The 286,364-nt window shown below is 43.7% G+C and overlaps 2 protein-coding genes across 2 annotated transcripts; both read left to right on the top strand.

The window, feature by feature from the left end:
• Positions 1–43,546: 43,546 nt before the first annotated feature.
• TMTC1 (transmembrane O-mannosyltransferase targeting cadherins 1) lies at positions 43,547–190,895 on the top strand (the record flags this gene model as incomplete). The annotated part of the gene is made up of 20 exons (XM_079549549.1): positions 43,547–43,866; positions 57,393–57,570; positions 59,323–59,396; positions 61,007–61,183; positions 63,108–63,299; positions 103,507–103,588; positions 104,872–104,975; positions 116,670–116,859; positions 131,058–131,179; positions 145,130–145,294; positions 153,131–153,244; positions 170,532–170,675; positions 178,703–178,811; positions 184,176–184,278; positions 187,233–187,368; positions 188,011–188,155; positions 188,483–188,620; positions 188,971–189,093; positions 189,946–190,023; positions 190,755–190,895. The coding sequence occupies 20 exons, from the start codon at positions 43,547–43,549 to the stop codon at positions 190,893–190,895; spliced, it is 2,835 nt and encodes a 944-aa protein (XP_079405675.1).
• Positions 190,896–265,061: 74,166 nt separating this feature from the next.
• DDX11 (DEAD/H-box helicase 11) lies at positions 265,062–285,671 on the top strand (the record flags this gene model as incomplete). The annotated part of the gene is made up of 27 exons (XM_079549487.1): positions 265,062–265,088; positions 266,742–266,876; positions 267,244–267,480; positions 267,880–267,966; positions 270,816–270,973; positions 272,104–272,152; positions 272,672–272,779; positions 273,303–273,390; positions 273,879–274,081; positions 274,689–274,841; positions 274,928–274,974; positions 275,875–275,954; positions 277,230–277,274; positions 277,402–277,469; positions 278,003–278,041; positions 278,262–278,385; positions 278,838–278,972; positions 279,432–279,544; positions 280,336–280,408; positions 280,751–280,854; positions 281,609–281,758; positions 283,693–283,761; positions 283,938–284,038; positions 284,450–284,534; positions 285,129–285,204; positions 285,376–285,530; positions 285,648–285,671. The coding sequence occupies 27 exons, from the start codon at positions 265,062–265,064 to the stop codon at positions 285,669–285,671; spliced, it is 2,733 nt and encodes a 910-aa protein (XP_079405613.1).
• Positions 285,672–286,364: the final 693 nt, after the last annotated feature.

The following is a 286,364-nucleotide window of genomic DNA, read 5'->3' as shown; positions in this document are numbered from 1 at the left end:
ATTTACAATATTTTATTTATCTTGATAGAAGAAAAACAGTTGTGGACTTGCTTTTTACTGTTACACTTCTGTGATAGAATTTCTGGTCTGCATTCCATTTGGCTGTTCTTTTTCAATGCTGAAATTTTGTTATCAGCCAGATTATTTTTTTTCCTGAGTTTCAAAGGCCGGTTTCTCATAAATTGAAACATATGTAATAGGTTTTTTCTTTTTTGTGAATATGTTAATTTAGTGAGAAACTTAGCTTTGTGAGAAACCGACAGCAATACTAGGTTGAGTGGGTACCCCTTCTCTAGCTCTGTTGGGGTCTCAGTGATGTAGCCAAAATAAGTTGGGGTGCTTTAGAATGTGCCGTTTGAATTGAAGATAAAACGTTCAGTGCAGATTTTGTCTCTGTGTTAATTTCTATAAGACTTAACCATATTTACAGAGCAATTTTAAGCACACACTTACGATGTAATTCTTTAGAGCATTGACCCAACTGGAAAGTTGTAGCCCTTTCCCATACACTATCAGATTTTTAAAGCTTATAGATCATTACAGATTGCTGGCCCTGCAGTGTGCTGAATCTTTTTTATTTTTTTTTCAATGTCAAAGTAATTCTAGTTCAGTCTGATAGATCTGAAGCTCTCTGTGCCTTGGCATCAGGAAAAGGCCATAGTGATGCTGCTTTTTCCTTGCCCCTTACTCTGGAATCTTCTCAGTCTTGAATTCATGGCGTAGAAGGTTTCACTCTGTTTTCTTTGCTCCTCCACTTTGGTGTGAGACTTAATTCCGGCACTGTTCTCTGAGGCTGCTTTTTTTTTCCACAGCGGCTGCAGAGTAAAAGCGTTTCATGTAGGCTTTTCACTGCTATTATTCACTTAATAGCAACAACGAAAAATTCCTACTTTAAGGTCTGTTGTACGTATGGAAAACAGTGAGAACTCCAGGGACTGCATTTTCAGAAATGAAAAATGCATTGAGCTGCATTGGACAGGCTCTTGAACAGGAGAGGGCAGGAAGGCCAGGAAAATCATGGGTCACTTTTGCTGATACAGGCCTGGAGGTATATTTACTAAATGACAGGATGGTGTTGCATCCACTTTGTTGGTGAGTTTCTCAGAAACTGTGGAAGTTGTTAAATCTTCACAATTTTAAGAAATGTTTTTTGGAAGTTGAGGATATGAACAACGTCTCTCCTATCTGATAACTGAAGTTGAGTATTAGGTGGGTAAACTGTTTGAGGCCTTTTATTATTTTATCTAAAGAGATTGTTGAACAGAGTTTCTTTCAAAACTGATTCCCTCTTCTACGCTGGCATGCAGAGTAGAAGGGGGATTTATTTTTCTTCTGCTAATAAGGTTACTTGCACAATCACAAGTTAATAGATAGAAGTTAATGTATTCAAGGAAAAATCTGCTTTTGCATAGCATCATCTCTGTGTCGCTCAGCTGAACTGTGGCTGCTCCCTGGTTCTGCTTCTTGTATACTTTTCAAGTCAACTGCCAGGAAAATTTCAGCCAGATGTTTCTTATAAGGGGTTTAATCAGCTGCATGGAGTCGGGAATTTTTTTTGTCCATTTCGCAGTGGGGGTCAGAGATATCTGAGGGGAAGGCATGTAAAAAGGTTGAATGCCCTTCCCTTCCCAGGAGATTCACAAGCAAATGTTTCTACTGGCAAAAGCAAACGTCAGTTATTTCATTTCTTTTCTTGAAAAAGGATTTCACCCGAAAAGATTTACTGGGCTCTAGCCTCCACTTTAACATATGGTTCTCTTTTAACATGATAAATATCCGTTTATACATGATCATAAGTAGGTAGTGGATTTTAGGGATTTCTTTCTGAGTTGTGTCCAGCTTTGTACTGCATTAAAAAGAGAGTAACACAAACGTGCATTACTGTCTGACTTTCAAGCCAAGGTAATCATGGGACATCACATACCAGCGTTGGTCAGCCAAGCATGATGGACACTGGAAGCATAGAGAATCGTGAACGTATTGTAAAATAAATTAAAAAAGAAAAAAAAGACTGCTGAGAACTGACCAGTGCTGCTCCATACCCACGTTCCAAAAGTGTGAAGGTGACTTGTGGACATCGTGAGGGCTTTACATATGAAATTAGCGTTGTGTTGGTTATAATCACATCAAATGTTAAACTAAATAATAACTTTCTTTTCCAGATTAAATTAACCCATCCTGGGTATTGAATTGCTTATGCTGTTTTGTCACTCTTGAGAGGAAAATAAGAATCACCACGTGTTTGAGCTGCCTCTTTTTGCTCTCCTTCTTTCAAAGTCAAAGTATTTGATTTACCTTCATACAGCAGCAAAATCTTTCAGCAAAAGGGCCAGCTCCAGGTAGAGAGCAGAATATCAAGCTAAAAACAAGTCTTAAAAAACATAAAAACAACCTTCCTTATGCACACAGTCAGATTGAAGTAGATGTGCTTTGGAACACAAGTCAAAATTTATAAAGAATGTTACACAAAATGATATTTTGACATTCTTGGTTTTGGAGGGAAAGGATGTTGGCATGAGACATGAAATGAACTACTTTAGGACATGCCATTTGCCTATGAAGTCCAGGCAGTTTGTGGTTCTGGATTCCATCATACATTGTAGAAGACAGAAGGTAGGACTGTAAAGAATTTTATTGTATTATCTTTTTTTTGTTCCTTTTACTACAGAGCAAGTGTCTGTATTGAGACTTGTGAGCCAAAGGAATTGTAGACAACATGAATGATTAACTATCTTTTGTTTCCAGAATACTTTTCAGCCTTTTTTCTTTCCTTGTTTCCTTCCCTTTGCCAACCATTGTTAGCAGATATTTCAGGGGATATACAAAATATTTGAAAAAAATTAAACTTCTGCAGAATGTGTTAAATCCCATTGCTCCTGAAACAATGGAACCTATCTCTATTTCTATCTCTTGAACAACGTCTCTTATTTAACATATGCAGGTGATACAGAACTCCAAAAGCCCTCACTTTTCTCTGCAGTTTGAGAGGAGCCTTTCTGTGATTTACTACTTAAAATGGGATTACAAAATGGTATTTTGAAATCCCCACACCTTGCACTTACATTTGCTCAAATGATAGCCAAAAACATACCATGTAATTGGGATACTCAGCCCTAGTTCTGGTTTATGCAGTAGTCAATCTTTCAGTAATATTAGACAGTCTAATGTTGAGTTCCTCAAGGATCTCTGCCTATAAATGAGAACATAAAACAAGTCTGAGAGCTTCTTTATCTTTGCAGCTGCATATGGAATCACATTTCCCTCACTGCAGCAAAGCATAGAGCAGGTATTGGTACCAAGGTCTTGGTAGTGTGAGTGAAAACAGCACCCTCTTCTCTCACCTGTCAAGTCTAAACCCAAACAGATGGGAAACAGAGGATGTTTCTTTTTTTTTCTTTACAGTGGATGTTCTGATGTGTTAGAAGAAGCTGAACACTGTGCCAGGTACCAGAAAGTCTTTGCACAAAATCATATCATAAAAAAGGATGTATGAACAGGCCAAGCTGCTTGCTTTTGACATCTCTTCCATTGCTATTACTTATGTAAAGTGCAAACCACCCACCCCATAAAACAAAAATCCGCTGACAAATAAAATCACAATGTAAAAATGATGGAGAACTAAAGAAGCGCTTGTGCACTAGGTGGATAGAGACTTCCCTGGCATGCAGATCTAATCACAATGCTTAATTTAAATGCACTGAATTACTTTTAAAATAGAAAATGCAACGTCTGTCCAGATGTCAGCAACATGAATCTGACAGCCATTACTACAAGGTAAAGGCTTTGTGGGGTTTTCTGCAGCAGAGAACAAATGTATCCCTTTAAAAAGTCTGAGAACCTCTTGCTGTGGCTGATGTGCTGTCACCAGTAGGAGACACTCTGTGGGTTTACAGTATTTCTTAAAAAATGTCAGCATACATCCTATCAAATTGCTACCTGAGGTGCTCTCTGTCAAGGGAGCTAACTGACTGACTACTCCCTGAATATTGAGCTTCGTGGCTTCAGAGAGAATCTGCAGCCATATGCAATGATGATGAATTAGGAATCGGGAAGGCATCCATTTAAAGTAAGGCAACATGTTTGATCCTGCACTGTTCCAAATGTCACCTAGATCTTCTAGAGAAGAGTTCAAGAAATGCGTTCCATGCCTTTGTTTGGAAAAAGAATGCACTTGACTCCTTGGGCAGCCTCACATAGCTGCAGTGCTCAGTTCGGAAAGCAGGTTTGATTACAAATTGATAGATGCTCATTAGAAGAAAAAAAAATAACGGGAGAGGTGGGTGTTAATGCTGCAGTCTCTTCATAAGCTGTAGAGAGGTTCAAAATCTTCAGTGTTTGGCTACTGCATAGTGGAGTGGGACGTGCACGTGCAGATAGATTGATTTCTCCAATGTGAATGGAACCATGCTGGTTCTAGTGTTCAACTGAGGTGAAGGGAAAGGGTTGGTCGAATTCTGCCTACTGGCCCATCCTGGATTATGTTATAATGAAGTGAAATGCAAAATCTGAAAATTGATTTGCTAATTGAAGCTGCTGAGCAACAAAAATGAGTATTTTCTTGAAACTGGGTTTTGATATTTTTGTCTGGTTGTTTTAATTTTTAATCTTTTTTGTCCTCAAAATGCAGAATAACTACATGATGGGTAGGCCTATGAATTTTTCACAAGACTGTTTACCATTGAAGATGTTTACCCAGGAATTGTGCCTCATTTTCAGATGTTTTCAACACGATCGTGTTAGTAAAGTTGCATGTGTCCCTTTTTCACTGCTTTCTACACACAGAGATTGTGGAAATGGACCTAAGAGGAAGATGGATGGTGCTTCGAAAGGAGAAGACTGTGTACAAACAGATTATTTTTAGAAAACAGAACAATAGCCTCTGAAGAAATAGGAAGCAATAAATATTTACACAAAAGCGTATGAGGTAAATAAATGGATAAAGAACAGTGTAAGCTAGGTTCTGTTCTTTGATCGTGGCTTTCATTTTTTTGTTGTTGACAAACATCGTGTGGAAATTGCTTGGGGTTGTATGTGCTGTTGGTAATGCACTTAGCATAAACCACCTGGGATATTTTTGGTTCAAAAAGAGACCAACCAGATTTCTTTTGATTATTAAAAGCAAAGGTAACAACCCACGTTTGTAATGACGAGAGGGAGATCACTGTGTTACACTGTCAGGTTGGACTGCAGGATCATTGCCTTTGTAGAAGCCTAAGATAGTGAACTGTGCGTTGGCTTTGAGGGCAAGAATTGACAAATGCAAAACATGCATCGATGACAAGAAGAATCTCTTCCTAACTTAAAGAATTGTGTACAGCGTTCTCTTAAGCTGCACTGAATGTGCTTTAAAAATAGTAATAAATCTTACTGTTTAGGTCAAATGTTACATCTGTTGTGCATTTATATGAGAGGAATAGTATTTCTTAAAGAAATGTAACATGCCACCTACCAAGGAGCCCAATCTTATTTTATAGCCTCTCTTCATACAGCTATAAAACTTATTTACAAGTGGACCCCAGAATTAATTTTAAACAATAGCGTGTGTTACCCAGAGTTATTGAGTGCATTTGTGTAGCAGTGTTTGTTAACCTCATGTTTTCTCAGGCTACTATTCACTTGTATGGCTTGTCTGTAAAAGAATATAACTGATATTTGATGTAGATGAGATCATGACAGGTCATCTAAATACAATTCTGAAAATGTCAAATTAGTGAAGATAGTGATCTTATATTCCTTTGAGAGGAGATTGCACCAAAGCTTAGACCAGTCTTCTGGCATGGAATCTGTGAAGAGGATATGATGTCCACGCCCCCATAGAAGAAAAGATCAATCCTGCTGAAGCCATGAGCCTGGTATTTTTTTCTGTTATTATTGTAATTATTATTATATTTGTTTTTTTATAATATATATATTTATTATTTATTTATTAATAACATTAAAAATAATATTAATAATTATTTATTATTTATTATAATTAATATTATTAATATTATATATTAATTAATATAATTAATTAATATAAATATAAATTAAAATTATATAATAAATTATATAAATTAAATAATAAAATATATAAATAAATATATAAAATAATTAATATAATAAGTAATTATATTAATATAATATATAATTAATATTATTTATTAATATATATTATAATATATAATTATTATTATATCTGTATTATTGTAATTATTTTCCCCTCATGGTGAGTTGCTGAAGGAGCTATTTGCTAGATTGCTATGTTTGATAATGCCTTTTTCTATACAGGGCACTTTTGAGAATCCTTCACAGTATCTCTAAGAGCAGTGGCAAGTAGTACGTATTTATAACCATGAGGCTGAGATAGTGTCGTTTGCCCAAAGCCATAGCAGTGTGTTGCAGCTGGCATGTGAGATTAAAATTCTGGTTCCATAAAAGTACCTGGGAGCTTTGCCATTGGCTCTCATCGAATCAGGATTTCACCCAAGAAACTCACTAGGTTCTTGTGCTTGGTTCAGTGTTAATTCCTTCCAGAGAAGCTCTGCCAGAACATAGATAATTTATGAAATTGCTTATTAATAGCAAGCTCCTCTGTGGAGCTGCAATTTTAATCTATCTAGCAGTGGCGTTGCTCAGTTGTATCCTGTGTGGGTTGCTTGATGTGATGAGGAAAATGGTTCTCAGCTGTGGCATGAATGACATGCCAGCTGTCAGCTACTCCTGAGGCCTTGAAGTGAACCTAAACATATGGGAGCAGAACATCACCACGCATCAGGGTGCTGTGAAGCTCATGGCCTCTCTGCAGGTATTAATAAACATGTTGGATCCATTGCAAAGGTGTAAGTTGCTGCCACTTTTAACAGGCTCTGAAGAGTGTATTTTTTTACTGAAGTAAATATGTAGTTCTCATGCCTCTTTCTGCCCCCTGACAGAGCGTTGATCTTTAGCCGAAGTTGTATTCGTAAGCTGAATTCTAACTCAAAATCCCTTAAGATAGTAATTTCTTTTAGTCAGTCCCCAGGAAGGGTGAAAGGTGATCAGTGTTTGCTTTCTCTTGGTATCAGGTATGTTAAATGCTTAAATGAAATAATTTAATTACCTACTGGATGAAATCACTGGGACTTCAATCATTCCCATGCAGTTTCCTATGGAATTTGTTTTTTCTGTCAGAGTTCAGGCTAAATGGAAATGTGTGTGTGTGTACGTCAGAAAAACTCTCCATAGTCATACAAACGAAATTCAGAATTAAAATATATATATATATATATATATATGTTGTCTGAAAAGGCCATCTCAGAGTATGAATGTCTGTTTTCTCTGTTATTAAAGCTACTGGCCCTTTTATTTCTCAGCACCTTGTAGAACACAGTGTGCAACAGCAACAAATAGGGGTCTTGTGGCTCCATTCAATATAAATTACCCACACAGTCATTTCCAGCAGGACACGCCTTGCACCTGACTCTGCTTCAAGAAATTAGGCAAGGTGCAATAGTGAAGACAAATGGCTGTACTGTTATGTAGGCATTTGACCACAGCTGTAGAGCTGACATCTGCACCTCAGTAGTGGTTGTGGCTACCTTCTGGAAGAGCTCTGTGAGTATCAAGAAGGCAAACCCTGCCTCATGTTTTCCTCCTGCCATGAGAGTCTTTCTGGATTAAATAAAACCGCACTATAATGTCTGAATGTGTTCAGAGCAGAACCAGCTATCATTTCTATGAATAGACATCTCCAAAATCCATTAACTGGAAGCGAGATTATACAGCCACATTGAATCTGGTTCTTCAGATCACGATTGCTGAGTTTTGCCAAAGAAAAATCAATTCAATTTGAGCAAATCATGCTGTTTACCCTATTTTTTTAATTGTTATTTTTTCAAGAAAGACTGACGGTCTTCATTATGGGGGAAAAAAGCAAGCTAGCCTAGATAGAAACCATTCCCAAGAAGTCCCCAAGCATGGAAAGGCAAGCGTGAAAACATCCCAAGGAAGAGTTGCTACTTGGGACATTCAGTTGCAGAATATCCATCCCACAGATCACTGAGTGTCCAGGCAGCCCGAGGTAAGGAGGCTGCTGACTTTCTCCCACTGAGCTCTTCCTACCTGCAAGCACAGCTATGAAATATGCAAGCACAGAAACCCAGCCCTCTGAGCCAGCAGGAACAAAGGCCTCTCCTGGTTTCCAAAGGCCATTTTGCTGTCTCAGGCTGTCTCAGAGCTTGTGGTTGTTTCCTCCTCACTGTTACATGGGCATATTTGATTGTTTAATGGGATTTTCTATTACTGACTGATCGCATGCAGAAAAACCACTGCCACTGCACGACTGAAGTGGCAGCTGTTTGTGGTTGCAAATCTTGTCTTTCTGCCCCTTACAGAGAGGTAGAGGTGACTGCTTGTCTGTCTCCTGTCTGCCCTCACTGGATTTTGTGATCATCTCACTTTTCTCTCTGTTGCAATGATCTTCAGGGGCATGAAAATCTTGTTGTAGACTTCAGCTTCTGTTTTCTGTAAGCAGACTCATTTAGCTGTGGCTCTGGTTTCCTCCTCTCCCAGGCATTCACGTGCACAGCCTCCTCTCACACGTATGTCTTCCCCCTCTCCCATGCACTGCCCTTGGGGGTGGCTGCTGTTTGCAGCCACAGAGCATAGATTAGTAACCGTGGGATTCTCTTATTCTGTTACTTGCTGTAGATGAACTATTGTTAGAATGTTTTAAAGCAGATCTTGAGCAATTTTTTTCGGTATTTCAGTGCCTAATTACTGAATAAGGGCCTGACTGAATGAAATTCTGTAACTGTACAGCAGGATGGGGAAGATACAGGCAACATAAGGCAAACAAACCCTAGCTTAAAGACAACAGGAAAAAGAACTGCTTTTATTTATTATTGCTTGATATTCTTGCTCTGTTTCTGAGGAAGGCAGAAAAAAAGTGTTAAAATTTTCTTTCACTTTTCATTGGGAAGGGACTTGCAGTTGACTTTTAACTCCAGATTTTACTTTCTGCCAGTACTGCTGCAGAAAATAAAAGCTACTTAAACATAATGTCAAAGGACATATGCTAGTTTATTTTGCTGCCATCTCTGTGGCTTTCATCCAAGGTCACTCTTATTATGGGAAGCCTCAGCCCAAGATTTATTCTGCTGCAGGAGGTTGCCTAACAGGACACTAACAGAATTTCCGAAGCTGTATGAAAGCACTGGAAAGCATTTTGTCCTTTCCTGGATGGTTTCTATTTCACAAAATAATTTTTTTTATGTTACCATTTTCTTACTGTTTATTATAATATCTCCTTTTTGGTTAAAGATAAATAGGGGAAAAAATAACCAGCTATACGCATGATCTTTGAAGACGCAAATTGGCAACTGCTGGTGTGTGTAGCCCAAATGGGGAGATAAAAACAAAACAAAACAAAACAAAACAAAAAAAAAAAAAGAAAGGGAAAAATAAAAAAAAAAAGACACACCACCTGATTTCGGGCACTGAATTTAGGAAGCTTATCTTGTTAGGCCTCTGTAGTAGAGGAGGCAAGAGCCAGAGATGTGCTTCTAAGCCATCGGCTGCTCTAAATCACTCTCTGGGAAAATCTACTTTCTTTTGTTATAAAGAAAGCTCCCGGGAATGAGCCGTCCAGGTCAGGTGTGTAAGTGTGCTAACATGAATACAACTCAGGTGGTTTTGTTTGGAGGAGAAAGAGAAACAGGAGGATTATAACCATCTGATTAGAGAAAAGAAAGCCTCTGCTTTTTGTTTGCTGATTTGCAAGTGTGCAGTCAGTTTTGCTGACGTTCATACATGAGAGATTCTGAAACATGGGAGTAATTTGATGCATATGCTTTGCTTGCTAAAGTAAATTACAGCCTTTCCTTGCCCAGGAGCTGAGCTATAGTTTTTCTTCTGTTTCACAGTGTGATATGTTGCCTTAATTGCACCATCTATTGTGACGTTTTTGATGGTTTTCATTTTTGTCTTTCATTGTGGGTGCTCCAACACAAGTAAATGGCACTACAGCGTTCAAAAGCTTGTCAGGCTGCATTCAGGTCAGCACTTTGTCAGTGACTGCTGTGAAAAATAGTCAATGAACATCAAAGTTGTAGGACCTTGAAAAGGCAGTCAGGAGGAGCAGCCTGGAAATCTGCAGAACAGAAGCACCTAAAGGAAGGTATGGTTCTGATTAGGGATGATGTGGCAAGCTTCTCTGCATGTGTTGTCCAGATCCTGGACTCTACATTGGCCATTTGCCTATCCTTTAGAATTAGAAGAAAGAAAGAAAATGTAACTCGTGGGGCAGAGTATGCTATGCAGTGGGAGTTTTTGTCAATTTATGTTACTATCCCTGCGTGAAAATTTAGAACCACAGAACACTTAAGGCTGGGAGGGAGTTTGGGAGGACGCTAATCAACCTTCAGCAGAGTCACCTCTGAGATCAGGTAAGATTGCTCAGGATTTCATCTAGCCAGTCTTGCTGCTCTTTCTGTAGGCTGCGCAGTGGGAATTCGGGAATAGCAGAGACAGAATAGCTTGGGTGGGCTGTGTGTGCAGAGATGATTAGGAGGGCAGGTGTTCTTATCTTGTTCAAAATGTCATAATGGCAATAATCTTGAATGAAGTGGCCCTGCTTCAGATAGTCAGAGGATAATTAGAATTTGCATTTGAAAGGAAATGAGCAGAAAAAGTGATAGGCATTAGGCATGAGTCCCACTGCCATGTAATTTCTAACCCTGGAAACTACAGCTTGCTTTGAAGTACCATTAGCTTCAATTGCAAGGGTGTATCACTTCCTCTGAGCAGTCCAAGAGCTCGAGCATGAGCTAAAGAGGTCGTGTATGGAAGTGCTCTATTAGAAATGCTGATGTGTGGGAGGTAAGAGTCAGACTGTGAATGGGAGAATCAAATAGCATAATGTTGCAGCGGTGATCATTTTTAAGTCTCTCTACTCATGCACTCATCTGAGCAGGTGTACAGGGGTGGCTTCTCTGCAGACAAGTTTTTGACGTTATTGTATTATATCGACTTCTGACAAGTTACTGATGATGCTGAGGAAGTACAGAAGGAGAAGCTACTTGGGAAATCAGCAGTGGATCTTTGAATTGCAAAGTTTCAGCAGGTATCTGGTGGACTCTGCTTGCTGAAAGAAGTAGGTTGCTCATTCACAACAGAATGTGAGAAGGAGAAGTAGCACACTGATGAAGGGTCTAAGCATGAGGGACTCGGAAGAATGAAGTGATTTCTCGAGTTTTCAGGAAAATGGGTTGTGACCTCTGTCTTAAGCTTTTCCAGGACAGCCGAGCCAATTGGTGAAGGCCACCTGGGGAAATAGAGGCTTTCAAAGTTTGAGAAATGCACCTGCAATCATTTACTTTGCAGTACTGCAGTGAAAAGGAGAGTTGCACTCATGACCTGCAAAGCCCTAGTGTGGATGATAGATAGCTGCAATAACTGCACCTTCAAATCTGAAGCTCTGACATCGAGTTTTTATTTCTTTGTGATGGTACAGCAATTAAAAGGCACAGTTGCATTGTCTTCTTATAGCTGTAGTGGAAAACCAGGGAGAAGAGAGAAAGCTGCAGGAAGGTCTGAGATCAAAGTGTGGCAGTGAGGCCGAGGGGACACCCAGGTACACGCATGTTTAGGGAGAAAATACAGGGCTGTTAATACAGGATCCATGTTTTTGCTTCCTGGCAATTTAGAGTACTGGAGTTCTCTTCCAGATTCCTACTGTTACTTTTGAGTCACCAAAGCCAGGTGACTACCACAGAGCCAGAGCCTACCAAGTTGAGGTGCAGCTCTGCCAAAACACACCCAGGCCCAGCGCTTCCCCTGTGGCTCCTCTTCACCTGGGTGCGCGGCCGGCGGGGACACGCGTGGGCAGGGCGGGAGCGGGCGGGCGCTGTCCGCGGTGCTGAACGGCGGCAGGCCGCGTCCTCGTGCAAGGCGGGGGCAGCTCAGCAAGTGCTGGTGGAAGCGGCGGGGAGACCTGGCCTCCCCTCCTGCTGCTTCTGCCGGGCACTGATCACGGGCTTTCTGTAGGCTTCCTGCTTGGTGTTGAGAGGTTGGCTTTTCTGTAATTTTTTTTATCCACAGTCTCTGTCATTTCTCAAATAGCATGCCTTTGTATCCCACTGCAATCCACAGATTTTCACAGTCACAGGTAACTGAACATCTCCAGCCAGCCTCAGGACTACCTTTCCTATTTCCTATTTCCTTGCAGAAAGCTGCTGTTACTGAAATAACTATCCACTCAGCTGAGCACAGTGGGGAGTTCTGCAAAAGATCGTGCTTCTGAAAATGACCATGCTACACCAGAATGGGGAGCAACTACACCTATCCCATCCTAGCACATTAACTAAGAGAGGTGTAAAACCCGAATCTTTAAAATCCTGACTGAACAAATATAGCTGAGCCATGCTCTTGATTACAATACTTGATTGCCTAGAACTGCTTACAGTAGCTAAAAATATCTGACATATTCAAACCACCAACGACACATCCAGAATATAATACTGGATGCCACCCACTGGCTTGAAACATTTTTTCACCATGTGCCTGCCTTGCTACAGGAGCCAGAAAGCAGGGAGAAGGATGGTAAGTGGTAACACTGAAAAAAAGTCTTCCTTATTACTTTTGGCATTTCCCAGGGAAGCTGATAGCAAAAGACATTTCTGTAGGTTTTGCTGATATTTCTGATGCTATAGTTTGGTCTATAGCAACATTTGGGTTCATAAGGTTGTATTGGGCTCAACTGTAAACGACTATCATTTATATACCTAACATTTAGTGAATAATAATAGATTTATTTTTCACTTTGTTGAAGTGTTCATGAGTTACTTCTGGCAGAGTATGTATGCCAAGAAGATTTAAGGAAGAAGAAATCTCAGCATCCAGTGTCAGCTTGATTCTCCAGGCCAATTGAGCATCCAAGGAAGCAGTATCTGAGAGAAGAAAATCCTAAGTCTCAGAACACATTTTTTTGATGCTGTAGCCTCCATTAAACATCCTTTTTGGCAGTTTTCTGAAAAGCCCTTGTTAGCAATCTAGGTTACTTTTTTTTTTTTTTCCCTCCTGCTTCTACCTTTATCCTGCATTTGGCCTGATAATTATGTAACTCAGGGAATGATGGAACGCCTTTATTCAATACTCTTGATGCTCAAGAGCTTTTCTTCAATATGTGTCATCACCTTCACTTGCAGAATGGGTATTCAGTTTCATTTACAACAGAATTGCTTTTAGCATAAAGGCCCGTCCTCATGATTATGAGCTTGGGACATTTTCTCAGTATATATTAGAATTCATATAACTCATATAGTGGCTGTAAAAAGAGACAACCCATCTTGCCTGTGCCAGACAGAACTCATTTCTGCAATTGATGTACCATCATCCAGTCTTTGCCTGCAGGTCTATATTCTATGCTTGGGAAGTGCCAACCATAGAGAAAAAGCACGAGAAGCAGAGTACAACCATTTATATCCTTCTGCAGTAAAACACAAGAAGTATTTCCAGTTACATGCCAGAAATCATGCTACAGGATTTTTATCATGTATGATTTCTAATCCCATGATCCTCAGGAATGATGTAGATTTTTTTTTTTTCTTAAATAATGAGCACTTCTAGGAAGATCAGGTAGAGCTCAGCTAACTATCAAGTCCCCATCCCTGGAGGTACTTTAGCGATGTGTGGATGTGGCACTAAGAGACATGGTTTAGTGATGGGACTCAGCTCAGGCTGATGGTTGAACTTGAAGACCAAAAAGGGTCTTTTCCAATCTAGACCATTCTATTATTTTAATGTTGTATGTCACCAATTTTTCCATTTGTCATTCCCAAAAGGGCAGATTTTTTGCTATGTTGCATTGTACGAGCCAACGCATGCAAAGAGATTTAGGTTTCCTCTCCTTTGCAGTACTCAAAGCTTAACTGATGATGCTTGCAGAAAAGTACCAGATTTAAATCCAGGTGAAAAAATTTGTCATGCCAGCATATTTCTTCCAAGTGGAAGAGATTTTCATTGAAGTAATGTATGTTACCTATAATCAGGTCAGAAGACCAATCTTTTGTCTATATAGAGATCTTAGACATGGAGCACACCCAATTGCCCTGCAAACTATCTCAGTGTAACACTCCTTCTCCAGGAACATTCAACTCCTACTCTCACTGGTCTCTACTGCAACTAGACCCCAGGGAAACACAAAATGGGCTTTTTTTTTTCTTGTAGAGCAGGAAATTGCTAGATTCTGTATTAGCACAGAAATGACAGATTGATGGAGCCCTCTCTATGCCCCGCTGTGATAGAGTTGTAAGGATTACCAGTGAATTTATCAACGGCTTCTTCTGCCCAAGAGAATCCCAGCCTTAACACTAAGCCACAAATATTCTGGTTTTAGAAACACACATGTAGGTAATGTGTCTGTGTGACCAGAGAGGCAGTGGAGCAGCTGTGGCAGCCTGTGCCTCAGCCCAGTGAATGAGGACAAAGCCCCAAGCAGAAAGTTGGATTAGATGACCTGCAGAGATCTCTTTCAGTCTAAATTATTCCATGACTCCAATACAGCTGCTTGAGCACACAGCTGGACCTAAGGGTTGCTTGCACAGCCAGTGCTGAAGCCAAAGCTGCTGCACCTGCACTTGGGCAGAGATTCCAAGTGGTGATTCTGTTTCCCCTGATGAGGGTGGAAACACTCAGAGAGGCTGTTTTGGGGGCTGCTTTGTGGTGCGGCAGTCTGAACGTTACATTCAGTGCCTGCCGCCCTGACGCACCTCCGCCACCTCCTGTCACCATGGATATGACTGGATTACTACCTTACAGCAGCACTCGCACCAGAGAAGTCAGATCTCCTTTGGGCAGAGCTGGTGCTTTGAAAAAGGCTCAGGAAGCTCCAGATGTGAAAATTGCAGGTCCTGTGCCAGCCCACCTGGCAATCCCCGACCCTTCACTGCCAGAGATTCGCTGTGTTTCTGTGGGGTCTCTGTCTGCACAAGCCAGTGCCAATTTATTCTGCGGGCTGTCCTCTTTACTGGAATCCAGATTTCACATGCCCCTTCCTACAGCTTACAAACAAGATAAATCACGCCAGGCTTTCGCCCTTGTCTTTTATTTCTACAAATTGATTTTTTTCAGCGCTGTGTGCCATGAAACCTCCTTGTAAACAGGCAGTAACTGAAAGAACAGGAGTTCCTCTCAGTTGTACATAAACCAAGCCTGGACCCAGCCAGTGACAGTTATAGAGGCAGGTGGCTTGTTGAATAATATGCTCAACTGCAAACTGTGATACTAAATGTCAGTCTAGGAATGCCATAAATCCTATGTAAAAAAGTGCTCAGATTGTTTTGTATTTCAACATGCTAGCCCAAAACTCCACGCATAAGAAAAGAATAAACAGTGTGGGTGGCATAATTGTTACATTTTTATATCCCAAACATACGCTCTTAGCAATCAGGACCTCGTAAATTTTACGTCTATGCTTGTCAGAGTTGCTTTGGTTTCCAGCAAAGGGCTTTGAACTGTGCTGGCCCTTCTCCAGAGCTGTGATGTTGCCTGCAGACTGGGGGGCTGGTAAAATGCTCCTTACAGAATGTTCAGCTTCTATCAGTGAAAGGCAGAACCTGACAGGTAGGAATTGGCTTGCTGCCCTTTCAGCTGAGACCTCCTTCGCTAGCAGCCCGTGCTGCTCCCATATTCATTTCATCTATCAGTCCTTTGCCTGACTGGCATCTGGAAATCCCACTCCGTATATGAAGAGCCCTTTTGTAGTAGCACCTGTGTGAACAGTGTCACAGATTTCTAAACTTTGCTTCAGGTTCCCTTCCTGATGTGCAAATAGGACTCTACAAAGCTTCTGACTGTTGTGGGGTGGGGAGGGCTTCTTGCAAGGGAAAGGGTTTCAATTTGTTTTGGTTTTATACGACTTGCTTGTTTGCTTTGCCACGTGTCTTGCTTTGATTTTTTTAGCCTCCTTGGTACTGTCCAGCTGCCAAAGCCGAGATCCAATAGGTCCTCATCACTGCTCAAAAGATAACTCCATCACGGGCTGCACACTCACTGCTGGCTGGCTGCTCTCCTTCAGCTTAGCCTGGGGAAGTTCCTGTTTCCTTCACAGCAAGCCACTGCCTTGCCTTGGCTTTATGGGAGGTGATTTTCCCTTGCTGAAGCTTAACAAATACGGCACTTGTTTGGTGTATCTCTAATGAGTGCGAAATGTGGGGAAATTGGGGGTTGTCGGGCAACCCTACTGGACTTGTTCTGAAATCTTATTTTCCTTCTTTTGCAGAAAGCAGATTTCATATTGATAAATCTCTCCCTTAACTATGGTGGACCCACCACAGGCATGAATGTCATCTTTACAGAGGAAGAGAAATAACAGGAAGAATCACATCGTGCGGCAGTTTTTCATTGCGGTGAATTTAAGGTACTCAATTTACACCATTATAACTCTTCAAAAATGACCGAAAAAAAAATCACTTCCAAAGCCCAGACTTTTCTTATCTCTCAAGTACAAAGATCAACCTTTTGTGAAATGTTCAAGTTAAACCTTGCTGCAATTTGGCAGGAGTTTAGGGAGGAGAGAAGGAAATGGTCTGGAAAGACAATCATGATTTAAGAAGCTGTTCTCAAACAAAGTGGCCTCATTCTTTTATTTGTGTTTATCTAGCCTGTCTTTCAGAGAGCATTTTTTGGCTATCAAAATATATTTATTTAGATCTTTCTTTCATGTACTGAAACCTTGTCAGCCAGTTCCTGAGTTGTAAGTGCTTGATTCTGCAACCATAATATTCTCTTTCCATAGTTTTGTATATAGTTTCCTATGCTTAGTTTTAGGAGCAAATTGAAAAAACAGGTTTCCCACCATATGGAGCCATATGTACTCTCACAGGGTCAGCAAAATGGTTGAGCTATTTAGACTGAGATTTAGCAGAGACCTCCACTTGAGCAAAGCGTACAGCACAAGCAAAGAAGAGCTCTTCACGCTGGCAGGGTGGTCTGCAGCTCACAAATGTCAGTGGCCACCATGCGTGGTCAGCAGTGGGTCTGCAGATTTGCATTAAACATCAAAATAACTGTAAGTTAAAGGTGGGATGTTCTATAACAAGACCATTCACTGTGCTGTGGGCAACAAAACAGTGAAGGTTCTGGAGCACAGGTCTTATGAGGAGTGGCTGAGGGAGCTGGGAGTATTCAGTCTGGAGAAGAGGAGGCTCAGGGGAGACCTTATCACTCTCTACAGTGACCTGAGAGGAGGTTGTGACAAGGTTGAGATCAGCCTCTTCTCCTGCACAGCTAACAATAACACTAGAGGGAATGGCTTTAAGCTGTTCCAGGGGAAGTTCAGGTTGGATATGAAAAAACTTTATTCTCCAAAATAGTGAGGTGTTGGAACAGGCTGCCCAGGGACATGATGGAGTCACCGTCCCTGCTTGCGTTCAAGAAATGTGTGGATGTGACACTGAGGTTAGTGGGCACGGTGGGGATGGGTTAGTGGTTGGACTGGATGATCTTAGTGGTCTTTCCAACTTTAATGCTTTTATGATTTTACTGTGAACCACTGGAATATGGGGTTTGGGAACCTTTGGCCTGTTAGGCCAGCCTCTCGACAAAGGTGGGCCATATTCCCTGCTGGGGAGCTCTTCAAATGAGTGAAAAATTTGGGGTCTGCTTTGAGTCACGGTGGAAGAGTGCACACACGGAAAACCCTCCTGTCTCACCTCCTCTGTCAATCACCTTGTCTCTTGTGAAGGTCTTTTCCTTCTACTCCACCATCTAGGTGTCATCACTGAGAGTGAGGTGACAGGATAGATACTGTCTTGTGCATGGTGCTGTGCTGTCTTACACCACAGAGAGATCCTCCATACCTGAGATAAGCAATTACAAAAAAGCCTTTCTTGGTCCTTGTCTCTCCTTAGAGTAGAAGTGGGGTGATGGCCCTTTTAACTCCAAAGGTCAAGTCCACCCTAAATGATCTACAGACTCTTCACACACTAAGAGAAGCACATTGCTGACTCATAGAATCACCAAAACCATCTAGTCCAACTATCTGCCTACCACGAGTATTTCCCCACTAAACCATAGGACAGCATTTAAATGTTTCTTGAACACCTCCAGCGACAATGACTCCACCACCTCCCTGGGCAGCCCATTTCACTCAGAGAAAAAAATTTCCCAATATCCAACCTGAACCTCCTACGGAAGAGCTTGAGGCCATTCCCTCTAGTTATCTTGATAGTTGTGCGGGAGAAGAGGCCAACACCCACCTCAGCACAACCTCCTTTCAGGCAGTTGTAGAGAGTAATAAGGTCTCTCCTGAGTCACCTCCAGACTGAACAATCCCAGTTTCTTTAGCCAATCCCCATAAGATTTGTGCTCCAGTCCTTTCACATCTTTGTTGCCTTTCTCTGGACATGCTCCACGGCCTCAGTGACTTTCTTGCAGTGAGGGGCCCAAAACTGAACACAGCACTTGAGGTGCAGCCTCACCAGAACCAAGTACAGAGGAACAATCACCTCCCTGCTCCTGATGGCTGAGCTAGTTCTGACATAAGCCAGGATGCTATTGGCCTTCTTGGCTACATTGGCAAATGGTTTTGCAATATTTTCTGTACTTGGGTAAGCATCTGAAATGAGTGTAGCCCTGCCTAAGCAAAGGAAGTAGTGGGGATTCTTTTTTTCAGGGCGTTGTCAGTAGCTGCTTTTAAATACAATACAATACAATACAATACAATACAATACAATACAATAAAGTCAACCTAATTTAGGGCAGCTTTCTTGTTCCCCTTTTCTGCCCTTTTCTGAAGTTTGCCACTCACCCATATTGCTGCCTCTGAGGGCCTCTGAACCCAGCCAGCCTCAGCAGTTGTTGCAATCACAACATGTTGTGTGGCAGAACGCTTATAGCACCATCAAGCAGTTCCTTACAAATAGATCTGTAAGCATGCACAGGGCTTGCTGCATGCCTTGTCTGAGCGCAGAGATGGCCCACTGCAGCAGAACATGCCAGTGCTGGCACAGTTGGGTAACTCAGGGCCAGTGCAAAGCCAGCAGCTCAATGTGAGCTGCTGATTTAGGACTGTAGATGGATTTCCAGGGCAGTAGCACATCCATTTCTGTAACACAACATAACACTTCCTTTCAGTGATCTGAATTCTTGCATCAAAGCTCTGAATTCTTACTTCAAAGCTTTGAGATACTCTATATAAGGCAGTTGGAGTCTTTGGTTTAAGGGAAACTGGTTTTCCCTAAATTCATCCTAAAAACTCCTGGATTACTTTTGTGGGAACTGTCTGAAAATACACAGCCTGAGGCAAGCACATTAGAGGGAAAATTTCTGCTTGAACATTGAATGTTTGGCAGTTGTGAACAACTGAAATCATAGTCTTATAAAAGGAAAGATGAGGCAAATTTAACTGTTACCATCTGTGCCAGGTGCGTGCCTACACAATGGTTCTGGGTGGGTAGACAAGTAGTATGTGTAAGTTCGTGATACATCCCTTCTCCCCAGGAATCAGCTTTAGTCTGGTAAAAACTCATTGAAGTCCATGGAATTACAAGACCATAAATCTAATTTAACATTGGAAATTGGGCTCTATAGATGTGCTCTGTGTGTGGTATCAATCTATTTGCAGTGTATATATAAATAAGATTTGTGGTGAAATGAGAAAAACAAGCTGCTTGTACATCATCTAGGAATGAGCTTTGTGTTGTGCTTAATATTTTCCAGAGACAAATGCGGTGACAGACTTATCAGAAACACTGGCTGAAATGAAGCTGTTGATCCAAACATCCTCATCATACTTTATCTTAAAGCCAAAGCAAAAATGAGATGTCCCAGTGGGTGTAGGCCATAGAAACATTGCTTTTTATCATTATTATTATTATATTCAGATGTTGGTTGTGTTTACAATTATAGTGCTGGCAGACAGAACCTATTAGAACTGCCAAAGCTGATCATCTAGCCCCAGATCTGATCATATTACTGAGAGCATGGTCTGGGATTTTACAGTGGCTTGAGACAATTTGACTCTTTCTTCCTCGCCAGCTCATCTCGCTGTATCTACTCCAGAGTGGGGCACAACATGGGTTTTAATGAGCCTCCACCTCTTGCTTGGATCCTTCTAGGGGGCTGTCAGGCAGACAGCCTGGTGACTTTCTGCTTGTGGAGGGAACAGCTCGCAGGTAGCCTTACAGATTCAGCAGGTAAATGAGTTCAAGCTCAGCATGTGTGAAAGATAAACAAGGGTATTCTTTCCCATTATAGCATCCTTTTTGTAGCAAAAGGAGTCGTGGAGGAGGGGAAATGGCTGATGAGCCAATATATGTCATTTCTCTGTGGTTAGGCTGATTATTTTTCTATCCCATGGATAACAAGCCAACAGCAGTTGCATGGTGTATACTGCATCCAAGGGATAAAATAGGCCCACTACTGAACTAGGACAAAAGATATCCTTCAGGCAGATGTAGCAGCCAGTACCTCAGTGAGTTTCTACTACACACTCTGTTCCCTGGATTTACCACTCACTGAATGAAAACGTAGAAATGAGCAGATTAGCTTCCTCTCTGTAAAGAGAGGCACTTTGGAAAGCAAGGTTTCCAGATTATTTCAGATTATTTGCAAGTAGAGCCAAGGAATCAGGAATGCTAAGTAAGTGACCATGTGCAAAAGGATTATTCCAGTGCAATGTCCTAGGATAAAAGCAAAGCAAAGCTACTTGAGCTTAGATCAAGGCTCCCACAGAAAGGCTGTTTTCTACTGTACAAATTAGTCCCAGCAGCTGAACATCAAAGACCATTTAAAAGACAGCCGAAAGCGTCAAGTTCCTGCTTATCACATCTCAGAACAAGAGCTCACTGGGCTTTGTAAGAGCATTATTCTCCTATCTCACAAAACAGGCAGATCACAAAATCTCCCCCTTTACTTTACAGGACATAGTGTTGGAGCCTGTGGGTCCAGCCTCAGTGCAGGGAAAGATGTTTCCTAGATCCCAGCTGACTCTGCCAAGCACTTGGTCACTAAAGTGATCTGTGAGAGCCTCTTCTTTCCTTGTTGCTGGCAAGAGCTATTGCAAGTAGAGTTCCTCTAAGGGAGTTTATTTTGATGAAGTTGGAATGTAAGTTTATGCTTTTCTTCAGCAGAATCTACTTGAAGATGTCCTGGGGTTTCAAGATAACTGAAATTGCCTTTTTAATGGCTAAACTGTTCACTCAACGTTTGCATTGTTGTTGTGGTTTCATCTGGGATAGAGTTAAATTTCTTCCTAGTAGCTGGTGTGGTGCTGTGTTTTGGATTCAGGATGAGAATAGTGTTGATCACACATCAATATTTCAGTTGTTGCTGAGCAGTGTTTACACTAATTCAAGGACTTTTCTATTTTTCACACTGCTCTGTCAGCAAGAGGGCTGGGAGTGGGCACAAGAAGCTGGGAGGGGACAGAATGAGAACAGCTGTTCTAAACTGGCCAAAGGGATATTGCATACCAGATGGTGTCATGCTGAACAACAAAATGGGAAGGAGTTGGCTGGGGATTGGCCACTGCTCAGAGTTTGGGTTGGGCATCAGGCAGTGGGTGGTGGGCACTTACGATACACATCACTTGCTTTGTTTATAGTTTTATTGTCATTATTATTTCCTCTTCTTTTTCTGTCCTATTAAACTGTCTTTATCTCAGATCACGAGTTATACTGGTCTCTGCCATTTCTGGAAGCATTTCTGGAAGCAAGGTTACCCAATATAGTTGATAGTTCTGCCAGTTCTCTCATAGCTGCAAGTTCGTCTACCCGGCTTTGAACTCAGGAAATCTTGGTTTTGGAACATGCAACTCAGCACGAGAGAGAGAAAGCTGTGGAAGAGGAATAGAGGAGGGTGAGAAGAAACAGAGATCATTCTTAGAATTTTCTGAGAGGAAAGGACACTCAAGGACCATTGAGTCCAACTCCTGTCTCCATACAGGACCATTTAAAATACAATCCTATGTCTGAGAGCGGTGACCCAATGCCCCTTGAGCTCCAGCACTTGGGGCCGTGCCCGCTGCCCTGGGCAGCCTTTTCCATGCTTACCACCCCCTAGTGCAGACCCTGTCCCTGACCCCCAGCTGCCCTCCCCTGACCCAGCTCCATGCCGTTCCCTCGGCCCTGTCGCTGTCACACAGAGCAGAGCTCAGTGCTGCCCTCCGCTCCCTGTGAGGAGCTGTAGCCGCCATCAGGCCTCCCCTCAGCTCCTCTGCTCTGTGCTGAGCAAAACCGGGGCCCTCAGCTGCTCCTCACAAACTTTGCCTCCCATCTTCGTAGCCCTCCTTTGGACACTCTCACAGTTTTATGTCCTGCCTATATTGGGGCACCCCAAATGCACCCAGTGCTAAAGGTGAAGCCACACAGCACAGAGCAGAGTGGGACAAACCTCACCTAGTGGCAGCGCTGGCCCTGATGCAGCCCAAGGCTCTGTCAGCCTTTCTGGCTCCAGGGAGCTGCTGGCTCAGATTCAACTTGCAGCCAAGCAGAACCCTCCTGTCCCTTTCCTGGGGCTGCTCTCCAGCCTCTCATCCCTCCGTCTGTACATTGATCCAAGGTTGTCCCACCCCTGGTGCAGATTCCAGCACTTGCTCTTCTTCATGCAGATGGCAACCAACTTTGAATTTGTCAAGGTTTTGGGGCAATGCCTCTCCACACTGAAGGGAGTCAACACTTCTCCCAGTTCACATCATCCACAAGTTTACTTAGCATGGCTTCCAGATCTTTACTGGAGTAATAGATAAAATCATTAAAGAAAACCTGCTTCAAAATAAAGCCCTACAGAATCCCACTAGCGGCAAGGAGGGCAACTGTCAGGCCATCGCAACATGGTCCAGCACAGCCATGTTTGCAATGTCATGGGACATGCTGAGGGTCACACCCACCATGGTACTTATTATATTTATATAATATATAATATAATTATTTTACATTATTATGGTGTTATAATGTCACGAGCCAGCTCCCTGCCAACCCTCATCAATACAGGGACCCTGACAACAGAACCCCAGTCAGTAACTGACTTGTGGCCATCTTCTGGGACAAGAAACACCTTACATAGACATTCTTTTCCTGCTTCCTCCACCAAAGAAGTTCAGGCTTCAGGGGAGCAGCAATGAACCCGAGCCAAAGCATGCTGATCCTTCTGAAGGCAATGTTGAGCCCATGGAGGTGGATCTGCCTGCAGAGGAAGAACCAATGGAGGTGAATCCATCTCCATCCAGGCAAGGCAAGCACTGTAACATCATGCTTGCTAAGAGACATTGCCACATCCATTGGCGGCACAGCAGGGGCTCTCGATTTCCATCCCGGTGTGGAAATGTCATCACCTGCCAGAGTGCCCCAGCACCAGTTGCCGCACCTTCACCTTTCCTTCCCCGTCCCCAATCCTCATCCTTCCCCAAGCCCTCTCGCCTCTTCTTCCCTTAGCTCTGAGGAAAAGGGAAGGACTTGAACTGGTACTGGTGTCCTCTGAGCTGCTATGCTGGGGACAACAGGAAGAGTTCAGCAGATGGCCCTGAGCTCCATGCAGCTTCCGGACCCCTCGGTTTGTGTGAGCTGAAAGGGAGAGATCTGTGAGGTCCCATTCTCCAAGTTATTAATCCTTGATTATTTATGCTCCTCAGAATCAATTTTTGGCATCTCTTCTGGGGAGACTGTAGATGAGTGGGAAAGATGTTCATCCTAACTCAGCTGGTGTTGTTCCACCAGTTTTTTTGCCATGTGCATTTCAGGCACTCTTCTGTTGGCCCTTAATCCAGAAAATCACTGAAGTCATGGGAATGGGAATTGAGTCCCTTTGGCTTACAGAAACTCAAGTCATTCTGAAGGGAATGCCATTTGTTGACCATACAGTGACAGCAAGTGTCTCCATCCTCTGTCCAAGCTGCCCACCTACTCCTTCAGATGGGAAAGTCCTCACAGTTGCTTTTCCCGCCAACCATGTCTGAACATTGGGATGTGCCCCAAGTTCCTCTGTGAGTTGGTGAGCTCCTCCTAATTTTCTTTAAAAATAGCATACATTTGACTCTTTCTAGCAGATTTAGGAATTGATTTGCATCGATTTACTGCATGGTGTTTCAACATGCTGTGCTAGACGAGCAAAATGAGCCAACTGAAAGCTACTGCTGTGTGGGCAAGAGTGAAAACAGGAAGAGCAAGATATAGATATTGCTGTCAGCACAGTTCATGGAGAGGAACCATTTCCCCCTTCACTCTGAGCAATAGGCATTTAGGCTTTGCATGACTAAGAGCATGGCATTATCTTTTCTTTAATTCTTGCTTGTTGTTACCTAGCTGTCTTTTTATTTGAATGACAAAGCAGCACTGATGAGGAAATACAGCTTGGTTCTTTTTTTTTTTTTTTTTTTTTTGTCCTGTGGACAAATGCCTGTGTAGAGGAGCAGTGAAGCTCAGCTTAGTTGTTATTTTAAGCATCTAATTTTTGCTGCTTGACCTGTGTGACTGAGTTAAGGTCACAGGAAAGTTTATCTTTTTTTTTTTCAGCTGAAAAGATGTGCTTTTCGCTGATGCTAATAATTTTGGTTTCTGGGACTGGAAATAAAGATAAAAAGGCACCTTAATTCTATCCACTGTCTTCTCAGAGGAATTCTCTTAGCTCCTTCTGTTATAAGCATCATCCTTTGGTTTTCTCTTCAAAAATAAGGACATCAACTATCTCATGAAGGACAGCAGCACAGGGTGTTTTCTAGTAGAAGGATGAGTACAGCATAGCTGTCAGTCCTGCTGCATTCTTAGTTTATACAATGCCATTAGGCTGACTGTCATCTCTTTTGTGTTGTTACTTGCAGGAATGAAAAAGAATCTGGGTGACAGGAGCATCATGAAGTTCAAGAATTCAAACGTGAAGTCCTGCACCTTGTAAACGGTGACACCATGCAGCAGTACAAACTGGGAACAGGCTGGCTAGAAACTAGCTTTATATAAGAGGATCTAGAGGTCTTGATGGACATCGAGCTAAATGTGAGTCAAGAATGTGCCACTGCATGAGTGAGAGCCAAGCACAGAAGACACTGGGCTGCATTAGTAACAGCAGAGGCAGCAGGTTGAGGTAAGTGATTGTTTTCTTCTATTCTATGATTGTGAAGCCACATCTGGCATAATGTGACCAGTTCTGGCTCACCAGTAGGAAAACAAGTTGATAAACAGAGGCAAGTGTTAGTGGGTGGCCACTGATGTGGCCAGGGAGCAGAGGTACAAAATGTACAAGGAAAAGCTGAGGGAGCTGGATATATTCAGCCTTACAAAGAGAAGGCTGCGTAGTAGGGGCTAACAGAGAAAGAGCTTGGAGACTTAATCGCCACTTGATTCTCAGAACTCCCTCAGTAGGCTCCCTCTTCCCATGCCTGGAAAAGCACACATGACTGTGATACAGCTGAGAGGACCAGAAATAGCAGAAAAGGAATAGGCCTGTAGGATTGCTCTGGAAGGTTCCCAGTGAGCCAGTGTACTCCCGCTGCATGCCCCTGAGCTCCTGCAAAATGTTTCCATTTCTTCACCTATGCCAGTGTGGGATAAACTGCTTGTGTGGCCCTTGTCCAAGGGACAGGGCCAACCCCTGTTGAGGGCCAACCATAGGCGGCAGGAGAAGTGGGAACACCTCCGAACTGTCATAAGAGGGTAAACTGATGACTGCTGTCTGACACAGGAATCGGTGGGCAGGTTGCTGCTGCTTCACAGCACTGCCTGTATCAGACAATCTGTCACAGAGAGAATTAAAAAATGGTCTGCGTTGCTGACCAAGGGGAGGAGAGCAGGGCCTTTGCAGTGAGTGTGATCAGCAGGTGCTGGCATGTGTTCCCCCAGTGATGTCATCTGCAGCAGAGTTGCCTGGAGAATATCAGGCTGCTTATCTCAGCCTCAGCTCATCCTTGCTGTAATGCAGGAAAGATCACGCTTGTTGCTACTGCACAAGGCTCCCTCAAAGCCTGCCCAGCAGCTGCAAATGAATATGGAAGGAAAAAGAACTGGAACTCGAAGCCAGTAATGCAAAGAAAAGCAATGCAGCTGCAACGTGTTATCACACTGAGAACATGTACACTTGCCAAATACATTCTGCCCCTTTTCCCTGAGCAGATAATCCACAGGGAAACCAAGGTATTGCTGCTGCTGTCAGCTAATAAGGCTGTTCCTTTAGTTCTCACTGACAGGTCTGGGGCTGGAGTTCCTGGAGTCTGTCCCTGCCTGTGTTCCCATGCAAGGGGATGATGCTCTGTCCCTAAGCTTCCCTTGTTCGTATATTTTCCCTTAAAAATAAGTAAGCTTGTCACAAGGAGACAAAAGATACAGTGGAAAAGATGACAACTTTGTCACTTTTGCTTCCCTCATAATGGTGTGTGAGTTTTCTCAGAGGGAGTCAGGCAGCTCTGGGATCCTGAGGGCAAAGCTTCACGAGGTCCTTCACACTGATGTTGTACTACTCTGTTGCCCTTCTGCAGAGCAAGGACACTGATTTTCAGCTAATGGAGCACTAGAATGCTTTGTATTAGCTTACCCAATTGCTTGGTATATTCATAATATACCTGCTCTAATAAACAGATAAAAGGGCTTTATTTTCTCTGTTCCTAGAATTCAGATACTTTCACCAGTGCCTCCTTCAACAAAGCAATTTTTACATAACAGAAAATGCCGCTGGGATTTTATTTCTATTTCTTCTGATAGGAAACATTCTGACTTCATAATAGCATGGCATAGCCAGTTGCACTTTCAGTACCAGTGTAAGCGGTACCTAGATTGCATTACCAGTCATCATATGATACCTCTTTGATACGTTTCTGCAAAGCTCATCTGCAATCTCAAGTATTTTCCAGCTCCCTTGTAAGGCCTGAGCAAAAGGACAACCTGATGGAAACATGTTCTAGGGAAAAATTGTTCTGGATGTTTGCAGGATTCTTTGGTCTGCATTAGAGTACCAGCATACAGTTACACTGGCAGAAGGGTGGAGGCAGCCACCACATCCCAATGACTCTGAAAGGCTTGCAACCAAATTGCAGCACTGCTCCATGTGTTTTAACTGGGTCACGGAGTGAAAGCCATTTGAATTCTTCATGCTCTGCATCTTTCAAGTAACTGCATTTTAAAGACTCGTTTTCATGTTCATTTTCCCACTTACATGTTTAAAACTTAGTTTGGAGTGATGCAAAAAGAGGCATATCTCAATCAAATCTGAATATGAAACCAAGTGTCAGTATAAAATTGACCCTACATTACAACTTCAGACATCACAGTTTTTTGCATTATGCTTTTAAGGAGGTGAAAAACAAAGGACTCCACCTTATAAACACATCTCTGCCAAAAATGAAAGTTTTCTGATGAAGGGCAGAACAAGATGCTGCTTCATGCATCCATGTCTTTGAAACACTGTTTTTTAAACCAAGGCAAAGACTCAGTGCTTACACTGCTTTGTCTGACCCAGATCCCATCCAGCTTCTCTGTCATCCAGCTTTTTGCCATTTTGCCAAAACATGGCTCCTAAGATCAGTCCCATTCTCTCCAACCACTGGGACTGACATGATCTTCATTAAAATTAAGTGAGGCTTTGTACTGGAATGAGATTTAAAGCAGAGGGCAGGGGCTACCAAGTTCTTCTCCTGACTGTACCCACAGCCTTTGCTGCACGTATTTACAGTCAGTCAGTGTTTGACATGTCTGTGCTTCAGTTGGCCTGCATGCCTCAAAGTCTTCTTCCTTAAACCCAATGGAGTGTGAGCATCCACGTGGGTTGGACTGGATGATCTCCAGAGGTCCTTTCCAACCTCTATCATTCTGCGATTCTGTGATCCAGCTCAGGTCTTCCTCTCCATCTTCTGCAAGCAAAAATGGGAATTACAGCTAAGCAGAAATTGGGAAGGAGTTGTGTCAGATTCACTTGTTGGCATGGTGGTAGAAGGTGCTCTTGCAGCAATGGGACAGCCTTGCTAAGATGAACTATTGAGAGTGTTTTAATTGGCAGGGACAGTGGCTGTAAGAAAAATGGGGCTGTTGGGTTGGACAGAACAGAGAAGAGGCTCTGAAGATGAGGTCAAGGAAAAAGAAGCTGAACTAGACCAGTGATTCAAAGCAGATGGCACTCTTCAAATGACCAGACAGGAGAGGCAGCTTCAGAAGTGAGACAGAAAGATACCTGGGCAGCAAAAAAAAAAAAGAAAAAAAAAAAAAAAAAAAGGCTAATAAATGAATGATATGGATTTTATTGCACAAAAATGCAGCAAAAGAATTTAATTACAGTCATGATTTATTAAAATGAGCTGGGAAGCGTCCCAGTTCAGAGAGGCTTTTTATAGAGGAGGCAGCCAACATATTGCCTATCAAATTAACAAGAGAGATTTGTGGACATAAGATGTGGAAAATGGCAGCCACAGGGTGAATGGAAGTGTGTCTGCAAATCACATTTTGACAAATGAGGGAGAAGACTGTCTTGGCTTGTCACAGCCACTCCTCTGTCTGTGTCTGTTTCTTTTTTCCCAACCCAGAGCAGAAGCATTTGTCCCTTCAAACAGCTGTCCTGCATTTGGTTCTTTCCATGCTGTGAAGTTCATCAATATTCATCAGCACTGGAGAGGCAGGGAGACTAATTTTCAGCTGAGGCAGCTGGGTGACTCACTGTCAGCACTGACACCAGCAACAAGGCCAGATTCTTTGCCTCTCAGCATATCCCACCATCCTACTGTGGGAAATCTGCACAGCCACTGCAGTAATGCTAGCAGAAAGGACCCGCAACAGTGGCTGCTCTTTTGTTAGCATGCTTCATGTTGATGCCTGCAGCAAATCCCTTTAGGTTTGAGGGCTGTGACCCAACATGGACTCCAATAGTGTCTGTGTGGGTGGTGGCAGGTCCAGGAGGATGTCCACTTAGTCATGTCTGGAGGGTGACAAATGACATCACCTTTGACAGGTTCGGCTGACTCATGCTGGCTCCGATAGATTAGAAATGATTCCAGTCTAACCACGTATTCTTCTTCATCAGATAGCCAGCAGAAGTGAATATTGCACCCCTCTGAGGAGAAGAAAATCCCACAGGCAAGCAGAGAGCAAGATTGACATTTCTCATTATTTCTGTACTGCAGGTAATATATATATATATTTTTCTGTGGGAGCCCTTCAAACCAAGTGAATGAAGACATTTCTTCTGTACAGTCCGCAACACTCCAAAAGGTCCAATCTGTCCTGCAGAATTTCCACTGATTTTGCTGTAGCCCTCAGGCTGTAACTCGGGTGTGATCTCAGGCACACACTGTGGCTACCCCAAAATCTCAAATTTTGCTTTGACCAAGAATTTACCATACTGAATAGAAACTATTCCTGGAACAACAACATCTTTTCCCACTTGCAAATCTCCATCTAATCTGATCATCCTTATCCATAAACAGAGAGAAAGAAGAGCAAAGATATAAAACCCAAAGGTTAAGTATGTATTTTTTGCAACTGTTTAATGTTTAGCATTCTCATGTTGTGAAGAACATGCAAACTTTCTGCATTCTTTCTATTAGGTGCATTTGCCACCAAACCAGACTTGCTGTCAGTTTGGGATGAAAACTGACCTGGTGTCACTGCAATTTGCATGTTTTCATGTGTGAGTTTGGTTTGCTTTTGGCATACAAGCACTTACAGTTGATCCAAAGTAATTCAAAAGCTCAGCAGATGCTTCTGTGAATCTCTTCTATGTTTAGAAATGGAAATGAAGCACAAAACCATGCTTATGGTGCTTTATGTGAATTATGGATTTTATTCTTCATATGAAAGTGTTCACATGTCTTCTAGTTTATCATTTTTGAAGAAGATAAGAGGTAAAATACGAAGTTCTCCCCAACAAAGGGGACTCCAGGAACTGCTATTACAGGTCCTTTCCAATTCAACAGCACCTTTTGAGCTGACATCAGAAGGGGTGAGTGAGGGCTGTATGGAGTACAAGGAGCCAACACTTCTAATAAAACAGAAATTTCGCCACAGATTTTGAGAAATTCTCTGTATTGCATTATGCAGGAGATCAGAAAAGATTTTCAGGGTCATTTCCACAAACTCTTGCAACTTACTTTGGGGAACCAGTATTATCAGGTGAGTCTGGACAAGATGATCTCCAGAGGTCTCTTCCAACCCCTGCAATTCTGTGATTCTGATTCTAATCTCATGAAGAACGTGGGACTAACATTTCTGAGTTTAAGAATCAGAGGTTTTTTTTTCAAGCCATTTTATGAGGAGGCAAGAAACACTTTGATTTAGCTTTCTGGTCTGAAAATACCAATAGTTTGTTGCATTTTTTGAAAAGAGCCACAGGAATCATAGATCAAAGAACCATAGAATGTCTTGGGTTGGAAGGGACCACAAAGTTCCAACCCTCTGCGGTGAGCAGGGCTGCCCCCCACCAGTTCTGACTGCCCAGGGTCCCATCCAGCCTGGCCTTGAAGGCTTCCAGGGCTGGGGCACCACAGCTTCTCTGAGTGCCTCGCCACCTGAGTAAAAAATTTCTGCCTAGCATCTAACCCAAATCTCCCCACTCTTAGTTTAAAGCCATTTTCCCTCATCCTGTCACTCTTAGACTGTGTGAAATGTTGATTCCCCTCCTGTTTATAAACTCCTTTCAAGTACTGGAAAGCCACAGTGAGGTGTCCCTGGAGCCTCCTCTTCTCCAGGCTGAGCAAGCCCAGCTCCCTCAGCCTTTCTTCACGGGAGAGGTGCTCCAGCCCTCTGACCATCTTCGTGGCCCTTATCTGGACGCTCTCCAACAGCTCCACATCTTTCTTGTGCTGGAGGGCCCAGGTCTGGATGCAGTACTGGGCCTCATGAGGGGAATAATCACCTCCTTCTCCCTGTTGGCCACCCAACTGCTGATGTTGCCTAGGATACTGTTGGCCTTCTGGGCTGCAAGTGCACGCTGATGGCACATATCAAGCCTTTTATCTACCAGAGACCCTGGGTCCTCCTCCGCAGGGCTGCCCTCAATGAGTTCTTCTCCCAGCCTGTACACATATCAGGAATTACCCTGACCTGAGTGCAACACCTTGGTCAAGCCATTACTCTCATGGCTACGGGTTTGTTGTTTAGATAATGTAGATATGTACAGATAATGTACAGATGGGCTTTGCATTTATCAAGAGTAATTACCTGCTGAGATGCTGAGTGGAGGGAAACTGTTATTGTCACGACTGACCAGAGTCTGGCAGCATTCTTTGTTGTTTGTGGCTTATTCTTGAAACTAGTTTTCAGCAATTAGACTGACCTCTTTGTAAGCTGAGCTCAGAAGATGGATGCCAATAATGGGAGAAGGGACACAGCTCAAGGCAAAAGGTTTAACCCTCTGCCTCTTGGTAAACTGCAGGAAATCCACCATCATTTTATTTGCAGCAATTACAGGTGAACAATATAGCTCTGTGTAGGATTTCTTGCCTTTGAGGCACATTTAGTTAATTATTACCTCTTAATTTATTTTCTACTCTGGAATAGGTCTTGCTGTGGGAAGCGGGGTATAGGAGAAATGAGCTGGTACTTTTCAGTGACAAAGCTTCAAATATGGCATTGTTTTTCATACTTGCAATATTCAGCCACAGTATCCACAAGGGAGGTACCATAATTGCAAAATGCTATTTAAAATAATGGCGTGTTTTATAAGAGCTTCCAATGTCTCTCATAATATTTGCAGATAATCTCAGTTTGTCAATCTGTCAAGTAATTATTCTCCATCTGTGATATCCACTGATAACCAGTTAGACTTTTAAATTCATTTTTAGCAACACTGGTGAGCTCATCACTCGCCTGTTGAAAGAACAGAACACAAACATTAAAACAGTGCAAAGGCAATGTATTTATTATTGTAGCATGCAGCCAAACCTGCATAATAGCTACTAATTAAAGTGTTAAGGCCTTAATTTTAGAAAGACAGAGAGGCTTTCTGCTTTTGTACGGTACTATACACACATCATTTTTATGCTTTGCTTTCTGTGATTAGTGACCAAGGTCTGGCATGAGACAATTTTACTTAATCAGCTGCATGCATTAAATACCAGCAGCTGCAATTAGACATTCTTTTGTGTCAGATCCTGACCTCCTGACCTCAGATCCCTGAGCGGCAGGCACTTCTGCTGTCTTTGGAGATGAGCACAATGAAATCTAAAATTCTTTTTTTCCACAGCCTGGACATTGGCAGATGTGCATTCTCATTTTTGCCTCACAGCCCAAACAGAGCAACTTTAAAAGTGCAGCAGAAGTTCCTTTAAAAAACAGACTGGGAAGGAAAGGCGGGAATGAACAAAACCTCTGCTCCGTGCCTTAACACTTTCGAGCACAATGTTGGTTTGCGATGCTTAAGTATCACTTTGCATGTCACACATTAGCACTGAGTACCTAAAACAAGAGATCTGAGCTTTCCATTTGCTTTGCACGTCTGTTTTATCGGGTCCTGTGCCCGTAGCATCATTTTTTCCTAGCTGCAGTATCACAACCGGACGCTAGAGAGCTCCTTTTACCAAAGACATCTCTCCAACGTGAGGGCAGAACTCTGTGAGGTGCGTACAGAGCATTCCTCCTTTTTTTATATCGCACAGTTTTACTCATTTTTCATTTTTATGTTAAAAATTAATATTCTCAAGGGAAAGCTATCTTTGCCAGAAAGAGCAATGGCTGCAGCTGTAGCTCCACGTCTGCTACCCCCAACAACAGAGATTCCATAGGAGTAGTAACTTGGGAACTAATTATACAATTTCAGAGATAAGAAAAAGTAAATCAAATGCTGCCAGCATGGAAATTATAATTAAGTTTTCCTCTGAATAACAAATACACTCCATATGTAATTTATTATGACTATTACTATATTAATAATAGTAATAGCCTATGCCATGCACCTATGGAGAGTACATGTTTTTGTCTAAATTGCTGGGTTATAGTTGTAGATGCAGTATGAATGCCAAACAGCTCTCTGCAGTCATTCTGCTGATAACCTTAAGCCTTACAACACCCAAGCTATTCCTAAACATTACTCTATTAGCAAGTGATATAACAAGATGACGACTGGATCTACTTTTTTTTATTAGCTGTGTTTGACCCCGTTCCCCCAGTCGCCTTTACCCTATCAATCATTTATTCAAAACCAAAACAAAATCTCCTATGCTGTCACTGTAAGGGCATATGAATTCCTGCTTCTCTGATTTTGGCATAAGCACAGTCTGCTGCAAGATGCTGCAATGATGTGACATCTTATCATATTGCCCATTAGGGATTTTGCATTAGGGTTGATTTACAGATAGCTGCATCCTGAGGTCAGCAGTGCGAGAGCACAACATTCTGTCTCCAAAGCAAAGCTGTGTCCCTCTCCTACCTCAGAATCTTGGAGTGCAAAGATTGAAAAAGCCCATAGGAAAACTTCAGAAAGGCTGAGGAAAGCCTTGCTCCAGCTCTCCCTGTGCTCCATTGTGGTTCTTGGCAAGGGCAGAGAAGTACCTCCTTCTATGAAGAGCTGTAACAACAGCTTTCACTGCAGTGCTTCCCAGTAGCACCAGCATGCCATCACCTACGTCCTTTGCTCTTGCCTACTCATCCCAGTATGAACTGGGAACACAAGAACCAGTGAAGTCCAGAGTGTAGAGCCAACCCTCCTCAATCAGTTGTGTGCCTCAGAGGGAGGAGTGGGCCTTGCAGGTGTGCTGTCAGCTGCTGCCTGTGTTCCCTGTCCAAGATAGCTTTAGGCACACCTCCTAACTTTCCTGCACCTCCACTCCTTCAGATTTTTTGAATGGTGGAACTAAAAGTCTTATTTTCTTTCACCATTTCTTTGCCTTGTTCCCCTGCTCAATCTGGGATCTGATTGGTTTTACCTAGAAAGCCAGATAAATGATGTTCTGAATTTTGAGGGAGCCTTTCTTCCAGGACAGCCCAACTGTATTAATGCCAGTGAGCTGAAATGTTCCATTAACATCTCTTTATTTTCTTTCCAAAACCAGCTAGTGACAATAGTAGCTGAGCCAGACTTTAATGGTAGCTTTTCTTCGTTCTTTTCAACCCACAGTCCTTTGAAAATGTAATGGTAAAAAATAGATGAGATTTTCAGTTTAGAGCAGCTCCAAACAAGCTGGCCAAGGAGGTCAGTGTGGGAGGGGGAGGCTGCCTTTCCATTCATCTGAAAGTCTTTTCTTTTACAAACTGCTCGGTGTGAGCCTTGACCACGACATTATGCAACTCATACAGCAACTGCATCCATGCAGAGCAGGGCTCCGGCATGGCACTCATCAGCTCTCTTCCTAAATGACCTTGCTGCACCTAGAAAATCCTCTCTACCTTTGAGAACAGAGTGCCTCTAATGATAGAAACTGTAACGAAGTCCAACCATAACCTAAACCTGCTAAACTTCAGCTAACAAAATCAAAGGGCGTGGTGAAGACAGGGCTAGCATGTCTCTTACAAAACCCCAATTCTCAGAAAATTTGATTGTTTCCAGCCCTGGGAGCTCATGTTACACACTGGACAAACCTAGCAGGGCCTTGTCATTCGTCAGTCAGTTTTATGGCATGACAGCAGCCTGAAAAGTTGAAAACCAGTTTAACAATTAAAAAAATGTAATGGGATTCCCATTAAGTTCATCTGAGAAGTTTCATCTTCATCTGGGAGAAGAAAGAAGGAAATACCTTGGGATATATTTTCTTCATGGGGAGGATACATGGTCCCCACAGGCAAGAACAGCAAGGTGCTCACTGGACAGAGAGAAGCTTGCAATATTTCACAAAGGAAATTAAAATGTGATTCCTGTCAAGTCCCCCTTTATGAGTCCTCCTTTTCTCATTAACATTTTGTACAATCTGATACTCAACAAACAAAGATGCTAACTGTGGCTGTCAGTTACTTTTCTTCCTTAATTTTATTTTGCTTCAGCCGACCAGAGAGCAAAGTTTTTGTAAGGTATCCAAGTTCTCAGCATTGGAAGAACTCTTCCTAGAAACTGAATTTAACAGCTCTGCCAAGTCAGCTGACAGATGTGTTTATTTCAGTGACAAATGCCCTGGGACCTTCTAGTCCCCTTTCTCTAAAAAAAAATCCCACTTTTGCTTTATTCATCTCTCCCCAAAATATTTTGGAAGGTGGACTTAGGAAAAACGACTCAACAGAATTTGTATAAATCATTACTTAATGATCATGATCCACAGGCTATTCTTTTCATCAAGATGTAAGCCACTGTGAAGCCAGACTGATAGGAGTTTATAGACCAGCAGTGGGTGTAAGTGGTCTCGGTGACACGAATACAAACCCAGCAGCTCAGCTTACTGCAGCTTAGAGTGGATTAATGTCCCATGTCTGGCAGACGCCAGCCTCATGCCAAAAAGACTAACCCAGTCTTTATGAACTTCCTGTTCCTCACGATGGTTGAACTATGTCAATACTGAGATAACTAGAAATAGACCCAAATCACAAGCTGTGGATCTCTGCAGCACTTCTTCAAAGTCGGACTATGCCTGAATTTTCCTTGAGGCTCCTCTACAGCCCTTGCCTATTCAGAGCAAGCTCAGTATGTTCTTTGACTAATTTCACCAACAGATCCATTTAAGCAGTGGTAACCCTCAGGTAGTTAATTTGTCTTCTCTCCATCTTTACTCAAGAAAGAATTAAGAGTGGAGAGGAGTACTATGATTTGATAGAGTGGTTTGTTTGCTATTATTTTTGTTTCTACTGGGGAGTGTTGGCCTTTTGTACTGAGATGATGATGGGGATCATGGAAATCCTTTTTTTTTTTCTTTTTTTTTTTCCCCAGGTATTGCAGAGAAACATTCATTATTCTTGAAGCAGAATCTGGGGAAGCTCTGTCTCAGCATACATGACCTCTGTACAAAGAAAAAGGTTGCGTTGTGCCTGAGGAACAAAGCTCTGGAATTAAGTCTGTAACAGCTAAGATATGCTGGGCCACGGAGCATCTCTGCAAGCCTCCAAATAGCCCACAGGAAAATCTCAGAAGGACCCTGTGAGTGGCAGTTATGTAAGACAAAACTTGATCCAAGCCATTGAGTGCCATATCCTAGGGATGGGAGAAAATGGCAGGTGTGATGAACTGGGGCTGGTTGTGTTCATGGAGTTTTTGTGCTGTCTGGAGTTTCCTCACTTGGAAGGCTTCATATGTTGCTATTTTGCATTGCTCTGGACATGATGAAAAGTAGGAAAGCACAAACAAGTGAACCCAAAGCATCATAAAGCAGCCTAGAATGAAATTTTTGGTGTAGTGGAGGCAACAGAAAACACCACTGAGAGGCACCAGTGAGCAGCTTTAGTGACAGTGAGCACACTGGAAATGCTCGCAGACTGGCTGGGTTTGATGCCTGCTTCTTTGAGGCTGCAAAAGCTGTCCAGAAATTATCTAGAGTTTCACTGAAGGCACCCTAGGAGTGTTTCAGCTGATTTGCAGATGACTTCTAGCTTTGGTTTGAAGCTATGGGAAATGAGAATTTATGTTATATGTTCCTACCAGCTGAGAAAAAAGCTGGAGTGACATCAGGCTGGAGAATGGAGTGTAGGTGTGCATAAAGAGACATGGGAGAATTCACCTCCTTGGAGATATGTGATCCCACAGCCAGGAAGGAGTCCTGTGGCAACCACTAACAGGAGGAGCTGGAATCCTGAGCTTGTATATGCCTGGGGGAAAACAGGAAAAACACTTTCATGTCTCTATAGAGCATTTCAGGCAAGTTTGCACTCAGAAGTTTGCACTCAGGTGGATAAGTAGTCAAGTATCATTAATACATGTAGCTCTTATCCATAACCTTGCCAAACTCATTTTGTAACACAGCCGTAACCATGCAACAAAGCACTATGTGAACTAAAACAGGACAGAGATGATTTTACATGAAACAAAACAGGGTTTACACATTCACGTACCCTCATGCTTTCAAACACCAAAACAAATGGGTCCAGTGCTCCAGCCCAGGTGACTTGTGGTGGTGAAGATGGAAAGCGACATTTGTAGGCATCTCAACACATCTCCTAGGTTCTTCATGGACTGGAAGCCAAGTGCTGCTCTCGGATCTCCTAAGAGTTGACAGTGTGATCTTTTGTTTCCTCATCCTGTTGCACCCCTGGCTTAGTATTTGCTTTTCTGTCCTTATCTGGGTGTTTTATGGCTCCAAGCCTGTTCTTTTCTTCCTTTCATCACTTCTTGAGGGCTCTGGTTTATTAGCCCGTCCTTCATTTTGCTCACTGTGTAAACTGTCTTCAGGGTGAGAAGGTTCTGGTAAGCCTCACACGGATCTGTTGGCACCTTGGTGACCTGCTGGCTGAGGTGCCATCTGCACCTACCATTCCGCTCTTCTCTCCTGTGTTCTCACACTTAGGTAATCACTTTCATTCAGAAAGTTCTTAGTATTTTTATTAAAAATTCCTCACATCTTGCAACATATGTTAACCATCTACAGCAGATTCTCAAGAGTGCAAATGACTACTGAAGTAGCAAGGATCTCTAAGGAGGGTCCACTTTAGCCCACCTCCAGTCTGAGGGTCATTCAGACATATGGAACAACATGGAGAGAAAAGGGAGCACTACAAAGCTGCTCCTCACTGCCTCTTCCCTGCTCTACTTTCTCCTGATCCTGATCCTGCCCTTTTCAATTGGCCACTGAACTTGGATTTCAAATTATTTCACTTGAGAAGCTGTACGGAGTTTTACTGCTTTGCTTTTAACTGATCTATTGGCTGCCTGTGCATTTCTCAGCCACTTTCTGAAAACAGCAGCTGGTATAGGTGATGTTTGCAGGTGAAAAGTGGAGCTGCTTAATAGCTTTCCGGCTGATATAGCACCAGCATTGGATTAGGTCATTGTAATGGCAGCTGAAAACTTTGCTTTAACACAGCTTGAGCAGCTCAGTACACCTTGGTTTAGTGAGAAGAAGCAGTGTCCAGTGTGGCTCGTTGATGTACTGCTGTATCTCAAGTGTTTGTTCAACATGAGCACCAGAAAGTTGAGCACAGTGAAATAAAACCAGATCTGCTTGCAAAAACAAAATTGAAAAAATTCACCTGAAAGAAAAATCCATATTCCTTTCTCAGTAGCTTTTATGAAAACTTTTGCCTTCCTCAAATTACAGTGACTCCATGCGGCTTATTCTACAATACAGATTTTAATATTTTTACTAAAATTTATTCCAGCTGTTTCTAATCATAGAGATATGAGTAATATTATTATACAGAGAAAAATCTTGACTAGACTTGGTGCAGATTTATTCATTTGTAATTTTTCCATCTTAAATCCAAATATTAAAAGCCAGATGAAAGGAAGGAAAGGTAATTGTAACCACTGGCTTCTACTTCACCATGATGAAATTGAGCTTGCTCAGTAATCAAAGAATAAGTGTAGAGATTTCTATCAGAGTATCTGATTTTATCAAACCATTTTCAGGGACTGCAATTCAATAGAAACCAGGGACGCCAGATCTTTCATATAAATCACTTTTGGGAGAGGACTGCTGCTGAGCTCCAGCTCAGACATGCCCAGAAAAAAATCCACCAACTGAAACTGAATAGGGAACACACTTGGGGTCTTCAAACTCTGCCATTATTGCAGCATGTAAACTTCTAGGAGGCAATTACATTGAGAAATGTGCTGCCAGCTCTGAAGGCTGAGTCCAGTCATAGAATCATAGTATGGTTTATGTTGGAAGGGACCTTAGATCATCCAGTTCCATCCCCCTGCTATAGGCAAGGACACCTCCCTCTAGACCAGGTTGCTCAAAGCCCCATCCAGCCTGGCCTTCAATGCTTCCAGGGACATCCACACCACATCTGGGCAACCTCTGCCAGTGTCTCACCATTACAGGAAAGAACTGGTTCCTGATATCTAGTCTAAGTCTATTGATTCAATTCAGTCCTCGCCCAAAAATGCATCTTTCACCTCACCAAAGTTAGATTGTTCTTCACAATCCAGTGCCTCTGTGCAGTACTGTTATGAATTCCAGCCTCTAAGTATGGATCTGGGTTCTGTGTCCAAATCTATTTCTTATACTGCATTTATTTTCAGTGCCCAACTGTACAGAAATTTACCCACATCTTTGCACAGCAGGAAGCATGTGGTGCCTGAGTTACTAATGTCCATTTCTCAGGAAAGCAGTCCTTTAAAAACAACTTCTCTCCGTCAAGGTCCTCTCTTCAAACAGCCTCACACTGCTGATCTTCTTTTGGTGAGAATCAGTGTTCCAGCTACAGCAAAAATGCAGTTTGCACTGTAAGAGAAGGAAATAACTGTTGGGTCATCTAAGAGTCCTTCATTCATTCATTCAGCCAAAAATGAGACTACCCTGAATTTAATTTTTTTGGTTCTGAGTCATTAGTTGATTTCTCTGGAAAAAAAAAAAAAATCTAAAACTGTCTTGTTAATATTATATAGATGGATACGTGACAGCTCTTATGACTCAGGCCCTTTGGGCTGCATTTATCCCTTGCTCTTATGCTATGAAACACGCTCTTCCAAACAAAGGCAAGACTGAGAACTCTCTTTAGCTTTGGGAAAGTTCTGCAGTGCTTCCGGAGAAGGAAAACTGCAGATCCACACTGAATCAGAAAAGAAAAATGCTCTCTTCTCCACTCCCCATCCCACCACGTGGCTCCACACCCCAAAGCAAGCACACAAGAATGTTGAGAAGTATTACTATCCTTTGTCAACAACAAGCCCCAGTTGCTTTGCACACACTGTCTCACACCTCTCCCCTCTGTCAAACCATGGATGCTGCAGCCACCACAGGGGCTTAAAGAACTTCTGTAATCCTGCCATTAGGCTAAAGCTTAAACTGGGTCTCTCCAAAGGCAGAAAAGGCATTTGTTGTATGAGCTGAAAAAAAGATTCCCTCTAATCCAGTAACAACTACAGCAAGCTTTTTTTCAGCTTGAAATCTCTGGTTTTACACGAGCATATGAAGCAGGTGTCAAATGGATCTAAAAATGGGTCACGGAGGATTCTGTTGCTCCCCATCTGTGTCAGTGATGGGGAATGCACATCCACAGGGATCCACCGAGTACCGTGCGGTATCTCCTTGCTGATACAGCTTTGTAGAATGAAGGGCTTTGTGTTTTCAGTAGTGATACGTAGTGCACCCTGTGTCTGCCCAGGAGAGGTGGTTGATCACAGGGCTGTGGGCTGAACCTCAAGCAGCTACAAACCTACTGAAAATGAAAGGTCTCCCCTGGGGACATCAGATAGCTTTGTCTCCAGAGGATCACAGGTCCAGAAAAAAGCTGTAGGGTACAGAGGGCAAGAAGTTTCCTCTCCTGTTTGTGATTCTTCTGGCTCATAGCTGCAGTTGAAAGTGAAAGCAAAAACTTGAGAACTTCCACTGGGCTTTAGGAAGACTCTGCCAAGACAAACTTCCTGCAGCCTATACTGACCCAGAGGCAAATCGGTATGGCAGTGAGCAAAACAGACCATCAACAGGATTGCTCTAGATCAGCCCAGCAAAGCATTCTGTTTTGTGTTTGTTGCAGTGCTCCCGGTATCTCCAAAGCCCCAATCCTATTTGGCTGCACAGAGTGAGGGGCTCTGAGTTGTGCAGATAGCTGCCTCACCACAGCTCCTCCAGCACAATGCCTTAATGCCAAACTCAGCTCCGGGTTTTGCAGCACTCACAGAATCACTGAGGTCAGAAAAGACCGCTAAGATCACCCAGTCCAACCGTCAGCCCACCACCACCATGCCCACTGACCAGGTCCCTCAGTGCCACATCCACACAGTTCTTGAACGCAAGATGGCAATTTCCTTTCATAGCTGACAGAACACGGTGGCTGCCTCGGACTTTTTTCTTTCGGCTTTTTTTTTGCTTTTAACGGTATGAATGCAATCTGTACCAACCAAACATTGTATGCATGGCAGACAGAGTTTCATCCTGGGGCTATAGAAATCAATTGCGAAAGCGTTCAGTAACTGACTACAAGCAGAAATCAATTGTACCAGTTACCAAATGGCTTAGTTGAAATGTAAAATTATTTGTTCAGAGAGCAAGAAACTATTCACTTGTGCTACTTCTGAAATCTACCTCTAGCTGGGACCAGATGGTAATTTAACTTTTAAATTGTATTTACTGCATTCTTATACTCTAATCAGTCAGTGCAAAGCTGAACTCTTCAGAAGTCCGCGCTTAAGCTTTAAACTTAAAACTTTTGCAGTTTCTCTCTGCCTTTGAGCTGTTGCCATCCTCAGACAGTAACAGATCAATCGGCGCTCGGCCCTTTGATGTGTAACAGTTCAGATGTGACTGCTGCGTGCGTACCCTGCCGTATGTTCCACTGTGAGTGGAGGCTGAGCCTCCCTACTTCACAAGTAATGAGCTCCGCTCAATTAGCAGAGCGAGTTTTTTGAGCGTTGTGTGTAATTGGTTTCAAGGTCTTCAGTTTTAACGGCCATTTGTTAACAATCTTTTTATACCGCTGGCACAAAACTTGTGATTCAAATACAAGCAAACAGCCAAAAAGTGCTCAGTGAGTGGAGTGCTCAGCTACACACATGATCCTACAGCTCAGATATTCTCTTCTGAGAAGCAGTTTGGCTTTACATTTGAGGAGTGATGACACGGCTGCGTTAGGTAAAAGCCCCAAGGCCCGTGGGAGCAGGAGATCTATGATCATAGAGCTATAGAACCATAGAGTGGTTGGGGTTGGAAGGCATGGGCTGCCCATAGAAGCTGTGGTGCCCCATCTCTGAAGGAACTCAGGGCCAGGCTGGATGGGGCCCTGGGCAGCCTGAGCTGCTGGGTGGCAGCCCTGCCCATGGCAGGAGTTGGGGCTGGATGGGCTTGAGGTCCCTTCCAGCACAACCCGTTCCATGGTTCTGTGATTTCAGCAGACTGTATTCTCTTGGTGAAATGAGCTCTTCCTTCATGGTTGACTTGAGCATTATTTGTCTATCTTACAAATATTTTCTTGAGAGAAGAAAGTGAATATTGGAAGGATCTTTTCATGCAGCGTGGAGAAATGGTAGCAGTGTTACCTCCCCACAAAGGAAGCTCAACAAATCCATGTTAACCACACTGTCTGTATGACATTTTGATGAGTGCATAGAACAAGTAAGAAAGTACATAGGAGGCTTTCTCCTGTGTAATCTCCAGGTTCCCATACAAACTCAAGGTGCTGGAGCCTGGCTTTGTGTGCCCACACTCACAGGAGTGCTGGGAAGTCAGCAGCAGAATAGCAGCCCAGCACAGTAAGTGGTATCCCGACAGGGACAAGCCCTGGGAAGAGCTCCACTAAGGTCACATCAGCCTCTTGAGGGGAAAGTTTGACTCACAGCCCCACTCCTGCCAGGGTTTCCTTCTGTCCCGGCTGTCCTGGTTGGAGCCAAGTGCTATCTGTAGCTATTACAGAAGCCCAGCTGAAAAGCCTGTTTTCTTTTTGTTGTACTTGGAAAACCCCCAAAGTGCTAAAATATCCTGAGGGTAAAAGCATTCGTGGAGCGGGCTGGCCCTGGACAGCTTGCTAGAACCCTCCACTACTTCTGCTGCACCCTTTTCCCACGCATACACGAGGCAGTGGCAAACTCTATGCAGTGTGACTTAATTCAGGGAGAAATTCGGGATGTGCCCAGGATGTCAGAATCATAGAATCATCAAATGGCCTGGGTTGAAAAGGACCACAACGATCATCCAGTTTCAACCCCCTGCTATGTGCAGGGTTGCCAATCACCAGACCAGGCTGCCCAGAGCCACATCCAGCCTGGTCTTGAATGCCTCCAAGGATGGGGCATCCACAGCTTCCTTGGGCAACCTGTTCCAGTGTGTCACCACCCTCTGAGTGAAAACCTGCCTCCTAATATCTAACCTAAACCTCCCTTGTCTCAGTTTAAGACCATTCCCCCTTGTCCTATCACTATCCACCCATGTAAACAGCCATTCCCCCTCCTGTTTATATGCTTCCTTCACGTACTGGAAGGCCACAGTGAGGTGTCCCCGGAGCTTTTTCTTCTCCAAGCTAAACAAGCCCAGTTCCCTCAACCTTTCTTCATGTCCATTCACCCTACTTACTCCAAGCTCTTTGCCAAGCAGCGCTAGTTCTTTTTGTGAGTGAATGGGAGTTATCGATAGGCCACGAGTGGGTCGGGTTGGGCGGGCCGGGCTCCTACAGCAAAGCCACCACGGTGACGCTTTGATGGAAATTTTGGAAGAGGGGCAGCTTGATCAGAATAGGGAAAACAACCCCCGTGGCACCGCAACGCCTCCCGTCCCGCAGAGGCTGCTCGGCACAGCGTGGTTGCGGTGCCCGGGTGGGCTCTCCGGCTGAACGCGGCCCAGGGACCGATGCCACCGCCGCACCGCTCCGCCCGAAGCTCCGCGCCCCGCCCGGGCCGAGCCTCCCCCGCGGCGGGCGGAGGTGACAGCGCGGCAAGGAGCATGCGTGCAGGGGGGTAGGGAGGGGGAGGAGGAGGAGGAGGAGGAGAGGAGGAGGAGGAGGAGAGGAGGAGGGATGGCGCGGGGAGGCGGCCGCTGTTTATTTGCAGCCGGGCAGGCTGCGCCCCGGCAGAGCGCGAGTGGCCGCCGCCGGCGCCGCCGGTGCCGCTGCCCGCCCCGCAGCATGCGGGCGGCGGAGCCGGGGCTCGCAGCGCGGCTCCCCGCGCAAGGTCCCGCGCCATGGTGACGGGCTCGGCGCTGGGAAACCGCAGCCGGGACCGAGCCGCGCCGCCGCCGGCCCCGCGCCCCTCGGTGCCACCGCCGGGGCGGTGCGGCGGGGCGGCGGCGGCGGCGGTGCTGGCGGGGCTGTGCGCGCTGTGCTACGGCAACTCGCTGCGGGGAGAGTTCGTGCACGACGACGTCTGGGCCATCGTCAACAACCCCGACGTGCGGGCGGCCGCTCCCGTGGCCGCCGCTTTCGCCAACGACTTCTGGGGCAAGCGGATGGCGGAGAACACCAGCCACAAGTCCTACCGGCCCCTCTGCGTCCTCACCTTCAAGTAAGTGCCCGGGGCCGGGTGATGATGCCGCGGGTGCGCCCCGGCCCCGACGGTGCGCGAACAGGTGTCTGCGGGCGGCCGGGGGGGACGGGGAGCTCGGGGAAGCGCCTCCGAGTGAGAGGTGCGCAGAGCGACTTCCCCCGAAGTTCTTCCTGCCGCTCAGCCCTCTGCTTTATCCCCCGTACTTCGCTCCGCGGTTGGGTGAGCGTGCCGTGAAGTTGTGCCGTTCCGAAGCGGAGCCGTGGCAGTCCCCAGCTTAGCCGCTCCCCGCGGCCGCCGCGCTCTTCGCGGTCCCCGACCGGAGTCCGGGCTCTACGGGGAGGGAAAGAGAGATCGGGGAGCAGCACAGAACTGACGGTTCTTTCGCTAATCCCAGGAGGAAGAACGAGATCCTCTCCTCCTCTTCCTCTCAGAGGAGAACGTGTAGCAGCTCGGCGCGGTCACCACTCAGTCGTTTCGTCAGCTTTGGCGTTAGCTTGTTCTCTGTTTGCCGTGTTCTGACGTAACACAAATGATGGTGAATGTTTACTCCGTTTTAGTATTTAAAAATGTTTGAGTGCTAGCGGGGAGCTGCGCGGAAGGGCTGATGTAGCGGATGATGCCGAGCGCGGGGCTCCCGGTGATCAGCAGTCCGACTCTGTGCATTGCGAACCTCAGGCGGTCCTAAGGAGCAAACTCTATAGGCAGCACTAAGTGTGCCGAGAGGAGGTGGTGGTTAGGACCTGCTGAGTAACTGTCCATTCAAATGCCTGGTATTTATAAATAACATCTCACGAACTCTCAGAAAATAGAGCCTTTCTGTAAGGCAAGAACAGCTAGGGGAAATCCAGCATCCTTGTGCTGTAAGGACAAGCTTAGAGCTGAGAGCAGTCAGCACCAGCTATTTGGGAACCGTGGCTGGGTGGAACATCTCCCATGCACAAAACTGAGTAGTGCAGATGCCCATGAGCTGGGTTGTTCAGGACAGACTGTATGTGTTCTTGAGGCAGTTCTAAGCAGGTTTCCGCAGAGAACGAAGGGGTAGGAGGCTGCCCCGGGCAGAAAAGCGCAGTGCACATGGCCTGCCTCCTCCGTTAGGTGCTCAGTCAAACTGTTGCACGGCTGGGGAGCCCTGCGGTGGATCCATTACTCCCACAGCACATCAGTGGGTAATTCAAGAGGTGAGCGAACCTCCACACATCACCATGCAGCTACGCTGCTGGACTCGGCTGCTGGCCTTGGCTGTGTAGATCAGGTTGTGGAGTTGAGGTCAAATTATGCTAATTAACAGAGTCTTAAACTTTAATAATGGAATGGAAACTGAATGCTTTAGATCACATTTATATATCTTGGCGGAACTGGTTTACCCTTTGCTATTTGAAGAAAGAAAGAGGAAAAGGGGAAAATAAGAATGAAACACTGTCCTATCTACTCCTTTTTGGAAACCAGTGAGATAGACTTTCTGAGCAAGACTTCATTTTCAACTGCGTATAATAACCATACAGCCAAAGCCTAGGGTCAAAGGCACAGTCATTTGTTCACTGGTTGGCACTGCATTTAGAATAAGGAAGGGATCATTTATCTTCCCTGGCTGCAGAGGAAGGCTATTTCCAGTGTCCCAAATACCCTTCCAGCCCTCTGCCTTTCCTCATTCTTCTCACTCCCTACCTCTCAGTAGGGTGCCAGAGGCAGATGTTAAGATCTGCGTTGGAATGGATCCTCCGTACCCAGTGCTCCCAAGCAGAATGCAGTGAGAGTGTTCTGCCAGATGATGCTGAACTGTGGCTGAGCTGCATGCTGCTTGCTCTGATGTCCTGCCTGGCACCACTTTGCTGGTTTTACTCTGTTCTCCTGCAGGAGGAGAAAGACTCTACCCCACTGGTTGTTAAATGCTCGACAGGAATGGTCTTTTAACAAAATTGAAATGAATGGCAGCATGATTCTTTGCACCTTCCTGTGGTCATTTTCACCTGGAAGACTTGCCTACCTACAGATCCTCAGTACGCAGATACTTTGTCTCCATCTCTTTTCTGTCCTTTGCGGCTGTGAAAGTGAAAAGACTCATGATGCCCGTGGACTTGTCACTTAATGGAGCACATCTTTCATGTATGCTACATATTCTTGAAACGATCTCAATTAAAAGAATTTATCACTGCTCTGTCAAAAAAAAAAAATCTTGACTAAACACTGCTGAAATCTTGTAACGGTGGCTCAGCATCCCTCACTTATTGGAAATCCTAAATGACAGTCCTAATTCTAGCAGATTAACGCTCTAGAGCCAAACAGTGAAAAGAGCTCAACTATTTGGCGCTATTCGCACTGGGTCTGTCAGAATGAATGATGAGAGGAAAATATGAGTGGCCTGTGCTACTAGAATCACTCAGCAAAACTTAACTTTTCACAGATCTGCTGCGTTTTCTTTTTGTCTGCGTGTGGGTTAACATCAGAGGGAGAAAAAGCCTGCATGTGAACTGTTGAATTAAATATTGTTTACTTTGTGTCTTTGAACTTCTCTCACCTTTTCTTCTGACTTCAGTAAAGGAAAGAAGCATTGAAACTGGTTGGTTCAGAGACATCCCTGCTGTGCTTTGATACCTGTTGGGTGACAGGACTAGCATCTGCAAAGGAGATGACATGATAGGCAGTGATTTTGTGTAGTCCTCAGGAAAACTTGATGCTTTCTTCTCCAAGATGTAATTAAATATACTTATTTTTAAAGAAGGTCACTTTTTGGAGATATTCAATTTCTTGGTGCCTTCCACATAAAATGTTAAGGTGAAGGGGAGGAACAGAAGAACTGCCAGCTCTATAATTCACTCAGGTCTTTATATTGAAACTGAGTGTTTTCTGTCTTGTACCTTGTCTCCGCTAACAGAAGTTTGGTGAGACATTTTTCCCTCTCTAGCACTGACATTATGTCTTGGCTCTAGTGATTTTGCAGAGTATTTCTCAACTGTTGGAGCAGAAGGTGAAATCCTCAGTACCATCTCTCCTCTCTCTTCTTGCTTTTCTAATCTCTGTTTAGATGGGTGTTTCTGCAATGAAAATCTAGAGTGGTTTGTTGTAGTCAGCAACACAGTAGACTTTGCCTCAAGGTGTGTGATAGAAGGAGATGACAAGAACAAATATTTATTTTTTTCTTTTAAACCCAAATGCCAAAATTTAAAGACTCTCAATCACATCAGCCCCCTAGTTCTCCAGGTGTCTGAGCAAAGGCCCAGGAGAAGGAAGCCCACTTGGTCTCTTTGATGAGGAGCAGAAAACAGGTGTCAGTGAGGGAGGTGCCACAAGCCCATGAATAACAGCTCACTGGAAGCAAAAGACTGGCAGAGAAGATACTGGCTGGTTACAGTCATTTAGCTGTTGCAGAGACTCAGGAAGATGAAGCTGGCTGGAGGACTGTGGATGATATCTGGTCTTCCTTGAAGGAGATGGATGTCACAGTTCACTGGAAATGAACTTGGATCCGTGAGTGGGTAAGAGCGCTTCCTACAGCTGCTGCTTGGGCTGTTTGGGTCTGGAAGGAGGAGCTGGGAGAGATAAGTCATTGAGAGGAACTCAGTTGTCCCACTGTAAAAGACATAGGCACACAGTTGGAAGGTCGAGCTATCTCACTAGTCCTCTGACAGTAAAAATGGGGAAAAAAAGAACCATCCCATGCTCACTTGCTGACAGCAGAATGGATGGCTCTGCCTGAGAGGCTGCTGGTCGGTGGTAGCTTGGGTAACATGAATGCCTTGGGAAAAAATGGGATCTTTCAGCTACAGTTCACATGGTGCAGGCACTGTGAGCCTAGTATGAGACTACCAATGGCTCTAGATCAAACCCTGAAATGATTGTGAGCTTGAGTTAGACGTAAATACAGAGCCAAAAGGAGAATTAATTCAATAAGTCACTGCCAACCTTCTGATCTATCTAGATGCATACAGCTGATCCTTCTGTTTTTTCAGCTGTATCCGTGGCGTGAATTTCAAGGACAGGCAGCTTAGAAAAAACAACCAGGGAAGAAAAAAAGAAATTTTATTTGTTCTTCCTTAATGGTTTATTATGTTTTGACATCACAGGGTAAGACAGCGAGTTATAATGTCAGGTTAAATATGCACCGCACAAGTATTTTCTTCCCTCCGTGTATCTGTATTAAGGCAATATCACAATGCTTAAGATTATGTCAGTATTTCTCCTATGAACCTTGGTCTAGCATTTCTACCCTCACTATGGCAGTCATTCTCCATATACTGATGCTGTGATGCGTGCCATGAAATCAGTACAGCGCTGGTGTAGCCACAGTGGGCTAAAGCTGCAAGGGAGGTGAGGTTCCTGAGAAGTGGCAGTGCTTGTATTAGACCAGCTGTGTTGTAGTTGCAGTATATGGGTACATTTCTAGATGTGTGTGCCTTGATTCTGACCAAGGCGGGACCACGTGGCTGCCATTTTAGATTTGGGGGAGGGTGTGTGTGCTGCAAAGCTTGTCTTTTTTCCAGCTCTGGAGTTGCTCATATGAAGCTGATTTAGGGAAGACTTTTTCTTTCTGCCCACCACATTGAGTGTAATTACTGTTTAGAAATGGAAGGAGTGATCTGGAACCAAACAGGGAATGTAGCAGCGTGTCTGATTTTTTTTTTTTTTTTAGTTGTAGGAGCAGGCTGTGCCCCCCTGGGGGAGTGGAGCTGGCAGGGTTGCTTGGACTTCACAGGATGAGGCCAGGTGGTTGCTGATGAAGCCCAGTGCTTAGGGAGTGCCTTAAAGCCTGCAGGACGGTAGGAAGGCTGGGAGCTGTAGGGTGCTGCTGGAGCCTGTGGTCTGGCAGCCTTATGGGTGCCAAAGCTCATGGGTGCCTGCATTCTGCTGAGCCAGTGGTCAGGGTGAAAGTGAGAATCTGCCCTCACGTGCATGGGGAGCTGTGGGAACTGTGCATGAACTGTATTTGATTCCTGTCTGGTTGCAAAATCTTCTCTGTAGCTAAAACTTGTAACAAAGCTTGTTTCTCTCGAGTTGAAAAGGCTTTTATGTTAAGGGGAAGCATTCCCAAAAAGGCCTGGGCAGGTTCTGCGCAAAGATGTGGCTGAGGTGCATGCAGCCACATCTGTGTTCGCTGCTTTTGTTATTGCTGTTTTGCCTGTATGACACCTATCGATTCCTATTCCTTTTTGCACCAATGTCACTCTTAATTTTCTTTTATCTCCTTTTACCTAAAAGGCTCAGCTCTGAACCTGCCTTCACCCTCACAGGAGCATGCTGTCAGTGCTGTTTAGAGTCCACAAAAATGAAGAGCTCTGGCTGCTGCTGGTTAGCTGAGGGCATTTCTCAGCATTTGCTTGCTGTGTTTTTGACTTCTTTCCTGGGCTTTCTCATTTATTGTCTCTCGGAGTTAAAAGAAAAGAGTGCTGCTCTGTTTTTATATGTTAAACTTGGTTTTCTGTTCCGTTCAGCATAAATTTGAGTGGCATCTCCTATGGTCTGCAGTTTGAGCTGAAAGATTACCAAACTTGCTTCAAGTCTGATGGAAAAACTTTTGCATTGCATTTGAAATGTGCTCATAATTTCAGACTAGGTTTCCATTAGTGCCATTCTCTCTTCTTGATGTCCTAACTGTCTGTCCTAACTTTGTTCTGGCATACCTTGTCTTTTATCCTTGCGGTACTTGGAAGGGGACTGCTGGTGTTAAAACATCCGAGTTATTCATCCCCACCACTATCAATCCCTGGAATGCATGTTACTCTCTTGCTATACTTTTGCAAAACAGCATGGATGTGCCAGCATTGCAAACTGCTGTGCGTACTGCACTCTACCTGGTATGGGGTGGTGAAGAGTTTTGTGAGATGTTCATTTCTTCCTGTGTATTGCCATTGCAGATATGATGGTGAAGGACAGCTTTTAAGACAAGCACTCATTTGTTCGAAATCTTGATAAAACAACATCTTGTCAGTCTGTAAATTGCCAGACTGGTTTTTTCCTTGACTGTTTGTGGAAATAAATGTAAAGCTAGGTGAATGGTATATTCAGTATTCTTAGCATAGGAATGACTGCCAAACCACACTTTCTAGTGTAGCACTAGGAATTTTTGCTTAGCGTATTTGCTGCTGCCAAGGTGCTGTTGCTTCTCAGTCTGATTGTGATTCCTGTTTTCTTTTGCTAACCCTGCTAGAAAGCAATAACCTGCTTTGAATGCCAGCATTTAACCAATCCTCTTGTAAGTGGTGGCTTTGCTCTAAGGAAACTGATCTCACTTGGGAATTGATATGTCTCTGTCTTCTCACCCATCTTTTATAGAGGAAAAAAAAAAAAAGGAAAGACACGTAAGCCTTATTGCCTATTTAATTCCAAGGCATTGTACTGTGCTGTGAAAGTTTACCAGCACAAAGTACTGCTATGCCAGGGAATTCTGCTGCACTTGTGCTGACTGTCCTATGAATGCTGCTGCAAATGGAACTGATGTTCTTTTTTTCACTGCTGCAGGTATTTCTTAATCTTTGAGCTGTTTCCACACAGGACTTCAGCCACTGTTGCCACTGATGCAGCTGTGCTGTTTTTGGAGTGCAGATGCTCACTTTCCTGGCATGCTGTAGATGCATCCCTGGTGATTATGATACTTCACTCTAAAATTGTGAATTAGTTTACATGAAGTTTGTTATATACATCACACAAATCTAAAAGGAAAGGAAGATCATGAGAAACTTAATCCATTCTTGTCTGCTAGATTAACTCACAAATCTGCATGTGAGCCTTCTTCTGTAAAAACTGTGAGGTTTTTATGAGGTGTGGGATGCTCTGAGGATTTCCATTAAGCGTTATTTGCTATAACAAATTACCATTATTATTCTGTGCATTTCTATTTCATAACATGTTGTGGTTTTTGTTAGTCTGTTAAAAATAATAAAACAGTTTAAACTAAACAAGAGCTGCTCGGGGATAATAACGGAGTCTATAAAAAGAGAAACTCTCCAATTATGGTTTACAGTATTATTAAATCATAAGCAGTCTTAAAAAGGTTGAATGAGTCTTTGTTTGTGCAAGAGGATAAAAAGTGCTATATTACAGCCCAAGGCAATTATCTACATAGGTTGCTCTGAAAGTAATGCCTCTTACTTATTTCCACAGAAACTCCCAACAGCTACACAGAACACAATTACACTATTTGATAGAGCAAATTGTCAGCTACAAAGTGCTATTTTTCAACATAGGTACCACCATTAGCTATGCATTTTCACCAGTGATGATCAAGTGTGAATTGCTTTCCCAAGGAGAAGTGTCCCTTCTGACTTCTGTAGGGTACAAATATGTGCCTTGGCTGGAGTGCAGCATGGCAGGCAGTGAACCTTTAATGAGCAGTGCATGTGGAAGCCTCTTTCTGAGAGCACAGCTCTGTAGATCCTTTTCCTGAAGCAGACAGTGGAGGAAAGAAAAAGCTGCCATTGGTTGCAAGGCTGGCTGTGCTAGAACCAGCCCACATATGCTGGAACACTTGGACACACAAGACGTTGGGACTATGGTCTTTGCTCAAATACACGCCAGTGTGGTCTGGGTGAGGAGTAGCACTGGGAATTTTGTACTAAATTTTTCTCTTGGTGATGTCTTGGTTGATGCTATATTAGAAAATACCTGAGAATGTCATCTGGCTTCCTTGGCATGTGTGCTTCTTTTTCTTTCAGTCCCCCTGGGCCTTTTGAGGCCTTTGCGTTTGAACTGCCTTTCACCACTTCTCAGAAGGATTAGCACACTCTTTGCCCGCAGGAACTCTTCCAGCAGAGATGCTGAGGCAGTGCCAATTTCTTCTTCCATAAGTGTTTCATGGGGAGTTCCCTTTAGGAAAGACCTCCTTGGATGAGACGGTGGTGTTTCCCTTTTCAAGTGTGTTCAGTTGCTTTACTCAGCCCTGTATCTTTGTAGTCCTATTTGCAAATACCTTTGTGGTCAGATAAAAGCAGTCAGCTCACAAAGTTAGGCCAGCTCATCTGGTCTCCCAGCTATGTGCTCTATGAAGGCTGTAGCATATATCTTAACAATTGTACTTCAGCTGAGGCAGGTGTGGTCTTCATGCACATCTTTCAGCCTTTTCAATGCTGCAAGTTAGAAATGATAGTAATATTGGTGAGTTTGGGGCTGGCAAGTTTAAAAATTAAAATATATATATACAACTTTTTGTGTGTGCAGGCTTAAATATGGAAGTATAAGGGCCATCCCCTCCCATTCCCTTGCCCAGGAATTGTTCTGCAGTGGGAGAAACTTGGCTTTCTGTAGTAGGCTGCCTTTTTCCCTGCAACCTGGTGAGTGTGCAGGGCAACTTTACACAGTTTTTGTGGCTTGGATTAGAGCTGTGTGGAGCCCCAAATCTGCTCACTCATTTGATGTGCAATGAAGTCAGCTCCTGCTAACGTTTCAAAATCATTCTGCTGTGATTGTTTAGGGACAAAAGAATGTTTCCTTTATTGCCACGTGGCCTAATTTCTTATGACAAAGAGCTTTGTAACCAAAACACTGGTCTGAATATAGTACCTGCGCACAATTGCATTTGATGTTCATGGGCCACCTAAGATGGCATTCAAAACATACGAGGCATGCTTGCACCCAGATTTTGGTGCTTAATCACAGGCTTAACTGAATAGCATGGTGCCGTTATGTTTGTGCTTTGTTCTGCTTCTATGTTTTTGTTTTGTTTTGTTTTGTTTAATTCTTTAGTAAAGAATATACAAGGGAATAACCAAGATGTGAGGCTGATGCTTTCACATAACTGCTTTCAAGAACTTAGGTAATTTTCAGCTAACTTACTTTTCAGTTTTTATTCGTGCTGTGTGCCCTCAAAAGAGGTAGGTGTAAAGAGCATCCCTGCCGTTGGGGTAGGGGATGTGATAGGGAGGGAAGAATTGTCCATGGTGAGGTTTTACCTCTCTTGCCAATAGAATTGCTTTACAGGACTGGAGAAATGGTCAAGCAACTTCCATGCAGGCTAGTGAGAGATTTTCCAAGAGTGCTGTTGGATATTGTGTCTTTTCGTAACTGGTCCTTGCATGTTGGCCAAATAAATCATAGAAATTGTTTGAATAGGAAGGGACAATCAAAGGTCATCTAGTCCAACTCCCCTGCAACAGGGACAGTGACAGCTAGAGCTAAATAAGGAGGAATCTTTCATTTTTGGTATGGGGTTTGTCCATATTGCCAGATAACCAGATTCACTTGTCTTCACTGTCCTCACCTGTCCTCATCTGCTTTGACAATTGTATTTCTGGGGAAAGCACAATTTGACATTGTTTTTAAGGGGAGCTGTGGTCCACCATGCTGATTTACAGCCAGCAATAATTTGAGGGTCTGAAGAACTGGTCCTGGAGGTGGTCCCTGCCAGACACATCTGCAGGAGTATGGGTGAGAATGTTGCTTAGGTTGCTGCCTCCATTCTCTCTGGGCAGGCTGGTGGTGGGTTCACATGGCTGCAGTGTATTTGCAGCTGAAACTCTGCCTGGGTGTCTCTTCCTTCTGTTTGTTGCCATTTTTGTTCTGGCCAACCACTGCCCCCTGTACCAACTGCTGGGTGCCAGGAGCTGCTGAGGCCTTTCTCATTGCTCGGTGCTACGCTGCAGTGAGAGGAGGGGGCACCCTTGCCGCCCTCCATTTCTCCTCTGTCTTCTGTGCCCAGCACTGAGTGAAAGCAGTGCCTGCAGCCTGCTCCAGGTTGCTGTGTGCCTGGGCCCCTCCCCAGCTCCTCTGCATTAAGGAGAACAGGAGGAGACACAGGAGTCCAGAGGCAGACTCTGAAGTACCAGAAATGAAGAGACACTTAACTGGCTTTACTTTTTCTATTATTATTATTATTGTCATTTGAAACTGTATTATCCTTTTGAACTGATTATTGTCCTGTCTTGAAAGAAGTCCAATTGGACAACTGGAATGAACCTTCATGCTGAATTTCAGCAATTCTTGCTGACCAAACCAAAGTACTCTGCATCTCCAAAGAAACAGCTGTGTCTGTAGCTTCCATGACACTGCCTGGAGACTGCAAGGAGCTTGGGGCTGTCCACGGAGCAGCTCAGTGGACACCAGTCTCAGTCCTGCTCTCTTCCTTAGGGCTTGCCTGGAGGCTGCAGGGAGCTTGGGGCCATTGGCTGCACTCTTCCTGTTGTCCCAGCACAGCAGCTCAGTGGACGCCAGTTTCACTACGGCTCTCTTCCTCAGGGCTTGCTTGGAGGGTGCAGAAAGCTCAGGACTTCTGTAGTTCCCATGCAGCAGCTCAGAGGATACCATTTTCAATCCTGCCCTCTTCCTTAGGGCTTGCTTAGAGGCTACAGGGAGCTGTGATCCATCTGCTGGACTCCTTCTGTTGTCCCAGTGCAGCAGTTCAGTGGGCACCAGTACCAGTCTGGCTCTCTTCCTCCACCTGGAGGCCACAGGGGGCTTAGGGCCATCCTATGGGTTCCTCCTGTGGTGCTCAGCATAGCAGCTCAGAGGACACCAGTACCAGTTCAAGTCCTTCCCTTTTCCTCAGAGCTAAGGAAAGAAGAGGTGAGAGGGCTTGGGGAAGGATGAGGATTGGGGACAGGGAAGGAAAGGTGAAGGTGCGGCAACTGGTGCTGGGGCACTCTGGCAGGTGATGACATTTCCACACCGGGATGGAAATCGAGAGCCCCTGCTGTGCCGCCAATGGATGTGGCAATGTCTCTTAGCAAGCATGATGTTATAGTGCTTGCCTTGCCTGGATGGAGACGGATTCACCTCCATTGGTTCTTCCTCTGCAGGCAGATCCAACTCCATGGGCTCAACATTGCCTTCAGAAGGATCAGCATGCTTTGGCTCGGGTTCATTGCTGCTCCCCTGAAGCCTGAACTTCTTTGGTGGAGGAAGCAGGAAAAGAATCTCTATGTAAGGTGTTTCTTGTCCCAGAAGATGGCCACAAGTCAGTTACTGACTGGGGTTCTGTTGTCAGGGTCCCTGTATTGATGAGGGTTGGCAGGGAGCTGGCTCGTGACACTATAACACAGTACCATGGTGGGTGTGACCCTCAGCATGTCCCATGACATTGGAAACATGGCTGTGCTGGACCATGTTGCGATGGCCTGACAGTTGCCCTCCTTGCCGCTAGTGGGATTCTGTAGGGCTCTATTTTGAAGCAGGTTTTCTTTAATGATTGTATCTATTACTCCAGTAAAGATCTGGAAGCCATGCTAAGTAAACTTGTGGATGATGTGAACTGGGAGAAGTGTTGACTCCCTTCAGTGTGGAGAGGCATTGCCCCAAAACCTTGACAAATTCAAAGTTGGTTGCCATCTGCATGAAGAAGAGCAAGTGCTGGAATCTGCACCAGGGGTGGAACAACTCTGGATCAATGTACAGACGGAGGGATGAGAGGCTGGAGAGCAGCCCCAGGAAAGGGACCTGGCAGCAAGTTGAATCTGAGCCAGCAGCTCCCTGGAGCCAGAAAGGCTGACAGAGCCTTGGGTTGCATCAGGGCCAGCGCTGTCACTAGGTGGGGTTTGTCCCACTCTGCTCTGTGCTGTGTGGCTTCACCTTTAGCACTGGGTGCATTTGGGGTGCCCCAATATAGGCAGGGCATAAAACTGTGAGAGTGTCCAAAGGAAGGCAATGAAGATGGGGGGCAAAGTTTGTGAGGAGCAGCTGAGGGCCCTGGTTTTGCTCAGCACAGGGCAGAGGAGCTGAGGGGAGGCCTGATGGCGGCTGCAGCTCCTCACAGGGAGCGGAGGGGCAGCACTGAGCTCTGCTCTGTGTGACAGCGACAGGGCCCGAGGGAACGGCATGGAGCTGTGTCAGGGGAGGGCAGCTGGGGGTCAGGGACAGGGTCTGCAGCAAAGGGTGGTGGGCATGGAAAAGGCTGCCCAGGGCAGTGGGCACGGCCCTGAGTGCAAGAGTTCAAGGGTTATTTGGACTGTGTTCTTGGTGATAGGCTTTTGGTGGTGCTATGTGCAGCCAGGAGTTGGACTCGATGGTCTTTGTGGGTCCCATTCCTACTCTGGATATTCTGTGATTTTACAGTATGAGGGAAAGGGATGTGTACTGCAGCTCTGTGGTAGCAACAGGAGTGCTGGGGGGGGGGGGGGGGGGGGGGGGGGGGGGGAAGAAAAGAAAAAAAAAAAAAAAGAAAAGGAAAAAAAAAAAAAAAAAAAGACGACCCTGCTCTTTATGTGTATCTGTACCACAGAATGGCTGGGATTGTAACGGAACTCAAGGATCATCAAGTACTCGCTCCCCCTGCTGCAGGTGGGGTTGCCAACCGCTAGATCAAGTGCGAGATCATGTTGCTCAGGGCCCCGTGCAACCTGCCCTTGAACACCTCCTGGGATAGGGCATCATGCGGTCTCATGCCTTGTCATGGTGTAGTTGCATCAATCTGTACTTCAATGGGAAAGGTCTCGTCCTAGTAAAATCCCACTTTTCCCAAACTCTGTGGGTTTCAGCTATTGCCTCCACAAACGCTCCAAGGAGAACAGAAGGGAAATGCACAAGTTAGTCGCCTGGTGCATTAAAGTAGAGTTGACCCCAAGAATGCAGCCCAGGACAGATAGCAGCACACTGCTGCTTCTCAGGAAGGATGTAGAGAGTATTTATAAAAGCCATGTGTTGTCCGTCCCTCACAGGCATACCACACCTCCTCTAACTTACAAAGAAGGAATGTGTCTGCATGGTAGCAACAGCTTGATAGTGTTGTTATTGGATCATGGATGTCATGAGATGCCCGATAGATGCTAGTAACAACAGGAGTAGGGATCTGTAGCTAAACCTAAAATGCTTAGATTGATTCATGTTTTCACTGAGTGTTGTCTGTTTTTCTTTTTTTCTTTTCTATTTTAAATATTCTTAACATTAATACTTCCAAATTCCTTGTTTTTTATATAGAAACCTCACTGGATGCAGACATTTTGTGTGTGTGTATTTGTTCAAATGAGATACAGATGCAGTTACTTGTAAGGAAAATCAAGTTATCTTTAATTGCATGTGAAGCAGATCCTGTCAGCAGCTGTTAAGCAAGTTGACTGTAAAAAACAATGACCAGAAAAATGCATTAATACACTGTGTCAAACAAATGTCATAACAGCTAGTTATATGCTTCTTTCATGAGAGACACAAATAACAAACTCTCATTGTATCTAAGATGATCTGAGCTAACTTGTCCCAAACATTAGTGTCCTCATAAAAATGATGCTGACTACTATAGCAGCTTCTCAGTGTAGTCCAGTTGTCAGTAAAGCACAGAAACAAGGCAAGTGCTGTATTTCTGATGTGGGACTGTGCTAGTGGATGCTGGGAAGCACATCTATTGCTTCAGTGTAGCAAACCTATCTTAATGCAGGGGCATAGTCCTCTCCCATCTCCATATTATGAAGCTTGCCAAATTCAACTGCATATTTTAGGAGGAAAATTGGGGAAGTGGTTTTCTCTTTAATCAGATAAACCAGAAGTTCAGAGCAATTTTCACTAATTAGTTTAATAGCACTTACATTAGCAGACTGCAAATCAGGCAGAAAGCATAATTTAGCGCATTTGCAAGTCGTCCTGCTATCTCAAAGCTGCCCCAGACTGGTTATGGCTCTTGTTTTTAATTTCAGGTTAAACATCTTGCTGGCTGGAATGAACCCCTTGTATTTCCACGCAGTGAATGTAATTCTACACTGTCTGGTGACTCTCGTGCTGATGTATACTTGTGACAAAGCTGTGTTCAAGGACTGTCGACTTGCTTTTGTCACAGCGCTGTTCTTTGCTGTGCATCCCATTCACACCGAGGCTGTAAGTATGTGACACCAAAAAAAAAACCAAACCAAAACAAAAAAGCAAACAAAAAAGGTGGCAAAGAATCTAAAAATAGAAGTACACCCTATTTATTTATTTAGTAAGAAACTTCTGAGTCATATGCCATGGGGTGGTTGTGATCTTTGCTTTGGGAGATCAAAGATGAGAATATACCATAGTTAACAGAATTTGCAGTTCTTAAGGAAGACACTCATTCAGACTTGCTGTCTTTCTGCTCTGGTGTTCAATTCTCAGTGAGGCTCCTCAGCACCAGTTCAGCAGTAAATGGGCAGTCAGTCACTATGTGAAAATGTCAAGCCTTCCATAACCAAAGACCTCATTGAGGCCGCTGTTTCCTGCTGGGACATTGTTCCATGCCTTCACTTGCCTTCTGTAGTCATCAGTGTGAGGGAGAAGCACTGAAGGGAGCATGGGTATGTGTTTGGACCAAGATCACTTGGATAGAGGTCATATGGCCCGTGGATTAATTTGTATTGCTTTGAATTAAAAAATAAGAATGCCCTCCTCAGAAAAAGTGTTGGTGTAAATACTATGGTAAGTGCACAGAGCAGCAGCCTGTACTGCACTTTTTTCTGCTTGTTCTATGAGAACAGTTAAAGACTTACTCATTCCGCAGCCACAGTCTAATAGTGTGGGGAGGTACTTCTCCTGTGGATAAAGTAAGTCTTGCTGTCTTTGCAAGGAAGTGCAATGTGTAGCTGTCCAGGCTTCAAAAAAAAAAAAAAAAAAAAAAAAAAGCACTCGTTAGCAGAGATACCATTGACATCATAGACTTGTAAGGATCCTTTGTAAATCAGTGAGCGAAGCGCTGCTGCTGCTGAGAACTTTTGAGGAGAGATTACCTTAATAACAAAAAGCCGTGAGCCTTACAGTCACTGCCTGTGCTGCCTTGTGTGTACTAATCAGCCAGGCCCCTTTTGATAATGCAGCTCTGTACGACAGGGAAAGTTCTAAAGAAGCACTCTTTGAATTTATTTTTGTCTGGGTCAGAACTTAAAAAGGTTAAAATAAATGCCAGAGCACTGAATATAGATTAATTATGTAAGCTCAAAAGAGGCAAAATTTCAAAGGGCCTTTTATTTGCTTTATGTTCGACTTTAGATCTTTATGAAATGGAATATTGAAATATTTTGTAAAAAAAATAGTTGTACATCCTTCTCGAGTATTCCCTTTCTTACAAAAAGATTTTGTTATTTGATATGTGGGAAAACTCTCATAAACCCAGATTGTTCAAAGAGAATAAATTACATACGACTCCATTACTTTTTGGCGATAAAGTTTATTCAAATGTTAATTATTAACTCACTCCTATATAATAAGTCTTCTCCAGAGAGTTGTCCTTTCAATAGTCCTTTTCTTTAACAAATCTCAGTTCTGGGAGTTTGATGTGTTTCTCATTCAACTCTTATTGTACAGAATTAAAGCAGATTCCTGAAACTGGTATTTTTTTCTGTGCAACTTCATTAATATTTTAAAAAGAACTTAATGACTTCCATACTGAATTACTTGTTTGTTTTGCCATTTGAGAAATGCAGTAGTCAAAACTGAGCATATCCTACACCAGCCAAGTAACATTTTGGTGTGGTGAGGGAGGATAACACTTCAGCTTTTATTTTTGTAATATTTAAAGTAGTAGTGGTTAGAGATTGTTGAGACAGTCACTGAATGTACGTGTACATGCCTTTTTATATGCCTGCCTTTACATCTGTGCATTTCTTTTCCTTTTAGGTAACAGGTATAGTAGGCAGAGCGGATGTCCTCGCCTGTCTACTCTTTCTGTTGGCTTTTCTCTCCTATAATAGGTATGGACCTTGGTATCAGTTCTTATAATTGGATAAGATGCTCAGTTTCAGGAAGAAATCCATTGGTTTCTGATCACTGCTGGCAGAGGTCCTTCCTCCAGCATAGTTCTTTGAGGCTGTGCTCTGGGCCATGCTGCAGTTGGAGTGCCCAATAAGTGACACTTCTGAGAAAGCATAAGTGTAAAAAGGGAAGTCAGCATTTCATAGACTTGTAGATTGGTTTGGCTTGGAACTGACCTTAAAGATCATCTAACTCCAACCTTCCATGGGCACAGCTGCCATCCAGGGCCCTATCCAGCCTGGCCTAGAATGTCTCCAGAGACGGAGACAGCTTCTCTGGGCAGCCTGTGCCAGGGCCTCACCACCCTCTGAGGAAAGACTTTCCTCCTAACATCTAACCTAAATTTTCTGTCTTTTAGTTTAAAGCAATTCTTCCTTGTCCTATTGCGATCACCCTGTGTAAAAAGTCACTCCCCCTCCTGTTTATAAGCTCCCCTGAAGTACTGGAAGGCTGCAGTGAGGTGTCCCTGGAGCCTTCTCCAGTGTGAATAAGCCCAGCTCTCAGCCTTTCTTCATAGCAGAGGTGCTCCAGCCCTCTGAGCATATTCATGGTTGGAGCTCTGGACCCGCTCCAACAGCTCAGCTTCCTTCTTGTGCTCGGGGCTTCAGGCCTGGGCTCAGTACTGCAGCTGGGGCCTCACAAGGACAGAGTATTAAGATACCCTTTTCCATTGACGTTACCAACTGACCATACACCAGTAGAGTGTTTGTAAAACTGGACATGAAATTAGAAATAAATGCTTTCTACTAAAGGCATATTATTAGTATGGAGAGTGAAGAATCCAGCCTGTGGGAGTTCAGCATTATGGCCAGACCATTAGTTGTCTTTTTCAGATGAAAACTTGACACTATTTGCTGTGTGCTAAAACTGTAACTGAACAAGCACACACGAGAAATAGCTTTGCTTGAATGGAGTTTATGCCCCTTCACATTGATGTTTCATTTAGGAAAAGCTGCTCATGTTCTTCTAGGGATGTTTGCTACAAATCTAGATCTGTTTTCATCTAAGGTTTTGAAGGTGTAAATCTGGTAGTGACCCTGTAGGAATTTTTTGTTTGATTTTGATTTTTTTTGTTTGTTTTCTTCTTCTCTCTCATATAGACTTAGACTTAGGATTTTAAGGATTAGGGCATACACTGACCCAGAGGAGTGTGAGTGAGATGGGGGGATATTTTGCATGCATGGTGCATTTTGTCACACCAGGAAAACTTAAGCATGTATGTTCTAAGTGACAGAAAGCAGGTGTTTCTCTAACCTTTGTGTTTGTACTTACTCTACCTTCCTCTGACTAGTTGATGCCTACCTCATCTTTCTGCTCCTCTTTTACTCTTCTGCTCAAGTTCCTGGTGCACCTCTCAGAAGCTGTACTTTCCCTTCCTGCCCCAGTGTCTAAGACTTTCTTCATTTGTCAGCAAATGGTGTAGATTGTTCACTTCACTTTTTATCAGGATCTCAAGAAACTAAGGAAAATTGCCTCAATATTTGTGTGAATGTAGTAAATATATTTTAAATTTTCTGCTATTTTCATGCATGTCAAATTTGTTTTTCAGGAGTGTGGACCAGCTTTATGTTGGGGAACATTTCCCTCCCACTGCCTCCCCATTCTTTTTGCTGCTTAGTTTATTCCTTGGGACGTGTGCAATGCTCGTGAAAGAAACTGGAGTCACTGTGTTTGGTGTGTGCTTGGTATATGACTTCTTTTCCCTCTCCTGCAATAGCCTCAAACTGTAAGTAATCTCTATGCTAACTGTGCTTTCCAGTGTTACTGCCTGTATATACAGAATATGTATCATTAGACAGCACTGTCAGAGATGTCTTGCCCTTCTGAATTCAATGGCACTCATTTGACAGATTTGGAAGGCACCAAGTTTTCATTCTGGTGTTGTTTGTTATTCTAGTTGCCTGTTAAATTTTGCTTGACAAATTGACCAAATGTGAAGAACTCGTCTCTGAAGTGCTCAGTTCGCTCTGGCAAGACCAATATTTATTTCTTACAGAGGAGCTCAGGCTGAATTATTAACATTTTAACATTTCTCTGGTTTAACTCTTTCTGCTAGTGTTATTGCTGAAGTATGTTATGACACTCAGTAGTAAAATCAAAGTTAATCCTTCTTGTCCTTAAAAAAAATCAGAAAAGAGGGGAAAATATCCAGCCTGTTCTGGAATGATTGGCATAATTAGCAACTTCTATTAGAGTTATTAGGAAAAAAAAATCAAATCCTTGAGGACTGTATCTCTCACCCATATTGTTTTCCAGTAACTATGTAACTGCATCTCCATTGAAAGGCAGAATTCTTTCAGCTGATAAGAGCTGTCTTTCATGCATTTCTGTCCTATACTATGCTGGGACAGATCTGTCAACAAGTGAGCACATGTGAGAGCTTGCTGCTGCTGCTGACAGGAGGTCCTGCTCCTGCCATCACCTCCCACGTTCCTACCTGCCTTGTACCCTGGGCCCTGCAGCCTGTCACACCCCAGAAGGAATTGCCATGCTTGAGTTGTAGAGCAGGGTGCTGAATTCATGTTCCTGCAGTAGTGCTTTCAGTCACCTCCCAGCAGAGCAGGATTTGGGGGCTCGTGTTAGGATTTCTCCTGCTTTCATCTGTTGACTAAATCGTAACAGTGTCACTGGTGGGCAAGTAGCCAGTGAGATTTCTGGGAGCTGACAGGCGTCACACTGCTCACTGCAGGCACGCAGTGCCTGTGTTTGCAGGCTGCTGGGTGGTGTTCCAGGAGCTGCCTGGCTAAAGATGACACAAATATAATTGCTGGGAAAACCTATGTCTTCTCTTCCCTCCCTCCTTCCCTTCAGTTTTCAAATTCCCTTAGCTTTGCATCCCAATGCTTAGGTTTTTTCCTGTGCTCCAGTGCCACTCAGTTGCCCAGATGTGGCAGCTGCTTAGCTTGCAGAAAGGAAGCTCTGCGGTTCAGATGTGCTGCATTTTAATATTTGCTCTAGTCGCATGTCTTGTGTGCTCTGTGACACTCAGGATTTTTGTGGTTTATTTTCTTTTCTAAGGGGCAGCAGAAAACCAGTAGCCTTCTTCATACTGTTGAAACTCATAGAAACACAGAATGGCTTAGATTGGAAGGAATCTTGAAACCCACCCAACTGCAGCCCCATGCTGTGGGCAGGGCTGCCACCCAGCAGCAGAGCTGCCCAGGGCCCCCTCCAACCTGGTCCTGAACACTCCAGGGGTGGGGCACCCACAGCTTCTCTGGGCAGCCTGTGCCAGGGCCTCACCGTCCTCCTCTCCTCCTCCTGTTCTTTCCACCATCCTGTACAAATTGGATCTCTGTTCAAACAAGGCAGAGTACAGTTATTTTCTGCACCAAAAAATTGAGGATTGAGGCATATTATTTCTCACTGTGCTTCCCATCATGCTGGAGCTGCAGAGAGCAGTTCTGCATAGGCATGCTTGTCTTGTGCTGCTCTTGGGTGTCTTCCACTAGTTTTAGGTAGGAAGCAGTAAGTCCCGTCCTCCCAATGCACATCACCTTAATCTTAAGTAAATTGTCTGTTGCAGTGAGATGCCGTATTGTGCCACAATGTTCGACCTTTTAATAAGCATGCAAAACTGAAACTGACGTCTTATCTTTCCAATTTCCCCTCTTTTCCCCCTTTTCTCTGCTTTTTCAATGCCTGCCTAGGAGGAATGGGGGCACCCATACAAGATCTGTCCGGCAGCCTGCAGCTTCATTCCCTGCCTCGCTGCCAGTCTCATCTCGGGAGAATGGGAAGCATCGCTTCGCTCACAGGACTGCCTGGAGCTCCTGCCACCCCGAGGAGCCGCGCAGCGGTGGCCTTCCTGTGCCCAGCAAAGCTATCTGGGCTATTCGCAGGTACTGCCTGTTGCCTGACTCTCCCCTTGTAGCTAATCCGACCATATCAGCTCCTCTGCTTTGGTTTAGGTGCTAAGAGCCTGAAATCTGTAATTTTTCTTCCCTTACTGGGGAAGGAGATGAGGAGAAGGGTAGGAAGAAGGTTAAAAAGTGCGCTTCTACCTGGGAAAGGAGAATATCTGAGGACTGTCCATGTACTGAGGCCTCCAGTCCTAGGATGATGTTGGTATGCAATGTGCTCCTTCCCAGCATCTTCATGGGTAAAGTCAGAATTGTAATGCTAACTTGAATGTGAAAAGTAGGAACGTGTGCATGTGTACAGCAGCACTTGCCTCGCTTTGGGTGCTGTGTATCTCTCAGTGCACATCTGAGGATATAATTTCTATGTGTTTATAAATGTGTGCATATGAGAGTAATGGTGATGCCCACTCTTGCCTTACACCTGTGAGCTTGCATATAATGATGAAAGCGGGGCTCAGGCGACAGCAGAGTGATTTTTATAGTCAGTGTGTCTAGCAGTTCTCAACATGTTCATTGTGCATCTCACTTGGAAGAAAGTACTCTCTGAACTCAGGGCCATTCTTTGCCTTGGAGCTGTGCTTGGTGCCCTTGCTCAATTTGAATAGCACTACAGCTACAGTGAGCAAACAGCAGGTTTTAGCTTCAGCATACTTAGCAGCAGCTTTACTGCTGATATTTGTCTTTAGCTACAAAATAGTCACAATATGATTTACTTTTTGGAGACTGTAGTAATGAATTGCCCCACGCTACCTACTTCTTGTAGAAAGTGTTTTATTCCTGGAATAGATGAGAGATTATCTGCTGCAGTTCTGTATTCGTTTAATCTTCTTGCTGCATCAGTATGGATGGTGTACAGGCTGTTACATGCAGTCCTTCTCATTGCAGAATCTGTTTGCTCTATATTTAGGTTAAATGGTTCAGCCCACTTGAGAGCTGCTAAGACACAGACTGATCGTCCTGGTGTTTAGTCTGATGGGTCTGACTTATGTGTAGTTGTGTTCTTGGCTTTGTTTTTAACAAGGAGAGAAGTGGGTTTGGCTGTGTTGCCTCTCTGTGTGGGAACCCATGTCAGAAGGATGATGAGGAAGTTGTCTTCTCAGGGTGGCTCACTGCCAGCTGCTCCGACACCCAGACTCCTCTGGTACTGGGAACAGCTTCTGAAATGTGTACTGAGTTTTCTGTTTGTTTTCATTTCTTCTCCTGTATTCCCAAATGAGTAGAACTATTAAATAAACACAGATAACCCCTGTTCATTCTGATAGGCTGGGCCAGAATGGGCAGTCTGAATACCTCTTGGAACATCTTGCCTCCAAAGTTCAGTATGTGATGGGGAAGAGTAATCTGAGCACAGACACTGGGGTAGCTGCTATTCCTGACTTTTGTTCTTTCCCTATTTCTTTAAGTGCATTAATTCTCTTTGTACTTCTTTGTCATTTTCCCTGACAGATACTGTGCTGGAGACTGTCGCTGTAAGAAATACCTCCTGTCTTACTCCGTCATCTTGTTCTTTGTATCTTTTACCGCTGTTTCTTTCTTTCCTAGTATTGTTCCTGTCTCCCCATCTTTGCTTTATACCTTTTCCAGACACCGTCCTTCTGCCCTTTTTGGGAGCATTCCTTTCTTGCTCCTGGGAAAAGTCTCTGGTGTTCTAGATTCAGGAGAGGGTTGCGGAAGTTGCACTGTGGGGACAGTGCATATGGGATGGCTTCAGAGGGTGTTTGCCCATGATGCCAACTGTCGTTTCCTTTTCAGCAGCTGCTTCTTAAAGTGTTGGAAAGGATTTCTGCACGCGGCAAATTGAGCTGTGTGTGTACATAGCTGTTTTCTTTCTCAAAAGAGGCTCTCATGGTAGAAGCCTCTCAGCTCCTCTTTTCAAGTGACAGTGCACAGCACTCTTATGATGACCCATTGCATGACAGCTCGCTGAGGAATGCCTGGAGTGGAGCTGGCTTGGGCCCAGTGGCTGAGAGAGAAGCTGGATGTGGCATGTTTGTGTAATAGCTGCCTGAGAGCTCTGCTAGAAAGCTTGGGGATGCTGCTGTGATGCTGTGTCCCTGGGTTCTAGGTCAGATGTCAGGAGGAAGTTCTTTACCAAGAGAACGGTGAGGTGCCGGAACAGGCTGCCCATAGAGACTGTGGGTGCCTCATCACTGGAACTGTCCAAGGCCAAGCTGGATGTGGACCTGGGCAGCCTGATGTAGCATTAAATGGGGAAGTTGGTAGCCCTGCATGTGGCAGGAGGATTGGTGCTTCATGATCCTTGAGGTCCCTTCCAACCCAGGCCATTCTGTGATTCTTCTAATATTTGTATGTGCAGAGTTCCAGTTGAGAACTTCTCTGCTCTCAGGCTTACAGGAATGAGGGACTGCTTTGCTCTTGGTTTGGCTGTTCCTGAGAGTTATTATGTTTTCAATTCTCTGAAAGCAGTACTGAACCAGATAATATTTTCTTGTTGGAATTGCACTGTATGTACAAAATGACAGCCTGGACAATCTGACCAGTGCCTGTGTGTCTACTGTCAACGTTTACTAGTTACTCTTAAAAAATAAATGTGCTGCTACAGCATTTGTTCCTTAAACGGATCAAACAGATGCAGTGTTTTCAAGAGATCTTCTCAAGTACTAACCCCGTGGTGTGCACTTGCGGTTGTATGGAACTGCAAAGATTAAATATATTGCAGCTCAGCACCTCAAAATGTCATCCACATCACCTGGAGATCAGGGAACCACTACCTACTCATGCAGCTGTGGTCCTCCCCTTAATTCCATTTGCTGACTCCTGTCACAGGACGGATTAAACTAGTTTAAATACTTACTGTATGCAGTCTTTCTCTAGAGCTGTTGGAATATTATATGATGTGAAATAGGAAGCAGGCAAAGCAATTACTCTGCTAAAAGGCAATCCATCTTTGGGGGGTGGAATAGTAAATCAGGAAATCCTTGCTATCACTAAAAAAAAGATAGGAGGGGAAAAAAATTGAAATTGCTGTCAAACATGCAGAATTAATTACACGATTTATTCTCTGTCATTGATGTTTCCCTGATTTGTGTTGATCTCACAGCAACAGGGAAGGGAAAAGATTTTTAAAAACTCGAGAACTGGAAGACTGATTGGACGTGGTCAGATTGCTTCAAGTGTCTTACATAGTGCACCAAGCTGCTTGATTGTAAGCTGTTTTCTAGCTTAAGCAGTGTGCAACTATTTTATTCTATTCTTTCAGCTCACTTGTAATGTGGCCAATTAGATTTCTATTTAATAATAATTGACGATGTGTACCCTCCTATTAAAGCTAACTGAAAGATACGGAAAAAGCTAATGGAGGAGTTGAGGCATTCTAATTAGCAGTAACTGGAGTTAGTTATGTAAATTCTTGGTGCAGGGAGATGTCTCTGTGAATGCGTGGGTTGCAGCTCTGGGTGCGTTCAGAAGTAAGGAATGAGTTAGGCTGGGTGAAACTGCAGGTTTTATCACCATGATTTATTACAATTTAGGGGGTTGTTGGCATGTACTGCTGAAACAGAGTAACTTAAGATCTCTTATCAGTTTGATCAGGCTGCCTGAGTTTCAAGGCCTGAAAGGCTAGTGACTACGCATGTCGTCCTGCGTGATGCAAACACAGAACAGATGAGAGGAACTTTCACATCAACCTTCTGTTTAGGATGAAGCCAGAACTTCAGTGCTTTCACTACGGTGAAAGAATATGATTGTATGGCATAGAATCACAGAATGGTTTGGGTTAGAAAGGATTTTAAAGCCCATCCAATTCCAGCACCCCTTCTGTGGGCAGGAACACCTACCACTAGATCAGGCTGCCCAGGTCCACATCCAGGTTGGCCTTGGACACCTCCAGTGATGGGGTACCCACAGTCTCTATAGCAGCCTGTTGCTGTGCCTCATCGCTCTCTGAGGAAATAATTTCCTCCTAATATCTAATCTAAACCTATCCCTTTTTAATTTAAACCATTACCCCTTGGTAAAGATTCTCTTCCCATGATTTTTTGGCCTCCTTTAGAAGCTCAGAGACCTCTGTGAGGTCTCCCCAGAGCCTTTTCCAGGCTAAATAATGCCATATTTCTCAGCATTTCTTCATGGGAGAGATGCTTTAGCAGTTACTGTAGCAGGCCCACGTCTGTCTTAGGTTGCAAGCTCTGGATGCAGTGTTCCAGGTGGGGTCTTAGGAGAGCAGAATCCAGTTATCAAACGATATCAGTACCTCATTGCACACCATAGTGTTACTCTGATACATTTAATGAGACTGGTATGTGTAAAGCAACAAGTTGTCATAGTTCCTTCTGAAAGTTGTGTACATATTTAGTCATTCTTTTTCTTGATTTCTTGAACTCATTGATAAATGAAAACTGGGAATTATTTTTTGACTATTTTTCCCCACTATTATTCCAAAACCATGTAGTATAGTTACAGTTTTGTCACTTCACAGATGCCTCACACTCACCACTGCTAAATGTTTAGTCTGTGACCTCCCTCTCATATCTCTTAGCCACCTTGATGGTTTTGAGCTTTCTGAGTCTGTAGTTGGGCCACAGTCAAAGATATGGGCATTCTTGAAAGATAAGACTTCTCAGTAACTTGTATGCTTTTGAAATGGAAATCTGTGTTTCTCTTTGATCATCTAAAAACTGATCTTTATTGCATATGCTGTTGGTAACTCTTCCTTTAGAATTGACAATAGACCAATTTTTAGTATGTTCATTTTCTGCGTAGTCAAACCATTGCATTAGTTTATTTTTTTGTGTGTGTGTTTCTTTTTTACTTTCTTGCCAAATGACAGAACAAGAAGGGGATGTACTTGGAGCTGTGCCCAACAGTGTCACTTCATATATCTGCATATGTGCAAAAGAGACCGAGGGAGCTCACTGCGTGTTAGCACTGTAGGATCTGGACAGAAAACCCATTGATGTAAAATTCAGTGAAGTCCCTTAAGGCTGTAGCAGGGATAAATGTGACCTGATGACTAAACCATCAGCAATGTTGTTTCCTTTTGCAGGAGTAGGGGAAGGGGAATGGAAACACTGTGCAGAACATGGTGCATTCCAGAGATGGCTTTGCTGGCCTGAAGATTGATATAGCACGAGGGAAAGTATGTTGAGGTCATAATGTATTTTCCCCACGTCCCAGCACAGTGTGCGTGTTCTGTTCTTGAGCTGAAACAGATGCTGTCTACCAACATGAAAGAGTAGAGGGAGAGGCATATGTGACCTGCAACTGGGTAGAAATTGCATGAATTTCGTTTGGCTCTTTCCCCACTGGGTGCTAACAGAATGACTTTTTCTAATTCTTGAGTAGTGATTACTTTTATTATATTTTTAAAGCTACTTTTGTAGTATAGCACATCTCTGCTTTAACATGAAGTCTCTCTTGAAAAAGCAGAAATCTCAGCTGCATTTCTAATGCTTCTCCTTGCAGTGCAGTCCTAGATTCATAGCTAATACAGACAGAATAGTGTAGTGGGTTTCACAGATGCACTGATCCTGGGTTTCACAGGATATCTCTCTTGCAAACTTGGAATTTTCTTGAATTTGTCAGAGTTTTATATCAAGCCATGACTTAGAATATGAAATTGCCTGGGGTACAGGAGTGCTAGGAGGACATTTTCTGTTAGATTTCTTACAGCTTTCTTAAACTTTAGAAAGCTATTCTTGTGCTCGTGTGACCTGAAGGTAGCGATGATTGCACTCATACACAAAGCGCAGCAAGTAAAGAGCACTGCATACTTCTGACAAAACGCTAAGACCTAACTATTATTTTTGCCTTGTGAACATACAACAAAAGAGGAGGCTGGATACTTGATATGGCCTGGCTTTGCAAACACTGCAGGAACAGTTGGTAGAGAACCCTGAAGACGGTGACCTGGTTTAGAATTCAGTCTGTGGTGGTAAGGGTCTGGGAATCTGGCAATCAAAATGATTTTATTCTCAAGAAAGCATAATGAATAACCTGGAACTTTAAGCCTAGGCTTTTCATTTCTTTCCTCTCTTAGTGGTGATTTCCTGAGGGCTCTGTTTTTTAAAAGAAATGAGTAATCTCACAGTCTGTGATGCTCAGAACAACGTTTGGTGTTAGACTGTCTCTGTGCAAAAGGAGAGAGAAGTGCTGAATGGTCACTGGCCGTGTGTTGAATTTTTTTTGGGGGGGAAGGGGTGCGGGGGGATTGTGGTTTAAAATCAAACTTTACCCCAAAAGACAAGCAGGAGTCCCAAGACCTGAAAAGGCACTGAATGTGCTGAAAGAACAGATTAGATAAGCACCATCGTTACCTTGGTAGCTGGGGGATGCTTCTTGTATGGTTTGCAAGCTTTTTTTAGTTGTAGGAGGCTTGCTAGTGCTCTGCCATTCTTGCTATTTAGTAAGCTTAAGTTGTGAATGAAATTCAGACCCCTTAGGGGAGGTGTATTGCAGGGGTGGATTTGACCAGCAGTTTGCTTTTCTCTGTACTCGTTCCTTTAGAACATTTTTCCATTGTGAGTCTGAGCTGTAGCTACTGCTGTGTCCATGTCCTGTCCTTTCAGGAAATGTTCCCTAACTGTACCATGTGAATCTTGTTCTTCTTCTTTGTATATAGCCACCAATAATACTGTCATGCTCAAATAGTACCAGAGGCCACTGGAAGTCTTTATTAGAGCCTAGGAGTACATGCAAAGTCAGTGTCTTAAAGCCTTGGATTCAGCCTGGGATTTCAGTGCTCTGATTTGTGACTGTCTTCCACAGAACCCTTGCATAATCTTGGGAAAATTGTTCCCACTGCGCATGCTAGAAAACGAGGCACAGTGATGCGTGTTTTCTTTCTACCTCCATTTATTTGTTTGGTGTGATTGTTGTTTTAAGATGTAAATTTCTTAGGTCAGTCTAAGGAATGTCTCTCTTCTGCATGTTTGTGGCTTTGTGTGTCTTGATCTTGGAAATCTGCAACTGCTACCTCAGTACAAGTAATTGAAGTCATTTATTGCTAACTAAAGTTTACTTCAAAACAGCACTGCCTTGGTGTGATGATCACTGATGCTGCGCACACACGCACACACAAGAATATATATTAAGACATGGGGAAGAATACAAGAGGAATGGTTTTAAACTAAAGGAGGGGAAATTTAGATTAGATGTTGGGGGAAGTTTCTTTACTGAGACAGTGGTGAGGTGCTGTAACAGGCTGCCCAGAGAGGCTGTGGATGCCCCATCCCTGGGGGTGTTCAAGGCCAGATTGGATGAGGCCCTGGGCAATCTACTCTAGTGCTTGATCTAGCAGTTGGCAACTCTGCCTGTGGCAGGGGGCTTGCAATTTTGATAATCCTTGAGGTCCCTTCCAACCTGGGCCATTCTATGACAGTTTTTAATTGCACGATCACATGCCATTTTTTCTGCATGATCCATCTCTACTGAGTGCCCAGAATGGCTGGTGCTCGCTTAATGAGCAACTGTTCAATATTTTGTTTCTTCCTTGTCCAAAGCATGGCTCCATGCCCTGTTTACATCATATTAAGTCCTGTTCTGAGAAAGATTAACTTCTTTTTGATTATTTCTCTGTGTACAAACTACCAAGTACAATATTTCCTCACCAATTGTTGCTTCAATCTGTAACCTTTAAATTACTCTTGGCATAATTTCTGGATGTCCTGTTTCTTTGCTTTTGGAAAAAAAAAAACAAGGAGAGTGAGTAAACAGTTTTCAGAGGGTTGCCACAAGGGTATGAACAGTTGGATTGAAAACTTTGGATCCACCTCATCGACATCTGCTACTGGAGCAGACAAACTGATGGCAGCAGTAAGTTGTGCTCTATAGGAGGGAGCACTAAAGGAAACAGGGGACTTTTTCCCTCAGATCTTTGTGTCTTTGTTGGCAGAGATCAGACATCATGATGACACGATGTTCCCTTCCAGACTCTAAAGAGGGATAAACCCTGGTACACATGGCTTTTTCTGGCAGCCCCATCCCTCTTCTGTTATTCTGCCCTGTCTATTCCATCCCACTATCATCTCCCCTTGCTTTCTTCACCTTATCATTGAGTTGCTTCCAGGCTTTGCTGTTTGGATCATGTTGCTTTGCCCCAAAGTTGCTGTGAAAAACGTCCCCTCCTGGGATCCCTCCTGTGTTCCCAGCCTGAGTCTTTGCCCAGTTGACTGGAGGATCCTTGCCCATTGCAGATGTCCCTGTACTGTGTGTTGCATCCTACATGTGCTCCGCACTTCTCCCAGCTTGCAGGTTGCTGCTGCTGGAGCTTTGCCCAGCTAAATGATAGGGTCACTCTGGAGCTTTCCTCTTCACAGAATCACAGAATGGCCAGGATTGGAAGGGACTTCAAGATCATGAATCTCCAATCCCCCTGCCACATGCAGGGCCACCAACTTCCACATTCAATACTGGACCAGGCTGCCCAGGGCCCCATCCAACCTGGCCTTGAACACCTCCAGGGACGGGGCATCCACAGCCTCTCTGGGCAGCCTGTTCCAGCACCTCACCACTCTCTCTGTAAAGAACTTCCTCCTGACATCCAACCTAAATCTTCCCTCCCTCAACTTAAAACCATTTCCCCTTCTCCTGCTGTTATCTACCCTTTCAAAGAGTTGATTCCCCTCCTTTCTGTAGGCTCCCTTTAGGTACTGAAAAGCTGCAATTTAGGTCACCCTGCAGCCTTCTTTTCTCCAGGCTGAACAGCCCATCTCCCTCAGCCTCCCTCTTCATATGGGAAGTGCTCCAGTCCCCCTGATCATCTTGGGCCCCCGTGTCCAAACGGACACTGTCTCTGTACCTATCTCCTCCCTTTTGCATTTCTGCTCCAGGAGTTGCAAAGCCTGCTTTCTTTTTGACCTCATCTCTTCATCCGTGTGGGTTTGGTTCTCAGCCCTGTATTGAAATCAGGGATTTTCCTGGGGGAGAGGGAGCGCACAGAACCATGCAAAGCCAAAAGCGACTCTGAGGCACTTGCAGTGGCATGGAGCCATAACTAGTTGCACTGCTGGCATTGCTTGTGGAAAGGAGGCACTTTTTGCATGCAGCCAGCAGAATAGAAGAGGCTTCGTTTTAAGTTTTTCTTCCTTCATTAGATCACTTTAGCTGCTATTCTGGATAGAGGATTTTGTCTTGCAGTATGGAATGAAACCTCTCTTCCTTTTTTTAAACCCTTTCAAGAAGGAAGTGAAAAGTAAATAATATTCTTGGGATTATTAGCGTGCAACAGTGCTCAAGAGGCTCTGTTTATTTCAGCGAGCAGAAATAAACCTAAGTAGTTTGGCTTTGCGTGCATTAAATGTCAGAATGGAGGACAAAACTGAGACGGATGTTAGTTTTTGCAGTTGATGACTTAACATCTGCCAGCTGGTTTATTTATTTATTTTAAGGAAGACTTTTCAGATGGACTTCCATTAAGTCCATGGAAATCCATTTTTATGAATTCAGGAGTGGAAAATTTCCCTGAGACAAAGAACCAGACAGAGCAAGACAGGATCAGGGAGAAGAGCTGACAGCCATGTTTCAGTTTGTTTTTTTTTCTTCTCCATCTTCTGAACGATGCTGAGCCCTTGTTCATCCCTGCACAGAGGAAGCAGGCTTTTTTGTCTGGTATTGAAACCCCGCAGTTGAAGTCTCTTAGTGGTGCATCGATGCCTGTTCTGTTCCCTGTGTTGCTAATTGAAAATCCCTAATCTGTGGGTGCAGCCCTTGTGTTCCAGACTGACTCACAGCAGACTCTGTTCATTCTCCTTCCTTACGGGACTGCCTTTCTATTCACAATTGATGGCAGTCTCAATTAAATTAGCGTTGGAAATACTACATGCCCATGCTCATTGGCTTTCTCTGAAAGCCCGTTAAACTGGTGTCAAGGAATTACCAGAGACTTGAGAAATGGAAAAACCTTACTGACTTGCCAGGTCCTTTTTCTTCCAGTAAATCTGGGGTGGCTTGACACAGAATGGTATTCTAGTCAACAGAAAATAATAACAATAAGAAAAGAAACAAAATCCATAAAGATTAGGTGAAATGCAGATTATTGCAGACATTTACCCGGACCTAATATTGCTGTACAGTTTCTCATTTCCATCTTTGACTTCCAGATGCTTGAACATGAAGCAAAACTTTTCGGCTGTTCTCAGGATTAACAGATTCAGTTGTACCTTTCTACATCTTTTATGTCTGGCTCTTTCTGAACCGTTCTATGCCCTCTTCAAGAACCTGATATCATGGCATGTGTTAAGTGAAGGACAGTGGGACTCTGTGGGCTAAGCTTCATGGCTTTAGGTTTTCACAGGCTCTGATATGTGCAGTCATTTGCTCAAAACTGTGAGGATACCAATCCCATCAAATTTGACTTTTGGTGGATGGATTTAGATGTGGCAAGGGTTACTTTGACTTTCAATGTGAAGTAGTTGTTGAGATTTAATGTTTGGTTTAAAAAGACAAAATCTGTTTGCGTGTCTAAAGCTTCTCTCATCTTCCCTTGTATGCTTTCCAGGATGAATAGATCCTTCCCTGGCTAGAAACTTAATCTTCATCTCAATCTAAAGAAGAAGAGTAGCAAATCCACTTTCACATTTTAATTCATTTATCCCAATATCTTTTTCCAACTAGTGCATTAGAAACCTTAATCCTATACTTTGAAATGCTGGAGCACACAATTTCTCTCCTGCCTGCAGACCTTTGAAATGCAGATTATTATTTTTTTTTAACCTATTCTTTTAAGCAGTTTCCAGAGGGGGAATGTCCAGGAAGCTGTAGGGCAGAAGGGATGCTTGTAAATGCATTCCACGTTCCCAAACATCCGTGCTGAAATTCAGATAATGGCTGAAGCGAGCCCTGAAAGACAGCGCTTGCGCTGACGTTACAGGAGCACTGCTGTCCACTGTCTGCCCCCGAGTCAGACAGGTCCGATGGCATCTGGCAGAGCTCTGCTTTGCTTTGTGCACTCATTACCTGCTGTAGCTCATCATGAGACTGCTTAGAAGAAAATCTTCCACTGAAATGTGTGGTGGGGGTTGTTCTTTTTGAAACCTCCTTTCTTAAAATTAGGTTTGGTTGGCTTGAGGTGTCATTCTTTTACCGTCTAGATAATGCAGTTGTTCCCTCTGTTTAAAGCTTTTGTGCCTGTGTTTGCTGTAGGCCCTCTGTTTCGTGGCTGGAGACTGAAAGTTTGCTAAAATCTCTCCTTTTATGACCGACAGATCTCTTATTCTTGCAAATCAGCTGTAGAGTGAGGAGAAAATATGAAACTAACTGTGGTTTGCGCTTTGACTGTACTAGTACAGAAACTATGGAATATAATACAATTCCTTCCAGTCTGTGAAAGATGACAACAAGCCTGTTGGGATTTCAGAATAGAAGAGGAAAGTTGGAAGAAAAAAACCTATTTTATCTCTGTTTTCCATGGAGGCAGAGACTGTATTGACTGATGAACATAAAGATCAGGGAAAGAGTAATTATCAGTCAAGGATGGAAGAGAGAAGAAACAGTGCTTGTATTTCTCTCCCACAGCATGCAGATTTGTGTGATCATTCACCCCCAATTACATGTATTGTTTTTGTAAGCTGCTAGGAATTTCTACAAAAGCTGCTGTAAAATTATGTACTTTGTTCTCTTGCAATATTTTGACTTTGCTTGATTTAATTGCATTTAACAATAACCTCAGCCTAATCTCATGAAAGCAGTTTATATCACTGCTGTGCTTGTGAGTTATCTGTGAATGTCTGAAGCATTTGTATTTTGGTAATAAGCTCTATTCACTGATTGTTGTTCTCCCTTTTCTCCCCCCTTCTCTTTGGAGTTAATTATGTCGCACATTTATTTCAGCAAATGAATTGCTTGGAGTACAAGCTTTTTTGGTACAAGCATCAGGAATTTTCATCTTCAGAAAGCTGTACCAGGCCTGAGTCTTGAGTGGCTGTTAATGCCAGCCTAGAATTTCTAGTCTCTCCTTTACAGAACAGCATTCCTTTGCTGAGCTTGGCTGGCGTACTGTGGTTTCACTGCCATCACCCTGATCCTGACTGGTAACTCCATCATGGAATTGCAGAACATGGAATATGAAATTCCTCTGCTCGTTGCCTATGTATTCTTTTGGAGATGATGAATAACTTTCCATCCAGAAGGCATTTTTTCATTTCCTTGGAAAAAAATTATTAGAACTCCCTTTACATTCAGATTTGTCTATTGAACTCACATCAGTCCATTCGACGTAATAGAAACACCCAATCTACCTCTAGTATGTATTTTCTGACTGTGATCATTACTAGAAGCTTACAGAAAAGAAACGAATGGGAAAGAGGCCAGTACAGGGTTATCTTTTCTCACCGTATGCTTTGAAGATGTGCCAGTCAGTGATTTAGACTCTGTGGACATGGAGGCTTTATCTGGAACACTTTTTCAGACTCTCCATAGGCCTGTCCTCCGTGGAATTGCTTAATTCTCTTTTTAGACCTATTTCTCTCCTGACTTTGGTGACATCTCATCAAAAAGAGTTCTATGATTTGATTGCATGCACTCTGAAAAAGTCTTTCCCTTTGCTTGAAAACTGGTAATTTCATTGAGTTAAGAAGTAAAAAGTAATTTTTCTGGTTCACTATACCTTTTAGTTATTTTATGCTATCCTTATGTGTATTCCTTTTCCATGCTGGACAGTCCTGTTCTGTTGCATATCTCCTTTTTGCAAAAGCTACCTCAAAGCCTTATTAGCTTTTTCCGTGTCCCTCTTGATCCTTTGAAAATTGTGCAGAAAAAGAGGGAGATTTCAGAATAACACACAGGGCTCCAGATGCAGGAGCACGTTCTAGTTTTATTGAGTCTGTTATTGCTTGTTGTTTGTGTTCTGTTTCTTTATAAATCTGCTGGATCCTTGTACTATTCACAAGTTGCATTTTCAGTGCTGATTTATGCCACCACCTTTTTTATTATTATTATTATTATTTATTCTTTTGTTCAGACTGCAGGCATGGCAGTCTGTGTACATAAATGAGATGTACAGTAAAAAACCTGAACGGAAAATATGAGTATCTTTTATGAGCGTGTTTTGAATTCTGTGGCTGGAGAGCATCCAGCCTGTTCCCATTAGAGGGAAAAAGGTGGAGTGAGGCACTGAACTCAGCCTGGCTGCTTTCAGGGCTGGAGGGAACACTGTCAGACTCCATAGCTGCTGCATCTGGGCCTCACTCTCACTCACTCACTGTTCCCCTCCATCCTCAGTGTGTTTGTGCTCCTACCTCCCTATGCCTAAAGGCAGCAGTTCCCACTGTTCACGCAAATTCATGAAGAATTCGTAAAGCAGAGGCTTAAATCCAGGATTTCCCAAACCTTAAGCACATCTACCTCAGCAAAGCTTTCCTGTTTTGCTAGTAAACCAACAGTTTCTCTCTTGATTTCCTGAAGACAGAGCCTGTTGTGTCCCTTCCTTACCTTTTCCTACAGGCTGAAAGTTTCAGCTTTTGCTGTCTTTGTGTAGGAACATCTCAACAGCCCAAGCTATGATAGCTGCAGTCCTAGGGCCTGCGTGTCACTGTTTATCACAGTATTTACTTTGACCTGTTTTGGCCTCTTGACTCCACCAAAAGTACCTTTCAATGTGAATTAATTAAAGGAACTGTGGGTTTTTTTTCTTTCTGTTGCCTCTAAGAGAGATGTGTTCCCAGATGGCACGAGGAGAGGAGAGAGAGGTTTTTTTCTGGGCAAAGCCATGCTTTTGTTGTAGGCTTTCTCTGCCCTTCATTACCCTTTGTGAGTCTGCTCCTCCAATGCGCTCAGGGTGCTGTCTCCAGGGAGCTTGCAAATGCCAGAGCCAAGCGAGAACCCCCAGCAGCATCCCAGTCCAAATGAACAGCTTTCTAATAACAGCAGTGACTTTAATATTGCAGCATCTTGTCTCCGCAGAGCAGTCAGTTAATTATGAGGTGTGAATAAGGAATATGTTTCACAGTGCCTTGGCAATTTTCTGAGTTCACTGATCCGTAAACAAGATTATTCTCTAATAGTCCTTCATCTTTGCCATTATTACACGAGGATGTTCAACTTCAAATTAAATTAGAAATGATCATCTTTAAAGTTTGTTGAGCCACAGCTAATCTTTTGAGAGTGTTTCCAGGATTAACTATTTTTAAATTGCTTCATTATTTAGGGAGAATTTTTTTGCTTTTCCTGCTGTGCCATTTTTATAAAGACCCTGTGGTAGTGACTATCCACCGAGAAACGTGGATTAGAACAATTATTATTATTATTTTTCCTTACAAAGTCCCTGACACTGTCAGACAGCTGATGTTTTGAGGGAAAGCTGCCTCACTGAGGTGTATGAGGACTTTTACAGTTCTTTCAGTTGCTGCCAACCCAGAGGTGAGAGAATAAATTTGGTTCTCACATGCCATCTGTCCAGCAGGGCTCTCGCCAATGGCCCTCAGACAGTTTGTGTGGGATGAGAATGACACAGGCTACTGGCACGAAAGCGCCATGCAGTTTGCAGTCTCTCTGGATTGTGCAGAGCCACAACTCCTTGAAGGCACTTTTACCATTATTGGAAGTGTCACTGTAAATCTTTAAGGTCAAGAGGGACCCATTTGTGATCATCTAATCTGAGCTGAAGCATGGTGCAAGAGACAGAGCCTCATCTAGGAATTACGGCGTTAGGTCTGAATTTCTCTTTGAGCTGTGTCGCACACGTCAGCGTTAAACACTTGATGTGATGGAGTGTTAGAGGTGTCCTTAGGTGGATGGTTGCAGCAGTGCGTTCTTCTCGCTGTAATAAAGGTGTGCCTGTTTCTAGTCTGATTTATCTAAATTGAGCTTCCAAGTGCTGCATCTCATTATGTCTTTTTCCAGTAGATTAAACAGGGCTCTCCTAGCTGAAAGTTCTGCAGTCTGTGATAGTTGCTTTATTGTTTTGCCAAGTGAACTGAAAGGCTGGGCTTGCTGTACCTACTCAGCAATCACTGCTGTGGGGTTTCTTATGTATTTGGCTATCAATAACTCTCAGATTAAATAGCTAGGGTCCTGCTAGTAACATATCTGCAATGGCAAGGAGACCAGGGTCAAGACTCTTGGCAAGACTTTTAATCGTTTACTAACTTCAACAACTTTTTTTTTCATGTAAAAGCTGTGCTAAATTGTTTCAAAACAGAAAAATAGAGTTAATTTTGTTTTGCAGAGTAAAATTTACACGTCGTAAAAGTACTTTCCTAAAGAAACACAAGTGGATTATAGAAAAAAATAGCATCTCTTTGATAATAAATCCCAATGGGGTAAGAATGAGATCTTCCCATGTGTTTGTGTTTCTAGCACAACAGTATTTCGATCTTAATTGGAAAATTAGTCATATGAGGAGGTGCACTTGATACTGCATCTGTACACACAGATGACGTTTGGAGAGTGCACTGCTCTTGATCTTGTGAGCATTGCCATGGAAGCCTTAATGAATGCAAGTGTTCAGAGTCTGGATTCGACATTTTGTCTGGAAGGGCTGTGAGTGAAAAAGCTATATTTTAAAAAGCTGTATTGCACCTTTGCTCTCAGGGGTAAAGTTGGAGAACAGGGGATGGAGAAAACTGTACATAGATCGCTCTTTTTAGCCAGTGTTACTCTCACAATATATTTTCGGGTCAGTTTTTATTTGGTGCGTTTCTGGAAACCAGGAAACATGTAGATTGATGTCTTCATTTCATACTCAGTATGTTCTAAACTCAGAAAATATAATTTCAGAAGGGAAAAATCCCTTCTTTGGAATTGCTGGCAGCCTTACCTAGAAGCATTCAGGAAAGTGGGGACATCTGTTGTTGACCTATCTTGACGTTGCTTCATTTGTGAGATTTAGTCAGATTAAAGCACAAGGTAATATGATTAATTTGGCTTCAGGCTCAGCGTTTAAGAATACACAAGGCAGAACATCAGGATACTTCCTTTATACCAGCTGAGACTGTGGCCCAGCTGGCAGAATGCTCTGTGGGTACCATTATCTCTTACATAACAAGTTTAGTATTCTCACATTTTACTTGTTTAAGCATCTGTCATTACCTCTTTGGAAGCCCCCTACAAATTAGAGATGCAGCTTGCATAAGTGAAGAGCAATTATTGTTCCATTACCAAGTAATGAAGTGCACACTTCTATGGAAAGAATGATGACTGCAAATATGATAAAGTTCAGCAAGAAGACCAAGATAATTTTAAAAAGTATTTTCTACCTGTAATCAGTAAGCTTGTATTTTCATAGACAGTAGATCTTATATCTTAAAAATAATAATAATTTTAAAAAAATTATCTTTCACATATTTTTTTTGTTTATCTTGAAAAAGGGAGCTGTTTCCCTAACAAATTCAGGGAAGATGTTATGACTAATTGTAAAAGACAGCGTCTCTGGCGTAGGACTGAGCTTGAGGTTGACTTTGATTTTGTGCGGTGATTTGGAGCACACCGTGGCATCATGGCTGCCCTCTGGTAATTCTGTCAGGACATGAAGGAGGCTTCTGGAGTGACAGGAGCCCTGGGATTACAGCTCACGTTTGGCTGTCGCCCAAGTTACGTTTGAAGAAGACCTCAGTTTTCATCTGGATAAAGTCTCAGGGCTCTTGAGCGAGTCCAGATGGTGCTCCTGGGGCCTGCTTTTGAGCTGTTTGATTCCTGGTGCGTTCACGTGAAGTGGTAATGCTTTCTGCCAATTAGATCTTGACTTGTCTCAAGCTCACAAACGCTGAGGTACTTCAGCAGGAAATTATTTTGAACATCTAGTCCTTGTGTTTAATGCTTTTCTGAGCAGAGAGCTTAGGGTGATAACACGACAGGCTAATCCTTCCAGCAGAGTCCCGGTGTAACTGGGACACATAATCATGAAGATTATTGGGTCATTGGAGCTGAACAGCTGGTGTCATTGCTGTAGCTCTGTTTGTATTAAGTACAGCTGAGTTTCCACATCTCTGGTATCTCCATGACATGAGTTGTACCCCTACAAGTTTTAGAGTGAGATAACTGACAGTACAGATCTGAATGGCTCTCTAAGCCTGCTTGCAGTAAAGCAATACGTACAAGATGATGTCTGTGGGAATCTTATTTACTTCTTAAGTAAGAAGTGTTGGAATATTTCTGACCATTTAGTCTTGAGAGCCTTTTCCATTCTGTTGATTCTTATTTCCTTCAATGCTTTGTTTGATGGCAATTGCTGTGCCTTTACTGAGAAGAGATGTATTCTCTCTGCCTTAGTAAAAGAAGAAACGAAACAAACCAACCCAACAGAGAAAAGATGGGCTGTAAGTGATGACTTCTTAAAGTAGTGCCCTTCCTTCTGTCAGAGGAACTGGTAATAGGTTATTTGGCTCATTAGATATAGTCCTCTGTTAGCCAATTTATGTCCATTTACTGTTATCTTGGTATTGTCTTTTAAGATGTATGCATTTCTTTGTCTTTTCTTCTTTGTTTGGAATACCTGTGTATTTTAATATATGTGAAATCCGAAACACAAAACCAAGGAGACTGAGCAAGTTAAAAACAAGTAAAAAGACTGGTGTTAAAAGTGTGAGAATCCAGTGGTGTAATTCTTTATTTCCTGTATGTTTCTAAAGAGGGGAAATAGAGGATTGCCATGGGTTGTTACTAAATAATTCAACTATTAATTCAAATTATGAAACCATTAGTTGTAAATGAAACAACTTAAACCCTTTTACTGGCATTGACTAGGCAAGCTTTGTATTGTGACAATGGCTGAGACTCTCTAGAACAGCTGCCTTCACTCTGACCGTGAGAAGGTTATGTTTAGTGTGCTTGTTTTTATTTTTATTTATTTCCTTTGGTCAAGTACCATGACATACTCAGCAAATTACACTTTTCATTCTGATTTGCAGCCATTCTGAAAAAACATAGAACAAAAAATATCAGGAACTGAAAATGTGTGGGATAAAAAAGCATACTACCAATGTCCCCCTGAAATTTAAATTTCCTTAATGGGAGAGTGAAGCAGGAGAGAATGTCCTGAGTTATCTTGGCAACTAGAGAAAAAGGAATATGAAGTGGAATTATTTTGGGTAGTGGCTGCTGCTTTTACCTTGTGGAGCACTATTACAAAAGTGGTCTAAGTGAGGTGAGCAGTGAAACTTGAGATTTAAAACTTAGATGACTTTCTTTTCACGTTAATCAGGAAACTTGGTTCTTTGTGTGCTCTTCTGGGCTCCTCGAGGTGCTGGCCTTTTGGAGACTTGTGCTCCCTCTTCAAGAGCATGCTGGATGGGGTTCCTTTGCCACACTTATGGGATTCTTCTTGCTCTTTGTGTAAAAGTCTGAATGGCTGTGTGAAAATTGTGTAGATGGTAAGCAAAGACATTTAATGAATATAAGAAAAGGATGACCATGGCAATGCACTTCTCAGAGGAAGTGATGCTCTCTGCCATGAATTTCCATCCATGAAGTTCCACAGAAACAGAAAGAATGCTTTTACTGAACAGGAGTGACTTGCTCTGAGTTAGATAGTTTAAAAAGGCTGCTAGGATCATTAAGGGAAGGGCAGATGCTCCCATAGCTCCCATTTCCATTGGAAGGTGAGTAGGCAGCCTGACTCCTGGCACAGCCCCGGAGCTGACTGACCTTTCTTCAGCCACGAGGTGAAGTTGGATTTTTTTTCTAGGCTACAGCAGGTCTCTATGGACGCATGAGACAATACTGTAGCTGCTGGTAAGTGGATTCAAAGACAGATTGGATGCGGCTTTGAGCAACACTGTCTAGTGGATGCTGTCCCTGCCTATAGCAGGGGTGTTGGAACTGGATGATCTTAAAGGTCCCCTCCAACCCAAAACATTCTGTGATTGTATGGTTGTTGTTTAGGTCACTGCTAGGTGAAGGAAAGCCTCCATAGGATAGGTTGTTGTGCCTGTCAGCAATGGAGTTATGTCATGGCTCTTCAGCTCTGCACCCATCGCTCAGCAGTGTTACCAACTCCTTGCTAGCTAAAGAGGGAGGGAAAAAAAAAAAAAAAAAAAAAAGCTAAAGAGGAAATAACTCAGAGCTGTATAAATTAATGATCTAAAGTGTTTCTGGTTCAGAGGAGACAAAATAAACCTTCTCGCAAGTTCAGACGTGTGGTGCTCTGCTCCCTCACTGTGCTCTGACAGCAGTGTGAGGGGAAGGCATCTGACACCTTTCAATATTGGCATCAGGAAGAAACTGAGGCTTCTTAACACCTCCCTGTTCTTGGGTAACTTTAATTTCCTGAAAGCAGAGGAGGGAATGTTGACCTTCCCCCCTCCTCTCTCCTAGCTAGACTCCCAGCTAGACTCTGGGAGGTAAATTCCGTTGTTTGAGAAACAAATTTGATCTTAAAATGCTTGTTTCCATGGCAGAAATACACTGTAGAGGGCAGCCTCTTGATCTGATGTGAAGGCTAAACATTTCTATAGTGAAGAGCTGCCCTTAGCATTGGGCATTAAATGGCAATGTGCATGGGAGCCACTGAATTCCACTCTGAACAGCAGCCGTGGTATATCAACTCTGTGCTGGGGTCCAAAGAAGTCCCAAGAGCTGAAAATGTATGAGGGTAAGGGGTTTCAGTTTTCCTTTTTAGGTTTCTATTTGCCTGGTTCAGCAAAATCTTCTTTTTGTGGAGCTATGTGTGTTAAGAAACAGTGCCTAAATGGCCAGGAAGCTAAACAGCTCTTATCCATTTACTCTGCTTTTTTCCTCCCTCCTCTCCCCGTGCTGTCGTAGCTCTGGGTTGCCCAAACCAAAAAGATCTGCTCTGAGCATGTGCTGGCCTTTCAGATAAAACCCTTGTGCACTGCATGCTGAATTGCCACATCCCATTCAAGGGCATCCTGCACTCTGACCTGCTGCCTTCTTGAAATCGCCATCATTTCGCTGTTGAACTGGCAGCTTTTCAGGTTGTTCTTTCTGTCTGCATTGCAGAGATGCTGGTTTTAGTTGTTATTACTTTTAGTGGAAATAACCATTCCAAAACCTGGAAATAATGTCTGGTGTGAGTTCCAGTTGCCTTTATATTTCTTTCTGGCCCTGCCATGTTGACGGGAAATAGTAATGGCTTTGCTTTGATGGAATAGTGTTTGTTTACTCTAAAGTAATAAATATGTGTTATTCAGTAGAAATTAAATGATGCTTTAGTTCCACTTTTCTTTTTGTCCATAAATTTCTTAAGTAAATGGATATATGTTTATGAATTGGGTACAAAGTGTAAGAAAAGAAAGACTGAAAAATTAATACATATAGAAGATGTTGCAAATGGCTTTTAAATAGCTATTGCCTTCATTTTCCTATATTTGAGTGAGAAATCATGCTGCAGAGAGAAATAATAAGTCTGCTAAATCTTCAGAGAAGTACAGATGAGGCATCCTTATAACGAGGTATGATTATTAGCAGCTGCTTTTTTCTGTATGGCATTGTGGTATATTTTGATGCAGCATTTGTGAAGGTGTGGTGAGAAAGCAGGAGAGGGCCAGAATTAAGGGAGCTGGCTCTTAAATCTCAGGTTGGCTGAGATTGAAAAGTAATACTGCATAGTAGAAGCATAGTCTAGTAGAAACACTGACAAGACATGCAGTGAGCCACAGGGCTTTATGCTCATTCACCCACCTCTGTGCCCTCCCAGTTGGTTTTCTTTGTGGTTGGTATGTTGTAAAATATTTTTGTGCCTTTTTTTTGTTTTCTGTTTCCCTTGCTGTGAAACAAAAGATCTGTCCTTACTCCTGTCTCCTTGCTGTGTGAGTTTTAATTAACGTTGTTGCGAGGAGCGTTAAGAACCTTGGCTAGCAGTGGGATTTTGGCAGTGGTTCAGTCTCCTGGAGAAAAGCATATGCCTTGGATTCAAGAAGCAGAAAAAAACCACAGGTTTTTAGGGTTAAAAATAGTCAGTGAAGTTATTAAAAAAAAAAAAGAAAAAGAAAAATAGTGGGGTGAAAAAAAAAAAATTGCTTTTCTTTGACTCGTGTAATCTGAAGCTCCAGTCTCATTTCAGCTTATTTTTTTTAGTAAATGTGTTTTTTCTCCTGTAGTTGAGAGTCATCCCTGCTGAAATCTTTCAAAGAATGTTCATTTTTGCATTGTCTCTGAAACAGTATTTTCTTATGCAGCCTTCCCCTTCCCTCCTCAGGATAAAATCGAAAGGGAAATTTTTAAATTTGTCAGTTGTTCTCTTAAAAAAAAAAAAAAAAAAAAAAATGAGCGAATCCTTTTTATAAAGCAATCAAAGGAGTAGAAATCACAGGATTGCTGTCAGTTCACAGGGGGCAGAAAGGTCCAGGACATACATGCCATGTTCTCACGGCTAGGGCTGTTAGTAGCAGCCTTTTCTCAATCATTGATATTAATGCTTTGATGGAAACAGATCTCTGTTTCAGACAGTACCACAGTTATAAGTTGCGAAGTCAGCAGTGGAACAAAACGGGTGCAGTAACCATCTGTGATGTTTGGTGTTAAACCAAAACATCAGAAAGGAGCATACAGTGCGTTACTTGGATGGTCCCGCAGTGTCCCAGAGACTCAGGTGCACTGGGATCCTTCTCAGAAGGAGCGTCAGTGCATTGGAACAGGCTGGCCAGGGAGGTGGTGGAGGTCACCGTTCCTGGAGATGGTCAAGAACCGTGTGGATGTGGCACTGAGGGATGTGTGGTTATTGGGCATGGTGGGGATGGGTTGGGGATGGGGTAGATGACCTTAGAGGTCTTTTCCAAACGTTATGATCCTACGCCCCGGCAGCATGGAGCTGCTATTTTTTGTTTGCTTGTGTTTCATGATTGATTTGAACAGAGTGACTGATTGCAAAATGCACATAGGGAAACCCATGTTTTGTGTTGTTAGGAGTCACATCTGCAGCTCCTGCAATACAGGTAGCTTCATTCTGGGAACAGTTCTTTATTTTCTACATGCTTGCTCTTAAAGCTGGCCACAAAGCAGCATGGGAACATCTGGAAGGTTAGACAACTGGTTCTTCCGAAAACAGCAGGGAATTCATTTGGAGTGGAAAGCTGCACATCGCAGTTTTAAAATTTGAAAAGAAAAAAAAAATTCTTGCTGGCAAAGATGCATTGCGCAAAGTGCAAGCATTCCTTTTTAGATAGAACAAGGAAATTCACATCCTGTGTTCTCCTGTTTCATTTCCAATGGTGGTCACGTCCTAAACTTCTCCGTGTTAGGCATTACAATGAATTGTTCCATTTAATTCACTCTGTGGAGATGAAGTCCTTGAAACTAAATTTCTGGAGTGCCAACTGGTAGACTGTGTGCTGGGCACCTTGCATTCATACAGAGAACCACAGATAATGGTTATTTGTATCCTGAAGAGAAGCCAAGCAGCACGGTGTGCTGGGTTCAGCAGTGGTCACCTTGAGATGGGTTCTGTAGTGGGATGCTGCAGCTGTGGGGCTGTTGGGTGCTCCCCTCTCGTACCCAAGGAGGTTGTCTGACCTCAGCATGTCAGGAACTGTTTGGTCTCTGGGTTTTTGCTAAAGCAGGTGTCTGAGGTATGATTGCCTTGGCACAGACAATCTGTAAGCCATAAAGCAGATATCCCCACCTTATTTCTTCAGAGTTGCCTCTGCCAAACTGCTGTAAGACTGGCTGGCATTCAGGGCTCTGGATATGCTCTTCTCTGGCCATCTCATTACTGATTTTAAACATATGTTACCATATCAACTTTATTTTGTAGTCTCCTTTTTTTTTTTTTTTTTCCCAGTCAAAACCCAGTCTGTCTGTGCACTGCTATTGTGAGATGACAAAAGCTTTTCCATTTGTGAGTCTGGCTCCTTAACTGACCTGCAGAGCAGCAAATGAAAAGCTAGCCCCATGCTTTGTGAGGCTCTGCAGCCTGTTTCTCCATCAAAGCTGAGGCCACTTGCTGGGAACTCAAAGGCAGGGTTGCCAAGAAGGTGAAGATATCCTGCACTCTTTAGTGCAATAAATACTAGATCTAAAATATGTTTTTTCTCCATCAGTAACTCTGTCTTTCTTAGGGCCTTGTGGTTAGAGACTGCTCTGTGTCTGGACTGTTTGGATTTTTGGCGAACTGTGTCTGAGGGAGGTCTACTCTGTCTGCAGCCCAAGGAGAGAAAGAGGGTCCCAAGAGGACAGTTGGAAGGGAAGGGTGGCCCTGCATGCCCCTTCCCTTTCACTGCTGATCAGAGGGATGGCTAGGGAGCCTTCTTTCCCTTAGCAAAAGTTAGCCTTCATGGATATTCCCCCCCTGCTCCTCCTACTCTTCTTGCGGAGGTTTCCAGCTGCTTTCATCAGTATTTGGGCATGTGGCTTGATGCCTGTTGTTTCAGGGGTGGAGATCGATCTGTCAGCCTCGCATTGCACGCAATGGTTGCAGGGGATGAGCAAAGAGGGCAGTGGAGGGTGGGAAGGCAATGATGTGCTCACACAAGCATTGTAAATTCTGCACAGTGGGTCAGTGAGCGCCAGGAATGCCAGCAGGACATGGATCAACAGCACCCGGTGGAATTGTCTCATTCTCCATCAAGTGTTGGCCCTGAACCAGAGGTTGTTGTAAAAAATAATAATAAAGAAGTGGAAAGAAGTCATGATTCTTGCCGTGAAATCAGCGAGAGGAGGCCGTTGACAGAAATGAAAGTGGGATGGAGTCCACGGGGTTTCAGCTTCCCTTTCTGTAGCCTGGTGAAGGCTGATATTATTTACATCAGATGTGGCCTTGCAAAGTCAGTAAGAGAGGACAGCAGGAAAAAAAAAAAAGAAAAAAAAAAAGAAATATATGAGGTACCTGACATGGTCAGATTTTAAAGTCAGCTTGTGTACAGTTGGGGAATGGCTGAAGGGGGTAAGAGTTGAGATTCTGTCTAATACAAGTCCCTGTTCTGCAGATGTTATTGCAGAGGCAGCCACAGGATCTGTATCTGCACCTGGTCAAAGACACTGGATTGGGCATTGAGCCTCGCTCTGTGCTCAAGCAGGGAGAGCCTCTGGCAACCAGCAGTGCCACTGTGCATGCTGGATGCAGCTGCTGCTTCCAGCCTGCCCTTCCCATCCCAAGCAGATGAGAAGGCAGTGTGGTGACCTCAGGTTTTCAGTATTCCTGCCAGCACAGGAGCTGCCAACAGCGGTGTGTAGCCTGTGCCAGCAAGGAACCACAGCAGAGCACAGCCTGCTGACCTTGCAGGAAGGAGGGATCAGGCACAGCCCCTGCTAACAGAGTGAAAATTAAATTATTAGATTTTGTCGTAATGGAGGAAAAAAAAAAGATAAAAAGACATCTTGAAAAGCTTAGCTTAAAACAAAGTTGTTTTTTTTGTTAACCCTAAGCATCTGCAACAACAACAAAAAAAGAGAAAAAGCATTTCTCAATGAACAGTATGCTTTGATTCTGTTTTGGGCATTTGCTAAATAAGAAATGTTGAAAAAGAGTTAGATTCAACAACAGCTATGGTTTTCCCAGGGGCGGGATAGAAAGAGAAGGCTATTAAGATGCTGCTCCTTATCCTCCCAGCCTAGTTTTTTGAAGACTGGCCATTGCAACTCCACTTCTTTTCCCTGTGGAGCTCATAGATATGCAGTGTGGGGCTGGCAAAGTTACTTGCAACTGTGGATTGCAAGATAGCCAAAGTGTTTCATTTGATGCAAACACTCCTCCTTTCTACAAGCGTTTTAGAAATTGTATTGCTTCCTTCAGAAATAGACTGCATGCATAACAGTGAAGCCTGTGTCATAAAAAGATGAACCAAATTGGATCAGTTCTCTTTAGGAAACGGTATTCCACTCAACAGTAAAAGCCTCTTCTGAGCCACAGCAGAGCAAGTTCAGAGGCAACTCCATTTTATCACGGATTTACAGCATCAGTATGTAAAGGAAAAGCAACAAATGTCATCTGCCTGGACTTGTGTGAAGTGTTTGGCACTGTCCCGCATGAGATCCTGGTTGTCAAATTAGAGAAAAATGGATTTGATGGATGGACCACTCACTGGATAAGGAATTGGCTGCATGGTTGCACCCAGAGGCTTGTGGTTAACGGTTCAGTGTCCAAGTGGACACTGGTGATGAGTGGCATTCCTCAGGGATCAGTGCTGGGACCGGTGTTCTTTAACATCTTTGTAGGCAACGTGGACAGTGGGATTGAGCACAAACTCAGTAAGTGCAGTTAACACACTAGAGGGAAGGGATGCTATCAAGAGGGGTTTGGACAGGTTTGAGAGGTAGGCCCATGCCAACCACATGAAGTTCAACAAGACCAAGTGGAAGGTCCTGCATCTGGGTCAGGGCAATCCCAAGCACAAGTACAGGTTGGGCAGAGTAAGAACAGCCCTGAGGAAAAGGATTTGAGAGTGTTGATCAATGACAGATTCAGCATGAGCCAGCAGTGTGTGCTTGCAGCCCCAAAGGCTAGTTGTATCCTGGGTTGTATCAAGAGAAGTGTGACCAGCAGGTCGACAGAGGCAATTCGCCCCCTCTGCTCTCTTGAGACCCCACCTGAAGTACTGCACCCAATTCTGGGGCCCCCAACACAGGTCCAGAGGACGGCCATGAAGATGATCAGAGAGCTGGAGCACCTACTCTATGAGGACAGGCTGAGAGAGTTGGGTCTTTTCAGTCTGGAGAAGAAAAGGCTTCAAGGGGACCTTATAGCAGCCTTCCAGTAACTTCCAGAAAGTGGCCTACAGGAAAGCTGGGGAGGGAACTTTTTTAAGGGCAGGTAGTGACAGGAGAAGGGGAAATGGCTTTAAACTGGAAGAGCGTAGATTTAGAGTAGATATCAGGAAAAAATTCTTTACTATGAGAGTAGTGAGACACTGGAACAAGTTCCCCAGCAAGGTTGTGGATGCCCCCTTACTGGAAGCGTTCAAGGCCAGGCTGAATGGGGCTTTGAGCAACCTGGTCTAGAAGGAGGTGTCTCTGCCTATAGCAGGGGGGTGGGAACAGGATGATCTTAAAGGTCCCTTCCAACACAAACCATTCTATGAAACTGAATTGCCCTCTCATCAGAGCTCCTAGCTGCTGCAATGCAAGGAGCTCCAATTAAGTGATGTTGCTCTTTGCTCCCTCTCCAGATTCTGTTAATTTGTGCAAAATACTGCAGGAGCTGGTCTGCTTCTTTAATCTGTATTTACATAAGGATGTAATAACCTCTGTTCCTCCTCTCTATGCCTCCTGGTCCCCATCTCTGAATTAAACATTTGAGGATAAATTGGGAAGTTCGTTTCATGCGATACCTGCAGCACTACAACTGACCTTCAGGAGTTTTTTTTTTCCTTCAGTACTTTCCATAAGGAGGCCAAATCATTTAAACCAGCTGGAAGATCTCTTAGCAGCTACAGTTCTATAATCATTTCCCTCCCAGCTTATAAAACTGGCTTTCTCCAGTTTGCTGCCAGGCTCTTTCATTGCAGATTGAAAAAATAAAGGTCTCTGAGGACCATGGGCTTCTCAACTCTCCTAGAGATCGATTGGATCAATTTGCCTCTGTGTGTTTCGATGTCTGTGTCCTAATTCTGTAGACAGCTGCTGTGGCGTGTTGTCAGGTGCCTGTTTGCAAAGGGACAGAATCCTGGATCTGATCAGGGGAGTAAAACAAGCCTATTAGAGGTTAAAAGCAACAAAAAATAGGGGAGAAGTGGGTAATGCTCTGTCATAGGTACCAGCGAAGCTGGCAGAACTTTTCTTTTTACCTGAGGCAAGCAGCCTATGGAGTAACACAGTGTGTGTGATTTCGTCAAGACTTAAAGCTCATGCAGATGATTTGTAGTGATTTCATAACACCAGTTTTATTAAGTTGCCTGAAGCACTCTATGTTCATCAGCACTTCGCCTTGGCTCACTCCATCCATCTTGTAAAATTCTTGGTCAAAAGTGCCCTTTCCTCTCTTCTGTGTGCTAGCCCTGAGCTATCAATTCAGGGAAACAAAGCTGAAGCAGATGAAATAGCTTTGCTTAAGTACTTGCAGTTGGACAAGATTCTGCTCTCCAGAGGAGGCTTTGATGGGCAGCAGCTATGTAGGCGACCTCTACCTGCTGCCTCTGCTCCTCAGGAAGTCCTGCAGCAAAAGAACCCTGCCCTGTGCACACTTATCAGGACAAACTCAGAAGTAAGGCTGGCACTTGTGGTGTGCGCACCTCCTACGCCAGCCACTTCAGGTTTTGTGTGTTGGCCAAATTCCATAGAAACTGTTGTTTCTCAACAAGCTGGGATTGACAAATTAAGTTTGGTGTGAAAGCTTATGTGCTTGCTAAAAAGACGTGGCTATTCCCTTGCGGGATGCATGGCCCCTTTCCGTGTGGGAGATGGCAACATGTTGGGCTCATCATTGCTATCCTTGGGCCTCTGGGGGGAATGGTGTCCCCCTGGCATGGCTTTTTTCTGCCTCTGGCTGTTCTCAGAGAGCCCAGTGGCCTTAGGTGAGGATATTGCTCTCTGGTGAACAAACTGAGACTGCTAAATCAGTAGATTTGTTTGGCATTATTGTTAATCTTGTTCTTCTCAGAATGGCCTTTTTTCCTCCGGTCTGAGGGCAAGAGTTATGCATAGTTAATTCAAGAATGTTTTTCTTCTCATACTGGTTAAAAGAACTTCAAAAGTAAACAAGGCAATATAAAAAAGAAGAAAAAAAAAAAAGAAAGAGTATTTTGGAGTAAGTAAAGCATTACTATTTCATGAGACTTTTCCTACTGTGATATATTTTGTAAAAAGACCCCTTTTCCTTTGTGTTGATAATAGATGTAATTTGACAGTTTTTAGAATGGCTTATAAGCAACAGCCTGTCTTGACACTTCATTTTGACTTATGCTTTAAAATATTGCCTTTGTTTTTGCTCTACAGTTCAGATTTCTGTGATTTGTTTTTGTTTAGCTTGTGGGTATGTTGAGTGCTTTACTCGTTTAATTGCATTTTAACCACAAGATTATATGTGATTGGCACTTGGAACAAGCCTTTGTTTCTCTGGGAATGGTTGTGAAATAGCAATTCTGATTGCTGCTTTACGGATATTACATTTAATCAATAACTCAAATACAGAAATAATGGCAGCTTTCTGTCCTCAGTTGTGGCTGGCAATATTACTCACGCTTGCTGATACTTCTTTCTTAATTATTCAATGAGGACCTATTTATTGTGCTTAATAATAGGTTCAAACATATGCACTGCAAATATCAAAGAGTAACAAGAAGAGAAAAAGAGGCAGTTAATGAAAATGTGTGTTTCCTGTGAGCAAATCTATGTAAGAATCTTGGTATCAGCTTTGTTACCGAATTGCTCATCCTGGGAGTTCTTTACCAGTGAATGTGGGAATTCCAGTTCTCCTGTTTTAGCTGGATCAGGCCTGATGCCAAGCTGAGAAGTAGAGGATATGCCTCCATTTTTCCATGGTGACTCTTGTGATAGCATTTGAGGATGAGTTTCTGGCTGTGTCCTTGTTTGTGAGTAGCAGTTGTCCCAAGAGGCTGCTGCGACAGGACTCCAACCACTCTCCCGCCTCAGCACTCAACGCCCTTCCTGCTGGCCTCTTATCCAAAACCTCCATCCCATCCCACTCCATCTCCACTGGCCAGGCAGCAAGCTGACATGATGGCAACACCTACACCACAGCCTGCCTTGGCTTTTACTGGCTGCGTGTCCTCTTTGGCCAAGCACCATGACAAAGGCTCTCCTTCAACCTCTGTGTCATTTTGTCTGGACATCAGCACCATTTTTTATGAGATCCCACCACTGGTGTTTGTCTGGACAATCACAGACCACAAGAGTATCCTCTGAGGCACCCAGCACTTCTCTCATGATGTGAGCCTTCTTCTCCTTGCCTGTGCCAGCCTGCTTTCTCCCACCAGGGTCCTGTCTGCCTGCACCCTCAGTGGCTGTACTTTAGTGTTTGGGCTCAGTCAGCCCCTCTGTGTGGCTAAGCCACCCGGCAGGAGCTCCCGAGCCAAGTCCTAGCCTTTGAAAATACTGCCAGTGTCATGCCTTGTAGAGGCAAGCATTGCTGTCTCCTTTTGGTTGGCTTTTTGGGGGTGGGTGTGATGCCAAAGTGGGCAACCCTTGGGCAGAATGGAGATGTGTTGCACTGGGGGACTATGACGGGATTTTTGTTACAAGATGTTCTTGTTAAAGTGATCTTGGCTGTGGCCTACCTGAGCCGCCCGGACATTGGTGACATCAGAGGCCATGAGCAAACTTCATTATACATTTTCACACATTTGCCTCGAGCCAAACAGACAACATACCTTCTCTCCTTAGGTTTCTGGGAAGGAGAAGCCATCAATTACATGGGAATGTTTGGTCATCCGTATAAATACACAGCTGAGTATTACTGAGTGTCAGCTCCTGTCCCATCCTATGAAAGTTTGATGTGGCTGGATATGCATTACAGGCTGTTGCAAACTCCCCAAGGCAGAAGCTGCTCATATTTTTGGCTGAGTGCAACATCCCGATAGCTTTCTTGTGAGCAACTATGCAGGATCTTCCATGTGAGCCAAGTTTTTAAATATCAGAATGAAAGCCCACTTTTGTGGCAGAAGGAGACTACAAAATGGTGTAGTTTTCTTGCTGTTACTTATTTTTGGAAGTTGCCAGTGCAGTTCAAAGAGATTATCTTAGTGACTTACAGACGGCTGGGATATTTGTGGTCTCATTTTTCTGGCAGTAGATGAGACTGAGTTGCGGTCAGAATAGGATAAAATATAATTATTTTTTTCTAATTCTGCCAAGTTTCAGAATTATTCTTTTATTGATGTGCTTTTGGCTTTTACCATTTATTATCTGTTTAGATGAGATAGAAAGAGGGCTTTGCAAAGAAAATCCATTTAAAGCAAGGCACTAATCTTTACTAGTTATTGCGGAGTTTAATTTGTACTTTTTACAAATGAACCATATCAGAATAGAGCCATGAGTGTCTGTGATGAAAGAGTGGGTCCATTTTTAATTTGAAGAATTTAAGGATTTGTGTGTAGATGATGGAGTGGAAAAGCGACAGAGATGAAAGTTGCTGGAAGTACATTGTTTGGTATTTCATGCCAACAGTAATAACACAGGCACAATTTACTTACAGGGCTTCTGACAAAAACAGTCATTTGCTGCCAATTTTTGAATTGTTTTCTTTCAGATTCTTTCTGTGTTGCTGTATAACTTTGGCATTGAGTTGCATTTGATTGCGAACATCAAAAAGTTTCACTGCAAGGATACCATCTCTGAAGAATGTTATTTTTCTTCTTCTCTATATTGCTAACAGACTTGTGTCATTCATATTTAAAAAGAACAAGCTATTCTTGAGGTTGTTAAAAATAACAGACGGTTTCCTAACAAGAGGAGAGCGAGGAAGTTGCTTTTTTTTTTTTTTTTTACCATTTATTTTGTATTTAGAGATGGCTTGACATACTCGTGGATTACTTTATTTAAGCTGACGGAAGCAAAGGGACACGCTAGATCAAAATGTCAGATTAGGAATTTTCCAGAAAGGAAATATCCTCTTCCTGAAGTATTTGTCAGTGACGTCCAGAGAACTGTTCTGTGAGTTGCTGGTACATGGGTTTCATTTTGAAGGAAAAGTTTGTGGAACACATGCAGAGCTTCTGCTTGCAGATTAGTGCAGCTGAATTTAGTGACTCCTCCACTGATGTCTGGTGACAGAAGGTCTGGATCCAAGCATGGACCACCCCTTTCCATTCCATCATAGGTATCTGGGAGAGTTCTCAGTGTAAACGATTAGCTTATAATCCCTTGTAATTGACAGAGAATCTTCAGGGGAATCCATGTAGGCTTTATTGGTCTTCATCTAATAGCACATATAAGCAGATTTCCATTAATTGACTATTGAACATTCAGGCTGATGGACTCTTCAGAATACTCTCTGGTTTACTGTCCTGAAAATCTCCAGTCTCTGCATGACCACAGCAGCGTGATAACTGCTCCTCTTTCCATCTTATCTCAGTATGAAGGACTCAAACTGAAGATATGTGGTTTTTTTCCACCCCTTTCTCCAACTAAGTGAAAAATGTGCATTTGAATTGAACTTGACAGGCAGTTTCTGGATTACAAGTAAATTGTGGAAGTGATAAAGAAATCTCAGAACAAATACGTTATGAAAGAAAACAACACTTTTCAGGCTATATTTAGAAGGGGGGTCCGTTTATTGTCTCCCCATATTTCTTTTCAAATTCTGCCCAAGTCTCGTTCCAAAACAAAAGGTTTTATTTACAGGCTTACTTGATTTACCAGAAATGCTCAGAACATTTATCTGCTTCTCAAAGCAGTGTAAAAATTTCCCGTTTGTGCTGACTCCAAATGATAATTTGAAAAATATAACTAATTTCAGCAAATGTATTTAAAAAAAAAACATCAAGCATTCAACCTGATTGAGAGCAGACTCAGCTATAAAACTTTGCTGTCTTCCCCTCCTTGCTCAAATCAAACTCTTTAGCTGTACCAGTGAGTTATTGACATTCCTTAAAGAGCTGCTTCGGGAGCTCTGAGGCTTGGGACCAGATGAACTTTACCTACCCTTACACTTACAATCAGTGCATGTCACTTTGTTTAGGGCTGATGAGCAGATGAGGAGGTGCTGAGCATTTTCTCAGGGAGAGCTCTTTGCAGTTCCTGGCACACATCCATCCCTGCCCAGGGTTGCTCACTGAGTCTCCACACTCTGTGTTCTGGGGTTGGCTGCCTGCATGGTGTCGTCTGATTTTTATTTTGTAAACATTTTTTCCTTTCTCTCTTGATTTTTTCTGGCATTTCATTTGAAGCTGGGATAGCTTGCTGTAGTTAGCAGTAGTATATACAATTTGCTGCATCTTTCCTCTGACAGACATTGATTTCTGTGCCCTTTCTCTGCTGTGGTTTACTGATGGAAAGGGTTTGTTTCTTCTCTTCTGCTCTGTTGAAGCCTTTTGCTTTAATTTATTAGGTTTACTTACTGGGATTCCAGACAAAGACAGCAGCAAGAAGCAAGAGCCTTAGTTTCCTAATTGCACATGCACAATTTCAAGCCACCAGGGTTCCTTCTGTAGCTCAGCAGACTACTTGGACCAAAGTTTGTGTTTATTGACATGAAATGCTTTATGGAGAGCATCAAAGCAATGCGGCAGGCCTCCACATCTTTTATGGTTTGTTTGTAAATGTTTACTAGGACACTTGCTTCCCAGGGACACCTCCATAATTTCCACTCGCAGTAATGGAGACTCATGCATGACTGGAGGATAACCTCCTCCTTTTTCCCATTAAAGGCATTTTTTTGTGATTAGGGATCCTGTTTTAGCTACCTCGCAGCCCACACACTCCATACAGCACACAGTGGGTTTCCATGCAGCCCTGTTACCAAGCCCATGAGCCCAGCTCTTGTGCTGTGCTGTGTTTTGGGGCAGCCTGTATACACAAGCTGCCAGCTTTCTGCAGAGACGCAGAGGTAGCAGTCGTTCTGCAGGAATCCTGGCTGTCCTCTGTGTTTTCAGGCCATCTGCTCGTGCTAGGTTGGTTAGCTGAAAGCACAGCTGCTTCCTGAAGCAGTGCTGCACTGGGGAGACAGGCTGCTCCCGCTGCTCATGTCACGGCTCAGATCCTCAGTGCTCACTGGGGACAAGACAAATTGAGTGGCAGCAGGTTCCTTGGATACTGCCGCTGGATCTCTTACAAAAGCAGAGGTCTGAGTGTCTCCCTGTATCTCTGTGCTTTTCTTCCTTTCTCTTCAGTTCTCCTCACAGAATCATGGAGTCATTTGAGTTGGAAGGGATGCTTAAAAGCCATCTGGTCCAACTCACCTACAATGAACAGGAACATCCAGGTAGATCAGGTTGTTCAGAGCCCCTGACCTTGAGTGTTTCCAGGGATGGGGAACACTCCTCCACCTCTGTGGGCAACCTGTGCAAGTGCCTCACCACCCTGACTGTAAAAATTTCTTCCTTATATCCAATCTACATCTTCCCTCTTTAGTTTGAAACCCTTTGTCCTATCACCACAGACTCTGCTAAAGAGTTCGTCCATTTTTTCTAACAGACCCCTTTAGATACAGAAAGGCCTCTCTCAGATCTCTCTGGACCTTCTTTTTTCCAGGCTGAGCAGTCCTCCTTCTGTACTCATTCCTCCTCATGCCTCCTTTGCCTTCTTTCTTCTTTATCCCCTCTCATCTTTTTAATACTCAAATGCAGCCTCTTACTCATCTGCATACGTTCAGTTCTCTACATCCAAGCAGGTTGTCTCCTCCACGCTGGGCACAGGCAGTGCCAGGGAGATGCTTGAATATCAGTTGCTTTGCAGGAGCAATTGCAAGGAGAGTGATGCTGTTCCTGCTGAGTTGTGTTAAAATCACAGGACCGTTAAGATAACCCCAGCCCATCCCCACCATGCCCACTGACCATGTCCCTCAGTGCCACATCCACACGGTTCTCGAACACTTGCAGGGATGGTGACTCTACCACCCCCTGGGCAGCCTGTTTCAATGCATCATTACTCTTTTGGGAGAAAAAGTGTTTCCTAACATCCAACCTGAACCTGCCCTGGTGCAATTTAAGGCTGTTACCTCTCCTCCTATCTCTGTTATCTAGGAGAACAGGCTGACCCCCATCTCGCTATAGCCTCCTTTCAGGTCGTTGAAGGGAGCAACAAGGTCTCCTTTGAGCCTCCTAGGGCTAGAGAACCAGGTGAACTGATAAAAGTCTCTATCTCTCCTAAGCAATGCAGATAGAGATTTTTTTTTTCCCCCTAGTGGCTTGTCATGTTCCCAGAAGCAGAGTGAGTTGTTGCTGAAAGCAACAGCAGGAACATCTCTGCAGTTTCTCTTGCTAAATGACAAGACCCTGCTCCAAAGTACACAACCACAGAAGTTTTCTCCACAAAATGGTTACATGATTTGTCGATATGGGCAAAGCAATGATTTTTCTTTCTAATTGTTCTTTCAGAAATGGTCTGTTTTACCTGAGACCTTCAGGGAAGAAAATAAATTCAGCTTGACACAAACGCCTGGAATGGAAAACTTTCAGCCTGAATGAATAAAGCTTGTCAAAAGAACAAGCAGAAGAAAAATAGGGGTTTGTAGCTAAGCACATGGAGCAGCTAAAGCCTAGATTCTGTTGTCAGTGCTGCTTCTAAAGCAGTTACGTGAATATCTCTATACTGGACTTCAGCTGGCCTAGGACGCGGGATATGGCATCTAGTGGTGGATTTCAAGGCTTTGTGTGTGAGACACAGAGGAATTAAAATGGCTGAAATCAATGAAAGTTTTAAATGGCAGGCATAGTGCTTTGGTTTCCTGAGATCTGGTGGAAGGTGGTTGTGCTTTGGTGAGGTCTTATTTTTCATGCTAGCCCTGCTCCACCTTGTCTCCTTGTCGCGTCAGTGGAATGTCTGGTATGAGGGGAAGTCCTTTTTCATCTTGGTTACATCTTTGATCAGTTAAGGTTGTTTTGCAATCTTCCTTCTTTTTATTTTCTCTCCCTGTACCACTACTATGCCTTTCCCTCTCCCTTTCCCTCTTTCTCCTAGATTTCTCCCTCCATTTTCACCCCAAAAAGAAAGAGGTACATTAGCGTAACAGCAGAAAAAGGCCACGCGTGGGGCCACCTTCTCAGCTATATTATGCCAATGTGGTTGTGCCCTGCTCTGTTTTGCTCTGGGTATCAAATAAAGAATTCCAAACTTATGCTCATAACTGAAAACTTACTTGAAGTGTATATTCCATTATCAGTGCAAATGAGTTGAAGCAGTTGTGACTTTCATAAAATCTTTCCATGGCATTTAAAGTCTGTAAAACTGCTTCTCCTTGTGTGTGTTTATGCATCTGGGTCTGCGTGGGTAGTAGTAGCTGGGGTTTAAGGCTCTCCAGGGAGACAAGGAGCAGGGATACTGCTCCTGCACTGCACTGCAGGGAATGTTGAGACTTCTCATAAAAAGGGAAGCAGAAGTGCTTTTCTTTCTTTTCACTTGCAAAAGTTGTAGCTGTGACTGATATTTCCCTGCATTGACAGGTATTTTAAGGAAGTGAAAAATCCAGACATGTTTGAAATAGATTGTTTTTTCTTTTTCGTTTGTATTTTTTATTCCATGACAGATTTGCACTCCTGTTTTCTGACTGGACTATCACATATAGTTGCCCCTTGATGGTCCTCCCAAAGGAGAAATATAGGCCAACCTAAGCTGAAAAGCTCCTTCTGTAACCTAAGATGTGGCTGGCTGGGCAGACTGGAATGAAGTCATCTCTAAGTAGAAATGGTAAAGACAGACAGAATCTGAATCCTGTAAAACTTCTGCCATGTCAGAAGGGGAGTTTGTCTTACTGACTAGATGTGAATCTACCAATGATCTGAAGCTTCAGCATTCACTTAAAGCAACCCCTTCTGCGTTGAAAAATGCCTTGATTAGAGGTATCTTGCTCTTATCATCAGGAATTAAGATTAAGATAACAGCCTTGCTTTTATACTTATCCTTCAAACGTTTTCCCGAACACAGAGGTTCCCAAAGTGTTGGTTCAAAATGCTGTTGGTTGCTGTTAGATCTGCTTTCTGGGGAGGATGGAGGTGGGAGCAACAATCTTCTCACAGCTGAGGGACCTGCCCAAAACAAGCTCTCGGAATACCGTAGAGCCGTTGTACTGTGTCATTATCTTGGTCTTTTAGATGTCCCCAGTGAGGAGCATCCATCGTACTTACATTTGTTCGCTTCTTTTCCTTGAGAAAGCTTTCAAAGAGAACACAAGAGTTTGTTTTACACTGACACTGAGTCAGCTACACTGTGGGATAAATGTGTTGCTGATAGCGGTTTGTGATATCTCCATGTCACGGCAATTAGCTGCAGCTGAGAAGCTGTCCCACTCTCGTCTGTAAACTCTGGGTGCCTTCAGCAGTAAAAGCAAATTAAAAAGCTGTCTGCTTCTTAGCAAAGTTTGTTTTGATTAACACGAGGTCCATCTGGTACGAGGAAAGTTTACATTTCTGTAAACTGCACGGTATTGAGTTTTACTAGGCCACCTACTCTGCTGTCTTCAATTATGAGCTCTCCGAGTGCTCTGATGATGTAATTGGTTTCAGGATGAGCTGTGCTTTTCAGGAAGCCGGAGCTGCCAGAGAGCTGTCTTGGCCTTTGTTCAAACTGTGCAAAAGAGGTTCCTGCGTTATTAAGCGCTTTTTGGATTTACTGTTTGTTGTGATTCTAGTTGCTTTAGGGAGTGTTCCTGAAAGGCTTTTAAAAGATAGCAAGTAGCCAATTACATGCTGTTCTGCTTTGTGGGAAAGCTGGCACAAAGCAGAGGTAGAACCTCTGTCCAAGCGTGCTTGTTTCTCGCCATTCTGTAAACCCGATGGTACGAACTTCCTGCTCTAACTCCACCTTTTCATCATGAAAATCTGAGAGACCCACATCTTGAAATGTTTACCTTGTTTTATGTTCTGGTGGTAGTATTTTGCTGCGTGGGGCTACCGTCCATACAGTTTTTCCTACAGACATCCCACGCCTGCTCTCATGTGGAAATGTGTGTGTGTGTGTTTTGGCATCGGGAGCCACGTTACAATGGTTGGGTGGAGCAGGTGATAGGGAGTGGCTCCCATTAACAGTGGGATATTTGGCAGCCTTGTGTGGTGTGCAAATGCACAGAAATCTGACCTGTAAATGACTTTATTCAAGGCAGCTATTATAACCAGGTATAAAACAGTTAAGCTTTCGTAAGAGTGATTTCTTTGATTTTCCTACTTAAGGACAAAATCAAGAGCTTTGGCTGATCCTAAGGCTGTCTGAGCAAAGCTCAGTATGATTTGCAGCTTGCAGACACATCTAGATTTCACATGCCTATGTTGCACATTCTCTGTGTTGCTAACATTTAGCAAACTTCCAGGTGTCATTTGCAGTTCATTTGATTTTGATGCACTAACGTGTATTTTTCTTCACTCACACCAGACGTGAGATGTTTTCCTAGTTAACTTTCCTGAACCAAAAAGTAAGCTCCATAGTTGTGGAACCACAGAATCATAAAGATTGGAAAAGACCTCTAAGATCATCTAGTCCAACTGCCAACACATCTGCACCATGCCCAGCTAACTGTGTTCCTCAGTGCTGTGTCCACATGTTTCTTGGACACCTCCAGGGTTGATGAGTCCACCACTTCCATGGGCAGCCTGTTCCAATGCATCAGCAGCATTCTTTTGGAGGATAAATTTTTCCTAATATCCAACCTGAAGATTGGATGAGGTGCTCTGGAAAGCCACATGGATTTTGTAGAACACTGATTAATTGAGGGAAATCATATGTTTATGTCGCTTGTGCAAGTTGATTTAATGGGAAGACAGCTTGGATACCGAACTCTGAGCAGTGTTCTCTGTCATGGTTTCCAGGTAGACTTCAGGATGGCAGCTTTCTGAAAATGAACTTTTTGCTTCTTGGTTGGACTGTCACGGAAAGAAACATTTTATAATCAAAGCAGTAAAAAGATTTGGAGGACAGATAAAAAAGTTCTGGACTCTCTGAAAGCTCTTGCTTCACCCATTCCTCCTTTTTTACTCTGTTTCCTACTGTGTTGCAGTTCATTGTTCTTCAGTGCAGCGTGGTGATTTGCAGATAGTGCCTATGTAAAGAATTCTTCTTATTTTCTTTTTTCTTGCCATTATTGCTCCACAAACACAAATGGTGAGAAGACTCAAGATTTTCTGAAGGCCTGATCTGAAATCCTGGCAGTGGCCAGAGCTACCACAGGATCTGCCTTTAATTCTGTGGAGTGCTTCAGATTTACTTTGACTTGTAGATAAACTCATGCCTTAGAACTGTTTGGTAGCTTGTGTGGTGTGGTGTTATACTTGCTGCTAGGAAGGTGTGAGTTTCAGGCATCATTTTAGTTATTTACAGGCAGAGAAAAAGGTCAGGCCGGATGGGGCTCTGAGCATCCTAATCTAGCTGTGAGTGTCCCCCTTCACCGCAGGAGAGTTGGACCAGATGGCCTTTATGGGTCCCTTCCAACTCAAAACGATTCTGTGATTCTGTGAGAACTAAGGTATGAAGAGTTGACCATTGCTTCACTGTACTGCCAAAGATGAAAGAGTATACAGGGAAATATTATCTTAAGTCTCAGATCCCTGCCCTGCATGTGCAAAGTGGTGGGGTCTGCATGCTCCCTGTAGCTTGCCCGGATGTGGGCGGTGAGCATGCGGCCCGGAGGTGATGGCAGCTTTGCCAGTTTCAAGTTGCTGGTGTGAGGTAATACGGTTTCTTGAGGACAAAGTTGGCAAACTTCTTAACACCAATAAAAGTGTTCCTCTGTCTCTAACTGGAGTGTCAGAAAAAGGAAGCTGAACTGATCTGGCTGCTCTTTTTTCAGAATAATTCCACCTAAAGCAAATATTTGTAGTGGAAAATCTCTGCCCAAAGTGTTACAGCTAGTTAAAACTTCAAGCAAGTGAAAACAGGTTCTTCATAATGAAAACAGTCAGGCCGTGTGATTAATAGAGTCTCACCTCCCTCCACCTATAAAAAAATACAAACAAAATGCAACCTAACACTTCTATTCTTGCTGCAAATCACAAGGGGGTTACACTTCATAAAGGGTTCCAATGGGGAACAAAAGACCAGGATTTGATCCAAATGCTATTAAAGTCACTGAGAGCCATTCCCTTCGGCTGTGGTGGGTTTTGGAGCAGGGCCATGGTGAACACTTGAAGGCCAGCCTGACCTTTCACAGAGAAGGAAAGCTGGAGACTTAGTTTCATCTCACTTGTACTTACTGGAGCCTGATTAAAATCAGTGGGAGCTCAAAAAACTTTGCACTTCGCAGAGTTCAGCCCTTGAAGATTCATCTGACATTTAAGTCAGATTCTGTGCTTAAATGTCAACATTTCTAAGTAAGTAGTCGCCAAAGATGCAAAGTCATTTGACTTTCTTTGCAATGTGTGGTTGGTTTTAGTTTAGTTTTAGACATGATACTTAGGGAAAGTTTTCTGAAGATTGGTTATTTTCTAGAAGGCACCCAGATGTCCTTCTGGATGTTAAATGCTGACTGTTTCTTGCTGGCTTTGTCGCTATTGCTTTTGTCTGTAATGCAGTTTTTTTTCTCCATCCTTCCGTGGTGACCAGGATTGCAAGCTTCCTACTATAGAATATTTGAACAAAAAGCCAGATATTAATGACTCCTACCAGCATTAGGAAATGCTGTAGTCTTGTTTTTTTTTCCTCTGAGACTTGAAGGGTGGAAGCAGTCAGATGATAAATTGTGCTGAGGAATTTGGGAAGGAAATAAGATGCAGTTTATGTGCTGGATGTTCGCGGGAAAAATGTATGATGCTGTCATGCTTGGAAAACTAACTTGTGTGCAGGTGTTGATTCATTCTGTAATTTCTGTAAATCATTTAAATAGAGTATCCTGGTACTGATTTGTTATGCAGAAGAACCCAAAAATGTTTTGGCTCTGAATTTATTTTGTTTACTTCTTATTTATAACTTCTTAAAATTATCTGTCAGATTTCCAATAGTTTTCTAGTTCCTCTCTGCTTAAAATATTCGTATCTCTTCTGTATTTCTTTCTGTTTCTCAATGCTTTATTACAGTGACAAAAACTCTATCAGGTTCTGTAGAAATGGAATTCTCATTGAATTAATGTCTTAGGGATGGCACCATTTGTTACATTAAGAGGACTCCCTGGAATTGGACAAGTGCTTCTACCCTACAGTAAAATAAATATGTAGCTTAAGCTCCAGATAGAGCTTAATTTTATTCATTGAGAAACAGAAAGGTTTTCATGAGCACTCCTAGGACAATAAACCACCCGTGTGTTTGCCTCTGCGCAGTTAATTATCATAACACCTTGTCAGTAGACTTGTCAGTAATGAAGCAAGTGTGCAGAATACCCTTAAAATACAAAAACTTATTCTAAGTTCAGTTCTACTGGACAGTTTTTCCCATCTCTAGAGACTGAGCAGGGAGCTGGGAGCAAGGAGGTTTTGCATTTTAATTGTAGACTGAAATTGAATTGTTGTGTTGATACATTCCTTTGGGAGACTGAACACAGCAGTCTCAGTGTGACATGTGGGTTTTTCTGGGGATTAAGGAGTTAACTGATGATTTAAAAACAAATAAACATACAGAAAACAAGTCAAAAAGCAAAAAAACTCCACAGAATTTGTGGGGGAAACTTCGGTGTCTTAGGGCTTGTATTATTTCAAGTAACTTCTGTTTTACAATTGTAATTCTAACCTTGAAAGGGCTTTGAAGTATAGAAGGGGTCTTGTTACAGCAAGGTATTTGAGGGTGGTTAAAATAAAGCATAACTTTCTTCCAGTTTGAAAAATAAGTTACTGTTTCAGAGTATTTAAAAATTATTTATTTCCTTATATTTCAGCTACCTGACTGCAAATAACAATGAGAATTTCTTGTACACTGCAAGACCTTTTTTGAAGAGAGCTGCTCTGGTAATAAGCTATGTAAGTACGAATGGACTTGACCATGTGTTTCTGTTTGTGACAAGAATGAGCACTGTGTGGTAGTGTCCCAAAAGAGTCAGAAAGCTGAGGTGGTGGATGTTAAGCAAAGTCAGTGTTGGAAAATGGTCTAGAAAACTTCAGCTGGGCACAAACAAAACTATTATTGTGTTTTTGGTTCAGATTTTCTTTTAATTTATAGGGGTTGCCATTACAATTACATAATCATCTGTAAACCTTTCCTGCCCTAACTACGGAGGAATTGGTGGTGCTGGGCTGAGTGGAAAGTCATGACTTTTATGGCATGCTTTTAGTTTCATAGCAGGGCTTGGTTGGTCGCCAGAACAGCTCTGCCTGCAAATACCTTGTTCTTGGTGTGCTCCAAGCAGCACTTGACTTGTTGCTGGGGAGAAACCCACCACCACCATGCAGATCCGCTGGGTGTACAATTCCTTGTGCTTCTTGAGGAGCCAAATCCCCCTGCATGTCCTGCAGTGACAAGTGGCTCCCAGAGAGGTGGTGAAATGCCAAACCACAGAAGTCCTTCCGAAGATTAGGATTACACAGCATGAAAAACATAGGTGGAGTTTGTCCTTAGACCGGTGCCAGCATGAGTGAATAATAATAGCTTTTAAGATATGAGTCCTGTATTCTCCTCTGTATTTAGTTAGAGGTCAGTGGCTAACCTCCACTAAGACTGAGCCACAACAGGGTGATGAATTTGTCCTTTGAAATTCTGCCTTTGTTGTGGGAAGCTGTGATAAGCTGATTCCTCTCAGTAATGCGCATGTGAGCAGGGGCGTGGAGGACCAGGCAATATGCTGAGAGCTGCTACATTCAACATATGCATATTCATAGCCTTCTAGCTGATGCCCAGAAGATTAGTGCTCTTCCCTTACTCTGCAAGTTTTTGTGCTGCTAGGCTCTGCACTGCAGCAGCCTGCGGTGTGCATGGATGTGGTGGCTGCTGGGCTGGAAGTGGGGGGCAATAGAGCTGGGGATTGCACTGGACTGGGAAGCCAGAGTGGGCTCGACTGTCTTAGACAGGAACATTTTGCCCCTCAGTCACGCAGGGCCTGGACAACTCTTCCCCTGCCTAGCAGCCTCAGATGCTCAGGAAGGTGAACATAACTCAGAGCTGAATTTTGCCACCTGCACAGGATGAGAAAATTGAATTTTGCCTCAACAGCTGAGCTGACTGTCTTCTAAGTACAGCATAGAGCCAAGAGAACTATCAAAACAAATATTTAGCAGCACATTACTAACCTAGATGTTCTTCTTTGAAGGTGATTCTCATTTTGTATTTCCGTCTCTGGATAATGGGAGGATCCATGCCAATGTTTTCAGAACAGGACAATCCAGCTTCATTTTCACCCTATTTGCTGACGAGGTACAACAAAATTAATCAAACAAAAGTTTGCAAAACTGTAGTCATGACATTATTTTTTCTTTGCACTAAAATATATTACAGATGGTAAATGAGAAGACTTGTTTTGTTGCCTTAATTGCTTCTCCTTATTGCTCTGTCTAAAATAGAAAACAATCAGAACCCCAAAACACGCTCTAGTTCCTGTTAAATTATGTTACATCCTTTCTTACTGAAAGCTCTGGGCTTATTTTTATGCAAAGCGCAAAATGTCATTCAAGTGTCTGAGCATGGGATTGGGAAGCCCAGTGACTGAGGCTTCAGCATTCAAACTGGCTGCTCCCTAGGTATGGGGTGTAAGCGTTCCATTTTGGCATCAACTGAAGTTCATATGGAGGGGCATGACGGCCCCTGTTGGTGAAATATGAGTGGCTGATCAGGACTGTGAAAGTGGAAGTCAGGATCCTACTGGCATCTATAAAGGCATATATGCACCTTCTAGTGCACATTCTTAGCTTCAGCACAGGATGAGTTGCTGTGGGTATTAAAAACGTGTGTTAACAAACTTCTGTTATTTTATTTCTATTTTTCAAATGATACATAAATTCTTAAACATAAATATTATACTTAATTATTATACTTAAACATATACTTAAAAGCAAAAATGACCTTTTCCTTGCCTGGGATCTGGTGTATTGTTAGTTTAAGGTGCAGCATCCCTCTGGTTCTGACCATCAGGGAAGTGGCTGCTGTGATATGGCTCTTCCTTCCAGAACTAGCCAGACCAGTGCTCCAAGAAGGTACTAGGAAGTTGACTTCCTCTTAAGGCAGGACCACCTGCATAACTGATTGTTCTGGTTTGCTACTAAACAGGGGAAAGATGCTTTGGAGGCTTCTGGAGGAAATTCCTGATGTTCCACATGAAATGGGAGTGGTCCTCCAGTGTCATTTTCTGACCTCAGTGGCTCTTAATTCCAGCAGCAGAATTTCAGCTGAGCCACCAGTTAAGATCAAGAAATTCTTATTCAGCATCTGCTGCAGAGTCAGGCTGGATCTCATTTGGGAGACCTTTATGATAATGTGACAACAGCTTCTATTACCATCAAGGCTAAAAGTGCTTCCAGGAGGAACATTGTCTGATTTGGAAAGCTCTGATCTGTTCACAGTATTTCTGGCAGGGTCATTAATACCAGACTGTGCAGCACAGCATGAAGGATTTGGTGTTGTCCCTTTTTGATATGTTTCTGCTAGGGTGGGAGTCATAACGTCCTAAGTGATCCTGGGCTGACTCCAATTACTTATTTTGTGCTGCAGATGTCTTTTATGTGTTTGTCTCTTTTCATCTTATAATGACAGGGGAAGGTTTTTAAATCCCAAAGCTAAGCTTCTGGGGGTATAAAACAGTGCCTATTTTTGCCATCTGTGCTGTGGATTTTTTGACAGCCTCTTGAAGGACTATGAGAAGGCTGCTGGCTGAGCTCCTCCCTGGCCTCACATGCAGTCCAGCAACACCTGTCTGCTCCACACATCATGAAAAGTCATGACAGAAGCTCTTCCAAGGGAAGACTATTACTGCTTCTCTGAAGGGATTTTAAAACCTCACAGTTAGCCTGGATCTTCCACATCTGCTGAGGTTGATGCTACCTCTCATTTTAGCCAACTTACTCAGAGGCCTATGCTTTCCACGCAGAAAACTCCTTCCTTTTGCAAGCCCATCTGGCAGCTGTTCTATGGCTTTCTAATTTTCTCTGCTGAAATACTACCAACCCTAAAGTCTGGATGGAACTATAGAATATGTTTCTGGACAACGAGGGTGGCAAATTTTTTGTAAAGCAGGTGGAAGCTTTACAAGGGGCTTTCAAGACCAGTCAGAGTGAGTGAATACTCAGGATCCAGGTAGCTGTTGGTATGCATGGTCATCTGGCCAGCTGGTGGATGTCCTGTCACATAGGAGAGATTTTTGTTATGGTCCAGTGTTGGAGAAACTGCTGAGCAGTTCACGCTCCTGTTGTGGACACCTGAAGCAGTAGGTTATGAGAAGTTGGTGTGAGAAGCTTACGTGAGGTTTTAAAGCAGTCATTAGTTTCTATTTGAAAGCAAAAGTCTTTATTTGCTCTGAGCTGGAAATGTGGTTACTGTGCATGCCTTGCCAGGGTAAATGTTATGGTATTCAGCAGGTTAGTTATTTTAAGACTTTGCCAAATCTGTGGAGCTAGGAGGAAGGCTGATATCAACAAATGGATTAAAAAATGGGAAAAAAACAAACTAGTAGTTTAGAAATATGTGGCAGTCATTGTGAAATGCATGAAATTGGATCTGGAGTTGAGGTCTTGCCTGACATAAGATAAACCCAAAGGAGGATTGTTAACTCTTGCAAGGCTTCTGTGTCAGCTATTTTGCTGTGCAGGTGGATTTGTCCCAAGGCTGCCAAGGGTTATTGGAGGGTGGCAAAGATTAGGGCTGGGCATAAGCTATGGTTGAGTTTGAAAAACCATTGGCTAATGAGGTCAGATTTTGCCAGCCGTTACAGTGCTTGTAATATCAATTACATGACTGAGGGTGTGAGGAAGGGCAACCATATCTCAGGCTGCATCCAAAGAAGGGCCAGCAGAGCAGGGGAGGTGATCCTGCCCTTCTACTCTGCAGTAGAGTAGAGTACTCTGAGACCTCACCTGGAGTACTGAGTGCAGGTGTAGAGTCCTCATTGCAAGAGAGATGTGGACTTGTTGGAGCACATCCAGAGGAGGGCCACAAAAGTGATCCCCGGGGATGGAACACCCTCCCTCAAGGACAGGCTGAGAGAGTTGAGGCTGTTCAGCCTAGAGAAGAGAAGGCTCCAGGGAGAGCTAAGAGTGTCCTTTCAGTATCTAAACGGGTCTATAAGAAAGAAGGGGGCAGACTCTTTAGCAGAGTCTGTGGTGATAGGACAAGGGGAAATGGTTTCAAGCTAGAAGAGGGCAGATTTAGACTGGATATGAGGAAGAAGTTTTTACAGTTGCCCAGGTTGCCCAGTTTTTGCAGGTTGCCGAGAGAGGTGGTGGATGCCCCAACTCTGCAGACACCCAAGGCCAGGCTGGATGGGGCTCTGAGCAACCTGATCCACTTGTGGGTGTCCCTGTTCACTGCAGGGCGGTATACTAGGTGCCCTTTAAGGTCCCTTCCAACTCAAATAACCATGTGATTCTATGATTCTATGTCTGTGAATGTACAGAGTAGGTGAGCATGAAGAAAATACTGTATATGAAATAGAGAGGAGAAGAAAATCGGTTCAAAATAGGCCAAGGAGGTGGTTTGCAACAGGTAATTGAGTTGGGGAGCTGTTTCCACAGAACATAATATGTGTGCTGAATGCTTACGTGGGCTCAAAGAGAGATTCACCAAGTCTTAAGGAAAAACAAAAATACAACCACATACAAAACAGACAAGCAGGCTATTAAATATGCAGAAACCTCATCTAACCTGGGGACATCTTGGTATCTAGAAATTGGGGAAAAGTATCTCCTTGTGCTTTTTTTGTATGTTTTGCTGGGCATTAATTTTTGGTCACTATTGGTGAGAGGATCCTGTTTTGAGCAGAACTTTGTTGCAGTCCAGTTTGGCCCTGGAAAATGACCATATATTCTGGATAACCTATCTCCAATCTTGAACAGTGTAGAGAAAAGAGAACTGATTCAACCTTTGGAAGAAGAAACAGTGTGAAATAGTGACAGCTTTCAGTCTTAAAAAAAACCTGTTCAGTATGTTCACTAGATTACCATCATTACAATTACATATCAGTGGGGATTCAAATAAGTGCTTTGAAAGTCAAAATATGAATGCTTCCATTGCTGCAAGGTACTGGATTTTGTAATACTGACAAATACCGAGATAAATGAAAGCTGCATTCTCTGTTCTCCAGTATGTTGCTTGGCAAAGGTGATATGAAGAAAAATCTGTCCATCACTCCCTCTCTCAGCTGAAGTAGAAATGAAGGTGTTAGGAATCCTGTTACTCCTAAGTGCTGCCATTACAGCCTGTCCACCGCTACAGAAGGGAAGTAGCTTCTCAAGTGACCTAATCTAAAGAACACAGACTTTCATTCACTGTGACTTGCCATCCCAGAATCTGCTATGGGAAAGCCGTTGAATAAAGAAAACAATTCCATACATCTCTTCCGCCATTCTTGCTTGAGTTAGATGTAAGTTGAAAAAGAATGCAATTAGAAAGGCTTGGAGAGCTACCCAGCTTTGTGCAAACAGTGTACTGGAGTGCAACTGGAGTGTTAGCAGGGCACTGAGTGGTGAGCTGTCATGCTTCAGACATTTAGCACGTCTATTTATTCTGCTATTCTTGAGGAGGAAAGAAGTAGGAGGCCTTTGAATAAACAGATTGTGTTACTAACACCATGGTAAGACAAGGAAGAACGTCCATTGTACAGCATGTCTTAAGGTGTGTGAAATACTGAATCTTGCTAGTAATTTCAGACTAAGTAAATGTGTTTCTTTCAAACTATATCTCTGGGAGATAGCTCAAGTTATATTAACAGCTTCTGGCATTTGCCTTGTGATGTTCCTTGGCTCCTCACTGTGGTCATAAAGTAGACTTGTTTGTGTTGCTGCATTAAATAGTTAATGCATTTCTGCCTTGAGATAGCATTGTCCTGTGGTTGAACTCTTTAAGCTAGCTTTATGCATTTCTGCATTTCAAACAGATAAATGAGAATTCAGTCCCATAGAAAGCTGAAGGAATACATAAAAACTGGCACATACGCCTTTACATACAGGCCTGTGACTGTTTTCTGAGCAAGGTGTGTAATCATCACAGCTGAAACATCCACAGGAATGAACTACAGAGAGGTGTGCGGCAGACCTGTGCTGGGGATGTAGGTCCCAGTGCCAGCCACTCTGCCGAGGCAATAAAGTGTAGCAACTCCTCTGGTATGCAATTTGCACTAACCTCGGGCTAGGAGCTGGCATTCAAACAGACCCCTGCAATGTATCAGCCTTTAATTAGCCAGGTTTTCACATGCTTCCTGAGTGGAAAAGGTCTGCCTGTTCTGTCGGTTTTTTTCTGTGTGCCCAAAGGTACTTGACATCTTCAGCATAATACATGCAGTATTGATAGGCACCCAGAATTCAGGGCCTGCAGCGAAACAAAGAAGAGAATCATAGAATTGAACCACAAAAATGTTTGAGTTCCAGGGGATCTTTTAAGGCCATTTAGTCCAACTCCCCTGCATTCGACATGGGCATCTATAGCTAGAAGTTGACATTTATCTAGAAGATGATGTTACAAAGCAAATGACAACCTACAATAACATTAAACTCCGAGAGGAACCTGCCTTCTCAGAGCCATGTGAAAGATTTCATCATTTCTCTTAGTTTTCTTGATTTAAGGAACAAACCCAGGTGTAGATAGTGCTGCTCTGAAAGTCAGCTGGAGAGGCATCATAGTGGGCCATGGCACTCCCTGATGCTTCAGTTCCACCACAGTCCCCTCCTTACTGGAAGCAGGTGTTTGGAAAGAAGGGAGTGCAGCTGAAGCAGAGGCCATCAACTCGTGTAGGTAAAACATGTTTTGTTCTTGGAGAGGAAAACTAGAGTGAGATCATGAGATCTGTCCCAGGTTTTCCAGTACTCCGACCCTCACAGCAGGCTCAGGTTCTAAAGGATATGTGCAAGCTCTTTGAAAGTCTTTCCTTTTGAAGAATTTTAACGTTTTTCAGATTCAGCCAAAGAGTTTGAAACAACCTGAGACTGGATCAGAGCTCTTCAGGCAGTGAAGCTTTTGGGAACAATATAGTCTGCCTTTCCCCATGTGCCCCTGCTGCATACTGCCCCACCTTCCAGAGAAGTTACCTTGTTGTTCATCAGGCTGCAGCAGTCTGTCAGTACTTTGCTGCTCCCATCCTCTCCTGATTGGCAGCTCTTTTCCCCTTGATGTGAGAGTTTTGATAAAGGAGAATGCACGGGCAGTCTTCCCAGTTAGCAGTATTTTCTGTCTAGCTGATGCTTGGATTTGGATGTCAGATTGGAATTGGTCTGTCTGTTGTTTATGTAGTCTTACTCCACTGTCACAGGATGTGCTGGATAGGCACAGCGTGATATTTTTCTTCTGAGGCTATGCAAAGAAAATGTTTAGGCTAACAATGTACAGATGAGGAAAATAAACTCATGTGGGAAAGTGTGATTGGACGGGCAGCTCCCTAGGGGAAGTGCAAATACATACAATTTTAAGACAATACTCCTGAATGATACCACCTGGTTATAATTGCAGCCATGTGTCCTAGGAGGACATTAATGTGAAGTGGCTCATCAAGTACGTTTGCTTTAGGGCTCTGTAGAGAATGAAAAGAGCCTGGAAGTCAGTTCGGCTGTTAATGCAAGTGAGAAGCTCTTTTCCCTAATAAAGGCATTCTTCTCACCCTTACTTGAGCTGAAACTTCTCTGAGCACCTGGCAGTGCATAGGCCTTCTTTAGAAGAATATCATTAACAACATCAGGCATCTTCTTCCTGCTTTTGTTTGAGATCCTCTCTTCTTCATACAACTCATCATTTTCCCAGATACCAGTTTAGTGCATTTCTTCACCTGTTTTCTAGATAGGTCCCTCTTGTTCCCAACTGGGAGAATATTTTCTCTTGCCTTTGCCTTGCTAAAATTACCAGTGCAGTAAAAACTTCCGTTTGTGAGTGTATACCCTGCTGGGCCTTTGGGAGTAAGGAGGACCCCAGTTGCTCATCAGGAATGTGATGTCTTGTCCCAGAATGGGCAAGGCGGTAGGTTGCACCACTGTATGCACCTGCAGCGAACAGTGTCACTGGCATCTGCACTCTCATGCAGCCTTGACAGGGAATGGTCTGCATCTTGTGATCAGTCATCATGTAGCACAGATTTGCAAGGAAATCTATAGATCAGACCCTGGGAACTGAGGGGAAAAAAGCTTAAAACATTCCAAAATCAAATAGCAGATGAAGCTCCTCACAGATTTCTATAAATCTCTTTGTGTATTTAACTAGTCTCCCACTTTGACAGAGCTGAAACTAGAGCTTTTCCAAGCTTGTTAGTCTCTGTTACAGCTAAGGGTAACAGACAATACCTCAACTATTTTTATCTTATTTATGGCTTTAAGTAGCACTGTTAATTTCATTTTGCAGCAATAGCAATCGGTTGAGATGGTGGTTTTCTGCTACAGGTTCTCGATACAAGTCATCCTGTATTTATGTTAAATAAAATATGCAACAGTACATTTAAAATAAAAAAATTAAAGCTGAACACACTGGATTGCCATGACAACACCTGCTACCTACAGGAGAAGTTGTGGTTTTCTGTATATGCTAGAGATTCTGGAAGGAAAAGAATGCCTGCTGAAACTTGGATTTTTGTGTTCAATTTGCAAATAAGAAATGACTCTGCTGTAATGTAAATGCTGTTAACCAGCCTGGGGGAAAACTGGTTGACAATTAAGAGTCAGATTCTACCAATCACTGGTAATACTCTGTCTTGTCTGGGATTAGCTGATAGATAGGTAGATGTTATAGCAGGGATTTTCTCCCCTGGAATTCTAGGAGATATGAAAAGCAATATAGAGAAGATCATTAATTTAAAAGATAATTCACTTAGTCAACTAATTAAAAGAAAATACTTCTGTTACCATTCGCAGGTAGGTTGCAGAAACATAATTAGCTTCTGAAATCATCCCATGAATCTTCAAGTCTTCAAAATTTGCAGACCCTCTCCTTGCAGTTTCAGCTTTGGAGAGAATGTTCTTCAAACATTTCTCCTGCATTTAGATTTCTCCCTAGTTAGCTTTGTGAGAGGAGAGACAAGTGGAGGTAGAGAAATACCATGTGCTTTAGAGATCCATAAGTAAAAGCAGCGCAGAATTGTCAGTATCTATTATTAGCATCCTGTTATTTTTCTATTTCTAGTACCTAGAATAGCGATCGTTTCTACAGCTTTATTTTCTACAGCCATCAATCACGTTCAAGGATGGGTTACCAAAGCTGAAAGCATATCCAGACTTTTATACTCGAGGCTTTCTTGCAGCTTAAGAAGTCATGCTAAAGTCGCTCAGCAGCCTCTTGGGACTTGCTTTCCATGTCTGCTTTTGGCACATAGAAGTTCAGAGAGAGCGTTGAGGCTTGGCAGTCAAGAGAGCTAGCCAAGGGTTCTCACTAGAATGTCTGGAGATGAGAACCAGTTGGCTGTGTGTAGACAGTAATGACTGTCACAGGCTTTAAAATAGTTCACTGCTGTTGGCAGAGTGCATTTAAGATGCTAATTATTGCTGTAATGGAATAGGGCAGTTGTCCATCTCCTTTGGGAGCTACCTCTAGCTGTGAGCTGTGCACATGGCTTCTGAGGAGGATGAAAATACTGCAGGCACAGGGAAGCGATTTGGTTACAAACCTACGCTGGTCAGTGCTTGTCGTGGAGTCTTCTTCTCATCTCCCATGGCAATTTGACCATCAGAAATGCTTTAACATTCACTGATCTGGCTATCCTGAATTCCTTTTAAAATCTGCTAAATGACTTGATTTGCTGTGGCAGCAAAACTGTTTATTTCTTCTGTGCTGCATAACAATTTATCAGCTCCTGTCTAATCAGTGAAGATGCAGAAAAATGACTGGTCTGCCTTTATGTGAAATGCTGTAATTTGCAAGGGTCCAAAATACCTTCTCACTTCTTCCTGTCTGGAATCACAGAATGGCTGAGGTGGGAAGGGACCTCTGGAGGTTATATGGTCCGAGACTCCTTAGACAAGAAGGAACAGGTTGCCTAGGCTCATTCATGTCCAGGTGACCTTTGGAGATCTCCAGGGAAGAGACTCCACAATTTCTCTGGGCAACCTGCACCAGTGCTCCATCACTCACACAACACGGAAATGCTGCCTGCTATTTGGGAGGAACCTCCAGTGTTCCAGTTTGTGCTCACTGCCTCTTGTCCTGGTACTGGGCACTACTGAAAACAACGTGGCTTGGTCCTTTTTGCGCTCAGCCTTCAAATCTTTATAGACACTGATGAGATCCTCCTGGGCCTCCTGTCCTCCAGGTTGAATAGTCCCAGCTCTTAAGCTCCCATCATGTCAGAGGTGCTCCAGGCCCTTTGTAATCCTCATGGCCCTCCACTGGACTCTTTCCAGTTTGTCCACTTCTCTCTTACACTGGAACACCCATAACCAAACTCAATACTCCAGAAGTGGCCTCACAGCTGTTGAGTAGAAGGAACACCTCTTGACCTGCTGGTGGTACTTTGCCTAGTGCAACCAAGAATACCATTAGCCTTCTGAGCAGCAGAAGCACATTGCTAGTTCTTGTTCAACTTGATGTTGAACCCCCAGATCCTCTCTGCAGAGCTGTTTTCCATCTGGGTTGCACCCAGCATGTCCTAGTGCCTGGGGCTGTTCCTCCCCACGTGCAGGACTCAGCATTTCTTGCTGAACTTCATGAGGTTTTTTGTCATCCCACCTCTCCAGACTGTCAGGGTCCCTCTGGATGGCTGCGTGGCTTTTGGGTGAGTCTGACACTCCCTCCAGTTTTGTGTCATCAGCAGATTTACTGAGAGTGCACTCTACCCCACTGTCCAGACAGCTACTGAAGAATTTAAATGGGACTGAGCCCAGTATTGACCCCTGAGGCACTCTGCTTGTTATTGGGCCACAACAAGACTTTGCACCACTGAACGCTACCCTGTTGATCTGGCCATTCTGCCAGTGTTCAGTCCACCTCACTGTATGGAAACATGATCTGAGAAAGCAAGAGAAGATTTCTGGTGTGTATTGTGACTTGTTAAACAAATTGCATGGCCATCATGGTGATTATTGAAAAGTGCTAACATGCAGAGCATGAAAGGAACGTGCTCCAAAAACTTGCCTCTCCATAGGCATCAAATAGAAACCTAACTCAGTGCTTCTGAAAATCCTAAAATACACACTTGTAAAAATATTATATGCCGTGACATTATTCAGATAGATGTAAATGGATATGCCCTGGATCTTAGTTTGGCTTTTAAGTAGCTGTAAATAGATGTTGGCAGCCTTTTCTGGACTGTTTTATTAAGGTTGATGCAGAATCCTGCTGGATTTTCCAGCCAAGCAGAGGTTTGGGCACACCATGTATAACTTCTCTGAGAGCACCGAAGTGTGATTAAGCTACATCAGGTTCTGAGTTGCTGGGTTTCTCAGTAATGCAGACCAGAAAGGATTGGTTTGGGGACTTAAAAAGAAATAAATAAGTGAAAGGACATATTTGTTTCTTTAGAAATAGCGAACAGTCAAAATTTAAAGAGGAGTTTGAGTAGAATTACATTGCTTTTTTGAGGAATGCTTTCTTAAATAGAAACCGTCCTTTTAATCGCTACTTCTGCTAAGAGAGAAAATGAATTTTGTCTCGCTTTTTTCCTTGTTTATTACCTTGGGGAGGATAATGAAGGAATGGAAGAGAAATGTGCTGAGCTGTTGAAAACCTTTGAAAATGTAGGAATATGTCATTTTCCATCAGAACTGTGAACTTAGAAAGATCTGGGTGGAAATGGGCATGAGCATTTTCCACTTTTTACAATTACACTTTATTTCAGCTACTGAAACCTTGTTGCTTTTGGGTTGCTGTGCTGCTGGACATGTTCATTTCTTAGATGAGAAGGGAAAGTGGTATCCTAACTGTTGGAAAATTCTTCTGCAGAAATGTAGGCCTGTTCCATCCCCATACCATGGCCCAGCACCCACCTGAGAAATTCCATCCCAATTTCCCAAAGTCACATTCTGCTTCCTTATCTTACCCCTTCTGCAGCAAATACAGTATAATGCCTTTGGAAAGGCTGCATTTTGACCCCAAAGAAGCGGCCTTGTAAGTGCCAAATGAAGCAGTTCTGTTTGCATGGCTCTACATCTCTTGGGGATCCTTTGTTATCATTTTAATAAACCTGCTAAGGTACCATGGCAACTGGGTGTGATAACAACAGCCGAAGCAGGCTCAGATGAAATCCCATGCAGGATCTATTTGTTTATTTATTTGTTTGTTCATTAATTTCAGTATTTCCTTTTTTATTTTTTTATTTTTTGTGCTTTGCACAATGTGAACTTTTTCATTTGCATACTAAGGAAGGCTCTTGCAGTTCTGCTTGCTAGACTTTGTGATTAAGGGAATAAGCTCCAGCCTTTTGCGTACGTACATAGTTGAAATTCTGTAGATGTGGTTTGAGGGAGACACTTTTTGGGGCAAGTAGTGGCCAAGCAGAAGGATGGAGAGTGGGGACGCTTTATCCTTTGTTTTTTAATTTTTTTCTTTAACCTGATTGCACGCGTGCTGTTCTTGTTCAGACTTCTGAAGGTCCTGCATACTTGCCACAGGGTAGTGTTGTTCCTTATTTCCATTCTCTGTTAGTTTTCTCTGTATTGGGAATATCAATTAACAAAGATTACAACAGTTTAAAAGACTCCCTACTTCTCACTTCTATGGCTGTCCCTCACCTTAATAAGCTCACATGGGATTGGCTGAATATCCAGTATTGATCTTAATCATCTGTTGAAGTTCCTCCCACCTATGTTAGCATGTCTTTATTATCAGAGAGATATGGTGTTACCTGTGTGTGCACAGCTGTTTTATTTGCTTCGTTCCAGCAAGTAGTAAATATCAAAGTCTCAATCAGCATGAATTCAGCTCTGTTTTTGGTATAAGGAAAATATTTCGTGGTTTTGGTGGTCATCCCTTGTATTACATTACCTTTTTTTTCTTTTGCAGGTTTCTGACTTACTCTTACCTCCTGGCCTTCAACGCGTGGCTTCTGCTGGCACCCATTACCCTGTGCTATGACTGGCAAGTCGGCAGTATCCCTCTGGTCGAGTCTGTCTGGGATGTGAGGAACTTGGCCACTGTCTTCCTGGTGCTGGTGCTGGTGTTACTTAGCCTTCACTGCCTAGCTGCATTCAAGGTAGCACAGAAAGAGATGCAATTCAGCATTTTGTTTAAAACTTTTTGTTCTGTAAGCTTCAGCTGAAATTTTAAGCAATTTTCCTCCCAAATAAATTGGGTTGAGATGGAAAAACATACCAAATCTGACTAGTTGAATGTGTCAGTCTCTAATTGGTTTGATTTGAGGACAAAACTTGGCCCAGAATCCTGCTTACAGTGACTGATCCAAACCCCAGTGAAGTTTCAGCCTGCCCCACAGTTGGTAGGCTCTTTACCACTTGCTGCAAACAGGACTGGGGACTGATATCTGCAGAGCCATTTGAAAATGAAATTTATTATTGTACCAGTAGCTTAGCTGTGCTTTTAGAACACGTGTTGGTTACATCTTGATGAGAAGGTTCCCCATCAGCAAAGTAACAGAATATAGGAAGTTTGAAATGATCTGGAAAATGTTATTTAGCATAAATGATCTAGTTGGTAAGCCGAACTTCGAATTCCAGCATTTCAGATCCACTGTTCATTTTATTACAGAAATGAAAGTGAGGGTGTAGCAGGTTCGAGAAGGGCCAGAGATCAGATATGGTCTGGCATAGAAGAGTGTCTTTGTAGTAGGGAGTTTCTAACTATTCCCTGAGCAGTTCTGTTGTGGAAGTTTCGTTGGGAAAAAAATAGCAGAGGTGTAACAAGTTTTAATATCTTTATTATCCTAAGATGTGCAGGTCGTACATATGCTTCAGTCTACTCCAACAGTCTTCTCTGTGCTCCTGATAAGAGCACAAAATGAACCAAATGGTTTGAGACTGCAGTGTCATTAATTTAGATTATACACTGACAGGTGCTGTATGGGAAATACTGGAAAATACTCTGTTAGGTATTCACTTTTTCTACCTGCAGGTTGTACATCATCTTGTATTCCTTCTTCTTTCATTACTCACTGCTAGAGATACCCAGAAGTGTTTGTATTAGACCTAATCCTGTTTCCAGGGAAGTTAATGATAAAATTCTCATTACCCCGGCACTGAACACTTCTGAAAAAACTTATCCCACTTCTTTGAAGTTTCGGGTGCTTTTTATTTCTTCACCTGTTGTTGGAATTGGTACTGTGTGCAAGATTAATGTCACTGGTTTGCTGGGAAAAAGTATTTCAGAATCATCCAAAGACATTTATGTGGGTAAAATGGCAATCCTTTGAGTAGCTAAATTATTTGTCTTTTGTCAAAATCTAAAATGAAGTATTTCAAAATACTTTGTGCTTTAAATGTCTAGATTTTATTCATTTTTACTCCTTTTTTAAAGGCAAAATAATTCTGTATGGGTTTATGAATATGACTATTTGATTTGAAACTAAAAGTTGTTTTTTTTTTTTTGGCAAGGATGATTTTAACATTTTAACCACTGTTAACATTTCCTTAAGCAAAGTGAATTTCACTCTCCAGGCATCTACTTATTGAACACCTTGAAATTCATGATGTGGGTTCTCTTCTGCTTGCTGTTGAAAACCGCAGACGTGGAATGAATTGGATCTGAAACAGTCTGCTTTTGTATCTAATGCAAGTAGAATAATCACATATTCTTGACAAAGTTCTTCAGCCTCAGCTCACCAGTTTCCCAGCAAAACTACTGTGAACATGGAGCCATTAACGGTTCCTGGATGTCAACTGGGACATGCTGTGCCCACCCCTAGAAGCATCTGAAGCATTCTGCTTTTAGGAAGATTCTAAAATTCTGAATTTCCACTTTAGTTTTAGTTACACTCGTAACGACCCAGCTAGGGGGTTAGGTGGTGTGAAAATGACTGTGAAATACTGAGCAGGATGAGAGACATTTCCTAGAAATAAATTGCTTGGAACACTCAGGAATGTCTTCTGCAGTGAAGTTTAGGATGCATGAACTGCGGGTACAATGCGTGATATTTAGGCTCTTAAGAAAACTTCTTTCCAGCTGTAACAGAGTGGCTTTTATTACAGCATTGCTTACCCAAGAAGACTGTCCTTCTATCAAGCCCCCCTCAAACTACATTGCACTGTTGCAGTTTGTGGGTAGCAGGAGATGTGCCAGTTGGTTTTTCACATTTCATAAAGTTTAAGAAGTCCTTCTTCCTTCCTGGGGCAGACTCATTGAACTGTCTTAACAGCCATTTTCTTTTCTTTTTCATTGTAAAATCCAACCTGGAAGTAACAGCTTGAAGTTTTCACAGGAATGGTTTTAGAGTGAGCCAGGAAATAGTTTGTGCATCTTTTCTTTGCGTGTGTAGGTGTGAATAGGCAAGAAAGGACAAAACCTCATATTCTTTTCTCATTGGCACGAACTCTTTCTGTGGCATGGAGGATGGAAATGGTAGAAGTGGTTTTATTGGAACTGAAGACATCTGTGGAGTGAACACTGAATTAATTTCCAGTGGCGAGTGGTGGTGTGTGTATCCACAAAACAAGCTCATAGGAGACTGTCAGAATATATTACATGGAATGTAATTAGAGAATGCACGTATTGGATTTCTGCCTTTTGTTGCCACTGAATTTTAAACAGGGCTAATTTGTTGTTGACTTTTGTGACTAGGGTAATAACCCTGTTGGCATGTATGTGGGATGCTGATAAAGGACATCTAAGGCATGGAGCTGTCTTGTTCCATTTCACTTTGTGAATGTTGTTTTACCTCATAAAGGGAAACAAATAGTGCAAGATTTCCACCCATAAGTGCTTGGCTTTGTATATGTCTGTTTCTAGATTGGATAGAGTTCTTATGTTGGAAAAGCAGAAATGGAAGGCAGGCATCGAGTTTGTCAGCTTGGAGAGAGAAACCTTTCCCCTTGTATTTATGTGTTTTACTGTTGATTTCCTTCTTACACAATGAGGAAGCCACTTTAAAAATTTCTTTATGAATTTCTTATATACAACTTTCATTCACTGAGTTGTTTCGTGTCTGTAGTGCTAATCTCTTGCGTGTTGGCCAAAGAGTATGGAAAGAGCTCTCCTATGAGCAGTTCCCTAAGAAAGACATGCTGCTTTTCAGTGTTCAGGTGCGCAGCTGTGCTCATGTCTTACTGTAATTGTCCCTGTCACAGATGACAATCTTTAGGAAGTCTGATGCACTAAAGGGAAGGCTTGCTCCTTGACATACTGCAGCAGTCTCCTGTGTGAGTAAAGGACACTGATGTCATCTCCAGTGTGACAAAGCAGGGGGCATTACAGCAAATGCCCAAATCCCAGAGAAATAATTGGGGAAAAAAAGATGATGAATTTTGATTATTGTTCATTTTCAAAGCCAGCCCCAGCCTGAAGGAGCTGAGTTGGTGTGTTTCCAGCTTTGTGTCTAATTAGTATGTTTTCCAGCTAAGGTCACTGGAATGGCTGAACCACTGTCTGGTTCTGGTTGCCAAGCAAGCTGGTTGCAAAGCCAAAGGAATAATCCATGGAATGCATCAAATGGCCACTAACATAACCAGGGGCCCATAGCACTGCCTTTCTATACTGGAAGAAATGGTGAGCACCTAGTGAACTAGAGAGGACAATTTTTGGCATATCGTCGGGATGACAATTATTTCTTTGACATGTCATAATAAGTCAATGAACATGAAAGGAAAACCCTTCAGATGTTTGAAATGCCACTGTGCACGGCATTTTGAGGTTGCTGCTTAATTAGCAGTGTGATTAAAATGCAGTTTGTCCTGTTGTGGTTTTGAGTGTATGTGCAGAGCACACAGTGGATTGGATTGTACATTCTATATGGTACCAGCACTCAACCAGGGGCAGCCATGGGGAGGGCTGAAAGAGGGAACACTTGGGTGTGTCTAATGGGCTAATTTTGACCAAGGTGATCTGAAAAACTAACTCAAAGTAGTGACTAATGTACCCAACCAGTCTGGGGCAATTTATTTGCCTTGTACAGTTTGGCCCTCATCTTGCATTAGACCAGTGCTACTAGGTACGTAATGGTGGCCAACCACTCCTTCCCCTTGTTCAGCAGAACAGTCATGTGCAACAGTTTGTTCATATCTTAGGAGGGAGTGCTTCTTGTGTTTCACATCAATAATAAAAAGTAATCTCTATATCCTGTAGGAACATATTGTTCTGAAGAATGTGCTTTGCTGCTGTGTAATGACATTGCTATGTATGGCACAGGAAGTTGTGCTGATTTTTGGTTTATATTCATTACACGCAACTGAGATATATATTATTATTCTGTTCTTTTATATGCTACAGTTCATTATTTTTTTACTCAGAGATAATTTTAGTTTTAAGGTAATGCTGCCTCTACATTTCTCTGCGTAGTGCTCCTTAGCCAAGGCAAGGCATTTTATACCAAATTATTATGACTTTAATTCTTGCCATAATTGACATCCTATTATCATTTATCCAGAGCTTTATATGTATGAATATCTTCCGAGCATATTCTTGAGCCTCTCACAGACTATATTTCCTAGCTGTCAACATTCGATAACATCAGGGAGGGGAATGCATTTGTGTCTTCTCCTCGTGTGCATGTTTCTGTTGCTTTTGCAAGCACTCATTATGTGTATTCTCTCGTGCTATTTACTTTACCCTGCACTCCCGAGACCTTTGCCTGGTTTCCCAGATTTGGCATTTCATTAATAAATCACAGCTTATGGACCTTTCTGGGGAACAATCGCCTTTTGTAATATTCTGCAGTAGTAACAGCACGGTTGGAAAGTACGCCTTGCAAAATTCGTATTCCACAACACTCCCAGAACAATACCTGCTTCAAAGACACTGCAAGGTGAATAAGGCTATTTATTGACTGAGTCTATCTGACGAGTTGGAAACCACAGTCATTTTCATAAAAGGTCCATTTAAAATAAATCCTGCTTTCATTTTCCTGAGGGCCCACTTGAATTCCTTCCACACAGAGAAGGTCAGGACTGATGTTCTTAATCCTTAGCAGCGCGGTTTTTTTCTGTGCTGCTTCTCTTGTTAATGTTTGCTTCAGGGAGAGAGTAATAAGCCAGAAAGACTGTGCTTGGCGAGAGCTGCAGGAAACGGGGAGCCCTGTGCTGGCTGTCAGCATGCCTCGTGCGCTGCCTCTGCTCTGCAGGATGCTGTGAGAGGATCAGCTGCGGGGCTGCAGGCACACAGAAGCCTTCCTGGGTGCTCCCCAACAAACTGAGCAAAAGAAACCTTCATCTGTTAGTATGTTATTGCTGTCCTGAATTAAAAAAGCAAATGCAGGAACTGCCAAAATAGCTTTTCTATCAGATTTTTCTTCTTGGTAAATGGTTGGGATGAAAGGTTTGGAGTGGAGCAGTCTGATTAAGTACAGCCATAGCTGAGGCAGCTCTCATTTTGCTCACCATGAAGATGCTCAGGATCTCACCAAATGGGCTTTTAACTCCTGCAGGGCTTTGTCACGCTAGGTGGATACTTTGTGTAGGGGTGATTAGTTCTCCCATGTTCAGCTTATTAGCATGATCACGTATTTTCAGAAATGGTCTTTTTGTTTGCTACCATTTTCTTCTTCTGGTTTCAGTTAGCATTTCAAGGCCCACTCAGAGCTGAAAGGTTCTGGAGTGGCACAATAGCAGGGTTGAGAAGGAAAGAGAGAATGGAATGAGTACCAAGAAATACATAGGTGGGGCTGATAATAACACTCATTGCTCGTAGTTGATCTGGTTAAACATTATGGAGCCAAACTATTGTGTGATTTTGTTTCGATCTTCTTGTTCAGAGTTACCTCTCAAGGGCAAACCCACCACAAGCATTTTATTTTGCAGTGATTATGCTTGTACATATCACAAGCAATGTGTGCATGTTTGAATTTTACCTTTTTCTTTTTTCCGTGTAGAGAAGCAGATTGCAGTCACCGAATAAAAGGGAGAGAAAAAAACAATCACAAGGTCAGAAACATTTTTCTGGTTCCTGGAGCACTTTGTTGACTTTCCTATTTCCTTTTGGAATGTTCCACTTCTGTTTTAAAGATGTGTGCTCCTGTATCCTGCTCAAATCAGTTCATGAAATGGAATTAGGGGCTGCACAGATTAGGGACTGGGAAAATGAGCTTATTTCTTCAAGGAATTTTAGCAGTCTGGGAAAGAAAGACTGTAAACAGACATCCGAATGGATGGGTAGCTGAGGTGAATGGGGAAAAAGGAAATAGTTTATATCAAAATTTTACTATAATATCAAAATATCTATAGAAGACAATTCTGTGCCCTACTGTGGGTTATGGGATGAGGAAAGGACTACCTTCTGCTTTTATTACATAGCTGAGAGCCTGATCTCCAGAGCTGCTGAGTTTCCGCAGTTTCCTCTGATGTAAATGGAATTTTTAGGTACTTTCAGCATTCTCGACAAAGAGGCTTTGTTTTACGTACTGATAAAGACCAGGACTTGCTTCTTCCTGAAAACTGAAAGTCACCAGTCTCATCAGGATAATCTGAGATATCTGACAAGGATTTCTCTTCAGCTAATCCATGATTAGGGAGCCAGTGATGCTTCCAGAGGCTTTGGATCTGTTTCTGACTGGTTTCTGTTTGCTTGTGCACCAGCTCCTGCATAGGTACTGTGGCTGCTGAACTGCAGAGTACATTTTGGTTCTGCCACCGAATGACAGAAATGGAACCAGCATGTCAGGTGGTTAATAGGCAGTCAGCAGAAATGGTCAAAATGACAGTGGAGGTCTCCGTGGCTTTGGACTACCTGTGAAGTATAGAATTTGCTTGATTCTAGTCAGTAGTAACTGCATATGATTTTACCAGAGCTAGATGATCACTAAAGAAAAACCAAGCTATTTTAAGAAGACAGTGATTTGCTAAGCCTGGCATTCAAGCAGCTGGCACTACTGAAGATGCTTGTTGTTTTTTTTCTGTTTGGTTGTGTTTTTTTCTGATGAGATGAAAGAATACAACTCCTGATAAATTGCAGTGATTACAGAAATTACAGTCCCTTTTTGTAGGAGCAAGAAAATTAAGCTCAGTGCCAGGGCTAACTTTGAAGCTGGGCATTTGCCTTACCAAATGTTTGCATTTTTCAGACCATCCTGTGTATTTTCAGATACCTAACATTTTGCAAAAAGCAGTTGTAGCTCTCCAGTGCTCTCCTGTTTGGCCACAGAAGATAGACTATGCATCCCATCCTGATTTTTGCTGTTGTCCTAAAGGAGACCATGCTGATGGCACAAGGGACACAGTTCAGCTCTGCCATCCATCATCTCTCTGTGTCTGCAACAGTGATGTGGGACTAGGGAGCACCTGATGCTTGGTTCTACTGGCTTTCCATCAACAGAGATTTCTTCCTGTGAAGGAGTAAATCCCTAGGGTTCAATCCTGATTAGAATCATACAATCATGTTTGAGTTGGAAGGGACCCCTCAAGTCCATCCAGTCTAACTCCTCAGCAATGAATAGGAACACCTACACCTAGATCAGGTTGCTCTGAGCCCCATCCAGCCTGATCTTGAGTATCTCCAAGGAAGGGCTATCCACCACATTTCTGGGCAACCTGATCCTGTGCTTCACCATGCAATTAGCTTATTAGATTTGCTTTTTACCATTACTCATGAATATGCTGTGAATTTGATATGCTTCTAACACAGTCCTTTTATCTTTAATACCATTTACATGGAAAGTGCAAGACTAGAAGTCTGCAAATCTTGACCACATGCCGTGTGAGATGCTGCTGGTGGCTGGATGCAGGCTGATGAGGCATCACATTGCGGAGCGGCTTGTGGCTTCATGAGCAGCTGATCCAAAAGGAAGAAATGGATTAAGTTTGTGCATGGTCTACACTAAGCACTTCCCACTAATTTAGGAGTAATCTGAAGAATTATAATCTGTGATTTACAGAGTCTTGGAGTTTCTTTGAATCTTTGTCTTGTTTGTTGGAATGCTTACCTTACCAGCCTTTGAAAATATGTAATAGCATTTATTACTATTTTACACAGCCACGCAACTACTAATTTTCCTGTATGCTATCTTCTTTGCACTTACAGTCCAATGTTCCAAACACAACATATCTGCAGTGGACCATCCAGAGCTCACTCGAAGAGGGTGATTTATGCTTTTGATGGGAAGTGCTTACTCCATGGTGCAGTTATATCTTAATGGTGGAGAAGTACTTGTCTGATTCTCAAAGTAAACATAGAGAAGGACCCATTAAACCCATTTGTCTGTCACCGAACAGGCAAGCATTTATAAACACCTTCAGAAATACTTCAAGGTGTAACAGAACTGATCCAGGTTTATAAATATCTAAGGTGTGGGGGGCAGAATGGCGAGGCCGGACTCTTTTCAGTGATGAGTGGAGACAGGACAAGGGGAAACGGACATAAGCTGCAGCAAGAACTTCTTTACAGTGAGGTGACGGAGCACTGGAACAGGCTGCCCAGGGAGGTGGTGGAGTCTCCTTCTCTGGAGATGTTCAAGACCTGCCTGGATGCCTACCTGTGCGACCTGGTGTAGGGAACCTGCTTTGGCAGGGGGGTTGGACTCGATGATCTCTGGAGGTCCCTTCCGACCCCTACAATTCTGTGATTCTGTGATTCTGTGAAGTTGTTTGCCCAGCTGCTACCTTCCCTGAGACACGAGGGAGGTTGTCCTTGTAGCTCTGCTCCATGGTGCCTCAGCTCTTGGAGGTGCTGGAGATGTGAACACGTGTCTCACCATCGTGACGTCAGATTTAATGGATCTGGCACCTCAGGCAGCACTTTACTATTGGGAAAGATAGAAAATTTACAGGTGGCTTTATGCAAACTCCTGAATTAGACAGATATATCAAAGTAATCTGTGTAAATCCTATACTTGTACTTCATGGGCAGTGGCTTGCAAAAAGCTTGTGATCTAGCAGTAGTCAGCAGATGTTTATTTGCAGCTCAGGCATGTCTTACATGTAATACTGTGGAACCTCTCTTTCAGTTGTAAACTTGAGTCTTTCCTCCTTTTTCCTCCCAGTTGCAAAGGAAACAATTTTTCAGATTTATTGCTGTGTTGATGTCTTTTGACCTGGGAGTGATTCTTTGCTATTCTGTCTGAGACAGTGTAATAGTATTTTCTCTTCCCTTTGGGAAATGGCACGGCGGTGTTCAGTTCTTCAATATGTGTAGGAAAAGTAACAGGTTTAAAAATTCTTCTTTATTGATTGTGGTTACAATATAAGCAATGCCTAATCATAATTACAGACATGAAACCTCACCAACCTAACTGCTGTAAGGAATGCTATTCTGTTGTAAAGCTGCTTTAACAAAGGAAATAATTTAAGGTTAATTCAAGGGTATTTTTTTTCCTTCCAGGGAACTCTGTGATAGGTAGGAAGAAAAGCTTAATATTTCCAAGAGAAAGTAAGGTTTTTAAGAAGAAAGGAGATGTCTCTCTGTGAAATGAATGAAGCGTTCTCTAATTTTAGTCCTAGATGTCTCATTTTAAAGAAAAAAAGAAATACGAAATTGCCTCTTTAAGAGCTTTTACTATTGCTCTGGGCACTTGTAAGATGCTGGCTATCCCATGTTTCGCTCGGCTGTCTCACAAGTGGCTTAGATGACCTGAGTGTTCATACAGTAAGTCAGCAACCAAATAAAAGGTCCTGATATTTCTTTTCCATTCTTTTCTTTTTCTTTATTTTTTTCCACGACAAAGCATTGTAAAAAATGTAGCACTACGAGTTGTTTTTGTTGTCTTAACAAAATGTGGAGGTTATCACCTATTGGCTTGGGTTCAGCTGAAGGTCCTCCTGCTGTCCCTTCCTAATGCCTTAACAGTACCAGTCTCTGCCATTCCTGTGCCACCCAGCCCTGCATGTCTCCTTGTGTATAAATCTTCAGCCTCTCTTAGAGAAGGGCGAGTAAAAGGGGAATCTGCTGAGTAAATTTTGATAGGGAAAAGAATAAAGGAGAAAACAGTACCCTATGAGACTTCTTGCCATTAGCTTCAGTTCTCTAATGCTATCATTTGTGTTACACAAGATCCTTTCAACGTGTCATGGTCACATTTCTGTCCTTTTCTTCTATTTCCCAGTGCTGCCTAGGTGAGTAGGTGTGCAGGAACACATGCCATACATCTAATCTTCACAAGGCTGGAAGAGGAGAACTGGCAGTTCTTGAGTTTGAGCAAGGACTGGTTTAGGCTTAATGTCTTGATCCATCAGTAGGCACTAAGTTTCTACACCAGTACAAGCTGTTTAGGGAAGTGGGGAATAAGATCTGGCTGTCATTAAAATAACTATTTATCCAGTATAAATTCCAAATTAATGGCCACAGATGAGTTTCAGATGACCTGCAACCCCACCTTCTGTTTCTGCCCAGGTTCTCTGTATGGCCAGTCCTCCCTGGTGAGACATGGCAGGTGTGCTTACATGTTATGGAAAAGTCATGTAAGTTTTCCATGTCAAAGTCAAGTCACTTTTCCATAGAGTCAGTGTCCAGGTAGAGGAGATAACTCTAAACTGAGCTCTATGGGATGAGCTCAGCAGTTTGACCCACTGGCTCATCAGCATGACCACGCATGGCAAAGAAGCAGCAAAAGCCTTCAGCATGGCGCACCTGGGATGATATGTGGGGTAGGAATGGTAAGGGATGTAACAGGAATGGAAGTCACAGAACCACTGGATTTCATTTATTTTGTTTTGTGCATTCGTTTTAGAATAACAGAGGCAACTTATGTTGTTTATTGCCTCTAATATGTAGTGACCTCTTTGTTATTTTTGCTGGGGTACCATTTTGACACACAGTTAGAGCAGCTCCTTAAAAGGATGTAAAAATATTGACTTCACATTCCTATGATGGGAAAGTTGAAACGCAGCCAAGCAACACTGAGTCCCACATGCTTAAACTTAAAGGCCTTCGAGGACCATTTCTTAACAAACCCTCTGCCTGAACCAAATGCTTTAGCAAGGGCACTGCTGGGTACCAGATATGTCTTGTTTCAGAAGTCAGTGCTACTACAGAGGACTCTGCCTTTCCATGAAGCTGGCTTGTAGCACTGGGCTCCTGTCTCTTAGCCCTGCCACGGGGATTGAGCTGGCAGCCCTCAATAGCATTAGTCTAAGAGCTGTGACTTGTGCAGGGAGAAAAGGTACACAGTAACATTTTCTCCTTTGGTCTAGCTAACACTTTCTCCTTTCTCCCATTGGATGTGCAGGTTTTATTTGTCTTTTTCCAACATTAGGTTTCCTTTGCTTATCTGCAGCACTGCAGCCTTGGATAACAGTGTGTCCTTCCTAGAGAGGTTAACTAGAGGTTGCTCTCCCAATTACTGATTCAACAAACAACAACTGAGGAACTATTTGATAGCGGGTTCATTTTGAAGCAGGAGTGTATTAGGGAATATTCTATGCATTAGCCCAATATAGCTTCTCATGCCTGTGGATCTTTGTTGTCAGACTCACAGAGTGTAGTGATGGCAGCAAATGGCCCCATAATTAGGCCAGACAAGATGGGAAAGGAAGGTGGTGGTAAGAGGCAGGAGAGAAATGGAAGTACATGTCCCGAGCTTGTTTTGAGGAAGGACTGATAATTTGCATGTAGAGTTGAAGAATAATTTTTAATCCCTTATTTTTTCTATCCAATTTTCTGTTGTAATTACAAGCTTAAATGACCATTGCTGGGCATCTCTGCTCGTCAGCTTAATGGAATGGTATCTGCTTCAGCTTTGGTAATAATAAGATATTTCAGGTTCTGCTGTGACTTCAGGAAGGCTGTACTATCTGTGTTTGTAAACATACTGAAAAAGTAGACAATAGACACAGGTAATTGTGCTGCTGTTTAAGTCAGGTATTAATGAAGAAGTCTGAAGACTTGAATTATGCTCTTCTCCCTGTCTTCTGTTTCCTCTGACCCAGAGGAAGTCAGTGCCCTTTTTGAACCTGCTGTTCAGTCAGGGTATAAAAGACTCTCTTATAAAGCAACATCAGGTCTTTTTTTAACTTGAGGATTTCCAAACGCTCTGCTCAGTAGGATACCAGTACTGAGTGGGAGAGTCTGTTGGTCCCCTTCGTTTTTGTGGCAAATGCTCAGTGTGTAGAACTGTGGAAGCCTTTATAGAAACTGGTGCTGGTTGAAAACTTGTATTCAAAAGGTGTTTTTATTTTTCCTAAAACATTTTTTCAACTTTGTTTTCTCTCTGTGACATTCAGGATTAATTTTTATCATAGAATTATAGAATGACTTGGGTTGGAAGGGACCTTTAAGGTCATCCAGTTTCAACCCCCGTTATACAGTCAGGGACACCTTCCTCCAGACCAGGTTGCTCAAATCACTGTCCAGCCTGGCCTTGAATGCTTCCAGGGAGGGGGCATCCGTAACATATCTGGGCAGATTTATCTAGATGAAAGTCCATCTAAGCATTTTTTCTTTTCTCCTTCTAAATGGTCTCAGTTACTATTAATGCTTATGTGGTTGTATGTGTTCCTCAAAGGGCATAAACCAAACATGTTGGTGATACAAACTGGTAAGTAGAATCTGTGTGAAAAAAAATATTGTTTAGTGGTTGTGAGAAGTAACACAGTGTTGGTGTGTCTAAGAAGATACGAGAGTGCTGCTTGTCATTTGTGCTTGTGTGAAAGCTGAGATACCACTCTGGTCCACATTTGGGCAGCCTGGATAGTGTTGCACACTGAGTAGATGTAATCTGACCCACCTAAAACCAATTCCTCAGCACCTGGATAAAAGAACACCCTACAGAGTATTATGTCACACCATTGTAGTACTTTAGGATGCTTAGTCATTTGCCATGTGAGCTTTTTGCCTCCCACTGACTAACGGGGTGGATTAGATATTAAGTCAAGCCTGAATGGCTAACCTTTAGGTGTCCAAAGGTAGAAAAGATAGATCCTGTCCTCATAAACATACTTAGTACGCATCATGGTTCAATCCTGTAGCTGTAATAGGTTACTATGTGTCTGTGTGCCAGGTTAGCCTTTTAACATATAACATAATGTTTTGTACCTGTAGAGAATGTTCATAGTCTTTTCCACAGGATAGCATTTTAATACTGAGGTTTCTGAATTTCAGCCATCAATTAAGCCTGCAGTAACTAGCATCACAGTCTGTGGTTGTGCAGCAGCAAGAGGTTGTACTGTGTGGCCCCACATTGCTGACTGGGCTTGCCTCCTCTATTAGAAAATCTCATTCGACATATCTGGATTTAGGTTCCCACAGCTAAAGCTTTGGAATTCAATTTGCTCTGCAAAGTTGAGAAATTGCCCAAAACAATTAGATAGTACTGCAACCATTAAGCTATTCTGCTTGCATCTGTTTCCAAATGTGACAAACTTTGACTTTTTTTGAATGGATGCAGAACAGCGCTGCTGCAGCTGATGACACAGTGGTATGGCAGGGTAGGAAAGCATGAATTTTTGGCTGGGTGGTTTTACAGACCTAATACTGCGCTTCTTTTAGCTTGATTTTATCCCTTGACATCACCAGCAGAAAGTGTGAAATGAGTTGATAGCTTGGGGTGCAGCTAATGGTAGAGCTAAACTTGCCGAAAGAGGCTTTGTTCTCTTGGTAGTGGGAATGCTGTGGGTTTCAGCACCCTGAGATTTTTGTGTCAGCCCTGTGAATCACAGTTGTTCCAAACTGCATGTGGCAATTGGATTTCTCCTCAAAGAGGAACATTAAAATGAACTCAGTGAAGGATGTTAACTCAGCTCAAGTGAAAGATATAGTATATATATATAGTATAAGTACATCTCAAATTTCCATCTCTGGGTGAGTATAGAGACCTTGTGAGAGACAGTATCATTTCAAGTTTAGGCATCGTCTTGAAAGAGATAAAATGGCTACATTAATATGCCATTTGGGGCGAATTTATTCACACAAAATGTAGCTGATTGAACAGCTTCTCCTCCCTTACAGACACTTAGGATTGCACACAGGCAGTCTGTGCACTTGTGTATTTACATACAAATGTACTGTGATGGACATGTTAATTTATACATTCACACCATTGTGAACTTAACCTATTACTAGAATGGAGTGCATCTTAGGTGCAATTTGTAGTATCTCAAGAGAGCTGCATAGAAAGAATTTACTTTACAAGAGTAATACATCCTGTGTACTGTGCACACTGTGCACTTTTTGAGCATACCAGATGCACAGACTTTATATAAATATGAAAAAACAGTATATTGCAATAATTTCTTTAAATGCAAAACATATAAACATGAATTTGAGTTGCTTATTTTACTAATAAGAATCTCAGAAGATAAGGCTAAGCAGTGTTGAGTGAAATTGGACTTTTTTAGTTGATATTTGTTTAATTTTGTGTTATTGCAGAAACTGGAACACAAAGAAGTTTTGGTTGGCTTGTTGTTCCTGGTTTTCCCCTTCATCCCAGCCAGCAACCTCTTCTTCAGGGTGGGATTTGTGGTGGCAGAGCGAGTCCTTTACATGCCAAGGTAACTACTGCAATTGAATTCCTTTCTAATGAGACTGCCATCCCATTTTCTAAAAACAGGCACGATTACTTTTACAATTCAGATGTTTATATTGATAGTATGCTTTCTGCCGTTGAGTTAGTGTGATTGTATGAGGGATTTTGTCTTGCGTTGAGAGCAGATCACTTGGCAGGAGCAAAGCTAGCCAAATTCCTTTTCACTTTTCAACACAGATTTTGATGTGTGTGAAACAGCTGAATACAGTGATGAGGTGTTATTTCTTGAGGATTGTTCCCACAGACACTTTCTCCTGACAGCATTCTCAACTGAAATCGTCAATGACTTTACTCTAAGGATGGTATCTGAAGAGTTAACTTGTCGTTCTTGTTGTGTACTGCTCAGCTTTTGTGCTACAAAGGTGCTCAGTGAAAACAAAGGTGACAGTGTTAGGCTGCTAACTTGAGTTGCTGAATATTTTCATGACATATCTGTATAATATTGATTACAAACACATCTATGAGTGGAGGATTTGCAGTTGTAGAAGAGGATCTGTCAGCTTCTGCCTCAAAATTTCCCTCAGTTTCCAGCCTCTTAATAAATGTTGCTTCAGTGGTCTGAGTGCTTCCTATTTCTTTTAATCAGTGACAGATTTGAGATGTTACTTCTTACATATCCATAGTATCCAGGCTGAAGCCTACAGTGGCATTCAGGGGATATTTATCCAAGGAGCACCAGCCTATGGAGGCCATGTGGTTGACCTTCCAGCTCAAGTGAAGGCACTTGGAGAAGGTTGCTCAGGAACGTGTTTTCCAGCCATAAGCATAAATTATTATTCCTCAGTGGTACAAGTCAGGACTAATACTATTTGCTGGTGAAGTGGATCAGTTCCTGTTATCTCTAATGGGAGCCACTCTTGTGGAGCTGTCAACAAAGCACAGTCCTCACAAAATGTGGTTTAAAAAATCCTAGGAAAACAAACTTCTAGGACTTTCTTTTTGTTTTTGCAAAGCATTACACGTTTGTTAATCTTTTGTGTAAGTAATATCACAAAAGGACTACTCATTGGTGTAAAACTTGAGCTGCTACATTTATTTCATTTATATAAGCCTCCTATGCAGTTGGTCCATCTCTCCATGCTGTACTGTAATCTGAATTGCTTCCTGGGCCAAGTCCTACTGATTTTATTCACATCACTAGCCTTGCTTTTGTCTGATGGGAGCATAGCTGAAAGTACAGTGAGTGAAAGTTGTTCCTGAGTTATTTTGCAAATGATACCTTCAACTAATGGATCTTGCATCATTTCAAATTAACTTGAAAATCAGATTGCTTTAAATTCATGTAACAGAAAATGAGGCAACACATGAAAGCGCAAAGCTATTAAGGAAACAGTCAGCTGAACACAAGGCTGTGTTGAGTGGTTGCATTTCTGAATCTCAAAAGAACAACTGCGGAAAATTCTTCAGCTGTCAGCAGTTCCTTGTCCTCCTCCAGATGAGACTGCTGATATAATGAGAGGAGGGGCAATGAAGAAGAAAAAAGGAGATGTTTGCACAGACAAAATTAATCAGCGTTAACATGTGTGCATATAGTTTGTATAATGCTTTTCATCTCCCTGCGGGCTTTGCAGATATATGACCTACAGTGAAGGGAATTGATAGTTGACCTTTTTTATTTTTTTCAGGCAGGAAAATGGAGGCAGGAGGATTACATGGTTTCTCCAGAGTTAGCCTGTGTCGGTCCGTGGTTCTCTTACGTCCTACTTTGCAATGTGTGGTGTTTGCTTTTAGCCCAGGCAGCTGACAGGAAAGGGAATGAAAGCTCCAGCAGCTAATGGGAGAGGAGGACCGGCATTGTGAAGGCTGCTGAAGGAGACATTTTCCAGCAAAGCAATCTTGAGAACTGATTTCTTGGCTCAATTACTAAGAAATGAACTCTCTTTTCATCCTCTGGGTTCAAACAACACGAGTGGTGAGGAGGGCTTCTGTGTGCATTCCTGACTGTGGCAGAACCAAAATGATGATGTTTTTTCCCTTCCTCAGGAGCACAGCAGTTTAATAGTGATGGCTCTTGCAAGGCGCGTGTTCTTTATTTAGAACAGCCTGTAGCAGTTTGCTTCTGTTGAAAAGCACTTTTCCTTTGCTTTGCCGTTTCTTCTCTGAAATTCAGTTAACCAGTCAGAGGTGGTAATTCAGCTTTATTTAGACAGAAGTACTGAATCACATGGTGAGGACTTGCTGACCTGTGTTTTCGAGGTTATGCAAGAAGGTGCTTTTCTATCTCCGTTTCAAGTAATAGCCTATTATTAGTTGTTACAGGTTTTACAGGTGTACGCACTGCCTGTATGTGTCACAGCCTCAAGTCCTAGTTCAGTGTCGTTCAGCAGTTACCTGGGCAAAAAGTCAAGCATTTTGTTGTCAGTAAAAGTTGAATAAGGACCCAAGGATTTATGTAAAAGATGTAAATGCAAAGGCACGAGGAACAGGCTTTCTACTTAATGGCTAATTATACAGCTGGGTCTTCCTTTCTGGAGGCGGATGGCTGTTTTGAACAATTCCTCTTCTGTCTGAGCTGTGCCTCAGGGAAGAGGGATACAAAACAAGTCAACCTGGTTGAATGTTTTTTTTTTTTTTTTTTAATTAGCCTTAGCAAAACAGAAGTATTTGGAGAAAATATCTCTTATACTTAGTTTTCATTTGAGGATTACAAGTGCTTTTTTTTCGTTTAAATCAGAACTTTTTAAAAGTAGCACTGCTTAAACCTGAAAACTAAACTTCAAATTAAATTCTTAATTTAAATTCAATTTAAACTTCAAATTGAATTCTTCTTGTTGTTGTTTTCTTATCCTGAAGGGGTGAAAGCGTGTTTTCAGGAGAGCTGAAAGTGTGAAATATTCCAGAAAATGTGGGCAGGATACAATTCCAGAGGATGCAGATTTCAAGAGAGGCATCAAAATAAATAACTGGATCAGTGAAAGACTCAAATCACAGCAGGTTTTCCATTGCAGGTTTTAAAATGCAGATGTAATTATCCATAATACCTATCCACCAGTGTTGCTCAGAACACTGCAAACAACATGTTTTAAAATTGGGAACAACTCTGTGCATCCAGTCATTCTGAACCATGTGCCATTTGTCTGTATACTTGAATGCGAGCACTCACTCCTACCATGTGTTGCCCTTCACATGAAGATACAGGAGAGGCAGAGAAATCTCTGGAGTTTTCCATTCGGGAGTTTCCTGCTCTATTGACTTTGCAGCAGAACTGTAGTTGCTCTTTGCCTCATAGGATCAGACCTATCCTAGGGGAACAATTTCTGCCTTTTCCTCATCTTTTACTGCTGCTCTACTAGCTCCTGGCTGGGCTGCTGTGTTGTAACTGGATGTCTGAAGCTTTTTTTACAAGTTTGTAACAACCAACAAATCAACCCAAGTGTTGCTATATGGCTTATTTCTGACTTGTAGAGCAACTCAAGCTGAAAGCAGTAGGCAACCTAGCAGTACCTACACAGCTACCCTGGCAGCTCATTTCAGGTGCAAACTGTAATGAGTTGGTCACAGAGTGCACCATTACTCTTTCCCAATTGGGACAATTGCAACTTGATGCCATTTTTTTCACCAACTCTTCAGTTTGTTAACAGTTGATGCTGCAACCCTGATTGTCAGTACTACTGCTATAGTCATCATGGCATTTGTCTATCTAATAATCTACAGTTAAGATAACTAACAGAAAAAAAAGTGTGATTGCACTTTTCAGGAATTCAGTGTATCGTGGCTTTCCCTAAGCCATAGCAAAGCAGAGGCTCAGTGGAATTTCTGCCTTTGCACAGGGGACGCTTTTGGTTCTTTGTGCTAATGCATTCGTTCAAATTAGTGTAATTATGTACACTGTTAAGTGGTGTAATTGGGAAGAGGAATAAAAAGAAAAAAAAGAACCTGATGGGTAATGGGTTAATTTGTAATTCCTATAGACATGAATACTCCTGAGTAGAAGTCCTCATTGCTTGCAGCCTCTTGAGGATGGGACTTACTGGTGCTTGTCTTTTCTGGGAGCATGTCATGCTCTCCACTTTACTTTCTTCAAGGCAGCTACATAACATGGTAGTGGTGGTGGTGGTGTACTTTCTGTTTCCGTTGCCATCCCATTATTTAAAGTTACCTGAAGTGGAAAGCTCTCCAAGACTGAGGAGCCAAATTCCCAATTACCTGTTCAGCATTCCCTCAGTAATACATCAGATCCTGTAAGTAGTTAATCTGGCTTCTGGTAATCTAGCTGAAGGAGCTTCAGTTTTCAATTGGAACCAAGTACTGACACAGCAAAGTCAGCTATGAAAGTCCCACTGACTCCATGCAGTCAGTTTATCTTTCTGCTCCTCCGTCTTGATTCCTTTGGGATCTGGAATCCAAGTCACACCTTCTCCATTTACTTAAAGTCCCACAGTTTTAATGCAGTGCTATTGCTGCTGCTCCTGCCAGGGCTTGGCAGCTGAAACAGCGTGGTCAGAGTGAGTCATGCTATATGGCCCGTAGAGAAGCAGAGGCCTGGAGGCTCTGCAGGGCATACAGGGCACTGGGAGCGCCTTACTGGTGGCAGCAGGCCAGCCCTCAGCCCCAGCCCACCTCACCATGAGGCTGGAGGCTGCACAGTAGCCAACAGCTGAGGTCAATGTGGCATTGAGCCCTCTGCAGCCCACTGGGGCCTATGCAGAGGCAGGCACTCTGCTTCTGCTTCGCTCTGTGTTGAAAAACAGCTCCACCCCGTTGCTTTAGAAGGGGCTGTGGGGATTTACTGCTTGTAGGAAGGCTAAGCCCTGTAAGCATCTACCTTTCAGATGCGTTTCCAAAGCTAAGCCCCTGCTTTTGAAGGCTTGCCTACCCCTATTAAACACTTCAAGGAGAAATCAAAGCAGCCATCCTCTGCTAATGCAGGCAAGAAATGCTGAGATGCTAGTGCCAGATATTTTGGCGAAAGGCAATAAAGATGAGGGAATAAAAGCCAAAATGATTCTGCAAAGCTGAAAACGATTAGCTCATGGTGCGCTTGGTCTAGACTGCAGTCTTTAGTTGTTTTAACTAAATTTAAAACATGCTTTTGAAAAGCACGTTGCATTTTGGCCATGTACAATTGATTCAGGAAAAGGCTGTATTTGTGTTGAGCATGAGCATTAATGGCTGTTCTGGAAAGATTTTTCATTTTATTGTGCTGTATTAGGTTAAAGGGAAACCTTCAGACATGTTTATCTTGCTCTTGAAGATAAGACATACGTGAGAAATAACTCACAATTTCTGAGAAATAACACTAAATTAAATTAACGTCATCTTGTAGAAATAATCTGTTTGGTTGCAATGATTAAAAGAGGAATTCTTATTTACAGTGGAATGTAGTCCCCTTAAGAAAATATATTGTGAGATTTAATAGAAACAGTTTCTTACGTGACATTTTCGAAGATTTGAGGTGAGACTGAATGGAAAATTATATGTCTGCCACAGAATTTTGGAAATAATTACAATATTTTAATTAAAGCTACAGCATATAGGCTCTTCCTCACTAAAGAATATAAGATTTTAGGGGACTGTCTGTGGAATCCCCGTGGAGTCATATAGGAATTTTCATTTATAAGCTGTTCTCTTTCTGTATTCAAAAGCATGAAAAGATTCTGTATTACCTGCAAATATTTCAGACAGGAGTCTGTTGGAAGTTAACTCAGTCTTGGACTCAAGCACTCTAATGAAGTGAATTTGTTTATCATGTGACTTTCATTGGAAGAGAGGGAAGGGAAATGTGTGCAAATGTTAAATAGCCATTCAAAGGCTATTTCATTCATTTCTACTTCATATTTTCTTTCTAATAAGGAAAACAGGAGTTCCTAGATTTTCTGTAATTATGTTGTGCTCTGAATAGAGGATGGCGTTGCTCATGGAGGTAAATCATACTGATGACTTAACCAATCATGTCTAAGTGTCTTTAGTACAGGTCTATAGATTTATCTTAGAGCTAGAAGGAAAGTCTAATACTATCTCATAAGGTATGCTCCCAAATTACATGTATACTGCCAGTGTTTATTGTTCTCTGTCTCTTTGTATTATGTATGACTTGTGGACCTTATTCCAAGAAAAGGCCTCTTAATTAGTAGTAAGTTAAACACACTAGTGTTACTTTGTTATCATAGTAACTGTACTGAGTTGTGAGGTTTGCTTTTTTTTCCCAACAACTTCTGTTGTTTTGTACAGTACATGGTGGTGGGTGTCACATCTTTAAAAAGCCTTAGTGTCCGAGAATTGGCAATAAATAAATAAACTGTATCCGTTCCATATGATCATGGAGACAATTCAAAGAATGCTTTTCCTTTTGTCTCCAAAGTTTGATGCCACCATGTAAGCAGGGATGCATAGGGAATAATGTTGGCTAGCTGCAGGTAACAGAGGCACATCCCACATCCTGCCTGCCTTTGAACATTTAGTGCAAAAAAAGTGACTGTTCCAATAGGCTTTTCCCTCACAGTCCTGGCTGGTTGAGAAAGTAAGGTTTGATACAAAATTTTCCCTTGGAAAATGGGACATTTTAGTTAGTGCAAAACTTTTTGCCAGGGTGTGCTGACTACCCAAGATGGACCTTATGGTCAAAATGACATGGATGACAGAAATGGACAGTAGGATGCATGCGGTCTGGCATCGCTTATATCAGGGCAATGGGGATTCTCATGTGAGCATTGGATAGCATAGTCCACCTACTGCACACCTTCAGTTTCTCAGGATCGTTAACACTGGATCTACACTCTTTCAGATCAGTGTGAGAGCAGTTTGATTTAGTCCTGATCCAGGCCCATGCTTGCACTTGTGCCAAGTGCCAAGTGAGCCAGCCTATTGCTCACTGAGTTTAATCTAGCCTTGAACCAGCTGCAAGAAGAAACTTCATCCAGCACTAAGTTTGGCCATACAAAGTTAACTTTTCAAAACTTCTCAAATATGTTCGTCTCGGTACAGTATGGTTATTCTGGGTCAGCAGATAGGGTTTGGTGACTGGAGAGTTTTGGGGACCCCCGGCTTGGAGCCCTACAAGTGAACTCTGTTTCACATCCCCAGGCCGAACCCTGACCTAGCACCGAGATGTGAGCATGAGTGGTCCAGGTCACAAGGAGAGCCCCTAAATTTTGATTCTCTGTTTCTTCTGGGTGACCCAGATGCAAGCTAATGTGCACATATACTATTCTTGCAGACAAAAACATTTTTTAAAAGTCTTGATTTTCACCTGATCCTAAACAGCTCCACCCTTGAAAACCTCGACATTTTTCATTTAATAGCATCTTGACTACCTGCCAGCACCAGTCGCACTGGACCTCCATGCCTGTGGGCACTGCTCTGGGGCGGAATGAGCCACATTGAGCTATGCCTGTTTTGCCAATGCTCCCTTCTGCATCAGACTGCGTGACTGAGAGGCAGGAGTGGCCCAAATGGTGTGCAGAGTATGCTTTTTGCAATCAATGTCTCCCCATTAGAGAAGTGTGAGTGCAACCATTTTGTTTAATGGGGATGAACTGCCTTTCCAGCTTTTTCCCCTGCAGCAACAGCCCTGCCTGTGCAGCTTGGATGGCTTTGGCATGTATCCTCAGCTCATGCTATGGAGCTGGAGCAGCTTTGGCTGGGAGCATGAAAAGCGTGTTGTGCCTAGGACTGTCTGCATGAGTCTGGACTGGGAAATGTGTGAGTGACTTTAAGAGAGTCCAGTGTTTGCTTTCAGCATTTGGATCGGGCAGCAGAGAACATCGTCCTCCTGGCTGCACCTCCCTGACAGCAGCAAAGTATACACTTAATTTAAGCGATGTATGCAAGGGTTAAACTTGCTTCAGAGTGGCTCAAAAGTGAGGGTTAGTTTTTATGGAGAGAAAGGGAGCCATCTGAACTAAGTGCTGGAAATCAAGAAGGAGGTTTGCAGCCCAGAAAGAGCCTCCGGGGCGAAATGTCAAAGCCGAGTGCATTTTCTGTTCTCAGTATAGTTTTGGGATAATCCCTTTTGTTGCATTAACAGCCCCTGAATGGGGCGGTATTTCTTCCATGCTTTGACAGGCTGCTTCCAGGCAGCGCTTTTCATAACTGCTCTGTATGTATGCATCTACTTGGACTCTTATCTGGGCTGAGATCTGGAGTAACTGCTTTGAGATCAGTGGATTTATTTCAGGCTTACATGCATGTGGCTGAGATTAAGTCTGTTCCAAAAATCCCAACCACCAAACAATGACTTCACAAGATCTGACATCCCCAAAATAACCATTAAGGAGTGTGAGGAAGCATCCTTTGGGCACAGTTTCTCCCACTCGAGTTTACAGCCACACCTGCTGCTGCCCTGCAGCCACGGGGTAGGGACTTAGTGCATCCCTTCTGCAGCACCCACCCTTCTCCTCTTCGCAGTGGAAGGCTGTACCTTGCAAAGTTGCAGGTCAGAAAATACAGTAAAACACGTGAGTAAAACACACCTCTGCTTTTGGGAGTGCTTTGCAGAAGCAGGGCTTCACGTACCTACCAGAGGAGGTGAGATGGTTTCCAGTGCGGACAGATTGCTGCAGTGGAACATGCCAATAATCTCAGGCCGCAGTGCTCAGATAGCTGCAGTGCTAACCACGTTGTGTCTGCAGTGAGGCAGCATGGCCAGCAACCAAGTGCAGCAAGGCACTCTTGACTTCTTGATGAAAAATGAGGTGTCTGATCCAAACTGGGAGAGAGGAACAGGGGGTAAGCAAATCAGCAACAGCTCTGGCTGGGAAAAGGAGCCTTAGTGGCCAAAGAAAAGGTTGAATTTGTGATCTAATTATGGTTTGCGAATATTAAGTGTCTGCTGTTTTGGCTCTTATGTTAATCAGGCGGTATTTGTAGCGCTCCATGGGATACAGGGTCTGCGCGCCACCTCGTTCCCATCTGTTTGTGCCTCTTATCACTTCACTTCATGCAGGTGGAACGATATTAACAAACCACAGAAACTACAGATGAAAATCTGTCATTGCATAGCTCCCTGCACGCAGTCTGCCAGAAACGTGTAAACGGCGCACAGTGTTTGCCTACCAAGTGCAGTTCTGCCCTCACTGTAAAACACGACCCCACTAAGGTGTCACTGGTACTGTAGGAGTCCAAAACATGAGGCTGGTGGGTCTGTGTGCCAAGCAAGAATCCCCTGTGCGAGCCCTCATGTAGTGGTAATGACATTCTGAGGCTGCACGTTCCCCCATTATAAGGGTTCTCATTGTGAGCCCAAGCAAAAACTGTTACCACGTTACGTGTTCCTTAGGTTCTGCTTCACATCTGACCCAGGGCTAAGCTGTCACAGACTTTTCACAGTGGGGAAGGTTGCTGTAGCAAGCTGTTGCCTATCCTACAGAAGAAGAAGGAAAAAAAAAAAAAAAGATTAGCAGTTTTACGATAATCCAGTGGAAAATGGACTTAAAAAATAATAGTAGTTTGGGGATTTGGCTTGTTTTCCATTATTTTGCTTTGGCTACAAAGTATGTTAGAAAAATGCTTGAATGACAGGGGAGGCCAATGCCAGGACAAAAGTCTTATAAGAGAACTGGCTCTCTCTCAATAAGAAATGCTGCAACTAATACAAAAATAAATCATACAACCATAGGTACACATAAAGGTGACTATGAAGATGCTTAGAATTTAGTACTTAAGCATATTATTAATTTTTTCAGGTGGGAAATAGGTTTTTGATAGAGGCCTTTTCATTTTTTTTCTTTAAATGCATGTGAGTAAAGTCTGATTTCCCACTGAGCTAATTTTTGATACGGAATTGAGTCCCCTGGCACTCTGAGAAGAAAAGCTGGTGTATTTGTGCTCTGTGTGCTTGTAGGTGATTGCAGTGTCATGGCAGCATTAACCATAGAATCACAGAATGGGCTGGGTTGGAAGGGACCTTAAATATCATCAAGTTCCAACCCTCTGCCATGAGCAAGGTTGTCACTCTCCAGATTAGGCTCCCCAGGGGCCCAAACCATGCAGGAAGTGTGTCAGAGTCACTTGTCAAGTTACCTGAAGTAGATGAGTGCAGTGTCACCATACGTGGTCTTTTAGCCACCTCTGCCTGGACTGCTGCCCATTGCTAAAACCCTCACAATGAGTGATCCTGGGCTGCTCAGATCCAGCAGCCATTAGGCCATATTGCTGTGCAGCAGCTCTGTCATAGCAAGCTTGGTGCTCTTCTGTTGCCAGACGTTATGTCTCTATATGAAAGCTAATTTCAATACCAGGATTTTTTAGTCTGTTATGAAAGAAGTGGGTTGTAGAGTAAGAGGAAGTCTACATTTGTGGAGAAATGAAGCAGCAGTATTTTTTTCTCTATTTATTTATTTATTTATTTATTTATTTATTTTTATTTATTTATTTATTTTTATTTTGAGGGATGCTGATATGGATGGTTTTTTGTTTGGAGTGGTTCAGTGGATGTGGAGGAGAAGGGTCTGGTTTTGCTGTGATTTCACCATCATGATTTGATCTTAAGTTAGAAAGGTAAAGAGAGGTGCAAAAAAAGTAAAGGATCATAGTATGAATCTTGGAATGGCTCGGGTTAGAAGGGGCCTAAAAGTCCATCCAGCCCCAACCCCCTGCCATGGGCAGGGCTGCCACCCAGCAGCTCAGGCTGCCCAGAGTCCCATCCCGCTTGGCCCTGAGTACCTCCAGGGATGGGGCATCCACAGTTTCTCTGGGCAGCTGTGCCAGGGCCTCACCACCCTCTCAGTGTAAAATTTCCCCCTGACATCTAATATAAATCTCTCCCTCTTTTAGATTAAAATCATTCCCCCTAGTCCTTTAACCGCCTACCCATGAAAAAAGTTAATTCCTCTCCTGTTTATAAGCTCTAAGTATTGGAACACTGCAATGATATCTCCTCTGACCCTTTTCCAGACTGAACAAGACCAGCTCTCTCAGCCTGTCTTTATAGGAGATGTGCTTCAGCCCTTTGATCATCTCCATGGCCCTCTTCTGGACCCACTCCAACAGCTCCATGTCCCCCTTGTGCTGGGGGCCCCAGTTCTGGATACAGTACTGTGGCTGGGGCCTCAGGAGGGCAGAGCAGGGGGAGACAATCCCCTCCTTCACCCTGCTTGCCACCCCTCTTTTGATGTAGCCCAAGATACTGTTGGATAATAGGTTTAGAGATGTTGCAGACAGGTTTTTTGCATACAATTTTTGGCACAGAAATCACAAATGCACCTGCTTTCCTGGCAGCAAGGACATGTGAGTGCTTTATAGTCCTTGTTCTGCAAAACCTTTTAGCCAGGACATTTCCAACCACTCTCAGCCACAGGTTGGGACTGAAAAATAGATGTAATAGGAAAAACTGTGCAGAGATGCGGCTCTGCTGACTTGCACTGAAGGGTCCCTGGCAAAGCAATGAAGTAGATCTTCCCCACCCTTCCCCTGTTGATTTGAGACAGGGAATTGTCTGAAGTTTTAAGACAAACTTACCAGATTCACACCTTCTGATCCTTTTCCTTTTCCCTTTTGTTGAATATGTGTGCATTTTATAATACAGATACATTAACTTTAGACTAATTAGACTGTAATTGTGGCACAACTACAGCCCTGTCCTAACTTCATTGGAGCAGTTTTGCAGTTTTGGGTTCCTATGATTTGGCTCCATGATTGCCTTCTGGCAGCCACTTGGGAAACCATTCCCCTCACTGTCCATACTGAATCCTTGCTGAATGTGGAAGAAGAGACTGGAAAGGGCTGCCCAGGGAGGTGATGGAGTCACTGTCCCTGGAGGTGTTCAAGAACCGCATGGATGTGGCACTGAGGGATGCGGTCGGTAGGCACAGTGGTGTTGGATTGGGCTTGGACTAGATGATCTTAGTGGTCTTTTGCTACCTTAATGATTCTGTGATTCTACGATTGCCTTTGGGTTACTGACTGTTAGTCTCTAAGGGAGCCCTGAAAAGCACAGAGACAAATCACAAATAAGATGGACCCTTACCCTCACCCCTCTGCAGCCTCAGTGTGCAGCTGTCACAGATGCTGGAAAATCTCCCCTGGACAGGAAGCAGCAGCCTTGCAGTGCCTGTGCAGCCACAGTGCAGAGCTGGCCGTGCTGCCGGAGCCAACATCACTAGCAGCTAGGGCAGGGTTTGATAGAAATACCAAGACATTGACGTTTGCATATTTTATTTTCTGGAAGCATTCACCATTCTGTTTGAAAAGGCCCGTTCTCAAAAATGTGAAGGTGTAGGGAACGTCTTTTGAAAACAGCTTTGTGCTAAAGCAATTAAGTAACGTTTTTGTCAGATAATTGATTTCAAGGGAAGGATTAAATTGCTAAAAGGCTAAATAACAGAATGAAAACAATCTGCAGGTTTTCGAGGCATTTCTCATTGGGAGGGGAGGGCTTATTACTGAGATTAGCTTTTCAGAGTTGTAAAGGAAGGTTCAGCAGCTATAAAGGCTGGGTTGTTTGGCACCAGCATCTCGGTTTGTGGCTCTAAGTGTCTGCTTGCAATTAATGTAGGTGCAATAAACATATGTGTGCAAAAGAGTTTGTGGAAAAAAAAAAAACAGAGTGAGTGCTGTAAGAAATGTGTTTCAGCCAAATGCAAGTGTAGTTAAGTGAAAATAAATATTGACAAACGTATCTGAGAAATGGGAAAACTCTAACCTAATGCCAAAGTTCAGAACGATCTCTGGAACTGATGTTTTTTCTGTATTTGTCTCCTACGTCTGTGCCTCTCTCAGTGCCCTACATGACACTAATACCCTGCCAGAGGCGGCACCTGGTGCAGATCAGTACACAGCAGGGATGGCAACTTCTGATCAGCATATAAAAGCTTCCTCAGTAAGAATGACTGTCCCTCAAAAAGCTTCCTCAGTAAGAATGATTGTCCCTCTCTGGATAGCATTTTAGCACTATCCTCATCCTTTCATGGGGCAGAGAAACTGCGGGGTAACATGTTCACAGTTCCTCAAAGATGGGGCATTTTTCTGTTTTCCAGATAGCCTTACACTGTATTGCATACTTATTTGCAATGTTACCTCTGTCCAGGGAGTTATGTTTCTAGTTTTTCTTCCCTTGTAGCAGTCTCACTGGGACTCCTCTCTAGGTAGAGCCCACATAGTGATATAGTCACAGTGCATCCATTATCCCCAAGTGTTGTTTCAGTTCCTTCTGCTCCCTCTTTTGTTTGGGGAGAGCTGCCAGGGCTAAGACAGACTTTAAGTCTGAAGCTAAATTTTTATCTAGTGAGAGCTGTGGCTCAATGTGTAGTATTTTGGGTTAAATAGTTACAGATAAGCTAATGAAGTGCCTCAGGCAATAGCAATTGAAGTTCCCTCGTAAAAATGCTGAGCAAAATTAGCGGTATGCTAAGTACAGCAACTCAAAGCCCTGAATTTCCAGCTCAGAGGGAGTCACTGGAAGGATGGGCAACATTTGCATGAAGTAATTAATAATTACTGACTTAGTTTAAAGCTATACAGGAGCAAACCTCCGTTCAAAACGTGATTCCCTCCAGAACCTTTTGGAGAGGCCTCTGACCCCCCTCCAGCTGTGCCTTACTCCTCTCCGGGTTTCATGCTGTGCAGACCGGCACTAATAGCAACCACCACTGGGGCTGTTTGCTCGAGCCTTCATTGTGCCGTAATGCTTTTCCCTTTGGTAGCACTCAGTATTACTGTTATTACACGATGCTTAGCTAGCTTGCTGTTGGGAAAGGCAGCTGCCTTGCACAGAGTGGTGCAGGCTACCATTACGCTGTGTGGGATTATGCACGCTACTATACTTCTGGCATCTGGGTCTGTCATTTAGATTAATTTGGAAATTATACAGTGACTTGAGAAAAAATGCTGCTGAATTCGTGTTTGTTATCTTGGACAATATAATTAGTTAAAAAAAACAACAGTAACTGTGTAAGAAATGCGATACTGAATGGTGTTGCATGTAAACTGGAGTACTACAATGTAACTGTACCTTTTCCATTTTTCACTTTTTTTCCAGTATGGGGTACTGCATCCTTTTTGTCCATGGTCTCAAAAAGCTGACTACGTGGTTAAATAAGTGGCGAATTACTCTTCTGACTCTCTTTGCTTTACTGCTGCTGCTGTTCTCTTGGAAGACCGTGAAACAGAATGAAATCTGGCTCTCCAGAGAGTCCCTGTTCAGGTATGGGCAGCCATGGGAGAATACTTGTGTTTTCATATTGTTTAAAATAAGTTGTGCCTGTTTGCTACGTGGAATAAATGGTTTGCTATGTCACAAGGACTAGTCCAGCTATTAATGCAGTGGTGCGATTAACATTTTGATTATTATACTTAAAAAAAAAGTTACCACCACCACCTGCTTTCTGTTTTCTGACAGCTGTGCAAAAACTGGTGTCAGCACTTTATGTGCATATACACAAACTTTTGTTCTGGCAATAGCATTTTTAAGACACTGTTTTTAAATAACTTCAGTGCTGTAGATTTACCAGTAATGTAATGCTTTCCTTTTTAAAGACATAGCAGAATTTTGTTGCAGCCCTACAAAACACCATAGTAACGCTATTGAATATATTGAATTTTCTTTAGCAATATTCTTAATGACAAAAATGAAATGCAACAAAGTGCCAAGCTTAATGTACCATATTTCATTTTATTTGATTACTCTTTGCCAAACAGCTCTCTTTATAACCTCATTTATATATTTTTCTGCATCAGAGCAGACTGTTTCATTTTGTGTTTTGCTAGAAAATGTATTGCATTTGCCTCCAGCTGCTTTCAGCAGTTGTCTAATTGTGAGGTAATTGTAGAAACGCAGGTGATTTGCACACTGGTTGCTTAGCTTTATTTTCTAACTTATTGGCCAGAGCAAAGTTTAATTTACTCGGCACTGAAGAGTATGAAATCACTTTTTATGTGTACCTTTCAGACTTCAGGAGACACTCTTGAAGTGGTTGGAGCTCTGTTAGTGGAATTTTGTTTTAAATGTAGAGTAGGGCTTTCTTTAATCCAACACAATTCGTTGCCTGTCTCTCTAAACCTCTGTTTGCTGTTCAGACAGCAGCAGCCATGGTGACCAGTCTGGGCTCTCACAGCTCTGCGTTAATTGTGGTTCCAGTCCACGCCATTCAAGTTGGTGGTGGCCACTTGCAGGAAAGCCAGACAGCTTCCCAAATTGGGTGACTCTCTTGTTGAAAGGGGGGGGGAAGATGGCAATTCCATATGTTGTGCATTAGGCATCACCTGTGTATCGTTGCATACTGCTGTGGTCACCTGTGTTTAGGAGAGAAGAAGTCAAACCAGAGTGGATGAGAGGAAGGTATCTCTCACTCCTCTCTTCCAGGAGAACCCCTCTTGGGATGATTCAGTGTGCCAGAGGGTCTATCACAGAAGAGACATAACCCATAGTTACTTTGGCTTAGTTGGATGCAAATAGAGTCATAGAATCATTAAGGTTGGAAAAGACCACTAAGACCATCTAGTGCAACTGTCAGTCCATCACCACCGTGCCCACTAACCACTTCCCTCAGTGCCACATCTACACTTGAAATAGACCTATATCTATCCTGCCTCCATTCAAAGCAAGGTGGCCTTCCACGAACCAGATCAAATTCAGAAGCCATAGAACTGTTAGTGCAGCACTGAGCCAGAGCTTGGACACAGTGCCCCAAGGTAGGGATTTGCATTATGCTGGAGTAGGTAGGAACTTAGTGGCTTGGGTTAGGCTGGTCAGCTTGGGACTTCTGGGGACAAGTCCGGGAAAGATATCTGCCCTAGGCTTTTGAGAAGAAGGCAAGAGTGTTGGTGTGCTCATGTTGGGTTACCTGGTATTGCCTCAAGAAGCAATTGGCAGCCGGTGCCTATAAAAGCAATTTAAGAACCAGACAAGCAGCAGTGATGCTTCTCTCAGTCTTTTCCTAGCTTGCACTGATCTCCAGTTTAAAGACTTCCTGAGTCAGGATTCATTTTCTCTTTTTTTTTTTTTTTTTCCCGCTTAGCAGCTGCTGATGGACTTTTCTTCCATTAATGTCTCTGGCTGCTTTTTCAAATTTATTTATAGTTTTGGCTTCCACAGCATCCTGTGCACTGGGCTCCATCATTAAATTACACAGTGTGCAACAAAACGACTTCCTTTTTGTATGTCATGAATGTTCTGCCTGATCATCTTTCTTGCTTTCCAGTAGTCCTGGTGCTTTGAGTGGGTAGGGAGCAACCCATCAACTGATCACTTTTCATGTGCCTTTGGTGCCTATACAACCCAGCCTCTCCCCAGAGCTGTTATGCTTCCATATTGGTGGTTTCTGATCCCTCTTGTCACTATTTTTAGGTGTTTTCCAATTCTAACCTATCCTTTTGAGATGGAGACCAGAACAACATACTCCATTCAGATTTGCAGCTTAGTACTATTGGGCTGTTCTCTGGTTGTTCTCTATTTCTTTCCTATTAATGTCTAATCTGTCCATACAAGCTCCAGGATACCTGTTATGAGTGGAAATGTCTGATGTGTAGACACCAATCTAAAACTTGTGCCTGTAACAGAATTCCATTTCATTTCCACTTTCTTGCTCAGTCTTCAATACTGCGAGATTCTTCTGCAACATTTTTTAGTTAGCTTTAATTCCTGCGATATGATTCATGTTGTCATTTGTAAATGTGCTGTCTCCCTGTTTGATCCCATATTCAGATCTTTTGTGAACACATGAAGTGGCCTAAGTGCCAGCGCATGGCTCTTGGAACCCTGCATGGAGTCTTCTCCATTTAGGAAAACTTTTCACCTACCTGTTCTCTTGCTGTATTTCAAGCAGACAGTGATTCACAAGGGGACCTTCCATCTTATTCCATGATGCCTTCAAGAAATGGGAAAACTTCAGCGAGGGATTTTATCAAAAGCCTTTTTGAGCATCCAGGTGCACAACATTGAGATGATTGAAACTGACAGGGCTTTCATAAAAGCTTTCAATGGCTTTAGTACCACATGCCTGTTGAGTTTATCAAAGAACGACAGATCTGTTCACCTAACTTCTTTCTGCAAAATGCAAGGTTAAATTCTTCCCTGTTGGATTGTAGCTATCCAGAAGTTTGCTAGATCTAGTTTTATTGCTGTTTCTCCTAATTACTTGAACATGAAATCAGTCTTGCTGCTCTATCACTCCCCATATCCTTTGGGTGGAGGCGACTGACATCATGTTCATCATCTCCCATTTCTCCTACATTGAGGCTCATTTAAATGATAGGTTACATACTGCAGCTAATAGCAGCTTCACATTTGATTTCCTTTGGAAAAGTTTTATGCTACCAGGCCCTGTGGATTTTTAGGTGTTCTTGGTGTTGGTTTGTTTTAATGCTTCTCTTAGTACCACTTTAGTTTGAGACACTGCTTTGGACTTGCCTCTCTAAGGAAAGGTTGTAGTGTGGGAACATCCTCCAGCTCCCCTTAGTGAGCTCTTCTGTTGTGGCCTTTTCATCTTCAAGCATTACTTTTAGAACCTCGGTCAGATATTTCCCTTAGTGGGAACTTCTTTGGCTGATTTTCTATATCTGATGCATTGCATTCTTAGCTTTGATATCTTTAGCAAGTTTTTCTTTATATCTCTTTTGGTCTGCCTAATTATGGTTTATGTTGAACTGGATAAAGTTTATACACTTAACTTTTTTACCTCTTCAGCTGCAAAGTTTACTTTTCAAATGAGTGTTTTCCATTTCTCATAGCCTTCTTTATTATGCTGTTTAACCAAGTTGGCATTCTGTTGGCCTTCAAGATCTTTTTTCATAGATGTTACACGTGTTGGGAGTCTACAATATGGTAGGATAGGAAAGAAATACAACAGTAGAAGACTGGAAGAAGAAGATAATTTCATTATCTAAGGAGCGTAGAGGCTGTACATGGAATGATGTTGGGAGGACTGAAGGAGGGAGAAGTGGATGGAGGCATGTTAGACAGCAATAAATTAGAAAGGATGGAGAAGGAGGAGAAGATAAGGAACAGTAAAGCAGTTTGAGAGAAAATAATAAGGAAACAGAGCAAATCTATATATGGGGAAAGGAGACATAAATCAACCTACTTGGTAGTCTGTCTGTGCGTTGATTTTTTTTTTAAAGAAGTATGTGCTGAGAGGATCTTTATTCCCATTCTTAGTTCTCTATTCTTCTTCCTCCACTTGCTGCTTTAATTAATTACTGATTCTTCCCTCCTCTTGTTCTTCCCCTTCACCTCTCCTTTCAATTCCTCCATTTGATTAGATGTGTTTCTTCAGTGTCAGTCTGTCTCATTTCCCTCGGTTCTGTTATACATGCTTTGTCTGCACTATTTTTTCCCCAGGATATATAGATGTATTCTCAGCATGTTACCAGTTTTGTACTTTGCACCCCATCTTTTTTCATTCTCAAGGTTTGCTCTGCTTTGACACGATGCTGCCAGTGTCAGCACCATCACCCTCCCTGCTAATGGCTGCCACAACTCTTGGGCTCCAGTACAGGGTCCAAATCTGGAGGAACCAGGAATCCCTCTGAGTCCTGGCTACCTCAGTGTGGAAGAGAATGATACCACCTGAGCAGAGGATGCATCTACATATTTGTGCATAAGTGCATAAGCAAGGGCTTAAAGTGAGAAGCAAATGACCCATAAGCATAAAAAGTGACTAGATGTATAGATATAGCTATTTGAAGCATAAATTTCTAGAAGCCTCAAATTTGCCTGACTGTATTAGCAGGTGTACAAGGAGGGCTTGTTTGAGGCTCACGCTCCAGCCAGAGAGAGCGAAATGAGGGCTGTGGGCTGACCCCTGCATCCGCTGTATCAACCTTCTCAAGGTTGATGAAGCTGTCACGTTTCCTTTTGCTCCTGGAAAGCTTTGCATGCACAGCTCACATTTGTGACAGTGTCTGGAAGTAAGGCTGTAGCCAGTAAAGGAACTATATAAAAGTCGCTCTTTCTTAGTTGGCAGTTCTCCCTCCCTAGTCAGGTCTGCTGACCTCAGTAATGTGCAAAAAAAAACCCAGTCAAAAACAAAAAAAAGAAACAGGAGAAAAATAACCAACCCACCCCAAAGGAGACATTTACTACTGTGTGCTTTTGTTAATTCTGAAAGTCAACTCAGCTAAGAAGAGCAATTTCCCTTGCATTTTGTGCATCTTCTTTAGAATGGTTCGGAGTCCCATGTTGATATCTGTGAAAATCAATACGAGGATATGAGGCCAGGGACAGCAGCTGTTGGGGTCATCCAGGGAACATTTTGCCATAGAGAATCTTTATTGGTGATAATGATTCCCGAAGCAGAACATATCACTTCAGTGTCCCAAGGTTCCTGCTGAGACAGGAGCAGTCTCATTTCCTTGCAAACTGAATGCTTTTCATATGAAAATCACAGAAAATCAATGTACTTTCTGCTCCAAACTTTGCAGAGTGGAACATGCACTGAGGAAAACAATATCATGGGAGACTTTTGCTGGCTAAATGGGGTTTGGGTTTGTGGTTGGAAGTGCCAATGGCATTTTGTTTCTCTGCATTATGACTAAAAGGCTGCCTCCTTTCCATGGGCAGGAAGCACTACGTAAGATGGCTTTCCTATTGCTTATTTTCCATTTATGTTATTTAGTGCTGTCGTGGAAATCGGAAAGGAAGGAAATGCTCCTGATGAGTGACATTGAATGTCAGCTGACTTGTTTCTGACTGGCTGGACAGTGAGTCCTTAGGTTTTCAGAAGGGCACATGTGCTGGGCTGGGGAGGAGGGAGACAGGAGAATTTGGAAAAGAAGTTGGAAAAAGAGATTGAAACTGTGAGAGATTGCGGGCTTGCGGGAAGCAGAAATGGAAAGCCATTGTGTTCTGCTTTGTTATTTATACTCCACCCTTTCCCACTTGGCTTTCATTTGTGGACATTATTGTTTCCCCTGTCAATGAGCAAACAGTGTTCTCAGCTGGTCAAGAATCAATTAGCAGAAGTGTTTGCCTAAACTCTCCAAAAAATCCACTCTGCCTCCAGCCGGGTGTTTGCTGTGCTGCTGACAGTGCGGAGTCCACAAGCAGTTTGCCTCAGTCATTGCTGTGTGCATTTGCAAAACCAAACACCCCCCTCCCCACCATGCAAGGAGAATAAATAGGTCAGGGAATGTGAGTGGTGTGATGCAGAAGCCAGCATCATAATGACTCGAACTCAAGCCAGTTTCTGTTTCCTATGTCACCCCCACCCCCAGCAGAATCACGCAGATGAAAGAGCTTTATCGGTGACGTTTTAATAAACGGGACCAGCAGGATTAGTAATAAATTCTATTTAAAGAGAAACAGCCCAGAATTAAAATATTTAAACATATGCATCTTACTGTTAAAACTGTATCTCATTAGAACTGCAGTACTTGTGCATATGTAATATACTTCCCACCATTAACTCGGTGTGCTGTGTTTCAGCAGGGGCTATAACAGAGCCAACAACTCATTGCACATAGCTCTGAGATGGTAACAGCTTTGAGTCTGCGACTCTGCCTGTAACGCTGTCACTGATGTAATTCAACCCTCTCTGTATAAGAATTAATATTCCGGTAATGCCCAGAGGTTGTAAGTGTGTAGTTAATAGCTCCCAAGGCCAATGGAAATTAACACAGCCATAGCAGTCACACATTACTTGCTGCTGGTGCAGTATATCTTTGTGAAAACTAATATAGAAAATCATTCTCTTAAGAATAGCATCAATTAACTGATTTAATTCAGCGATTAGTCACAAAATGTCTTATTCCTGTAGTGCTCCCAGTAAGTAATTTGGAAGTACCTGATGATGAGGAAGCCAACTGCAAGGTCTGTTTTTGATTTCTGTAGGCAAACTGTGGCTGTGTTGTGCTGAACTCCGTAAGGCAGCTGTGGGCGAAGCTTTGGAAGCTCTCACAAGAAGGCATTAGTGACACGTGATGCCACTGGCTGCAGATAACCAAAAAGGCAGCAGTTTTGCCACTAAGATTCTCCAGAGTGCCATTTAAAATGAAATTCCTAGCAGAGGGCTTGGGCACCTGTGGGTGCCTTCTCCCCACTGTTTTGCAACTTCATCTTTTCATGGTTAACTTCACTGCCCACCCTGGTTAAACAGTAGAGACATTGTAGGCAGGGTAAGGCTTGGAATGACTTTACTCTTGAGTTTCTTACCTGGAGTGGGAAGCATAGAGCTGATGGGGAGGAAGGAAGACAGCAGCTGGCAGGGATCTGCTTGTGAGTGAGAAACAGTGTTTTTTCTGCTTTTACATGAACAGTTTAATCCACTTTTATTTCCCATTACCTCAGAGAGTCCCTATTTATGTGCTGGAAAAAATTTCCCTGTTAAACAGCATTCCGATTTCTCTGGGTTCTTGCAGGGGAAATGTTTCCATGGTGTACGTGCTCTTGAGATTTCTTTCTAACTATAACCTCGAAGCAGCATTTCCTCCAGCTGTGCAAGGTGTACCTTGTTTTGTGCGCTGTCAATTAAGTAAATAAGCACATGCCTGCTCTTCTCCTTTTGTCTTTGCACCCTCATTATTAATTCCAAACGTTCAGTCCAATCTGCATAGCAAGGAGGATGAAGGGGAGGGCTGGGTTGGCTGTGCGGTCACACATCCATGGTCATATGTTATAATGTGAGAGCATATTACTTGTCAGCTCAGGGCAAGAGTCCTTTTAGCCCTCCCCTCCTGGTCCCACTCTGCTCAGTGCTGTGCTGCGTATAAATGTGTGCTGGCTGGGTGCTCAGAGTGTGCTGTGAATCCCCTCTAGTGGCTGATGCCTATGGAAAGCATACTTCTTTCTGGTGCCTGCAGCTGACGGATTGAAATCAAGGTTTTCATAAGGTGCCTTCGTGACACTCAAGTTTAAGCAGGGCTGGAGATGAGGGAGCCTGTTACAGCTGTATTACAGAAAGTACTGCGTGCTTTCCCGCTGAATATTAGGCTTTTTAGAGTCTTTCAATTTAACACATTGTATTTCGAATTACCACAGTGCATCACCGCAGGGAAGGTTGCCATGCTGGTGCTTACGCCATCCTGCTTCTGTTCCTCTTCGCAGCTCAGGAGTGAGGACTCTACCCCACAACGCCAAGGTGCACTACAACTATGCCAATTTTCTGAAAGACCAAGGCCGTAACGTGGAAGCGATCTACCACTACAAAACTGCTCTCAAGTAAGTTCCCTGAAGCCCCAGCTAGGCTCGCACTGTGTGGTGCAGCCCACCAGTAGCGCGTCCCTTCCTGCCAAGGGCTGCCTGCTCCTCACCCCCCAGCTCCTTCCCTGGGGACAGCTCAGTTTTCAGAGGTTAGGAAAGTTCTTTGGCTCAGTGTTGCGTGTGTCATTAAAAGAGGGAGCCTGGCTTCCCTCCAGTTCCATGTGTGTTTGTGTGTATACTTCAATATGAGATATAAATGTTACCATAGCTACACATTGAGCAATGAGGTGTCACTTACTTGGCTGAATGTGTGCTGGTAAGCAGGAGGTAGTTGTCATAAATGCATTTTCAGGTTCCTGGGCCATTTATCTTAGTAAATTGTTAATGGTGCATGCCTGGAAAATGCCAGTGCTGTAGCCATCTGAAGTAAGCAATAATAATAGTACTTACGGCTTGTATTGAGGCTACTGTCTGCAAAGCTTTGCATGAACACTAAACTAATTGGTGCTGACAATGCTCCTGTGCAGTAGCAGGTAAATATAATTACTGCAGTTCTGCAAAAGGGGAGGCTGAAGCAGGAAGGTGAACTGTCTTGCTTATAGATGCATGGTAAATCTGGGCCAAGGGCATGGCTTAATATGCAGGATCACCTGACCCAGACTGTGCACGTAGCAGATCCTGGGTGACACATCTCCTGACCCCACATGGAATAGGGGCAGCTTCCTGCATGCAGCTTCCTCCATTTGCCGCCCCACAGTGGATGCTTGCCCAGGACTTTGGATGCTCCCTGCTGCCCTCCAGTCCTGAGAGAAGGGACTAGCCCTGTAGAAAGGTGTGCAGGTAAAATGGGAGTGGCAAGGGAGAGCCAGCATATAGGGTGCAGACAGTGCTGCCAGGAAAAAAGGCACGTGTGGAAAGGGCAGACAACATGAGGAGTGGCTCTAGTGGCAAAAACAGAGCTCAGCACAAAAGGGCACGTCAGGAGGCGCAAGAAATATTCTTTCCTGACATGTGGTGTGGGAGGAAACTCCTATGTTTTATCTTCTTGCCAACTGACAGGGTTATGCCAGAGAATCTCAAGGGCTCTTATCCCACCCATGAGCTGGGAGGGCAGGATGGTATTTTGTCAGTAAGGATTGAGTTAAACTAGGTGACGGTGATTTTTAGATTTTGTGTACCTTTTCTCTTTTACCATGCTCAGGATTTAGGAAGTCATTTAGAAAAGCCTCCATCCTATTTTTCAACATTTCCAGGAATGGAAAATCCAGTACAGCCATCAATAAGTTGGACTGAAGGTTAATTACCCTGGCTGTTGAAAATGTCCTCCTTTATTTTTAGTCTGTTTTGTTTAACGTCAGCTTCCTGTTCATTGTATTTGTTTACACCTTTAAATGCCACGCTGAAAAGCTCATTATCAGAAGACAGTTTTCTATACAGTGATCAGTTTCTCCTCTAATCTGCTGCTGGATACAATAGATGAATGTATGTAGCTTGCTCTGAAAGTACTGCCTCCTATTTATTTCCCTGGAAACGACAACAGCTACAAAGAGCACAATAACACTGTTTGATAGAGCAAATTGTCAGCTACAAAGCACTATTTTTCAACATAGTCACCACCATTAACTATGCATTTTCACCAGCCTGCATACTGTGTTTGTAAAAATCTGTATGGCCATCTGGAACATGGCTTGTCTTTCACCTTGCTGTCACCACTGCTGGAATGCACCATCCACCGCCTCACTGTGTTCACATCTACTGTTTGGTCTTTGTAAACATTCAGCAAATGTCAGTGAATGTAAATGGCTGACATTTTTTCTGTGTGGAGGAATCCTTTTCCACACTTTCACTTCACATGTACTTCTATGTCAGATGCCATTTTGTCACTCTCCCTCTGCTGCCACGTGTCACATGGCAACAAAATCAAATAGGGCAACATAATCGAATAGGAGGCATTACTTTCGGAGCAGCCTTCCTAGATGCTGTCACTTTCACTGTTATGCAAGTTTTTGTGATCACTAATAATTCCCATAGCTCTTCTCCAGGCTCTCTCCAATTTACCAGAAAAGGCCATTGAAAGAAAGGAGAGGGACTAACAAATATATTCCAAACCCCACATAGAGTGTGGAGTGTAACATCACTTGCTGCTTTCTGCTCCTACTGACATCACCTCTGCCTGCGTAAATGGGATTTACTGGCAAAACATTTTTTTCTCCTCTGACTCAGCAGCACTCATTTATTATAATTATAACGCTGTCTTCTGCTCAGCAGTATTTCAGTTATAAGAGATTCTAATTTCAAACGTTTCTTCAATGGCATTAGATGGCATAGATTGTGCTGCTCGTATTGTTTATAGAGCATCCAAGGCCTGGTCAGGGCTCAAGTCCACATGGAAGCATTTCCCAGGTACCCAGTGTCTCAGTGGCTCTGGCTCGTGCTCTGATTGCTTCAGTTATTTTAGTATTAGTTCACATTTCTGAAAAACCATTCTCTGCCCCTACTTTGCATGCTCACTATCTGTCCTCACAAGGCCTGCACTGCATGCACACCAGGAGTCACTGGGGAGCTGCACTCCTTACTTCCACCGCCTCAGCAATCTTTGTGAGGGATCTGGAGCACAGGCCTTATAGGGAGCAGCTGAGGGAACTGGGATTGTTCTGTCTGCAGAAGAGGAGGCAGGGAAGGGGTTGGCCTCTTCCCATAAGTAACAGCAATAGGATGAGGGGGAATGGCCTCAAGTTGTGCCAGAGGAGGTTCAAATTGGATATTAGGAAAAAATTCTCCAAAAGAGTGGTGGTGCACTGGAACAGGCTGCCTGGGGAAATGCTGGAGTCACTGTCCCTGGAGGTGTCCAAGAAACATGGATGTGGCACTGAGTGACATGGTTAGTAGGCGTGGTGGTAGGTGGACAATTGGACTAGATGATCTTAGTGGACTTTTCCAACCTTTATGATTCTATGATTCAGTGATTCACTTAAACGTTCCTTATTTTTACTCTCTCACTCAAGCCCTGTTGCTGAGTTTTTGAGGCTGTACAGTAAGCAATAGTGTGATGTAATTAAAAAGAGTTATATATTTGCCTGTGGAGAATAACATTCCATGTTTTCCCCTCCGACATTCCCATCTGAAATGTGGAGGCCTCACAGAGGTGGCTGGGTACCTATGCTATTGGCTACAATGGAGAGATGGAGAAGGGGATGGATATGGGATATATAACGTGATGGTGGATATTCTAGATAGGTGTTGCAGAATAGCAGTTTTCACGTTCACGTTGTTTTATGCATCCTCACAGACTCCAGCTTTGCAAATCACTGCCCCTGGTTGTAGACCAATTCTCTACAATTAGAAAGAAGGAAATTAGTAGTTATGCTGTCCTTCTGATGATTCAGAATATTTTTGGCTACTGGCCTGACCTGAAAATGGACAAGAAACTGGGAAGCTGAGGCAGCACTCAGAATCACAGAGTGGTTTGGGTTGAAAGGGACCTTAAAGCCCCTGCCAAATTCCAATCCCCCTGTCATGGGCAGGGACACCTTCCACTAGATCAGGCTGCCCAGGACCCAGTCCAACCTGGCCTTGAACGTTAACAACACCAACTTCTGTGACATTCCCCCAGGTGCCCCTCACTATGTGTTTGGTCTCCAGGTGAGTTCAGATTAATCCACACTCTCCATATGACATAAAATACAGATTTAGTCAAGGGGTTTAGCAATCCAGCTGCAGCTCTGTCAGAAGGATGGGAGATCAAAATATCACGTCTGCCTAGTGTGATGAGGAGCAGTGGGCATATTAATAGGAAATTAATAAGGAAAACAGAGTCAGTAGGGAAGCAGACTTCTGCTACCACCACCCTGCAGCTTCTGGGAGGTAGGAGAGAGAGCAGCACTGCTGTAGCAGCTCTCTCTGAAGCACGTGGCTGATGGCTCATTAATCATTCCAGCTCCCTCCCAAAGCTTATGCCAAACTGCAGTGTAGGTTTGCCTGATCTCTGGTGAGTTTAACTGTTTGCTAAACAAAAGTGATCTTGTCAGTCCATGCTTGGCTCTTTTAACTGCTTGCAATTACCATTCCACCAACGCAACAATGCGTTTCCATTTGCTGCTTCTCTGCCAGAAGTGTCAGCTGCCATGTCACTGTTTAGTGAAAGTGACCTATTGCTCCTGTGGTGTAGGCAGGTGGTGTAGCTATGGCTGTGTGAAAAGATGTTGACGTGCACATGGTTTACGTACGGAAATAATAGCGTTTGGGACTAAATCCCAGGAAACTCAACCCCATTCCTACTTTTGAAGGCATTTGTAGGCAGGATCCTCCACTGCCATGTGTTGGTTTATCTCTTCAGCTAAATCATGGAGCAGAAGAACGTGTTTTCTCTGACACTGAAATTGCAGGGCAGGTTTCTAAGGCCAACTCCATAACTGATACCATCAGCCAGCCCCTGATACGCTGCTTATCGAAAAGGCAAATGGGATCCTGGGCTCCATCAGGAGAGGGGTGGTCAGCAGGGACAGGGAAGTGATTGTCCCTCTCTACTCGGCTCTTGTGAGGCCCCATCTGGAGTACTGTGTCCAGGTGTGGAGCCCTCAGTACAAGAAAGACATGGAGATTTTGGAAAGGGTCCAGAGGAGGGCGACTAAGATGATCAGGGGGCTAGAGCACCTCCCCTATGAGGACAGGCTGAGGGAGTTGGGCTTGTTCAGCCTGGAGAAGAGAAGGCTGCGGGGCGACCTCATTGCAGCCTATCAATACCTGAAGGGAACCTACACCCAGGAGGGGAGTAAACTCTTCATAAGGGCTGACAATAGCAGGACTAGGGGAAATGGATCCAAGTTGAAGGAGGGAAGATTTAGGTTGGATGTTAGGGGGAAGTTCTTTACGAGGAGAGTGGTTAGGCCCTGGAACGGGCTGCCCAGGGAGGTTGTGGATGCCCCGTCCTTGGACGTGTTCAAGGCCAGGTTGGACGGGGTCCTGGGCAACCTGATCTAAATGTGTATGTTTGGTGGCCCTGCTAGGCAGGGGGGTTGGAACTACATGATCCTTGAGGTCCCTTCCAACCCGGGTGATTCTGTGATTCTGTGATTCTGTGATTCTGCTTATGTTTGAGACTCTTTGCAGGTGGCCCCTCAAAAGGCTTACCCCAGCCAACTAGCTAGTGATGCAGTATCCTGATGGAGCCTGATTTAGGTAATTAGTGCAATCCAATTATGCTGCCCAAGAGTGAAGGAAATGAAAACTGAGATGATATGCAGAAATAGAGAACAGCAGCAGCATAATTTGAATTGGAGAGAAGGAGAATGAAAGGGAAAAAAAAAAAAAAGTTCTATGTATATGGGAAAAGCTCCACCTGTAAGTCAGGTTGAGGAAAAGCAAATGGAGGCATAACCCTTTGGAGCTGCAAAATGAGTTATCCATAATGCAGATTTTATCAACAGCTGGCATTCTGCGGTTGTAGCAATGGCTTACAAAGCTTTTAGCTTACCTTCAGTGAAACAATAAAAACACACTGCTGGGTTTCATTGCTTTGGTGGTTTGCCTGACATATGGTAGTGACCCCAGGAGATGCTTGTTTTTCGCTTCTGCAATAAGTGAAGACCAGAAGCGTTCTGCCTGAGATGGAATTGACCATGGCTACTCTGAAAGCCAGCCTGAAAATTCTTGGTGCTGTTGTTAGGAATTCTGGAGACCTCCTGTAGCTGGAGATTAAAAAGTTTTATATAAAATAAAGTGCAAATGTAAAATTTCACTTTCATTTGCACTTTCTGTGACTGAGTATACAAGGCTGTGCAACCTTATGCTAGTATGAGGAATATCTGTGATGTGCTAATGAAGATATTTTTGTTGTTGTTGATAGCTAACAAGCATTTGTCCTTCTTCTTTAATGGCCTCATTTGCTTGATATTGCTTGAGACTTTATCACTCCTCAGAAACTCATATGAACTGACATAGCCAAAAAGCTTAAAACCAGTCTGACCACCATTTCTTTTGTCTTTAATAACTCTTCAAACAACAAAGGGAGGAGAGAAAGAATCACTTTCCCTGCTACTTTTGAGCTCATTCAAAATCTAATTCCCAAAGCAGCTCCATTTTACAGTCCGCATTTCCATAGCCAGCATCTCAGAGTACACTTTGTAGGCATGCTGTGTTTGCTGCCAGGGTCCTGCTTCCCATGGATCTCTTATCAGTGTGAGCAGCAGCAGGTGGTGCTGAAGGAAGTAATAATGGTAATAATAATCTGATGTTATGCAAACTACATCACTGTGTCCAGCACAAAGTTGACACCTGAAATTTTACATTTGCACTTTCAGACATAAAAGCATATAGGTTTGCCCTTAATAAAATATCAGTACAATATGAGTTTAATAGTGCAGGAAAAAGAGCTATGTGTGATTGAAGTCAGGTACTGTGATCATCAAATGGTACAAAATGGTAGCAGCAACAGAATTATTTCTATCAAAAGATGAAAGTTGCAGAAATGAATTGAGATTGGGGCAGCTGAGAAAGGAAAAGTGCTGGAAAGAAAGATAAAAAGTGTGTATGGAGAAAGACAGACTGATCTGGCTCTCCTCACATCAGGCATCCCTAGGGCAACCTGGACCTGCCTTTTGGGCTACTGCTCAAGGGAGGCAAGTGCTCATTGTGAACTGTCTCTTACCACCAGTGTAATATCTGATGGTGCAAAGTCCTGCAGAATGTATTCACTGTATAGGTAATCCTGTGAGTTTTGTACATCAATGTCCCAGTGTATGTGTGGACAGTATACATGCTTTTGCATATCTGTGCATGGACATGACCATCAGCAGGCTCATTGCCGCACGTTTCCTTTGTGCTTCTGGCCAAACAGAGTGAGCGGAAGGGGGATCAGCCTGCTGTCAGCAGATGAGTGCAGAAACCCCGGTTCCCACTCAGAGGTGGGACTCTTCAGAAAAGGGGGTCGCAAGGCAGCAAGCAGGAATCCTCAGGCTGGCTCTGTTTCTGGCTCAGCCCTGAGGGAAGGGAGACTGCTGGGCCAGGAGGCAGAGCAGACAATAGGAAAGTACTTGGGCAGACTGTCTTTTGAGAACTTGGAGTTAAGGGCACTGTTTGCAGCAGGGAAACTGGGAAGGCTGGTTTGTGGCAAGGGAAGCATCATGAGATCCTGACTAGATTCTGCAAGAGGAGGAAGCAGTGTGAGTACCGAAGCCATATCCCTCACTGAGGGAATAAATTGGTGCATAATGCTGCTGGAACGAGTAGAAAAAGAACAAGCTAGGCTGCCTTTTCTCCCCACTCCACTTTAGAAGTAAAACTCTAATGCTATAAGGGAGACTCAGGTTTCTTGCTAAGCTTTCCCCCACGTCTACCCACTGGCTTTTCATATATCTTACATCAGCACTGTCTGCGGTTGTTTAAATTTGGTTAAATTGCACTCTCCATGCAGTAAGAAAACAGCGTTCGTATGGTCCTTGATGCATGCGTGTGCCTTGGAAATGCCTCTCAGTGTCGACTGCAGGTGGCCTTGGATACCATCTGTGATTTATTTCTGGAAAGAATTAAAATACCAGCACCATTTGTTAGCCTGTTTTTACAGGGAATCAAAAATGTGCAGTGCTGCTTTGCTGTGACTGCCGGAGCTGTGTTTGCTCCCAAAGCATCGGGTGCTCTTCTGACACTTGGATTCCTTAGGTCAGGCCCTTGGAGCAAGCCCTCTGGTTAGGCATTGGTGGAACATCTTCAGAGAGAGTTAACACAATGCCCTCCTTTAATGGATTTTATAAGCCTGAGACAGGTCACGTCCAAGCTGTCAGGAGCATCTTTGTGTAGTATTCTTCTAAATCATGCCTCATCAAGATGTGCTTTTGGGGTATTGGTGCTCTTGTATATGTATGTGGTGGCTGTCCTGAAGCGAGACAAACCTGTCGAGTGATTTAATAATAATTGACGATTAAAAGGCTGCCTAGTAATTTGAATCAGAGCATAATGGCCTTTGTAACAGTGCATGAGATGATGGCCAAATTACTTCAGCCACTGTAATTTATTTTTTAACCTGTTTAACACTACTCCATGCCTATTTTGGGGTGTACCCTGTGTTTGCTCAAGTGTTCTGCCTTTTGTTGATGAAATGCTAATCAGGGTGTAGTTGCTCAAAACCAGAGTAGTGTAAGTGTGACCATGAGGCCTCAAGCACAGGCATTACGTGTATCACTGCACTGGCAGCAATGGAAGCTGGATGTTCCTTCTGGAATGGGAGCTGAATGGCTCCGCCTCATCATAGGCATCTGCATTCTGAGTCACTTCCTAAGCTGTGGCTTCTGTCATGGATACAAGCCCTTCTACACTGTAATACAAGGACTTGCTATCTTCTCAATAGCATCTCCTCAGAGAAGAGCTCCCGTCATGTGTGACCATGGCTGTGGAATGTTCCTCATACATGGTGTGTAGCTCGGACTGTTTCCAGGGAAGCGAATGCACTTGATATTGAGGCTAAAAATCTGGAGAATGGAAAACACTTTCCTAATGAAGCTGCAAAGCTTTTGACTTATTAAGATGAGATATGTTTCCGTTTTTACGTGAACTATGCAGTTTCTACTGCACTTTTTACTTTTTGCAAACAAGAATGTCAAATCCAAGGGCTAATTGCTCTTAGTTCCTGCACTGTTTCTTTTCTGCTAGCCAGCTGCCTTTGCCCTTATTGAAACTTTGAGACCACATTTGTCTCAGAGAACAGCCAGATAGCTGTACAGCAGTGGTTATTGCTGTACAAATCATGAGAGATTTGGCTTCTCTGGTCTTTATCAATGGGCAGCAGGAAAATTGGTTCCCAGCAAGTGTCTACTGGGATAGTCTTGAGGCTTTTTGTGAAGCCCTGGTAGGTAAGAGTGAAGTGCTCTCCTCATCATCATGAATTTGACCCTTCAAGCAATGTGGGAAATGCTGGAATGAGGCTGCTCCAGTTTACATCAGTGGCTGAGGCAATCCCCAGCCATTTCAGAGCTAGCATAGGGCGCGCTTTGGGGAACCACTGGAGATCAAAGCATGACAGAATGATGTGGATTGGAAGGGCCCTCAAAGCCCACCCCAATCCCTTGCTGTGTGCAAGGCTGTCACCCAGCAGTTCAGGCTGCCCAGGGCCTCCCATCCAACCTGGCCTAAGTTCCTCCAGGGATGGAGCACGAACAGCTTCTCTGGGCAGCTGTGCCAAGGCCTCACCGCCGTCTGAGTAAAGAATTTCTGCCTAATGTCTAATCTAAAGTTGGACAGGTTTAAACAGATGACAGGTGCAATTCTGTCCCATCTGCTTAGGTACAAGGTCTGTTGTTCTGTACCGTCATGTAAATGCTTGGTTGAAGAATTTATCCGAACTTGCTGTCTCCTGTTTGCTGTGATGTTGATCTGGTTTCTGTGGGATCTTTGAAGAAGACTGTACTGTTTACTCTCTCTATAAGGCAGGCATGTCTTGAATTATTAGTCCTTTGCTGGCCTTGAGTGGTTTCTGGGATTTTAAGGACTTACATGGATCCTACATAAATTCTTTATATGAAAGCAGAAGCAGGCAGCCCTATTTGATAACCTTTCGTTGGCTCAAATCACAGGAAAGATGTGAGTTTAGCAGGGGGCTTTTATTTACTTATTTAACTGTGACATTGACGTAAAATCCTTTCTTTCCTCCTCAGCTCTAAATTTCAGCTTCCATCCCCACCCAAGTTTGAAAATTTAATGAAATACTCTTTTAAGTGCTACAGGCTTGGTTTTAAAATGTCACGCTTCTGAATGTGATGTTTTAAAATAGGGGTCAAAGAATACATGTGGCTTTTATCAGTTTGCAGATTATATCCATTCCTCTTGTTTTGATGCCTGTGTCCTGTCGAGTTTTCCCTCGATGATGGAGCATTCTGCAGGCAAGGAAAACAGGGCAGGCTGGCTGGCCAGCCTGCCCTTCCTTGCACCTTGGCTGCCATTCATCACTTGCTATTTATACCAAGTTGGCATCTGGAGGTCCCAGCTGAGATTGAGGCCTGTTTTACCCATTTCTGAACAGAGCTGGGGATTGCCTTCACTGCAGAAAGCTGGTACTCTGAGCAGGGAGGCAGCGATACAGGAAAATGGCATTTGGTTGCTGTTGCTTTAGTGACAAAGCATGAGGACCTATGAGGCAGATTTGTCTAAGGCCATGTGGGAAACCATGGTAGAGATGAGTACCATCTCTCCAAGTATGTTTATAGATGCTTAGTGCTGCTTGTTAGGTGGGCTGGGGGAGCGAAGGCACCTGTGGGGGGACCCTTGCCCTTCAGCAATGGTGAGTGGGACAAACCAATGGGTGTCTGAAATAGCTGTAGGCATTCCACATACCCCCATTGCTAACTGCATGCAGCATCGCTTCTGAAAGCAGTTGTCACAGAATCGTAAAATATCCTGAGTTGGAAGGGACCCATAAGGATCAAGTTATGATCTTGGTGTTTCCATCAGGGCCTGAGCCGGTCCACGTAATGCCAGTGAAGGCCCTTGTGGGACCCACAGAACTACTCATGGGGTGGAGCACACCGGTGAGGTTCAGAGATGCTCTGAGAACTGCATGAGCTTAACCCCATGAGGTTAGGATTGCTCCCTGCCTCATTCCTAGCACTGCGTGATGTGCTGGTCCAGCCCGCCTCATCACTGAGTAGTATAGAAATGGGTGAGGTGTAATAGCAGCAATCAGGGCTGTGCGTGTACGGTGACTGCTTTGTCATGCTTTCAGTGAAGGAGATTATGCCTGAGGCTTTCAAAGGAACCAAAAAGCCTTAGATCTCTCACTTGCCTGACTTTCAACAGGATTTCCAGGTTTAAAAAAAAAATCTGCCTGCCTGCCACAAATCTGCCAAGCTGAAGGGTGTTAACTTTGAGGAAATATTGATGCAACTATTAAAACTCCTGAAGAGAAAACAAGCCGCTGCTTAATATTGCAAAATTGTCTCTGTCTATAAAACGAATTCAGATGTTGCAAATTGAAGGTCTTTTGGAGGATGACATAAGGTCTGGCTCTGTGACCTACATCACATAGAGCTTTCAGACCAAGATGCCATGATGTCATGAGGCCATGGCCTGACTTGTTGCCAGTGTGGGGTTATTCCCTGTAGGATGGCTGCTCTCTGTATTGCATCAGCTTTTAAATCAACCTTACACAGAGCTTTATGGAGAACCTAAGTAAACATGTGAAAATGAGCGTGATGTAATATTCAAATTGGAAAATTGGGTGTATAGGAGTAAATATTAAGTGAGTGGTATAAAAATTTGAGGCAGATGTAATATTATTGATGTAACCTTCTTCTGTTGGCAAAATGATGCCAATAAAAAATATTGCTATAAATATTAAAATGGGGCAAAATGTGTCATAAAAACAAGTTGCCGTGCTGCCAGCATTAGGGGTGGGGTAATTAAAGCCTGATTGCTCCCTTAGTTTGGCTACAGCCAGTCTGTGCCTGTAGAGCACTGTGGCAGGGTCATATAGGCACTGGAAGGATGATGAGTGGCAGCCAGACAGTGTCCAGCATCTTGAAGAACGGGTGAGAAAACACAGCATCCTCTGGCCAAGATGAGGTAACACCAGTGGTTTGCCCGGAGTGGCACATCAGCTGCTCCAAAGGTAGAGCATACTCTGTGTGTTTGACATGAACACAAGAGGGTTGGCCTTTTCTCCTAGATAACTAATGATAGGATGAGAGTTTATGGCCTTAAATTGAGCCAAGGGAGGTTCAGGTTGGATATTTGGAAAAACATTGTCTCAAAAAGAGTGGTGATGCATTGGAACAGGCTGCCCAGAGGTGTAGTGGAGTCACCAGCCCTGGAGGTGTTTGAGAACCACATTGGTGTGGCACTGAGGGATGTGGTTTAGTGTCATGATGGGGATAGTTGTGGTTGGCCTTGATGATTTTAGTGATCTCTTCCAACTTCAGTGATTCTATGATTATTTAGTTAAAAGATATGGTAACAAAAACAGGCATGCTATATCTCTCCAGTTCAACCAGTTGCTCATTTTTTTCTCTAGCAGAAAAGAATATGTGCAGAGCCTCTTCGAGTATCATACAAGGAGATGCAGGTGGATTTTTCTTTTCTGCTGCTGTTAGGGCATGGCTATTAGGTTATTTATGTCCCATGTTGTTTATGGCTTTTATAACAGTCTGACTCATGTCCCAGCTCACTGGGAGGTTTTGACTTGCTTGTCTTAGGTACTTGGGGCATCAGGGAAAGCCACCAAGAAATGGTGACATCCCATGGGTGTCCCAGCTCTAAGAGATGGCTCTGGATGGCTTTCAGCAGCCCCCTTTGTGCTGCTAGACCCTCAGAGCTGTCAATGGAACCTATTCTGTGCTGTTTGTGGTCATTTCCCTGAAGAACTTAGAGTGGCTTAGAGTGCCTTAGAGTGGCTCCATCCCTTTTGCTTTCTACTCCTGTCTAGTGTTGGCTGTGCAAAAGCCCTGTAACACTCCAAGAGTGAGTGGGGAATTGTCAGGCTAATGCTTTTTGCCCCCTTAATACTTTGGCACCAGACCAAGGGCTGTATAAGGCAGATCTGTGAGCAGAGCTTGCCAAGGGTTTAAGTGGTCTCTCTACATCTGAACTAAAAGAATTAAAATTCTTAGTGGATTATAGGTTGTATCCATGACAACAAACTCGCTCCCTTTCTCTTTTTGGGGGGGATCTCTTGTAGTATAAATATATTGCCAAACAAAACCCTTCAGTTTATTTTTTTTAGCAAACGTTTACATAATAACAGCATTAATTAAAAAGCAAAAGTGGTCGTCAGCATTTTGATGATTGTATATTTTTTATGCCTGGTATCATCTTATGAGACTAGAAGTCTCTTGACTGTGCAAGTCAATAATGCTTTTGTTCCATAGTATTAGAGGGAATTCTGCTAGCCTAAAAGAAGTGAGGATAATTATTAACAGGAGTTCTTGTGCACTGTATACCTGTAGTAGTTAAAGGAGAAGCTGCTTAAATTTATTCTGACAATTGCAGATGCAGCACTGGAGGAATCATTTGAATTATTCATTCTGCAACAAGGAAACATCCCACTTGTCTTCTCTTCAGAATTGAAATGCCAGTCTGATTTAAAATATGCTTTAAAATATATGGGGTTGATTTCTTCTTCTTTTTTTTTTTTCAAAGTAACTGCTGTTTCAAGACTTCTATTATAATTACCTATGAATGCAAGTTTTCTAGAGAAAATAACTCTGATTTCTAAAAGAAAGGAGAAATTGATTTTTTTACATGAACTGCTTCTTGTAGAATAGATTTAATGAAATTCAGCTTTCTCTCATAAATAATGCAGCACTTGCATTTGATTAGGTGAAGCCTAGAGGAATTTCTACCTAATCAGATGCGTAGCAAGAAGAATATTGCCTACAGACTGTTACTATTATCAATGGTGGTGGCAATGAAAACACAGCACTGTGTGTGTCCAGGCAGAATGCTTTGTTTTCTGAAGAGAAGTTATAAAACACCACATACATTATAACAGCTGATTTTTTTTGCTGGTGTCCCAGCTATTTGTAAAACAAGGTCTAAGTTCTGGGTCCTGCTATTATTGTGGAATGAAGAGACACCACGTTACCTTGATATCACATTGTAAGGTATTTCTTACTCTTCCAAGAAATAGACACACGTGCGGAAGAGACAATCTTTGCATCAGAAAATTTTCAGTTGAGGTAAACAAGGTAGCTATCAGAAATCATTGCCAATATGGAAAATCTTGAAAAACAGCACAGCCCTTGCAAGAGCATAAAAATGAAAGAAAAGAAGTCTATCTCCCTTCTTTCACGAAGATAATAGATCATGTGCAGCAAAAAGCAAAACAGTTTGCAAATGGAATATCTGCAGATTTTGCAGAAACCTTTTGAGAGTTCTTCAGCAAATGTTGCTTTAATTAGTTATCTCTGGTCACGTTTTATGATGTTCTGTGAATCCAGCCACAAGGCTTTGTTCTGCTCTGTTTTATCCCTAGGAAGCTGCTATTAGAAGCAGTGGGTGCATATGAAGAGGGCAGGGTAGACCATTAGTCCTTAAGTCAACGTCCATATTAATACGTGGAAAAGGCTATGGGACCCATTCTGTAGCCCTGAGGTCAGCTGGTACGAATTGGCCTGCAAGTATCTGAGAGATTGTAGCTGAGCCCAAGCTGACTTTTGGGATCAGACCCTGGTCTGGGCTTAGTGCTGGGCCCCTCCTGGGAACTGTTTCAAGGTGGGCCATGCAGTGGCTCTGGTTGCTTTACTCTAGGTGATGCTGTCTTATGGCTTGGTTATGCTCTCTGCTGAGCTCAGTTGAGCATCGTGCAGTATCACCATCTAAAATAAGATTCCAATAAGAACTTAAAGAACTGAACCTTAGTGGAAAAGCCCAGCACCACTGCCTTATCTCCCCACGCTCAGATTTTTTTCTCCCAACATTTGTTCGGATATGTAAAATTGCAACTGTCATAACTTCTTCAGGCCAGATGCTAAGCTGGCTTAAGCTGACAATTTGTGCTGGTTGAGGTTCTGTTTTTTCACTTACATTTCTTGGAAAGGGCAGTGAGATGTAATGAATAAATGTAAAACATAAGAAATAGAGCCCAGGATACATGAAGTTGTGTCTGCATCCTATGATTTGCTGTCAAGAGGCTTTAGCGCTGAGCTCAGAAATGTATTTATGGAACCGTTGGTCAGAACTGTACAGTTTAGAGGTGAAATCAGTGCTGTTTTTTAATCTTGAGTTTTCATTCCTCTGCAAATTGTTGCAAGCAAATCTCCTGGGCCTAAAATGTCATGCGGAGCAGTAGAGGCCTAGAGTAGAATTAATTTCCGAAAGTTTGAGGACAAAACCATCAGTTTTTGTAGAATGTTCATCTGTTTCTGGATTTCCCGAGAATTGTCTGAAATACCTCTGGCCGCTTATGTGTCAAGGGACTTCATGTCAGATATAAGAGCTCTTTTTATATGAGTACTGGCAACAGGGGTGCTTGGCTTTTATCGTAGCCAAATGGAAAACAAGAATCAAATATAACTACCAAAACCTTTTAGTTGAAAGCAATGTTAAAATCATGTGGGAGAGGCAGGAAGCAAGACCGAGCCTTTCGTTATTTGCCAAAAGGCAGATAGAACGTTCTTTACTCAAGATGGTGTCTGAGGTATCACACAGAACTGCATCCCACGTGGTGAAAAGCAGGCAAGTATGATCCTGTCCATTGTTCCATGGCCATTCCTGTGGAAATTTTCCCCCAGTCTTCTTCATCCAGGGAGGCTTAACCTTGCTGGCCAGTGGAGTTTAGGGCTAGGGTAACATTCAGCCCCTGCCCACTGATCACTTTGTCTTTTACTGACTCTTCGCCAAGTACAGGCAGCCTCTCACATCCACAAGTGCTTCATACTGGCTGGGTAGCTTCAGTGATGGAAAGCGATGCTATTTTTTGGCTAACCTTCTCTTTGTTTCTCTGTAACAAGACCAATTAAGGATCTCTTCGAAAATCATTTAAGCCATGAATTCAGGTAGTGTGGATGAATGTTGTGCAGATAGTGCAGATGGTGGCTTGTACATGAAAACTGCACCTGAAGGCTTGCATCAGGAGAAGTGATTACTTCTGACAGACAAGATACTTATCTGTACAGGAGGAATGTTGACAGAGCCTGCAGTCATTAGATATGAGTGATGATTATTACACTTACGCTTTGTCTGTATAATACTCTGAGTTTATATAAAACGTACACAGCTCCATCCTTGGATGCTCTGTCCTCAATGATGTGGCTGTGCGATGTTTGTCTGCCAGGCTCAGTGATGGGTGGAAAAAGAGTTTTGGGGCTTTTTTTCTTGTTTACCTGTAGGAAACATCCCGAGTTTGTTCCTGGTGCATGTCCTCTTTTCTCAGAGTTTCCTCATGTGTTTCTGGCTTCACCCCCAAATAAGGCCCTGCCAGAATCACTTATATGCTGTGGAATGAAAATACGACTGATACAAATGTTGCAGCAGTGTATAAAATGCTAAATTATTCATGGTACTTAAGTACAGAAAATCCCAGGGCTGAACTGACAAAATGAGGAACTCCAGGCAAGAAAAAAACCAACATGGAAAGTCTTAGATTAAAAACATTCTCAAAATTTAGAGTTAGACCACATTATAATCTTAATCTCTGCTTCCTTTAAATGCCCTTCCTCGTGCCTGAGCTGTCGCAGCTAACCATTTTTAATGTCATTATCCACATCTCTTTCCCATGAATTACAAAGCTATTATCCACACTTTACAAACAGGGACCTAAGGCAAAGAAATGCCAAATGACTTGTCCTGGCTTGAAATAGAAAATGTGCACTGGCAGCAGGATTTGAGGCTAGGTCTCCTCAAACCGAAGCCTTGGCCATCTTAATCTGCTTCCTCCCTATCATGAATAAAACGAGCATCAAGATGGGGTCTGTGGGCACCTTCCTTTCCAGCTATTCTCCCAGCTTGTGCGGGATCTCTGTGGACGTCTCTCTCATATTTCTTCATTATCATCATGAACCTCAGTTTTCATCCATCTGTGATACAAATGGCCCTGGATCACTTTCACCTCTGGAGTTTTCCATTGAAAAACTTACAAGCAGCTGAGTGGACCACAATGTGCTTTTTTATTCATAGGGAATTTTAACAGAGATACATTGGGCCCAATGTGAAATGTTTTAACTGAAACAGATTTAAGTTTTTGTTTTGAACAGTTAAAAGAAAGAAGAGCCAAGTGGTAAAAAAAAAAATAAAATACAGCTAGAAGCTCAGGGAATTCATATTGTAATGCAGTCTGTTTACAGATTTTTTTGATCATTTTACTTCATCCTGAAAACATGGTTCAGCAGCTGATTTCAGGCTTCACTTTGCCCTTTATTGATGTCACTTTTATTGTGGGAAACAGATATTTTTTAAAAAGCCACGGATCAGTTTAGCTGTGTTGTGTTGGTTTCTGTATATGTCAAAACATATTTCCATTGGAAACATATTTGTGACTGAGGGTTCTTGCTTGTTTGAGAAGCGTTTTGAATAAAAACATCCAGGCTGCTCTGATCACTCTGCCTTTTGCTTGGAGGGTAAAACAGCATTTCAAAGCTGTTCAGTGTTCCCTTCTGCCCTGGAAGCATAAGGGAGCTGTAGGAGAAGATCTGATTTACAATCTCTCTGGGAGTTGTAAAGGTTCCTCGTGATGCCATCAGGACCTGCAGCAAATGAAAGGAAGATGTTATTTTCCAGCTTTCCATCCCATTACCGAGTGCCGAACAGCAGTGGTGGCTGGACAAGTGACTTGAGCTTTGTGTGTCACTTAATGAGCATGTGTAACTTGCTATTTCCTTTTCCCCAGACTGTACCCTCGCCATGCAAGTGCTCTCAACAACCTGGGAACACTGACCAAAGACGTGGTGGAGGCAAAGGACTACTATAGACGGGCCCTTCAGTTAAACCCTCAGCACAATCGAGCTCTCTTCAATCTCGGCAATCTGCTCAAGTAAGTTGTACACAGACCTGGGAAATCCAGATTCTCTCTGTGCACATCACCACAGTGGGTTTTCTGCTGACTGGTGAAGGAATGGCATTAGTTCTTACTGCTGGCACGGGGACAAGGCTTAGTCTGGATGTCCTTATGCTGTCTGCCAGGTCACTTCAGGTGCTGTTTACAGCGATGCTTCAGCTGGAGGGCATTTACTTGTTCCAAATTAGGCATCAAAAAAGGAGGAGTGCAAATCCAAACCAGTCACCTGAGATTTCCATCTCAATGAAGAGGTGTAAACCTTTCCAGTGAAGCAAGTCCTGTTGTTCAAAGGCAGGCATTTGATGCAGATCTAATGAATAACACATACCCAGCAGATCCCTCAGAGCAAGTTCCCCTTCTTGTTAGTTAGCTGTAACTGGAAGGTCTGCTGTGTAGTTTCAGTATAAGCACCTAACTTTTGAGGTGCTTGATGAGGCAAAAGAGGAGGTTCATCCAATTCCAGGGGTGGTGTGGGTCTGGTTTGAGGGGAAAGCTGGCTTACATCCCTGTCTGGTTCCTCTAATGAGCAAGAAAATGAGTTGATCAGCTCCTAATTTGATATGTTGTCATTTAGAGCATTACCCTTTAACAAGGAGAATAGCAATCATAATCTTGCAAATTAATTTGACTAACCATTTCTAAAGACTGAACTTAGATTTACAAGAAAAGCTTTGCTACTATGTTAAAAACTTCTAGAGGTGCAATTAAATAAAAATAATCTCTGTTAACCCACTGCTGTTTATTTTGACATGATAGTGTTGTGGGTTTTTCCCTTGCCTTGCCTTGCCTTGCCTTGCCTTGCTTGCCTTGCCTTCCATCACTTTGAGTGTGAAGTTTATGTGAAGGATATTAAGTAGATTGCTGAAGCTCTACCTGGCACATTTGGTAATGGAGAAGTGGTCAGACTAATACTGCTGATGGTTTGGGGTTAGACTATGGCAGATAAGTAGTTATGTAGAAGGCGGGTTAGTGCTTTACTGGAAATACTCAAAAGAAAGGTAAAGATGGCCTTACTGCAAGATAAATGAAAAGTCTGTATTATTTGTGATATTTGGTTGATTGAAATTAGCCTTAGGTGGCAATGCTGTTTAAAAATATATATTGTCTTCTTAATCCATCTCATCTACTTTAGTTACTATTCTCTGTGATTTTTTTTTCTAAATATAAAATATTAATACAAAAAGACAAAAGGCAGAAGCAGCATTGGGATATTTTCTGTCAATAACACTTAAATCTGGCAAGCTGATGGGCTCTTATGACCCAGCAGATGGGCAGAAACTGGATTTGTTGCGCTGGCAAAGCATAAAGGAGGCCTGTGGGAAATTGTCTTAGAACTGCTGTTTGTTTTGTGTGCAATATGTCATGTTTCTTCCTGATGTGATATTTAAGACACTGTGTGATACATCAGGTTGTGTGTACTCTGCATCCTTCTGTAGTGCCACATACTGCGATATGTTAAAGGTGTATGATATTTCTGCTGATCTCCTTTAAAACAAAGCTCTCACGTTCCCTCTCCCCTTTTCCCATACCTATTTGCTTCTATTTTCTAAACTTTTTTTAGGCTTCCAAAGCAGCCCTATTGCATCTGAACGCACTGAAGGTATTAATTATAACAGAAAATGGCTGTATGTTATGCTTAGGTAGAATTCCTGGTGAGGGATTAGCACATATACGTGTAATGCAGAAGCACCAGCACTTCTGCATAAGGTTTACTAATCCTGAAGGAAGAACACAGAGGCAAGTTATCATTCATCAGTTTAATAGAGAGGTTCTCATGTTACTAGGGGTGGCCAGTCAGTTCATCTCCTCCAAGTTCTCAGTACTGGTGGCTGCTTACTGGTACAGTGTCTGCCCTGGCATTACCCCCAGTGGATACCAGTGGTGGCTGGCTGCCAAGATGCCATGCCGCCCCTTAGTACTGTGGCCATATATGTAACAGCAGGAGACAATAAGGCATCACGTATCAGGATAAGAAGTGGAGTCATTCACAGAGAGCAAGGAGATTGATTTAGCAGTTTCTACAAGCAAGTTTCTTTTAGCCACATGCAGAAGCTAGAGGTAGTTTACTTGTGTTCCCAAGCTAACACGAGCCCTTTCTCACAGGCTAGTTGCCTACTCAGGCTGTGATTTGTATTTTTCCACAACATGTAAAGCAGATGCTGTGTAAGAAGCAGGTAACGGTGATAGGATGAGAAGGAATGGCCTTTAATTGTGTCAAGGGAGGTTCATGTTGGATATTAGGAAACACTTCCTCTTACAAAGATTGATACTGTATTGCAGCAGGCTGCCCAGGGAGGTGGTGGAGTCACCAAGTGTTCAAGAACCGTGTGGATGTGGCACTAGGGACATGGTCAGTGAGCATGGTGGGGATGGGTTGGACTAGATGATCTTGGTGGTCTTTTCCAACCTTAGTGATTCTGTGACTCTGTGACTTTCTACCAAGTTATCCTTTTATTCAGCCTGATCTGGAGAATGCACTGAGAGACTGTGTTTTACTGGGAAGAAACCAGTGCTGTGCTGTGGGTATAAGGCGAGCAGAATTATGCAGACACTAAATGCTATTATAATCTAGGTAATGAATTGAAATTTGCAGAATATTACAGGCGGATATTGCATTCTGGCTGTGACATGAGACGTTAGAAAGGGTGTTTTGATATTTAAACTGATGGCAGTGAGAAGATAAAAGGTCAGGACATAGAAAGGATTTTCTGTTCTCTTAACAGAGGCTATGGTGATAGCCAGATATACTATACCAGATACAGAGCAGAAAGAGTTTGCAACATCCAAATCTTGTCTAGTAACTGCATTTTGTATAATGGGACATGTAACAAAATGGTCTGGCGTGGAATTCCCAGTCAAATTCTGCTGCATTCCTTACACCCACTCAAATCTGATTGCAGATTCAAGATTTCACCTCTGCGGTGCTGGGAAAGGGGAACTCCAGGGCTTTGGAAAGATGGGATTGCTGTTCCCATCCAGGAATCTGCTGCTCATTACTGCCTGGATATAAGCTGTCTGTTCAAGCATCTGTTCCTGTGATTTAAGCTTGAGTAAAAATTTGTTTGGAGAAAAACAAGATGGAAATTTTTCATTATTATTATTTTGTTTTCTCTGGATACCCTTGATTAGAAAGAGATTCCATTTTCTGTTTGCATATGATGAAGAAAACTGCATGCCAGAAGATGAATGTTCTCAAGAATCAAACAAAGGCTGAATAGACCACTGGTTTTGTTTACATATTCTAAAATAAAGTTGTATGTCATCCTTTTCTTGCCTACCATAAATATTGGACAGTGGATAATTAAACAACACAGACAGATATCTTAGTTAAAATAGCCCCAGAAGGTGGCCTGCCTAAAAGTGAGAAATCTCTTTTTCCACTTTCATGTTCCAAAGCAGCTCAATGCTTTCGTTTTCTTTCAGTTTCCTGCTACATAAATACTTAGCTCCTCTATATAGATTCAGCTTTGTTTACTTGCAGCTTGAAAAACTGAGATAAATATCTATCATTCAGAATACCTCACATAAATTTATAGCCCGTGGGATATTCTGTAAAGACACAAGAAATAAAATATTATGAACATTTGAAGTAAATATTTAGGATCTCAGCTTTCTTTTGCAGAATGGGAGAGAACTTACTCTTTGCTGTACTCTCTCCATACGTAAAGCACTCTAATATTCAGTGCAGCATTTCTGATGAAGAAATGCCTCATAACTCTTATGAGTTATGAGCTTTCAGAGTCTTTTGGCTGAATTTTCAATGAAGAGGTGAAGTGCCTAGAAACAGTCTCCCATGAGATCTTGAGTTTATTCAAAGGGATGATTCTCTTCTGCATGTAGAGTCACAAAAATGCGTTTTTTACTCTTATTTGTTCCAAGTTTAGTGAACCCATCTAGTCAGAGTAAGGATTGCCTGCCTTCCTAAAACAGGCTTTTGGGTATGTATGTATTTGAATGTGCTAACATGGGCTTCTCTAAGTGTCCGAAAATACTGGAAAGCATCAGGTAGATGTTATGTGTATTGAGGATCAAGATCTTTCAGAAAGTGAAATGTTCCTTCCTTCTTTTCGAAGAATCAAACTGAACAACAGTGTTCAGTGATGCTACATCTGGTTTTCTGGATGATTTCTGGTTAGAATACTCTCTATTGCTTGAAGTGCTGAAGTTGTACCACAGCATCACATACATATTTTATCTCACTTAAAAACAAACAAACAAAAACAAAAGCAAAACAAAAACAAACCACAAAAAACACTGGCAGCATCAAGTTTACTATAGATTCAAAGAGTAAATCAGATTGAAATGAACCTCTTGGAGATCATTCAGTCAGTCCCACAGCTCAAAGTGAGTCAGATTGGATCATATTGCTCAGGGCTTTGTCCAGGTGAATCTTGAACATCTCCAAGGACAGCCTAGACCTCTCTGCTGGCCTTCCTCCAGTATGATCATGCCTTTCTTCCATGAGAGTGCCCAACACTAGGCATTGCTTCAGTCTCATAAATATTGTAAAAAAGAGAAGGGAGTTGTCCTATTTCACCATCAAGGGCCAATGGCCAACATGTTGTCCGCCAGGACCTCCAGAGCCTTTCCTGCAGAGCTGCTTTCCAGCCTGTTGTCCCTCAGCATGTGCTGGTGCATGGAGTTATCCAACCCTGGGCGCAAGACATAAACTTTTGTTTTGTTCAACTTCTTGACTTTCCTTTCAGACCTGGTCCTTCTGAAAAGGTGCCCTTCCTTGCGCTGTATTGCCCACTGCCCTGGTTTGGTGTCATCCATCCACATAGCATAGAGGAAAACCAAAGGAGTGCATCTCAATTATCTGAATTGGCTTAAACCCAGGGATTTGAACAAGTTTAGGAGTTTCCTTTCAGACAGTTACACGCTACAAGCTTCCCTTGGATTATGGTGTAAAACTGAGGTGAGATGTTTAGAACTGTTGCGGAGTCCTTACTAACTTCTGTGTTTCTGGCTTTAAAGCAGTCAAACTAACTTCAAATTGTAAAGCAGATCTTGAAAATTAAAAAGTCCCCTAGAGCACTAATTCCTAGGTTACCTTTCTGTTGTGAAAGAAATTTGCTTCAGTGCTAATAATAGCCCACACAGCCCTCTGGATCCCCAGGCTTCTGGGGGGTAGTTTAAGCTGATGCTTCTCAAACTACTGGGCACTTGCAAAAATATGTAAGTGATGCTCCAAGGGGAAGAAGCTACTCTTTGCATTCATCTATACCATGCTGGTTGTGGAGGGCTGGAGACGGAAGAGGGAATTAGGAGAGGGCATTGGAAACCAATGTAATTTGGGGAGAAACAGGATTAAGTGATCGTAGGCTCCTTGTGTCAGTTGAGTTTGTTCTTCTCTCTGTCATGTTGAAAGTATATATTACCTAGCTTTTTCTGCCACAGATCCCCAGTTTGTGGTAAATCTTTGGTGTATTTGGTGTTAGTGTTGTATTGGACTGTTCTCCCAACATTCAGTGTTCTCCCAGATTGCATGAGATTTGTAAAAACTACAGCCATGATTCTGAAAAGTGCTGAATATGTTGGCCTTGGTCCAGGAAAGCACTTCAGCCAGTAATTAATTTTCAGCTTGCATACATAAAAGTTAAGTATGTGTTTAAGTGCTTGGCCAGAGCAGTAGGTATCTTGCAGGATTGAGCTCTCTGAGAAACTATTGAATCTGCTTTTTGTAATATAACTCAGGCTGTCACATAAAAAGATGCCATAATCTTTCCCTCTCTACCCCCACTTTCAGGAGACAAACATTGTTCTTGGATCAAACGAAGAAAAGACCATTTAGGAAAAAAAAGAGTAATTAGGAGGACTGCCCTATATTCCTAGAGCATGCTTGTGGTTAATGGGAACTTTTACTGCTGCTGAGCGGATCACTTAATCCTTTTATTTCTGTAGCTGGCATTTCCTACATTTTTGCCAAACATCAATACCTTTATGAAGCAGTCATCTGGTTTTGATTTATGAAAATGTGTCATGAAACTCCAGCCAAGGAATCAAAAAGTTTTATAAATTGACAAGCTAGCTGGTCTCTAATTAGTGCAGGGGAAAAGTGGTTCTTTATTTGTTTTTGATTCATTCGTGTAATTTATATGGAGCACCACTGGTAGAAGAAAAAGAGTAGCACAACTGTTTTCACTTAGCATAATGGACAGGCAAAATGTTCCTACAGTTATATAACTAGAAAAGGGAAAAATTCTGCAAAGCCACATATGTTATCAGCTGAAATTTGCACCTTATAAACAAGATCTGGTTACTTGACCCTGTCACTCAGATGAAATCTAAGCCCCAAGAGGCAAGGTGTTCACATACTTTCTCTGTTCCAGGGTCCTTTGTTTCTTTTTGTAAAACTTGCTATTCGTATTCCTTGTACACTCAGCACAAAGAAAATGTTGTTCCAGTCCAGCTAAGCATCCTTAGATGTTTGCTCAGGAAATCTTCTCGTTTTTCCAAGGGAAGGAATACAGAGTGGTACTGGTGAAATTGTAGCTTGAATAATAAAACATCCTTAGATTTTTGTTGAGGAAGGCTTGTCCTTTTTCCAGGGCAGTAAGTGTAAAGTAACTGGAAAAAATAATCTAGCTCATTAACAGAACCATTTTTCAGTATTCTCTGCTCATAATCCATAGGATCTGAAGAATAGAATCTTGTAGCCCTAACGATTGACGTGGCTAGGAATTATTTAATGAGATCCAATACTTTTTATTTAAAACATTAATGTAATGAACTATAAGCCTGGATATATAACAGCACTAGCAGTCTAGCAACTTGCAAAGATTCCACAGTGTTTTTAGGAAGTGAAAATGCTCTGCACCTCTGCCCTGCAGCTGTGGGAGCCAGGTTGCTGGCAGATATCCTATTCCCAGGTTACTTGGTGCCTCAGTCGCACAACTGGGGCCACATTAGCTGACTGCAGACCCACTGTTACCCCTGCCAGCATCCCCTCCTGGCATGCAAGTGACTTTCCAGGGACTCATACCTGAGAATGCTTTTGCTGTCCTTCGTGTATCTAAAGATCCTGATTGGATGGATTAGGTAGAATTTGGTTTATTTTCCAAAAGGAGAAATACTGAGAGTACAATAGGGCTGGAGAAGTTAACAAATCTAAAGGTTGTGACTTAACAGAGCATGTGGTCTGTGCTGATTACAGAACAGTCAAAATAAATTACTCTTTGCTCTTCACAGTGTGGAGTATTGAGGAATTCACCATTTGGAGAAGTTTTGTCTTCACTCTGTACACTGCATAATGCTCAGTATGAACAGTTATCAAAGGAGTAGACCAAACAGCAGATTCATTAAAACCTGTGTGTTCCCAGCTGCTGAGATTAAAAAACGTGTGGGTGCAAAAAGCACAAAGTCTCCAAATCGGTTGAGGAATTGCCCTGGTGAGCACGTTTCCCACTCTGGTATGAGGTAGAATGAGTTACTTCGTCTCTGCCAACGTGATACAGATACCTGTGTTGCTTCTTTCCTCAACAAGTGATCCATTTGCTTCTCTCTGGCTCCTTCCAGACATGTCTGACATCCATCTTCTTTCCTTTCGTAGCTTTCTGGGAAGGGAGAGGCATTTTTACAGCAGGGATGGGAGAAAGAGCCCACATTTGCTCAAACAGTGTGCTCTGCCTGTGAGCACCAGAGCTGAAGCAGGCAGTGCCTGTGCTACTGTTCTTGGTGTGCCTGCCATTCCAGTGACATACAGAAGTCATATCAGGGACATCTGCATCACCTATGGGAAAGAGTATGTGCCAGCAAGCAAAACTGAGCACTTATGCAGTGACCAGAGAGCCCACCCTCTTTCACAAGGTGGGCAGAATAGTTAAGTATGATGCAGGTGGTGCTGGGTGTGTGCATTGTGGAGAGGAGGCACAGGTGAATTATTTAGCCTTGCTGAAAAGAACAAGAGTCTTTCACATCTCTTTCAATGAGCTGTTCAGTGGGTAATCTGCTGCTAAAGAGCTTCTCTTTCTTTTTTTCCCCCCTCCCTCCTTGGCCTGCAGGTCTCAAGGGAAGAAGGAGGAGGCTGTAATCTTACTGAGGGACTCCATCAAATATGGCCCAGACTTCGCAGATGCCTACTCAAGCCTGGCCTCACTGCTGGCTGAACAGGTAACAGGCCTTATCTGGGGCTCCTGCTCCTCCTGAGGGCTGATGCACCAGTGCTGCAGTTGCAAAGTGGGAACACTCACTCTTCCTTTGCAGAGTGGAAACACTCTCACTTCACACATGTGCAGCAAGTGCACAAGCCTGGAGCTATCTGGAGAGATCTGTTGGGCTGCTGCTTTAGAGATGACTTGTTCAGTATGGAAGACAACTCTGTCTCAATGAGTAATTACACCCACGTGGTGTGATTCTGAACTAAATCACTGTTAAAATTGTGAATTCATGCACTTTCTTCTCCTCCCTACATCTTTAGCAAAGTCTTTATCTGCACCTTGAATGCTGACAGCACAATACGTGAGTGCCCCCTCCTCCCCCATGCACATCTACAGAGGTAACCTTGGGGTTTTATAAGAAAGCCCTCCAAAAGTAGGAAGAGCTAGAAACAAGATTTCTGAATTTCAGTTCTGCCCCTTGCATCTAACCCATCAGGATACAGCCCTTAATTACCACAGTCAGTGATCACATACAGTGGGTGGAGAGGCTCACTTGCTTTATGTTGCTCTTAATGAGCAGCTGTTCAATATTTGATTTAACCTCATTGTTCAATATGTGCCCCAGACCTTATTTACTGCACAGGGCCCAGATTGTGCTCTGGAGGCAGGATTACTCATTTCTTCATGGGCTTTTTCACCACGCTCATTGCTCAGGGCTCTCACTGCTTGCTGTGGTGAGGTAATTTCCTTCTAAAGGTCTCTGTGAGGTGAAATACTGTCTCCACATAGGAAAAGGGAAATTGAGGCATAAAAAAAAGTGTGGGTGCCCACACTGAGACCACCACGCCCTTCTTTCCTGCAAGCAGGCAGCAGCACATATGAAGGATGCTGTTTTGGGCACTGCTCCCATGGTCTGCAGCCACAACCAATAGCCCTAGTCTGGCCCTGTAATGGTGAGTGGTAAGGTCCTTGCACAGCAAACACGAGCTTCTACACAGCTTTTGAAAACTGATTTTTTTCTCCCTAGAATTTCAGATCTTACCATGGATGGGTAAGATCTGATGGGATGCTAAAGCTTTCTAAATAAAAGCTTGCCAAAATGCAAATACAGACACAACAATGGAATGCCATCTTTCACTATTTTCCATTAGTCTGGTTAATTAAATTTTCTCTCTGCAAGTGGATAAATTTCAGCTGAACTGTGGCTTTGGCTTCTTTAATGATGTAGACACTGCAAAATTCATCTATGATGTATACGGGTTACTTAAAGACATGCTATTTTATTTTCCATTTTAAATGACTTTCAAGTGCTTGAATATTATCGATATCAGCTGCAGGAATCTAGAAATATAGTATATGAATTGAAAGAAAAACCCTGTTGAATGGGAACTCTCCTTTGAATGAGCCCCTCCATGAGTCTCCTGCAAGTATAGGAAATGAGTTGTCTGCAGTAATACCTGGTTTTAATATTAATTGAATTTATTAATTAGAACCATCAGTTGTAAGGTCAACAGAGCAATAAAACGACTATAGAGCCCTGAGGTCTTTTGCCCAAAGGAAATGTCATTAGTAAGGCCTGCAATAATTCATCTGCTTTTATGTATAGTTCGTTCATCCTCTTGTGACTTGAGTAATTGCTGAGGAAGAAAAGATAGTTTGTAAGGTTTCTTTAGAAAATAACAACTTCCTGCAAGCTTTTAACACATTCTCATGTTCAGCCACAGCTGATGACTGCCTGATTGAGCACCTCCTTCTTCACACACCCGTCCTAGTGACCTTGGCAGGGATCCTACCTCAAACGTTTGAGAGAGGGACTGACGAGCTAAAAGCTGCACATTTAAATAACGCTCATGAAGTGATCACTTCTGTGACCAGCTTCTGCTCTTTCAGCTTCGCATTAAGGCTGAGAAAGAGGAAAAACCAGCTGAAGTGATACAGTAAAACAGTATCGGAACTGTAAAAAATACTGCAAGAGAAAAGTCTCCTGCACCATTCACCTGCTACATGCCATGATTGCCCTTTTCTCTCCTTGCTAGTTGATTCAGAAATCAGAGCCCACCTTCACACTGTATAGAAATTTATGTTGTTTGTTCCTTTTATAAGTGCATGCTCTCACTATTGCTCTCTGCTTGATAGCGTAACTCACAACATATTGCTGCTTTCCCCAGTCGTTTCAGTGGTACTAGAATGAGAAATCAAACATCTTTTGCCATTGTCGTGACCCTGTACAGTGGTTCCCCTCTGAACCAATGCAGCTACATTGTACTCAGAGGGTGGTGAGACCCTGGCACAGCTGCCCATAGAAGCTGTGGTGCCCCATCCCTGGGGGCACTCAGGGCCAGGTTGGATGGGGCCCTGGGCAGCTGGAGCTGCTGGGTGGCAGCCCTGCCCATGGCAGGGGGTTAGGACTGCATAGACTTATAAGTCCCTTCCAGCCCAAGCTGTTTCATGATTCTGTGAACACCTTCTTTCTAGCTTTTTCAGGTTTATCAGTCATCTCATACTACTGGATGGTTCTTTTCAAGCTCTAGTTTCTGGATCCAGAGGTTTCCTAGTATTTTTTCTTTTTTTCTGTTTTTCCTTTTTCTTTTTTGAAAGAATATTAGCCTACACTAGGAAAAAGAAACTTTTTAACCCACTTAGTTGCAGAAGAGAGCCTGCTCAGGCATATCCGCACTGAAAATTCAAGTCATAAGAAAAAAAAAGCAACAGAAAAGTAGGCTTAAAAACCCTACAGTTTAACTGAGAGATCCTTACGTGCATAATTTTTCTAATATCATAAAAATCTCATACATTTTTAAGCCTGTCTTATGAATTTTGTGAGCTTGATGAATGTTTCATGGAGGGCTGGGAAGTGGCGTTATTAAGTGTTAATGAGAATCAAGCCTTGATGAACTTAGAGCATTTCTCCTCGAAAGAGGAGCGGCTGTGAGGGGGAAATCTCTGGCAGAAAGAGATGGGCCCACCCTTCCCCACTTCTGACTGCTCTCAGTACAAATGCTTTGTTAGAGAAATCATTCCAGACTCTGCACTGAGCCTGAGGCGTGCAGGGTTAGGATGTTAGATGCCAAAAAAGCATTGTACAAATGCGCGTGCAATGCAACCGTGACAAAAATGCTAAAAGTGCTTAGAATCAGGCAGTGGGAATGCTTTGAGATGGCACTCTGCTGCTAATCCAGATTAGCACAGCCCTGTCTTGCTTCAAGATCGGGTTTATGGTCGATAAATAATACAAAGGAAACTGACATCCATGCATACAAAGCCGTACTCGTCTGCTGCAAATTAAAATTAGAGGAAAAGAAATCAATACAGAAAAACTTCAAAATATACCTGTTAATGCATGTCTAACACACACACTTTCTCAAGAAGTTACTGTTCATTTCAGTCAGTTCTGATGGTTGCTTCACATTTCCTGACCCTGCAGGATAATGACATCAAATTCACATAAATACATGCACGATGTCCAAACTTAAGCACTTTTAAAAAATGTGTTTCTATGTTTTATCCCACCCTATCTTTCTGCTGGCTGACCTTCATCACGTAAATGTGAAAGCACTTAACCATGACAAACCATTTGCTTTCATCAAGCCATAGTCTTCCAGTGCTATTAATTCCAGCTTTCCAGTTCTGAAATAGGAGGTGAGAAAGGAGTCTGTTCATTTAAACAGCTACAGACCCAATGCTGCTCTCAGGTTCACCCTTTAAATCCAGAGGAAGCCCAGTACGCTCTGGGATTTGCAGGACTGGAGGAGAGTTCACAGTTGGACTGAACAGCAAAACCAGTTCTGCTTCACACAGAGAAGTGGACCAGGATCCCAAAACCAGTACTTTTTCAGGGACCGCCTTGACAGCCAGACATTGAGCCAAGAAGACACTGTGCTCTTGACACCAGGCTGTCAGATGCCAATCACAGAGAGCATTGGTGGGACAGGGAGTGAATGGATCCATCTCATTTCAGCTCCTCTGCATAAGGTCTGCTGTGGTGTTGCCAGGCTTTCCTTATAGGGCTTTGAATGGTTGATTTTGCCTGGGAGCTTTGTTAGGAGATTGTGAGGTTTGTCACCATAGGGCTGCTCCATAGAAGCGGAAAAATTGGGAAAAAAAAGTCTTTGCCTCAGGAGTTTTACCTGGCATCCCTCCATACTGCTGTTTTCCATTGCGAGCAACCATCCTGCCCTAAGTACACCCAACAGCAAAACTCTGAGCTTAGGTGGGAGGAAAACCTTAATAAGTGGTGCTAGTGAGCATGTGGGCAGCTGGCACGTACTGTCTGGCTGGAGGGAAATGGAAACCTTATTAAGTTGCTATTTGATCCAAACTAGATGCCTTGTTTCTGTTTCAGGACCTGCTGCCTATAGCTCAGGCTAGACGGGTCACAGCTGGTGGGACACTTCCATAAGCAGGGTGTTCCCAAAGGAAAGATGTGCATTTTTCAGAAATGCTCTGCACCTACAAGTCTCCTTGAAATCTATGCAAAATGTAAGAGCTCAGCCTATTGGAGAATCAGCAATAGCACATCCCATCAGTCCCAGGGAGGTACATCTCACACACTGATAACACCTGTTTTTCATCTCAATCTGTCAGGTTTTCCCCACTCTTCCATCACCCCCAGTCCTCCTCCTGCTTCCCTCATTGCCTTGTGCAAGCTCCCTATCCCTCAGCTGTCATGCACACCGAGCTTTCATTTCTTATTTTCCCTGCTGCTCAGGGAATGAAGAGCAGAGCTCCTGAGGGGGAAAGTTAGCCAGCAAGATGCTCATTAAACAAATAAATTAAAACATATCAGCTCCCAAATGACAGATTGGTAACAGAACCAATATGACCCCTGTCGCTATGTGTTTCCCAGCTGGGTGCGTGCTAGCTGAGGCTCACTGGCATTGCACACAAATTGCCCAACCTTTTCCAACTGATGTTTTTGTTTCACAGGTAGCTCCAGTTGTGAATGCATGGGGGGAAAGCTGTTAGGATTGCTTTGGCATACCAGAGTGCAGATATATTATGTCTTTGTCACAGGGTAAAATGTTGGCTGCTCAGAAGCCAGAGGCCATGTTCCCCTGCTAAGGGGCTTAGAGGGGGAGGGCTGGTGCCTGAGCTCCCTGTATGGCAAGGGGAGCACACTGGTGGTGCCAACATGGGCACTGCCTCAATCTCCTTTTCCTTTGGAAAAAAATTCTCAGAAGGATTAATGCTGCAGTGGCACAGGCTGCCCGGGGTGGTGGTGGAGTCACCGTCCCTGGAGGTGTTCCAGAACCATGAGGTGTGGCACTGATGGACGTGGTTATTGGGCATGGTGGGGATAGGGGGATGATTGGACTGGATGATCTTACTGGTCTTTTCCAATCTTAATGATTCTGTGATTTTGTGATCCTGTTTCAAGGAACGGCTGAAGGAAGCAGAGGAGGTCTACAAGACTGGCATAGAGAATTGTCCAGAGAGCTCCGATCTGCACAACAACTATGGTGTTTTCTTGGTTGATACTGGTAAGTGAGATGGAACAAAGGATTTTCTCTCTCGGGATGATTTGCTTTGATTATTTTATTCAGCACTATACTTCTAAAAGAGTTTCAAAAGGTACTGCAGAGCAGTAGCTGTGCCTCTACTGTAGCTTAGAAATAAATATCTCTGCTCTCTTGAGCTGGCAGTGTTCTGAAATGTGTAGTCAGTGCACTCAGTGTGCAGCAAAGGCATTCAGCCTGCATGTTTCCTCCACTGTTTCTCACCATCTTTGCACAGGCAGTTCTCTCTTCAATTCGAGCTGGGCAGCACCCTAACAATTCTGCAGTTTCTCTGGGATAGCAGGCAGCATCAAGTAAAACCTCAGTTTAAAACCCTAGGCACACAAGTGGATCATTATTGTCTTTGAAGCACTTGCAGCTCTTTAGTGACAAAGCAGCTCTTTGACTAAAGGTTGAGTGCCACTGCTATAAAAACAAATATGGCTTTTAAACCACAATCCTTTGTGAAAACAAAATGTAAGATACTATGGGGTGAATTGATTTCTCAGGGGCTCCATAATGACATAGAAAGCCTTTCTTTTTCTGAGTTCCTGGTTCCCATCCAACTTCCATGGACTCAGGCACTTCCTGGCATCCACATAAAACGCATCTGCAGTTGCCACCTCTTACTGACAGCTTTATAAGCTTCCAAATCTGAGCTGACAAAGAGTTAGTGGAAACCAAGCTATTCCCTGAAGTCTCTCCAGAACAGAGCTCTGACTCAGTGGAGAAGCACCATAGACTTGCAGTGGGTTGCTGCTGCTGGTTCAGTCCCTTTCGCACTGTGCACAGCTCTGGTGGTGCTTGGGAAGCAAGGACAATGGCAAAGGGCCATGCCCTTCTGTGTGCAGCTGGCTGTCCTCCCTCTGAGCTGACACTCAGCCATCACTCTCCTATGGTACCAATGTAAAATAAATATGAAGCCAACAGGAATATTCATCATTGAAAAATGCCTTGCAGCAATAATGACAGGCACTGAGATCCTGAATTTGCGCACTGGCAAAATTCAAGCTTGCAAATGATAAAAACTCCAGCATTGTACTCCTCTCTCTTTCACAACCCAGATGAACAGCCCTATGCCTGCCAAAAATTTTGGTTCAAATGCAGTGCAGCACTCTTTCTTTTTTGCACTTGGGTGTTCTGCCAAAGTCCAAACTAACTTTTTCTGTTTTATTACTACACTTCCCTACACACAAACAATAGGAAAAAAAAAACAAAAAACCATTGAATTTCAAAACTGAAATCTTGACAAGTAAATTACCTCTAGGGAGACATGGTAAAGTGTGAAGGAGCTGTGAGGGACTCAGCCTGTGTTCCCCCCAATGGACACTGGAGAATGGCTGTGATGCACCATCCTGGGAACCTGCAGGTTTTGTGCAAGGACCTCCAGCAAGTGTCAGCTCTGGAGATATGTATCTCTAGGTGACTCTGCAGTGAATAGGGATGCTCAATGTATCTCCCTTCCTGATTTGTGTAGTAATTTACTTTGAACAGGACAGGCATTGGTTGACCTTGAGGACTTCAGTGCTCGCCTAGCTGCTTTCCTGGCCTGTTTTGTAGGTGTGGTTTTCACAAACCTCCATCTCCTCAGCAGTGGAAGCAGAGTGAGACTGCTGCTGGATGCTTTAAGAAATCTTACCCTAAAGGATAAGCAGTTGGTCTTTGATGAATCTTAAGTGCTTCTAAATCTCCCGATAGACTTCTCCAGATCTCCTATAGAGGAAATAACCGAGGAGTGTTAATGGTACTTTTATGTTGCGTAGATAATCTCAAGAAAACCAAACTTTGTCTAGAAAGCTGTGAAAATAAAATTCCCACAGCAGCTTATGTTCAGTGCTCGAACACACACAGGCTGTTTCAAGTTCTGTTTTCCAGCTAGAAATTGAATTAAATTATTTTTGAGAGATTTGGCTTAAAAATGCCAATTCTGTAACGTAGGGATGTCCAATCATTTGGCTTGCCTGAGCAGCACTGAATGAGGAGGAATTGTTTTGGGCCTCATATAAAGTATATCCTATAGTTAATGTGCAAAAGTAAACTTTTGCTTCATTTGCTTTTACATATTTAATTAAAACATAAAAAGAAAGTGGGTTGGAAGTGTAGGCAGTCTAATGCTTTGCTGATGGACACAGATCTGTGAGTATCAGTTTTCACCACCAGATTAGTTTTTCTAGACTATACGAACCAATTAAACCCACACTGTAGCTCAATTTACAGTATTTGCATTATTGAAATATTGGGACTTTTTACTGTGCCCCATTCATTTCTTCAGTAGCTGCTTAATGGGTTCTGCACTGCAGGGTCCTTCTTGAGGACAGACACTGTTTAGATAAATAAAAATATACTACAAGAAATAGCACTGAAGTTGATGAATGAGTGGTCTGGCACCTTTCTTCCATTCAAGTTGAGCATTGGCATTTCCTAAAAGTACAGGACACCAGTGAATTATTTTGGGCTTTCGGAGGCGTTTGCAGTCTTATATTGTGGTGGTGATGATGTCATGGCCTGCGGGACCTTTCCCAGGTAGAGCGTTTCTCACAGTGAAGCAGTGCCACCCAATGGCACTGAAGCACAGAGACAGGGCCAATGTGCTCCAGAGTAGGCATCCAGACACCTGTGGGCTCAGACTTATTGCACCGAGCTGGGAATGAGCTACTGGCAGCTACTCCCATGCACAATGCGTAAAGACTGAGCAGGACCAACACTAAAAGGTGGTAAGGAATAGTCTCTGATTTGAAACGGCCTAAACGATTTGCAATGTTGGGGCTGCAAGGAACATTGGTGGCTTGTTCTCTGTGCCTCTGTGGACCGCTCTCTCAGAGCCAGTGGTTTACGCGTACGAGGGTGCTTTCATGGGAGGTGGGACACACAGGGGTTACAACCCTTCGAGTGGGATAGGATGGGCTGAAGCACTGGTGTAAAAGTGTTTTCTTCTCCAGGGGCTCCTGAAAGAGCCGTGTCCCACTACAGACAGGCCATCCACCTGAGCCCCACGCACCACGTCGCCATGGTCAACTTGGGCAGGCTTCACCGCTCCCTAGGTCAGAACAAAGAGGCTGAGGCATGGTACAAGCGGTAAGGAACTGAAGTGGGAGGATAAAGTTTCCCTTGACCCTCCATATGGCTCATTTCTGCTGAAATGCCTGTGATACTTGAAACTGTCAGTGCATGCTTGGATTCTCCATCCATTCAAAATCAGATTTATTTGGCTACTTCTTGTGAGAAGTGCTAGGCAGCACTGACTGAGGCCTCCAGGCTGAGCACGCTGCTGCTTTTGGGTTGGGTTTTTTCCAGAGGCATGTTCTAACAACAAGGTCAGAGGTGTTTTCAATAGTTTGAGCAGATTTTTAGTGCTATTCCCACTGTGCTGAGAGTTGCTGTGTGAGTGATGTGCCAGTAACAGCTATAACTCCTACATAGCCCTGCCTTCTTTTTGGCATCCCAACCTGTGCTTGTACTCCCTGCCCCTGCCAGCTATCCCAGCACCCGCTGTATGCTCATATGCACTTTGGATTTGGCCTCTCCCTCTTGGATGGCTGGAGAAATTGCTGCTGTGGGCACACTTATCCCTCCCCATGACCTTAAAATCAAGCTTCCCATGGTGGGATGAGAATGCCATGCAGAGTGGAGGGCTTTACTGCTCCATCTCAGTGCAAGCCACAGCTCATTCTTCTTTGATTTCCACATCACCTGGAAACATCTCTTCTCAAATTCCAGGGCATTGAAGGTATCCCGCAAGGCTGAAATCCTGTCCCCGCTGGGGGCTCTGTACTACAACACAGGGAGATATGAAGAAGCTTTGCAAGTTTACAGAGAAGCAGCATCACTGCAGCCTTCAAACAAAGAGACCCGACTGGCTTTGGTGAGTATGGGGTGGGCATGGCCAAGCCAAGGCCACCTGTGGAGCCCGCTGCCCACATTAGTGTGGCCAGAGGCTCAGAGCTTGGTGCTATCTCCATGCCAGCCATCCAGTGACCATCTCTCCCACTCTATTTGTTTCCTTCTCATTTCCTGTCAACCTCAGAACATGTGTCTCAGCCACTATCTTTCCTGGCTGTGTTTGGCCCTTCCATCCTTCCTAGAGGTGCTGCCTCTTAACACCAACTCCTGCCTCAATGGAGCCTAGCACCAGCACTATATATTAGTTAGCTGAGCTTTTAAAATCATAAGACTTAATATGACTCCACAGGCCCAGGTGTTAGCAATGATGGGGCGGACGAAGGAAGCAGAGAAGATGACAAACCATATACTTGATGAAGATGTGGAGTGCCTGGAGTGCTACCGCCTTCTGTCAGCCATCTACAGCAAGCAGGAGCACTATGCTAAGGTACCGTGGTTGCAAGATACCCTTGTCTAGAGGGCTCACATATAGAATTCCATCTCTCCAGAGATGTCATGTCCCACAGCACACAGGAGATTTTTTTTTTTCCACTGTGCATCATGGTTTTTGAAGTTTATGAGCACTTCCTGCTTGTGTTGCACTCAGCCCTGTTGCCCATCAGCCATAGGCGTCTAAAAAACCCATTTCCACATGCAATAACTGTGGGGCAAACAAGGGAAGGAAAATGACTTGTTGCTTTTCTGGCTCGTTTTCTTAGAGGCCTTAGTAGTGGTGAGACCATCAGAAGGGGAAGGGCATAGAATACAGTGATTCAGTGTCCTCTTGCTTTTTCACAGGCGCTTGAAGCTATAGATAAAGCTCTTCAGCTAAAGCCAAAGGACCCGAAAATCATATCAGAGCTCTTCTTCACTAAAGGAAACCAGCTGAGAGAACAGAATCTCCTTGATGAGGCTTTTGAGGTATGACTGCTCTAAGCCCCCTGTATAGTTGTATAGGTTAAAATATTAAGTTAACTCTTTGTGTCTAATACTCCATGATATACCTTGGCTGTTGGCTTTGGTTATTTATCAGTTCATCAGTAGTACAGCTAAAGATAAGGAGCAGCCAACTTCACTAGTTAGTTAGAACTTTTCTCCTCAACAGAGGGCTGCTTTCTACCCTTCACATCTATCTTTTTTATTCCAGTGTGAAAATACAGCTTCTTGCCTTGAGAGATTAATTATGGAGTCATGGTGGGACCATAGTAGAGCTCAGGCACTGACCAGACCCTTGATCTATCCTGCCCCAGCCCCTCTCACTGGCAGTGGCAACTCCAGGTGGCTCAGCTGAAAGCTCAGGGACCTGTGAGAGCTCGCAATGTCGTTATATCTCACCTCATTAACTAATAGCTGATAGACTGGCTTATCCTGTAGAACAGAAGGCTTGACAGCTCAGAAATTATGTTAATGCTGAATAATAACACAGACAGTTATGTTACTGGGACGGATCAGACTATTCTCAGTATCCCTAGAGACATGTAATCCTAGTTTGAATTCTCTTCTGTTCTGAAACAGTAAAAACAGTGCTGACAGAGTCCACAAAATCTTTTTTGCTTGTCCAGAGTACAGTGGCAGAAGCAATGGGGAGGAATAGAGCTGCGCTCAGGTGCTTGTGGAACTCATGTGAAGGTAGCTTTACCATAGTCTGCAGTCAGCTCCAAATTAAAGCCTTGCAGAGGGAGTGCACACTTCATTATTTTTGTGTGTTGTTCCAGTGCTGCTTTTGTTCAAAGATCCAGGCTCCTAACCTAAAAATGTTTCATATTTATGTAGAACTATAAACGGGCTGTGGAGCTCAATTCTGACCAAGCTCAGGCCTGGATGAATATGGGAGGCATTGAGCACATCAAGGTATGTTAATTTTGCTTTTCTTTAAGCTGTCAGCTGCAGGGACTACTTGGGACAGAAAGCTAAATTTTCTTCAGATTGCCAAGAGTTGCACATTTATGCACCTGTATGGATCAGTAATCGTCCTTGACATATTCTATCCAAAAAACAGGAAAGTCTATACAATCCCAGCTAGATTTTCCCAACCAAATTGCTTAGAAATATTTAATATAAATCCCATGTTTTTAAGAGGACAGGCTGCAAGGATCAACCTGCCCATCTCTTATGTTTCTGTGCCCGAATTATTGACCTACCTTAGAAAAATTTCACAGTGAGCCAACTTCCAAAATTCCTTTCTACCTAATAAGTTTAGTAAAGATGTCTAATGCAAAAGACTGACATGAAATTATGGAAATAGCCAGCTTTCTTATCTTTGTGAATTCTTTAACATATAACTATGATTTGGGTCTTAAGGATTCACACTGTGTGACATCCTCCAGGTATTCTCCAAGTAAAATTAACTCTTCTGGTACAGTATAATGGGAAAAATGTAAATCCACTTTTTGCCATGTGTTAGTTTGAATTTAAGTCTACAGCACTCGGTGATCTGTTTCACAATGAAATATTCCAGCTACATAATAATATTCTGTTTTATAAACACTTTTCTCTTGGTATTACAGTTTTCACTTTTCCCAAGCAATGAACTTTCTATGCCAGGGAATACAAATGCAACCTGTCACTCATTTTCTTTGTAGGGAAACTACATCACTGCCCGTGGCTACTATGAGAAAGCTTTGCAGCTGGTACCAAACAGCAAGTTGCTAAAGGAGAATCTGGCCAAGCTCGATCGCTTGGAGAAACGGTTTCAGGAAGTCCAGGAGAAAGATCAGACATAGCATTCAGTCACACCAGTGGAAAGAAACTCGTACCCCTTGGAGAAGAATGCGGTGGAAGCCTATTGCTCAAAGTGACACTGAAGGAATTTTGGCAGGACTCAGAGTTACGGAAGGCAATTTTTGAATGCATGCTTACGTTTGATCAAATAACAGGAGGCACTCTGCTCCTGTGGGACATGCTGGAGAATTACTTAAAACCTTCCTTTAATCCAGATTTATGTTTAGGCTGAACCCATTTTAATCACACCGTGAGTGGTGGGACATATAACTCCAATATCATGGTTATCACTAGGGAAGCCATGGGGACAAAGCACTCATTCATTGAAGCAGGGGTGAAATAGCACCTCCTGTTCCTCAACACAGGCTGACCTTGTCCACAGAGAGCACCACTGATGAGCTTTGTTGCAAGTGCTGCCAGGTCCATCTGGGCCAGGAAGGATGGTCCTATAGGTCACATAAAAAGGTTTCAAAGGGTTGATGGTGAGGAAATGGTGGCCACTGATACAGCTCTAAATGTGACTTGAAGATGATTCTAAAGAAAGGGAAAGCAGTATCTGAATACCACCCTAGAAGGATAATTGAACAACAGGGCCAAATGACCCTTTGAGGAAAAACCTCAGTGGAATGTTTTATGCATATGATAGTCATTTTGTAATAATTTGGGTACATGATATCAGTATTGTTAAATACCATGTAGCTTTACCCTTTGCTCTCTCCCTGCAGGACAAATAAATACTGTCCTGCAAAAGTGTGGAAGTATTCAAATGCAGTAAGAAACTCTAGGATTACTTGTCTTCCTGTCCAGTCCCCAGCAAAACCAAAACAAAACAACAACAAAACAAAAAACAATAAAACTGATTGGTGTAGGAGGTAAAATAAAGCCACAGAATGATTAGGGAAATTTTGGCAGGCTGGGAAGGTACTAAGGAGGCTTTTTATGGGTGTGCAGGGACAAAGCCCATTCATCATGGTGATAACACTGACAAAACACTTTGTCAGAGTGTTCTCACCCCCTCCCCTAAGAGATGCAGAAAATAAGCTATAGCTAATCAGTCATAAATCTCTATTTTTAAATGCTGAAATGGAAAAACAAGTTCTCTTCAGAATTGGGGTTTTTATTTTTGAGCTTTATTTATTTAACTTATACTCAAATGATTAATATATTTTCTCTGTTTTATATCAATTGGGCAGTGTCATTCACAGCTGGGCACGTGGCTGGGCTTTGTCACTTGTATCGTCTGAAGTCAGAAAAATGCAGCACCACTGGAGTGTGCTTGAATAATTCCCCCTGATGATAATTCTAGAGTAAATGGCTGTGGAGCACATTGGGCCAAACTTCATCACAGTAACAGCACTGCTGCTCGTTCTGTTCATACCAGTTTAGAGAAAGCATGAATGGTTGGTGGTGTTGCACTTGGTGGTCCTGCCTTTGGATGTTGACATCAGGGTAGGTCACCAATTTGTTCTTCTTGTTGCAGAAAACTGCTCTAAAACATGTATTGAAGCTTGGTTGTGCCCAGTCCCTGCAGAGTGGCAGCCCAGGGTTTGGCACTGATGCATGTCTTGTCAGGAAGAGCCTGTGTGGCAGTATGTTGCCCAGGTTTACTTAGTGGTGGTCATGACAGCCCTGTGCTGGCTTCACTGGCTTAATTTACAAAACCCGGTGTCTTGCTGCTGCTGTTGGCCAAATTATTGATGTAAAGCAGCTGCATTTGATGCTGAGAGGGAATCAGCAGCATAAACATCTGCTCTGATATAGCCTGGGGAGCAGTTAGAGTCATGGAGAGGCTGGAGTTGTAAGGTGCCAGGCCCTGCAGCCCAGTAAGGCCAAGACTAAGGAGATCAGCTGGTGCTTGCAGTTGGGCAGAGGCCAGCTGCTCAGGTTGATGGAAGATGTCATTGGTGGGAGAAGGTGCTGACCTATTTCTGGGCTTTCTTCCTTCAAACTAGCTTTGTTAATCCCAAAGGAGCAGCTGGGACCAAGAGCAAGCCTCTCCCTGGTGGATTGTTCCTCCTCCTTGCCTTTAGAGGGTGAGGCTGGGTTTGAGGGCTTGGGGATAGATCAGCAACAGCTCTTGTCTAGTTGCACAACTTTTATAGCCATAGACTTATTGACCTAACATTTCTGCAAGTTCCCAGTGCCAGTGCTGCACTTGATGCCTTGCATGGAGTAGCTTTGCACAGCCCAGGCACTACCAGGGATCCTACTAGCAGAATCCTGTGGGATGCTGCGTGGGGAAGCTAGCACGCAGATGGCCTCTGAGAGCTATTGGTCTCCACCATGCATAGCAAAGCTGTAGAGGGTTCATAACCAAGATATTCAGAGGTACCGACACCCAGTGAAGCAGAGAATGGGCCAGGGCAGATGTGTATCATCCATAAAGTTTGTCTCATAAAGATATATTAGATAAATACTATATATTCTACAAGCTGCACAATAGTGTTGCTTTAAATTGTGGCCAATCAAACATATTTTTTCAAATAAAAAAAAAAAGTTTTATTTTTTATAACAGGGCTTTGTGAAGGGATGATTCGGTTTTGTGTTTATAACTTTAGCTAAAAACTTCATTTGTCTTTCTTGAGAGACCTGGTACAAATGTCTTGTTCTCCTAGAATCCAATCAAAGCCATCTTGGCCTCCTAAAGCTGCTGCACATGTGTAAGTACGATAAGGCTTTGGGTGCCCCCTCCCAGGTCCTGGGAAAGGATTACCATTTTGGTAACGCTGTCTTCCTTGCAGAATAATCTAGAAAGATCAGATTCTCCTTCCAGTGGAGGAGGCAGGTTGGCTGGAAGGCGTCTCATGTTCATCCAGTCTCTTGAAAGAGGCTGTAACATGTTCATGTAGAATAATCCCAGCTGAACTGGTTATGTTTCTGTGACTGTGTTTATGGTAGTTACTGAGAGAAGAAGGGTGGTTAATGACCCCCAGATTCCCAAAGCAGCACTTTATACCCCATCTATGCAGGGTGATGGTCTGCAAATTGGCAGAATATCTGGAGAGTGATTCAGGCCATGAGCTACCAAAGCAGTTAAACGCTTGCGAAGTTTTGAGCTGACTCCCTGTCTCATTGGCTCCCATCTAAGATGCCTTGTTTATTCAGGACATTAATCTTGTAAAAGATTTATTGCAGGTAAAGAAGAGCAATGGAATATAATACGAAATGGGTTACCTCCACCAAAAGAGAGTACAATTGTGAAAGATAAATAGAGCGACTTACTTTGTGATAAAGTGGGTATTATCCAAACTTATCGTAGGAAATGTCCTCTTCTTCTAGCTCTGCATGGCTCATAAAATAATGAATTATAAATACACTGTTTTCTGCCAACTGCGGTGCTCAGCATGGTTAGCAGAGATTACAAATTAATAAATGGCTGAAGCTCCATGTAGTGGAAGGGAGTTTGTGTAAGTTGCGTTGGCTAAACCTCAATGCTCACCAATATTAAAGTGGAGAATTAACTCAAAGCTGGTGAGACGGCTCCTGTCTAACGCTCACTGTGCATTTTAATCCTAAATGGAAAACATAATTGTGTTGCTTTTTCCTTTCTCCGTGAATAACATTTTCAGCTGATGGATTTTGTTTTACTTTATTGCTTATTTAAGGTCCAACATTCTTTGCTTCCATTCCTTTTCCATCCCTCAGGACAAATGATGCAGTGGAGGGGATATTTTATCTCTCTCATAGATTGTTTGGACTTGACTTTCCTAAAAATGTGCAGGCAACCTAATTTTGGCCACACAGTACGTGAATGCAACAGTGAAAATAGCCTTTGTTCCAGAGGTCTCCATGAGGATGGAGGGTGTGTGCATGCAAGCAGGCACGTGAGTGTGAAAAGTCAAAGTTGAATAATTCAAAACAAATAGCCTAACTTGGAGGGGAAACTGGACACTCCTTGAACTATCTAAACAAGCATCTCAAGCAGTTACAAAACCAAGCCAAAGATGGCGTACAGTATTTGGTGACGGAAGGTAATAGTCATTTTAATTTTAATGATTAGGCCTTTTGGAATGCAATTGTATGATTTTTTTGCACTGTTTGCCCTCCAAACCGGTGAAGCAGTTGGCATGCGCTTAAGTCTCCAAAAAGTATACGTGCATTGAATTGGGCAAGTACTGGATTGCTGTTATTCATGTATGAGATTATGTACAATCTTTGGAAAAACTGAGCCCTTGGAGGCGTTTTCTCCCCAAACTTCACTTTCTTGCAGCAGTTTCAAAATGCACATTTTACTTTCACATCCATTTTAAACACAGCAACAACAACAACAACAAAAAGGAAAAAATAGAGCTCGGCATTCACTCGTGTTTCATTGTGGCCAAGTTGCTTCAGATAATCTTGGTAACTCTGTGCAGAAGTTCATTGCCATGTTTGTACTGACTTGCTGAAGTTTTTCTTTTGGAAAATAGCCGCGGTGATATCCTATGTAAAAGTTACAGCTTCTACAACCGTATTGCTGTAGAAATCTCTGCCCAAAGTGGATGTCACACACGCTGCGTGTTCCTCTGTGTGGGAGTTGTTTGCGTTGGCTGTTGTTCATATGGTTCTTATTTCTGTATCTAATTTTTTGAGATCAGTTATGCATATCTTTTCAAAAGAAAACAAGAGAACAGCCCATGGATTAGAAGTCTTTTACAAATCAATTCACTCTCAGCAGCTGGATGTATGTCAGTGGTACAGGAATTTGCAAGTCTTTGCTTTTCTCACTGTGGACATACAGCTAGATTTCACATACAGGAGTTATGCTCAAATTTCTTTGCGAAAGAAAATGTATGTAAATGTCTATTTTATATAAAAAGTAAGAAAAGCGAGTGGTGTGTCTGGCTTTGTTCTGTTGGCTGTGAGGTCAGTCTGTTCCTCAGGAGCAGCCACAGGTAAGTTCTCCTGGAGGTGGAAAGGTGTCTGTTTCTTATTCCAGTTGCTTCCCATTTTACTGCCCAAGGAGTCAAACTGATTGCTCACAGAGCGGCTTTGCAGCACGTATATGTGCATCTGGTCATATAAAAATATTTCAGCAGGCATTTTTTGGAACTGGAACATGGGAAAAGTCGAGGGCTGGCGCTTATGCAATGCCTTAGTGGTTTGGACACATTATGCTGACATAAGCTCTTCATGTCAGGCTTTACACATCTGTCAGAAATGTATCAAACAAAGCGAAGCCTGTAGGGCATAAAGAGAAGAAATAGAAAGGAAGAAAAAACTCCCTTTGTTCTCATTCCCTACTCTCTGGAGGATGTCCTCAGGTACTCCCCCGTGCTCCCCTGGGGCCAGAGTTCTCTCAGGGGATTTATGATGGTGACAAATGGCACTGCTGGAAATGGAAGAAAATCAAAAGCCCTGAAAACAAACCGTAGTGTTTACTGCCATCTAGGTGTGAGCACAACCCTCTGTAGCGCAAAGGGGAATCGCATGCTTATTTTGAAGACATCCTGTATGTCCTGGGATTCTCCCAGATCTGGACAGTGCATTATTTCATAATGGAGCTTGCTACCCAGCACTCCCTGCCCAGGTCCTCACTTGCACTGATGGAGTACTTACCGCACGCACTTACAGCCTCTCTGTAATCCCTGTATGGGAGGGAAATGCAAACACCACCATGCCTTACAAACACATCTGCCAGCCCACATCTCCTCCTACCCCCACTCTGCTCTCCTGCCCCAACAGGAGTGTTCCTCCTCGCTGGCCTCGGAGGGGAGGCATGGGGCTCATGAGGTAAGGAACACAGCTGCATCACCTTTTCCTGCACTATCAAGAGAGTTTTGCTTCTACAGGCAAAGACTGAGGTGACTTCAGGGCTGGTGGTGGTGGTGTGGGAGCTGTTAAACCCTGCTTGTGTCTCTGATGGTACAGCACTAACAGGAGAGACCAGGGAGCCAGTGGTCTCCTGCAAGATGTAGCTAAGAGAGCCTCCAGTCCTACCTGATTTGCAGCCCTGCAGCCTCACCTTCCAAAGCTAATTGCCATTCATCCCATCCTGGTTCACTCTGATGTTGGTTCTTCCGCTGTTGCTAATGCAGTTTTTCTTCCCCGCCCAAGGGTATGGTGTTTTCTCCATTATTTACCACCTTAATAAACTCTATTTTCTACTCCAGCAGTAGGTTTGCTGCTATAGCAATAATCACCGCACTCTCTTGCCAGAAGAGCCAGTCAGCAGCAGAGGCTGGGGAGAGCTCGGTCCAGGTCAGTGGCTTAGAAAATTGCGTCTGGTGTTGTGACTGAGCTTTCTGTGGTAGTCAAATACTTTGAGGCCAGCGGTGGATGCCTGAGAGTGACACAGCAAGGTAATCAAATGCTGTATGGGAAGGGAGGGAGAGGCTCAGAGCCCCTCTGTAGCCACGATGCTGTGTAGGGATCCCCATAGCCTTGTGATGAGGGTCGGTGGTTGCTGCTGAGTCTTGGAGCACTGGCCGTGCAGTAGGATGTGGGCTCCTCAGCTCACTGGCACTCGAGTACAGCAGTGCAAGTGCCCGCGGTGCTCTTTTGTGCCACTATCCTGGTGGAAAGGTAAGTGTGAGCATTCAAGGCTGTGCAGAGGATGTGGCCCAAAGCCAAAGGAGAGCAGATGGGCGATGCTGTTGGTGACATTTTCTCTCCTGGTGACTCCAGTGAGTTATTTCAGGCTCTTGCTTGGGCAAACACGATGAGTGCCTCCCAGTTACATTGTTTGAAGGGCAGAGAAATGAATCATAGAATTGCTCAGGTTGGAAAAGATCATCAAGTCCAACCACAACCTTACCAAACTACCCTACCTTTAACAACCCACCGCTAAATCATGTCCCTGAACACCACATGCAAACGGTTTTTAAACACATCCAGGGATGGTGACTCAACCACCTCCCTGGGGAGCCTACTCCAGGGCTTAACCACCCTCTCTGTAAAGAAGTTTTTCCTGATATCCAACCTAAACCTCCCCTGGTGCAACTTGAAGCCATTTCCCCTCGTCCTGTCACCTGTCACCAGTGAGAAGAGACCAACCCTGCTCTCACTCAATCACCTTTCAGATACTGGAAGAGAGCAATGGGGTCTCCCTTCAGCCTCTTCTTCCCCAGATTAAACAGCCGCAATTCCTTCAGTTGCTATGAACTTTTGTCCTGGTCTCCCACCTTGGGACAGGCAGGTGACCCCTCCCCTTGGCTTCATACCATGAGAAACACAGGATCCAAAGTGATTAACAGACTGACTGGCTGGTGCACACACAGTCCAGCTAAGGGAATGCAGAAACCTGAAGCTGGGGCTCTCTGAAACCATCCAGCCTGCAGCAGCAGGCCCCTGGTGTGAGTACTTACAGTTGGCTCCTTGCTTTTGTGGCCCTCCAGGTGGAATTTGTGCTCCCACATTGTGCAGCTAGTGGTTTTGAACACCCTGCCTCTGTGCTGGTCAGTGCACCTTACACCCTGCTGGGTGAGGATGGCTGGGCTTTTCCCTTTATACTTCTTTCCAGGAAATTGGATCACCATGCATCTATCTCCTGCTGCACAGTTCAACGAAGCATCTAAAGCTTTATCAGCTCCAGCATGCCTGGCTGGCCTCGCTCTCAGTCAAACTTCTCCCATGCTTGTTGCTCACATTTTTAAGGCACAGTTGATGCCAAAAGCAATGTGAGAAAGCTTTGTCTCCTTGCAGTGCATTTCAGACCAAGCCAAGACTGAGTGCTAGGTCAGCCTGATTCAGAGATGAGCTCTTTCAGAATGACTTTAGCTGCTCTGGTTAAGCGCCGCAGGGTGCTGCTTAGATAAGGAAGCTTCGAAATAATGTGCTTTGAATAAAGTCAGGCAGCACCATTATAATCTGTTGCACTTGTTACTAAATTTTCCTAAGTTTCAGTTGCATTCTGTTAAGGGTAACTAGTCTACTGGATGAAACCTGAAATTTATCTATGACTGTGCATGCACACACATTGTGAAAGTACCTCACAGGAGAACTCACTTTTCTGTACATCAGCTTCTCATCAAGAAATGTAATTTCTGTGCATTTTCATTTACGTACATATCATTTGAAGTTCAGGCTGGAGTCAGGAGACCCATGATAGCTGGGAGATGTTCTGTTAATTCCCTATCTGCAGAGGTGACGCAGTTGAGCATGTGAGATCTGCCTCACAGCAGCACTCTTCTTTCTATCCTCTAAGTAATCCTCAGAAGTGGACTTTGTCCCATTTACCTGAAGAGCCCGGAGAATGTTCTGCTGCTGGGATTCTACTCTCGGATTGTTGGAGGGGGAAAGACAGTTCCCGGGGGGCAGCTCCAGCAGATCTGTGGGGCACTGCACTGACTCCGTCCCGGGGGAGCAGTACTTCTATTTTGCACATTGCCAGATCAGACTCTGGCAAACAGTTTTTAACACTTCCTTCTACCCAAAAACCAATCCCTACACGTTCAGCAGCTTGGAAACATGTGCAGGTGGTAGCATGAAGGGCAGGAAGGCCTTTTAGGAGGGAAGAGAGGGCAGGGTGTTGGGTTCAAGTGGGTTCCTCTGGATGCCTGGTAGTGTTGAGCTCCAGGAATGCTCTTGCAGCCGTAAGAAAGATGAGTGGGATCTGTGTGAAGTCCCCTCTGTTTTGGGGTCTTCTAGAGTTTCATTCCCTTCAAATACCTACTGGGGCTGAAGGTGGAGGCTACAGGTCATCCATACCCAGCTTTTCTAGTGTGGGCAGATCTTTGATACCTCATTTTGGGAGCAAATGGGAGTTACCTCATCTCAAAATATATCCGACCCTTCCTTTGAAGGGCCTGCATTTCTGAGAAAGAAGGAGCAGCAGTGAAGCTTCCTGGTAAAAGCAGCCCTGGCATCTGTCCTATTACCCATAGCAATCACTTTGGTTTCTGCACTTTTAATGCAAGACCAGCTTTGCTAAAGACCTCTTAATGGGCAGGGGCAATGATACAAGCGACGCCTTTGCCAGCCCTTTTACAATCCATTATGCTGTAATTGCAGGCCAGTCCGCTTCACATCTGCTTCTTCCTCAACTTGAGTGACACCTCTGAGAACTGATGTTGAGGAATGACAACAATAAAAACTGTAATGTGCAAGATGAACCTTGATGGCAAAGCACATCACTGTTTCTATTGCCAGTGCTTCTGCTCTCAGCTGTTGTGCTGCCAAAGTTCGTTTCTGTGTTCTCCAGAGGAAAGGTTTCCCTAAATGAAGAAAGTTGTTAATTTACTGAAAAAAGTTTAAGCAAAAACTTACAGTGAACCCCCTCTGCAGCTTTTTGGGGCACTTGTTGGAGGCCCCACTTGTCAATTTTCTATGTGTTGGGTAATGCTGCTCTGACAGCATAGCTGAAAGACACACTGAATGGCACCTTGACTCTGCTGGAGCTGATTGCTCTCAGTTGAACTGTGATGTCATATTGCTTATCAAATATGCAGAAAAAGCATAAAAGGCATACTCTTGTTTAGCATTACATGGATCTATATAGTGTAGCTGCCCAAAAAACTTGCTAAAGCTGTTAAATGTCTGCCTCTGCTTATCTCCTTAATGCACCAACTACAAACAGAGAGGAAGGATTTATGGGGCCCGAATGACTGTGATGCTCAGTTCCCATTGCTTTTACAGTTTTGCATGTGGTTATGTCCTGAGGGATGGTTAGTGGGCATGGTGGTGATGTGTTGACTGTTGGACTAGATGGTCTTTTCCAAATTTAGTGATTCTTAATGATGGTAAGATCCTGGACTGCAGGTAACAAGGTCTGAGCTTGGTGTGTCAGGGCTGAAACCAGCACTGAAGTTGGTGAGGCCCAAGACAATAGCCACTGTGCCTCTCCCCATCCAGGCTGGCTGTAGGGGAATCTGCTGGGACATTTTCTGGCAGCTCTATGTGGCTGTGCATGAGCAGTGGCTCGATGGGCAGCAGATGAAACAAGCCTGTTCATCAGTTTAAAGCGAAGTGCAGCTTTTCCACTGAGATCAGTGGATTCTCTGCATGGCTGCTGAAGTGAAGTCAGCCCAGCTGGGAGTCCTGTGACTGAGGGCCAAAACCAGTTCCCAGCACAGGAGCATGTTTCAGGGTTGCAGCATCTGTGCCTTCATGGGAACTGGAAGGAAATATTTTACATTGTGGCAGCAACTCCTTCCCACGTAGTGTGGGTTTTATTTTTCAGTTAGGAGACTTCAGAAGAGCCTGATGGTGACTGTAGGGATGTGTCACCTGCAATGGGTGGACAGGCAGGAGTGTCCCCATCTCACGTGTCATCGTGCACCTCTGGTTTAATTGGCTGTACTATATGAGCTGTGATGTGGCTGTGCTACGCCTTCAGCTCCTTAAAGCCTGCTTGCTTCAAGCGCTTCTGCATGCAAAGTCTCTGGAGGTGATTTTAGGCCCTCAATGATGGAAGTGATGTGAGCTTCATCTCCCATGTTTTTTAAAAGTAGTTCCCTGAGCTATATAAAGCCATGCCAAGATGCAGTCAACTGGTCATGCCTGATCGTAGCCATTAGGTGACAGACCAGCCAACATAAAATAACCATCTGTCACTTCTCATGCTGGCTAGGTAGTCTGAGCTGAGGTAGTTTGACTTGCTGGTGGTAGCCTTGCTTTTTGCCTGTAATGGTAGGAACCTAGGAAGTAAGACCCAAGAAATAGTTTTTTCAGAACTGTCTCGATCCAATTACTGGAGAGATGGTTCAACATAAATATACCTGGAGGAACATTAAGGCAGCAAGAGGCCAAGTGCTGTCAATGGATATATTACAAATTCTGAGCAGCTAAGGAATGCAGGGAGGATGGAGAAGTGAGCGGTAGTAAAGGGGAAAATCCTAGCAAAAGGTTTATAAAGCAGGGGATTGTCAAGAGCAGGGATCCAGCAGTGCCTCGTTGGTCTGCAGGGTGGCAGCAAGTTGGTCAGCAACATCCTGCAACTGGTCCTCAGGGAGGAGAATGATGCATAGAATTTCCCAAATGCCATGCTGTTCCCACACTGTGTGAGATTGATACAGTGGCTATGTGCTTTCCTGATCTATCATGCTGTTCCCTACCTTCCTCTTGTCCCCTTCCCAAGTATTCTTCTGCTGAAGTCAGCATTCAGAGGCAGCTAACTGTCTTCCTGATCCCTCTGTGAATTTGCCATGCCTCAGTGCAAAACTTATGACACGTGACTAACTTCAGTTTGTACTTTTAATTCTTAAGTACCTACGTGTTGCTGCAATGTTCTAGGAAGAGTCATAGAATCACAGACTGGCTTGGGTTGGAAGGGACCTCAAAGCTCATCTAGTTCCATCCCCTGCTGCAAGCAGGGCTGCCAAAGAAAGAGAAAATGGGAAAGTATGGAGCAGTGTGACCAAAGGATGTTGTTTGTACCTGTAAATCAGATGTCCTCCTGGAAGTACCGAGTCAATCTGTGTGCCCTTCTTTCTGCAGTGGATGAAGTCCAGCCTGTCTGCCTCCCCCACATGGATGAAGGCTTCGAGTCTGGGATGCTGTACATGGCCAGTGGCTGGGGCAAGATGTCTGAGGGGGAGTGGACTTGAAGGGCCTCTGGTCACTTCAGGGAGAAAGGGTAGTGCATAAAGGAGAGGAGGCATTTTGTTTCAGAAGCAGAAATACAAGAAAAGCAGCAGTTTCATTCTCCACCTGACAGGATACGCCTCTCTTGTCAGGGATCCTCTGCTTCTGAGAGGACTGTTCCCAGGATGAGATGTACAGATCAGCATTTTCCTGCAGCATGGGACCTTGGAGCTCATTAGCAAAGGTTGTGCTCTGCAGTACTACTGTGCATATTCATGTATGGATAGCTGAGCCTAGAGCTGTCCCTACAAGGTTCCCTTCTACTTAAGAATGAATGATAGACTCTAATGGAGATGAAAATGCCTGAATTTGCACTTTCAAGGGCTACTCTTGATGATTCCTTCTCTAAACCCCTTCTCTTGATCCCAGGGCGCAGTGAAGCAGTTGGGGCAAGTGACTGCTGCTGTCTCTCCCCGGCTCAGCAGCATTTCCATGTCCCCTGTGCTTTGGGGCTCATCCAAACTTGCCTGTCACACCTATTCCCTAGCAGCCTTCCCAGGGGACAGCATATATCTGTGGGAAGTGATGGGGGAGTGTGGCACGGGCAGTGCTACCAAGAGGCTGGGAGGAATGAGATACCCTGTGTACATACAACAGGGTGGCTCTGGAGGGCCCCCTGCCTGTCTGAGGACTGGTGGCACCTGGCCACAAGCTGGTGTGGTGTCCAGAAGTGCTTTTTTCTCTCCTGTTTGTTCAGCAAAACAGGAACTAGCATTGTCCTGCTGCTCCACCCACAGCACTTCTCTCTAGTTTCAAGTTGATGCATCAGCAGCAAAGCATTTTTATTATTTCTTTACCTTTATTTTGCAGTGGTAGAAAGTCGAGGTAGACATGTCCCCACATGGAAATCCCATGTTAATAGCAGGTCTGACCTGCAGCAGGGTGAGGGAGGTGATCCTGCCCCTCTGCTCTGCACTGGTGAGGCCTCAGCTGAAGCAGTGCATCTAGGTGTGTGGAGTCCTCAACATAGGAGAGATGTGGAAATGTCAGAGAGCATCCAGAGGAAGGCCACAAAAATGATCCAAAGGGATCCAAGGGATGGAACATTTTCCCTATGAGGACAGGCTGTGAGCCAAAGCTATTCAGCCTTGAGAAGAGAAAGCACTGGGGAGATCTGAGAGCAGCCTTTCAGTGTCTGAAGGAGGCTATACGAAGGAAGGAGACAGATTCTTTAGCAGAGTGTGTTATGATAGGACAAGGGTGTATGGGAACTGCAGAGTCAGGGCCTGAACCTCTGATTGATCACCTGAGGCGAGCCATGAGTCAGCCAGAGGAGCACAGGTGGAGGCAATTCACTGTGCTGCTGGAAGGGATGGAGCCTGGCTGCACCCCTCCTACACCTATTGAAGAGCTGGCTACCAGTGGGGAAGGATCTCTTCTGGAGATCTGCTCTGCTGGTGTTTTGTGGGTGAGCCCAGGATAGGGGTAAGCCTTCTATTTATTCTCTTTTGTTATCATAGTCTGCTTTGCCTAACTCTCTTGTTTATTTTGTGATTATAACATCCTACTATTATTTGATTATACAAAGGGAAAGCAGTTTCAATTTAAAAGAGGGGAGATTTAGGTTGGATTTAAAGAAGAAGTATTTTACAATAAGGCTGATGAGGTACTGGGGCAGGTTGCCAGGAGAGGTGGTGGATGCCCCATCTTTGGAAACACCCAAGGTCAGGCTTGATGGGCCTCTGAGCAATGTGATCTACCTGTGGGTGTCCCTGTTCACTGGAGAGGGTTGGATCAGTTGGCCTTTAGGGATCCCATTCAACTCAAGCAATCCTTCCTACTCTGAAGGAAGAGCAGAAGGCTACTCAAATTATATGTTCCTGGATGGATGCAGCCCTTCCAGTTGGGAGAAGAAACTCGGAGTGCTGCGTATCACTTCTGCCCTAATAAAACTCCCTTTGAGTGCTAGCCAGCTCCAGAACCAAGCTGTGGTTGTGCTCCTATAACAGCATGCAGGATTGATGGGGGTTATCTCCTAATCAAACACAACTTTGATCACATGTGGGAAGAGGTGTGCAGCAGTTGTAATGACTTATCACAAGTGCTTTTTATAGCTGGGCACAGGTCTGGGGGCTCACTGCAGGCCACTTGAATTTTTCTGTACAGATGATTACAGCACTAATGCAAGTTATTAAGGAGATGGCGATATTTCTGTCATAGACATCAAAGTTGAGGTATTAAATAATACTCAGCCCATTATGGCTTTGCTAGAGCCCCATAATGGTTTCTGTTTGAAAAGGCTTCTGTCTGCAGCTGAGTACCTGATAATGGGGAAAAAATAACTGCAATGAGTAGGAGCTGTGTGGGTACAAAGTGACTGCTTTCACCTGTGTGAAGCAGAGCTATTGGCATCCATGTGGATCAAATGCCCATAGAAGATCAAGGACAGAAAGTTATAAAAATTGTGCTGAAAAATAAGCTTGGAACAGCCACGTCAGCTCTTAGTAGGCTGAGTGAACACAGGCCTGCTGTATTGGCAAGACAAATCCTGAAATGCTGGGGATTTTTAAGTAGGACTTTAGGGAAGAAATTGTGTGCGACCTCTAGAGTCTTCTCTCAACTCTGTCAGGCACTTCTGGTTTGAGAGGACAGTGCCTGCATTTGGAATAACCTGTTAAATGCTTTTCTCTCCCTAGCTGCTGTTCAAAGCCCCTTTCCTGTGCTGGAGCTGTGCAGTCCCCAGGGCTTGCTGGTCTTTGGAGAAAGTGGCCACGTTCAGGAGAACAGCTACCCTGACAACAGGTATCTGCCCAAGTAGCCAACTGCTGCCTTTCCCCTGGGCAACCACCAAAGTGTTTCCCAGGGCTCAGAAGCATCAACTGCTGCTGGCAGTGTCCAGATTACAGCAGCAATGCAAATTCCCCTGTGCTTGCTGGGCAGGGTAATGGGAATCCTCTCCACAAGGAAAGGATGACACAAAGTCTATTTGTAACGCAGCTTGTGTCTGGGCTGCACACACAAAATGGCTGTGGCTGGCTTGAGATCTGTTGTGCCCTTTGTGGCTCAGCCATGTCCGTGTCAGCTTGCACAAAGAAGCTTTCAGTTCTTGCAAGAGGCACAGAAATGAGATAACTGGGCTGGCAGTGTCAGTAGCACAGCACTAAGCTATTGCTGCTGTAAGGAAACATTGGTCCCCACCTAGTGCTGGGCAAATTCACAGCACTCCTCTGCACTTGTCAGATGATAAAGAGTGTAGTTGGAAATACCAGCTGTTGGCTTCTGGTACTTGCTTGCAGGAAAGTAATTACTGGAGGTTCCCAGCCCAAGGTGGGACCACTCATGTATAAGATCAGCCATTCAGATTCATGCCTTTGCTATTGTTTGCTTCTAGCCCATGCATGTGGAATATAATAGTACTGAAGGAGAAAATGATCCTGATCTACTTCACCAAATTAGATGTAGAGTACCATGTTGGATGTGACTGTGACTATGTGTGCCTCTATTCAAGCAGAAGAGAGCTGATCAGTAAGTCTGGGTGCTTTGGAGAAGTGAGAGGCACAGGTTCTGATTTTTTTTTTTTTTTTTTTTTTTTTTTAATTCACCATCATGAAGAATAGCAAATCTAGCTGGCTTTGAGAAGCCCTTTTTATTGCGTGCTATGAATCTGACAAGCTGGAGGTGATGCCCAGGTGGGGCTGAGGGACATAGAATCAAAGAATCACCAAGGTTGGAAAATACCTCCAAGATCATCCAGTCCAACCTATCACCAGTATTTCCTCACTAGACCATGTCCCTTAGTACAACATCTAAACATTTCTTGAACGCCTCCAGGAGCAGCGACTCCACCACCTCCCTGGGCAGCTCATATTTGTCCTGGCATCTAGTGTAGTGTGGTGGCCTGAAGTGTCTCAACAGTGCCTTTCAACTGTATATAATTCACCATGCCCAGCATTCCTTGTCTCTCCCATACCTCTTTTATTCCTAAGGACTATGGATAGCAGGGTAAGCTGAGTGCTTATTCTTGCTTAACTGGTGCATAGCCAGGTGACTTTCTGATGTGTTAAGCATTGCCAGAAGGCATATTGGAGAAGCAGATCAGAAAGGATGGTTATTTGTTGGTTCCAAACTGTTTACATGGCCCAGGAAATGTACAGATTACTGAGTAACTAGTAACTACTGAGTAAAGGTGAGGCCAAAAGAAGCAGCCTTTTTCCCCTCTCTAAGGCACTCTTAATACTGAACTGATAGAGAATAAATATTTCAAGCAAATACTAACTACTTCTCTCCTCTCAGTACTAGTGGCAGTGTGCTGTAATAACCCATCATCCATAGTCCACAATTCATCCTCTAGGAACGCTCAGTTCTTCATACGGTTGTTTTGGATGAAGTCCCTTCTCCAGTTTTTCTCTACAGCCTCTAAATATTTTATAGGTAGAGAAAGCTGAACAGTGTCTCCATTTAGCATGAGCTGACAGCTTCACAGAGGGATCTACCTTAATGAATCACTGTGATATTTGCCTGAATAAATGCATGCTATGACCACCTAAGCCACAAAATCCTTGTCTCCCTCAGATAAGGTCTGTGGAGGCATATTCCCAGCCCCCTGCTGATAGTCAGACTGGGACAACATTATGTTTGTTTCTAATGGGGATGATGCTAGCTGTGTCCAAGCTTGCCATCGCAGCTGTCCGTAAGGACTCTGAAGCAGGTGAACATACCTACACTGTAGAAACTCCTACCCTTTCCTTTATGACCCCCTTAAAATAAATAACAAAACCCCCCTGACTTCAGTGTTGGTGTGGGTTTATTAAAAAGCACTGTGTAATGTTGGTCATTAAATTGTCTCTGTTCTCTCTTTCTGTACTGTAGGTTCAGGTTGTGGGAGTGTTGCAATACTGGTGGAAAAGAGAAAGATTGATACTGCTAATTACCCTGGCTTGCATCCCAGGAACACGAAGTGCCACTGGCTCATTGAGGCTCCAGCAGAGTATGCTGTAAAGGTAATAAAGGAGAAACTGCACTTAAACCTCTGCACTGAAAGCCATTCAGGGGAGTGATTAATAAAATCCTGCCAGAAACATCTGTGACACGCAAGAACATAAATTGTAAGGTTTCTAGGTCGCTGACTTTTTACAGGGCATATTTTGTCAATTAAACACACTCTGAATCAGTGTGCGGGGCTGCTGTGACTGTTCTAAGTGCTTTAAGTCTGGTGGCACCAATCTCATCACTACATAGCTTTATCTTGAAAACCAGAGCATTTGAAGGTAAAGAAGTACAGACCACGTTGTGAACAGCCAGCTTTTTCCTTGTGGCAGTGTTAATAACCCCAGGCTGTTCCTTAGCCCCATACCAAGGTGTTTATTCTTGTGTGTGAGTAGTGGAGTGATGGTTCCCACACACAGTACCAGCATCTCTAGTTCTACTGCACATCTCTGTTAGAGTGCAGCAAGCATCCACATGGCGTTGTTCTGTGTTGTCATCTTATGTTGTTTGGAGCATCTTTTCTCCCCTGCTGCCTTGGTTAAGGGATGGAAAAACAGTGTTAAACCTAGGGATGCCCAAGGGTATGGAAACCTATTCTTTTGGATTCATTTTATCATTTTATCATTTTAGATGTATTGGTCTGGATTAAAACCAAACCACCAAAGGAAAAGCTCTTGAAAGAGCATTCCATGGGAGATATCCTTCTAAAGTATAAGGCACAGAGTGTCCCAGTAGAGATAGCAGGAGAAATCTCTTCAGGTGAGGCTTAGGTTGGATCCATCCTCTGCAGCTGTCTGTAGCTCCGCACAGAGGAGCAGTCTGCACTATTAGGCCAAGACTGCCCACAGACTGCTCTAATGCAAAATGTGACTCGCCAAGGAAAGCCACGTTGGCAATCCTAAAAGTGATTTTCTCTAGCCCATGGTTAAGAAGGGTAAGAGCTTCAATCACTACTCCGCTCTTGATGATTCCCTCTTGCTTGTTCTCTTCACAGCTGGAGTTTGAGAACTTTGCAGTTGAACTTAGCCCAGGCTGCACTTACAGTTCAGTTGCTGTTTACAGTGATGAAGATGAAAATCAGCTGGGTGAGTATTAATACTTTCAAAGTGGAAATCCCTGTGGAAACAGGTGCCACATCACCAAAATATGTTCTGTTAATGTGATATCACAGGAGGAGTGGTGTAAGCACTTCTGTCTTGCCTATCACGGCCAAGTGTACCATTGGCACAGGAGATCCCACGTCCTAGCTGTGACCTTGCTTTTCCATGTTGCTGGATGGTGTTGAGGGGCTTTGTACAGGACCGTGCTCATGTTCTGCCGCAGAGCACACTACTGCTCTGCATCTCTATCAAAGAAGAGAGCAAGTGCATCGTTGCTCTGAGTTTCATTAAGAAGACAAATGTTTAAAGGAAGGCAGAGGAAAAGCACAGTTGTCAGTTGGTGTCTAATTCCACTGCAATGGATGTGAATTCTTTATGAATTCAGCTAATTTGGTTGGGATTTCATTAATGAAAAAAAACTGCTAACCTGAGGTATCTCTTTCCAATGCTTTCAGAAGGAAATATTTTCTTAATTCTTCACTTTATATCTGTTTCAATTCTATCAACATAACAATCTTTAGTGAAATAAACGTTCTTAATTTTCTTGAATATATATTTCCAGATGTTCCTCCTGCTTGGGCAAAAGGAAAGCATGCTGTAACACCACAGCTTCTTTCAAAAACAGTTTCCAGGCAAAACATTTAGCAGAGCTTGATATCTATTTTTAAGGTGAAAAGCAATCTGGCACTCAGAAGTGAAGACTGAGTTGAATTCTGGCTACATCTTTACAAGCCTATATGTGAACCAAAAAAACAGAGTAGGGTGATGAGATATCCAGCTTTTTTGGTATAAAGAAATGGACAAGAGGCCCAAACTGTCCTGTATTTACTGGTGACAAATGATCTTTGGCTTCTATTTTTTTCCCCATCTGTTTTGTAGTGGTAATTTAGTTGCATATGTTTACCAAGTGCTGAATGAATATTAACATTACAACTCCCTTGAAAAGAAGTCTGGTTTCCATTGGAAATGAGGGTGTACTCACAGGGAGGGAGAAGGCTGGCAAAATCAAACTTGTAATCTTCTAGGGAAGAATGTCAGCATTTCACTTGATGCTTTCCAGTTCAGTTTTGCTGTAGGAAATTCACATTCTTACAGGAAAGCTGCTTGGGAATAAAGTACAAGCTTCCTGTCCAGCTGCAGCGATGGGAATTCCAGATGCTATGCAAAAATGGTATGTTCTCCAAGGGAAGAAGAAACCTCCAGTAGATGTAAAGCTGATGTGCCTACAGCACAAGTAGATCATTCAGGAGAAATTCTGCAGGTGCCATCACAATGGTGGCAAATAGTCCTCAAGCAAAGGTTCTTTGTGCAGCGGAAAGCATTCATACTATCTGTTGTAATTCCACCATTAGAAAGCTGGGATTATTTTGCATGCCTGTAATATGATTGCAGGGCATAAATTCTGTCTGCTATTGCTTGCTGATGTCACTGACTACCTTTGTCATGGAAGTTTTTCTTCTCAGCAAAACAAGAACTTTTTCAAGAAGTGACCAAGTCCAAAAGTTTTATGTGTTTTTTAGAAACCTAGATTAGCTAAAAACACAACTGCTTAAGGGATATCAATTCTCATCTTAAAAATACATCTTGTTCCTTCCTGCAGCTAATCTCTGTGGATTCTCAGCTCCCAAACCATTGCTGAGTCCAGGAAATACTATGCTGGTGCATTTTGGAAGTGATGGGGTGAACAGCTTCAGAGGATTCAGAGCCCTTCTCACTTTTATTCATTCAGGTGAGTAGAGAGATGCCTGCTGTGTCTAACAATGTCTGCACCATTTGCATCTGTTCTTAGACAGCCAAGCCTATTTTTTAACCTAATCCTGCTGCATTATGTCAAGATAATTTTAAAACAGAGTAGCTGCTTGTGGCAGAGCTGTCAGTCCCAAATAAAGGAGAAGATTTAAGGTTGTTTTTTTTTCTTATGTCTCTCAGGGAAATGAGATGACTAACTTCTAATACCTGAAACAAACAGCCTTGTTAATGTTATTATTCTGATAACCCCCATCAGTACAAGCTGGGGGGTGTAAGGATGGTGCACAGCCCTGCTCAAAAGAACTTGGCAGTACTGGTGGATGGCAAGCTGGGCATCAGCCAGCAATGTACCCCCACAGCCTGGAAAGCCAACCATATCCTGGGTTGCATCAAAAGAAATGTGGACAGCAGATGAGGGAGGTGATCCTGCCCCTCTGCTCTGCAGTGGTGAGACCTCACCTGGAGTACTGCATCCAGGTGTGGAGTCCTCAGTACAGGAGAAACATAGACCTGTTGGAGTGCATCCAGAGGAGGACCACAAAAATGATCCAAAGGATGGAACACCTCTCCTACAAGGACAGGCTGAGAGAGCTGGGGCTGTTCTGCCTGGAGCAGAGAAGGCTCCGGGCTGATCTGAGAGCGGCCTTTTGGTATCTGAAGGGGGACTGAAAGAAGGAAGGGGACAGACTCTTTAGCAGGGTCTGTGGTTACAGGACAATGGGGAATGGTTTCAAGCTAAAAGAGGGGAGATTTAGATTGGATATGAAGTAGTATTTTACAATCAGGGTAGTGAGGCACTAGAGCAGGTTGCCCAGGGAGGTGGCCCCATCCCTGGAGACACTCAAGATCAGGCTGGGTGGGCATTTGAGCAACCTGATCTACCTGTGGATGTCCCTGTTCGTTGCAGGGGATTTGTCCAGATGGCCTCTAAGGGTCCCTTCCAACTCAGACAATTCTGTGATTCTGCAGTCCCTTTGAAAATCTAGTTACAGAAGAAAGCCACGAACCTGGGACCTAGTCTGCTGTCACTGCTTTCTATTTTCATGACTGTGTGCCAGCTGCTGCTTGGGGAGATGAATAACATCTCTCTTTGAGTGGGTGTTTTTGAGGGGATAGCACAGCTCTATCAATCTGATTAAGAGCGAACTCTTATTTTCCCTCTTGCAGGTCTGAAAGTCTTTCCCCAAGTGTGTAAGAGGGATTTTGCAGCGAGGCAGGTTCTTGTTGATCTCAAATCCTTTTGTGCACTATTTCCATGGACAAAAAGTAATAAGGAGGTACCCAATCTTTGATTCCCTATGCATGTGATATGTTCTCTTTATTCTGGCTGCATGCTCTTCCTGCTGAGACTGGGGCCACAGAGGTAGAGAGTGGGAGAGACCTTCTTGCAGTTCCTGAGCCTTGTTTTCTCTTTTAAGTGCTAAACTCCTTAAGATTCAAGCTTTCAAGTGTCTGTTTTTCCTTCCTACATCACTTTCAGACGGGGCAAATTCGGTGTCTTCTACATCTTTGACCTACCTATATCCACTGTGCAAGGTTATCTAGAAAAACAAGAAACTTGCTGCAAAAGTGCAACCATTTTTCTGTATCTTGCAGACATCTGTGGCCTTCCCACAGTGGTGTTACTAGGGCTGAATAGGCCTTTCCTCACAGCTGGCCACAGCATGCTGCTCTGAACCTCCTTTGAGACTACCGGTTGTCATCAGCCCCATATGGATCCTGACAGCTGCCCACTGTGTTCCACTGTGACTGTGTCCAACTGCTGCCTTTGCTCCTCTTCTCACGCTGTGTGTTCCTCTGGGCTGGAGAGAAAGCAGCCAGAGAGCTACAGATTGTATTCATACCTCTGAAACTTCCCTTCTGCCCTTCTTCCTGTGAACAGTGTTTTGGGAGATAGCAATGACTTTGTCTTGCCTCTGAGATCTGTTAAAGTTAATTGGACTATCTGTGATCAGAGCTGTAACAGAGCCAGAACTGATGCAATGCATTTGTTGTGTCGAGAAGCTCTTGCTCGGCAGTTCTGGGAATAAGTGACTAATTAGAGAAGAGCCAGAAGGGATGTATGACTGCTGAATAAGGAAGCTTGAGCAATTGACTATAAGTAGTTCCAATACGTTTGCTCTCATTATACAGATCCAAGAAACCCTGACTCTAAACTGTGACAGCAGACCATGGTAGAGCCCTGAGAGATTCAACGGAACAGGTAAAAAACAAGCAAGAACATGAGAAATACTGTCTGTGATACATTTGTCCTTACCACATTTCTCAAAACAGATCTGTGTACACAAAGAAAACTGTCTTGGCAGCAAGGCAAAATGACCGGTGGGTAGCACAGCTTCAGGAATTAGAAAGGAAGTCCAGTGACTTGGTCTCACTGAGGTAACTTACAGCTTCTGGAAGTGCATTTTATACCTGGTTCTTATTACTTGTGGTAAAGACTTAAAAATCTGGCAGAAGACTGAGTGTCCTCGATATCTTACTCTCTTGGTGCTGAGCAATATATCTGTCTATAAAAAGGTTGCTGACTTTTCTCTTCTAGTGGGGAGGAGGAAAAAATACATGTGGAAAAGAGGTGACTCACTCTAAAAAAAATTATTGGTTCGTATTTGCACAGCTTATTAGCTTGTATTTGCACAGTGCTGCAGTCAGCCATCTCTGTAGGCTCAGGAGATCTAAATAATGTGTCCTGGCAATATTCTCAACTGAAAAGTGAGGGATTTCCATCTGAAGTCCTTGCAACTTATTTGCTTCATTTTAATGAGTTTGGTCATTCTTTGTGGTTTTGCCCTCCTCCTTTATAGGTATGGGATGCACTTACAGGGGAACTTGTTCCTTCTTTGTCCTGACCCTCCAACGTGCTGCCTCTCCATTTGACATGGTGAGCTGTGACTCTGACGTTGCCCCGATGCAGCTGGATGTCCCACTGGAGTACACCACTGCTGTGAGACCGCTGTTTCTGCCCAACAGCCCTGAGATGTCGTCTTCCTCTTCCCTCTGCATTGTATCTGGATGGAAGATCACTGAAGAAGGTAGGTCTTCTGATTTTTGCATGTTGCTCATTATCATTGGAATATACACTTCCATCTCTATTCTATTCTTGTGCCCAGACCTAACCTAGAATTATTCCCCAGGCTGGTGGGAGCTGAGCTAAGCAATTTCAGCAGACAGAAATGTTAGAGGGGAGTGCTCCTGAAGTTGTCTGCATACAAGCATTGGTAGGTCTCCTGGGGGAAGGAGCTGGTCAGGGCAGAGAACAGCAAGTAGCAAATGACAGCTAAAGCTCCAACAACCTGCCATCCCTGAAATGCTCACTGCTTACGTGAGCAGTCAATCTGTACTGCAGATGCAATGTGTGGTGATGCTAGGATGTGAGATCATTAATTGTAGTGTTGTTTCTCTGGACAATAATGTCTGTGATACCTGTGGAGAAGGGGATGTTCTTCACTTGCACATTGAGTCCTATCTCTTCCTAGTGAAATAATTGTAGCTGGCTTGGAACCTCTTTCAAGGCGTGCTCTTCAAGATAATCTGTGAAGACTTGAATTGTTTTTATAAGTCTTACATTACAGCAGTGTCCAAGACTACTCTGTGAAATAATGAGGCAAGCTGGTAAGAACAGCTGAGTAAATAAAAGGCAAAGTAATTTTTATCGAGGTGCTGCCAAGCTAAAATGCAGGCTCTGCTCAATATCACAATCTTATGGTAGGGTGCTATTTCACATGTACAATAAAACATGATTGACTAGTGCCTTTTGATTTTCAGCCCATGCTCAGTCTTCATCTATACTCATAAGCAAACCTTCAAATCAGTCTCTTGGTTCCAGATCTAGGTTGAGTTTCACCATTAGCTGTGCCCTATTCTTGCACAGAGGATTTCTTGGGCAAATCTGAGCTGTGACAACTCTCCTCTCAGGTACAGCAGTGCAGAGGCCAGATGAGCAAACTGCAAGATCCCAGTCTCTTGGTTCCTATGGTGGTTCTGGTGGCCCCTTGACTACAGCCCCTTTGTGGAAAATATTCCATACGTGTTGAGGTTTTTTCTGGTAGAAAGCAAAATCCAGGAGGCTTCAGTGATTTCCAGCAGAAAGTCCCTTTTTCTTTCTCTTCCTCATGGCTTCCCCCTTTAAAAAAAGATAACGTCTAGTAGAAATTGAAATAAGAATTTCAGAAGGATAACTCTTGTATTTAACACTTCTGTCTCTTAAATGGAATATTACATTTGGACAAATACCTTTCTCAGTAAAACCAGCTGCTGCTGAAAATTCCTGCCAGACCCATGCTTTGATAGACAGGGCAGTCTGGGACAACACTAAACTGAACTGGTGGATGTAAATATCTAGATGCTCAAGTCTGTGGGATAAATTTCTCCAGAGAAAGTACTAGGGAAACCATAATTTATAATATGCATTGGTGAATAAGGACTTATTTCATGAAAGGGGGGAGTTTATTACAAATACAGAGGCCCCTGTTCTCAAACAGGGTGCTCTCTCTCGCAACAGAAATGAGGAGATCAAAACTTCATAAAGTGCTTTATGTGATCCCAGTGCTGTCATACCACTTTCCTGCCCCAACCCACTCTGCTCCTCTTTCCCAGCAGTTTCTTTCCTCCTTAGGTCAAGATGAACATGGCTTCATAGTTTTGCTGGCAAATGGGGAAATCAGCTCCTCCACCACATTGAATCTGACATGATTCAAGACACTTCAAAGAGCCATCAGATAGCTTCAAGTTCCCTCCCCTCTGTGTTAAATAAACGGGTTTGTCATTTTAGAGAAATGTTTCCACTTTGGCCTTTGGCTCAAGGTAGCTGCACTGGGAAACTGCTGATGCAAAACACTTGTCTTTCAAGGCTCTGTCCCTCCTCTTTCCCTGTCTGTGCACACATACAGCCAAGAATGTAATTCTCCACTTGGTGAATAGTTGGGATTGTCCCACAACTTTTCTTGGGAGACATCTATTGCTGGACAGTTTTCATGTTTCTATTCTCCTTGTGTTTTATTATATTACAGAAAATGGAAGACTTAACTCCTTTCTTTCTTTTTTTTTTTTCCCCTGTAGTGTGCTGTAGTTATGAACAGGAAATTAAAGTCTATGTGAAAGAAAAGTGTGGATAATGCTCCACTCTCGGGTCAGATGAGCAGTTGGACTCCTACTCTGTGCTGCAGCTGCCTGTATCTCTCCCTCATATTGCCATTCACAGTCCCACATAGACCTATGAAAAATGTTAGTACAGGTGCTGACTAGGGGAGAACTCTCATCTGAGTTAAAACCAGTCACCAAAACCACCAAAACTGAGTTAAAAACGGTCACATGAACAATAGCCAGACCATTCCCAGAGGTAAGCTGGGAGCTGGCTGGAGAGCTTCCAACCCCTGGGATTTGACACAACTGGCTGCTGACCCTGGTGCTCCATAGAATGGAATGACTTTTGTGGATTTACTGGAGGTCAGGCAGTTCATACAGGGGACTGCTCAGCTCCGTAGCTATAAATCTTGAAGATAGATGCTTTAGCATTGCATACAGCTTTTGCATATGGTTTTGTACAAAATGTTCAGAGCCCCGAGGGCTCTTTGAGCTGGATGCCGACCACTGACTCCTTTATCTGACACTCATACAAGCATATTTGCTTCTCACTGCAAGAAGTGCTTGGCCACGGTAACAGTTACTGAGCTGTATGTTAAACTGAATACTCTGATGCTGCACAGAGCATGCCATGGGGAAGCAGCACTGCACCTGGGACTTTGGCAAAGGAGCAGCCAGATACCAGATAGCAGTCCACAAACCTATGGTAAGAGGCATCCACACACAATAACTGCATGGCTCTGGGGGGTGGCTGAGGGCAAGAGGACACAGCACATTGCCTGCAGAAGGTGGTGGAGCTGTTCAATCTGGGGAGCAGCTCTGTGTGATTCTCCTGAGACACATCTTCTGTGTTTCAGACTGAGTTCTCTCCGGGTAGAGGTGACTATGTACACTCATATGCATGTACCAGGGCACTCATATTGTGTGAGAAGCTCTATCACCTTGTTGTTGCTTTTCAAGTATAACAAGCAGCCTTGCTCTACTGATGCCCTCCTACCACCAATAATGCATTTAATTTTCTCTGCATCTGATGCTGTAACAGTGCTAGAGGAAAGGCTTGAGGCATCTTCAAGTTACTGGGTGCCAGTGGCTCTGGCAACAAATCAGAGAGTTCTATTGCTCATAGCTTCAAAAAACGGTATGTTCTGGAGGGAAGGTTGTTACCAGCTCTGTTTGAGGACTTGTGCTATAGCCAGGGTGTTGGCATGCAGCGTGCGCTTTGCTTTTCTCATTGGCATCCTTGCTGGTGCTGCAAAACATCACACTACTGAGATAAAAATAGACTCCCTGAAGTGAAAAGCAGCAGGAGGTGTGATTGCTTTCCTTGCATCAGCCCAGCAGCTCCAGTTCTGGTTAGCTGGAAATTCATATGAGGTTCCTGTCTGCCCTGAAGCAAGCTTGTCTCAAATGCACTGCTTGTTGCTGGGCGAGCTCAAAGTCATGGCAGGTCCATGGTGCTGCCATGAGTTGAATGCGGGGCTTACTCTGAATGCAAAACAATTTTAAAACTAACTTAGAGACAAGTTCCTATGGCTCACCTCAATAGCCTCTACCTTCCCGATGGCTGCATGCGCACTCATGCTGCCATTGCCTGCTGGAATCACAAGGACTGTGTCCTCCAGCACTGCTGCTTACAGATAGGAGCCTTTGTCTTGCTCTTGTGCAAAGCTGTATGATTAGCTCATCAGTTTTCAACCTGAGGTGCTCAGTCTTTTGCTTTCCCTCTCCCCCTTGGTGCTGTTAGCATCCCATGCAGGAACACAGAGACACGGTGTGTTGTATGCATCTGTTCTGAGCAGAAAGCTCGTAAATGTTGGGGTAGAAGAAATCACGCTTAAACAGAATTAAAGCTGTTCTATAGAGGGCATGACTTCAAAAATTGCTGCCTTGGGAGGCGAACAACCCTATTTTGCTTGCACTAAAGGGACATAGCGTTCTCATTAGTGATCTTGTTTTCTCTCATCCTGCTCTATTATAACTACTGAGATGCTTCCAAATATTCCCCTGTTGAGCTGGTCTCTTATTTAACAAGTGTTGAGCCTAACTGCACTATGTGTGTTTGTGTAGCTGCAGGCTAATCCTGCTCTCCTGCTGTGTTTCTGGAGAACTGGAGAATGCACAGACCAAAATGTAAGTTTTCATAACTCTTATCAAAGGTTGGTAGCAAGGTTAAGGGAAAAAAATAAATTATGCTTCCTCCTAAGCACTGAGTGAACACTGAGTTGGGATAGAGTGGGCCCTTGACCAACCTGTACCTGAAAAAACAGATAAACAGACATCAGATTTATAACACAGCTCAACACTAATTTGCAAGCAAGTCAGCTTTCCTCTGTGACCTGGAGTCTCAACACTTTGTTGTCCACCTTGTGTCTGCTACCTGAGTCTCTGAGGCTAAGGCAAGAGGACTACATCATGACCCTGCATGCAGAAAAGTAAGAAATTATCAAACTGTGTAGACAGGCACGTTATTTTTATATATATACCGGCCAGAATGAATGCATCTTAATCCTATGCTTTTTATTTGCGTGTGCCTTTCCTGTGTATGTAGTAGGGAAGTGTGCTTTTGCCCATGATATTGGACTTACAGGAAATTTCAATATTATGATAATTATGAATATTATGGTTGGGCTAGATGATCTTAGAGGTCTTTTTCAACCTTAATGATTTTGTGATTCTGTGATTATACCTGAGGGGGTAGAGAGGAAGGAACTGGTTTCCAATCTGCATGCTTATTTACCTCACTGGAAAACCATTTCCTACTACATTTATTGACCTGCTAGACTATTTTCAATCACAGGTAGAAGTGGCAGGTTTCATATAAAGCTGACTGTTTCTTCTTGATGCTTTTATTGCTGAAGTGTGCATTCATCCACAGAATGTGCAGCAGAAGTGAAGCTAGAAGAGCCTCGGGAGGTTATCTCTGTTCCTTCCTCATCATCGGGGTATGTGGGAAGCACAGAGGAAGAACATCTTTGAAGAATATGGTGAAGATTATAGTGAAACATCTGTCAATAACAACAGCAAACTTCCAAGAGCCATCTGTAGGATTTATGATGAGAGTTGAAGAGGAAGAAAAGTGCTAGCTAACAACAAATGATACAACTGAGGGCACTCAGTCCTAGAAACTTCTCAGTTTCACTTGGGCCAATTTCAGAATGGGTTTTCATCTCTGACTGCATGACTCTGATGTGTGGTACAGGCTTTAGTTCCAAAGCCTGAATTGTAAACCTGGCTGCAGCCCTTAAACAATGTGCGAGTGCTGCATTGACCCTGTAGGAGAGCTGCCTATCAATCCACTAGGGAATGACAAAACAAACTGTATAGCAATGAGCTGTGGAATTTGGGCAAGTTGTAATGAAAGAAACTTGTGATGTTGTGGTAGTGGCAGCTCCTGATTCAAAGTTGATCTCACTTTCCCCATGCGCTGCAAAATCTGTGAGATAATGAAGTGAAATGTCACAGCAGTAGCATAGAATCCTCGAATGGGTTGGTTGGAAGGGACCTCAGAAATCAAGTCCCAACCCCGTGCAGTGGGCAGGGCTGCCACCCAGCAGATCAGGCTGCCTCATCCAACCTGGCTGTGAGTCCCTCTGGGGATTGGGGCACCCACAGCTTCTGTGACAGAATGCATTATAGGGAGAAGCAATGAATGATACCGAAGCTTTAGGTTCTGGGGAGAAGGATCAAAATGATCTAGAAATACAGGGAAGCGTGACGGGTATCTAAGGGTAAGTCTGGCACTCTGTAGGAAGAGACTACAGGGAGAGAGATTCAGCAGGCTGGAAAAGGTAACTGAGGAGAAAGGCAGTGGCTTTATGGGCTGCCATAAAGGGCACAGAAAAGTTAAGAAGGAACTAATTTTTGCAACATAAGCAATAGGGATATCAAAAGGAAGTATCGCACATCAACTTGAAAGCAAAAGTATTTAGTTGGAAACTGTTGATACAAAATGTAGATGGGGAGGGGAAAGTAAGGGGAAAGGAACAGAGGGAAAACTTATGAAGGCTAGATCTTGCAGAGGTTATTTCAGTTGTGCTGATTTGAGATGATGTTCCTTCTCCTAGCTCTTCAGTGAATTTTTCTTTCCCTACCCCTCAACCTCTCCCCTTAATTTATTCTGCCTTATATGCATTAAACTTTTATTGTGATTATGGGAGTTAGAAATGAATTATACAGAAGGATCCACGCTGACATCTAGATGAAGGGTGGTGGAGAAATCCACCATCAGCCTTTAGGAACTCTTTGGGTGAATTCGAATGTATGGAGCTTTCACTCTCCATGTATTTTCATAATGAAGTAATGCCTCTGGAGAAAGTCTTTAGATGATATTCTGTATAGACCCTTGTTGTCTTACATCACACCAGTGATAAGAAAAAAAGTTCCCAATGTAGCATGTCAGGGAACTCTGAGGTGGAAGGGAAAGGACAGATAAGAGAGGGAATGTCTAAGGAGTACTTAGTACACTCCACAGCTATCTTCCTCTGAGAGCTCATTTATAAAAGCACACAGAAAACCTCTAAAATTATGCCTATTACAGCTGAGAATAGCAGTTTAACTGTTACAACTATTTATATGCAGGACAGAGGAAAATACTATCAGAAATTGGGCCATCAGTCAAACTTTTGCCTTAACAGGAGTCTAATAGATGTCTCCCTAGAGCATCCTCCAGCACACAGACTCACTACTATGTAATAGCATTTGTTATGGCTGGCAGTTTTTCAAGGCTGGGTATATTAAACTAGATTCCTATGTCTATTTATATGCCAACATACTGAAACAGAATCTTATTTTTTTTTCTCCACTCCTCCAGAACCAATGAGCAACAGAAGTCAGTGCGTGCCTGTCTCTAAACCAAATAGCTTCTATTGAGAAATCTAAAACATAGATTTGGTCTTTCATGCTGACACGCCAAATTTTAGGATGACGGTATGATGGGGGAGAAAGAGGTTGGAAAATTCAGAGAGCCGAAAAAGAAAATCCCAAAATATTTTAGTCTCCTTTACAACTGGAAATACTTAACAATGGAGGTGGAATAATGACAATTCTCTGTCCCATTTCATTTTCAATTTATTAATTTTTAAGTACTTCAGCAAGTTTTCAGAATAGACAAAGAAAACAAAATGTCTACACTTCTAGGCAGACTTCAGACAGTTGATGGTAAGCAATGAACTGTACAAATTCCTGCTGGCCGGAAGTAGGACAGTTCTTGCAGGACAAGAGATGGAGGCTTTGCTTGCTGCCTTATCAGGACTTGATCCCATTGCAGCTGCATTACTGGCATTGAGCCTCTCTAAAATGTGAGCAGTTGCCCTCTTTTCTGCCTTTCCATAGAGTAACTTGTATGAGATTTGCCTACATATGAGATGTTTCTCAAATGTGTTTTTACAGTGTTGTGCTTGGATTTGCTTCTAGCTGTGCTGTGAAGTACCCTGAGGTCTCCTGTGGTTTCTCCAGAGCTTTGGGCCTGTGGTGAAAGTGTTGCTTTGTTCCATCAGCCATGGTATTTCTTAAATGATAGAATTAAATACTTCTTAAATGATAGAATCTCTAAGGTTGGAAAACTCCACTAAGGTCTACTTCAGCCATCAACATAGCACCATCATATCACTAAAGCCCTCAGTGCCTCATCTACACGATTCTTCCATGGGCAGTAACTCCAGTACCTCCCTGGGCAGCCATTGCATTAATAATCGTTGTTTCCTAATGTATCCTACATTTGTATTCCTAATGTTTCCTACATATCCAACCTGAATCTCCCCTGGTGCAACTTAAAGCCATTTTCTCTAGTACTATAGCTAACACTTGGGAGAAGAAGCCAACTCGCACCTCACACAATCTCCTTTCAAGTCATTGAAGAGAGCTATAAGGTCTCCCCAGAGCCTTCTCCAGAAAAAAAACAATAGGCTAAACTTGATGCCCAAAGTCCAAGGTACAGTCAAGCTGCACACTGCTTCCCTCTAAAGAAGATGAACTGAGCTGTTTGATTTTGATTGAAGCTTCAAGAATGTCCTCGTTTACAAGATATCTTCATGGGCATTCTGGAGGCTTTCCATATAAATGTTCTCTGAACATATGTAAAAGCAGAACCCTCTTAAGCTTCAGCTTGGTAAAACTGACTGATATGCAAAATGCTGAAGCTTTAAATGAGGCTGAAATGAAACTGAGTTTTATGAGATTCTGATGAACAAGATCTGGCCTAGTGGAATAGGAATGTACTTTCACGATTGGCTCATCCTCTAGTTGAACACAGCATGTCATATGAGAATTGTCCTAGTCCATTGTGAAAGCCCCTATAAAGCCTATTATTAAAGATGAATTTCATACTTCGCTTTCTTATTCCGCTGTGACTTGACAATATCCAGAAAAATCCCAAGGAGATGAGTTCAGAGCTGTCGCAATATAAGGATGCCACCCTTACAGACTGGGAAGGAAAGATGGGATATCCTGGTGACGGGATGAGATGCAGAAACACCACCAGGTGAGTACCCAAGTTCAGACTCTTGGAACTCCAGCATTAAAATCTGCAAATACTGAGATGTCCTTGGATGAATCTGTAGGTATTACGGATTATGTTAAAAAAAAAAACAAAAACAACAAACCGGTCAAGCTCCTCAAAAACTGTCAGGAAAACTGGGGTTGCCGATGCCTTCTCTCCAGCAAACATCAGACAAATCTGATGTCTCTGGGCAAAGTTATCATCATAAAATTTGTCAGACTCCTCCTGAATGTGGCACGACTGAGGGGTTAAAAATGGCAGTGTTTAACTGTGCTACTAAAAAGCTTTTGGCACTTTTATCTATTTCCTTTTCTACCTCCTTTATTAGGCTGAGTTAGGATAAGAGATAATTTTCCATTCACTGGGCAATAGCACAGACTTTTGAACTGTTTGAAAGCTTAACTTCAGAAGTAACAAATAATATGCCTGAAATAGATTTAGACCAGTATCCTGTCTTTGACTTTTTCTTTTTAATGGGCATTACAATCCCATTTTCCCTTGGCTCACATTTTGATAGCTATCCCTAGGAAATAAGAGCCAATTGTAAAATGTGCCAGCATTGTGACTTTGTTCTTTGCTTTCTGCAGCAGCTGCCACTGGAGAGTTATAGCCCCATTAAAATCCATTATTTGAGTTGAAGTCCTGGACTTATGAACTGAAAGAAATCTCTCTAATTGTCATGACCAACTGATGGTGTATGAAGGATTTGGACTAACCAAAGAGTTAATATGTGAGAGAGCACTTACCTTAATGCTGGGGTAGGTGAAACAGTGGAACTGTTCTGAGTTTCTTTGCAGACAGATGGGGATTTCTACATGGCATGTTTCCATGCTCCAGGAGAGATTTCTGATAATACTTGGAGCTCCTGGCTTGGTATCTTTCCCTTCCCAGGAATGCTGTTGCAATCAAATGTATTGGATGTGAGATCTTAATCATGGCAGATCTGTGCCTGGGAACAATGCAAGTCTGTCTTGGCTGCTTTGCCCAGGCCTGAATGTGTAGCGTGGCATCTATCTTCTAGACATGTGCTGTAGTCCAGTGCACGAATTCAAACCTGAATGGCACCAAGAGTTTGACACTAAAACACTTTCAGAAAGGGAAATATTTTCTAACACCACACTTTTGGAGGTTCTGCTTTATAGGACTTGAGGAAAGGGAGAAAGGCTTACATCCCAGCCTGGCCTATTTTTCAGGCAACCTCTATTTTATGCTTTTTTTTTTTTCTCCACATTAAATGATGTATTAAGTATTTAGCGTGTCAGATCTACCTGCTTTGGAGAGAAATGATCATTAAGAATTAAAGATCTAGTAGTATTTTGGATTGCAAATGATTAAATGCATAAGTAGTGGTTGAAATCTTGTGCTCATTCTCTACTACAAACTTGTAGAAAGGAGGTATTAGCTTAGGTTTTGACTTATATGTTCCATTCCATTCTGCTCTAGCAAACCAACGCTCTCACAGTCTGAACTCCTCAGAGTTCCAGTTGTTTCTCAAGTCAACCTTTTTCTGGTTGATCACATCTGTGTAAACTCCATGTAGAACTTGTGCTTAAGAAGCCAAGCAAGCTTCATTTCAACCAGCAGAACTTAAATCTATCATTACAGTCTGGGTTTTCTCCAGTATCAACAGGCCTGCTTAAGGAAATTCATGCAGAAAAAGGTTTAAGCAAGTGATATGATTGTTTTATTTTGTATTGTTTTGACAGTGCCCAGGATATAAACCGAAGGCTATTAGAGACTATAACTAAGGATGCAAGGATCTGCATTTGGAATTTAGTGTTTATGATGGACCACATCTCTCTCAGGCAAGAGTCAAGCGGCAGCAGGCTTCCCAAGAGACATGAAGAGAAGGTTTGTCATCAAGGGCCTCTTAGGTGGAAGAGACCTGCACGCAGTCCATCCTGACTTCCATCATCATGGATATGTGGGAGGATACTTACATCAGTTCATTTTTTACACCCTTTTTTTCTTGCTACTCATCTCGCTGTCTGAAATGCAGTTTGAGCAGGTACTGCTGTGAGTACCAGAGCTGCCTAGTGCCATAAAGATAACAGGATCTTTAGTTACAGAAGTATTTACTGAAATGGCTTTTCTTGTTCTCCCACTGCCTCCATCCTTTCTCCTCCCACATACGTAGACATTTAGAGAGCTGTTTATTGAAGTAATCTCACTGGAGTATGAGATACACATTCATACAGAGCGTGGGAGCAATTTGGCCGTTGCAGTAGGCTCCACTTCTATATTCTGGGTAGGAAGTGATGTTGCACAGGCCACTGGAGACACACCTCTTGAAAGATCTCAGAGCTCTCTTAGCATCCCTAGCATCTTCAAGTATCAAGTGTTTTAGATTAAAAATATGTCACTGGAAATAATAAGTATAGGTGCTGAGTGTCAAATTGTACTTGGCAATGACTACAACTACAGTATTTTATTTTCAGCAAACTTATGTGGCCAGAAAAAAATCTTTTAGCATGTTCTCTAGTAGCAGCTCCTCATCCTTCATTTCAAAACTGATAAATCTGTGGGATAACGAGGCTTCAAAATCCTTCTTGAGGAGCTGTATCAGCAGCCAACACAAAGTGAGATGGAAGGCAGCAGCCAATGTAAGTAATGATCTGGATCTTTCCCTGTCTGCTTTGCAAAGAAGACCTATTGCTAAAGTAGTATTGAAGATTACAGGCAGGTAAAATTGTAATTTTTTCTGCTTTTCCCCTAAAGCTATTGCCCTAAGATAGTGTCAGGGTAGTCTTCTCTGCCCTCATGTATCTAAAACTATAGCAAGTTAATTCACTGCTCACTCCAAGCACTTCTCATTAGGCAGTAGTCCGCGTATCTCTGCAGTTCTCACCATCACTAAGCCAAATATAGAAATGTTCCTGAGGGATGACTGTTGCTCTAAGCAAAAGCCTAACCAAAAAACTAGTTTAAGATAAATGTATATCAGGAAGAACAATTGGTCTCACCATGTAAATGACCTCTGATTAATTAATAACTATTTTCTGGAACTGGACGCTTATAAACAGGAAGCAGAAAGCCAAACAGTTCAGTCTATCTGTGCTAACATTTGCTTGAGAGCTTGGCTCCTATTACTAGAGAGTCATGCCTTTTCCTGGGGCACAGAAAAAGGATAAAAGGAGCCAGTTATAAAAAGTTTAGCTCTCATCACATGATCCAGAAGCCCCGCTGTGAATGAAAGGGAAATAGGGGATGTGTCATACATCAGCCCTTAAAGTTCTCTATAGGTTTCTCCAAGCCAGCTCTGCCAATTTCAAGTATTTCATGGACTTCTTTTGTTAAGCTTTTTTTTTTTTTTGTTGCCTAGACTCATCCTCTGTATTACTGACATCTGAGGAAAGTAAATACTGCTCACTTGCAGTTTTCTTTCTCATGCTAACACTTCTTGTGAGCAGTGAAAGCTGACGATGGTTGTATTGCAGTTATTTATGCCCTGTTTAATTTGCTCTTACTGGAGCTGGTTGAGAACACCTAACAAACTAATTTTGGAAAATGGAAACTTAGTATTAGGGAACTGATTCAAAAATAACAGCTTTGACATAAAATTAATAAATAAATCAAAGAATGCTTCTTACCTGAGAAATGCCACTTTCTGAAAAGCGTGTAGGAGAACACCACTTATACACAACTTAGTGCCCAGCCTCTACGCATCTAAGATGTCAAGATTCACGTCCTTCCTAAATTGGTATTAGCTCATGTCCTTATTTTCCAGTACAGAATATATGGATATCTGCTGTTCTTTTGAAGAAAAAAATGCTTCCAACTCTCTAATGCAGACATGTCAATCCCACCAGAGGGCTGTTTCAGAAAAAATAAATGCTAACAGTATGGAAATAATTCTAAAGAATGCACATTTCCAGTAGTGGATCCATTCCGTATGCTGGAGCCTGAAATGAGTGCAGAACTGGGGAAGCCATGTGGGAAGTCTGAGTGCAACTGAGCAGCCCTGATGTCCTGGACCTGGCTGGCCAACGTGTACTACAAGGGCCAGCAGTTCTATGGAGGCTTTCTGGCTGATGGAAAAATGAATTCTGACAGCTGCACACTGCAAAATCAGGTGGGTAATGTCCTCTCACCCCAGAACACTGAGGGCTTGTTGGCATGAAGAACTGGACAAGCTCTAAGCTATCTTGTCAGTCCTGGCAAACAATAGGTAAGCTTGGTGTTCCCCACATGTCTACGTACAACCAGAGCTTTCCAACAGTAGCATGTTGCCAGTGTGGGCAGTGGTGTCAGTAAGATAGGTTTTGGTGTGTACCTGGTAATTCATGTGCAGGCAGTCATGGAAGAGCTTGTTGTCTGCCTGCCAAAGCTGCTGGCACGTTGGTGCCTGTGGCTTCTACTATGTCCTTAATAGCCCTTGTAAAGCTGTGGCACCACATGATATTGCTAAATCTTCAACTTTGTTATACTTAGACACCCATGGTGTCTTGGTCTTGAATGTTTCATTTAAGCAATAATACAGCCCAAATCTATAGCTTTGATATAAGTTCAGTTCACTTTGTTTTCTGATTCCTGAGAAGATGAGTGACTGACCCACCTCTGGATTCTGTGTTAATCATAACAGCAGCAAACCTTTGGAGATGGAAGTCCAGGTTTGTCAGCGCAGAAAGCAGTGGTACCCCAACTGGGACTCCCCAAACTGTCCCCATGATGTAAGGTTCTAAGTCCTGGAACATGAACATTGCTGGCAGCAAATATTACTTGTGATCTTTGGGCTCCCCCTGAGAAACTATGGAGTACTTTAGACTGAAAAGGATTTTCATTTTCCTTACTCAGTGCTCAGAACAGGGTAGTCCTGGGAGAGATATGCTTGTTGCCAAATGTGAAGGGTAACAACTGCATGCTTGTGAAAGCTGTGCACCTGTACTATGTCTTAAGTGGGTTTCCTTCCAGAAAAAAATCTGGCACTCCTGAAGCTGCAAAAACTTATCATTTACCAGGTAAATGGGCAGCTAGCCTTTGGGACAGTTTGCTTCCTATCTGACTAAAATGCAGCATAAGGATTAGGAATGCTTCTGCTATTCTCCACAGGTTTTGAAGCAAGCTCTTCTGAGCAGGCTTCCCTGTGACTTTAGGGTGCAAGTGTAAGCTGTATGTGGTCAGGAGAATAGCAGTGACCATCTATTCTATGTGTCTCAGCTGTACTATGATCATCCAAACTAATGAGCCAAAATTAAGCAGACATGTCCCAAGGGAGCAGTTCTACAGCCCACCACTGCTGACCATGTGCACAGTGCTAATGATACACACCTCTGCACTGGTAGCAAAGTAATGTACTTGAGGTAGCAGAGGCTGGGATTTGAAGGAAAAAAATTCTATTTTGCCTAAAATGCCCAGATTCTTGTTAAAGGAATATCTTGTTGCAGTATAGAACCTAGGTTTTATACAACTAAATGCAGTGCTTGGATAGAGCTGAGAGGTTATTTTTCTGGCTAATATATGTAGCTCAGAGCAGGACTTGGGGGAAAGAAAATGGGAAGAGCAATAAGCAGTGAAGGAATGAGATCTAGACAGAGATGGGGCATGAAAACAGAGCATTGAATAAGGAGGATAAATGGATCTCACTATACCATGGTGAGAGTACCCACAAAGAAAGAAAATCACAGTCTTCCTAAGAACTGCTTAACTACATGAATGAGTAATGGGATTTCTGCCCTCAAGAAGAGAAATCCTGGGTCAAACCAGCCTGAGATAAAGCAGCTGCCCCGTCCCCCTGGCTCCCTGACTCTTTGCAGGGTTTACCTGTCGCCTTCCCAGAAACTGCCTTCAAAAAATGTTCAGTTTGAGTGTGCTGTGGCCTCAGACAGCAGTACTGATAAAAAGGCAGACTCGACTCATTAAAACAGCGCTCTCAGGCATTCGGCATGTACAGCAAGGGAACACATGCATTATTAAAGCCCTGCTTTGCAGTTATGGGATACTGGAGGGAAAGGGGGATGAAGCAATGAGTTAAGAGACAAGAAAAGCAGGGGGATGACTGAGGTAACGGCAAGGAATCTGCTCTTGTCGCTGGCAGGAACTTGCTTTCCAGCACAGTGGCTCGCTTACAGGCAGTGAGAGGAAAGCAGGCACTAATGCATGGTGCTGAGCAGCAGGACAGCGAGATGGGAGCTGGCAGTAAGTGTGCCTTGCTTTGACATGGAAGAGTGCCTACGGCCCATCAAGGACAGTGACAGTTCAGAGTGGGGGCAACACCAGAGAAGATCCCCCAAATCTCCTCCCCAGATGTTGCCTACAGCATGTGAAACATTTTTCTAGGTAGGAGCTAGGCTGCTTTCTCTGTTAGAGATCAGCAGCTTCCAGAAAGTCAAAGCCAAAGGAGCTTTGACAGAACTAATGAGAGGATGAGCAGAAATGGCCTCAACTTGTGCCACGGGAGGTTCAGGTTGGATATTGGAAAAAATTTCTTCTCTGAAAGAGCTATCAGGCGCTGGAATAGGCTGCCCAGGGAGGTGATTGAGTCACTGTCCATGGAGGTGTTCAAGAAGCATTTAGATGTGGTACAAAGGGACATGGTTTGCGAGGAAATATTGGTGGTAGGTGGATGGTTGGACTGGATGACCTTGGAGATCTTTACCAACCTTGGTAATTCTTTGGATGGCCACTGATCTGTTGGACATATGGGCATTATAGACTGGTTGGTATTTCAAACTGGATCAGTGAAAACGACTATCTAGAGTCACCAACACTCTACATCTTCAGCCTATTGAGGCTGGACTTCATCAGTCACAAACCAAAATACCTGAAGTTAAACGGGAGATTTTCAGGTTTTGGTGTACTTTTCCTCCATTAAGAAATTGTGGAGTACATTCGGTAAAATGTGTGTGATTCAAGCCATCTTTCTGTAGACTTTTTCTGGTTTGGAATTTCAAACCTGAGCAGTCAGTTTTAGAAATCTTGTTAGCGCAGCACATCTTGTGGTGCTGCAGTTCTGAAGATTCAGAGATGTGCATAGGAAATACATGGTTCCTCGGGAGTTAGGTTCATCTTTAATGTCAAGTCCTTTCCACAACTGACGCTTATTTGTCAAAATAAAATTGGTAACTCCAGTTCATCTTAAATGATCTGATTTTACCAAAGGTAATTTGTTTTTTAAATGCCACTGCCACAGCATGGATATCAAAGATGAAGTTCTTTAGCAACAGTGGTACTTTGCTTCCTTTTTAGCAACCTGGAATTTGGCATGATAACTCATCCATTGTAAATATGCCTTCAAGTGTTGGAGAGATTTATTTATGACAAGCTGTTAGCCTCATCTCATATTAGAAAGGCCATGCTGACACAATTCAGTTTGCCAGGAGTTTGGGAGCCCTTTTTTTTTTTTTTTTTGGTCTTTTTTTTAATGGAAGGCTTCAAGTATACTTTTGAATAGACACAGAATATTTGAGGAAGGAAAAGTGATGGCTGAGTTCTCTACCGGTTCCTAAGAAGCTTTAGATAAATACTAGACTTGGAAGTGAGTGTATTTGTGAATAATGCCTAAACAAGCAAATACATGCATACACAAGCCAAGAAACACCTACTGCCTGCTCTCTTCCAATCTGCTGTATGTTGCAGTCCACTTAAGTATGGAAATATGAATATAAGAGTGCTTGTGATGAGGAAACCTCATGGCTGTTGTCTGGCCAAGAGACCTTGACCACTATCTGCTGCCAAAATGGCTTAAGTGCTACAGCCTACCTTTATATTGTCTGCCATTCAGGTACAACAGTTTAATAAATTAGGAGTTACACATGACCTTTTGACTTGCCAAATGCTAGTCTCTCTGTTGCTTATAAAAACCATTCTCTCTTCAGTCTCTGTCCCATGCTAATTCTGGAAGAAAGCCTCAAATATGCTAGCACAAGTCAGAAAACATCAGTCAATCCTTATAAAAATAATAGTTCTCCTGAACTAGTGAAGCTGTAAATTGCAGTATTTATCAAGCTGCTGTTACTGATGACTGACTTGTGTTATAACTAACTTAAAAAAAATTGCTCTTCCACCATGACAGCAACCATGGTGTGGGTTTTGGCTCAAAGATATGATTTCCCCAATGCATCTTCAGCTGTGAAAATAGAGCAGCTTAGCGTTTTTAATTCAGTGCTGTATCACAGGCTGCTGAGACTTTATTCAGTGAAAACGTGTACGGCATTAAGTGAATAATCTACTTGCTGAAACCTCCGAAGTTGCAGGGATAGGATGGGCCACCCACCCACTGCTCTTGGTGGCAGTTAGATGGGGAGAAGGAAACCTGTCACTGACCATCTGATGTCCCAAAAGAATCCCAGGCACACTGGGCAGTGCTATGAAGTGAGACCAGGCTGTGGGCCCCATTTGTGGAACAAGCAGGACCTCCAGCCTGTTTTGGGGGCTTTTTAGCTTACGCTTTCCTCCCACTGAAATTTAAGGAAAACTTATGGTAAAGCTCAAGAGAAGCAATAAACATTCATCTGAACATTTTTTCTTTACTGATCTGTAAATGGACAGCCCAGGTACTAAGGGGGGTTAACTACTTGCCCTGTAAGGAAGCTGTCATTCTATAAAATATTTTGGAATTCTAGCTTAGAGTTGTAATTAAAATGAGTATGTAAGGCATCTGCTGTTTACACTGTCCTCCAGGATCTGCTGTGTGCTCTCCTTCTGGACCATCTGTTAGAAACAGGGATGTCTGGTAAGAGGAGAGAGAGCTTCCAGTCCAATGTGACATGCAGTACTTCCTACAGATGAAGCCTTCCAGGCTGCAAACACAAACTGCTGGTTTGTGTCTGGCTTTTTGTCCATCAAGACCCCTTTTCCATAGGGCTGCTCTCAAAGAGCTCTTTTCCAAGTCTGTACATATATCTGGAATTGCCTTGACCCCAGTGCAACACCTTGCTTTTGGCCTTGTTGAACCTCACTAGATTCTCATGTGCCCACTTTTCAAGCCTGTCCAGGTCCCTCTGGATTGCATCCCTTCTATTGTATCAACTGCACCTCTCAGCCTGGTGTCATTGGCAAAGTTGCCGAGAGTACACTCAATCCCACTGCCTATGTTGCTGGTAAAGGTGTTGAAGAGCATTGGTCTCAAGATGAACCCGTGGGGGACGCCACTTGTCACCAACCACCCTCTGGACATGGAGCCATTGACCACAACACTCTGGCTGTGACCATCCAGCCAATTCCTTATCCACTGAACAATTCCCCCTTCAAATACGTATCTTTTCAATTTAGAGTAAGAATATGTTGTGGACCATGTCAAAGGCCTTGCGGAAGATCAGGTAGATGACACCAGCCACACTTGTTTTGTCCATCAACACCATCACTCCACTGTAGAAGGCTACCAGATTGGTCAGACATGATCTGCTCTTGGTGAAGCTGTGTTGTCTTGGACCACTTCCTCATCTTGTATGTGACTTTACATTACTTCTGGAAATATCTGCGTGATCTTCCCAGGCACAAAGGTGAGGCTCATTGGTCTGTGGTTCTCCAGGTCTTCCTTTCTTTCCTTTTTAAAAATGGGAGTGATGTTTCCATTTTTCTAGTACTCATAGGGGGAAAGAGGATGTCAGAATCAAGAATTGTTTGCACTTTTTGAAAGAAGTGATTGAGATACTAAATAGAGGAGATGGGTAACTGGGGAAGGGTGGAATTGTATAACTAGAGTGAAAAGTATTTCCTGAAAGTATAGACCCTAGCAAGTTCTTCTCTTCAGTTCTAAACTTGTTTGATACAAGAGAAAATCATAAATTAATCCATACATCATTGCTTTTGAGGAATATTTTTGCTCTCCAGGACTACGGCTTTACCATGCTGCAGGTGTTATTCCTGACTCAGCCCATTAGAAACACATCTCTGTGCAGAAATCCCACAGTACTGATGTTTTTCCACATAAAGAGGGAAGATAAGTGTACTGAACCAGCTGTAACTTTTGTATGTGCTTTGTCTGTGCTGCCAGCAGAGATATTCAAAATCAGAAGGCAAGATCTCCTGGCTGCCAACTGTTCCATAGGCCCAAAGATAACGACTGAAGCTAACTTGGCTTTCTTGTTTTGTGAACTCTGGAGTTTGTATCCTAAAGTGTAGAGAGAGAGAGGGAGGGCTCTTGTTTGGTATTAAATGGATGCGCTTGAGTGCTCTGTGCAAGTTCTTCACGGTACAAGAAGTGAGAATATGAAATCCCAAATAGGCTTCAGTAGGCAGGAACGCAGTGTGTCCTGGTGCTTCTAGAATGTTGAGCAGTTACTGCATCAAGTTCATTCTCCTATCACAGAGGCATGTTCTGCTTAATTGCAGTGGAGATGTTATCCTGTTTCATGCTTCTTTCTTTGTAGATTTTTCTTCTCTTTACTTGCATGTAGTTCAGCTACCTTTAAGTGAAAGTACAAGCTGCCAATTGAATAAACATTTTCTTTTCATATGAACTCGTGCTGGCTTAAGATGAGTGGCATGACATTTCTTCAAATGGAAGAAAAAAAAAAATAGAGAGAAAATCCAGAGTTTTAATTACTTTTCTCCCAGAATACCTTGTCCTTAATGTTGGGCCTCAGGTTTCTTCTTCTTAATGCTCTAAGTATACATATACTGAAAGGCCTGTGAGAAGAATTTGAAACATCTGACATAGCTAAAACTTACAAGCTCAAAAGCAGATCAGCATGTCCTTGAAGCAGAGTAGATGAGATGCCACTTTTTCCCTCCCCCGAACTGGCTGGAAGTTGCTTTAGCATCTACATTTCCTTGCAAGAGCAAGCCAGCTCTTTGTGTGTAAGTTTTCTTTGGATACAGAATGAATGCACCCACACACAAATAAGAATCAGTTGCTCTTTTTCTTCTCAAAGAAAAATTTAATCTATGCTTGCTGTACTCCTTGCTCTCCTTCCACTTAGTGGCACCATTTATATAATTGCTGCCTTTAATTAAAGTGCTGAGTACAAACTGCAAGTTTGATATAAGACAGCCAACACTCTTTAATTGCCTTTAGTTCAACTCTGGCTGTGGCATATCTCTTTGAATGCAGCTGACTTGCGAGAAAGTCTGGGAAAGAAGTGATGCACTTTTTATTTATGCTTTTTCTCTGGCAAAATTGCTCTGTGAATTTTTATCGCCTAATGGTTTCTCTGACACATTTTAAAACTGTTTATCTCTCACCAAGAGACTATTTTATGTGAGACTTGGGCCTGTATACTATTTCTCTGATCTGGGATGTGCTGTCCTTCCTTCACAGAGCAATCTGTTTGGAAATTAGCTGGGCCTGGCTGCTTAGGAAGAACTTACAGTTGCTTGGCTGCTATTCCTGAATGGACCCATTAAATGTCCTATTTCAGTAAAAAGCTGCAAAAATCTATTGCTGACTAGCAGGTCCTGAAATTCATGTGTATCAAGGGTAGAATAAATAGTTCGTGTGCGTGATACTTGTGCGAATAGTGGTCTCTAGCTTAGTAAATACTAACTTCTACCTGGTCTATTAAAAACAAGATTATATAAGCTGGAAATAAGTTGAAACTTGAGTAGAGCTGATAGGAACTGGCTTCTCCTGTATTCAGAATGCCTTTTGAAAGTGGCAGTGCATAGTGATATGATTAATTAACCTCTTCTGTTTAAGGTATGGCCATTCTTGCTGTCCTTCTCCCACATGGTTACAGAACATGACCTTAGTCCCCAAGGTCCTGCCTTCCTTGTCCAAAGTATTTGGTTGAAGTGCTGTCATCTGTATTACCCCCACTACTGTACAAGGAGGGCACAATCTATGTTAATAGGGGGACAATGTATCACAGGGTATGTGAATAACCGCAGAGAAGATAACTGAGAGTGTGAGCCATGGGCTGAGAAGGGGAAGTGCATTGTGTGTATGATGACAAGAGCCCATCATAAAATCAATCACAAGTCTCCATGTTTAGACTTGTAAATGGGAGCAGAAGAGGAGGGCACACATTTGGAAGTGACAGCTCACTAGCAGTAGGCTAGGGAGTAGAAATGGATCCTGAATGAAGAAGTGCAGTTGGCCATTCGTGAAGGTGCCCCAATGTCCCTAATCACTGCCACTTCCTCCCTTTCTTGCACTGACCACGGAGTGGATTCTTAGTTGCTGGGAGGAGTGATCCTCCCCCTCTACTCCACCCTCATGAGGCCACATTCAGAATACTGTGTCCAGTTATGGGCTTCCCAGTTCAATAAAGATGGGGATCTCCTAGAAGGAGTCCAGTGAAGGGGCACAAAGATGATAAAGGGCCTGGAGCATCTCTTGTATGAAGAAAGGCTAAGTAACCTGGGTCTGTTCACCTGGGGAACAGAAGACTGAGAGGGATTTTGATTGATGTTTAGAAATATCTAAAAGGAGGTAGGAGGCAAATGGATGAAGTCAGGCTCTTTTTGGTGGTATGTAACAATACAACAAGGAGTATTGGCCTAAAATTTGAACGTAGGAAATTTCATATAACCATGTAGAAGAACTTCTTCACCATAAGAGAGTCAGAGCACTGGAAAAGGTTGCCTAGAGAGGTTGTGGAGTTTCCTTCTATGGAGATATTCAAGACTCATCTGGACGCCTACTTGTGTGACCTGTTGTAGTGTACCTGCATTGGCAGGAGGGTTGGTCTCAATAATCTCCTTCCAAACCCTGCAGTTCTGTCTCTACAGATCACACTGAAATGGTTTGAGATCTCCATAATACAGAGCTACCTGAACACTAATGCCAGCAGCCAGCTGACACTGTTAGGGAGAACTGCATTTGTACTGTTTCCCAGTAGACACATATTCCATCATATGTGATGGTACCTTCCTGTGGAGCTGGGAGTGCTCAGGAGATGGCTACTCAGGCCTTTCCTTTGGTGTTCATTTAGTGGTGGCATTATGTGGGTCAGAAAAGGAGCTTACTTCTCTGGGAGCACAGCACTGCTGGAGATACCTGGTTCTGAAACCGGTTGTGAGGTGTCTATTCTCCCTTTGTGTTCAAGAAGGGAAAACACTTAAACAGGGATAAATTGAGTTGAATTTCTTTGCAGTTGTCCCCTTCCTCGTCCCAGTAATTTCTGAGAAAATACAATTCCTACAAAAACTAAAAGGAGTACCCTTCCCTACAATTCTCTACCTCTGCAGGAATTGATATATTATTTGTACAGAAGTATAAGCACAAAAAAAACCCCAAAAAACAACAGAGGCTGTGGGCTGCTCCTCACCTGTAGCTCTCTTGGAAATACAAGCAGGAGTGACCTCACTTGAATTGCCCCTTCAGTCCTGCTGGAGAGGTGTCTGGGTACTGTCAGGTGCCTTATTTTGCCATTGGAGCCTTCCATGGCCATGGGACAGTAGAAGGGTGCACCCACCTGCCTTTCAAGAGGCAAAGATCACCATAAGAGCTGCAACAGACTCAATTATACCAGGTATTTCTGAGAGTAGAAAACCTCAGTTGCTTGAAGGTTTTCCTTGTCTGCCTCTGCTTTTATTAAGCTCATTTGTCTTTATCCTTGATCTGTGACAGCTGAATCAGTCTTCCCGGAAGAGAGATGTGTATGCAAGCAGGTGGCAGGGGGTTGGGGAATACCTCTAGGCCAGCTTGTTGTGTGAAGGATGCCACACAGTTTGGGTTCAATGTGATCATCCTGTCCTGGCCTTCCTGCAGAGAGTGCCAAGTGACAAAGTGTCGCTGAGCTGCTGCGCGGTCATCTGTCTTCTGCTTGGATTTGAGTAGCTGCAGGCAGATGCTCAGTGTACGATTCCTGGGAGGGTCATACCTAGTTGTGATGCAGCAACATGCGTTCAACTAAGGAATACTGCAGCTCAGGTTGCTAACGTTTATCTTCAGGCTTCCTCTGGATGATTTCTCACTTTCCTCCTCTGCTGCCACCACGTGGACAAGCCACTCTGTTCCTTTAGGTTCAGATGAAACTTAAGAGAAGGATGTGTTCCATCTTTGACTGTATCACGGCTTTTAACTCTATAACACGTTTCTTCGTTTTCTGACAAATTTAAATAACAAAGCAAGGAGAGAGGCTCTTCATCAATTTTTTTTCTCTGCCATTTTCCTGTTGAAAGATTTCCAACGGCTATGCATTTTTCAACACTCTGGAAAAGGTTATGTAGAGTAACTGAGTTTGCATACCAAGTTACAAATCTCAGACAGAAGTTTTGCAGACATCTCAATCAAGAGCCAGGCTCGAGCCTGAGTAAAAAATTTTCCAAAGGGCCATTTATGAGGCAATTATGTGCAGAAGAAATCGTGTCACTGAAGGTTGATTGACTGACTGGCTTCTACGTGCCATACATTCAGTTCTGAACATTGCACTTGGGACTCTACACCATTTGCGTGCTCCTGGAAATACAGTTTTGTGAGCAGAACTCCATTAAAACTGCCAGCATGGACTTCTGGAGAAGGAGAGGGATTAATGAAGATGTCTTGTGCAACTCGTAGTTTTGTTTCAGAAGAGTATTGGTACAGTAGTGCAATCTGTGTCCTATTCACCTTGGGGCCAAAGCTAATAACAGCATTTGGAATTGGACATATGGGTGATGTAATTTTAGATCAAACTATAGCTTCTTTTCTTTTTGTTTGTTCCTTTGTTTTTCCAGCTATAACTTTCATCATTAAATGTGTCATTTATTGCCTTTTGCTACATAGGCATGGTAAAAAAAAAAATACAGTATATAAATGCAGCTGTTAGAACTGATGGGGACAGGTCCTGCAACCTTAATTTTTCTGAGGTTAAAATCACTTGGTTTAGCATTACATGTGAACAAAACGCTTAGTGAATCCTTACTTTGCCTAGCAATAGGGGAGCATAAGGGGAAAGAACAGCAGCCCTTCCCTTGACAGTAAGGGACTGAAAGCAACGAGCAGGTTGGGGCACGGGGGCATCTTGTCTCCCACCCTTCTATTCAGTTCTGAGGTGGTTCAGGGGTAGTTGTTGGAAGAAAACACCCAAGAGTGCTCTCTCCTCTCTTTGTGTCAGAAAACACCCTTGTGAATGGCCAAGGGGGTCTCATTTTTTCACTATACAGCCTTGCTAGGGGACAAAAAATAAATGAGACAGACTTTAAGACATCAAATGTGATTCTAAGTGTATGAAAACCCGTGCTGAGTCCAGTTGTCAGCAATGATGTGTCAGCTGCCAGCAAAAATTACAGCTGGATTCACTTCTTGATATTAGCTACATAGCAGGATGCTCAGTGTGTTCAAGTACCTAAAGAATAATTAAATCTCATGTGGTTTCATCCATTATCACAGCTCTGACAAGCAAGAGTTTGGCCCTGAGGCAGTGAAGTCCTGGTGTCAATATAAAAGAGAATTGCTATTCAGCCTCAGAAAATCACAAATGACTTTTTTCCATTTTCTTTCTCTTTTCTCCCTCTGCTGGCCAACAGAATAAAATCATAAAGTGCTTAGATTTTAATTTGGATCTTCAGAGACCTAATCTAGAATTCAGCAAAGCTTCCAACTCTGACTCATCTTGAGCGTAGAATGATCATTACAACAGGTTCATTGATGACCTAGTAGAGGTTTACTTGCTGTTCCTGTGCTAACCTTAGTTCTAGGTCTGGGTTAGCATGTCACAAAAATGCTCTAACAAGGTCTATGTCCTGCCCTAGGCAGAAATTGCCCTAGAATGGGTTGCCAGGGGTGGTGTCTTGTCAGGTTTTTGGTATCTCCAAGGATGGAAACTCTACGACTCCTCTGGGCAGTCTGACCATACATATATAATATATACATATATTATTATGATAATAATATATGTATATATTATATATGTATGTATATTATGATAATAATATATGTATATATTATATATGTATGTATACATATATATGTATGTATTTCTGATGTTTAACCGAAATTTCTTGTACTTCAGTTTGTGCCCACCGTTTCTTACCCTTCCACTCTGCGAAGAGCCTGGCTCTGTCTTCCTTGCTCCCTCTTGTCAAGTGTTTGACGCATGGATAGGAGCCTGTTGAGCTCTCTTTTTCCCAGCACGTACTGTTGCATGATTTCATTCCTCTCCAAGTGCAAGACTTTGCACTTTGTCTTGGTTGAACTTATCAGGTTCCTGCCGGTTCATTTCTCCAGCCTGCTGATGTCCCTCTGGGTGGCAGCAGAACCCTCTGATGTATCAATCTCTCAATACCTCCTCATCCAGGTTGTTAAAGAAGATGTCAAACAGTACTGGCCCCACTATCCACCCCCGGGATATGCTGCTGCAGACCAGCCTCTAGCTGGAGGGGAAACAAACCCAAAACATTTCTGTTTTAGAAGCTGTGTGTTGTCCTGTGTAGCGCCCAGATCAAGGAAAAGAAAATAAGTTTGTTGCTGGTGTCCAGGTGTGAGAATGAGGTGCTTTTCTAGACCTGTGTGATAGGGATGGAGCCTGCTGAGGGACAAACAGTTGTCTTGCTTCCCATCTGGGTGAAAACTCAGGCCAAAGGATAAAGCTTCCAACCCAGATAGTGTGGGAGATGCTGATGAGCTCTTTCTCTAGCTGTTTTCCTCAGATTTTGAGATCTCATTATGCAGTGCATTCATGATAACACTGCTGGTTCACTTGGAAACACACAGCAGCCTGTACTAGAAGAGTCACTGTTCAGGGGAATATAACCTGCGTCATTCTGTTCCTTCTAGAAGCTTTTGAGGATGCTAACTGCAAACCTTGCAAATATGCAGTACTGAAGTTGAATGCTTTTACACCCCAGAGTTTTAGATTCAGGGTTGACTTTCCTTCTATATTGCCTACTACTTTATATTTTCTAAAAAGCAATTTCTGAGTATAAAATGAGATGATACAGCAACAAACACTTTTTAAATTTACTCCTGCTGGGGAAAAAAAAAAACCAAAAAAACGTATCCAGGCACATTTAAAGAAATATGACCCTCTTAAAACTGCTCATCCCCTCTAACAGAAGAAAGCCATATTCTGCTCCGCCTTAGAGAATTTAGTAGCAGCTATTTCAAAAACAGCTTTCAGCATCTTAAAAGGAAACATGCTTTTGTCAAAGCCCCTAAAAAAATAAAGGACCCTCATAAAAAGCATGTGTAATGAAAGATACTCTCTAAAAAACACCAGTGAAATAATACTGAGCTAAAGTTAAATTTTGCTATCTTTTTTATTACTGGGACCTCTACGCATAGTTTTTTTTCTCTCTCTGCTGCTGTGTAAGGGAATTACTTGGAACAGGTCTGGTTTAGATTTAGTACACTCTTTAGACCTACATTGAGAGAAGCCATCTTTAACCATCTCTTTTACCCTCAGGAGACATCTTCATTTTTATACATGGCTTCTTCTAAGTTTTTCATCTATGGCAGATAAATATTTCACAGCTTGTCTTCTGAGATGCTTAGAAATGTCCAGTGTGTGGGAATGAGTTTCTTACAAGACTTCTTCAAATCCTCTGTATATCGAGTTCACTTCCTCATTGAAAATCCTTGGGAATGTTTTTTTAAGGTTGTTTTAATCTAGCACTTAGTGGTCTCTACCTCTACCTTCCCAAGTGCAGTTTCTCAAAAACAGCTCTGTCTCAATAGATCACAAGGAATCCCATACTTTAAGGAGAAATATTCCCTCCAGACTACAAAACTGGTTGGGATCTCCACAATTTTCACCCTTGCAATACTTACTGGTCTGAGTATTGGTGTGAGTCACAAGCAGCTGTAACAAAAATGTTGGCTTTTTTGTCCTTGATAAGTAGGCAATGCAGCCACAACAAAAATGGCCACTCAAACACGTGTTCTGTAGGGTCTGCTTATGGCTACAAAACATTGCATCCCTTGGAAATGCCTGCAGAAAGAGGAATAAAAAGGACTTTGCAGTGTACTGGTGTTCATTGGATAACCTGGTAAAAAATGCTTGAATGCTGTCCAAAACTTTGGGGTTAGTTCGTGTCCAAGCACGTCATCCATTAAGGCTAGCTCAGAAATTATAGGCTGCCATGTTAGAATGAGTAGCAGTAACACCCAGGGGACCAAAGAAAAGCACAGTGTGTCTATTTCTTACCCAAATAAGAGCTTTTGAGAAATAGTTTTCCAGCCATTAGGCTGGTGCGTTTCCATTACCCTTGCTTCCCAAGTGACCCAAGGGTGTAACTAGCTGTACTGGTACAGCAGATTTGGTCTTTTGTTGAAATATCCAGGTGTTCTGCTGGGAAGAGTGATAGAAACCTCTTGTTACGTATTCTTTTGGAAAGCATCACATCCAAACATGCAGACATCAGAACCATCCTCCCATGTGTGGGAGTTAAGAAACCATCCCCATCAATTCAGGAACAACCACTTTCTTCTTCCTCCTCTGCTTTTTGAGGTGCAGCTCTTTCAGTCCATCAAACATACAGCTGGGACAAGTGCTCTGTGATTCTCCAGGGGAAAAATAATGAAAAATCACCCCTACCTTACAGTCTTTTCTTTGATCAGTGATTCTCTGTGACAGGTTAATGATTTCAGCCACTGTAAAAATGTCATCGGTGAACAACCATCCATAAGCTTACTTGATAGCCCCTTGGATGTAGATGCTTTTAGAGGGTCACATTTTGAAAAAAGATGGAGGGTTTCTTTTTAAGAAAAACTCCCTATAAATAGTTTTGCAAGCCCTCTGTGAGTATAAGGTAGTCACAGTGCTGTAGTATGCACTTCTGTGAGAGATGCATTGATGTACAGAGTGGTGGGTTTTAACATACCTCTGCATTTTAGATTTTAAAGCACTCTTAAATTGCTTTACAACATCAGTTCTGACTTCATTACTGGTAGCAGAGTGGTGAAGAATGTGTTTGAGGACTTATTTCATTGTGTGTTTTTTGTCCTAATGGAGCCATAATTTACAGACATGCAAAAACGAGGCCTGCCTAAATAGTAGCAACTGAGTCTTCCATCTTCTCATTTAACTAAAGATCTCATCTCAGGCATACTCAGACAGAATTGCCAGCAATACCAATTCAGTCCATGTTCTGAGAACAGCCCAGCCCAGCTGGCTGCATCAGAAGCAGTAATTCTGTTTTCCTTCAAATTTATTTCTGCTGTCTAGGAGCAGAGCACGTACATCTTGCTGTGAGAGCTCAGCTCCTGCCTGTCATTTTTCAAGACCTTAGCTTGTTTTTGGTTTCAGGGAAAAGAGCACTTGCCCTTCCAGCAGTAGCAGGTTTGTAATACATTTTGTTCAGTAGTGCACATTTAACCTTTCAGAGAACCATTCTATTATAAATGTATGGCACTTTTCAAATATACAGTAAAAATCACCCTATAAAACAGGATTTATTAACCATGTGTAGAAGCCCAATAGTTTACAGATCTTTTACTCTCTAGTTATCCAGAACTCTTCTTATCTCGGCAAGATTTGCACTAGGTTGCTTACAACACGTTTAGGGACATTCAGTGACTAACATGCATTATGAAAGGCTCCAATGACATCTCACTGCTGAGATCTAAGTGATTTGGAAGGAACCTTTTCTTTGGCTCTGGCTTCTCTGTATCTTCTAACCAGATAGGAGCAGATGCCACTTGTAGCACAATCAAGGAAACAGCACCGACAGCACGCTCATGAGCCACCTTGTCACAGAAAAGTCATATTGGTTAGATATGGTCAGACACTGGTAAGCCAGCTAATCACCTGAAGGTAATGACTGTATCTATCATGTGCTGGGATCTGCTTCATAACCTCCCCAGAATGGAAAACTAACCTATCTGTCCCTGGATCCCCCTTCCTGTCCTTCTGGAAGGTAAGTGGGACACTTGACTTTTTCCAGGCACCAGGAACCTCCCTGAGCTCCAAGATTTGATGATTACAGAGTGGCTTCATGAGGATATGGACCGCTTCCTTTCTTGCCATGAGAAGCTGATCCTCCTTTTCTGCTCTTTTGCCTGTATGCTGCCTCAATTTTTAGCTGTTTTCTATCTGAAACACTTTCTTCTTTTTCCCCAGTTCACTTTATGCCTGCGTCTTCACATATTCCTCTGTAATTCCAGTCATTTCCCCTCTTCCGCACTCTCTCCCTCTCCCCTCCTCCTTTCCCTTAGGAGGAAGATGACATCCAACCATTCAAAAAAGAAATTTTGCAGAGACATTAGATTTTAAGATTTCAAACAGGATTTTTCCTCACACTGGCCGCTACACTCGAATAAGTTGCTCTTATTTTTAAACACGGCCCCTCTACTATAAGACCTATAAGATGAAAAGATGTTTAAGCAAACAGGTATCCACCTGAGTACCACTAACCTGAGCTTCTCTCCCCACATCATACTTCTTTTTTAATGGAAACCTACTGGCTGCTTCAAAATATGCTGTCTAAACAAGGACTGAACAGCCCTTCTGAGAGCCAGTCTCTTCAGTTTTGTACATGCAAATTCATTACTGAATCATATTTTGAAGAAAAGAGTTTTTCTATGCTTCCCTCATCTGCATAGCACTCTTCCCATAGCTAAGTTTTAAATTTTCATTGAAAAAAATAGCAACCATAAAACTTAAGTAATAAGATGAAATGATCTTGATTTAGTAATGTTAAAGGGCATATTCAAATTCCATTGGAAGTCTAACCACGGTGTGAACATTTAAGGAGATCCTTTGAAGGCAGATGAACCAAGAAAGCTGAAAGCAGATGTGTGTCTAGAAAGTCTGGGAAACACCATTCCAAAGAGATATCAGCTTATCCATACTGCTCCCAGTGTGAATGGATTATGGGTTTCCTTGAGACTGAATGCTGTCAAGTTCAGTTTTAGGGATCTTGTCACAACTGCAGTATTCTTGCTGTATTATTCCCTACCCAAACAAGGGCAGTGTGGCCTCTGAGGCACATTAAGGACCAGTAAGCGTTTGAGCTTATTCCATTATCTTGCCCAAATGGTGCTTAGATGAAAAGTCAGGATTAAATCTTTTCTCACTGTTAAGTCAGTTCACTTATTTGTTATCTCAGGACACAGGCATCTTTATGGCTGGCCAGGAAAAACAATAGAGAATATAAACTTATCTGTACTTCTAAGCCTTATCAGCCATTCCCCATAATTTATTACAATAAGTTCCTGATGGAGGAAAAGAGTAGGATTTACCTGCATACACATAAACAATATTTCTTCTACTATCTTTTTCAGACCTTCAAAGATTTGTTTTTTTCCCCCTCTGTTTCTCCCCATCCATCATGTGAAATCAGTCTCTCTCTGCACTGCAATTGGAGTCTAGACTCCCTCTTCTATATTTCTTTACAACAGCAATGTTTTCACTCACACTCCAGTTATTTCTTTTAACTTCCCTACCACAGAAAAGAAAGCAGCTTTCAGGTGGAAGGAACTCCAGCACTGAGACATCCAGGAGCTACCAATCTTTATTAAAACTTAGGTTTTTAGGTTTTCTTTCTGCTCCATCTAAAGACTTGCACTCTCAAAACTAACCCCTGGTCATACATGGGTGCAGCTCATGCAAATGTCATACGACACTGCTCCACACAACTGAGAGTCCATAGGTAAGTTAGAGCCTACATGTATATTTGTTACCTACCTTCACTAGGATTCAGTGATAGACATACACACACCTCCAGAAGGTTTGGAGATGTCCTCGCTGCATGAGGAGGATGCATGCCTCTGTGTTGACTCTTTCCCCATAGCCTGTGTTTTGTTTTGTGGTTTTCCTTCTTGTTGGGTGTTGCTGCAAGAGGTGTCAGACTCATGCATTTTGGTAGAAGTTGTCTCTTTGGAAAGCACGTGGCTCCATAATGTCAAAGTGGACCCCAAGGCAATACTGCATGAAAGGATTTCTCTCCACCTTTCACTGCTCCCCTGCAAAGGCAGAGTAGGAACAACTTAATTTTGGTCATAGTAAGATACTGGAAAAACACTAGGGGCTTATCATGTTGTGTGTGAATGCAGACTTGGGCTGCTTGAAACACAGAACTGAGCCCCAGAGTTATTTGGGATGATGCCCCATCCCTGGAGATTTCCAAGGCAAGGCTGGATCAGGCCCGGGGCAACCTGATGTAGCTGTGGTGTCCCTGTTCATTGCAGGGGAGTTGGGCTAGATGGTCTTCAGAGGTCCCTTCCAACTCTAAGGAGTCTATGTAGCAATTGTGAACTGAATCACAGGTAGTGACAAAGCGCCTTGGCCAGGCTCTCCAACAAGCTGAATGTGTTGTGTGCGTGTGTGTGTGTGTTTAGGACCAAGATGAACATGGCACAGGCTCTAAGTGGGATTCCAGGAATGAATTTCAAGAGTCTATCCACCCACAGCCAGGACGACTGAGGCAAAAGTGAAATTGATTTTGGTTAAAAAGGGCTGTGAAGGAAGATATGAGTAAATGTGGAGAAAAATACTCTGAAATTGATTAGAAAGGAACCATTACCCAGCAGGCAGTAAACCATTGTATATAGTCCATTGGATAACTATTACAGGAAAATGAGACTGCTCTGGTATATACAAATAAGAATCAGAACATTGCACTCCTGCCACAGTATTTTTTGCTTCAGTCTATGTGTCATTTTTTTTCTGGTTTAAGATTATAAACTGCTATGAAAGACTATAAACATACCCTATGACTTTGAAAAAACTCTTAAATTTTACATTCCAGACTATCAAGTAACGCTTCAAGTAGTAAGATACTCGGTAAAGGAATGACAGTGCTATGTGCTAGGAAAACACTTCATGTGTGGAGGAAAAGACATCTTGTATTATGCATGTGAAATAATCTGCAGTGCTCCCAGCAATGCTTGTGTGGGAGATATGGAGGACCTTATTAAACCTCCTGTAATACCCAATACTAAAATAATTGCAATAATTGAATGAAGAGTAATGTAAGCCTTCTGTGACTGCATGGTCCCAGAAGAAACCTTAATTCCTCTATTACATTTGAAAAGATCTATAGTAAAAGTAGAGAAAATCATCATACTAACAGTTTAAGATCTAGCTCAATAAAATTGGAGTAAAACATACCGAAAGTCTTAACAAGACAATTTCTCACTATTGTAGGAAAAGACTTTGTTCTGGTAAGGAATCCTACCAGCACTGCCTTTGAACAGTGCAGAGTTAGCTTGTATCCCAGCTCAGAGAAGAAGCTGTAGGGGGCTCCCTGAGGAAGCAATAGCTTTTGCTTTACATAATCCCTAAGCAGTACAGTCACAACCTGGGATCCATCTGGTCCCTAGCAGGTCTCTGACATCCAGTTGTGTCTTGTTCTGCAAAAGCAAAAATTTGGATTGCAATTGGAAACTACCAGAAGAATTCATACCAAGGCTCACTTTAGAAACCCAGTAGAGGGGGTGCATGCAAACATGACGCATTAAATTATGTCACGGTTACCAAACTGAAAGAAAAAAGATGGATTTCACACTTGATGTTGATATGGAAAAGGAAAATCTGGCCTTATGCTTGCACTATCAGGAATGTGAAACCACAGCAGTCTTTAGTTACTTAGGTGGGACTTACTGAACCTGTCAGTTTGGAGACTGTTGAGAGACAACCAGACATCAAATTCCTGGGTAAACCATACAACATATTTACAACCGTACAATGGCCTTTGAACCTCTACTTGTGTGTTCAGAGCAGTTCTAGTTCCTGCCTAAATATCCGTTCGGCCTGGATTTGATGGATGAACAGAGACTTGTTGATAGGCAGAGCTAACATGTTAGAGAGAAAATAAATGATTCATTCCACTTTGTTCTTGGGAATTCATAGGGGCTGTGTTTCAAAATATATCTGCAAACTGCTTAGACATGTGGATTAGTTCCGAGACAGTGAAATAATTAATGTCACCAAGCTATACATGAGACTAAATTAAAATTTTCTGGAACAAGAGCCTAACTGCTGGTTTAACCAGCCAATTGCATAAAAGTTCAGATTGAGAATATCACGTAAAATCTTTCAAAATTCACAGAATGGATGTGTTTCTAGGATGGTCCCCCTCACAAGCAGGACATAAGGTTTAATTTTTCTCCCAGCTGCAATAATGCCTACGTTTCAAATAATTGTGTTGATAATAGCAGCTTATGCAAGTTATATTATAAACCTGCAAAGACACTTAGAAAATGTTGTGGGGAAAATGACTTTGCTCCCTTGGAGGAGCAGTGAGAGCAAGTCAGGCACAGATGCATATTTGTCCTGCTCTTATATTCTTTGTTATATATTTAGTTTGTTATAGCTGCTGGGGAAAAAAAAAAAAAAAGAGCCAGTATTAGGTTTGAAAACATGACTTACACAAGATAAAGAAACCCAGAAATATAATGCATATAAATATGAGAAAAGGGAATTGCTTGCTCTCAGAAATATGGAATAAATTTGCAGAGGCACAGTAAAAGATGAGAGATTATAAAAAGGCATTAAGGCTGTCACTGTAAAGTAGTCAGGGAATTACACAGCAAGCTCGCATTACCAATTCAGACTGGAGTTTGCTGTGAAGAACGGCCTGGTCTTTGGAGGGAACAGAATGGCTAAGCAAAGTGCACTGCAATCTGATATTCTTTGGAGAATTCAACAGGCTCATGTGGGTAAAGAGCAACGCAAATGGAAAGCATAGGTTACGTACGCGCAGCAGCCTCCTAAAAGACTCAAATTTTAGAAGAAACAATCTAAGAATGAGCTGTTTGTTCAAAATATCTACCTAGAATAGAATAGAATCCATGCAGCTAGATAAAGGTGAATAACTGCCACGGTTTGATACATTTACACATTGTTTTTCTGGCAGAGACTACACCGTGGCATCGCATCATTATTTGCATTTCCCCGTAACAGTACTATGGGGAATGTAGCGTTAGCACATCTGCTGTGCCAGGCAGCAGCACAGAGTGGGCTGAGCAAGGAGCTGCAGCTCAGGCCAGGATTTCCAACCATTTACAAGGGCTGACGAGGAGGACCCCAGCCTCTGACTTCTAAGAAGTCAGAAAAAAAAGTCTAGAAAAGTCTACTGAAAAATTGAATTAAAATATTTGAGGTTCCTGTAAAAAGCTACTGGGTCTGAAAGAGACCCTTCTGCTGCTGAGCTTAAGAGATTGCCCTTAAAACATGGTCAATCTCCCTTTATTTCAAGAGGCAGCTGAGAAGCAAACTTTCCAGAATAGAATTAATCTTGGTGCCTAATAAATACAGAAGAAGCTATGCAAGAGTCACACTATTTAATGGGGAACAAGGATACTAAAGTGTAGGGAGAGGCAGCCTGCATGTGGGATGAAGCTTCATGGACTCACAGCTCTGCCTGCCAAGGAGGTCACTTCTGGCACCTTTGGAATGCACACTCCCCAAGCAGAGGCTCTGGAGAGACAATAACAATATGGAAATGAAGCCTGCAAATCATAGAATCATAGAATATCTTGAGTTGGAAGGGACCCATAAAGATAACTGAGTCCAAATCCTGGCTCCACACAGCACCACTCAAAAATCAGACCGGATGTAGAGTCTGAAAAGACACTGAGGTTGAGCAGAGTAAGTAGAAGCTCCTGGGAGGCATTTTATCTGCTTTTAAGACAGCTAATGCCATTTCATCTTATTTTATTTATTTAATTATTTATTTTTGTAAGAACCATGACGGCAAAGAAAAGGAAAAAAAAAAAAAAGGAGATGTAACATATGCTACTATTAAGAGGATTAAGGTGAGAATTGGCCTGAGAGGACGAGAGAATCAGACTTGAGAAGAACTGGGGTTGATTGGCCCTTTTCTTCTCCGGCCTCAGTAGCTCAAGCCAGCTCTCTGGAGAAGAGCAGGCCCTCCTGAGGCTGCCTCTGGATTGTGCTGGGTTGTGTACAGCATAGGTGTGTCATTGTGGCAAAAGCATCAGTGTTCTGGATTCTGTGGCAAGGTATTATGGTACAAAAGTCTTCGTGAAGACTGTGCTTATTGTAATGCTGGGAAAACATTTAAATGTAGCCTGATTATAATATCTCATCTTTGGCTGTGGCTGAATGGTGGCTTTGTTTATAGCCGCAGTTTTCATGCACCACCATTAAAGCAGCTCATGCAGAAGTGGTGCTCAGGTCGGAAGAGATGAGCCTTTATTGTTGTGGGGGTGAGGGAATCTCATGGGGACACTCACTGCCAAAATACTGAGTGCCAGGTGTCTACTGAATCTGGTGACACTTCAACAGCACTTTCAGATCTTACCTCACTTTGGAGAAAAGAAATGATGTCCCTTTGAATCAGGCTGTATTTCCAGGAAATATACTTGGAGAATACTGTTGATATTGCTGCCAGATGAACTCTGTGGCCATAGAGCAATATGGGGATAAATAGGGTGTTTGTTATGTTACATACAAAGCTCCAGTAGAGCACCCAACAGTCTGTCCCATCTTGTACCACCTCTTCCTTTCTTTGAAGTAGCAATGTTCCAGTGATGAAGGCACTCATTTCACTGCCATTTGGGGCTCTAGGATTCCTGCCCTGCCAGCTTGTGGACTGTTTGTAAGGTATTTTTATTTTTTCAGCACCATCTTCTTCCAGTTGCATCACTTCCATGCTGTGCATCTTGGTGTTCTGCAGGAGCAACTGCTGCTCTTGGCTGCCGACACCTGAATAACCAGAGACTCTGAATGCCTCATAGCTAAGTCAGAGATTTACTTTCCTACTACCTGCAAAAATAATGAGACTCCTCATCTGTACACATGGTAGTGAGGAAAAACAAGCTTGGCTTTTTATGCTTATGGAAAAATAAACCTGACTTTCTTCCAGTCCTGAAACCATTGCAGTAGGAGCAGAGAAATGTTTCTGAGAAACTTTTCACTGTGTCTTTCAGAATATTTTAGTGCTCTGTTTTCTTTGAAAGTTACCTGCAAAGAAAGCAGAACTCCTTGTTGATACATCTACACATCTCTTAGTTTTCTGATCATCTCTAAAGCCACATACCTGTAAACAACAAAGTCAGATGTTGTCTGTTTTGAAAGATTATTGCTAATGGGCAAAGAAGTAATTAAGATTTCCAGCCACCTGTAGCAATATTGAGACACAAAAACATTCATTTCAGAAGGAGCTGGAATAATTGGCTCCATTCTAGTGAGCTTTGAAAAACTCAAGAAGTAGTTGCAAAATACTAAGCATAAAGTGCTAATTAACTTGGATTCACTGAATTGTTGATTCTGTTTTCATGTTTGGGTTTTCAGGATACTTAAGTGGGCTGGACTTCTTTTTTTTTTTTCTTCTAATTAACAAAGTTTTTTTGAAGACTTGAATCCTTGAATGAAGAACAGTACTCTTAGGACCTGTGAGAGTGCCAAACCAAGCAAACTAGGAAATAGTGATTCTATTACTGCTGAGTTTGGGGGGGAAGAAAAAAAGTGGGGTGAGAACATATACTGATGAGCATTTGTGCAGTACAGTCTGAGGAGATGGAGTGTCCAAAAGAGGGCTACAAAGATGGAGAAAAGTCTGGAGGGCAAGGTGTGTGAGGAGCAGCTGAGGCCCTGGTTTTGCTCAGCGCAGAGAGAGGAGCTGAGGGGAGGCCTGATGGCGGCTGCAGCTCCTCACAGGGAGCGGAGGGGCAGCGCTGAGCTCTGCTCCGTGTGACAGCGACAGGGCCCGAGGGAACGGCATGGAGCTGTCAGGGGAGGGCAGCTGGGGGTCAGGACAGGGTCTGCAGCACAGGGCGGTGGGCATGGAACGGGCTGCCCAGGGCAGCGGGCACGGCCCTGAGTGCAGGAGGTCAAGGGGCATTGGGATGCTGCTCTCAGACAGAGGATTTGGATTTTGGGTGGTATCGTGTGGAGCTGAGATTTGGACTTCTGTCCTTATGGGTCTCTTCTAAGTTGGAACAATTCTATGATTCTATGACATATTTGTGCAGTCAGGAAGAAGCATGCTAAGACTTATCAGCCTTTTTCCTCACTTTTAGTTCATATTTAAATTGTAAGGTTTAATGTGCCCTTTTCTCCCCTTTACCACATAATATGATACAGTTGCTGTTGCTATTGACCTTCAGGCAGAGAGAAAATCAGTGGCAGCTGATGTGTGACACTGTTCTCTAGAATTAATAGCCCTTGCCCTCAATTTCAGAAAAAAATATTCTAAGACTTGATTTGTGATAAAGGTAGGAGGAAGGAGAAGTAATATGGCTTGGAAAAGCCATTTGTTGTTGCCTGATGGCAAACTCTGCTGGTTTTGTCCACAGGTGTCACAGTACTGAGAAAGGAGTTACAGAAAGCAGAGATGCATAAACCTCTGCCAAAGTTTAATGTTCTGTAAATGGCACTTTGAGAAAGTGCAACGGCAGCTGTTGCTGAATTCACAGAGGATGGAAACTACCTGCTGCATGCAGCTGCTAGCAGCAAGGGAATAGCACTGCTGAGTGACGGTGTGAGAGCTGCCTTCTTGGGCCATGCTGCGTTGGGCCTGGTGCCGTCCCACTGTGGAACTGCTGTCAGCATTGGAAAGGTGTAGAGGTGCCTTCTGTCCAAACACACAGCAAAATCTCCTTATTGCAGAGTAAGAGCACTGTCCCATAAAGAGCTTGGGCGTGCTTGTAGATGGCAAGCTGGAAATGAGCGGGCAGTGAATTCTGTAACTTATCCTTAGAAATAGTTGATCTAAGAAGTAAAATATTACTAGATATGTTCGTGGCATGTTTTAGAAACATTATTACTGAATTATGTGATTAATTCTTTCTTGCAAAACTGTAATAGTTGTTAAATGTTCCAAACGATGCGAGTACAGTGTTAGGGATTAGAAAACATACTGTAGAGTTGTTCTGTTAGGATAAGAAACTCCCAGCAAAAGAAAAACAGAGTTAGCAAACATGAAAGAAGCTAGGGCCTCTACTCAAGGCCGAGCTGTCTCACACTGTGAGAAGGTTGGGATGTGACAGGCAGGCACCAAGATACTCCCCTCTGTCTTTCTCCCGAGCTTATCTATGTGGAAGGGAGGAAAGCAGATATCTGCAAAATACTGATCAAGTGTGGAATAAGTTAATTACTTGACTACAGATTTACGCTTAAGCAGCAAAAATGTCTGTTTGTCCAGTGTTTCCATGTTTAGTGAAGGTCGAGAAAATTGTGAACCTGCAGTTCTCAGCCAATGAGGAACCCGGGGAGAAAGAGATAAGCGTTGGGCAATAGGGAATAAAAGATGTAACAATGTTTTCTGTGCCCGCTCCTGCTTGCAGGAGTCCCGCCATTGCAACTGCGAATGAAATCTGCTTTATCAGAGATACCGTCCTAGAAAATTATTTGGTTATTTCCAACACATCTCAGCTAGGCTGCAAGTGGCGAGACACAGCGTGCTCACTGAGGTGCGTTCCTGGGAGGCAGGGGACAAAGTGCTAGGGAAAGGTGTGCAAGGGAGAGGTGCCTTCTTCACAGCAGGCTGGTGGGGCCAGGGCAAGGCTCGCAGGAATGCAGTGTCTGTGCAAAGTCCTCCCTTGGCAGAAGGGCAGCTGCTTTAACTTTACTAAGGCTTCTTGTCTTCCTCTGGGGTAAGTTACCACTAACTGACTGATGAAAAGACAGAGATTTAGGTAAGATGTCAGGCAGAAATTCTTTACATAGAGGGCAGTGAGGCCTTGGCACAGGCTTCCCACAGAAGCTGTGGGTGCCCCAGCCCTGGAGGCATTCAGGGCCAAGCTGGATAGGGCCCTGGGTAGACTGAGCTGCTGGGTGGCAGCCCTGCCCACGGCAGTGGCTGGGGCTGCGTGGGCTTTAAGATCCCTTCTAGCCATTGTGTGATTCTATGAAAGAAGGCGATACCGTGCTGTCACCAAGAGGACAGAAAGCAGTCGGGCTTTACCAGCGCACAGTAACGCACAGACGCTGAGAGGAATGCGGACAACGGGAAGCCCACAGGCTGTCTCCTCGGTGCCTCCTCCCGCGGTCGCCGCAGGTGCGCGGGCGGGCTTCGCTTCCCCCACCCCGGCGCGCACAGGGGTTAACAGCAGCGCCGCGCCGCACCGCGCCGCCCCTCGCCCGGCGGCCCCTCCGCACCGTCTGTCTGGCCCCGGCAGCATCGCCGCGCACATGGCCCCGCCGCGGTAAGTCCGGTCGCGCCGCCACAACAGCGGGCGGCGCCGGGGGGAGCTGCTCACGGGTCCGGGCCGCGCCCGCTAAGACGCAACGGGGCGCTGCCGGGGGACGCCGGCAAAGGAGAGGCGGGGGAACAGCGGGAGGGGCGCCTGCTGCCGGCCGCGGGCATAGGGGGCGGCCCCGCGGCTGTTTCTGTCCCGGTCAGTGCCGGCGGAGGAGGGAATTAGCGCTGCGATCTCTAAATCCGGAACAGAAAGGCGTGACCGACCACGCGTGGGCTGCTGGCCAGCAGCGGGGGGAGGTGAGCGCAGCCGTGATGCTGGGGCCGGCGGTTGTCGTGCTGCAGCCGCGGTGCTTCGGCAACAACGAGCGCTGCGTGGGGCAGAGCGGGCTGCCGCTGCGCTTGGCGGTCCCCCTTGTGACTTCTATGGGCCTTGAAAGTGGTTCCATTTCCCGGGGCCACTGGAGGGTCTGAGAGGATGGAGCTCTCCTAAGGGCTTGCTCCACTGTGCGGATGTTCTGTATGTTATCCAGCCGTGTCTGTGTTATTCAGGCAGGGTGAATGAAGCACAGCCATCCCCACCCTGAAGGGGCAGTGTGCCCGGTGTGGTGCATCCCTGTGCCTCTCTCCGCACTGAGGAAGAGGTTACACAAGGCCTGTGTGGGATAAGGTGCACAGGGGTTCTTGTTTAACACCGCTCTCTTGAGAGATGAAGCTGTGGGAATGGAATGTTGTTTCGGCATTTGATATTAAAAAGAGCAATTGGTTTGAAGAAGTAGAACACAGTGCATTTGTATTCTGTAGCTTATCCTTAGAAATAGTTGATCTAAGAAGTAAAATATTACTGGATATGTTAGCGGCATGTTTTAGAAACGTTATTACTGAATTATGTGATTAATTCTTTCTTGCAAAACGGTAATAGTTGTTAAATGTTCCAAACGATGCGAGTATAGTGTTAGGGGTTAGAAAACATATTGTAGAGTTGTTCTGTTAGGATAAGAAACTCCCAGCAAAAGAAAAACAGAGTTAGCAAACATGAAAGAAGCTAGGGCCTCTACTCGAGGCTGAACTGTCTCACTCCATGAGAAGGTTGGGATGTGACAGGCAGGCACCAAGATACTCCCCTCTGTCTTTCTCCCAAGCTTATCTACGTGGAAGGGAGGAAAGCAGATATCTGCAAAATACTGATCAAGTGTGGAATAAGTTAAATACTTAACTACAGATTTATGCTTAAGCAGCAAAAATGTCTGTTTGTCCAGTGTTTCTGTGTTTAGTGAAGGTTGAGAAGATTGTGAACCTGCAGTACTCAGCCAATGAGGAACCAGGAGAGAATGAGATAAGCGTTGGGCAATAGGGAATAAAAGATGTAATGCTGTTTTCTGCTTGCAGGAGTCCTGCCATTGCAACTGTGAATGAAATCTGCTTTATCAGAGATACCGTCCTAGAAAACTATTTGGTTATTTCCAACCATTTGGGGGCTTGTCGGGATTATTATCATCTCTTGGGGATCTCCCCCGCTGCCCTGGACAGGATAGGTGCACCCCGCTGATTTCAGCGGTCCAGTCTGGGTGGTGAGGTGACTCCCTGGGACGGTCGATAGGAAACTGAGACTGTTACTTACATAAGGGACGGGCTCTGTGAAAGCCAAGGGACAGGTAGGCACAGGTGTTGGCTGTTGCGACCCGGTAACTTTGTGCACGGATCAAGGTAAGGGAATTTAATTCTTGCCTTGGGGGTCGGTTGAGACTCTTGAGTGTGTGTGACTGAGATGCACTTCAGTGCGAAGCGAGTGCGGAGTCCTGACCTGCGGTTCTGTTGTCCCGTGAGGGGCACGTCCAGGGGCGGATGGAGCGGCTGTTGGTGAAAGGAAGAGTCTCGGGAGGAGGCTGTTGGTGTGCGGTACCCTGCGCACCTGACGAAGTGCCAGCAGTGCACCCCTATTAATCCGAGATAGGAGTACAGCACTCTGGGGGGTTGGGCCCAAAATCTGACAATGGGGGTCTGGTAACCTGTGAGCTGGGGAGTTCATGGTAGCATTCTGGAGGGATGGGTAGTAGGAGCTCCCGAGAGCAGGGGAAAAGGGTCCCCAAAATCATGCCTATAGATAGCCCCTTGGGAGAAGTGCTTCAGAACTGGAAAACCAACCCCAAAACTAGGGACAAAGACAGGAAAGAGATGTTTAGATACTGTACTCAAATTTGGCCAAGAGAGCCTTTACAGGGAAAATGAGTATTTTGGCCAAAATACAGATCTGACAAAGATTGGACCTGTCAGATTCTGAATTCGTATGTAAAGAATAAAACTCCCTTGTCGGAGGAAGAAATAGAATATGCTGCTTGCTGGTCACGAGAGGTCAGTCTATTACTGGCAAAGAAAGATTTGGATCAGAAGGAGGAGGAATCGGGAAAGAAAGTTAATCGATGGGATCCCCTGGAGAATCAACCCATTCCATCCAGCCCTAATGTAGTGCAGGAGGCATCGGACACTTCCCCAGAAGAGCAAGAGAAAACTCATAGTTATTTCACAGGAAGGAGGGCATGCTGGGCTCAGAAGGGAGTTAGAGCAATGTAAGAGGGATATCGAAAACTTTCCTTTCCCTGACACTGACCACACTAATACTTCTATGTACTCCCTATGGGAGTACACTGTCCACTGGGACAGGGGCAAATAGGTTGTGTAAACTCCCCACTCACAAGCGGAGAGGTCAGAAATTTTAAGAAGGAAATGAAATCCTTAATTGAGGATCCTGTAGCAGTAGCAGAACAATTGGACCAATTTCTGGGTCCTAACCTGTACTCATGGATGGAATTAGTGTCCATCGTGGACCTATACTGTTTATGGGAGAGGAAAGGGTTATGATCAGATGAGCTGCTAGGCGAGCATGAGAAAGGAATAATCCCTCTGGATGCCTTGGGCTGGTGCCAGCAGAGCAAAAATACCCAGTGGAAGACCCTAACTGGGACTGTAATAATGCACAGCATCAGGAAAACATGAAGGACTTGCGAGATATAATAATAGCTGGAATTAAGGAGGCAGTGCCTAAGTCCCAGAATCTCACTAAGGCATTTGAGGTTCAGCAGAATAAGGATGAATCCCCTAGTGATTTTTCTAGAAGAGCTTAGAGACAGAATGAGAGAATACTCAGGAATGAATTCTGAGGATCCTGTAGCCCAAAGCCTCCTTAAGGTGAATTTTGTAACTAAGGCGTGGCCAGACATACAGAAAAAACTTCAAAAGATAGAAGGATGGAATACAAAGCCCCTGGAGGAGCTCTTACAAGAGGCTCAGAGGATATATGTTAGGAGGGAGAATGAGGAAGAAAAACAGAAAACTAGGTTAATGGTTTTCACAGTGGATCGTAAAGGCTGGATAATAGGGGGAGTAAAACAGAAGAGAGGTCGGGTCCTGGAGGGGGGCAAAGAGAAGAAAAATTCCGAGGATATCGATCCAGACCTCAGTCAGAGAATAGTGAAAAGAGGTGTTTCAGGTGTGGAAAGCTAGGACATATAAAGAGAAACTGCCCAGAGTGGGAGAGAGAGGAGAAGCTACAAACTGCCTTAAATTCAGAATAAAGGTGTCAGGGGTTTTTGAAAAATTGGTCCCACCGGGAGCCTTTGGTAAATATGAAAGTGGGACCTGAAGAGGAGGATATTGTATTTTTAGTTGATACTGGGGCAGCTCGGTCATCGCTGGCTCATAAAGTGTCAGGACTCAAATTAACAAATGAGACTCTAAGAATAAGGGGCATAGAGGGAAAGGGGATGACAGTACCACTTTTTGAAAACACTAAATGGAGATCAGGCAGTAAGACAATAACAGAACAACTCTACAGTATGTTTTCTAATCCCTAACACTGTACTCGCATTGTTTGGAACATTTAACAACTATTACAGTTTTGCAAGAAAGAATTAATCACATAATTCAGTAATAATGTTTCTAAAACATACTGCTAACATATCCAGTAATATTTTACTTCTTAGATCAACTATTTCTAAGGATAAGTTACAGAATACAAATGCATTGTGTTCTACTTCTTCAAACCAATTGCTCTTTTTAATATCAAATGCAGAAACAACATTCCAGTCCCACAGTTCCCCCCTCTTTTTCTTTCACAGTGTTGATTTCTGCAATTCCTTCTTGTTTTTTTCTTAACAAAACAAAAACAGATTTAGCAAACGTGAAAGAAGCTAGCACCTCTACTCAAGGCCGAGCTGTCTCACACTGTGAGAAGGTTGGGATGTGACAGGCAGGCACCAAGATACTCCCCTCTGTCTTTCTCCCGAGCTTATCTACGTGGAAGGGAGGACAAGCAGATATCTGCAAAATACTGATCAAGTGTGGAATAAGTTAATTACTTAACTACAGATTTACACTTAAGCAGCAAAAATGTCTGTTTGTCCAGTGTTTCCATGTTTAGTGAAGGGTCGAGAAGATTGTGAACCTGCAGTACTCAGCCAATGAGGAACCAGGGGAGAAAGAGATAAGCGTTGGGCAATAGGGAATAAAAGATGTAACGCTGTTTTCTGCACCTGCTCCTGCTTGCAGGAGTCCCGCCATTGCAACTGCGAATGAAATCTGCTTTATCAGAGATACCGTCCTCGAAGATTATTTGGGTACTTCCAACAAAGCTGACTGCTCATGCTCTGAGGAGCTTTGAGGCTGCTCTGAACTTGGTGTGAACAGAGGTGCAGAAAACCTTGTCAGGTCCCCAGAGAGCTTCCACCCTGCTGTTACCACAGGCAGCTTTGTATGGTCTTACCCATATGGCTGGTGTTTGTAAAAGGAGCAGCACTACAGCCAGAATTCCCATGAATGATACTTTACTTTTTGAGAGCCAAGAGGAGTTCCTTAACATGAATGTTTATCCTATATGTCATAGCATCTGTTTTAGGAGTAGCTGCAAACCATGTGCCAACACCGGTGCAATAGAATGTTGGACCGGCAGTTCCTCTGCAGGGGGATAGGCCTTCTGCAGGTAGAGCTGTCCTTGCGTGTGTGTGTGTTTATTCACACGCAGATGTCTAAAGAAGATTAGTCCCTTCATGCTTCTGAGCAGAAACACTTCTCCTTGGTGAGGAAAGCCCAGCATTCTGCTCTACAGTCACTGAAGGAGATAACAAACTCCTGCTCTCTGCAGAGGAGAGCTAGTGATGGCAGTGATACAAGCCCACCTAGGAAAAGTATTACTTCTTTCCATCTTGCCCTGTTTTGAGGATAGAGATGTTCAGACCAAGCAGTAGTAGATGAACAGTTTGTGTAGGAAAGAACAATGCATCTTTCAGACAGTTATTTTTGAGAAGACAACATCTTTATCTTTGAATCCTGGGCCTGGGTTTTCCCTTGCCCTCAGAAGAAAACTTCTTTCCCTAGTTCTCACCCTTGGCCTGAGGAAGTGCTGCAACCCCAATGGTGCCTCAGGCCTGGGAAGGAGGATTCTACTTTCTCTGTTCCCATACATCCCCTCTAAGCCGCAATGGCTCATCCATTTTGCTGATCACTTTTTTCTCCCATGTTCTGCGTCAGTCCTGTTTGCCCCCTGAGACACACTTGCGTTGTTCAGGGCCTCCAGCAGGTTCAGGGCAGCAGCCTGCAGCTCTTCCTCCATCACTGCCTTTCCCATGCTCAGCAGCTGCTGCATTGTATGCAGCAAGCTCTGTACATGCCTGTCCTGCAGCCTCAGGAAGAGATCCTCAATGTCAGTGGCAGGCAGCTGTCCCTGCTGCTGGCCGCTGACTGTCACCTCTGTGGGGCGTGAGGTGGAAGGCTGCATTTTCCCCAGCAGTGGCAAGCCATCAGGTGAGAAGCTGGAGACGTCAGCTCCTTCCATGTTAGGGCTGGAGCTGGATGGCTGGGTGGTTGCAGGAGAGGTGGGAAAAATAGGCTGGGGACTGAAGATAGCAGACAGTGCTGCATCGCTGCTCAGGGCCACGTTGTCAAAAGTTTGTGTGCTGCCCAGGTTGGGCTTGTGCTCTCCTGGGCATGCAGTCCGCTGTGGAGGAGAAAAACATTTCTCTAGAGGTGGTGGGCCTGAGGAACAGGTGCCTGGCCCCTGCCCTGCACTGTGACATTGGTACTCATAGCGCTGTCCCATTCTTCCCATTCCCTGCCAAGATGAGCTCCCTTAAGCCCAAGGAGGGAAAGAATCCTGCTGTCCTGATCATATCTCTCCGTAAGTCTCCTTTTGTGACTCCTGGTTATCTTCCCATGAAGCCTGCACAACTCACTGTTTCTCCTGCAGTAGCTTTGTTATTTCACCTTGCTTGGGAATGAGAGCTGGTCATAAGGACAGAGGTGGCTCTCAGAGGTTCATTTTTTTCAAGAATACCTTCCCCAGTGTCTCATTTTTGGCAGGTGGTTGCAGGCGCCACCTGTGTAGACTGGTCAGCTTGGTGTGGATGCCCCTGACAAGTGGGCTGCCCACAGCTCTACTTTACCTTCCCTGACTATAGCCTCTTTTTTGCACTTCCTCATTTCACATTCATTGCATCAGTGCCCGGAGCACAATGTACCAGGTCATCAGGAAATAGTTAAATAACTCACCTTAATGAAATACCTTTTTGTAGTGCAGCGATAAAAAGCAAATGCACAGAAGTTGGGGAAGAAGGAAGTTGCTGGCAGTTCCGAGCATATGGGTCCTAAAAAAAGGCAAATAAAACATGCACTTGGTGGTAAACTCCAGTGCTGAGGTCCCACCAACGTTCAGCAATAATCTGTCAAAAGACGTCTCTCCATTAGAAAACCTCATGTGCTTGGGAGAAACTCCACTGCTTCCTGGTCATCTCAGCCACTGAAGCCCTGAGAAGAGGCTGGTGCTAAGTACATGTGGCTGCCATCAGGTGTAAGACAGGGTGTTCAGAAATAGATGCCTTCTTCTCACCTGGGACTACTGCCCGTCCTCTCTCTTACCAGTTCCCAAGTGTCAGTCCCCTCCCAGCACAGAGTTTGCAGTGCTGGCACTGCAGGGCCCCTATCCATCTGCCTTCCCATGGCAGTTGTGGTTACCTTTACCTTCTGGGATGACTCCATGGTTTTCATACTCATCCAGTCTTCGGACTATGGGGTTCTGGCAGCCGTACAGCGCGCGAAGGTGGCAGGCGGTGCTGGCGCGTTGGGAGGTCTGAAGGGACCTGAAGAACTGGTGGTACTCATCATTGGAGAGTGGTGTGCCCAGTTGCTGTGCCTTTCCAACCCAAGGGCCAGCAGCGCGGCCCCAACCTGACAGCACTGGTGAGAAATGAAATGCAGGGGGGTAGGAGGAGGAAATGCTAACCATGGCACGCTCAGAAGAGCCGTCAGGGTGAACCCAGACCTCTGTTGCCTTGTCTGGATGTGAGATCCAGAGCAGTGCTGTGAGAGGGTAAAAACTGAGGTTGAGGCATGGAGGGGACCAGCTCTGCCCATACTAACAGGGATGTAGTATTCTGGTGACAGTATGTGGCTGAGGGGCCTTCACCAAAATCTCTGGAGATTGAAATCCTGAGCTGGGAGGAAGGTCTGGGAAGTCATGGCTGGTACTGAGAATGCAGCTTTGCTATCAGACTTGGAGCAGGGAGGTGGATTCCTTTCAAGACTTTTGTGTCTGCAAATTGTCTTTGTCTTTTAAGTGTGTGACCTCTTGAGTTAATGCAGTGTATCACAACAGGTATGGATATGCCCTTAAAATGGTCCAAGAATTCACTGAACCCATGTGCAAAACTTAAAGCCAATTCTTCCCTGCAAAGAACATTATGAAAGCTGGCGATATCAGACATTTGGAGGCTAGATGAGCCCAAATAAAAGTGCCATGTGCAATCTTAGTTTCATCTCCTTATGCATATGCTTTGTATCCATTATTTAAGTCCACAGCAAGCTACTCTTCTTTCCTTAGGACTTCAGTGTCCCTTCATTGTGGAGACTTGACCTGTCCCACATGGGGAAGTAAAATTGTAAGATAGGCTTGTGCTGCATTCAGGATATCCGCCTCATTTCCCACAGGGGTACGGAAGAAGGAAGCAGGGAGAAGCTGGAAGAGGAAGGGTAGTTTTGTGGGCGTTGTGCTAAGAAGTAGGTTTTATACCTGGCTACACCACAGAGGCTTCTGTGTGATGCTGGGCTAGTGCCAGGTTTCTCAGTGTGGTGTTGATGGAATTTTGCTTACCTTGTGTGTTGCCATTTATATGAAGGCTGAGGTCTCCTAGAGCTTTGGAGTCTGCATGTGCTGTATTTTGAATGCAAGTGCTACAGTAGCATCTACTCTGAGAAGACAGGGCTGAAACATCTCAAACTGAGATTCTGAAAGTAGTGGGTATTTTTAACTTTAATCCTTCTCTGCCCTCATTTTGCTATTTGCAAAATCACTGCAAATGAATTAACAGCTGTGAAGCACTAGAATGTAGAGTGTATAGAAAGTTCACAAGGAAGAGAGTCATTTGAATGGGATCTGCACGTAAATCAAGCACAGAACAATAAGAATGACTGCTTACTGAACAGCTGCTCATTGCAAAGGCATTGTCCATCCCAGGAATTAAACAGCCAAAATCCATGTGAAAAGAAGATAAGCAAGAGCTGTGTTGCTGTGTGCACAGAGGGAACAAATCAAGAGTTGCAAAATGAATGCAATTTAGGGATGAGGTAAGCGTTCTTTTTGACTTTGCAACCTCTGGAGTAGTCTGTTAATCTTTGTCTTCTTTTTTCTTGTAAAGGCAAACTTAAACATTTCTACATGGCTTCTATCTTGTTAGGATCTCTGCCTTCTTATTAACATCTGTGTGCCTGTAGATGCAGCGTGATCAAATAAAAGCATGTAACTTCCCCCTTGAATTGACCATAGAGGTTATTGAGCCTTCTGTGAAACAGTATTAGATGAGAATGAGACACAGCAAAGTGACTGTAGAAATCTACAGAAATTGGGGAATGAGGAAACCAGGAAATATGGGACTCCCCCACAGCCTCTCACTAGGAGGTAGGCTGATAGGCCATGTCTTTCTGTCCATTTCTTCCAACTCTAAAACCTTCTGTTTGCCTTTAACCAAGGTCGTCTCTCACATCTCCCTCTGCCTCCCCTACCTCCTCATCTGGCCTTTTCTTTCCTTCTTGGCTGGTTGTTTGAGCCCAAGTCTCTGCTCTCATTTCTGATCTGTGTGCCAAGCTGTGTCACATCTCCAGACTCCACCCCTGCTCCGGCCTCTGCTCAGCTGTGTCCAGCTCCAAGTCCTTCCTCCCTCAGCTCAGTCCTCCCCTGTCTCTCCTTGATGAATAACATACCAGCTCCAGTGTATAAAGACTGGTAAAACTGTAAGCATCTGAGATCTGTGTATTGATGTTTTTTGGGGGTGCCCTTTTCTCTTCATCTCGCCTCCAGTGTACCCACACTGGAGTACACCAGGGGTGAGGAGGCAAAGAGCAGCCAGGTGAGCCATCCTTCCTCACACCCTGACCTGAAGGAGAGACATTTTCTACTCACTGATCAGAACCAGGAGAGCCTGCATGACTGACATAGCACTGTCCTGCCTGAGCCGGGCTGTCACCTGCCCGTGTCCTCCCTCCTGTACCGGGGGTGCTGGGACAGGCAGTGGGGAGCACAGCACGCTTCCCTTGTTTCTGGTGGTGATGTGTGGTGTCACAGACACCTTCGTTCTTTGCTCTGTTGTCCCTTGCTTCCGTTGTTCCCCACTTCCGTGCACCCAACAGCAGCTGTTTGTTGGGTTTGTGGCAGATATATGTCCTCCCTATTACTGCTTAACCGAAGGTTGGCACAGTGGCTCCCTGTGCCAGCTGTGTCATGGGGCTGTCCCTTTGGGCCTCTGCCCATCATGTCAGGAGCTCAGTGAAGCTCATCTCCTTCCTCCTTTGTCTCACTGATGTCTCATCAGCCACAATGTTGCCTAAGGACATGGCACTGTCCAGGCGTGGCTGACCAGCACCTTGTCCCCACCTGGGTACTCGGTAGTGTTTCAGGCTTCCCACCTTTTTTATGGCAGTCATCAAGCAGTAATGCTTTTCTGCCACATTCCCAGCTCTGCACAAAATAATCTCTCTTCTGTATCTGCTTTTTTCTTCTGCAGGTGCTCACCATTTTGGGGTGCATATTGACCGCCTGTTTGGAGCTACTCTTAAATGATAGCAGAAAGGGACTGAAGCAGAAAGGTGGCTTTCCTCTCCTAAAACCATCAGGATGTCTCAGCAGGGTCAGGCCTCCCTGCTGCCTTGTATGTTGAACGGGGACACATGGGGAGGGAGGGCTCAGCTTCCCTGCCACGTTCCAGTGGCACGATGCAATGCCGTTGCAGTTAGTATTCACATGCACAGTTTTTAAGCATCTTCTTTCTCTAACCTGTACCTTTCTGGCTGTTCAGAATTCAGCATCTTAAAATGCCCCAGTGTGCTGCACAAATGCAGCACAGAGCTAAATAGGTGACCTAATTTTCCATCCTACAAAACCCACTCGTACGCTGTACTTCTGCTCTGAAGAAGAAGTCCATGTATGTTGGCACTCAAAACTGCCCAATCCAAATGATGTCAGTGCTCACACACACACGTGTGTAGCTGCATTTTTCAGCTCATCTCCAGCCCTGGGCTCTGTCAGGAATGAGGCAGCCAGTGTCCTTATTCTGAACAGGATGGGAAATTCTGCCTTTGGTCTGCTATTGCTGCTGCTGATGTGTGAACAGATCAAAATCCCTCCCTCAGCCCTCCCTCAGCCTGGCTGAGTCACCGCGCAAATGCTCCTCCATGGATGCAATGGAGAAGACTCTAGGCAGATGCAGAAAGCAACACATGCGTGCGGGCAGCATTTTCCCTCTGCTTCAGCAGGACTGTACTGTGTTCATATTTAACACACCGGGAGGAAAGTTGACAGGGAGAAAATGGCTTCAGGCTTCTCTGTTTTCTGTACAGAACTCAGCAAGCTGACAGGCAGCTCTCAGTAGTATGTGCAGCCAACCCTGTCTTTGCTGTGTGAACGGCCCTGGCTAGCAGACCCCACCAGCAGTGTCACAGTCTGTGGCAGAACATCAGTGACCCTGACTTGTGCTTCTGAGCATTATTTTATATCTGGCCTAGGATGCTTTCATTTCCTAAATCTCATTCTCAACACTGCTACTAGAACTGATGGTATTTGTTACATCTGTTTTCCCTCTCTGATCAGGAGCTGCTGTCCCTGACTTTTCTTTAACCTCGTGGACAGAGTGAAGAGAAACAGCACTGTGTCCAGGAGGAGCTGAACTCTGAAACAGTGGAGGTGCTGCTCAAAAGGTGAGAAATTGAATAGCGCATGCCTGAAGGAGAAATACAAGAGTAAATGCTGAAAATCTGGTTTTGTTGTGCTGCATGCTTCACACTCATCCTACGTCTCAGCTTCTGTACTAATAGACTTTGTTTTCAGGAATATTTCCAGGCAAGGTATGCAAAAGTGAAACACGGTCCTGGGGAATCCAGGACCCTTTGAAGAGCAGTCTGTGTGAAATTAAATCAAATATCGTGTTTTTTTCAGCAAAGATCTATATTTGAAATGTTAGGAGGCATAAATAATCACAATGTGGCTTTTTCTTCCTTTTACTCTGACGATATTTTAATGTGTTGTTGGTCAGTAAGCTGTCCTGAGGTCTGTGCTGGGGGGGGGAGTGCTGTTATTTTATTTGTACTGTGAACGCTTTTCAGCCTTGAGTGTTATAAGCAGAACTTTGAGCATCAGTATAACCACTGTGGTGTTGTTTTCCCACATCAACAGATCAGCCAACTCAAAAGCTGAGGGGCTTAGCCTGCAGCATTCTGCTCTGCTTCTGACCTCCCACACATAAGATGATATTGGCACTGTAAGCAGTGCCCTCCAGCTAATCTGCTAGCATTCATTTCCCAGTTGTGTTCTCCGCACTAATACAAAATCAGGAGCCTCAAAATGTTTCAGTCTAAATGTACCTTTCCATGCTTGATTAATAAAGTAGTTTATCATTCCATTCAGTTGCCTATCTGTTCTGTAGACAAATTCTAGATACAATTTGCTGCAGAATATGTCTGATTTTCTTTGTAAGGTAAAGGTTTATGACTGCAAAGAAGAAAAGTACTCTGCTTGGCAGGGGATGATGTTTCTGTGGTGCTGTCTGCTTCCTTCCTTGATTAAGCATGGGAATGCTGGAGAACAGCAGTGATTCACAGAGAACAGGAAGAGAAAAAAGGAGAGGGTTATTCATCGCTAGCTCCTCTGTTCACTCCAGCAGGTGGCCAGACCATGGGTGACATACAGAAAGCTCAACCTCATCAGGAAAAGCCTGCGAGAGCTGACTTGCACCCGTTCATCTCCAGAAGGCCCACTACAGGTACTCTGCAGGAGTCTGATGAAAGACCAGACTGCAAGCAGGAGCTGGAGATGGAAAATGAGGTGAAGCTGTCTTTTGTAAAGAGGCAGGGAAAGGGAGCTGTCATGGCAGTGTGGGATTGGGAGGGTGATGGCACTCCCATTGGCAAGGTGGTCCTTGCTGGGGACAGGCCAGACCCTCCAGTGTGTGGGAACGGCACCATTTGGATTCAGCAGGTGGGAGAGAAAACCTATGAGTGTCCCGAATGTGGGAAGAACTTCAGCCGGAGCTCGTATCTCAGCCAGCACCAGAGGATCCACCTGGCAGAGAAACCCTTCAGCTGCTCTGAATGTGGGAAGAGTTTCACCCGCAACTCGGACCTGATCAAACACCAGCGGATCCACACAGGAGAGAAGCCCTACCAGTGCAACGAGTGTGAGAAGACCTTCAGCCAGAGGTCCAACGTGATCAGGCACCAGCGGACCCACACGGGAGAGAGACACTACCAGTGCAATGAGTGCGGGAAGAGCTTCAGCCAGAACTCACATCTCATCGTCCATCAGAGAAGCCACAAAGGAGAGAAACCATTTCATTGCCCCCGGTGTGAGAAAAGCTTCAGCGACCGCTCCTCCCTTATCATACACCGGAGGGTCCACACTGGAGAGAAGCCCCACAAGTGCCAGGTATGCGGGAAACGTTTTCGAGACAGCTCAGCCATCATTCGGCATCACAGGATCCACACAGGAGAGAAACCCTACAAGTGCACCGAATGTGGAAAAACCTTCCGCCAGAGCTCCTCGCTGGTGACCCACATGCGGACGCATACAGGCGAGAAACCCTACAAATGCCCTGTGTGTGGGAAGAGCTTTAGCCAGAGCTCAGCACTTGCCACGCATCGCCGCATCCACGGGGGAGAGGTGTTGCCCCTGTACCATGGCAGCCTCTTGGCCAGCCCCTACCAGTGCACTGAGTGCGGCAGGCGATGCAGCGACCAACCCACTCTCATCAAGCACCAGACCACGCATGTGGAGGAGCGGCCCTACATCTGCGTGGAGTGTGGGGACAGCTTCCGTCGGAGCTCAGCACTCAATGTCCACTTGAGGATCCACCGTGGGGAGAGACCCTACAAGTGTGAGGAATGTGGGAAAACCTTCCGGCATAGCTCAGCTTTGGGTGCACACTTGAGGATTCATGCGGGATCCAAGCCCTACGAGTGCGCTGAGTGTGGGAAAAGCTTCCGGAAAAGCTCAACGCTTAAAGTGCATTTGAAAATCCATGTGGTCAAGAAGCCTTATAAATGTACTGTGGGTAGGAGGACTCTCTCTTCCTGTTCTCTTCTCCCATAGGGTTGGTTGGAGCAGAAAATGAGCAGAATTTGATTGTGTCTGAGGGCTCCTGAAAAGCATAGGTACTGAGAATTACAGTGGCAAAAGGCTAAGGAGACATCGTAGCAGCTCTAGTGTCAGGGCTGGGTGCTTAACCCCAGTGGTATGTTAAATTATGAGGTCAGGGAGCTCATCCTAGGAACTGCGTACTGGCAGTTCAAAAGAGTACTGAGAGCTGAGGGGAGACCAAGTTCCGTGTAATTTGGGGACTGTGAGTATGTGGTAGAATACAAGTAGAAGAATTGGGCTTTTAAAATAACTTTTCAACAAAGCAAAAGATCAAATTTAAAAGGTCCAAGTTGGCTCTCATTCAAAACTCCAGCTCGTTAGGCACTGCAGTAGACTTAGAAACTCATATTTTCCATTAAATATGGTGAGTTGACCCTGTATTTGAGCAGGCACTTCCAATTCCTTGAGTCCAAAACTGAGGAGCTGAACCTCAACCCGTTCTGTTTTTTAATCCTCTGTTCCAAATCCTACATGGGACGATGAATTCCTACCTCCATACACAACATCTGGGTGACAAAATGGCTGAGTAAAGTGAAACTGACAGAGTTGTTCCCAGACTTGGATGTGCAAGCATAGCCAGTTGGAACACTGCCCATCACCGGTGTTGGGCAGCTTTGTCCTCCTTGTTTTTTAACACCTTCCTGTTAGGGACATCAACAAAACATGGGCAAAACAGTGGCCTTACATTGTTTAACTAAAAAAAAAAAAGGGTTCCCCTTAGATGTGTGTGCGTTATGCTTAGCACGTATGATAGGTTCCTACTGGTAGGCAGGAGACTGTTTGCAATTTTGTAGTCCTTTGTGTGAGAGAACTCTTCTTCAGCTCCCTGCTGTTTGTGCTTTAGTAACGTGTAAAGCTCGGTGTTAAGTTAGGAATTCGAGCTTTAGGTTAGGAATTCCTATATTACACGTAGTGCTGTGGCAATGACTGCGTTACAGAAACCTCCTCTGTATTGCTGTGTTTTGTTACGAGGGATGTGTTTCCATCCTAAATAAACTTTTTTTTTTTCTTTTTTTTTTTTCCTCTGTGTGATGCTGTTTTGTGTCACTGTATGCATACATGGGAACGGAGAGGAGAAGGCTCCGGGGAGACTTCATTGCGGCTTTCCAGTTCTTGGGAGTTTACAAGTAGGAGGGGACCGACACAGCCCGGCGGTGATAGGACGAGGGGGGCTGGCTTCAAACCAACAGAGGGGAAGTTGAAGTTAGATGTTAGGGGAAATCCTCCATTCAGAATCAGCCCAGCCGCCGGGTCCGCCTCGCCGGGCACCTTCCGCCTCTCTCGGCCGTCCCCTCGCGTCACGGGAAGCGGGCGGAGCTCTAGCGCCGCTCGTTTCGAAGCGGGGAGGCCGGAATGGATGGCGGGACGGCGGAGGTGGGCGGCCGGCTGGCGGCTGGCGGCTGGCAGAGAGCGGGCCATGGGAGGGAGCGGGCGGGTGTTGTCCGATGCCCGCTCACGGCTGTCTGTGTGCCCGCAGGAGGTGAGCGGCCCTGGTCGGGCCAGCTTCCCGTTCCCCTACACGCCGTACCGCATCCAGGAGCAGTTCATGGCAGCGCTGTACGCTGCGCTGGAGGCCGGGCGGGTCGGGATCTTCGAGAGCCCCACGGGCACGGTGAGCAGCGGGGCTGAGGGGGGGATAGTGACAGTGTGACAGGGCTGCTTGCAGCGTGGTGCTCGGAGTGGTGCTTGTGGAGGGGGAGTAGGGCAGGCCGGGCTCATTCCCTGCACAAGCACAGAATCGGGGGTCCTGGTACAAGGTGTGTTAGCCACGTCTGTGGTGCCAGTTTTGGAACCGTGGGGACAAAACACAGAAAGAGGTGCCGCTTGCAGGGTCATAAAGTGCGACATCGGTATCTCTGTGCGTGGCCTTGGCCTGGTCCCACTCAGCTGGAACCAACTCCAGGTGCCTCTCCTGTGTGGAGGAGCCGGTTACAGCAGTGACACCGTGTGCGGCTTGTGCTCTTTGTTTCCAATACCAGGGAAAGTCACTGAGCCTCATCTGCGGGGCCCTCTCCTGGCTCCGAGACTTTGAGGAGAAGAAGCAGCAGGAGGAGGCACGGCTTCTGGCTCCAGAGGGCAGCGGGCAAGAAGAGAAGCAGCCCCTGGTTTCTGGTGGTCTGGCATGTCCAAACAGCAGGGATGCATCTGGGGAACCAGACTGGATCACGGCGTTTGTGCAGAAGAAAGAAGAGCAGGATTTGGTGCACAGACTGAAGGTTGAGAAATGCTCACATGTAGAGAAGGGGGGAAGTAGCAAGGCGTGAGGAGCAGGATGGGTGACGTCATGGGTGGTGACTTGGTGGTCTGTGTCACTTAAAAGGGATGAGGCATTCCTGTGTAAGTTGCGTGAAGTATAGGATAGTTGCTGTCAACGTAGCAACATTCATAGGCCTGTAAGGACAAAGGGACTGCTGACAGTTTTGTTTCAGAGTTGGATTATTTTTATTTTATTTTATTTTCTATTCCTGGGTAAAAAGGAAAGTAATTATGCCTATAAGTGTCTAATATATATAATATATATAATATATAATATATATAATATATGCCTAAAAAGGAAAGTAATTATGTTCTATAGGACTAGGCAGACTTCATCCTTCCATCATTCTCTATTTCAGGAAGAGCAGATCAGGAGGAAAAAGCGAGAAGAACGTCTTGAGAAAATCCGCCATAATGTACAGTTAAAATATGCAGCGAAGAGGAAGGTGAGTTGGCCTGCAGAGGTTAGAATCATGGTATCATAGAATCATACAATGGCTTGGGTTGCAAGGGATCTCAAAGACCGTTTAGTTCCAACCCCTTGCCATGGGGTTGACTGCCACCCCAGGGCAAGGCACCCATCCAGCCTGATCCTGAACACCTTCAGAGATAAGGCGCCCACATCTTCTTTGGGCAGCTCATGGCAGTGCCTCACTGCCCTCTCAGTGTAGAACTTCCCCCTGATGTCTAATCTAACTCTCCTCTTCTTTAGTTTAAAACCATTTTCCTTTGTCTTAATAATCTGGAGTGTTGATAATACTTGCTTGTACATGTGACTTGTCTCTATATTGTCCAGCCCCTGTATTTAGGGAGCTCTTAGTACTGGATTGCCGAATTGGCTCTCTGAAATTTCTGATTACGTTATCTTTTCAAAGTACAGATGTAAAAAGCAACTTGTGCTTAGAGAATTTTCTGTGGCAACATGTGTGTGTGGATTAAAAGAATGTCTGTTCTGATGGCTTATTTGCTTTTAAGTGCTAATATTTGGGGTTTTTGGAAAGCTCTTTCTTACATAAGCATGTGTGGACATGGTACTTCTGGAATAAAACCTGTAGAACTGGGATTAAATTTAAGACTGCAGGAACTGAAGACCCAAAAAAAAAACAAGCGAGGTCAGGCTTTGGTTGTACTCCCCACTGTATGTGATTACCTTCATAGATACTATCTCTCACAGTATTCTCCTGGGGAAGCTGACAGCCTGTGGCTTGGACAGGTACACTTTGCTGGGTAAAGAACTGGCTGGAGGGCCAGGCCCAGAGAGTGGTGGTGAATGGAGCTAAATCTAGCTGGAAGCCAGTCATGAGTGGTGTTCCCCAGGGATCAGTACTGTCCTTATTGATGATCTGAATGATAGGATTGAGTGTACCCTCAGTAAGTTTGCATATGACACCAAGTTGGGAGAGAGTGTTGGATGTGCCTGAGGGTAGGAAGGCTCTACAAAGGGATCTGGACAGGCTGGATCACTGGGCTGTGGCCAATTGCATGACCATCAATCAGGCCAAGTTGCAGGTCTTTCACTTTAGTCACAACAACTCCATGTAATGCTACAGGCTTGGGGCACAGTGGCTAGAAAGCTGCGTGGAGGAAAAGGATCTGGAAGTGTGAGTTGACCCTGAGCTGAGCATAAGCCAGCAGTGTGCCCAGGTGTCCAAGAAGGCCAACAGCATCCTAGCTTGGATGAGAAAATAGTGCAGTCAGCAGGAGCAGGGAGGTGACTGTCCCTCTGCACTCAGCTCTGGTGAGGCAGCACCTTGTATGCTGTGTTCAGTTTTGAGCCCCTTGCTACAATAAAGGCATTGAAGTGCAGGAGTGTGTCTGAAGAAGGTGAAAGGTCTGGAGCACAGGTCTGGAGCAGAGGGAACTGCGATTGTTCAGTCTGGAGAAGAAGAGGCTCAGGGGAGACCTTATCACTCCCTATGACCTGAAAGGAGGCTGTGGTGTGTTGGGGGTTGGCTTCTTCTTCCAGGTAACAGTGATAGGTTGAGAGGGAATGGCCTCAAGTTGCACCAGGGGAGGCTGAGGTTGGGTATTAGGAAACATTTCTTCTCAGAAAGAGTGGTGCTGCACTGGCACAGGCTGCCCAGGCAGGTGGTTGAGTCGCTGTTCCTGGAGGTGTTCAAGAACTGTGTGGATGTGGCACTGGGCATGGTGCTGTTGGGTTGGAGTTGGACTGGATGATCTTAGAAATCTTTTCCAAAACTTAATGATTCTGTAATTCTTTGTAAATATAATTGTATTGTTCGGAAGCATCTCTTTTCTACACACAGAAAGTTGACATGTATTTTTCTGCCATTTAATTGAGTGATCTGGCTCCAATAACCTTAACTTGAAGAGCTTTTTGATGGTATGATTTAATCTTAGAAATACCCACTTCAAGTTCCTAAACAGGCACTTATAAGGCAGCCAGGCTGTTTGTGTACTCCATCTCAAGTGCTGTGTCAACTCCTGACAAAAGGATGTAGCATAAATATCAAAGGTTCAGAGGTGAATGGTGAATCAAAACCAAGTAGATCAAAGAACTTCTTTCTCTTAAAGGAGAATGAAAAGCATGGGAAATGAGATTTGTGATAAAAAGGACAAAGGCAAATTTCAGAAACGCTATATAGATTTGGAAAAGCAGGTATTTCAGCTACCCCTGTAAACTGCCTTTCTTTATCGTGCCACGGTGATGGAATGGTCATTAAAGTTAGAACATACCGTCTTCAGACTGAAGAAGGAACTTTTCTTTGTCAGAACAGAAAATTAATAAAAAACTGTTCTTCAACAATTTAATAGAATTTGTGCAGAGGGATAGACCTGTGTTAGAATAAGGGCCACGTAATGGGGGAAAAAACAAGAACAAGAGAAAATTTGTGCTCTGAAACAGGTATTGAGTTTATTGTAGCCTTAGGTTAGCTGTGAATTATTTGATTACATCCTTATGTGTTTGCTTGGTTGTTGGTTTTTTTATTTACAGTTTTTTTCTGAGGCAGTCATTTTTATTGGCTAACTTAAGCAACTAATCCTGGATTGTAGGCATATGGTCACTTCAGGAGTTAGGTGTTTAGAAGGTCCTTTGCACAGAAGGCTTTTATGTGGGCAAGTCTTTGGTTGCTGCTGTCACCTGCACTGTGTGGCACTGAACTGCTTCAAGTAGTTGTGGTGTGTCTGCTTGTCCTGCTGGGGATACACACAGCAATCCCTCCTCTGTGCTATGGGGAAGAGACTGAGCTGTCCTCTGAACTGCAGGTGGCATAAAGTGATGCAAGTGCTGCTTCCCTGTGTGAGAAGTAATGAGATGGTGTGCTCCTTTCAGAGATCTGAAGAGGATGAGATGAAGCGCCTTCTTCAGCTCAGCAAAGAGATTCTGTCAGAGGGAGCTGGAACAGCTGTCCCAGAGCAGCTGGATCACAATGAGGAGGAGCTGATCCTTGCTGAATATGAGAGTGACGAAGAAAAGAAAGTGGGATCTGGGTAAGGACAGGGGCTGAGGGGGTTCTAATGTTTTATGATCATTTTTGGCTTGCCTTAATTGAAGGGATTTCAGCTGTTCAGCAGCGACTGCTTTCTTGAGCATCTTACGCTGTTGGATATATAGGTGGCTCTGTCTTGTGCACATCTGGAGTTTCTTCCCCCATTGAAGCTGTGGTACTGATTGGTTGGTAGGTTGTTTTTTCATTAGGATTCTCTTTATTTTTTTTTTTTTTGGTTGGTGTTGCTTTTTTTCCGCTCACTGTCATCAGCCTCAAGTGTCTTCTGAGAAAGCAGGTCTTCCTTAAAATGCATGACAACCTCCTGCCTTTTCCCATGCCTGTTTCCCAGAGCGCCTCTGGATGCTGGGTGAATGCCTTGAGATGAACTTTGCATTAGAAAAGCAAAATGCTCCTGGGGGCATCAAAGGAAGCTATCAGTTCTGCAGATTAGCGATGGCATCTTTTGATATTCTGAAGGGAGAGAAGGTCACATTTTGAAGACAGCTACAGCATGAAAACCAAGCGCACGCTTTAACATATACAACTGTTCTTTTGGCGCTATGCAGAAAGCCAGGATCCAGAGTTTTCAGCATGAAAAGACAAATACATCTAAAATACAAATTTACTAATTAGTATCTAGACAGATCCTCCTGCCTTAAAATCGCAAAGCAGTTAAGCTACATATAAATGAAGCAGTTACTAAGCATTAAACTGCTGTTGCCTTTGAGGAATTGTATGGCAGCTAAATATCTTCCTGAAACTTTTTCTTCTTCATGCAACAGCTTGAGGGTGGTAAATTGTCTCTAAGGGGAATGCTTTATAAAAATAAATAAATAAGCATACCAAAGGATAGTATAGCTCCGATTAGTTTATGCCTGGGGCTTAGAAAACACCAGATTTTTAATTATTTTTTTTTTTAAAGATGCTTCTTGAAGTTGCTAAAGACACAACCCCACAGACATTTTTCTTTTAAAGAGCAAAGCTTGGCATGATTGTGCCCACCTATAGTATTCTTGGAAAGTCATTTTTTTTACGTGCTGATGACACAAGCACCTCCCTTGAGGGAGAGCATCCTTTGTTTGTAACTCCCAGTCACTGAAAGCAAACTCTTTGGGCTTTGTCTTTTCTTAGGCTGGAGGAAGATGATGATGATGATTTGGAAGAAGAGCATGTGACGAAGGTGAGATGAGGAGGGTAATTTGTGCCACCTGATAGAATAGTGTGAGAGAATTATGGCTTCGTTGCACCCTTCCCAGAGTAATGCAGTATGGAAGGATTTAGGAAGTGCCATCCATGGACTGCCAAGTTTGTTGATAATAGCAACTGTTTCTGCTGCTCTCATCTCCTTTTGGGTTATACTGGCTGCCTAAGCAGTTTGCTCTGCTAACATGGCTGACGTTTTTCTGTGGTTTGCTGCAAGAAGCACATATTCATCACTCTACAACGAGTCCCAGTTATTGTAAGGCCTTGGAAAATTCAATGGAAACGAAGGACAAATGCACAGCAGAAAGTAAAGAGAAGGCTGTTGGCCTTGGCAGTTACACGGTGACATTCCAGCATATGCCTTCCTTTGTGTTTTGAAGGCTTCAGCAAGATTAATGTTGCTGAGGTGCTTGGCTGCCTCCCTCCAGGACTGGTTGTAGAATAGGAGGTTAGCTTCCATATTCTTCTCATCTTTCTTCGGTCTCCCTCATTGCAGATTTACTACTGCAGCCGCACTCATTCCCAGTTGTCTCAGTTTGTCCATGAAGTGCAGAAAAGTCCTTTTGGCAAAGGCACGCGTCTGGTCTCCTTGGGATCCAGGCAGGTATGTGGTATGGTCACAAAGGACCCAGAGTGTGTGTTCATTCAGTACAAAGGACTTTGCTAGGAGGTGTGTGAATGCGACACCTCAGAAGGCATCTCGGGGACTGAGGTGAGTCTTCCATTGGAAAAGCTATTTATGTGATACAGATCCGTGCAATGCACCTTTTTCTGTGAGCTGTTCGGCCATTTGCCCTTTGATGTAAATGCAAAAGTCTGTTTTCCCTCTTCTGATGTGGAAGATTATAGATGCCTGAGTCACTGGGAAGGCACTCTTGTAGATATTAATTCTGCTAGCGTTTCTTTAGAAGTTGTGTAGCAGTGAGCCATCTGAGGACACCTATCTTCATTTTCTGTCCTTACTGATTTCTTTTGGGGTTTTGAGCATGCTTGTTGCAGCAGCTACACAAGGTGCCTGACTTCTGGTTTGGAATCTGGCCTGGGATTGCTTTAAGTAAGTCTGTTTTCCAGCAGAGTGCATACTGAACACTCTTTGACCTGCTGTCCCCTCTCTTTACATGTCAAAGAACCTGTGTGTGAATGAGGAGGTGCGCCGCTTGGGGGCTCTGCAGCTCATCAATGACCGCTGCACGGAGATGCAAAAGAACAAACACGGTATGCACACTTCAGCACGGGGAAGCAATGGCTGATAAAGCTGGTGGGGGTGAGAGGCTGCAGGCAGTGCACTCTGCCAGTCAGTTCAAGGAAGAGAGCAGTAGGAGTCTGAAAAGGGCAAGCTGGGCGAGCAGAGCTAGAGATCCTTAGTGCTTCTACCTTTTGTACTTTGTTAGCACACCAAGATTTATATGTATTTGCTGAGTATCTTGCATTGATCAGGACTCGCACAATGGAAGGATGCTTGTCTTTGTAACTTACTGCTAGAAATGTGGGGAAATGTCACATGAGTAAATCTAACCAGCAAGAGCAGTGTCCGCAGCGAGGGTGGAAATGTCACTGCTTTCATACTCCTTCAATAGATGATGGGTCAGATACTCATGACAAAGGCTGCTTTGAAGTTCAGAAGGTACAACTACCAGGGTACAAAGTAGTGAGTTTAGATTTTTCAGTGGTACTCATGGCTTGCTTTTGATTTCTGCTGTCAGAAAAGAAGAGTGATGCAGAAGTTGAAGGGAAGAAGAGACGTGTGAGTCGCACTGTGTGCCCGTTTTATTCCTATGAGCAAATGCAGTTTCTCCGTGATGAAGTTCTAGTGGAAGTGAAGGATATCGAGCAGTTGGTGACTTTGGGAAAAGAGACCAAAGCCTGCCCCTATTATGGGAGTCGATACGCTATTCCTGCTGCTCAGGTAAGGTGTGGACACTGCTTAGGGAATCAGTGCCAGGATCTCTAAGAATAAACCAATTACTAAAGCAAAGCAGCACTTTGTTGCATAGTGTTTTTGGAGTCTGTAAAGAGGTTGTGTTTCTGTCAGGTTTAGCTTTGCTGAAAAAGGAAAGAGTATCTCTTTCAAGCTAGTAGGGAGGCTGTAAGTGTGCCAGTTTTGGATCAAGCATTTTGAAATACTTGAAATGGTCAGTAACTGAGGTGATACAGGCACATGTCTATAGTCTTAGGATTTGCCAGTGCTCTTCTTTGCTTGGTTCTCTGTTAACAGACACGCTTTCAGTCCTTAGAAGGAGATTAGGAAGGTAACTTGCTGTTGCGCTTCTAGGCTGTTCTTACAATAATTTGGGAGTCAAACTAGTTCAGGAATCAGTAGGCACAATCATTTTCCCTCAGCTTACCTCTCAAGCACATTCTTCTGTCTCTTCTGCTCCTTCTCCCATAATAAGAGTAAGTAACTTGATGGAATGCTGCAAGGCTATCTGATGTAGGCCTATTATGAGCTGGTGAGAGCTCTAAGTCCATCCGGATGAGAGCTGGAATGAGAGCAGCGTGTGCTTCCCCTGTAGCTGGTGGTGCTGCCCTACCAGATGCTCTTGCATGAGGCCACCAGGAATGCTGCAGGGATCATCCTGAAGGACCAGGTTGTAATCATCGACGAGGCCCACAACCTCATAGACACCATCACCTGTATCCATAGCGCGGAGGTCAGTGGCTCTCAGGTGAGTCGTGGCCTGGCCTGTTAACCGTGGGTGAGCACCCTTTCTCAACTCCTCTATAATACCAGCTCTGCTTTTTGTCCTTGTAGCTGTGCTGTGCCCACTCCCAGCTGCTGCAGTACATGGAGCGATACAGGTGAGGATCTCAGAGAAGACTGTAACAGCAGCAGGCAGCATGGATGCTGTGGCTTGTCTCACGTCTGCAAGGCCTTTCTTGCTTTTTCCCAGAGGAAGGTTATTTGCATTAATACTTCTGCAGATGAAAAGCCACTTGCATCATTATCTCTGTCTAGAACCCATCTAAGTCAGACTCCTGGGGCTGGTATTAAGCAGTGAGAAAGGGGATACCCTGAGGATTCTGGCTTTTCCTTACACTCTGTTTTTTTCCCAATCTATCTCTAATCATTCCTGCTTTGTGATGCAGAGTTATGAAAGCTCCAGTCTTTCATCTCCTGGATCTTAACCTTTTGTGGGCTGACTGGCATTATAGAAGAGGCAGGAAGCTCTGAGGAGGAGGAGACTCTGTGTTTTTTGACTGTGACCAAATCTCACATCTTGTCATACCTGCAGTGGCTGATTGTTGTGTTCAGTGCTAATTACTGAATTTGCACAGTGTCATCACGGCAGAGACGTGGGGGTCACTGCCATTGTAATTTGTGTGTGAGGACAAAGGCGTCTGTAGGAACAGCCAAGTGCTTGGGCTGCATGGCTGAGTGCATGGGGGTGTTCAGAGCCCAGTCACAAACAGGGAGTATGAGCAAATGTCTTATGTAGGGCACAGCCGATGGCTTGTTCAGGGTTATCAGGAAGCCTGTGTGAAGCCTGGAAGTAGGGCCAAGCGCCACGTAGCAGAATCTGCTTCCTAACTGCTTCTTCACAGTTCCCCAGCATGTAGATCTTCTCTACTGCTGTCTGGTTCTTTTCAGCCCCAAATTAAGGGGAGTTCAGTTTACTTGTCTCTGCAGCTTAGGAAGTTGTGTGTTAGTCCTTGAAGATGTCTTGGAGCCTAATACCTCCTTTTTTTTTTTTTCCACAGTAAACGTTTGAAGGCAAAGAACTTGATGTACATTAAGCAGATCCTGTATTTGCTGGAGCGGTTTGTAGTCATGCTGGGAGGTAAGCAAGCCATTTCTCTCTCTGTGGATGCTTAGAAACTCAGAGGCATCTGGTCTTCCTTCGGAGCATTGTCCCTGCTCCTGCACAGGCTGTGAGGAGTTGCTGCTCATGTTTGATGCCGGTATTATCATTTCTCAGCCTGTTTTATAACATGAGGATACGGTGTCTGTCTGAACCCCTCTCTTTTTTCGTTAGCTGAGGAGCAGAGCGTGATGCTGTAAGTTGATAGGAGCAGTTCCCCTCTTCCTGTGTGATTTTTCAGATCTGATTTGAATGGGGAGGTGGTGTGGTCTAAAGTGAGGAATACAACAAGTGTGACAGTAATCAGCACTACACAAAAGCTGCACAGAATTATCTTCCTGTGTCATCTGGTGGCAAGACTTCTGCCTGTGGCAAGACCTCTGCCTGTGGCAGGCATGCCTCTGCAGAGTGATTTTATTTTTTTTCTTCTTTTCTTGAAAGGTGCCTTTCCTTTCTGTGATTTTTAAATTTACTGGCATTCGTGTGGCTCCTCTCCTGTAACGCACTGTCCTCTATACATCAGTGTGCCTTAAGGAGAGCCCACCATAACCTCTTACACAGGGAAAAAGCAGCTCTTTGGTGCAGGAGCGTGTTGGTGCCCTGTGCCCTTCTCTTAGATGAGAGCTTCTGTCCCTGCTGGTCTTCCTTTCCTGACACTGGGCTCAATGCTTTCATTAGTCTGCAGCCCGAGTACAGCTTCATGATCAAGGCTGCAAAGTGAATTGTGAGGTGGGTGTTAAACACTGGCACATAAAGCACAGTGAATGGCAGCAATTAATACTGTTCTGTCTGTCAGGGTCTGAGCGTGGAACTGTCCTCAGGTTTTCCCCTTATCCCAATCACCTGTCAGCCTGTGCGCCTCCCGGTGCTGCACTGAAGAGGGGTGAGGGATGCACTGCAGTCCCTGTCCCTTCATCTTTGCAGCTTGATGACTGTGTGAGCATTTGTATGCACCTGCCCTACCTGCTGCCTCCTGCTACAGAAGGAATGTAGGTGGCATTTCTTAAGATGCAGCAGCACACTTGTCCTACAGTGTGGGGCTATCCTGCAAGGGAAAGAAAAGCTGAGTGGGAGCTGTCATTTTCTCTGCATAGCTACTTCTTCCAGATGTGAAATTGATTCTTGATTCTTTGGAGGTTTTGGTTTTTTTTTTTGTACTTATGCTGTGCTTTTGGCTCAGTTGTTTGCTTAAGTTCCTTGTTTAACATTAAGACTCACAGTAAGCCTTCCTTTAATTGTTTTCATATTTTGCAGGAAATGTGAACCAAAATCCTAGCTGCCAGGCAGTTTCCCAAACAGGTAAAACTGTAGCAAACATCACTGGGCAGGAACATGGATGTGGGCAGTAAGGGACTGCAGCTAATAAGGCCCAGCAGCTGATAAGTTGTTTGTTTGTTTGTTTTTTCCTTTTGTCTTTTTCTTTTAGGGACAGAGCTGAAATCCATCAATGACTTCCTATTTCAGAGCCAGATTGATAATATCAACCTCTTCAAGGTAAGTGCAAGTGTCTTCTGTAGGGTGCAGCTCATGGCTTATTCAAGATTATCAGGAAGCCATTGTGAGAGCTGGAAGTAGGGTCAAGTGCCACATGGCAGTATCTACTTTCTAGCAGCTTGCCCATGCTTCCCTGTTATACAGAAATCTTCTGCTACTATCTGGTCAGCAGTGCACTGAAGCTGGATGGGTGATCTTGGGGCAGAAGAAAACAAGCAATTAAATGCAGATGCAGATGAGTGCACATGCTGTCTGTAGGCAAAGCCAAACTGCAAAGGTTAAGGGTAAAGAAATGCTACTGCTCTAGTAAGCTAACCCATCCCTCAAATCTCCAGACACTGTGCTTTAACCAAAGAGATTCCCACTCTAGAAGCAGTGTCTTAGTAATAAATTGTCTCACAAAGAACTGTCCATCGCTCCCCAAGAGAACAGCAAGCACAGCAAGTGATATCCCTGCTGGGTACAGACTGAGGGCAACAGGATGGGAGGCAGGATGTTGAGCACCAGTTATTTTTGTCGTCTTTTTCCAACAGGTGCAGCGTTACTGTGAGAAGAGCCTCATCAGTAGGAAGGTAATGCTCCTGCAGCTTTATGGTCAACAGCATTCAATGACTTGTTTGGTTTTGATTTGATGGTGGGAAAAATAATGGGATTTTGCTGATAGATTCTTATTGGGCTGGTTTGTGAACGCCTGCCAAGGAACCTTATCTCTAACAGGCCAGAAAACCTGTTTCTGTCTTATCTGTTTCGTGCTGCTGGTTGTCTTAAGTCTTTCTGGCTTTTGCTTGGCAGCTTTTTGGATTTGTGGAGCGATACGGCAATCCTGCCCCAGCTGTGAAGACCAACAAGGAGAACCAGAAGCTGGCTGGTTTGCAGAACTTTCTTATGACTCTCCAGCAGGGATCTCATAAGGAAGGTGAGTTCAGACATCCTCCACTTGTGCATTTATGAACAAAGTGAGGACATGGGACGTGCATCTGCATGGGGGAAGAGGAGGCCAGAATCAAAGAGTGAGAGACTACTGGAGGTGTTCTGCAGAGGTGTTTTTAATATATCTGACTAGATGACTTTGGCAATTATACATTTGATTAGATCTCCTGAGGTCCCTACCAAGTGGAGTGATGTGATTGTGTTTATACTGAATGCACTTAAGCTTTGCACTTCTGTGACCTGCTGTCTCTGCAACCTGAGCTATCATGGGTAACTGTTTAGTGGTGTCAGCTACAAAACTATATTGCTTTTTTTGTTGTTGTTGTTAGCAATGACATGGAACTTGGATATTGTGTTCCATCTGTATTTAACGCTCAGAACTGTTTTTAGAAGTGCAGCCTGCACTGCCTGCCTCTCTCTTTCTCTTCTGGCCATTAGGCCCTCTCCAGAGCCCTCCCGTGGAGGCTGACAATGACCAGCTCCGAGCTGCCTCTCCTCTGATGCACATCGAGGGATTTCTCTCAGCCCTCACGAACGCAAATGAAGATGGTCGAGTCATTCTCAATAGGCAAGGTATTGGAATAGGAGAGCTGGTGAGAGGAGATGTGACTTACAAACAGGCCATTTCATTGGCAGGAGGGAGGCAACTGTGAGTCTGCAGTCCTACCAGAACGTACCTGTGCAGCCTTGATTGAGGCTGGCAGGCTCAGGCTGTGCGAGGACTCTCATGATTCCAAAGGAATTCTTAACAAGGGCACTGCGGCTAGGGCTTGCTCTCAAGCAAGCTCCCACTTTGGATGTTAGTTTTTATCTTGGCTTTTATCTAGTGTTCTTCTTCGCCATTCCGGGAAGATTAGGAAATGAAAAGTAACTTCGAGGTTGTCATTACCCATTGCTGCCATGGCAGCATTGAATAGCAGGACCTTGTTTGGAGAGGTGGGGATCTGCCAGATTGTGCAAGGCAAGAGGGAGTATCTCTCGTATCCCTGTTTGTCACGGGTAATTCACAGTGCTGCCTCTCTTTTTTTCCAGGCACTATTGGTCAGAGCAGCCTCAAATTCCTCTTGCTGAATCCAGCTGTCCACTTTGCCAAGGTGGTGAAAGAATGTCGTGCTGTAATCATTGCTGGGGGCACCATGCAGCCGGTGAGGGAACAAAGACATCTCTGGTGCTATCTACAAGGAGGCAGGGAAAGAGCTTAGTGCCACTGGGACATGCTCTTCTCACTGCCTGGGTTGTGTGTAGGAAAAGACTTCTCCTATGCCTCCTCCATTCCTGTTTCTGGGTAGGAATGTCCTGAAATCTTCTCTTTGCTCTTGTGAAGACAAGGGATGGAAGAAAGCTGTGAAGTGCAGGACCTTGGAGAAGAAGTGGCCTTCTTTCGGAAGGCCTTCACTCCATCTTTGAACCCTTCTGTCTGCAACTTAGAGAGATGATATAGCTGTAGTCCACAATGTGGACTGTACAGTGCTTGGGAGTCCTGGTAGTGGACTTCTGGGCCTGGGGAGGTCTGAAACTGGAGCATAATGGGTGAAAAGAGGAGGGGTTCTACACAGGAAACTTGACCCACACAGGAGGGCCAGAGCAAGACTCGGGAGCATGGGCGCTGAAAGGCACTTTGCCTGCATTTCATGCTGCCTGTTCTGCTTGGGCCAGCTTGAGGTTCTGCTCCTGAGCACTTGGCTTAGCCTGAGCAGAAGACAGCAAGGCAGGGGCACAGAAGGTCCCACAAGCCTGGGAGCAGAGTATGGCTGGTGGCTGAGCATTCTCATGCCCTCGGTTTTCACATCATGGAGAAAGCTCATCTCCTTTCCTTGCTGGCAGCCCCCTTGCTGAGCTCATCAGCTCTCTGAACGCTGATGCTCAAGGAGCAACACCAGGGCTGTTGCTGCAGTGCCCCTTGGGACTTCACTTCTCTCTGGCTTGTGGTCCGCAGGTGGCTGATTTCCGGGAGCAGCTGCTGTCCTGTGCTGGTGTGGATCCTGCACGTATCATGGAGTTCTCCTGCGGTAAGTGTGCTGGGGGAAAAGGGAGGGGTCATAATCTGTGTTGGACTATCTGCCATAGGTGCTGTTTTGTCAGCACTGTAAGCAACGTGGTATCTATTCTAGAAATTATGGCAACAGTCCTTAGGGGTGCTTGTTCCTCGCACTGAACTCAGTGCTCTTGGCTGGCAGCAGTAGGTAGCACCTCACCTTCCCAGGGGCTTGAGGAGCAGAGGCCAGAGTAGCTGAGTACCTCATCAGACAAACACATGCCTGTGTCACTGCACACAGATGATGCTGTTCAGCTAGCAGTGTTGATGCACGGGGCAGCCATGTTGACTCTCACTACTTTTTTTTTGTCTCCAGGACACGTGATCCCTCCAGAAAATATTTTACCCATAGTCCTCTGCAGTGGTCCTTCCAACCAGCAGCTGGAGTTCACCTACCAGACAAGAGACCTGCCCCAGATGGTCAGTCTTCCTTTGTTCCCTTCTGAAGTGTCTCTTTTTTTTTTTTTGGTTCACTTGCCTATGTTCCTATGTTTCATAGTACTTTCCGAAAAGTGTGATGATCAAAGGCCATGGGAGGGACAATACATGGGATTTGGGGCTGGTGTGTTGCCAGGTAATTGGGAAAGAGGAGCGTGGTGTTGAGCTGCCTGCTCAGAAGAACCTCTTGGAGGGCAAGGAAGACTAGCAGCTGTTTGGCTGTACTGAGATCCTGCATTTGTGTGCTGGACACCAGAAAGAGATCTGACTACTTCCCAGACTGGAAGACTCTGTCAGTGGAGCAGGGCAGCCCTGCAGAGTGCAGCCCTAACCACAGGGATGGTGGTTCTGCACTTCTCCCTTCCTTTGCTCAGTCAGCAGCCAGCACAAGGTGCTGGGTCTGCTCTGAATCCCACCAGATGTGCTAGCTAGCTCTCCACACCTCTTCTAGTATGAGACGTTTCCATCCACTGGGACAACAGACACAGACCCTCTTGAGTGACCACTGCTCCACACTGGCAATAGAAACTGAATTAGGAGGAGAAGCCAAGCAGTGAACAGCTTTTTGGCAATTCCCAGCTCCCTTAGCAGCACTCAGGCCTCTTGTATTTCCCACGTCTTTCCTCCACCAATGCATGTCATAGGGGAGGTGTGATCCTGGGATCGTGCGCAAAATTGGAGCAGCATTAGCTGGAGCTCCTGTCAGCTGCAATATGCTCTTGTCTCTCTCTTGCAGATGGATGAGACAGGCCGAATCCTCTGCAACCTGTGCAACGTGGTCCCAGGGGGTGTGGTGTGCTTCTTCCCCTCCTATGACTATGAGAAGCAGGTGTATGCGCACTGGGAGCAAACAGGGCTGCTCACCCGCCTGGCAACTAAGAAGAAGGTAATTGTGCAGCCAGGGGCAGTTGGTATTGCAAATAGGAGCTTCAAAAGTCAAACAATTATCTATGCATTACAGGCCTCTCCCTGAGTTGTTCTCATACTCTGCACAGCAGAGCAGAACGGATGTTTATCTAGCCAATCCCTCCAGTAATGAATAAATGATACTTCCCGGGCGGCTGATCACAGAGCTGGGATCTAAATTAGATTAAATGCAGCTACAGATTCTTTAAGCACGCAGTCTGTAGTGGCCATGGGGGGAGACAGTCTTCACTTTCTGTAGTCATTGAGCTTGTTCCCTTGCAGCTGGGGAGCTGTTTGAGTTGAGCTGCTACGGGGAATTGGTTTTTCCCAGGCTCAGCTGTTTGTCCCTTGACCACAGACCAGCATGGCCAAGGGGCAGACAGAACTGTACTAGCCTGCAATTCATAGGATAAATGCTGTTAGTATTTTTCTGGTAGAAGTGTAGAGCTGAGAACTGAAAGACGAGCATTTGGAAGAGCAATGAGAAACACTAAATAGGGAGATCACTGCAGATATGAAATCTGTACAAGTACTGTCCCAGTTACTTGAAGGTTGGGTACTGCTGGAGCTCAGGCAGTCTGACTGTCCTAGGGGGAGAGCAGGGACTTCGGTGATGTGCCAGGAAAAAAGAAAAGAGAAAATGACAGATACCTTGTTATGTGATTTCTCTTTCATCAAAAGCTAATAACGTGCTAGCAGAGCACAGTATTTCACAGCCTTGGTGCAGGCATTCTGGCATGTGGATCTGCTCGTAGGTTTTTGTGGTGGAAACACCACGCTTCATCTTGTCCACGTGTTTGCACAGCTGTTATTCAAAATGTTTTTCAGGTGTGTTCTGTGGGAGTCCTTATGGTTTGCCTGGCATCTCCAATGGCTCACTCCGCAGTCATGCAGCTTGCTCTGCCTTTCAGCTGATCTGTTCTTGTTTGGCCTTTGCAGTCTCCAGCAAATTGGATATGCGTTAGCAAAGCAATTTGGTAGCAGTGCAGAGAGTGTGACTTTCAGCTGCCTACACACAAGATCATATCATAGAAGAGGAAGGTTAAAGTCTTTCCTGAGGTGGCTGTGGTGAGATCACACTGAGATTCTATTTAAATTACAGAGGAAAAATTAATTTAAGTCAGAGGATTAAATAGCTACTGTTTAATGAATTAAATAGATTTAGCTTACATTTGTAATTGCCAGTTGCTTTTCTACTGAAAGACTGCCTCTGGCTGGTAAAATGCTCACAGCACTCCTTGCTAACCAAAAGAAAATGCATCCTGCAGGTTCTTTACTGTTGCAGAAAAGATAGATGTTGCATTTCTTGTTTATCAGAACAGTAAGTTGTGATTTAAGCCAAGGTGCAGCACCTATTGAGATCCAGGCTCAATTAATTGCAAGGGCTTTCAGTAACTTGTTAGTTTATAATTCCATTAGGGATGCTGGAGTAACACAAAAAAAATATTACTCTGCGCATAGAAAACTAATATATTTCCTGGGCAAAGGAACCATTACATGGAATTAACTTGCGATTCAAATTAATTGGCCCAATCACTGTCCTCCAAGACCTTGCAGCTGAGGGTCTCTCCAGCCTGCTGCACCTCTATCTGGAAGAAGGGCATGTGCTTTCCAGCCTTTCATCTCTTGGATGACTTCTGACTTCTTGCACCATTAGACAAAGCTGCCTGAGCTGGAAGGGAATGTTGGAGGGCAGGGGAAGCCGCTGCTGCCTTCAGAGCCCAGCTGAAAGTGCTGTAGTGAACATGCCCTGCTTTTCCAGGGGTAGAAGGAAAAGGTGCTGGTTAAGTGGTTTTCTTACAGTTAACTTGGCCTTTCCTGGTCTTAGTTCCATGTGCTATTTAATGGCATGTGAATAAAATGATCTGTTTTGTCGTTGCTTCCTGATGCTGCAACTGATGCACTGTGTGACAGATCTTTCAGGAGCCTAAGAAAGCCAACCAGGTGGAGCAGGTGCTGGTGGAGTATGCCAAGTGCATAAAGGTGAGTGGAGCTGGCAGGGTGGTGGGAGTGAATTATCTTGTCTGCAGATGGGAGCGCTGTTGTAAAGAGAGCATTGCAGCTGTTAGCTGGGAAAGAGGGCTCTAATCCAGGTGTGTGTTTCTGAAGCACAGAAATCTTCCCTGCTCTGGTTTAAGTTGTTGGTCCCTCTCTCACAGCGGTGCAGCCAGGCTGGAGGCCAGATGACGGGGGCCCTGCTGCTTTCTGTAGTTGGAGGCAAAATGAGTGAAGGAATCAATTTCTCGGATGACCTGGGAAGGTAAGGTGGCTGCTCCTTTTGAGGTGAGCACTTGGCTTGTAGTGCAGTGACTCCGAGCAGGATGGACACATTGGTACTTGCATAGATAGAAAGTCTGGGGATCAGGTGGCTTGGGCTGATGCTCGAGCCGAGTCTGCAGGTAATGTAAAACTCACTTGTCCAGTGTACTTTTCATGTGAGTAATGCAGTTAGGCTTGCTGTGCTAGATAATTCCTTGTTCTGGCACCCTGAATCCCTCTGCAGCTTCCAGTTCAGAGTGTGCTTGTCAGACTAGTGTGTTTTACTGCCGCCTTTGGTCTTCAAGGCTGGCTGTCTTTCAGGGGTACAGTGACCTCTAATTTATCAGTCTGTTGGCAAAGTGCTTTAGGATGAGACATAAAGAATAATGCGGTCCTCCCTCACCCCTTGCAGGTGTGTGATTATGGTGGGAATGCCTTACCCCAACATTAAATCTCCAGAGCTTCAAGAGAAAATGACTTGGCTTGATAAAACAATGGTAACAGACACACCTCTGCTTTTTTTACCTCTGATTTTTACTACTAACTTCCCTCCAGGCACCTGAGTTCCACTGTTGCCTTCAAAGACTCCTTTTTCCTTTGAGCTTTTCCATGTTTCTCAGACTGTGGTAATGGGAGCACAGCCACCCCCATACTGCATTTGTACAGTAAGACCTATGCACAGGGGTCAGTGGAGAGAAGCAACACCAGGGCTCCCTGGGAAGTGAGTTCCAAGGGGAACCAAGTCCCTTCACAGCAGAGGAGGTGTCAAGGTGGTGGAATGTGTATGCCAGGCTCACTTCTCTTGGTGTACTTGTTCTTACTGCCCACTGCAGACGCTGTTCCTGAGCAGCAAGGGACAAGTGCTCTGCTTTCAAAGCGGCCTGAGGCTGGCTCTCTGTGACTGTTCAAAATAATTTTCTAAAACTGCAGCTTTTCTTCTGTCTGTCCTTGCACTCAGCTTGGGATCTGTGTGGATACCCACTCATTCTGCCAGGATAAAAGTATTTGTTTACCTCACTTCTTCATTAAGACTCTCCCTAATTTGATTAACATCAGCCTCGTGTTCACTCTGACCTATTTCTCCTTTCTAGCCAAGAGCTGCTAGCCAGGCACCTAGCAGAGTGCTGATTGAAAACCTGTGCATGAAGGCAGTAAACCAGTCAATAGGTAATTCATCCTTGAGCAGGCGGGGGGATACAAAATGTGACTGCATCAAAGCAGGGTGGGAAAAAGAAAGCAGAACCAATCATTCTGAGTACAGATGATGCATATGAGCTTACTTGCCTGGGAACAAACAACTCAGTAATGCAGTTTAACACAGCTGCACACTCTGAACAGGAAGAGCCATTCGCCACCAGAAGGACTTTGCAAGCATCCTGCTCCTGGACCACAGGTACTCACGCCCTGCTATCCTTAACAAGCTGCCACAGTGGATCAGGGAGAGAACCCAGGTCAAGCCTGCCTTTGGATCAGCTTTTGCAGAATTAAGAAAGGTCAGAACTTTTTTTCTCACGCACTGCTGCAGAAATTGTTTCCCACTGTATTCACTTGTACTTTCTTCAAACCTTCAGTTTGGTGCTTTAGCGTTATCTGGTTTCATGTGTTCCTAGTTTCACAGAGGGAAATCAGACTGATGCAGACCAGAGAAGCGGGCTGTAGATCAACTCTGTGATCCACACCTTTTGAAGAACACCCAAAGCAACGCAGGTTCCTGTTTTTCTGTTCCAAGTGGTTTGCTAATCTCCTCTCTGCCCCCATTGTTTGTTGTTCAGTATGAGCACTTGGCCTTCACCACCACAGCCAGGAGGGAAACCAGTTGAAGGACCGACACTAGTGAAGGTAGCAGAAGGCTTCTCTTTGTTTACAGCTGTTAAGGTTTTATTTAAATCTATTAAATATTTTCAACCCAGACACTTAAGTGTGGGGATCATTATTATTTTGTTTGAACACACTGGCTTTGCCACATCAATGGCTGACTTTAGGGGGTCTGACGACCGAAGTTTACAATTCTTGTGGAATTTTTAGCTGTTACCTTAAAGGTAACAGGCCATTAGTTTGTACTGTGTTGGAATTACACAGTGAGGCAGGTAAGATGTGGGTTAGTTTTTTAATCTCCTTTCTACCTTGCTTCAAGCTGGTACCAGATTGAAGGACTGAGTCATTTTTTCAAGGGGAATAATGATACGGCCATAACACAGCACACCACTTCTCCTTTGATCACGTTTAATCATAGGATCACTCTGTGCTTTTAACTGCATACAGCCTTTTTTTGAACTCACAGTAACTTTCTGTGGAAAACGGTCAAACTTTTTTGGTGCAGTTTCCTA

This window comes from Tetrao urogallus, assembly GCF_951394365.1.
Source record: "Tetrao urogallus genome assembly, chromosome: 1".
NCBI classification, from domain to species: Eukaryota; Metazoa; Chordata; class Aves; order Galliformes; family Phasianidae; genus Tetrao; species Tetrao urogallus.
Note: the sequence above shows the minus strand (reverse complement) of the source record. Positions and strands in the feature narration are given on the sequence as shown.